The following is a 243,545-nucleotide window of genomic DNA, read 5'->3' as shown; positions in this document are numbered from 1 at the left end:
GTGTGTTGTCAGTATGAGGCAAAGGAGAGTAATTCTCCTCCAGCCAGTGTACGATTTTGTATTTTAAGTAAATAAATCATTTATTTTATAATGTAATTCCTTTTTAATAAATATAATTCATCATTTATTTCCAGTGAGTAGATTCCATCTTTTAAGTGTAAGATCTGCAAAATACTGACCACAGTGAGACACATAATCTTAGTGAATCTTGACTATGTAGTGAAATATCAACATTCATTGCACTGGTTTGTCAGTGCAATACCACTTTAAAAAAAATTAACAATACAGGGTGCATCAAAAAGAATCATTTGATCTGGCACGTCTATATTTCTGAAACTGATAAACATATAGAATGTATTTTGTTCTTCGATGAATGGTAAACTCAAAAAGTTTTTTTTTTTTTTCATACCTTTTCATAGTGGTTCAATATGCCCCACTTGAGATGCATGGTATATGCCAATGCAATATTCAAGTTGTTTCCACACTACACAGATTCCACAGCTGCTGTTATGTAATGTCTCAGTACGACTTCGTGTGATTGTTCCATACCCCATATTTTCACATTATGACGGTTCTCCTTTCCATTTAAATGGAATGTTGCCTCATCACTACGCACTAAGCATGGAAGAAAACTGTCATCCTCCATCTTGTCAAGAACAAAATTACAGAACTCCATACACTGTTGTCTGTCACCTTCACAAAGAGCTTGCAGTGGCTGAATTTTGTATGGTTTCACGTGTAAACATCGACACATCACACGCTGGATGGACATCAGGGCATGTCGAGCTGTCGAGCTGCATGGCAAACAGATTTCTGCAGACTGCTCGTGGAACTATGGCAGATGCATTTGACATCTGTGTCAGACATTCAGGGACGGCCCAGTGATTTGCCTTTACATAAACAACTGTTTCTCAGAATTGTTCATGCCATTGTCTAATGCTCTGTGGTGCAGGAGGATCCACACCATATCTAGTACAAAAGTCATGCTGAACGGTTTCTACCGACTCACACTGCACAAAATGTAGAACATAAAATGCTTTCTGTTGCCTGACACCACTTTTACTAGGTGCACACTGCTGCTACCTAGCTACCTAGCGGGAACCAAGTAAAACTTGAGAGTCTGTTCTTTCCAAAAGTACATTGTTTATGCACATATCTTATATAATATAACTGCTATGATTTTCTTAAATCAGATGATTCTTTTTGAAGCACCCTATAGTATGAAAAGGATAGTTGCTACTCACCATATAACAGAGTTGCTGAGTCGCAGATGGGCACAACAAAAAGTCTGTAGGAAAGTGTACTTTTGGCCAACAAGACCTTCACCAGAAATAGACAACAGACAGACACACACACACACACACACACACACACACACACACACACTGCTGAGGCCAGACTGTGAGCAGTAGCACATGATGGGAGAAGCAACCAGGCGGAGCAGGAAAGGAGGAGGCTGGGGTGGGAAGGAGGAGAGATAGCAGAGTAGGGGTGAGGGACAGTAGATTAGATAGGGGGGGGGGGTAGCGGAAAAGGAGAGAAGTAAAAAGACTGTGGGTGCGTTAGTGGAATAGAGGGCTGTATAGTACTGGAATGTGAACAGAGGAGGAGCTAAATAGGTAAGGACAATGACTAACAAAGGTTGATGCCAGTAGGATTACGAGAACATAGGTTATATTGCAGAGTCCCTACCTGCACAATTTACAAAATATGGTGTTGGTGGGAAGGATCCTGGTGGCACAGGTTGCTTCACAGCACAGAATTGGATCACATAATATGATCTCTCAGCAATGTAGTTATTAGTTTGTGCCCCAACACCCTTAGAAGCCACAAAATTGTTGTGGTCTTCAGTTCAAAGACTGGTCTGATGCTGCTCTCCAGGCCTCTCTAACCTGTGCAGGCTTCTTCATCTCTGAATAATGACTGCACCTGATATACATCCGAACCTGGTTATGGTATTCTTTCCTTGGTCTCCCACTACAATTCTTATCCCTCACACTTTCCTCTATTATGAAATTGGTGACTATGTGTCCTATCAAGCAATCCCTCTTTAGTCCAGTTCTGCCAGAAGTATCTTTTTCTCCTATTAGATTCAGTACCTCTACAATATCTAATCAATCTAACCATGTAATCTTTGGCCTTCGTCTGCACCACCACATTTCTAAAGCAGCTATTCTCTTCTTGGTTCAAGTTTATTATCCCTGTTTCGATGTTCCAGTTCTACACAAGGATACACTCCAGACAAATACCCTCAGGAAATACTTCCCAATGCTTAAATTGAAATTTACGTTTTATATCTTCTATATTCCAACCGTCATTAGTTATTTTGCTGCCAAAATAGCAGAACTCATGTATTAATATTAGTAACTCATTTCCTAATCTAAATCACTCAGCATTGCTTTATTTAATTTGACTACATTCTATTACTTTTATTTTGCTTTTGTTACACACACACGTACACCTGTGCACCTACACTGTGCTGGCTGGACAAACAATGTAGAATTAGACTGTCATTAGCATCCATCAAAGTTTTATTTCTTCTCCCTGAACTTTAATTCCCTCTTAAAATTTCTCCTTGGTTTCCTTTACTGCTGGATCAAAGTATGTATTGAATAATGGGATAGGCTGGGGGGGTGGGGGGGTGGGGGGTTGGGGGGGGGGGGTGAGTATAAGCTACATACTGGTCTCACTTTCTTCTTATACAATGCTTACCTTTGAAGTCATTTGTGCCTCATTACAGCAGTCTACCATCTGTACAAGTTTGTAAATAACCTTTAACCCCCAAGATTTTATTCCCGCTAACTTCAGATTTTCAAAGGGTGCATTCAAGCCATTGCTGTCAAAAGCTTTCTCTAAACTATCTTCTACAATAAGTCACAGGTCAGTATGACCTTGCCTGTTCCTTCATTTCTTCAAAACCCAAACTGATCTTCCTACGAGATTGGCTTCTACCAGTTTTTTTCCATTCTTCTATAAATAATTTGTGTCAGTATTTTGCAAACATAACTTATGAAGTTGACGGTTCAATAGTATTCATATTTGACAGTGCCTGCGTTCTCTGAAACTGAGGTTATTACATTCTTCTTAAAGTATGTGTGTAATCTGCCTGAGCCTCATTATGAATATCCACTAACTTTGGATGAATTTTCATAATCCAAAACAAAGAAATTTATGATGTCATGATATTACAATTCATCTATGTTAATAAAACACACACAACATAACACCATTACTTTAGAAAGCTTAACAAACAAAACTATTCTGCAGATAAAATTGAAAACTGATGTACATTATAGCAAAACTTTTACCCTTGCAACACAAACAGAATTTCACTGATATAAATAGTGGGCAGAGACATTTTCTTCTTGCCCAGCAATAAACTATCAGTGGGCACAGTCCATCCCACCAACAAAGTAGTAGCCACTATGATAACAGAGGAAAGGAGACCTATGTTGCCAATTAATTTAACAGTGATGGGATCAGATGATACAATAGAGGTATGGTGTCAAGAGTCATAGGAGAGGATGGTCACTTTAATATAAAAAGAACAATAAGGAATTGGACTGACACGATATCTGCACACAGTATATGAGTGCGCACAGTAAGTGAGTGATGAAAACTGCACTGACTGATGTAGAGGCAATAAATTCTGCATTTTAAAAATATGCAAATGGGAAGAAATTGATGATGTAACCACTCAGCATGAAAATCACTTAATATGATGATACTAATGAATCATTTGCTTACACAAGGAAACTGTCAGTTAATAACCAATGATCCTTTGAAAAATGCACTTCATCACAGTCTGAAATTCATGAACTGCATCAGAAAAGGATGACCTCAAGCATAATCTGATAGACTGAAAGCTGAGGTACGGTGCTTCTGATAAAAGTGTAACTTGTTTCAACATGTAATATGGAATAAATACGAAATGAAAATTAAACAGCTCATTTCAAAAGCAATTTCTTTAAAAAAAATCAACTTTTCTGTAACACATCTAACAAGGATTAGTAACTTGGGGATGGACATTTTCTCCCTTTATATTAGTTATCAAGTCTAATTTCTCATAATAGCAACAATACATACCTGCTTCATCAAAACTGCAGCAACAGCCTCTTTTATTTGTTGCATTGATGAGTTGTAGCATTGATGATGTAAGGGGGTTGAGTAGCAGGTTACAGCCCACAATCACTGCAGCATCACATGTTCCATCACAAAAGCTGGAGGTAGCTTTTTCTAGTGCATAGATACTGGATGAGCAAGCAGTGTCAAGCATTATGCTTGGCCCTGAATGACAGAACATAAAAAGAGTTGAGAGTGTTTTGCACCATAATACAAAGTTTTGGACATTTTAAATTTATGTCAAGGAGGAAAGATGAGAACTGATACAGAATTGTTTTGATAACCGCTGAAGTATTCTAATATGCTTAAAATAGCACCTCCACTCTTACAAAAACCACTGCTCTGAGAAAAGAAGTATCACTTTGTTAACTTGCACTGAAGTTTGAATATTTCTTACTTTTTCAGTTTGCCACCAGTTAGATTTCAAAAGAAAGTTATGGAATCAGGAGACAGAATTAGAAGGCTCCAAGACCAGTATTTGAAAGATGCAAATACTAATATCCGTCCAGCCATTCTTGTATAAATTGTCCACAATTCCCTTAAACTGCATCCGTTGACTGGGACAGCTGATTACTTATACTGTCTTTATCTTAATAAACTCATTAAACAAAATTATATTAACAACAGCAATAATAACAATGAATTATAAAAATATTACACCTTAATATAGTTCTAAAGTATCACTCCAGTTCTCAAAATATTATAAATATTAAACATAAAGCACACTAGAAAATGACCAGTGGTCAACATATTTGAACCAAGCAATACAAACAGATCACAGAATATCAACAAGCCATTCTGACATAATGCTCCTAGACAAATAAAGGTACAGTGCACTAATCATTGATAGTTTCAAACAGCAACTTACACTTAAAGTACACAGATAAAATAAATATTTATCTTGTATTGATTACAGCTTTACAGAGTTGATATAATGTCATAAAAGTTTCTATAAAACAGGGCAGTCCAGCAAAACTCTGAAGTAAATGATAATTAATTGAAATCCTCAGCTGCCGACAGGTGTTGATGATATACCTCGATGGGGACAGCTGAAAATGTGTGCCCCGACCGGGACTCAAACCCGGGATCTCCTGCTTACATGGCACATGCTCTATCCATCTGAGCCACTGAGGACACAGATGAATAGCGTGACTGCAGGGGCTTATCCCTTGCACGCTTTCTGTAAGACCCACATTTCCAACTATCCACAATCTACATACGTAATGTACCTAACAGATATTTGCCCACCCACTCATTACTCGCAAACACTAAGGTGATGATTCCCGTAAGAGTTCGGGTATATATATATGAAGATAGTAACTGTTCTCAAAAGAACAGATACCACTGATGACTGTGCAGCTTCTCTAGAATAAATTATAATTAAATGAAATCCTCAGCTGCCAACAGGTGTTGTCATCAACAACACCTGTCAAAGAATGTGAAAATGATCTTAGGCAGATTGGTAACTCAGAGAGAGAAATTCCTGACAGGAACAAATTTAGAAGATTGGTTTTAAAATGGCATCAACCTCCAAAAGACACAGAGGACCTTTGTCCTAAGAGTATAAACAGGAATTTCTTGGTGGGTTCAGAAGATACTGGCAGGAAGTCAAAGCTGGAACAAGAACAAGACCTAGATGCTAAAATAAACACACAGTCCATAGAAGCTCAACTCGAAAAGAAAAGAAAACTGTAGGCTCTATCTCAAACACTGAACTTGAAGCATAGCTAGCCTATTCCATCAGTGTACTTGTAATGTTCCTTTCTTCTTCTTGTTTGTATTAACGCATTCAAGTTTTTTGTTCATATACATAATAACATTTAAATTCTGATGCTCCTAAAACTCAACAATAGCCAAACATAGATTGATAGTTCGTGAGCCTAATTTATCTGAAATCAGTAATGTGTTTTATTTGGCCTGAAGTGGTGATTTAATGAAATAACTAAAATTCTAAATTTTGATTATTCTAAATACAGCAAAGTTAAGACAGAGATTCCTGTATGCATCTCCTTAATGAGAGTAATTACCTCTGTTTCCACTGTAACAAATAGCCCATACTGCAGTTATCAATTTTGGAAAACACTTTCAAATAAGTACTAAAGTCACACACTCAAAATATGCTCTATGCATTATACTTCTGCACCATGTTTATCAATTTATACATAAATATGTGATATTCAATGTTTTTACACTTATTATTGCCTCCTGCTAAAATTCACATTGTCAAAGCTGTTGATGGACTGACAGGAGAACCATCCTGACCTAACTATAAGGTAGCAAGAATTCTCTGAAAAGTAGAGATTATAGCTCAAATATATACCTAAAGAACTAGCCACTGTATTTGTGAAATTCTTTATTTGAAGTGCACAAATGTAAATTAAAGACTGTGATGTAAATAGTCCAGTGGAATTGTTAGAGCGATTTATGGCTGAAGTGTTATACGAGTTTGGTGTGGCAGGAATACACAGCCAAGGTATTACTGTGTTTGTCTTCTAACGTTATCTAAGTACCAGTTTTGAACGTCTACATATAAACTATAGGGATTGGAACATATTTAAGTCGGAGTCCAATAGCATGTAATGCAAATTATTTTGAGTGTGCACTCAAGAAGATCTTACCTGTTAAAGGAAATATGGATATTAACTGTCACTTCCCAATACATTATTCTGTGATGAAATTACCACAAATAATATAGTGCTTTTTCAAAGCAACAGCTCAGTTCATGAAATCAGTACTATATGTACAAAGAATCTACAAAAATATTTCATGTCGGGTGTGGTCCAGAAACGTTTTCATTATTCATGAACACACATTTTCAATGTGTTTTAATTTTATTTCATGTTCTGTAGGTCCCACTGTGTTGGGCTTGCAAGAACACGAAATGAGTCAGTTCTTATATCTACAGTAGAATTTTTGCAGCATAATTACTGTCAGAGTCAAACAACATTACAGGAATTCAAATTCATAATTATATTACAATTTATATTCTCACAGACACTAAGAAACTATATAGGGCACAAGGAAAATTATATTATTAGTGATCAGACCACCATAAATAATTTTAAAGTCATATAATATTACACTCACATTGTTCAGCTATTTTTTAAGAAATGATGTAAATTATGAATTGCCTTTTTCAGCAAGAATATTTTTGTGAGTTCTTAAACTTATTTTTGTTGCTAGTCTGTGTGGTTATGTGTGCAGGAAGACATCTAAAAAACTTTGTTCCAATGTCATGCACTAAGCTCAGATTTTTATACTCATTGTGCAGATTATTTCTTCTCCATGTGTTATGTTCATGAAATCTACTGTTCATTTGAAACATCTCTGTATTTATATAGCTGGTTACCACATAAAACAATGCCATACTCAACCAGTGTAAGAAAATAACCACACTGCTTTTACAATATTACATTCTTCACACATAGTGTCAAGATGTAAAGCAAGAATAACAGACTCAGTCTCTTGCAGATATCTAAAAAATGAAAATGCCAGTTTGTTTTCTCATCTATTTGCACTCCATGTAATTGAGTCACCTATATCCTTTCTATTGATTGGTTCTCTCTCTTTTTCTGTTTTGTACAGAAGTAAATAATAATTATTTTATTAGGATTTAGCAACAGACCATTTTTCTTGCAGCACAGCCACATGTACTGATGAATCAACTGAAATAATTACGCTTGCTTCTGATGAGGTCACTAGCCATGATGCAAAGTAATAAATCTGATGGTACCAGGTCACATGGGTAAACAACAGCAAAAGATTTAAGGACTGTCACAGGCCATTTTGGCTCACTTGTCACAACTTGCTTATGTGTATTACCTGGTCTCTGGCCAGCCTTTTTACAATGACCGTGCGATACTCGGCTATTTTCTGGACACTGAATTGTACTCTGTTATTTCCAGCCACTAATGTTTGGCTTGTACATGGACAGGTCTATTTTCCTAGTTTGGTGCTAGCTCCACTTTCCTTTCAAGCACATATTGTGCCTACAATGGGTGCACCAACAGCATGTGCATGCACTAAGAGAATGGTTTGTATTAGAGTGCTTCCCAACCTGGCAAAGTTATCGTCCTCTGCAACTTATGTTTTAAGTTATTCAGTAAATCTGCAGTGCACTTTAGCTGCCAAGAGGTGCCCATCTCTATAAATCTTTGTTTCTGTTCAAGAAAAGTCAAGATCTATAATTTCCTATGATTTTTTGTACATCATTGAAGTTCACTGAAACCTGCATTGTTGGAGTAGCAGACATAAAATAGTTGGTTTTTGGTAACAAAACACTGTGCCATGCTGGAACTGGACTTATCAGGGCACTTTGCTGAGTGCTACAACCAAGATGAACAAGCAGTTCACTGTCTCAGTGTATGCACATGCTGTTGGTGCACTCATGGTAAGAACATCATATGGCTGGAACAGAGACAGCCTCACACTATGAAAATAGACCTCTCTATGTGCAAGTCAAACATTGATTGCCAGGAATAACAGAGCCCAATTTACTGTCAAGAAAATAGCCAAAAATTGCAAGGTCATGATAAATAGGTAGTACATATCAGTGAGCTGGGACAAGTGAGGCTGAGATGGTACAGCAGCTCTTAAATCTACTGCTGTTGTTTACCCACATGACATGGTGCCAGGGTGTGTATCACCATGCACTGGCACTAGTGATCTCACTGGTCATATGCATACTTATACATCCAGTGGTATTAGGAGATTCCTCACTCCATGGTCAGTGTAGAGAACAAGGTGGGTGTGGCACTGCCTGCTGTGAAGGCTGGGGTGTTGCTCCAGATGCTGATGGTAGTGGTAGAGGAGCTGGTTCCGGGTCTGGTTCAAGAGATGTGAGAAATGATGGTACTTCAGACTTTTGGTTTGCTATTGATTCCTGTGTGAGCTCTGAGTCTGACATCAGACCTGACTCAGATCTGAGGTCGTCCTGTGTGTCATCTGAGTCCAGATCCCAACAGGTGTTCAACAACTGGAGAAGCTGGAATGTCAGGTGTCCACCATCTGGGATGTTGTATTGGAACTGTACACTACATCTCCTTTTGTTTGTCCTTGGAATAAGTGATGTAGAGTGCCTCCACTAACTTGACAGTCCTGGTGGCAAAGCTTACCCCAGATGGCACTAATAAAGCTGGTTCCAGTGCTTGCAAAGAATGCACCTAAGTGTCACCACCAGGACCAGCTGGTGGCCTTACTGTGAAGATGTGGAGCCACATACACAGATGGGCATATGCCAGAATGTGTCTCAGACAGGGCACCCACCTCAAGAGGTATAACTTTCTCTTCTTTTTTCAAATGATAGACACCACAACAAATCTAGAAAAGAATGATGGTGGCATCCTTGCAGAACCTGTGGCAGATTTTGATCTTGTATCGTATTGCCTATAAGAGGATAAAAAGGAGATTGGTGCAGAATCAGTAGGAGTGGATGTTATTTTTTTTTCCATCTGCTTCATAAATATTTTTACAGAATGTTATGCAATGCCATTAGATGCAGGGTGAAACTAAGATGTGGCACAAAATCAACCACATGGCCCCATAGAATGGCCCAACAAAATCTACATGCACCCAGTGTAATGACTGGGTAGGCATAGGTCATAACTGGTAAGTTTGGGATGGTACCAGTTTCTGAGATTGACAACCCTGATATTTTTGACCACTAGTGCAACATCCTCATCTACAAATGACCAATACACATACTCTTGGGCACGATTCATCATTCTGGAAATGCCCCAGTGGGACTGAAGCAGGAGTGGCGATGTATAGTAGCGCAGATTCTCAGACTGTCCAGAATCGCTGCTCAGTACTGATTGTCATCCTCATTCAATAACAGGTAACTTTGAAAAGATGAAGGGCAAGGCATCATGAAAAAGAAAAAAAAATCTGCTGAGGTTACTGAAGGAAGCTCATCTGGCCAGCTGGTGTGCATAATATGGCAAACCTGTCTCAATAGTGGATCTTGGAGTGTGGCTGCTGGAAGTGAAAGAAAACTCTTCCACTGACTGTATTGATTTGAATCAGTAAACAAGCAAACAGTTTCTTTTCTATCAATTCCTCATCTGTATTTATAGGGAATCTTGATAGTGCACTGGTATAGGCATGCTGAGCTGACATACTTTGATTTATCAAAATATTTGTAATTCGATAAGTAAACAGCCTGGTGTTGTAATCTCTGAGATGTTCATTCAGACAACTTTGACCTAGGGCCAAATATGGACAAAAATGTTTTATGGTCTGTGACCAGATGTAATTCATTGTCATTCAGGAAAATGCAGAACTTCTGAATTCCAAATATAATTGTAAATGTCTCATTCTCTATCTATGAATAATTTTCTTGTTCTATGCTAAGCATGTTAAAGGTGAACACAATACACTGTTCCAAACCATCCAAGTAACTATGCCATAGAGTGACCCCCAATGCTATTTGTAACAATGTTATGAAAAGGATAGTTGCTACTCACCATATAGCAGATATGCTAAGTCACAGATAGACACAACAAAAAGATTGTCACAAAATAAGCTTTTGGTCAACAAGACCTTTGTCAAAAATAGACAACAGACTTACACACACACACACACACACACACACACACACAAATGCAACTCACACACACATGGCCACAGTCTCTGGCAGCTGAAGCCAGATTATGAGCAGCAGCAGCAGTGCATGATGGGAGAGGCAACTGGGTGGGGGTAAGGAGGAGGCTGGAGTGGGGAGGGGGAGAGATAGCAGGGTAGGAGTGGGGGACACTCAAGTGCTGTTGAGGAGCATGCAGGGATGAGGTGGAGAGAGGGTAGGGCAGCTGGTGCAGTCGGGAGGTTAGACGGTGGGTGGGGGAAAGAGCAGGACTGAGTGGAAAAGGAGAGAAGTATAAAGAGTAAGTTCGTTGGTAGAACAGAAGTTTGTGTAGTACTGGAATGAGAACAGGGAAAGGGCTAGATGGTTGAGGACAATGACTAACAAAGGTTGAGACCAGGAGGGTTATAGGAACATAGGATATTTTGCAGGGAGAATTCCCACCAGCACAATTCAGAAAATCTAGTGTTAGTGGGAAGGATCCATATTGCACAGGCTGTGAAGCAGTCATTGACATTAAGAATGGCATGTTGGGTGGCATGCTCAGCAACAGGGTGGTCCAGTTGTTTCTTGTCCACTGTTTTGGTGGCCACTCAGAGACTACAACACCAGTCCGTTTTCTAATCGAAATACTAATATTTTGATAAATCAAAGTATGTCAGCTCAGCATGCATATGCCAGCTTGTTGGTTATACACTACTGGCCATTAAAATTGCTACATCATGAAGATAACATGCTACAGATGTGAAATCTAACCGACAGGAAGAAGATGTTGTGATACGCAAATGATTAGCTTTTCAGAACATTCACACAAGGTTGGTGCTGGTGGCGACACCTACAATGTGCTGACATCAGGAAAGTTTCCAACCGATTTCTCATACACAAACAGCAGTTGACCGATGTTGCCTGGTGAAACGTTGTTGTGATGTCTCATGTAAGGAGGAGAAATGCATACCATCACATTTCCAACTTTGATAAAGGTCCGATTGTAGTCTATCGAGACTGTGGTTTATCGTATCACGACATTACTGCTCGCTTTGGTCGAGATCCAATGACTGTTAGCAGAATATGGAATCGGTGGCTTCAGGAGGGTAATATGGAATGCCGTGCTGGATCCCAACAGCCTCGTATCACTAGCAATCGAGATGACAGGCATCTTATCCGCATGGCTGTAACGGATCATGCAGCCACGTCTTGATCCCTGAGTCAACAGATGCGGACGTTTGCAAGACAACAACCATCTGCATGAACAGTTCAATGACGTTTGCAGCAGCATGGACTATCAGCTCGGAGACCATGGCTGCTGTTACCCTTGATGCTGCATCACAGACAGGAGCACCTGCGATGGTGTATGCAGCAATGAACCTGGGTGCATGAATGGCAAAATATCATTTTTTTGGATGAATCCAGGTTCTGTTTACAGCATCATGATGGTCCCATCCATGTTTGGCGACATCGCAGTGATCGCACATTGGAAGCATGTATTCGTCATTGCCATACTGGCGTATCATCTGGCGTGATGGTATGGGGTGCCATTGGTTACAGGTCTCGGTCACCTCTTGTTCACATTGATGGCACTTTGAACAGTGGATGTTACATTTCAGATGTGTTACGACCCGTGGCTCTACCCTTCATTCGATCCCTGCGAAACACTGCATTTCAGCAGGATAATGCACAAGCGCACATTGCAGGTCCTGTACAGGCCTTTCTGGATACAGAAAATGTTCGACTGCTGCCCTGGCCAGCACATTCTCCAGATTTCTCACCGATTGAAAACATCTGGTCAATGGAGGCCGAGCAACTGGCTCGTCACAATATGCCAGTCACTACTCTTGATGAACTGTGGTATCGTTTTGAAGCTGAATGGGCAGCTGTACCTGTACATGCCATCCAAGCTCTGTTTGACTCAATGCCCAGGCGTATCAAGGCTGTTATTACGGCCAGAGGTGGTTGTTCTGGGTACTGAATTCTCAGGATCTATGCACCCAAATTGCGTGAAAATGTAATGCACAAGCGCATGTTGCAGGTCCTGTACGGGCCTTTCTGGATACAGAAAATGTTCGACTGCTGCCCTGGCCAGCACATTCTCCAGATCTCTCACCGATTGAAAACTCTGTTTGACTCAATGCCCAGGCGTATCAAGGCCGTTATTAAGTCCAGAGGTGGTTGTTCTAGGTACTGAATTCTCAGGATCTATGCACCCAAATTGCGTGAAAATGTAATCACATGCCAGTTCTAGTATAATATATCTGTCCAATGAATACCTGTTTATCATCTGCATTTCTTCTTGGTGTAGCAATTTTAATGGCCAGTAGTGTAGAAGGCAGCACAGTGGTTGCAGCTTAGCTTGCAGTTCACATGACTGGCTTCACACGTAGCGCTGCCTTTGATAGGATATGTGGTGTCACCGCCAGATACCACACTTGCTAGGTGGTAGCCTTTAAATTGGCCGCGGTCCGTTAGTATACGTTGGACCCGCGTGTCGCCACTGTCAGTGATTGCAGACCGAGCGCTGCCACACGGCAGGTCTAGAGACACTTCCTAGCACTCGCCCCAGTTGTACAGCAGACTTTGCTAGCGATGGATCAATGACAAATACGCTCTCATTTGCCGAGACGATAGTTAGCATAGCCTTCAGCTACGTTATTTGCTACGACCTAGCAAGGCGCCATTACCAGTTTATATTGAGATTATAATTAATGTATCCACAAGAGCGATGTTCTCCAATTATGGATTAAAGTTAAGTATTCAATCAACTACATTCTTTTATTCATAGGGTAATTACTTTACCTTGTTCCAGACCTCACGCCAGTCTGCGTGAGTTTAAACGCGTGCATTTTGGCCTCCTCTAGCAACACGGTGTTGGCTCTTCTGCCAACACATCAGGATATGTGATGTTTGTGACCAGACTGGAATACAGTCAACTGAGCGTTTAGCATGTTTTTAAAATCCCTACAAAGACATAATGCTCTACTTGGATTGTGAATGATGACTAGAGGTGATGCCCATTTGCTATAAGAAAACTGGAACAGCACTTGTAGCCCCTATAAATGACCCAGTTCTTCCTTAATTTTATCTTGCAACACTAAAGGTATTGGCGGGCTTTGAAAAATTTTCTCACTGACAACTCTATTAATGCCAGGAGGGGAAAAAAATAGTAGCATTACCCAGGCCTGGAGTAAACATGGGAGTGTACTGGAAAGACAAAGAATCCATTTCTGCACACGGGAGGGCATTATGTATTACTTGCACTGGATGTTGGTTATAAAACCCAAATATTGTATAGGCATCAAGGTGAAAAGGATTTTCCACAGAGGGTTCTGCCACTACAAAGAAAGGAAGGTTTCAGGTAACTTCCTTACACATTAATTCCAGAGCTATCTGTCCTAGTACCAGGATTTCATGGTATGTTTTAGGCCACAGCATAGTGGAGATCCAAGACGGAGATACATAGGTTGATTAATAGAGATTGGAACTCCTGAATCAAAAAGAAATAAAATTGGAGTATCATGAGTCATTGCTGACAGCATAAGATGGTGTGGTACTACCCTTGAATTTGTGATGTCATTTATTTGCATAGGCACACTCATCCTCTGGTGGCTCAATTAAACATCTGCTATTCGACTGTGGCCAAAATGCTGTTGACACAAATCATTATAATGTGGGCTAAAACGTCCAGCATGTAAAGGCAAAGAATCAAAACAGTTGGTCATTCCACAAAAATTTCAGTAGCTGAGCTGAGAAACTGTGACGGTACAGGGTCTAATGCCTGTCTCGTTGAGTGCAAGCTGCTCCACTTCTACCTGAACTGTGCAGCAATTTTGCAGTTTCACAGATAAACAGTCTAGGTCAAACCACATTAGCTGGTCAGTATGACTGTTCTGATATATAACATTCTGTGGAAAAGGTAGCCTGAGCTGCTTGTGAAATGTCGAAAGCCCTAGCAACATGCAAAACTTCAGCAAAAGAATGATCCTACTGCCTTAAAGCTTGAGCACTCACTCAACTGTCTGTTGTTAATGTTCTCATCATGTCATGTATTAATGATTCTGCATATTATCCTCCACGAGAACACATAAAATTGCATTTTCTCTCAGACCCTGCAGATCAATGATATTGCTCTGTAGTGTTGGAGTAGCTCTAAATGAGTGGCCACCTTCAGCATTGTTGTAACAAAGTGTTCACTTAAAAGTGAGTTATAGTGGTTAGGAGCAACACTGGTCATTCTGCTAATTGGGGTCATTTTGCTCATTGGCCAATTTTTGCACAATAGATATCTGAGTTGCTGATAATAAAAAAAGATCCATGACTCTTGGGGCACTTGGTGTCACTTTCTGTGTGAAATGCTATGCTAAACACTTTTAGTATACTTCCCAGTCTTCTTAAACCTCATTAAATGATTGGAAAGCCAGGTTGGACAGAAGTGATTGCAGACATGCCAGATCCAACACCCTCCTCATGAGCTTGTGCTCTTGCCAAAGCTAGACTGTGATTCATATACATCTACATCTACATGATTACTCAGCAATTCACAATTAAGTGCCTGGCACAGGATTCATCAAACCATCTTTAAGCTACTTCTTTGTGGTTCCACACTTGAAACGCACCTGGGAAAAACATTATTTTTTCTCAAGCATTCCCATATTTTATCCCTTGGTACACTGTCATATGTTTTTTAGAAATCCACGAATACTACTATCAGGTCCTTTCCTTTTTCCCAATACTTCTCCATTAACTGATGGAGGGAGAAAATGAGATCTATTGTTCCCCTATTACTTCTTAATCCATGCTGTTGTTCCTCTAATTGGTGTTCTAGAATTTTCTGCAATCTTTTTTCTATGACCTTTTCCATTATCTTAAGGCAGTGTGATAACAGTGTGATTCCTCGGTAGTTGGTGCATTTCTTTCTACTACCTTTCTCGAGCAATGGTATTATAATTCCTTTTTTCCATTCATCAGGCACTTTGTTTCCTTTTCATATCACCCCCAGCACAAAGTGTAACCACTGTATTCCATGGATTCCTGCAGCTTTAATCATAACTGCTGTCAGCTCATCTACTCCAGCTGCCCTCACAGTTTTCATCTGTTTCAGGGAATTCTCGGTTTCTAATCAAGAGATTGGATCCTGCTCCTACTCTAATTCAATGACTTTGGTGTATTTTTCTTGTACACCTTCTCCATTCAGTAAGATTTCAAAATAATTCTTCATCTCTTCTCTGATACCTTCTATGTCCCTGATGATATCCCCATATAGGAGTTTTTGGTTCCCTTTGTCATCCTGTTTTCTGTTTCTGTTTCTGGGTGAATATTTCCCAACTTTCCTCCTTTTCTTCTTTCACAATTCTCTTTGCTTGGAGTTTCTTTTGTCGGTATTCCTTCTCCAATGTTGTTACCTTGTGATCATCTTTTGGCACCAGCCCCTGGTTCTGATTTCTTTATTCAAACTCCATGTTTTTCTTTGGCATATTTTGTTTTTTAATTGCGTCTTTCACTCTGTTGTTCCACCAACTACTTTCTTTGTCTTTCACTTTACCCTTTGTCTTGCGGCATATCTGCACAGCACTGTTAATGATTGATGCTTTAAATAGGTTCCACTCTTCCTCTACACTATCCCTTTCTGTTTTTGGCAATTTTTGTGCTACTAGATTTTGGAAACTTTTCTTATTTTCTTCTTCTTTCAACTTCCATGCTTTAATTTTTGGCATTCTGTGTACAGCATTCAAACTTTTCTTCTTATAATTTAGATCAGCTACTAGTAGCCTGTGGTCCTTATCCGAGAACTCACTTTGTATGACTTTAGTGTCCCTTACTTTTCCTCCAATTAATTTGTCTGTTAATATGCAGTCTATAACTGTCTTAGATTTGCCATCCCAGCCATATCTAGTAATCTTATGGCTACCTTGTTTCTTGAAGAATGTATTCTTCACTAAAAGATGATTCCTTATGCACACATTTAGAATTTGTTCACCCTTAGAACTTCATCTTCCATATCCAAAAAGGCCCATCACTTCCTCATATCCAATTCTATCCATGCCGATCTCAGCATTCAGATCCCCAATTATCATAAAGTATCTTCTCTTACTTGGTCTTCCAGTTCTTCAAGGAATTTCGTTTTTTTCTTCCTCACTGCACCCTTGCTGAGGTGCGCACACTTGGAGTACAGTGAAACTATTCTTTTCCAAGTTCACTCTTGCTCTAATTATTGTTTTACTTACAAAGCTCACATCTGTAACTGGGTCAATGTCTTTGTGAAACACAAACCCCACTTTATTTTTTGCCTCTTTATTGTGACCTGCCAGTATAATTTGTACCCACCTCTCAGCAGTTTATAGTTTTTTCCCTTCCACTTGGTCTCACTCAAGCCAAGAATATGAATCTTTCTCCTCTCCATCATGTCTACAATCTCTTCAGTATTTCCTGTCAACATTATTACATTTGATGTTCCCACTCTCCACTTGTTTTGGGTTTTTGTTGGGTTCTAGTCTTCTGTTCTTGTTTAGTGTATCTTCTTGTGTTCCTTGGCTTTTCTTCAGGCTGTGAAGAGCCATCATTTGTTCCAGGGGTACAAGAAGTGCTGTTTACTTAGGTATTTTTAAACCAAGGCTCATTCTTTTATTGAAAGCAATAACAACTTTTTCTCATCTGCTGGTCTGCTAAGCCTAACATATATGGGGATTTTCTTTCAGGGGCTACTCCCACAGCCTTTGAAGATCCCTCTTCACCACAAGGCAGTGGTTCCACTCCTCATTTGCCCTTAGGAGGGAAAGGGTGCCTCCTCTGCCAGCTGCGTCGTACCAAAGCTGTTCTTCTCCGCCGTAGCTGCAGTTAAGGACTTCACCATATCCCTGACAAGGGCTGATAATGGTAAGGAAAAAGGAGAGGTTTAGGATAGGATAGGGTAGGAGGCATGCTAATGATAGGTCATTGTGGGACACACTACGTCTGGCTCCTCCCCTTTGGCCCGTCTGGCCTGGGTGACCCTGCTGTTAGTTACGCTACCACCGGCATAGCCCTCTGGATCCAGAGCAAGCAAACCTCCTTGTCCACAGGGATAGTGCTATGTTAAGGTGGTGTCTCCTGAGGGTTTTTTTTTCACACCCAAATGCAATGTAACGTAAATAAAAAGTTTTAAACTATGTAGGTAAAGAGGGAGTCGTAGTTAATGTGGGTTTATTTCTTTTCATGCTACAAGCATTGGAGAGATGAAGAGACACTCTGTGACAGATGAGGGCATGACCATTTGTTGTGCATAATGGTAACTTGAAGGAAAGAACACAACAGTTAACACAAGTGACCCCAGTGAGTGAGTGAAAAAAACCTAAACAGGAACATTGAATTTTTTAAAATGGGCAGCAGTAGTGTTATTGTGCTTAATAAATGATGTTTCTCGTTTTTGCAATGTAAGAATACAATTAATTAATTTTTCTCTCATTTTACAAAATCGAAAAATGTTTAGGTTTATTCTGCATTGTTAACAGACAGACACTGGCCTATGGACATGGAAATGATTATGGGATAAAGTGAGATATTAAAAACAGATGGAATACAAGAGGGATTGTTTTAAGTTGTAAAGATAAGATTCAGAAAGACTGTTTGCAATTGTGAAACATTTGTAAATAAATGTGTATTAGAATATAGTGTAAGTAATCAGATACATTTCTGTTCTATTTCATTATTCGGACTGCACTCTACTTCTTTTTTTCAAAAGATTCCAGTTACAGCTTTTAGTGAATAACATTTCTGGGGTTTGCTATCGCTACGATAGAGGAAAGCACCAATTTCAAATCAGACCACACTGCACTTAATATCAGTATGACTTTAATTTACATAACCCTGTCTTATTCTCGACTTTAATTTACATAGCCTTGTGTCTTTTTCTCAAATTACATAAAAAAATCATCCATTTCACAAGACTAGCTGACATGAGTGTGACTTATATCATGGCAGTTGCAGTTTATCAAAGGATGAGGGATTCAGCAGGTAATGTCACATGATTTGTGAAGTGATTTTACATCTGAAAAAACTGAAAAAGTCCTATGAACATGTATCCGATTTTCGATCCTTACATAGTTGGAGTGTAAGAGGACTACACACATCCATGAATGGATCTGAAGGCAAATGTGAATATTACCTACCACAATTCTGTGTAGGCACTATGACGGACAGAATAATGGTGGGGCAGATGAATGATCCATTCCAAAACAGGTGCGAAGGTTCTCCAACTTACGGCAACACTGTGTCATCACATTGAGGCAACAGCTGCAAGCATACCCAGTGCGTAAGTGTGGATTGGATCAGTGAGCAGACAGGAGATCAAATGAATGTCATGCTACGGTGCTGTTTAATTGAACAAGTCCACTATGTCCAGTCGGCCGGTGTGGTCGAGCGGTTCTAGGCGCTTCAGTCTGGAACCGCGCGACTGCTACGGTCACTGGTTCGAATCCTGCCACAGGCATGGATGTGTGTGATGTCCTTAGGTTATTTAGGTTTAAGTAGTTCTAAGTTCTAAGGGACTGATGACCTCAGATGTTAAGTCCCATAGTGCTCAGAACCATTTGAACCACTGTGTCCACGAATAACACCATCTCGCATATGTTCAGCCAGAAGAATACACAGACGCATATCTGTGTATCAGTACTGTAATGGCAGTGCCCTTGCGGCTGCGATAGGATAACAGAGACGTTTACCTGATTGATGAACCTGTACGCCATAGTATACTGGGGTTTTTCAAACATTACATGAATTCAGAACACTACTTCGTGTACATGTAATATCAGAACATGAGGCTGTCTAGTCAGCTGAAAATGGGATGACACTACTGCAATGATGCATTGGAGTCTCACCACTAGTACATGGCGCATTAGCAGTCAGCTCGATACTCCACAAACTTGAGTATGGCACACGTTACATTCTGAGGGCTTATATCCTTTCCATGTGCAGCCTTTGAAACATCTGCATCAGATGACTCAGTAAGCAGACAACAATCTTCTGAATGGTTGGCCATACACAGAGACATCATGCAATTAAGTTTATTTAACGATGAGGCAACATTTACTCAATGGGATCACGAACACCCACAACTCTCATACATGGGTGATGGAGAACCCACATGACACAATGGAAACAAGATTCCAAGTTAGATTCTCAGTAAATATTTGGTGTGGTATGATTGATGATCTGGTGATAGGGCATGTACTCCTACAAAATCGCATGACAGACGCAACATAAGCATGTTTCCTGACTGAAGATCTACCTGCATGTTTTTGCCTGCATTAAAGATCGACAAAACAAATATGCAAAACACAACACACCCTCCAATGCACTGACAAGTGCACTGAGTTGGGTGAGGGACTTTTTGAACACCTCTTATAGGGTGGATCAGTCATCAGTCCCTCCTCTATTCCGACTATCACAGCACTTACACAGCATTTTGGTAAATAAAATTCACATTTGTCTTCATAATCATTCATGTATATATGTAGTCTTAAACTGGATACATGTTCGTGGGACTTATTTGGTTTATTTCCAGATGTAGAATCACCTCACAAATCAGATACTGGTTTTTGGGCTGGGATCTTGGTAAACAATTTTCAAATACTTACTACATATAGTACTTTGTTCACCTCATGGACGCAGTTCAGTATACACAGTTTTTGTACTCTTATAATATTCTTTCTGGCACCTCTTCATTTGATATCTTAATATCTGTACGCAGGATCTAGGCGATCTGTCCTTATCCATCAACAACAGAGGCATCTGCTTTCCAGTATATTTCACTTGGTCCTCTTCAGCTCTTTGGATCATTTTCTTGAATAACAGTGTCCACTTCTCCTATCCTCGCCAAAACATTTTATCAGTGTTAAGCTCTTCAACAATACTAGCACATCAACAACTTACTTCCCCTTCAGCATGAAACAAATCTCCCTTACAGGCTTTCCACCTACAGACATTGCACAAATGAGTCGTATTTCTTCTAGACCACATCAGGCTGCCTTCATAACTACCATATTTCATTTTATCCACAACTATGTTAATATTATTTTTAAAATATATGTAATCAAGAATCACATATTGTGTATAAATGGAGTCTTGCTTCATAATTACAACATAGTTTTGAAACTTCCTGGCAGATTAAAACTGTTACCAGCTCAAGGCACTAACTTGTAACTTCTGATTTTTGTGGAAACATGCTCTACAGACTGAGTTATCTATGCCTGACTCACAAGCCACTCTCAAAACCTTAGTTCCACCAGGAGCTCTCTCCTACTTCTCAAACTTTATAGAAGTTTTCCTACCTGCCTTGTAGGTCTAGTAAGCCTGAAAGAAAGGATATAGTTTAGACATAAGGTAGGGTATTGCTTCCAGACTGGATTTTCACTCTGCAGCAGAGTTTGTGCTGATGTGGAACTCAGCTTTAGATCCACCAGTACCTCTCTCCTCAAATCAGCATACAGTCATCTGCAGAGTGAAAAGATCATTCTGGACAACCTAGGTTATTTGAAATATGTAACAAAAGCTCCTTGCTTGCTTACTGGTTAAAGTCTATGCTACAGGGAAGTTACAGTAGTGTAAGTCCTGGCAGAATGTGCATGATTTAGGAGCAAAGGTAACAACTTTGGCATGTCACTTTGCTGTGGACGACTGTTCAGTTTCACTGGCTGCATCACAACCCCTGCCATCTTGATCTGTCCCCTCCGTATTAGCTACAAAGATGGGAACTGTCCTGTGACATATTTTTCATTTGCCTAATCCTCCAGGCTTCAATCTCCACAAGCCCCATAACCTCTCCACCCTGCTCCAAGGCACTAGCTTTACTCATCCTGTGCCTACACCCTGTTTTCTGCAGTCTCTGCTTCCTCTATTCTGTCACCCACTCCCTGTCCACTGTTCCAAATCATCATCATTGTGCACTGCACTAGCTCACCAGAGCTGGAGCCCATATCGCATTCCTATCCTTTGCATCTGCTGCATCCCATGAGCCATCAGCCACTCTTCTTCAACCCTCCTTTCCACTTCTGCTGCCTTTCTCCCCTCCCCCATTCGACCCGACACAACCCCTCATTGTAGTCAAACTGTAGAACTGCAGTTACAGAATTGTGTATTCAGCCTGTACAGAAGTGTGTGTGTGTGTGTGTGTGTAACTATCTATGCCTGTGGTAGTAAACGTGGTTCCCAATGTCCACTACTGGGCATTCCAGCTTTCTTGGTGGACAGCAGGCAGTAAAAATTTTAAATATATTTTCATTAGGTTTTCATAAAATTTTGACGTAAAGTTTGTTACTTTCCTCCTTCATAAAGCACCACTGCTGTGGAACCATAGTGTGAATAGAAAATTTTACTAGTAACAGAATACAGAAGTGGGCAGTAGGTAAAAAAATGTTCACTACCCCCAGTCCATGGCAAAAGTTAAGCTATTTTCAATCTTAATTTATAGTATGTACAAATACGTACCTTTGAAGTCAAAGATGTATGATATTCTATTTGCAAGAAGACTTCTGAAAGAATGTAATGCCCCTGTTTTGTTGAACAAGTGCAGACCAGAAAACCAGTAAAACTCAGAATCACAAAAGCACAGTCCCACAAAAACACCAGTACGAGAGCCTCGGAGTGTTAAAGGATTCACACCTGTAATACAAGGACAGCAGATATAAAAATAAGTGTTACTAAAGAAGGCCGTAAAAAGGACATTTGCTTGTCTATATGACACATAGAGTTAAAATATTTGGATAGAAAGACGGACTATATTTGAACAAGATTAATTTATTGATTATTATGTTATTTATAGTTCAGTTAGTTACATACCAGCATCAATTATAGCTTCACACACAACTTCAGTCATTATGCGAGCTTGTGGATCCATTTTATCAGCTATTGCAGGGGGAAGATTAAAGAATTCTGCATCAAAATGTGAAAGGCTGTTTAGCTTGCCTATATGGGGTTCTTCACCCCACAATCCTGTGAATTAATTGAAAACATGGTTATACAATAGTAATTGTTTTCACATTCTCTCTGTAAGATAACACAAACTGCAAATCTTTTCTAATATTATTTCTACATGAGATATAGTGTGTAGTATATAGATCTGTTCCAAAGTGTGGACAATTAACAGCCCCATCCCTTTTGCACTTGCTTCCCCTGACACGTGACACAGCTGACTTCCCAACTGATGAAGTGCACCACTTCATGTGGGTTTCAGTTTCAGTGCAAGAGAAAAGTTCAGAATTGTTTTTTTGGGGGGATGGGGTTATTGTATTCAGTACTTGTTGGGCCCTGTCTCCCCCATACAGGGCCTGTAGTGGGGTAGCAAGACAGCCAAGCCACTCGGAGGTAGCCGAAGGGCACGCGTTAAGCTCACACAGATTGGCGTGAGGTCTGGAACAAGGTAAAGTAATTATCCTATAAAGAAAAGAACGTAGTTCTTGGAATACTTAACTTTAATCCACAATTGGAGAACATCGCTCTTGTTTAGACATTATTACACTGAATATAAACTGGTAATGGCACCTTGCTAGGTCGTAGCAAATGACGTAGCTGAAGGCTAAGCTAACTATCGTCTCGGCAAATGAGAGCGTATTTTTTCAGTGAACCATCACTAGCAAAGTCGGTTGTACAACTGGGGCGAGTGCTAGGAAGTCTCTCTAGACCTGCTGTGTGGTGGCGCTCGGTCTGCAATCACTGACAGTGGCGACACGCGGGTCCGACGTATACTAATGGACTGCGGCCGATTTAAAGGCTACCACCTAGCAAGTGTGGTGTCTGGCGGTGACACCACAGGGCCCCTCTGGCAAGCCATGCACAGTAAAGTCAAGCAGTGGTGATATGTCGTGTACTTCCTAGAGAGGCGTCAGTATCCAAGGGTAAGGATAGTACCTGAGCTACATTTGGTACTGTAACTCAGGTTTGTGACTCTTGGCAGCTCAATCCAATACAGCTATTTGCTACAGGGCAAATTTATTTGCCCAAGTGTCAGTTTGTCACACTAAAAACAGAGAAAACTATGGAACACAGCAAAGCACATCTATTGCAATCCATTTATAAGAAGTTAAGCACCTAATATCACCAACATCCACCCACAATGTGAAGTAGCCTCTGCCATGCTCTTCACAATAGCTTACAGAGCATGGGTGTAGATATGGACGCATGCTAAACATAACACACTAAAAGCAACAACATCCTGAATTCTAAATTTCCCACAACAGCAGCAGCAGCAGCAGCTCACGTTTGTTCACTGCTCCTAGTTTAGTCTTTATGTAAGCGTAATCTAGATTCACACTTAATTCCTACAGTTATTTTATCATCGAAAGAGACACATTCATATATAGAGATTGCTAAATATTATGACCATTACAATATCACAATGAAGGGGTTGACCAGTGTTCATGAATGGTTGAAAGCTGCACTAGACACTGCTAACCAGTTCCATACGACCACTGCTAACTGCACTGGTGATGGAGTGGCAGGGCAATCCCATGTTGTAAAGATGTTGTGAAGCCTGAGAGCTACTCTTTTTGGCAATGTGGCCTGCAGAGAACCCCCATCCCCAGTCTGGCACCAGATGGCCATCTGACGATGATGCATGTGATGTGTCCAGATATGAACCTGTTCCACAAGAACACCGTACGTGGTCAATGGCCAAAAGACAACCCACACACTTCTAACAAACTGGCTGTAAGTTTTGCTTCCTGCCAGTAATCAGAGACCTTATTTTTCCTGCTCATGCAGCAGTTGCTCCTCTGTCATGGTCATGGCACCGACAGAGTGGAAAGACAGAGCTTACAGTTCTAGGCAGTTCCACTGTTAGTGCATTGTGGCCTCTCTTGAGGTAACTGTATTACAGAAGTGAAACAAAACAAATATGCATGAAGTGTATATCCCAGGAGGAACTGTCTGCCAAGTGGCCGAGGTCATACTAAGAGCATTTGAGAGCACAGGATGCAGTCAGCTGCAGAACATTTTTCACATAGGGACCGATGATGTCTTTTTGGAGACTGCTGGAAGTGGTGAAGGCAGCTAGCCATACTTGTGAGGACTCTGCACAGCTGTGCATTTACAGTGTCATTCTGAGGAATGATCAGAGCCCTCTGGTCTGGAGCTGAGTGTAGAGTCTAAACCAGAGGATTCTTGATTTCTGTGACAAATCGCTGTAATTTACTTGACATCCATTACACAGCAGAAACTTGTAAATCTGCGCACTACCACCAAAAAATGGGCACAAGTGTTGCAGGGAACATGTGAAACACACTTTTTTTTTTCTTTAGATTGGACAAAATCCAAGCCTCCCATAGAAAATGGCCACCAGATAAACCAATTATTTCAGAAGGCCAGATAGCAAATTCAGCACATGAGAACTGCAAAGTATTTGCTGTTAACTGTCATAGTATTCACAGGGTGTAAGTAGTCTGAGGACACCAGGGGAAGTACATAACGGGGTCTCCCTCCACCTCCTTCATGCTGACTCCCCTCCAACCCATCCATCTCAACAAAATGTCGCTCACACATCATCTCTCACAGACAGTCACTGGCCTCATCCACCCTGACATACACACTACGTTCCACCATTTCCCTGCTGCTCGCTTCCCACTAAATCCAAGAAGTGAAATAAGTAGGGTGAACTTAAAAAAAGTCTATTTTATTTTAATTGCTTTGGTGAATTGAAACATAAGCTTAACAGTTTTCCCCTGAACTATTCACATATGAAGCAGCTATTTCTCCCTGCATTACTGTACATAACAAATATTGCTTGCGACCCGAGGTACACGTTAATTAAATATAAAACTAAATTCTTTCATTTGAGAATCTGTATTTAATTCGTACGGCAATGTTTTTATGATCAGAATCAAAAATATTAAAATTTATTTATCACAACACTGACTAATGTCACAAAAAGTGAAATAACATCTTGTAGTTGTAGTAGTAGTAGCTTCATTCATCCCTAGAACTTTTTTTACAAGGATGTCAAAGTATTTACAAGTTTTGACAAATTTAAAATAAGCTAATTCAAATACACATACATTTACAGACTTCTAGTTAGAGACAATCATTAGATTTACTCCTGGTATACAATACTTCTTTTACAAATAACTTATTAAATAATGTTATGCCACACTGTTCAGTCATATCTCACTATCAATCACTGCACATACTATACACACATTGTTTCATAACACTTCACTCACTACACACACAAACACATACACTGGTGATCTCTGGACCGTTTTCTGTACTGCAACTTCCAATTTACTATCCTGAAAAACTGAGACAGCATCCCTCTATAATGAGTGAGATGCTGTGCTTAGAAAGAGAAAGAGGTGTTAGTGCTGTGCTAAGCATAGCTTGAGGTAAGTTTTTCTAGGAAAGGGAAAAAGAAGAAAAAACATAGTGTGAAGGTGTTATGTGGACTGTTGGATGTTTTATAATCATTATTATTATTTATTTGTATGACTTTTTTTACCAAACTCATACTCTGTTTTATCTAAGTAATCCTTCAATGTATAAAATGTATTGCACAACACATACTTTTTAATTGCCTTTTTAAATAAGTGTATTTTTGCAATTTCTATATCTCTAGATCTTATAATTAAATGTTTCCCTGAGACATTTAAGTCTCTTTTTATTGTCTACGATACTAATGGCCCAGATATCGCCAGTATGTGTGTTTGTTTGTGTAGTGAGTGAAGTGTTATGAAACAATGTGTGTATAGTGTGTGCAGTGATTGATAGTGAGATATGAGTGAACAGTGTGGCATAACATTATTTAATAAGTTATTTGTAAAAGAAGTATTGTATACCAGGAGTAAATCTAATGATTGTCTCTAACTAGAAGTCTGTAAATGTATGGGTAAATGAATTAGGTTATTTTAAATTGGTCTAAACTTGTAAATACTTTGACTGTAACTTCTATGCAATACTCGAAAAATACTCGTTTACATAGTTTACTAAGAGAAGTGGATTATTTATTACCTTATCCCCATCCCTTAGTAGGATGTTATTCTTCATTTGTTTGCCTCTCCTTGTTTCCTTTTTTATAATACCCCAGACTGCTTTGCTTTTATTCTCTGCATTATATATTATTTTGTCATTAAATGACTTTTTTGCAGCAATCAGCACCTTCCTATAGATCTTTTTGTGTCTATGATAGAAATTTAAGAATTCTGAATCATTGTGACTCTATGATAATGATCGAAGCAGATGAAATGAATTAAAATTTGTGCTACGACCCTTTATCATGAAATTGAGGTATTTAAAAAAGTGTTTGGGAGGTCTTCTTAATACCTGCTGCTATCCATCTGTTTTTGTAAGATGTTGATACAGACATGCATACTTTTGGAAATGCCTTTTAAAAGTTCAATTTAAATAATGTGGAGAATTTAGAAAATTTTTCCTTGTGCTCTTCATCCCAACTTTGTTTTGCTAGTTCTTTTGAAAAATCTTTTATTTTGATTTTCTGACAGATGGTGTTTGTAGGCTTGTAGTTTAGGGAATGATTATACAACTGCACTATAAAACAAAAACGAATAGACAATTAAAAAGAAGTACATAAGCCTGAATATCTGCGTAAAATATAAACTAGTCCTACTAATCAAAGCAAATGCTATGGGCCCCCCACATTATGGGATCCCGAGCCTTGGCGTAGGACAGATATGAATGGTATTGTACGTAGTATCAAATGGAGAGACGGTGGTGTCCAAACCTAAAATGAGTAGTAACGACTTTAGCTCATTTCTGAAACTGAGCGCTGGCCACATTATGTGTCGAAAGTTGACAACACCGCAAAACTTACGGGGGAATTTCCTAAAGTTGTTTGAGCTAGTCGTAATAACCCAATCAAGTACGATGGTTGTCCAGAAAGTAAGTTCCAATTGGTTGCGAAATCGAAACCACTGGTGAAATCCAGTAAAGCTTTGCACAGATGTGTTGGGCAGTGTCTCTAGTATGCCCGTCGATCGTGCTGCGTCGCTCTTTTCAGTTTTGAGTGAACAGTGAGCACGTAAAGATGCATAGGGAATAGCGTCTCGCACCAAGTATGAGGGCCTAGTTAGAGATTTCGCCTGTGTCATGCAGCCCACATAACACAACTGTCGAGCAGTTCCTTCTTCGTTCCAATTCTCGGCCGCACACTGCAGGGGCAATGAAGACGCTTCTGCAGCGTTTCCGATTAGAACTGTTTGATCACCCACAATACAGACCGTAATTGGCTCCCCCTGAGTCTCATCTCTGCTCATAAGAACCGCTGTCTATGAAGACAAAATTTTTCCACAGACAACGAGCTGCAGACCAGTGCAGATAACTGGCCGAAAGCATAGCCGGCTGCTTTCTATGACGAGGATATTGGGAAGTTGATACAACACTACGACAACACTCGAAGTTGGAGCGGTGACTACGTAGAGAAGTAGGTGGAAGGTGTACCTAACTGTTGGAAATAAAACGTTTCTGGTTTTCACTGTGGTTTCCATTTCACGACCGATCGGAACTGCCTTTCTGGACAACCCTCGTATAATATCGTTATACTGATTGTAATTAGAAAGAAAGTAACCAATGGTTTATTTTTGTGAGTCTGATATTACACATTCTACAGTGTATGAAGCTACTTTTCGTAGAATACTTTTGATACGAGTCGTCTAGAGCAGGGGTGCCCAACCTTTTAGCTTACCTGGGTCACACTGGAAGAAGGCGAGTATTTTTGGGCTGCACATAAGGTACTTACTTAACACTAAAAATAACAGTAAAGAAGTTCGATGGAAATGGTTGCTGTTCTCAGGGTGTTCTCAAAGTCTTCATCTGAGATTTTGGTTCTAGTTTTACTCTTGAAAATAACTGTTCTTAAACGTAAGTGCTTCCAAACAAAGATGATGTATACAGGGTGGTCAGGAACGGTGTGGAAAGCTCGTAAGGAGGTTGCAGGTTAGGGTGCGCTGAGAAATAACTGTTAAGAAAAATATTCGATATGCTGCGCCGTTTCCGTGCTAATTACCGTGTTTGCTAATCAGGGAGTTGCGTGTGCAAATTCAAGCGCCCTGTCTGATACAATTAGTGCAGGTGTTCTCATAGCGTAGATGATAGCTCACGACACTGCTCAGCCTTTAGTTCAGGTTTCATTGTTACTACCGTCCCATGTCCAATTGTTGTAATGTTCTCTTCTTCGGTTTTAGGAAACCATCTCTGGCGTGCTGCTTGAATTTGTGTGTGCAACTGCCTGATAGGCGAACATAATGCTAATTAACTCGAAAACAGCACAACCTATCGATTTTTTTTAACTGTTGTATCTCAGCACAACCTACTCCGCAACACCCTTACAAGCTTTTCAGACTGTTTCTGACCACCCTGTGTAGCTCATGACTATGCAACAATGGATATTTGTCTCTGCGCGGATACGATTTATAAAAGTCCGACGAAGATACATGATCAGATTGTTCTTTTGGCTGGATGCCAGACTGCAGCTCTATGCATTCCATCTGAAAATCTTTGGCAACGTACCTGTAGTGTTTGTAAAAGGTCTAGCATAAATACAAAAGTTTTGGTTATTTTTCAAAAGTTCTGAAATCGATTTTCAAATTCTTGCATCCGATTGAAAAGTATGGGTGCATATTTCATTCCTTTCTTAGGATTATGTTTGGCCAATATGCTGAAATGAAGAAAAAAAATGTTTGCATTTACTTGTGCTTGCCACAATTACAGTTTCATTCCAAACGTATTTATTGTTTGAAACATTTTACTGATAAGTAGATTTCTGTATCTGCCCACCCAGTTGGTATCGTCAAGTTCCAGCACAGGTTTTTCTTTTGATATCATGAACAATTTAGTTTCATGAATTACGCAATAAATTTTTTTTTTTTATTTTTCATCTGGCCTCAAGTGAGCCACCTTGCTTCTGTAAAATATACCGTATCATTAATATTCAGCATCCAAGCTTCTGAGGAATTTCTGGAACTGATGATGATTCGGTCCTGTAGGAAGCTAGTCCGTGGGCTGTCCAATGACGAATTTTGTACAATTATCAGCTATTTTAGAAATGCCACACTACAGTAAAAAGATTTCGTGAAAGCCCATTGTAGAGATGTTAATGTTAAAATGTGGCTCTTATTTGCAGCAATGGATGCAATATCAGGTCAAACCTGTTATAAAAGTAATACGATACTTTTAGATAGCAAATATAGGCAATAATTCCAGTCCACATGAATATTACTAACTTCTACCAACTTGTAGTGATCAGAACTAACATGAAAAAGATTCTTTATCACAATTGTACAGAAATAGCACAGAATATCCTTGTATATCTATAAATTAATTTTTTACTTGCTTTGGACCGGACGCGGCCCGTGGGCCGCGTGTTGGACACCCCTGATGGGCCGCGTGTTGGACACCCCTGGTCGAGACTGAAAGTTGCTTTCTTGTTGATGGACTGTTGTTGCGTAATGTATTGTCGTTTCCCGGTGTCTGTGTTCTTTATGTGTTGTTCCTTTGCCGTTCGCTGCGGACTAATGGGATACAATACTACTGTTTAACAACAGAAGAAGAAGAAAGCACTTAATGTAGGCGATCGATAATTTTGGTTCTTAGTTCACAAAACCAAGTATGCGCCTGCCGATACTCAACTTGAGAGTCAAACTGAGACCAACCAGAAGTATGGCAGACACTCTTAGAACGAATTATTGCCGTTATAACTTTTTTAGCAAAATGAGGTCTTGCCTTTCGGGGTAGTGATGAAATTATTGGGAACCACACAACGGAAATTATTTAGGTTATTAGGCTTAACAGCCAAATTTGACATTTTTCTTGCTCAACATACACATATTCACGCAAACAACGGAAAGGGACAAACGTATTTGTCAAAAACAATATGCGGGGAATTTATCCATCTACTTGCATCAGTCATACGGGATCAGAATATTTACGAAATTAAGAAATGCAAATATTATTTCGTTTCATTGGATTCCACTACAGAAATATCGCATGTAGACCAACTGACTCTGACAGTGCACTGCGTCCTGTCATCTGGGCCAGTGGAAAGATTTGTAAAATTCCTGGACATGGAAGGCCATCCTGCTGAGCATCTCGCACAAAGCTAATTAGATTTTTTATAAATGAGAATGACGTGATGGCGAATACTGTCGTGGGCAAAGCTATGACAATGCCAGCAACACGAGTGGGCACGAACTAAGAAGAAAAATAAATATGCAAAGTACATTCCCTGCGTTGCAAATTCATCATATTTGGTTGTCAAGTGTGCTATAGAACGCTGTACAGGAGGGATGTCCAAAACGCGGCCCGCATACGGCTCAAAGTATCAAAGCGGTCCAAGAGGTGAGCATCTACCGCACGATCGGTATAAAAAAAATTAAAAATCCTTTTATGTAAAGTCGTGATAAACGGAATATTTTTGATCTGAAACTCTTGCGATACGATACTATTCTCTCTCTCTCCTTTTTTTCTCAGCGATTACTGTTAGTAGCGCAAAGATTAAGTATACTATGTACAGCCCAAAAATACTTTTTTTCTTCCAATGTGGCCCAGCCAAGCTAAAAGATTGTGCACCCCTGCTGTACAGAAACGTCACCCCCCCCCCCTCCTCCACCACCAGATCTACCTATCGATGAGGTCTGCTTTTGAAAACACTGAAAGAAATTAGTTAAAAAATTCCGTCTTTGGAGAGGTTGTCGGATACTAGGTAATCGGTCCGAGGAGATGCTACGAAAGTACTTTTATGGGGTTTTTACAATATCAGGCAAGTCTTGAATGACATATCTAATAACATGGATCAAAATGCAGAATTTCATTATCAGGCTTACTGGCTAGTTTCGAGGATGGATAATTTGGAAACGAAAATAATGACTGCCGCTTGGAACGAAATTCTAGAAAGCTAGCAAGGGACATGTGCTCCGCTGTGGCCGTCTAACCAAGACCTGTAACACAGGTTATGTCCTTTATAAATCCTTACACGGGTGCGTCGAAGCAATGCGGTCCACATTTTCAGATATTGAAGCAAACGCCAAAGTGCTGAACGTCTGTGAAGAATATTAGCAACAGATTTCAAGACGACGCAGGCGAAATACAAAGTACGAGCATTCCAGCTGGTTTACCACACTCGATGAAGATGGAGAAAATCAAACACCTGGACAATATTTCGAAATTCAGATGTTTATTGTCTTAACTGATAATGTGTTGCCTGCATTAGCTCAGCGCAAGGAAGCATACCAACAAGGGGCTAGTGTATTTGGAATATTTCGGCAATTTAAGTATTTAACAGTAGAAGAGATTTTGGAAAGAACTCCAATTATCGTCAGTGCTTACCCTGACGGCTTGGAAGAAAGCCTAGGTGCTGAGCTGGTGCAGTTTTATGAGCAGCTCAAACAAATTTGGGTGCTGCTTTTGACAGCAAAAGCCACACGTCCCTGCAAATGCGGTTTTGTGAACTTTTCGTGGAAAATTCATTAGAATCGTGTTTCCCAAACGTAGAAATAGTCTTATGCGTTTACCTGTCTGATGATCACCAGCTGCAGTAGAGAACGTTCTTTCTCAACACTGAAGCGCATTAAAAATGGGTTGAGGAACGCCATGGAACAAGAACGTCTAAACTATCTTACCTTAATGAACACAGAAAGTGATTTCCTTAGATGCATTGGTTTGACTAGTGTTCTCTCTAAATTTACCCAACTTAAATAGAGAAAAGCTCGTTTTGTAAAGTGCTGTTTCATTTCATATCCTAAAATATGAGGCGTAAAGCAAATTAAGGACCTTTTCTTAGAACATGCTACGGGCCCCGTGCTAGCTGAATCCGGCACTGATGAAATGTACTCGTATTTGTGTACTTAATGGTTTTTGTTTTATGGGCGTCTGACCATGGACTAAAGGTTCGGCTCCAATGCGACGACTGTAGTCGCTAAAGCGCTGAATTCAGGGCGTATCCCGTGTAAAAAGGTCTTGATCAGACGACTGCAGCAAAGAGCTAGTCGCTTGCAAGAGTTCTAGGATTTCGTTCCAAGCAATTCCAACTTTACCACAGTGTACAAAAGTGGAAGAAAGCACCAAGATGCCGACTGTCTCTCAAGAAACCCTGTGCAAGACCATCAAGACTTTGATGAAGATAGTGACTGTCTCGTTGCACTTCAGGATCTCTCTGCTGAGCAGAAGAAGGACGCCAACCAAGATATCTCAAATTATGCTTGCCTTAAATCGGTTAGAGGATGTGAAAGGACAATTTAAGGTAGTTGATGGGTTACTTTGCAAGAAAAACTTTGATCCGTTTGGAAAGAGGTGGCTACCAGTGATTTCTATGTGATTAGATATTCTACAGAAATTCCATGACACACCTGAGGCCGGACATACGATAGGATCCGGAAGATGTTTTTCCGGACAGGTTTATTGAGGAGTGTCCGTCACTATGTATCGGAGTGTCGAGAGTGCCAGAGGAAAAAGGCAGTTACTCAGAAACCACCTGGCCGACTCATACCAATTCCACCAGCCGAAACGCCTTTCCAGCGTGTTGGGATTGACCTCCTCGCACTATTTCCAACGTCTGCTAGCGGCAATAGATGGATTATAGTTTGCACTGATGCCATTACGCAAGCCGTGAAAACAGTCGAAGCATTCAAGGTAGCCAAATTCATCGTCGAAGACATTGTATTAAAACACGGATCCCCCAAGGTCGTTAATTACGGATCGAGGGAAAGTTTTTCAATCGAATCTTGTGACAGTGATAAACTGTCGGAGCAACATTACTTATCACATGACGACTGCCTAAAATCCACAAACTAACGGGCTTACTGAACGCCTTAATAAGACCTTGGCCGACATGCTATCAATGTTCGTCAATGTTCAGCAGAGCAACTGAGATGAGGTGCTACCTTTCGTGACGTTTGCCTTCAACACCGCCAAACAAGACACCATAGAATTTACGCCATTTTTCCTGGTGAACGGGGGTGAGGCGACTACAACGATGGACACTGTGTTTCCGTTACATCCTGGTGACGTGGACAACGACTTCATCGACCAGGTGTTAACCAGAGCTGAGGAAGCTCGGCAGTTAGCTCGACTCCGCACGCTGCAGGCTCAAGAAAACGATCGCCGAAGGTATGACGCAAGCCACCGCCCCGTTGTCTACCAGCCTGGTGACCTTGTCTGGATCTTCACTCCTGTTCAGAAGGTTGGTCTCTGTGAGAAGCTCCTCAGGCGCTACTTTAGACCTTATAAGGTTGTAAAACTGATGCTGCTTATGAAGTTGAAGATTTCGACCCTGACGCAAGACGACTAAAGATCAGAGATACGGTCCACGTCCTTCGAATGAAGCTCTATAAGGATCCGGAAAGCCACTGTAAATTCGAAGCTCCAGCGACAGGCAAGAAGCGGAAAGGTGACGAAGAGCGTAGAAGCAATGGAAGTTCTAAGAAGATCCCCTCCAGGGCGAGCATCAGTCATCGGGAGTCGGAGTATGCAGGACCGATGACTCGTTCCCGAACTAGGAGGACATAACACCGAGACGCCGTTCTCTTAAGGACGGAGCAATTTCGCAGAAGAAGCTGAGTAGCACAGTCACTGTGGTGTAGTGATTATGATAATAGAATGTTGCAAGGAGGGCCGTTAGTTGAAAACTCACCTGAACTGTAACATTTTAATTTCTATATTCGGTTCGAGTACATTCTAGAAGTATCCACAAATGTCAAGAATCATTGTATTGGAATTTTCTGTAGCTGTATATATACCGTATGAGTTCTGGCCGGAGGCAGTTCGCTCCACGCTCTTGTATGTGCAAGTGCTGAATAAACCTTCGTTAAGTGAAGTTACTGTTCGTCGCTCATCTAATTACACCTTCTTCTACGTGACAATTTAATATATCAAATCAAAACACCTTCAGCCATCTAAATTTCCAATTTTATTTTATTTTTGCTACCAGTTTCAGCGCTACACTATGTTATCTTCAGATCCCCTGACCGACGCTTAGGAAGAATCCCGCCTCTCGTACCATCGAAACAGGGGCCAGCATACAGTCACTGGTATCCGCAGACTTCTTTTTAACAACTGCAAGTGATGATCGAAGGGACTGCTTTCTTAAAAAGAAGTCTACAGATACCAGTAACTGTATGCTAGCCCATATTTCGATTTCCAAGATCTTACAGACTGCAAATGACGACCCAAGGGATCACTTTGTTAATAAAAAGTTTACAGATATCGGTGACTGTATGCTGGCACCTATTTCGATTGTACAAGAGGTGGGATTCTTCCTACACATTGGTCAGGGGGCCTGAAGATGGTATAGTGTAAGTGTTTTTAATGACATAGCATTTAAATTACGATCATGTGATAGCGTACACTGTATTATTAAAAAGAAACAAAGTTTTGCAAACACCTGGGTGTCATGTGATCTGATATGTTTCGCTGCCAACCAGGTACATCCATTATGTAAAAACGTGACGAATGTGTTAAAATGACATTGTGCGAAGTATTATACAACATAGCCCATGAGTTGGCTTTGAGTAGTCTAATTTCATAGTAGCCCACAGCTGGGGTTATATATGTGGTGAATTTAGTGTGTATAGAAAACAATTATTTGGTAAATATTTGTGTATGTTAGGTGGTTTTGATGGAGGAAAAATGAGCATGTGTTAAGAAACATTTGCGCATATGAAAACGATTTAATAAATTATTAATGTTTTTTAAGAGTTACAATACATATATATTTTTCTTTGTTAAAAAAGAACATGGTTTTTAAGCTGTCATTAAAAGTTATGGAATGGATTGTCCGAATATGACTGTGTGTGGAGTGGTCTAAGTGTATTGCTGACGGGCGTTGTGTATTAGTATATGAGATGAAGCAATAATAAATCCATTTTCTCTACTAGTTGCAATCCGTTTCTAGTTCCTTTATATATGTTATGAAGCTTCGCTAACAATAGATGTGTTTTTTCCATAATACGTATAATAAACTAACGGTAATCCCTACAAAAATGCTCTTTTAGTGTTGCTGATACAGATCTCTAGCGCACAAACACACTGAACTACACAATGGCGTCGATTGAGATGGATGTGTGTGTACTTCCAATCATACAGGTCAGAGGTACGCGTTCACAGACATCCACTACATTATTATACACCCTAAATATCCACGATGATGACACTTCCAGTTACGTGATCATAGCGTCACCTTTGTGAGTGTAATCCAATTGACTGCGCTATACTCTTAGCATTAACATTCCAGCTTCCCAATTCGATCTACAAAACGTGAGTGGGGTTGTGTGTAAGTGTTCTGAACGACGTCGTTGGGTTCCACACCTGTAGGCCCTAATGATTTACAGAGGTTTATCTCGAGTCAGAGTTCCATGCTGTGTCGCAGCCAAGAGAACATCAACTGCCCTCCCCCTAGCCATTGTCCTAGGTATTAAAATTATGGCCCTTGCCATGTATCTGTCTCTCTCTAGTCACGTGGAAAAAATAGTTGCCATACTCCTCTATATGTACTCCAAGTTCTCGTTGCAGGTGTTGTGCAAGACAAGTGGAATAAAGTAATGTACTACCTAGGTCGTACACTCTCGAAAGTACAATACTTCTCTTATAGCAGCTACATGGGCAACTCGTTGCAGACCGTCCTGCAATATTTTCGCGCTGACTAAACGATCGAAATTCTTTAATTCATCGCGTCATTTACCACATCTACAGGCGACTATGCTAATCTACCGCAACGGTGAGGTAGAACGGCAACAGACGTATTCCATCTTTCAGCATCGGAATGGGTAAGTGTTAAACCAAACTCTCTTTATTCGAAGGTGTGTATATAACCAAAGATTGCGACAGGGAGAGTATACAAACGCCGTCACGTGTGCGTGAGCAGACCCGTCCAAGGGATTTCGATTTAATGGTCAACTTTACACACATTGCAGGCATCTGTCTGCACATTGCAATACTGCCACACGGTCTTTAGGATTCCCAGATTTACTGTCGTGGAGACAATGACTTTTCTATATTCTTAACATTACTTTTATATCGGAAATAAACTTTCTTCTGGTTTAGTGTGTGTGTTTTTCGCACTCTATGTTAAGAAGGTGGATGGTATACACCACTACAGTTTTCCCCTTTTTGATATTTCATTCGCAAATGTTGCACTAGAGGAACGACTGCTATAAGCCTAGATTCTCTCTCTAACTTAACCATCATGCTCATTCCGCAAGATATACGAGGGTCGTTCAATAAGTAATGCCCTACATTTTTTTTAAAAAGGCCATTAATATACGTAGACAAACCTCCTTTACCGTGCTTCACATTTGATGTTTGTTCTGTGCACCGGTGAAGTTTCGAACCGTTCTGGCAGATGGCAGAGCCGTAGTACAGCGTCAAAATGGCGTCTACATACGAGTCACGTTACAAGCAGCGTGCAGTTATTGAATTCGTACGTGCAGAAAAAGAAACCGTGGTGAACATCCATTAACATTTGTGTGCAGTGTATGACGATGCTGAAGTTGATAGGTAGTACAGTTCGGCGGTGGGTAAAGAAAATTACAGCCTCAGGAAACGCAAAAAGAGCTCCATGATCAGACACGCTCGGGACGTCCTGTCACAGCCACTGCTCCAGACTTTCTGAATCGTGCGGATGTACGGGACACTCTCACATCCCTACTTTTTTGGCTTACTTATACAGTTTTACTGTCTTTTCTATCCTATTACATAATTTTTAATTTCCGGACTTTGATCTTGCTAATCGCATCCTCTTACGAAATTTGGCATCGACTCATCCAATACAATAGTCTTTAGTCGCTCTGCCAAAAGCTCTTCCTGGAATTAACGATAAAATTTTTGATACCGTACCGATGCACTGAACAAGCAGCTACGTATGTCACTCTTATGAAATCTAATATTTACTAAAAAAAAATGACTGCGACTCAGACAGCAGACCATCAGCAGTTTCTTAGACAAAGAGTGTAAACAGATCTACGTCAGCACATAAGTTGGCACATTCTCCTAAACGCAAGCGTCATCACGAACTTTACAAAAGGCGAGAGGCAGGAACCTGTTATACTGACGTAACTATACTGGGGATCAAAGGGCATACACTTCTGTTTGTAAAAAGTGAAATACTCACAAGCAATAGTCTGCAGCACGTCACAATAAGAGGACGTGTAGAAAAGTGGAACCATAATAAGTGAGGCCGGCCGGTGTGGCCGAGCGGTTCTAGGCGCTTCAGTCTGGAACCGCGCGACCACTACGGTCACAGGTTCGAATCCTGCCTAGGGCATGAATATGTATGATGTCCTTAGGTTAGTTAGGTTTAAGTAGTTCTAAGTTCTAGGGGACTGATGACCTCACAAGTTAAGTCCCATGGTGCTCAGAGCCATTTGAACCATTTGGAATATCGACATGCGAATGCGTTCGAACGGGGTAGAATGATTGATCTCCGGGAATCGGGTCTATCGCTGTGTGACATTACGGCTACAACAGTGAGGCGTATGCGAAACCAGCGAAGAGAAGAGTGCTGTACGCAACGCCGACAGGGTATGGACGAGAAAATGTGACCACCATCTTGTCCGCTTGGCCGTAACAGACAGAACAGCTTCGTCCACAGTATTGGCGCGATGTTTGAACACTGAAACGGGTGTGGTCATGTCTGCGTCGATGGTTCGACGCCGTCTTCTGCGGCCTGAACAGGTGGCATGCGTGCCATTGTGTTGGCTTCCATTGACCAACAACGCAGACTGCGATGGGCATGTGAATGCCGACACTGGGGTGTCGAGTGGCAAAATGTAGTGTTTACAGACCCGCTCCTGCTGGCCCAACAGTGATGGTCTACATCTACATTTATACTCCGCAAGCCACAAAACGGTGTGTGGCGGAGGGCACTTTACGTGCCACTGTCATTACCTCCCTTTCCTGTTCCAGTCGCGTATGGTTCGCGGGAAGAACGACTGTCTGAAAGCCTCCGTGCGCGCTCTAATCTCTCTAATTTTACATTCGTGATCTCCTCGGGAGGTATAAGTAGGGGGAAGCAATATATTCGATACCTCATCCAGAAACGCACCCTCTCGAAACCTGGCGAGCAAGCTACACCGCGATGCAGAGCGCCTCTCTTGCAGAGTCTGCCACTTGAGTTTGCTAAACATCTCGGTAACGCTATCACGGTTACCAAATAACCCTGTGACGAAACGCGCCGCTCTTCTTTGGATCTTCTCTATCTCCTCCGTCAACCCGATCGCATACGCGTTCGACGCCGCCGCCGTTGCGAGCGCAGTCGGACACACTGTATTGTTGAGTGGCATAGCCGACAAACGTCAAGTGGTGCCATTGCTTAAATAACGCACGATCTCGCTTCTTTTGTCCCGAGGCCGATCTGAACAGCTGCCGCTACATCATGGAGATTTTACAATCCGACGGACTGTCCCTCCTAAAGGCCATTCAACATGCGATATTTCAGCTGGACAACACCGGCCACATGTGGCTAGTAGTGTGCCAGCCTTCTTCGAAGAACGACTTGTACCACTGCTTCCCTGTACCGCCCGTTCACGTGACATGTCGCCCATCGAACATTTCTGGAATGTGATCGGTCGCCAAACTGTTCGCTCTGGTCCTCCGGCAGCCACAGGTGATGATGCTTTGTGGACGCGCCTACAAACCGCGTGGCAGACTATTGTCCAGCAGCATATTCAAGGGCTCTTTGGTTCCATGCCACGACGTCTAGTGGCTCTATTTGCAGTACGTGATGGCGCTACTCTGTACCGAATTTCCACAGTCACAGCGCATGTACAGATCTGTAAATCCAATCATTTGTGTAGCGTCATGTCCCTAATCGGTGGAATAATTTTCACTGTGAGTACAGTTCTCGGTCCATGTGTTTAACTTTCTCCGAACAATAGTGTTTTACGTATTATTTCTGTTTCCGGAAAATCACCTATTACATTACTATCATGTCTGCACCTGGCGTGTTTCACCGAGTTATCTCTATGACGCATTCATCACTTTGCCAGAGACGAAAATGCATTGTATAGTCCATGAATTTTTATTCTGTGGGCCCAAAAATTCTTAAAATATTATGTCGGTTTCGACGCTACGTAAGAACGATTACTTTCTAAATATCTTCAAAGCCATGTGCTTACTTTCATCTCCACGTCAGATAAACCCTTTCTGCACATACCGTAGTATTCAAACTGAAGGAAGCATTTCGTTAACGCTGAACATGCGTTATCATAGACAAAATGCTCTCAGTTTTCCAGAAGCGGAAGATCTTGTTTTACCAGCTGCTCTGGAGATGATGTCTACGACAGTCTAATACATACTATGACTGACGAGTCAGCTGTCAAGAAAAAGAAAAGTGTACCTTTGTCAGACAATACTATTAGTCGTCGAATACTCGATATGACTGACGACATTATTAACCAGATCTCTGATAAACTCAAAGTTAATGGTAATTTCGCTATTCAGTTGGATGCACAATGATCCGCAAGTGATTTGTTGCATGCATTTTATACATAACAACAAAACTCATGAAGGTCTTCAGGAAAATAGGTCTTGAAACAAAATCAATAAATGTCTTTGAAATACTACACTCTTTTGTAGAAGAAATCAACATTAATTGGGAAAACTGTGTAGGCGAGGAGGTTGTAGTATAGCTGGCTGCTATGGCGGATTGCGAGCTCTGCTTCGTAAAGGGGTTCCTTATGTTGTTTCGACACGCTCTTTTAGTCACCGAGGAGCACTGGAATCAAAAAAGCATGACTAGTATGCTTCACTACGGATTTCAATAAGTGTACGAAATAATAAACTTCATTAGATGTGATCCACTTAAAAGGAGATGTTTTCAATAAATGTGCGGCGGTATGGGTTTTCACGTGGGATTATCTTGAAAAGAGCGTGTGTACTCAAGAATGAACTTCAGTCTTATCTTGTTCAAGACAAGCCTCTGAGTTCCGAGAAGTTCGTAGACAGTAACCGCTTTGAAGCTCGCATGTCTACATTGAAAGGCCAAAACATTATGACCACTGCCCTCGCGACGTTGGATGCCGCCTGGTGGCGTTGCGTGTACATACGTGACGCGGTAACAAAAGTATGTAAGCGGAGCAGACACGGACGGGTGTTACCCTAGCGAAGATATAGGCTGCAAATGGGGAAATCCATTGAGATAAGCGACTTTGACACAGGGCAGATCGTTATTAAGCATCACCTGTGAACGAGTATCTCGAAAACGGCGAAGCTGATCAAATGTTCTCATGCTACTGTCGTGAGCAGCTACGGAAAGAGGTAGAAGGACAGCGCAGCTACCACTAGGCGCTAAATGGTTGGACGAGCACCACTCTTCACAGAACGTGGGGTCTGGAGGCTTGTCTACTCTGTAAACCAGGATAGATGGTAATCTGTAGCATCTCTGCCGAAAGAGCACAATGCTGCTGCACACACAAGTGTTTCCGAGCACACCATTCATCGTACACTGTTGGACATGCAGCTCCATAGCACACCATCCCTTCGTGTTCACTTGCTGACCAAACATCGTCAATTACGACTGCAGTGGGCACGGGACCGTGGAATTCGACCGTCGACCAATGGAAACGTGTCGGCTCTTCGAATGAATCACATTTTTGCTATACTAGGTCGATGGTCGTCTCCACAAACGCTGCCATCGAGGCGATCGTCGGCTCGAAGCATGTAGCGCGCCACGGACGCATGCTGATGGGAGCAGTATCATGCAATGGGAGACATTCTCCTGCTCTTACAAGGGACCTGAGACATTCTCTTGCTCTTACATGGAACCTGCGGTAGTAACAGAGGACACGCGGACAGCTGCGAACCACCTGCATCCCTTCACACTTGATGTCTTCCCCGACGTCGATGTCAGCAGTGTAATTGCCCGTGTCTCGGAGCCAGAACGTGCTACGGTGGTTTGAGGAGTGTTATAGTGAACTCACGTTGATGTCTCGGTAAATAAATAAATGGCGTGTGACGAGGGCCTCCCGTCGGGTAGACCGCTCGCCTGGTGCAAGTCTTTCGGTTTGACGCCACTTCGGCGATTTGCGCGTCGATGGGGATGAAATGATGATGATTATGACAACACAACACCCAGTCCCTGAGCAGAGAAAATCTCCGACACAGCCGGGAATCGAACCCGGGCCCTTAGGATTGACAGTCCATCACGCTGACCATTTTTTTTTTTTTTTTATCGTTGTGTTTGGTCGTTGCGGACGTCGCATGACATCCGTTTAAGTTCGTTGTTGATCCTTTAACTCAGTTTTTTTATTACAGAGGCGAACCAGCTCTCTGACCGAACAGGCTGAGCTACCGTGCCGGTTGACCACTCAGTTACCGCGGGTGGACGATATCTCGGTGACCAAATTCGTCTAATGTAAATCCAATGGAACCCATTTGGATCACTTTCGGGCGCCATCACCGCGTACGCAAATCAGTGGCCCCTTATTTATTCGAATTCCATGAGCTGTGCGTAGACATCTGATGCCACATACCTCCATAAAACATACCAACAAACTGTCGGATCCCTGATACACAGCACCAGCGATTCATTTCGTTCCCAAGGCGGACAAACAAGATATTAAGCAAGTGGTCATAACGTTTTGGCTCAGCAGTGCATGTGACGTCTTTGAAAAATCCAGTTCGTTGAATTTATTCCTTCAAGGTAATGAGATCAACTTTCTGCAACTGTCAGACAGAACTTCAGCCTTTAGAAAGAAACTGCTATTGTGGACGAAGAGTTGGGGAATAAAGATGTACATTATGTATATTTCTTGCTCTTGACATGTTTTTAGAAGACAAAAGACTTTTACTTGAGTAGATAATTGAAGCCTGTGTTTGTGAGTCATTTATATGAACTCAGTGGTTACTTTCTGAAGAACTTTCCAGAGGAAACTGGTTAACATAACTAGGTCAGACAGCCTTTCAGTACAAAACTTCGGTCAACACTTAACACTGAAGGAAAAAAGCAGTTTATTAGTATTTCTTCACACTCCACATCGACATCAGTGATTGTTTCCTCATCTCTGCTTGAGTTTTGGGCTTGTTGAAGCAAGAGTATTCATAAGCAGGTAACAAGGCCCTGCGAGGTTTGATACCATTTGGAACAAATTGTTTATCTGCGGTAGGTTTATCAACATTGGCAGCCCTCAACACGAAATATAGATCACCAATAAATGTGGAGAAAGAGACGCGAGTCGCTGTTTCTAATCTTGGGCCGAGATTTGAAGAACGGACGATGAAGAAGTAAGCTCATCCTTCCCACTGATTTCTTGCAAGAACAAGGTTGAATAAAACTAAGCGGATGTTGATGTTCGTATCAAGGGAGCCGTGGACCCAAAATGTGTGAAAACTATTGACATAGACTGCTGACCCTGTAATTATTGAAAAGTCGTTGCCTCTTTTCAGGGACCATATGTTAGTCCAGCCTCTCCACAGAATCCAAACTCCTCCGATGTGGTTGCATCTTCTATATGGGTATCTCTAACGTTGAGGCACCTAAGCCGTCCCACTTTGTCAAGGACCATGTTTCTTTGGCGGGGTGGGGGGGGGGGGGGGGGGGGGCAGTAGAGGGGGGGGGGGAATAACTAAGAGTAGCAATTTATATGTAGCTGTCACCAGCTGGCAGTGTTGTCTGCGGATGCACTAAGAGGCAGAACTTCAATGTTTTGTGTCTCATGATAGCGGTTAAATGTGCAATCGAGGTCGCTGTTGCGTACGCAAATTCTTTGCTGACAAGTGTTTAAGCTCCCAGCACAACGAAGTGCAATGCAGGTCGCAAAGGGGCACCTGAAATGTAACCTTGACCCACATTTTTGCAGTAGACTGATCAGTGTGTGTATGTGTAAGCCTTAATGGGTACTTCAAAGTATGTTCACAGACTGAACATTCTCGGACACGACTGAAGATCCCAGGCGCTCTACTGAACTGCTCTGAAATTACCGGTTTATCTCAATAAAACAGGTGGCTGCCCGTAATGATTATCTGCTATCAAAAGAGTATTGAGACTTCCGATAAAAAAAACACACACACAAATTACGCAAGTAGAAAGAGTGGTGCAGAATGTGTTTTGGGCAGTTTAGTGGATGCAGATGAATAGGTAGAATTCATCGACGTAGGTTTCCAAAACGAGTTCCACATTGAACCATGTCGTCAAATAGTTATAAAACTACTATTATATGGAGTATCGACACAGGTACTTGATTGGCTGGAACAATTTTTGACTAAAACATCTTAGTACGTCATTGTGGAAAGCCAAAGTTCGACAGACACGGAAATAACGTAGGATGTTTCTCAGAAAATATAAAATATTTATCACAAATTGTAAGATGAATTATTATATTGTTCACTGGCAATTTTTACAGGAAATATGGTCGCTCTATTTAAGGAAATCCAGAAGGACCTGACCATAATTTCTTCTTTGTGGAATGAATGGCAGTCCTCTGTAATTGCGAATAATTTAATACCCACCTGGCAAGTGCCAAAGGACGTATTGGAGCAGGCTTTCTTCTAATCCCAGTGCCCAGCAAAATGCAGTAGATATTATCGTGCTAGAAATGTGGAAACTGAAACAGTATGCCATTCTGCGAAAACGATTGGCAGTGATACTATTGATATATTAGTACTGTGCCTACGTGGCTTGCTGTTGGCGAGTAGACAACAACAACAAGAAGTGACAGCTCGATAACCATTTGTTCGCATCTGTGTTGCCCGACTTCCCACGTCTTCTGTGGCGACCCTCGCGGCGCTGTCTGCTACCGCCATCTAGCAGCGCTACTCACGAACACAAGTGCCGTAATGCGATGTCCTAGAAACTTCACTCAGAGGAAGAGGGGTTAAAATAAGAGAACACGTGTACTGGCTTATCCTGAACATTTCTGAGAAAAGAAGGTCAAAATTTTCGAAGCAATCTAGATGGCTTGATAAGTTCAAATGAAGTGTTGGAACTGTCGGTATCGCGGCTTTATATACTATTTACACTGCATGTTCAAAACTCGATTATTGTTTTCATTTTATTTTTCATATATCTCCCCATGACCTTACTAGACGAAAGGATACGGATCCTGTACACCTCCCGCAAACTCGATCCTCCTCACCTGCTCGTCTCCCCAATCCTCTCCCACCCCCGCCTGCTGCCGCGCCTGTATGCCCACGTCCCACCTGGTCTCCATCTCTCCACCCTCCTTACCCTCTCCCAAGGTGGCTTCCGCCAGCTCCCCCTCCCTGATGATGTCCTCCTCCCCTCCATCTACCCCTCCTATCAACTTTGATCCTGCCCCACCCCCCACTTCCGGTGTCCTTTCCTTTAGGCACCCTCCCTCCCTCCCTTCTCTTCCCTTCCCTTCCCTTCTCTTTCCTTTTCCCCCGTCCCCTCCCTCCACCCCTCTTCCCCCGGGCTTCCCCTCCCCCTTCCTCCCTCCCCCCTTTCTCCCCTGCCCGTGGCATCTCTGCTCTCCCCTCTCCCTCTCCCACTCCCCTTCCTCCTCCTCCTCTCTTGGCAGGTCCCCGGACTCGCACACGCATAGTGAACATTCGCGCGCCGGAGATCATCGCCATCAGTGTCTAGTGTGTGTGCTTCGTTTTGTGTTTCGTGCAGTTACAACTCAACTGTTCACATGTGCCGTCGCCGTTCTCCGTGTTTTGTGCACCGTGTCAACAAGTGTTAGTGTTTTTATCGTCCACCGTGAACGGCTTCTTGTTTTTTGTTTTTTGTAACTACTTTCTTTGCCCGCCATCTTTTGTATTGTCTGTGTCACCTCTATCATATTATTGTACCCCATAAGGCTGAAGAGCAGCGTATTAAGCTGCTGCCAGCCCACCTTGTCTGAGGTGATTAAAATTACAATAAAGGAAAAAAAAGAAAAAAAATACTAGACGAATGTTTCTCATCAAGCTAGTGGATACAAGGGCGTTATATTAAGTGTAAAATTACAACTGTTTCACAATAAGTCTCATACATTTGTCATATAATATATTTGAGAATGGTCCATTACTGACTGTTCACTTTGAAAAATAGGTCTGGAATGATGTGTTTTCCTTACTGATTCCCTCAACTGACTAAACCAGCTGGACAGGACAGAATACAAGACCCTCCTTGCAAGTTGCAGGAATAAATATGTTTACTTGGTGGCCAACCCAAATCCATTTCTCGGGAACAAGCATGCAACACTACCTATATTACTGACAAGACACACAACATAAATTTCACTGAAGACATTTTAAAAAATTTCTCATTCATTTATTATTTTAGACATTCACATAGTAATCTTCTACAGACATGGGTCGATAAATGAAAAATTTAAAAAACTAAGGTGTAAATAACAATCAGGTTTCGAATTATAGAGCGATAGTGGGAAACTGCGACGCTATATACAAGGCTACCACTCCGGCTGGACTAGTTACGTGCTAAAATGCATATAAAGTCCTTCAAAACCTTTGACTGGCGTTTTCTCAGAAACTTTCGAGTATCTACAGATAAATCAAGACACGATTTCGGTTATATTGACCCTTTTTCCAGTGAGCGAAGTTTCTGGGAAATCGGGTTATGTTACGAGTTCTTAACGTGTTCTCATCGTCAGTCGCTGCTGCAACACTGGTTCCTCTTCGGGTTTTTCGTCCCTATTAAAACGTACTATTAAATCGAATATCGCAACAGACACGTTGTGGGGCGCTCTATCAAACAGAAACTTGAAACCGCACTATTAAAAAAAAAAGTTACACTTGTAACTCGAAAGAAACAGATGCAACATGAGCGGCGTTTGTTTGAGCTGACACCGTTTACATATTGCAAAAACGAACATTAGTTACTTGCCGAAACACCAGAGAAAATGAGATTGACGACTCTTAGGAGAGACATCTGGTATATGTGGACTTAAAGACGTAAATCGCGGTAATTGCAGGTTCATTATAGTATTACACGCCTACTGATTCGATCGATGCCAAGCGACGGCTTCAGAATTGTCAGTTGGGAGAACGTCTCGGAAGCTACCTACTGAGCTTTGGGAGGCGAAATGTTAAGCTACTTCAGTAAAATCAGCAGCAAAATTCACACACAGCCCGCCAAAGTGGCATCAAACTGAAAGTTTGGCGCCAGACTGGAAGGTAAAAAATGCTTACTCACTTGGCGTTCGAAACTGTTATATATAAAACGATATGAACGAAGCATTTCAGTCTGCCTATTGAAGGGACTCTGATTCTTGACACGTTCATAACCTCCAGTGACTGAAGAAAACACCATTGTTCCATGAGACACATGACAAGTCCGCTGACAAAATGCTGCTGGTAAAAGACTTACCACTCCCCCAGCGGCACCCGCCGGCAGTTACCATGTTCTCTCCACTGTACAGCTTTTCCTTTAGCTCCTCTACTGAGTCGCATCCCGGAAAGCGTCCGGACATGCCGGAGATGACGACCGTTGGCTTCTCAGGAGTACCCATCTGCGAAAGACAATAACGAAAACGGTTTACAGATAACTCTTGTGGCACACCATCTATTCACATCTGATCATATTAACGAATGTGTTACACTCTTTCCATGTCTTCTACTTTTTAAGTTTGAGCGATGTCTTATGAAAAGTATCCAGATAATCCTATGTAATTCGAAGTTGATCACTGGATGATACAGTAGGCGGACCCGCCTATATAAAAGGACGTGAGGAGTATTGAGTTGTTACAATGCTACCGAACAGACAGACCAGCTACAGGAGGTGCCACAGTGGTGTATGCATCACCTCACTGCAGCACTATCAAATCCACCTACCACCACTAAACATAGCAGAAGCCACTGGAGTTGTACTGGAGACCTCCAGGGGCAGAATGCAGTTCGAGCCGCCTACAGACCACCTCGCAGACACTTTGAGACACTCGACATGCTGCTGCTAATATTGTCCGATACAGGAATCAGTAATTTGCAAGGAGGGTGTTAATGGACTAGGGACGCTGCATTGCAGCTTGTGGTAAGTTGGAATTTGAGTTGGGCAGGGACTGTGTCCGGATGACTGAAGCGGGTAAGGCAACCGCTCATGACAAGCGGTAAATCTCGGTTCACGTCCCGGTCCGACACTAATTTTCAACTTTCACCATTGCATTTCCACAACGCCCTGTGTGGCTAGAAATCACAAAGTTCCATTCATCCCTTTCCTCTCATTCCCCATTCTCTATTTCATATAAATATGTGTACCAGTCGTGTCATCGCAAGTGGTGTCCGTTCTGTCAGAAATTTGAGTGTCAGGGACTGTGTCCGGATGGCCAAACCAGTTACGCAACCGTTCATGAGAACTGGTAAATACGAGTTCCAGTCCTAGTCCAGCACAAATTTTAGCCTTCCACCCTGTGCAGCTCGATGTCACGAAACCCATCCCTTTTTTTCTCCCATTCTATTTCATACAAAATATTATTTCTATATTTTTGTGTATCCTATGTGGGTAATCAATTATTCTCCGCAATTTAGTTATATTTTTGTTTATTTTGGTAGTACTGTTGTTTTACGTTGTTGACGCTTGCTTTGTTTATTTGTTGTTATACCTTTGCAATTTTCAAGGTGCTAGGTTAGTTTCGCCATCGCTGCCGTGCTGTTAATCATGGCTCCTCCGCTGTCTATTTGCACCAAAGAAGAGCAACGTTCAGTGATCCGTTTTTTGTTGTTGTTAGGCGTATCAGGGGCCCAAATTCATCTAAGACTTTCGGTACAGTACAGGAAGTGTTTTGCCACAACGGAGTGTCTACGAATGGATTGAAAAATTCCGAAATGGTCGCACATATGTTACGCAGGATGAAGGAGCCGGAGGACCGTTTACCGCCACAAATGAAGAAAACATTGAGCGTTCACGTGAAATGATTCTCTTAGACAGACGCTTAACTATTGACAAAGTGGTACATCGTCTGCAAATTAGTCACGGTTCTGCCTACGAAATCATTCACAACAGACTTGGGTTTCATAAAGTTTGCGCAAGATGGGTCCCAAAACAACTCACACAGTTGCATAAACAAACGCGCTTGGACATCTGCAAAAAACATTTGGATCGCTATGGTAACGAAGGAAACAAGTTAGACAGGATCGTTACTGGTGACGAAACATGGATCCATCATTACGAGCCGAAGAGTAATCGGCAGTGTATGGAATGGAAACATCCAAATTCGCTGTGCAAGAAAAAATTCAGGCCCCAACCGTCCGCAGGAAAACTGATGCTTACGGTTTTTCGGGCCGCACAAGGTCCAGTACTGCAACATTATGGGGAAAGGGGCGCAACAATAAACAGTGTGCCGGCCGCGGTGGCCGAGCGGTTCTAGGCGCTTCAGTCTGGAACCGCGCGACTGCTACGGTCGCAGGTTCGAATCCTGCCTCGGGCATGGATGTGTGTGATGTCCTTAGGTTAGTTAGGTTTAAGTAGTTCTAAGTTCTAGAGGACTGCTGGCCTCAGATGTTAAGTCCTATAGTGCTCAGAGCCATTTGAACCATTTGAATAAACAGTGTACGTTACAATGAGATGCCTGCAATTCGAAGCAAACGCCGAGGATTGCTTAAGGTGTTGTGTTGTTACACAATGCCCGTCCGCTTACTGCTGCCCACACTACTGAAACGCTCCAGAAACTCAAATTTGAAGCACTGGATCATCCTCCATATAGTCCCGATCTTGCCCCTTCTGACTATCACTTGTTTGGTCCACTCACACAGTCATGAAGGGGCCGTCGATTTGCCTCGGGCGAAGCAGTGAAAGAAGCGGTGCATTCCTGGCTCGCAGCTCAACCAAGAACCTTCTTTTATGAGGGTATCACGAAGCTTGTACAACGATGGACCAAGGGCGTTGAAACGCAAGGAGACTGTGTCGAAAAATGATATTCTTGTCAATTCCCTATTTGATTACAATAAAATTTTATAATACTTTGCCGATAATAATTGATTTACCCTCGTATAAAGTGTTTAACTATGTCTGAGCCGCCAAACGAAATGTCTCTAAGCGAAGTTATTCAGTTTCAGGCGCAGCAGATTAAACGACTGCTGCCCAACGTGCAGCTAATCACTACGCCAATATCACAACAAGCAGCACCACAGCTGGTTGTTGCACCCACGTTTCTGTCATTTAATAGCAACGAATAGAATTGGTTAGAATGTCGCACACATAGAAGCCCATTTCACCGCATACAACGTCACAGACACGGCGCAGAGTTCTTTCTCTCTCAACAGTCGGAACCGACGTATACCGTTTAATGTTTAAATCTGTGCCCAGAATCTCATCCAGAAGATTTTAGTTACGACTACCTTTTTTTGGCTGCTCACGATCATGTCAGAGCACCGAGGTTTAAATTTTTTTCAACTCAAGAAACAGCCTGCTCAGACTGTAAAACAGTAGACTGCCAAACTTAGAGGACTAAAAAGAGATTTCGGGTGCGTTAATGTGCACTCAATTACTGTGATGTCACGTTACGTCATGCAAACATGCAAAATGTGTCAGAGGCACGCATTCGTACCGCGGTACTCAAATTGCCAGATCCTGATCTGAAAACGGTTTTGTCTTTTGTGGAATCTCAAAGTTTTGTTTGCACAGCTGACGTTGAATTAGGCTCCACATATTTCCGTTGTTAAAAGTGCACAAGTCCCCCCTCCCCCCCTCCCCAGTGTTCTTATGAATTTATGGACAGCCCTGTAGGATTCGTGGTGTCCATTCCCTCCCTATTTCAGACGGGAGTCGAGTCCACGCCACGTGGTGTTGCGGCTCTTCTGCGTGCTCGCGGGGGCCTACACGATATTAGGCAGGGGCCTACACGATATTAGGCAGGTGTACCAGTTTCTTTGGCTCTTCAGTGTAGAATGTCTGCAAGACAGGTAGGGCTCGTGGCGGGCTGGCGCACGGCTTCGGCGAACCTTTCTGGAAGTGTGTGTTGTGTCTGCAACGCCACTAGCGCCAACACAAGTGGTGGCTCGTATCCCCACACTGTCGGAGAAGAAACTTTTTATCCAGTTAAGAGTTGCTCTAAAGATAATTAAATTTCAGCTACATATAGGTGGATCTGTTTCCCTCATCCGTAAAGACACTTATGAAAGGATTGGTAGCCGACGCATCTCCCTTCGTCAGCACAGTCACCATATCTCAATATTATTGAGGTTTTGTGGTCCACTTTGGAGAGAAGGTTGCGTGATCGCTATCCCCATGCAAGGCCTGTCTTTATCCATTCCGAGACGAATGGTAGTTGCTTTGAATGCTAACGGTTTTCCTACACAGTATTAGGCATGGCAGTGTGTTGAGTTCCGTATTTTCGTCCACCACCTGTTGGTAAGAGATTACGATCTATATTGCTAAACTGCTAATCCGATTTATGGTTCATTGCGCAAAATCTCAGTTGTGCACGACCACCGCGCTCTGTCTGGCATATAAAGGCTATGTGCACATTTATATCTAGCATAACTTGTCAGTTACAGCTAATGAGACCACAAAGGACTGAGTTAAGAGGTTATGTCTGCAAGACCAAGAATCCGACAAATACAGACTTAAAAACCAATAGTTTCTCACTAGATTATCATTACTGAAAAAAATCATTGCGTAAAAAAGGATAAACCATAGCAAAACAAGATCGACCACATGTTGGCAGAAGGAAGTCTCATAAAAAAGGGTAAAAAATGTAGTGTAGCCGACAACATAGCTTAGTGGGACACTGCCATGAAGCATAAAGAACAGAACCACATTTCCAGACAATGGAATTCCAGTCAGAGCTCCACTGAATGCGTTCCGTAATTAGCTACTTCCTGCCTCGTAGTTATAAGAGTACGTCTTTTGCAGCGAATAACTCCTGTCTGCAAATAGGGTAAAAGATCAGATACCCAGAATTACAGAGCAACAACACTTAAAGCTGTCTATAGTGAGGTCATAAGGTATTTTCTAAGTTCAAACACTGTGATGTAGGAAGTGAAGCTTGTGTCAAAGAATCAACACGGGTGCAGAAAAAACCACTCGTGGGAAACACAGCTCGTTATATTCACACACGACATCTTGTAAACAGTAGATGCAGACGAATGGTAGATTAAGTCTACCTAGATATCCAAAAGTGTTGAGCCATGCTGGCTCTATTACCGTCCATTATTCCGAAAGCGTTGCAGGTGCAGGTTTTTGTGCACGAACTGACCTCTCGCTTACGTTCCATACATGTTCGATGGGATTCATGTCAGGCAAACTGGATGGCCAAACCATTCGCTCAATTGTCCGGAATGTTCTTCAAATGGTTCAAATGGCTCTGAGCACTATGGGACTCAACTGCTGAGGTCATTAGTCCCCTAGAACTTAGAACTAGTTAAACCTAACTAGCCTAAGGACATCACAAACATCCATGCCCGAGGCAGGATTCGAACCTGCGACCGTAGCGGTCTTGCGGTTCCAGACTGCAGCGCCTTTAACCGCACGGCCACTGCGGCCGGCACTGTTCTTCAAACTAATCGCGCGTAGTTGTGGCTCGGTGACATGGCGCATTCTCGTCCATAAAAATTCATCGCTGTTTGGGAACATGATGTCCACGAATGGCTGAGAATGGTCTCCGAGTAGTCGAACATAACAATTTCCTGTTGATGATCAGTTCAGTCGGACCAGAGAACCCAATCCATTCCATGTAAACACAGTGCACGCCATTATGGAGCCACACCCAGCTTGCACAGCGCCTTCTTGGCAACTTGAGTCCATGGCTCGGTGGGGTCTGCGCCACACTCGAACCCTGCCAAGAGCTCTTACCAACTGAAACCGAACCGAACTCATCTGACCAGGCAACGGTTTTCCAGTCCTCTAGGATCCAACCGATTTGGCCAAAAGTGCAGGAGAGGCGCTGTAAGCTATGTCGAGCTGGTAGCAAAAGCACTCGCGTCCATCATTTTCTGCCATAGCCCACTGACGCCAAATTTCGCCACGCAGTCCTAATGGACACGTTCCTCCTAGGTCCCACATTGATTACTGTGGTTATTTCAAACAATGTTGCTTGTCTGTTGCCGGCAGCTGTGGCGGAGCGGTTCTAGGCGCGTCAGTCCGGAACCACGCTGCTGCTGCGGTCGCAGGTTCGAATCCTGCTTCGGGTATGGATGCGTGTGATGTCCTTAGGTTAGTTAGGTTTAAGTAGTTCTAAGTCTAGGGGACTGACGACCTCAGATGTTAAGTCCCATAGTGCTCAGAGCCATTTGAACCATTTGATTGTCTGTTAGCAATGACGACTATATGCAAACGCCGCTGCTCTCGGTCGTTAAGTGAAGGCTGTCGTCCATTGCGTTGTCCGTGGTGAGAGGCAACACCTGAAATGTAGTATTCATGGCACAGTCTTGACACCGTGGATCTCGGAATACTGAATTCCCTAACAATTTCCGAAACAGAATGTCCCATGCGTGTAGCTCCAACTACCATTCCGCGTTCATTCCCGTCGTGTGACAATACTGTCACCAGCCAAACAGTGCCGTTTTGTACCATGCCACCTGCAAATATGCATATCGTTATCTCATGACTTTTACCATCTGTGCAAAAGGAAGGAATATTGGGTGTAACGTTCGAAGTCATTAGAGACGGAGCACAAGCTCCGATTGTGTCAAGGCTGGAGAAGGAAATCTGCCGTGTCCTTTCAAAGGAACCATCCCGGATATGCCTGGAGCGTTTTAGGGAAGTCACGGAAAACCTAAATCTGGTCGGCTGGACGCAGGTTGGAACAGTCGCTCTCCCGAATGGGAATCTTGTACACTAACTGCTGCGCCACCTCACTCGGTCATCCGTGTAAAGTAACGTCGGGAGATCCCTAGAAAAGCATAAATTTTCACACAATACGTAACCAATTTCTCAGATAGGATCAGCAGCATTCTCGGGCTGTCTGAAGAAGCATCGCGGTTCGAGAATCGAAATGAATATCACAAAGACTAGGATAAAATTTGCACTTGTTGTAACGAAAATCAGCACTCTTGAATTGCGGCTAGATGTAAGATATACGTATAAAGACGAAGAATCCCGATAGTATCCAATCAGGTTAGAGGTGAACATCCGAGCACGCCACATCATATATTTAGGGGTAACAGTAAGAATCCACACCATTAGGACGATAACGTAAAATAAGTTTACGGAAGGGAAATGAGAGACTTAGATTTGTTGGATGGATTCTTGGAAGGCTCGTTGTATCTGTAAAGGAGGTGGCATATACGACGCTAGTGCAACCAAGTCTGGCCCAGAATGTGGCTTTCTCATTAAGTAAGTTCTGCAATAGACAACTAAAGAATTCTATCTACTGACTTGGCATAAAATACTATGAAGTTTCGGCAGTATGTTAAATCAGTAGATGGATCGAAACCATATAATCTGTCACAGTAATGGTATCTAAACGGAGGACGATAGAGAAAAGATCGAAATGTCTAACACTTTCTTTCGAAAACGTTTCATTAAGGAAGATCATATTCACGCTTCCCCTTCAAGTTGTTGTATGAACGTCAAGACAGCAGATATCGAAATAAGTGGCCGTGGTATAGAACAGCAACTGAAGGCGCTCAACGGGGAAGGCCAGTGGACGTGAGATACCAGCTCGATTATACGAGGGCATGCTGACAAGTAATCCCTCCGAATTTCTATGTGAAAACTCAAAGTTTTTAAATAAGACTATCTTTATTAATATTCTACATCTTTATCCTTCATGTCTATATATTTATTTCTCAACTTAGTCAGCTCTGGTGACAAACACATTTCTCCCAAAGAGAGAAGAGTTTCGTTGATACCATCGCTGTAGAACGTTTGACTTTGTACCGCTTCATCACTACCAAAGTGAAGTCCTCGAAGGTTTCCTTCAAGTTTTGGAAACATGAAATCGGACTGGGCTAGGTCGGGACTGTATGGAGGATAATCGATGACAGTGAATCCAAGGCCTCGGATTGTTGCAAATGACGCAACGCTCGTGTGTGATGTGGGATCGTCATGCTGAAGGAGACGGTGCTCCAAGTGTGGACGTATTCTTCTGCGGTTAGAAACCTTATTACAGCACGCTGTTCCTCACGCGCCGACATAATTACGTTACACACCACTGTGTTACATGCTGCAATCTGGAGCCCTCTACCGGCACCGAAGCGGGAAAGACGACCGAGTAATATGCATAACATGTAATACCTCAGCCGACATCGAGAACTGAATAAAAAGTTCGGAGCCATTACTTAACAGCACGTCCTCTTACACAGAGCAAGCGAAAGAACTTTTTCCTCTTCTAGCTACTTTGTACTGCAGATCATTCCTATTAATTGGAATAAAAATGCAGGTCGTTCTAGTTTTCAAGAAGAGTCGTCAAACAGATGCACGAAACTATAGGCTTATATCTCTAACGTTGGTCTGTTGTAGAATTTTGGAACATTTTTTATGCTCGCGTAATTTTTTAAAAGCGTAAATCTTCTTTGCAGGAACCAAAATGGATTCCGAAGACAAAGATCGTGTGAAACATAGGTCGTTCCGTCCTTCCACGAGACCCAGAAAGCAGCAGATATCGGCGCCCAGGTTGGCAACGTGTTCCTTTATTTCCGGATGGCGTTCGAAACTGCTTCGCACTGCCACACGAATAAAATAAGAGCTTATGGAACATTAGATCAGCTGTACGACTGGACTGAGGAGGTTCAAGCAAACAGAACCAGCTTATCTTCCTCAATGGTGTGACATCTTTACATATACGAGGGCAGTTCAATAAGTAATGCAACACATTTTTTTCTCGGCCAATTTTGGTTGAAAAAACCGGAAATTTCTTGTGGAATATGTTCAAACATTCCCGCTTCGTCTCGTATAGTTTCATTGACTTCCGACAGGTGGCAGCGCTGTACGGAGCTGTTAAAATGGCGTCTGTAACGGATGTGCGTTGCAAACAACGGGCAGTGATCGAGTTTCTTTTGGCGGAAAACCAGGGCATCTCAGATATTCGTAGGCGCTTGCAGAATGTCTACGGTGATCTGGCAGTGGACAAAAGCACGGTGAGTCGTTGGGCAAAGCGTGTGTCATCATCGCCGCAAGGTCAAGCAAGACTGTCTGATCTCCCGCGTGCGGGCCGGCCGTGCACAGCTGTGACTCCTGCAATGGCGGAGCGTCCGAACACACTCGTTCGAGATGATCGACGGATCACCATCAAACAACTCAGTGCTCAACTTGACATCTCTGTTGGTAGTGCTGTCACAATTGTTCACCAGTTGGGATATTCAAAGGTTTGTTCCCGCTGGGTCCCTCGTTGTCTAACCGAACACCATAAAGAGCAAAGGAGAACCATCTGTGCGGAATTGCTTGCTCGTCATGTGGCTGAGGGTGACAATTTCTTGTCAAAGATTGTTACAAGCGATGAAACATGGGTTCATCACTTCGAACCTGAAACAAAACGGCAATCAATGGAGTGGCGCCACACCCACTCCCCTACCAAGAAAAAGTTTAAAGCCATACCCTCAGCCGGTAAAGTCATGGTTACAGTCTTCTGGGACGCTGAAGGGGTTATTCTGTTCGATGTCCTTCCCCATGGTCAAACGATCAACTCTGAAGTGTATTGTGCTACTCTTCAGAAATTGAAGAAACGACTTCAGCGTGTTCATAGGCACAAAAATCTGAACGAACTTCTCCTTCTTCATGACAACGCAAGACCTCACACAAGTCTTTTGCACCCGAGAGGAGCTCACAAAACTTCAGTGGACTATTCTTCCTCATGCACCCTACAGCCCCGATCTCGCACCGTCGGGTTTCCATATGTTTGGCCCAATGAAGGACGCAATCCGTGGGAGGCACTACGCGGATGATGAAGAAGTTATTGATGCAGTACGACGTTGGCTCCGACATCGATTAGTGGAATGGTACCGTGCAGGCATACAGGCCCTCATTTCAAGGTGGCGTAATGCCGTAGCATTGAATGGAGATTACGTTGAAAAATAGTGTTGTGTAGCTAAAAGATTGGGGAATAACCTGGTGTATTTCAATGCTGAATAAAACAACCCCTGTTTCAGAAAAAAAGTGTGTTGCATTACTTATTGAACTGCCCTCGTAGAAGTAACTTCAGGCATACTGCAAAGGACTGTTATAAGACCATTACTTTTCATAATTTTCGCAATACACTCTGAAACAAATAAATAAACGTACCACGAAGAAATCTTGAGCATATCAATAACGTGTTGGTCCACCTCTGCCCCTTATGCAAACAGTTATTAGGCTTGGCACTAGCTAATAGAGTTGTTGGATGTCCTCCTGAGGGTTATCGTGTCAAATTCTGTACAATATGCACGTTGGATCGTCAAAATCTCGAGCAGGTTGGAGGACGCTGCTGCAAATATTTTTGTCTGGGGTGAGACCGGGAGACGTGATGGCTTACCTTGAAGAGCAACAAAACTGGGCATAGAAACCGTATACGTAACACTGTGCTGAAACAGTGCCGCGGATGACAACCAAAGTGGTGCTGCTATGAAAATAATGGCACCCCAGACCACGGCAGGCGACAGTCAGTTTGGTATCCCACAGCGATCCGGGGCGTCGTCTTCGGCATGGAACCACGCCAATTGGAGTAGAATAGTCTTCACTGATGACTCTTGCTTCGAAATGAGCCCAGATGACGAGCGAAGACGTGCGCTGAGATGCCCTGTATAGTGATGGGATACCAACCTGACTGTTGCCCGCCAAACGGCCTGTCAACTTGGAGTGATAATCTGGGCTGCCTTTTTTTTTCATAGCAGAACTCCTTTGGTTGTAATCCGCGGCAACCTTACACCACAGCTGCACGTCCACAGTATTCTGCTCCCAGTTTTGTTGCTCGTCAGCGCAAGCTATCCTGGGCTTATATTTCAGCAACTTAATGCCCGCCCGCACAAGGCGAAAGCTGTTCTTCGTGCTTGCCAAACCCGGCCTTGGCCAGAAACGTCGCCAGATCGCTCCTCACCTCAGAACGCTTGGAGCGTACGGGCAGGGCCCTCCAACCAGCTCGGGATTTTGACGATCTGAAGAGCCAACGGACAGAATTTGGTACGATATCCCTCACGAGAACATTCAACAGCTCTATCAACCAATGCCAAGCCGAGTAACTGCTTAAATAATGGCTAGAGGTTGAGCAATGTGTTTTTGGTTTCCTCGATTTGTGAAACTCTTTCTCTTGAGTAAATAATGGAATACACAGTCATGTACATCACATCTACCGATTTCCACCCCATTCGGATAATTCCTTCGTAGTGTATCCTTTTTTTCAGTCTTAGAGTATACTTATAAGAATGACAGGGTACTGACCCTTGTTAATGAACAGCAAAACTGCTCACCACAGAAAATCTTGGAAAACGTGATTTCAAAGCACCAGTCACTTGATGTTACATGTCTACGCATGTGCATCTCTGGTATGCTCTGTCCCAAATACTTCGGTACGTTGCTACGTTTGACCGACTGAGAGGAGAAAACTCGTTTAGTGACCAGTTGAATACAACACAAGAATTTAAGACTTAAAGTGTTTTGGCAAAGAAATAAAATAAATCAAGCGTAGGGCTGCATCCACGTCAACGGTGGTCATTTCCAGCATCTTCTGTGATGTTCATTAGCTTGGGTCAATCCCACGTCCGTCTTGGCTCAAAGGGCTCTGAGCACTATGGGACTCAACTGCTGAGGTCATTAGTCCCCTAGAACTTAGAACTAGTTAAACTTAACTAACCTAAGGACATCACAAACATCCATGCCCGAGGCAGGATTCGAACCTGCGACCGTAGCGGTCTTGCGGTTCCAGACTGCAGCGCCTTTAACCGCACGGCCACTTCGGCCGGCCCACGTCCGTCTTCTTTCTACATGTATTAGGCACTTGCCTGTTACGCCCTCTTAGTTCAAATTATTGATCTTTCCATCATTTCCTCGGGATTCCTAAAGATCTTCTGGCCACTGGATAATAATTCATCATTCATTTTGGTACACACGGAGACAAACCGCAAATTTGACTTGGTCTAAGTTTTTCCATTTCCTGTAATGGCAATTTCTCGTCCTTGGTACATGCTTTCTACTACCTTTATTATGTGCAGATGTCGGTCTTCTTTTTTTTTTATCTCCCGCAGCTTTTCTCTGTCTATACACTATGTGATCAAAAGTATCCGGACACCCACAGAAACATACGTTTTTCATATTAGCTGCATTGTGCTGCCACTTACTGCCAGGTACTCCATATCAGCGACCTCAGTAGTCATTATGATTGGGTGTCCCTTGTGTCATACGTCTCTACGCGACATTTCCGCACTCCTAAACATTCCTAGGTCCACTGTGTCCGAAGTGATAGTGAAATGGAAACGTGAAGAGACACGTACAGCACAAAAGCGTACAGGCCGACTTCATCTGTTGACTGACAGAGACCGCCGACAGTTGAAGTGGGTCGTGATGTGTAATAGGCAGATATCTATCCAGACCATCACACAGGAATTCCAAGCTGCATCAGGATCCACTGCAAGTTCTATGACACTTAGGAGGGAGGTGAGAAAACTTGGATTTCGTGATCCAGTGGTTGCTCATAAGCCACACATCACGCTGGTAAATGCCAAACGACGCCTCGCTTGGTGTAAGGAGCGTAAACATTGGACGACTGAACAGTGGAAAAACGTTGTGTGGAATGACGAATCACGGTACACAATGTCGCGATCCGATGGCAGGGTGTGGGTATGGCGAATGCCCGGCGAACGTCATCTGTCAGCGTGTGCAGTGCCAACAGTAAAATTCGGAGGCGGTGGTGTTATGGTGTGGTCGTGTTTTACATGGAGGGGGCATGCACCCCTTGTTGTTTTGCGTGGCACTATCACAGCTCAGGCCTACATTGGTGCTTTAAGCACCTTCTTGTTTCCCACTGTTGAAGAGCAATTCGGGGATGGCGATTGCATCTTTCAACACGATCGAACACCTGTTCATAATTCACGCCAGTTGGGGAGTGGTTACACGACAATAACATCCCTGTAGTGTACTGTCCTGCACAGAGTCCTGACCTGAATCCTATAGAACACCTTTGGGATGTTTTGGGACGCCGACTTCGTGCCAGGCCTCGCCGACCGACATCGGTACCTCTCCTCAGTGCAGCACTCTGTGAAAAATGGGATGCCATTCCCCAAAAAACCTTTCAGCACCTGAGAGAACGTATGCCTGCGAGAATGGAAGCTGTCATCAAGGCTAAGGGTGGGCCAACACCACAATGAATTCCAGCATTACGGATGGAGGACGGCGCCACGAAATTGTAAGTCATTTTCAGCCTGGTGTCCGGATACTTTTGATCACATCGTGTATTATCGAAAGTCTTCACATAGTCTATGAATGGTAAATATGTCTCTCTTTTGAACTTTGTGTTCATAAACGATTTGTCTAATAGCGAACGTACTGTCTGTGCACGATCTACCTTTCCACTTCTAGCAGAATATTTTCGACAGTTGCTGCTAGTCGGGGCAATAAATTTTATAACCCTCACTAGCTGAGAGAAGCGCCAACAGTATTTGCAATTACTTCTGTTTCCTTTGTTGTAAATAGGTGTTGAAACTAATATCTAGTCTTCTGGGGTTTTATTATTTGTCCAGCATATGTTAATATAGTTGAGGAGATACATATATGAGTTCTGTGTTGATTCAATTACTGCACGGTGTTCTTCTCTTTTTCATTTTACACATTTGTTTTTCTAATTCCTTATTCTGTCTGCTGTCGTCCTTCCTCTTTTTCGTGCTTTTTTTCGTCCACATTATTATTTATATTGACTCCAGTTATCCACAGTTTCTTACAATAGTCTAGCCATTGCGTCTTACTTACCACTTCTATTGTTCATAATCTTTTAAATTTTTATTCAAGTTCTAGATCATTGTATTAGCAAATTCCTGTTTACTATAGACATAACTTCCACTTCCGAAATGAGTCTTTCCCAGCTTTCTTGATTAATGTTCGGAGATAATTCTTTAGAAAGTATTTTATATTCTTCTTTATTTTCAGCTGTCCTGTTCTGTAACCGTATCAGATACGCGTCACTTTTCCTCTTCGTTAATATATCTGTAAGGTGCAGTTAAATGATAACAAGACAGGTAGAAATAAAAGCAAGTGAATTGATTATTATTTCAAAAGTAATGGCGAGAACTGTTAACACATTTATTGCACTATGACACAGGATGGTCAATGCCTTCATGGAAGGACGTTTGTGGTTTCCTACGGAACGAAGATTGTACCCAGGCAGGCATTTCTTCGTTCGAAGCAAATAAGGACTCCAAAAATATGGAAATCGCGTGGGGAGAGATCGGGACAGTATGGAGGATGTGTCAGGACTTCCCAGCGAAACTTCTGCAGCGTAGTCGAAGCAACTTGCCAACAAAATGCCCGCACACATGTTGCCAAACGCTACAGACGCCTCGCTGGGAAGCTCCTACACGTCGTCCGTACAATCCCGACCTCTCCCCGCATGATTTCCATATTTTTTGAGCCCTGAAAGAAAGAGATTCGTGGCCGCCGATTTGCTTCGGACGAAGAAGTACATGCCTAGGTACAAGCACGGTTCCGTAGGTAACAAAACACATTTTTCCATGAAAGCATTGACCTTTCTGTCTGACAGAGGGATAAATGTATTAACAGCTATGGCGATTACTTTTGAAATAATAAACTGTTTATTTACTATTTTTTCATTTGTCTCGTTGTCATTTGACAGCCCTTTATGCCGGCCGTTGTGGCCGAGCGGTTCTAGGCACTTCAGTCTGGAACCACGCGACCGCTACGGTTGCAGGTTCGAATCCTGCCTCGGGCATGGATGTGTGTGATGTCCTTAGGTTAGTTAGGTTTAAGTAGTTCTAAGTTCTAGGGGACTGATAACCTCAGATGTTATGTCCCATAGTGCTCAGAGCCATTTGAACAGTCCTGTATACATCATCATTCCAGTAGTTCAATCTCTTTTGTTCTTTCTGTGACTTCTATTTCATAGAGCCTCTGCAGCTGCCTGCTCTATTACAGTTTTAATATTATTCCATCCCATCTCTATATTTTGGCTTTCTTATATTTTTTTCAGTTTCTCCGATAGTGTATGGAACTTTTTTAGCAAATATGTTTTTCATTTCTTATTCTCTTGGTTTCTTAGAAATCTTATTTTTCGTCAGAGACCTTTTAATCGGTATCACTGCCATCAACAAATAATGGTCTGTATTCAATTTAGCCCCCTGTTCTGCGTTTCGCCCTGGACGGGCCAATCGGGCCAGAACGACCGCCGTATCATCCTCTGCCATTGGCATTATTGGATGTGGTATGGAGGGCCATGTGGTCAGCACACCGCTGTTAAGTCCTCTGTATATTCTCACATGTACATGTAACCACTATTTTCTGATTTGCCAAAAACAAATCTATAATCGGTTGCTGTCTTCTTTCAACCCTGGTTATTCTGTGTATCTCCATACGTCTGAAAAATGTATTCTTAATTCGGAAGTATTGGAACATGAGAAGTCTCGTAGTAATTTGCCATTTCTGTTTAAGACGTTCTCTCCAATGTTTACCATAATATTCACAGCTACGCTCTTTCCAGCTCTAGCATTTATAACGCCTCCAATTACGACAAAGTCATTTTTACAAGGCCAGATCAGAAAGTCTTTGGCCATATTTCTTTTAGTTGAAACAAGGTACATACAGATGACGACAAATATACGTCATATTCTATGTACACTACACCATTTTTTCCACATAGTCCCCACACCGGTTCAGACACCCGCAGCACTAAATTTGAGATACCGCTGCAGTAGAATCCGTCCAGCTGACTACGGAACCACCGTTGGACTGCTGTCATGGCTTCATTGTTATTCGTGAATCACTTTCCTGCCAGGAACTTCTTCAGCGTTCCGAAAAGTGGAAATAACTAGGGACGAGGTCTGGACTGTGCGGTGGGGGTCCAGAATCTACCAGTGAAATGTCTGGAGCTTTTTTTGTCACAGCCGAACCCAGATGTTTCCACATGATGCTCTGACGCTTGGATTCTGGCGTGAAATGCAGTATCCACGTACCACCGCCAGTAACAACGCTACCCTCCTTGGAGTACCGCTCCTGATGATTCAGTTAAGACATCATTCACTTGCCTTTCATCATATCATCCAACTGCTTAGGAATATCAACCAATTGCTTAGGCACCCACTGACATGAAATCTTTCGGTACCCTAAGGACCCGATAACGATGTCGTAAACACACCCATACGATACGCCAAGTTCCCGAGAAATGGCTGGTATGTGCACACGCCGATCTGCTTTTAAAACTGCAGCCACGCGGGAAACGTTGTCGTCAATCAGCGACGAATGCGGTCTCCCCAACCGCTCAATGCCATGCACGACTTCACTGCCTTTGTCGAACTCACACCACCACCTCACAATTCTCGAAGCGATGATGATGTTTCGTTTGTGAGGCGCACAACTGCGCAGTCATCAGCATCCGTAAAAGTCCCAACTTTTACACAGTCCAATTCTTTTTCACAGTCCAAGCAAAGGACTTGGGAGAGCAGTTGAATGGAATGGACAGTGTCTTGAAAGGAGGATATAATATGAACATCAACACAAGCAAAACAAGGATAATGGAATGTAGTCGAGGGAATTAGATTAGGAAATGAGTAGTAAAGGAGTTTTGCTATTTGGGGAGCAAAATAACTGCTGATGGTCGAAGCAGAGAGGATATAAAATGTAGACTGGCAATGGCAAGGAAAGCGTTTCTGAAGAAGAGGAATTTATTAACATCGAGTATAGATTTAAGTGTCAGGAAGTCGTTTCTGAAAGTATTTGTATGGAGTGTAGCCATGTATGGAAGTGAAACATGGACAATAAATAGTTTGGACAAGAAGAGAATAGAAGCTTTCGAAATGTGGTGCTACAGAAGAATGTTGAAGATTAGGTGGGTAGATCACGTAACTAATGAGGAGGTATTGAATAGGATTGGGGAGAAGAGAAGTTTGTGGCACAACTTGACTAGAAGAAGGGATCGGTTGGTAGGACATGTGTTGAGGCATCAAGGGATCACAAATTTAGCATTGGAGGGCAGCGTGGAGGGTAAAAATCGTAGAGGGAGACCAAGAAATGAATAGACTAAGCAGATTCAGAAGGATGTAGGTTGCAGTAGGTACTGGAAGATGAAGAAGCTTGCACAAGATAGATTAGCCTGGAGAGCTGCATCAAACCAGTCTCAGGACTGAAGACACAACAACAACAACACGAATGATAATGATGATGATGATAATGATGATGATGATGAAATGATGAGGACAACACAAACACCCAGTCCGGCAGAGAAAATCCCCATCGCGGCCGGGAATCGAGCCCGAGACCCCGTGATCCAGAGCTGCGGACTTCTCAAAGCGAGAAAGTTTTCCCCACACGTGGGCTGCATGTCTCTTTAGATCTCGACGGGCGTTCGTCCCTTGCTCCATAGAAAACGAACCACACTTCGTTGCTATAATGCTGTGGACATGTGAAGCACAACCGCCATCCTTAAGAACTGACAGCAGCGCCGTGCGGCGGAGCTACCGGCAGATATGGACGGCACGAATCTAGAAAGATCCACCATTGGGAACGGAATGTTGACTTTGCAATTACAGCTGTAATTAGGCTAAAAAATGGAATGTCTCTTCTTTTCCCATTTACTGTTTATAAAAGTTGCTACTCCTGCTGATGCTCATGTTTCCTGTGGGACTCCACTATAAATCACTGTCTATTCTCCTACATATTCTGATCTCTTTAGTTTCTTTTTTGAAACTGTTATTAAAGCTATATCTGTTTTCTTTTCTTTAAGTATCTTCAATAATGGTTCTGTTTTGTTGGTCGTGCTTATTAAGCGGCCTACAAACGATATGATATGGTTAGGCGGTCGGGCGAATTTAGTCAGGTTAGGAGGGTTGTTAGACAGTGTGTAACTGTGTCGAGGTGTCAGAGTCCTTTTCAAGTGGCCGCACTATCCTATAGCCCGACAACATGGCCGCGTCAGACCGTCTGTAGCGCTGTCAAATGCCAACACTGGGTCAGTTGTACTGTGGAATTCACAGCGTGAATGTCGTGCGTCACAAATGGCCACGGTTCCTGCTGAGCAAGTCATTATTAAATTCTTAGAACTTTCTAAGCATTCATATGTTTGTGCGATTGCAACAATGATGCTACAAATCAGGCACTACAATTCTTTGCAGACAACCTAAAAACAATTGCAGGTTTCTAAAACACAGATGAACGAAACACGCCGCGTTACATGAAAAAAAAACTAGACATCATAAGAAAACAGGAAAGATTAATCGACTTCGCACTGAGATATATGGACGTGATGTTGGCGTACAGTTTACGAGAACCGGATGATGTTCGTTGACCCTTTGCGGAAAAATTAACACCCAATGTTAGTTTTTACGGAAAATTAGAAAAGCCCACTACAACTATCGATAACGAATTTAAGTCGTATAATCCCGTGCCCTCAGCGACGCCTTCGTCGTCATCAGGGAAGTACAGATTCAGTTGTTCCAGCTCTACGTTCAGTTCAACAGCCCCCACAACTATTTCAAATACAGGATGTTCCGAAATTCCCATTACAAACTTCTAGGACTTGTAGAGGGGAGTGAGTACACAATATTTCGAATAGAAACCCTAAACCTATCGTTTCCGTTCTACGGTGGTTTCAATGTGGTTAACTCATCCATTTATGCTTTAGGAAATGGATTAGGCGTGATGCAGTACAGTTATTAGGTAACAATTCGAACGAAAACATCTATTTATCACTCAGGCACAGTTTTCTGTTTTAACACTTAAACATTAAGTGTTTAAATTATTCAAAAACAAAAAAGAATGTAGCATACTGTACGTACAGAACAGTACTGATGTATTACAACAGTGGCTCGATGTGGTGACCACCGACGTCGTCACAGATATCGTACCTATGAAGCATGTTCTGGTTCACATTCTCCATCCCACCTGATGTCTAAAAATGGCTCTAAGCACTATGGGACTTAACATTTGAGGTCATCAGTCCCCTAGGCTTAGAACTACTTAAACCTAACTAACCTAAGGACATCACACTCATCCATGCCCGAGGCAGGATTCGAACCTGCGACCGTAGCAGAAGCGCGATTCCGAACTGAAGCGCCTAGAACCGTTAGGTCACAGCGGCTGGCCCTGGTGTCTCTTCAGTTTCCAGTGTGGCAGCCAGAACTCGTTCCAGCAGATCTTCTTCTGTCTCTACAGGAGTCCCGTAAATTAAAAAAAAAAAGGCTCTGAGCACTATGGGACTTAACTTCTAAGGTCATCAGTCCCCTAGAGTGTAGAACTACTTAAACCTAACTAACCTCAGGACATCACACACATCCATGCCCGAGGCAGGATTCGAACCTGGGACCGTAGCGGTATCGCGGTTCCAGACTGTAGCGCCTAGAACCGCTCGGCCACTCCGGCCGGCGATCCGTAAATTAAAGCTTGCACACAACCGCACAAGTAGTAGTCCACAGGAGTTAAATCCGGCGATTGAGGCAGCCACGCGGTTGGCCCACCTAGTCCCATCCATCTTTCACGATATCGTCTGCTGAGATGTCTCCGGCACGTGAGAAGTGAGGTGGTGCACCATCACGCTGAAACCACTTTTCCTGACGGACATTCAGTGGCATAGTTTCCGAGAAGGGGCCAATACGTTCCGTAAATCAAATATGCAGTACCAGTTAGCTTGAGTTGAAGGAGGTATGGTCCAACTACATGACCATCCAAAATGCCTACCTACACGTTAATACCAAAATGGTGCTGAAATCCCTGAACATACGGAGCACGAGGATTTTCGTCTGCCAAGACATGGCTGTTTCGCGAATTCTGAACACAATCCCTAGTGAACTTAACGTTCATCTGGGAACAGAACTCCACGTGGAAACAGGGGTGTGTCGATGCAGCAGTTCAGGAAGCACGTGCAGTAGGGAACGCGTTGTGAAAAATTGGCTAGACTCATAGCGTGTACCCTTTGTAAGAGGCACAGACGTAACTGTTGCTCACGCAAACAACATTGTGACTAACACCCAATGCACACAATGCAGTACGTCTTGAAATTCGGGCGTGCGGCGTTGCCATGGAGCACTTGGCGTGCGGCGTTGCCGTGGAGCACCATAGTCCTGCCTCCTCGCAGTGATGGTACTTGATTCTCGGAGCCGCTACGTAACTTGGACACAAAAGTATGTGCGATAGCATGCTACGTTGTGGAAATCGTTCGTGATACAGTCGACTAGCAGCTCTTCCCTTACCTCGAGCTTCGCCATACACAAGGAGCATGTCTGTATTCCTAAGAAGTGTACCGAACCATATTTACTGTTTCGGAGACGCAGAAGCACTGAACAGGTCTCGCAGCAAAGCAGACGTTACTCGGCATCAGGTGACCGTCTGACTTAATACATGTCACCCTGTCTACCATATCACGTACCAGAACAGGCAACTCTGAGATTTTTCTCTTTTCCTCAGCACACATGGACGCGTTACACATCTGAACTGTAACCCCCGTAGAACGGAAACGGTGTGTTTCCCGACATGGGTTCGTGCTGAATATATTATGTACACACTAACCTCTACAAGTTCTAGAAATTTGTAACGGGAATTTCCGAATATCCTATACACGCAGTTCTGCTGCACTACGTGAAGTAGAAGAACAAGAATAGGAAAACAATGCGTACACTGTGAATCAGTTCTTTGTATTTAAGAAAACTAGTACACAATAGAACGCCTTTTCACGAGAAATAAAGTCTAAATAAGTGATTTGCGCACTCCGAAAGCGTTCTATTTACCTGCATACAGCTCCTCAGAACTTCCTGCCCGGGGACTAGGTGTTTGTGTTCTCCTCATCATTTCATCGTTATTCATGAATGTGGCTAGACTAGACTGTGCACAGATTGGAAATGTGTACGGGCGCTGATGACCGTGCAGTTGAGCGTCCCATAAACCAAACACAAAATGGTTCAAATGGCTCTGAGCACTATGGGACTCAACTGCTGAGGTCATTAGTCCCCTAGAACTTAGAACTAGTTAAACCTAACTAACCTAAGGACATCACAAACATCCATGCCCGAGGCAGGATTCGAACCTGCGACCGAAGCGGTCTTGCGGTTCCAGACTGCAGCGCCTTTAACCGCACGGCCACTTCGGCCGGCAAACCAAACACATCATCCTCAGAACTTTGTATATTGATTCGTACTGTTCAGGGATTATTTCTGAAAGTAACTGTTGAGAGATTGCAGTAACTGTATTTAAGATCTGCAGAGTTCATTCCAGTGACCAAAAATGTAGAAGTAGTAACCAGTCTTTCTTCAGCATGACACTGTTCTGCTTCGAAACCAATGGAGTCATCAAGTGCAGGAGTGTAACAAAAATAAATGTCGTGTGACTAGGACCTACCGTCGGGTAGACCGTTTGCCGGGTGCAAGTCTTGCGATTTGACGCCACTTCAGCGACTTGTGCGTCGATGGGGATGAAATGATGATGATTAGGACAACACAACACACAGCCTCTGAGGGGAGAAAATCTCAGTCCCAGCCGGGAATCGAACCCGGGTCCCTAGGATCGACATTCTCTCGAGCTGACCAATCAGCTGCCGGAACTGGACAGGAGTGTAATGAAACTGTTGTGGTCCATTCTCAGGTAATTGCGAAATTCGTCAATACCCAGTTTTCTCAATAACAGCACATGACTACATTGTTTTCCCTTGAGCAGCCGTTTTTTGACACACATTGTTTTCTTTCTTACGTGAGGAGTTTCTAGTAATGCCAGCTTTCTTTGTTTCGAAAGAACAAGACTCACGGCGCGCACGAATGTATCCTCGACAGAAGCCAAGAGCCGACTGACAAAATCAGGCGCTCCCTCAGCCCGTGTGGATGCCGCACCTGACTTCGTTGGGTTCGCTGTCTGCTGGACAGGTCAGGTCGTCTGTAGCCGCCTTTATATTTCATGACACTTATCTCAGACGATTTTTTATTCCAAAAGTCTTGTCCTTTTTTCATTTCTGGTCGTAGGAAGTCCTTTAGTCTGAGGCTTTTCTCCAAGGGTTCTCAATAGTATCCTGTCACCCGGCCGCTTTACGAGCGCTACGCAGGGGTGAGTCGCGCGATGGGGTTGCCATCTCTAGGCATCGCGACCTGCCTGATCTTATGTCGGTGTTGTCTTCCTTAGCCGGAAGGCCCCGGTTAGCGACAGGACTCGTCATTCACCCTCCCAATCTGCTGTTCTCCAATGGAGCGCATTGCCCAGGGGCCTTCTTGAAGGTGGGAGTTCGATTTACTGGCAGGGGTGCTAAAAATGGCAGTGGCATTTCTCAATGACTTATCATCGTGGCGCTTCCGGAATAGGTCAGGGCCCTTGAGACCATATAAGCATGTAGCACCCCCTCCCTCCACCCAAATCACTCGTATTTTCCAGGTATAAATTATGTGTATCCTTTGGAAGTTCAAATGGTTCAAATGGCTCTGAGCACTATGGGACTTAACTTCTGAGGTCATCGGTCCCCTAGAACTTAGAACTACTTAAACCTAAATAACCTAAGGACATCACACACATCCATGACCGAGGCAGGATTCGAACCTGCGACCGTAGCGGGCGCGCGATTCCAGACTGAAGCGCCTAGAACCGCTCGGCCACCCCAGCCAGCCTTTGGAAGTCAGGTCTGGAAGCTGGAGAGATCTGTTGAGATTGAATAAGAGTCCCTAACCGTTCTTTCTACCAGCCTGTCGTCTTCTAACGTTATGTCGCCACCTCAAAAGACAGCTCATCTTCTTCGGCGGAGGTTGCTACGCTGTCATCTCGAACTTGAACCTGTGTTTGTGCTTTTTTTGTGGGATGTCACTTGTCCAGGTTAGGCTCTGTATCTACAGAGGGCAAGATCTGTAGTACTGACAATGATCCTACGCGACACCTCTCGTTAATGTATCCTGTTTGTTTATAATTTGAAGTACCACTTTTTACACGGTCTTCTACAACACTCGATATAGCTTTCTTATTAGTAGGGTAATTTTTCTGACAACTTCCGATATAGAGTATGACATGTCCGTTTGAAACAAAGATACAGGTCCGGCTCTGAAGAACAACCAAAACAGAGTGACTTGCGCAGCCGAAGCACTTCGTCTCCCAGGCGCGCCAGAGTGACCCGAAGGTGTCTGAAGCACTTCGGTTGCAATATCGTTACTCTTATGTTTCTCAAAACTAGTGAAATTTAATAAACAGACTCGTAGGGCAACCATGAGAGATTGCCATACTGGAAACTGGGTTAAATACAATGAAAAATATATAAATAATTAATAAGAGAAGTTAGGCGTTTTGGAGCCTAACACCCGAATGTGCCGATCAATCAGAAGCAAGTTCAGTATAATTGGCGGACTCTCCCGCGGAAACAGTACATACTGTACCATCTGCTGCTTGTACCTCACTTCACTTTTGTACCATATGCTACTTCGCATGTACCAACCTGCTTCAAGGCGAGCTTCTAGAAAGATAAAATACTGGCGGCCACAGCCAGGAATATCACACAGTCCAATTTTATTTTACCCACACAGTATTTAAGTAGCGGATAACGTTGGAAGTTTCATCATGCAGAGGATGGACGCTTGGTGCAGAGATTGCCAGTTGACCCACAACATACATAAACGCTGCATATTGTAGATAAATGGGCAGAAAGACCCCATTATTATATGATAACGCGGTTGTTGAAGAATCACTGGAGTAAGCGTATGGAGCGATTTGAAGTGAGAAAACCACTTAGAACCAATCGCAGGCAAGGCAGATGTTATACTCACTGGAATAATCCTCAGGAAGTGTAGTCCACCTACAAAGGAGGCTACTTACAGAATCCTCATTCGATCAATACTGAGTACTACTCGTCAGACAGGGTTCCGCACTAGACACAATTGATAGAGGAAACAGAGAAGCTCCACAGAAGACCCCGGGAATCGTAAGACAAACTCCTCTGAAACAGGTAAATGATTATAGCTGTCTATGTAATTAAACGACTATCCTGGAAACCGGAACCCAGTACCCAGTTGCAAGTTGCCTGTCTAATAACATCAGGAGCAACAAAACGTTAATCTTCAATATTTCGCGTGATTATTGACCGAATTTAAAAATTTAAAATGCTTTCATATTCTATTCAGCAAGAGTTATAATCTTATATTAAAAGTTTAACACAATTAGACAGGTATTACAGTTAGAAACTATGAGTCTGTGTTGAGGCAGCGTATATGATGGCGCGCGAACACCCCGACTTTCTGCACCCAGTATTTGTGAATGAGAGTACACAGCAGCTTGCAACAAACTTTCCAAATAATTTCAAATGCTTACAAACTTTTTCTCGTTGGTACCCTCCACAAAATGGTGAAAGAAAAAACGTTCGTCGCTTACTACATTTTTGCTGTTTATGCAGTAAAACTTCAGCTTCAGACATGAAGTTTTAATTTATAACTTATTTATTATCGACCCTATTCGCAAAGCAGTTTGCAGGCAGTATGCAGTTCGCATGGATACCCCAGACTAGAACATGTATCAAAACCCCATGCATGTTTAGCAATTGCGAAGCACTGCCGGGTTCATTAGTATACACTATGTGATCAAAAGTATACGGACACCTGGGTGAATATTACTTACAAGTTCGTGGCGTCCTCCATCGGTGACGCTGGAATTCAATATGGTGTTGACCTAACCTTAGTCTTGACGACAGCTTCCACTGTTGCAGGCATACGTTCAATCAGGTGCTGAAGGTTTCTTGGGGAATGATAGCCCATTCTTCACGGAGTGCTGCACTGGGGAGAGGTATCGATGTCGGTCGGTGAGGCCTGGCACAAAGTCGGCATTCCAAAACATCCCAAAGGTGTTCTATAGGATTCAGGTCAGGACTCTGAACAGACCAGTACATTACAGGAATGTTATTGTCATGTAACCACTCCGCCACAGGCTGTGTATTATGAACAGGTGCTCGATCGTGTTGAAAGATGTAATTGCCATCCCCGAATTGCTCTTCAACAGTGGGAAGCAAGAAGGTGCTGAAAACATCAATGTAGGCCTGTGCTGTGAAAGTGCCACGCAAAACAACAAGGGGAGCAAGCCACCTCCATGAAAAGCACGACCACACCATAACACCACCGACTCTTAATTTTACTGTTGGCACTGCACACGCTGGCAGATGACGTTCACCGGGCATTCGCCATACCCACACCCTGCCATCGGATCGCCACATTGTGTACCGTGATTCGTCACTCCACACAACGTTTTTCCATTGTTCAATCGTCCAATGTTTACGCTTCTTAGACCAAGCGGGGCGTCGTTTGGCATTTACCGGCGTGACGTGTGGCTTATGAGCAGCCGCTCGACCATGAAATCCAATTTCTCTCACCTCCTGCCTAACTGTAATAGTGTGGTGTCACCGCCAGACACCACACTTGCTAGGTGGTAGCTTAAATCGGCCGCGGTCCATTAGTACATGTCGGACCCGCGTGTCGCCACTGTCAGGATCGCAGACCGAGCGCCACCACACGGCAGGTCTCGAGACACTGACTAGCACTCGCCCCAGTTGTACGACGACGTTGCTAGCGACTACACTGACGAAGCCTTTCTCTCATTTGCCGAGAGACAGTTAGAATAGCCTTCAGCTAAGTCCATGGCTACGACCTAGCAAGGCGCCATTAACCATTTCAAGATAGAGTCTCACTTGTATCATCAAGAATGCTGTATACAAATGATGGATTAAAGTTAAGTATTCTAGCAGCTACGTATTTTTCTTTATAGCATTCATTACGTCTCCCGTTTCAGACCTCACGCCATCCTTCGTGAGTTAGCGCGTGCATCTTGGCCGCCTCTTTCAATTAGTGTGCGTAGTGTTGGCAAGTCTGCCGACACTACAAATAGTACTTGCACTGGGTTCAGATGCAGTCTGGAATTCCTGTGTCATGGTCTGGAAAGATGTCTGCTTATTACACATTACGACCCTCTTCAACTGTCGGCGGTCTTTGTCAGTCAACAGAAGAGGTCGGCCCGTACGCGTTTGTGCTGTACGTGCCCCTTCACATTTCCGCTTCACCATCACATCGGAAATAGTGGACCTAGGGATGTTTAGGAATGTGGAAATCTCGCGTACATACATATGACGCAAGCGACACCCAATCACCTGACCACGTTCGAAGTCCGTGAGTTCCGCACAGCGCCCCATTCTGCTCTCTCACGATGTCTAATGACTACTAAGGTTGCTGATATGGAGTACCTGGCAGTAGGTGGCAGCACAATGCATCTAATATGAAAAACGAATGTTTTTGGGGGTGTCCGGATACTTTTGATCACATAGTGTATAATAATTTCAGTCTAATGAAATTATGTTTCAGAGAAATATTAAATCTCAATTTTATCTTTGATAATGAATTCAGGCCGAAGCAATGATTTAGTCATGAATTAGAATCTGTATTAGGGAGGGAGTAACCCGAACAGTTGTGTTAGCTGCCATGCCAGGATGACAGAGTGCTTAGTGCTTCTACCTAGTGAGGGTGAGGCCTGTACTCGAATACTAGTTTTGGCAAAAATTTTAATTCCTTGCTTTGGCCTGTATTCATTATTACAGACAAATTTAAGTATTCAGTAGAGACAAATTTAAGTATTCAGTAGCCTTTTCTGAACATATTTGTGTGGAGTGTGGAATTCTAAGGAAGTGATACATGGCCGATAAACAGTACAGTATAGACAAAAAGAGAATATAAGCTTTTGAAATGTGGTGTTGCAGAACAAAAAAAAAAATGGCTCTGAGCACTATGGGACTCAACTGCTGTGGTCATCAGTCCCCTAGAACTTAGAACTACTTAAACCTAACTAACCTAAGAACATCACACACATCCATGCCCGAGGCAGGATGCGAACCTGCGACCGTAGCAGTCGCACGCTTCCTGACTGCGCGCCTAGAACCGCGAGACCACCGCGGCCGGCGTTGCAGAACAAAGTTGAAGTTTAGATGGATAGATTAAATGACTAATCAGGAAGTACTGAAACGAAGACAGATGAAAGAAAAATTATGGCACAACGTGGGTTTAAAAAAAAAAAAATTAGCTGATAGGACATATCTGGAAACATTAAGGAGAAATTAGTTTGCGTACAGAAGAAGTGTTTATAGGAGGAGGGGGAGAGGAAGACGGTAAAAATTTTAGAGGAAGAGAAAGGCTGCACAACTGTAAGCATGTTGAAATGGATGTGGTTTTCGGTAACTATGCAGTGATGAAGAGACGCTGCAGAAGATATACGAGTGGCTGCATCAAACTACTCTTCCGTCTGCACGTACCACAACAACAACAACAACAACAACAACAATGCAAATAAAATAAAAAATCCTCTCTAATTTTTGTAAGAGAATGCTGCTGTGAGGACATCTATCACTAACCACCTCAACATCAGTCTCTGTCGGTCCATTATGGCCCGGGGGACATCGGCTGCTACGTATTTCTTGATTCAAAAAACTTTACCTACAGCCGTATATTTTGGTTTATTTTATTTTATATCTCAATTGCTGCCATCCTCAGGCCCCTGCATCATAAAGGAGCATACATTAATGGCGCTTGAACTTAAAAATAATGGAAATATTATCGTTAAATCAAATCTATGTGTACATCCAGCACAAACTTGCTAGAACATATGAATATATATGTTCATAGCATTAAACCAAACCTCTCTGTATATGTAGCACAATAGATTAAAACTTGTGTACACATTTGTTATTCATAAAACTATTTTACATGACACATTTACTAGGGAGCATGTAAAATCATTAAAAAGATCTACAAAATTATTCTACGTAAGAGATCGCCTAGTGTACATGACTCCCAATCGTCCATTTAAAGTAAAATGACATAATAAGGTATGAATTACAATAGTTTGCCTAGGCAATATCACGGATAGTAAGACATATAGTTGTCACTGTATCAAAAATAACGTTACACAAAACCCATTGGCAATCGACATATTAAGAGAAAATAGCATGCATAGCGAACACTACGAATATTGACAACTAACTGGTAGCCTAAGTTATACAGTAACTCGCAATAAAAGATATGATTGGTTTCATTTATACTCCTGAACAGGTTAGCATTACCACAGTGAACTAAAAAACAAGAAAGTGAAATCCTACTTGAGCAGGGCGTGTCCATAAAGTTCACAGCCGACTACTTCATACAATGTCATTGGGAGTATAAAGCGTTCCTAACACGACCTATCTAGAGAGGCCAAATCATCTAAATACTAAGACTAACTAATTGTGTTGTGATAAGGTAAGTGGATACGAAAAAGGATAAAAGGTAAATGAGTGTGTTCAGACCACTATATTGTCGAAGTTGAAGCCCAAAAAAAGGAGTACCATCTTCTATCTCTATGGATACCAAATCCCATTAATAATAAAAACATCATTGCAACCTCTCTAAACTGTATGGAGAAGTAAGAAGCATGCTAACAAGAAGCATGCTAACACGCTCATAAAACTAACCGGGTCCTAATCATACTCGTCAGGTGCGGTCGAGACATACCGAATTCCCACAAGTGAATTGGGGTTGATTGATTGATTAATTGAGAGGGGTATGGGATCAAACGGCGAGATCATCAGTCCCGCGATTCCAAATTGAGTTACAGAAGAAAGAGGGTCTGCTAAAAGTGGACGGATTCAGTCAGGGTAGTCAAATGATACAATAATGAACACTGAACACACACAGTAAAAGCAGAAAAGCTAAGACCAAATCTAAAAACTGGAAAAAAAAGGGGTCAGTCATGGGGCACAGACCGTGAGGATTGAAAAAGAAGTCCCTACCACAATCAACCCGCCCCCGTTCCAAAACTAAAGGAGAACCTTATATGTGGAAATAAACATCACTTTCACCCGAGGACCAGGTCAACCATCCGTGGATCGTCCCCTAATATTAAATTTAAAGAAACGGGAAGACTATTCTTAACACGAAGAGCCAAAAGAAGGGGACATGCCACAAATATGTGAGATATCACCAGTCTGGCGCCAGAACCACATTGTGGGGATGGGTCGTTACGTAGGAGGAAACAATGGGTGATCCCGGTGTGTCCAATGCGTAAACGTCATAAAACAGTGGACTCCTTCCGAGAGGAGCGGAAAGAAGAGCGCCAAACTGCAGTAGACTCCTTGATTGTGCGGAGTTTATTACTATGAGCAGTAGCGCTCCAGATGGCATTCCACTGTTGTGCAAAGAGACATTCGACGTAGATTCGCATATCCGCAGCTGGAATCATGAAAGGAAATGGGGGGGGGGAGGAGGAATCTGCTTCTCTAGCCAAACGAACAGCCAATTCATTCCCTCGAATGCCCACATGACTTGGGATCCAGAGAAAGACGACTGAACAAGCGGCACAGTCAAGAGCAGAAAGAAGGTCATGGATAGCAGAGACCAAGGAGTGACGAGAGTAGCATCGGTCGAAAGCCTGCAGGCTGCTCATGGAGTCAGAACGAATTAAAACACTGTCGAGCGAGACTTGAAAAACAAAAAGGAGGGCCGTGTCAATGGTTAGAAGCTCTGCTATGAACACGCTACATGATCCTGGCAATAAATGGTGCTCGAAGCCAGTAGGACACGTGAGAGCGTATCCCACCTTATCAGTAGTCTTAGGGAGGAAAGACACAGGGTGCAATCTAGTGAGTGCAGATGGAGATCCCAACAGAGGATAGTGAGACACATGCCAACTGGCAATCCCACCCATGGGCGGGTGTCAGCAGGGAGACATTCCTCACTAGCGAAGAGCACAGGGTACACAAGATGGTCAGGGAATTGGCGTATGGTGATTGCGTAGGATACAAGGAGTTGGCTCTGTCGGATGTGTAGAGGGGGAATCCCTGATTCTGTGAGGAGACTATCAACAGGACTAGTGCGAAAGGCACCGGTAGCCAGACGCAGTCCACAATGATGGACAGGGTCAAGGAGTTTCAAAGTGGAAGGAGATGCTGAACCATAAACCTACCTACCGTAATACGGTCAGGACAAGACTAGAGCGCGGTAAAGATGGAGAAGAGTGGAACAGTCTGCACCCCAAGATGTGTAGGCCAGGAGGCGGAGAGAATTAAGTTTTCGCATGCATATACTCTTTAGGTGACGAATGTGGGGCAGCCATATCAGTTAGTGGTCACTGTAATTGCTTCCATCATTTCTTTGACGCAACATGAACACCGATACGGGTTTTTTAAGGGTATTCACCGTGCTATAGTCGGACCGCTGAGTGAGACATGTAGTTTGGTATCGGCTCTCTGCATTCAAGTGGGACGATCTCTGTCATAACTTTAGTACCGTTTCGGCTACTGTTGTTGGCACGTCAGGGTCTAGCCGAACGTAATTATTGGGGCCTATTGTAGTAAATTAATATTCTTATTTTGGGGACTTTTCTTTGGCAATATTTATGTACCTCTACATTGCTTAAGCCTTTGCATGTTGCACCATTGTTTCCGACATTATACAGTTACTTTCCTATTTGTTTTGTTATCCAAGATTTTTAGCATGAATGTAATTTTTCGACCTTACTATAACGCACTGATTGTTTACCTGAAGCTTACTATCTTTCATACGAATTTGTAGATCTTGCTTTCTGCAGCTCCTCGTATCCGTCTTATAGCAGTCTACTCCAGTGGTAGACAGCATTTAATAGTGATCATGTTTTTAGGTTATTGGTATCTTTTACGCTAGTTGTACACTTACAACAACGAAGTAATTAGTGTTTCCTTGGCCTTTCAGACCCAAACTGACACAGTCCCCAATTCACTTGTGGGAATTCGGTATGTCTCAACCACACCTGACGGGTATGATTAGGACCCAGTTAGTTTATCAGCGTGTTAGCATGCTTCTTACATCTCCATACAGTTTAGAGAGGTTGCAATGATGTTTTTACTATTGATGGGTTTTGGTATTCACACAGATAGAAGATGGTACTCCTTTTTTTTTTGGGCTTCAACTTCGACAATATAGTGGTCTGCGCAAACTCATTTACCTTTTATTCTTTTCCGTATCCACTTACTTTATCACTGCACAATTTGCTTGTCTTATATTTAGATGGTTTGGCATCTACAGATAGATCGTGTTAGGAACGCTTTATACTCCCAATGACATTGTATGAAGTAGTCGGCTGTGAACTTTATGGACTTGCCTTGCTTAAGTAGGATTTCACTTTCTTGTTTTTTAGTTCACTGTGGTAAAGCTAACCTGTTCAGGGATATAAATGAAACCAATCATATCTTTTATTGCGAATTACTGTATAACTTAGGCCACCAGTTAGTTGTCAATATTCGAAGAGTTCGCTATGCATGCTATTTTCTCTTAATATGTCGATTACCATTGGTTTTGTATCATGTTATTTTTTATACTGTGACAACTATTTGTCTTACCATCCGTTATATTCCTAGGCTGTAAATGTGCAAACTATTGTAATTCATACCTTATTATGACACTAGGCGATCCATCACCTAAAAGAATTTTAGAGGATTTCATTATTTAAAAAAAAAGGCGCTTTGTTTTGTATGGAGCTCTTGACTGTACGCTGTCTAGTGCTAATCTTTTTAATGATTTTACATGCTCCCTAGTAAATCTGTCATGTAAAATAGTTTTATGAATAACAAAAGTTTTAATCTATTGAGCTAGATATACAGAGAGGTTTGGTTTAATGCTATTAACAAATGCCTATATAAATATGTTTTAACATATTTGTGCTGCATGTACACATAGATTTGATTTAACGATAATATTTCCATTATTTTTAACTTTAAGCGCCATTATGAATACCTGTCAATTGTAAACTTGTACTGTACACCCTTATATCACCACATGTATACTCCTTTATGATGCAGGGGCCTGAAGATGGCAATACTGAGGTGCCGAAACTGGTAACAATTGAGATATAAAATAAAATAAACCAAAATATACGGCTGTTGGTAAAGTTTTTTGAACCAAGAAATACGTAGCAGCCGATGCCCCCCGGGCCATAATGGACCGACGGAGACTGATGTTGACGTGGTTAGTGACGGATGTCGCTCACAGCAGCAGTCTCTTATAAAAATTTGGGGTGGGTACGAATTACTAATTAACATCTGCACTTTAAAGAAGTATAACGAAAAATTAAAAAACGCTTGTATTGGTCAGCCGTATTCACAAATGAATGTGTAATGGGAATGTAAAATGATTCATTCCTAGTCACTATGATTAATCGTAGAAATAATCAACAGAATGCGAAACTGACTTACAGGGTTTCGCTTCTTCAGCATAGTGTTCCTAAAGCTCGAAGATTCGTTAAATTTCCAATATCCATCGTACACAAACGCAGAGTTTTACAGAAAAATGGTCTTGATGTATGGTGCAACAGACACATCTGCGTATTTTAAAATAATTTTAATAGGTTTTCGGCGATAGAAATTGACTACGCCTCTTGCAATTATTCTACATATATACGAGTATCACAAGCTTCTCCGACAATCTCTAGTGGCCAATGAACAACTGCTTTTCAGTTAGAGATAGACCAAGACAATAATAAATTAAACTCTACTCAGCTGACTTCGACCATTTTTTCCTATTTTTTGCACATTATTTTATTTGACTGCTGTGAAAGAAGAATGGAAACGAAAGATAACGGCTTAACGTCTGTCGAGCAGGTAGTTGTTACAGACGGAGTATATGCTTGGACTGGAGAACGTGGCGAAGCAAATCGGCAGTACCCCGTTGAAAGGAATCATCTCAGTGTTTGCCTCAAGCAGTTTAGGAAATGCAGAGGAAATCGGGATGGGCGTACGGAGATCTGAACCTCTGTTATCCCGCCTTCAAGTCCAGCGTCCTATCCACCGCGCCACTCCATTTTATTGCTTCCATGACGAATAATCTTATTATGAAATTATTCCAACTGTACCGCCACTAATTAGGTATGGTACTTTTGCCAATATTGCCGACTTCTTGTAAGATTCACTCATGAACTATTTTAAAAACCACTCAGGGTCAGTATAATGGCAGAAAAATCAGTTACATAAACTTATTAAGATATTCCTGATCGTAAGAGATCTGTTGTAAATGCACTGAACATTGCTACTAAATGATATAAATGGACTGTACATAACAATATTTTTACCTGCTCCCTGGATGAATACCGCAAGTTCCTCTCAAATAATGTCCTTCACTATTCCTAAATGTATTTAAATTCAGTCTGTGCAAGTAACAGGCATAAAAGATTGTCAGTGGTTGCCGGGTACATCAGCAAGTGTCATCTATTTGCACATCTTTGGGGTATTCCTTCGTTTGCTACGGATGCTTATTAGCTTACTCTCACGTTCGTTTGCATCACTGCACGTTTCTTGCCGTTAAATATAACACAACTACTAGTGTTTGTTTGCATACTCCTGGCTAAGGCCGTGTCCTACGTGAGTGGCAGAAGCGAGCGACAGCGTGCGACAGCTTCAACCGACAAAACACAACCGCAGGTGTAGTTACGGAAGTGTCCTACGTGAGCGACATCTGTGTCGCTGCCTGTCTCCCGCTGCAACTGGCGACGTTTGAATTCAAACGTGTTTGAATCTTGTCGCTGCAGCACGTGCGACACAGAGCGACATCCACGTGTCTTCTTGGCAAAGCAGTGGAGCGGACGCGACGGCAGCTATGAATTACTTAACATCCGATTTTAAGTAAACTATTCGGTGAAAAAAATTGGTTCTTCCGCAACCTATATCTTGATATCCTTAAATCATAAAGGTCAGAATTTGTTTTCATTATTCGTCATAGTTACTGTGCTGCACGAAATTGAGTATATGGCTGCACGAAATTTTTAAGAATTTGAAGAGGTAAAATCACATTGTGTAGACTTTTCGTGTAGTTCATTTAAGGCCATACAGTATTGCGTATGAAATGTAACCAATATATCTAAACTGTATTTAAAGATGAAACCGGAATGGTATTTCTTTTCATTCTTGAGATATTGGTTGTTATATCCGCGGACGGGTCGCTCGGGGCGCGTCCTAACCTTTCCAGCGCTTCGGGAATCAAGTGATCGTAAAAATCGTCGTATCTCATAAAAGGTTCAAGACATCGAAACGACGAATTTCTGAAATGACAGCACGCAGAAAGGACTATTTTATCATATGATTAACACTCGATACGTTTTTGTAAAAGCGTGAGCAGAGCGAAAACAAGACTCCCTATAAATTACACCATGAGGTTTTGTCCAAATTTTCATAGCCAAACAAAGAGAGAGGAAACAGGTATACGAGGTATCAAAGTGTTCAGCATGAGATATAGTTTGGCATGAAAATAGTTAACTGCTTGAAAGTATTCAGGGTAATGAACGAAAACTTAGTTAATAAGCTGAGGAAAAATTGAAATATTTAACGAAAAACTGCTGTAAATGAATTGTAAAAAATTTCATCTGTTCAAAATCTAGCTATTTTGCATATAAAAAGATACACTGGTGTGGTATTTAAATGTCAAAAAGGCTTCATTAGAATCAAGTACGTTAGGAAGGCAAATGAGAAGTCAGAAAGATCATGCTTTCTGAATAAAACTTGAAAATCAAAAATGGAAGAAATCAGGCAAATATTTTATGAAATGGTTTGTGTAAAAGAAATAAGTATATGAGAGAAACGTTCTGCTTGCCTTTGCATGATGATCGAAATCATGAATAGAAAATGAGGTGCACCAAATGTTTCCCTAATATTTTTTATTTCATAGTTTTAGACAAATCATTACACAAAACGTTTGACTTTCTTTTAAAAAATTTTGGAAGCTTTACTTTTACAGACTATTTAACACTGACTGCTGATGAGTTACGTTTGCAACATCAAATATCAGTAAAATTTCATGGTTCATTGCAATTTATTAGGAATTAAATGTGTGTGTAGGAGTGAACATCAAGTTTTTTGGCAAGACCTTAAAAATATACTTAACGATGCAATGTAAACAGTGTACATAGAACTTAGTATACAGAATCGTAACTGAGTCAGTAAAAATATAAGAACGACCCATGACTTTTTTTAATCAGTTTTTTTTTAATATAAGGCGATGACCTTTATAAAATAACATATTTCTGGGAAACGTAAATAAGTGGTCGTTTTTTACATAATAGTGAAAAAAAAATATCCTGCTTCTGTCAGTACAAAACAATAACGGACCACGTTCCTCTTCTTGGGTGCGTACCTCGCTAATCCCGTTATACCTCGCGTTGGTGTCGGGTACGTCATCACGTGTGATGGTGGACCCTCTCCACTGTCCTGGTACTTCCTTGTTCTGATACTTATGGGCAATAATTACGTTCTCCTACCCGGGACACCCCAACTGGGTGGGGGATCAAGCAAGGCACTCCCTAAAAAAATAGTGTAATATGTACGATATCTCGGATGTCTCATAAGCTGTGAGTGATGTTCTTGCAGTAAGGCCCAAAATTCCAGTACATTCTTACTGCCGACCCGGAAAAGATAAAGCACAGTCAAACCTCGAATCCAAGTCACTGCGTTTGCCTTTGTTCGGGGATAATATGTCATATCTGGCAGAGGTAGTATCCGTGGTTCTATTGCTTGCGGCACCACCCGAAGGAGGAAGGCGATCATTTTTTGGATCAAACACCACACGTCCGCCGAAGGCCCGCAAATCAGGCGATGTTCCTCTGTGTCTATAACATTGCACTGCGGACACAGTGGCTCGCTCGCCATATGAATTGTATGCAACTTGGAACGAGTCACGTATTTCCCATTTACCACCTGATACCACAGTGCGCGCGTTCCCGTGTCAAGGTGTGGGTGGTGCACTGTACGCCATACCACTGACAACGTAATGTTGTTTGGCGGCGCTCTACGGCATTATTCGGCCGTCGTCGAGTCAAGATGCGATAGATATCACGTGCATCGTGCTTACATAAATAGCCACTGCTCGGTCGCGTACGTAGACTAGTCCAAGACCTCCACGACTATGAGGAAGGGTGCTCACAAAATATCCTAATGCCGCTAGAATTCGGAGCGCCAACACCACCGGCAGAGGAAGAACTTGTGCCAGGTGGGGGATGCGAGAAGCTAGATAAATGTTGGCAAAGGTGACACGTTGTATCATGTCCAGAGCCATTAACGTGTGATTTCGGACACTCGCACGAATTGTTTGCAGAAAATGTCTGTAGCTCAGTGCCGCCGTCCGTCGAACGCCTATAGTGAAGTTAATTCATAGGCATTTCATCTTGTTGATCGGCTGTAATGGTGCTACACTTCCTGTCGGGAGTCCTCTCCCGATGTTCATCGCTCCCGACTTTGCCATGTTCAGGCGACATCCCGTAGCCATACAATACAAATTAATCCAATGCAAGGCCGCTCTTGCCTCGTCGCCTAACCGTGCTAAAAACACTAGGTCATCTGCGAATGTTCTTCATATAAACTTGTTGTGCCTTATGGCCATTCCTTGGAGTCGATTCCGGAGCCCGCAGAGCAGCGGCTCGACAGCGATGGCATACAATATCATCGACAGCGGGCACCCTTGTCTGACCGATCGTGAGATGGTGATGGGCCCCACCAAGCGTCCATTGATGAGCACGCTGGATGCGGCTCCGTGGAGTAGTCTCATAACGACGATGACAAAACTTTCTGGAAACTTCATTTGCGTCATCACTTCCTTGAGATAAGCGTGGCTCAGCTTGTCAAAGGCGCGATCGAAGCCTATCGATACCAATGCACCCCAGAGACGACATGTTGATGCCAATGCGATAACATCGCGGTAGTCGCTGAGTGCCGTTTGTATATTGCTATCCCCTCCTAGCTGAGTTTGGTCGAGTGATATCACTTGGCGTATTACGTGTTTAAAGTGTGCTGCAAGTATCCTGGTGTAGATCTTGTAGTAGCAATTAAGAAGGGTCAGTGGCCGGCCGAAGTGGCCGTGCGGTTAAAGGCGCTGCAGTCTGGAACCGCAAGACCGCTACGGTCGCAGGTTCGAATCCTGCCTCGGGCATGGATGTTTGTGATGTCCTTAGGTTAGTTAGGTTTAACTAGTTCTAAGTTCTAGGGGACTAATGACCTCAGCAGTTGAGTCCCATAGTGCTCAGAGCCATTTGAACCATTTTTTTGAAGGGTCAGTGGCCAGTAGACCTGTATCCCTGTGCCGCCAGATGGTTTGTGGTTGGGGATGATCATTCCTTCCACGAAGGAGTGTGGAAGAGGCACGTTGGGAGACATCAATTCGCAATACATGGCAGTCCATCATGAAGTCATGAGATCTTTAAATGTACGATAAAACTCTAATGGAAACCAGTCGGGCCCCGGCGATTTGTGCGACGCTCCTTTACCAAGCGCTTCCTTTACTTCGTCGATTGTGACTTCCCCTGGTAACTCCCGGATGGCCGTCTCGTCAAGACACGCGGAGAGCGTTCGTCGGTCCTCATGAAAGGCTGCGTGATCGTGTTCCGCTTCTTCGTAGAGATGGCCGTATTGTTCCACAAAAGCGTTGGCAATGTCTTTTTGCGTTGTCATACAGCGGCCATCTGGCAGTACGACCGTCTGTATTAAGGTTCTGCTGCTACGTTGTTTTTCTCTGATAACGTGACGGCGAGTAATGGAAATTATTTGGGACTGCGCTCGTTATATACCTGCACTACGATCCTGTGAAGGCGCTTGTACAGAAAGTTCGCGGAGCATCGTGAAATAAAATTCCGTCGTGTGTCGCCTCCACATCATCTGCTCTCTTCCGTATGCAATTAACGCTCGGCGAAATGCAGGCTTAACGCATTGCAGCCACTACTGCAACGTCGTCGGATATGTCGGGAGGCGTCGTTCACATATGCGCTAAGTGTCTTCGATTAAGCATCTGCACTCAGGTTCCCTCTGGTGTACTATATTCAGTTTCCAAACACTGCGACTCTTTCACACTCGTTGACGACTCAGGGAGACCGTGCATATGTATGCTATGTGATCTGAAAAGGCGACGGGCCACAATTCCGCATCGATGATCGCAGATTCGAGACGACGTGTTACGTAAATGCGATCGAGACGACTTGCAGAGTGACTTGTGACGTAGATGTATCCGCGTCTGTCGTCATGTATCGTCCCCCATGTATCAATGAGATACATGTCCTTTATCAGTTGCCGCAGCTCCGGGCATGAATTATAACGCGGGTGTTGGTCTTTTAGTGCGAGCACGCAGTTGAAGTCGCCTCCAAATAAGACATGTTCATACCGGCCTAAGAATAGTGTTGCAATCTCCTCTGCGTAAAATCGGGATCGATCGCGCCGTCTGTCGGACCCTGACGGTGTGTAGATGTTAACGATCCGTACTCCCAGTACTGTGAGCGCCAGTCCTCGCGTTGACGGCAGGTACACCACGTCCTCGGCCACTATGCCGACACGTAGAAATATCTCTGTTCCACTGCCGCCGTCGGTAGTAGGTGTAATGTATGTATCGTACTCATAGAGGTCGGGGAAGCTCTCAACACATACTTCCTGCAGCAGAACGATGTCGACGTCTGACGCATGCAACATGTCTCGTAATAATTGCAATTTGACAGGCGTTCTGATCGTATTAATATTAATAGAGGCTGTTCGATATGCCTGCCGCTGTTCCTCAGTGCGTAAAGCGCACATGAACGCTTATGTTAATTTGTGTGCTTCTGCCCGGTGACATGCTGTCTGTGCGTCAGTCTGCATCTTCTGCGTGGTTAACATGCGGTGGACGCAGCACTCGCCATTGCTGCTGCGTCGTCGGTCTGCGCGTCAGTATCGGATTCGTCGGCCCAGTTCCTGTGCTGGACGTTCAGCTCCCGTTGTTTTTCATCGGCCTGGCTGACCGAAGGCGGTGGCGTTGCTGCGGTGGGTGGAGGGACTCCTTTCGTCGGCTTCCCGTCCGGTGTGTCTGTATTCAACCCCTGTCTCGTATGATTCGCGTCGTACTGCTGCGTGGGAGGTAGAACCTCCCGTTGCGCATCCGGATGCACTGTATCGACGTTACACCCAAGTCCGTCTGACGTGGACTGCATTCAGCAGGTATCCGACGGCGCTAGCCGTCGTTTCTTGTGGCGCTTCGGCGATCGTTGTTTGCGCGTGTGCGCCTCCGTGTCCGAGTGCGGAAGTGTCTCCCGGTGCTCAGGGACGAAAGCAGCTGCCGGCACAACCGTAGGGTCAATTTCCATACCTCCTACCGATCCTTTCCGGTCGGTTAACGGCGTCGTCGGTGCCAGAGTGGCGGAAGTGTACGTCGTTTCGTCACATGTGGCGTAAACTGTCAGGATGTTGGAGATGGTCATTCTTCGGGATGGGATCTGTTCGAAACGCGTCCGCATACCTTAGTGTCAGCGGCGTCAACGTGGATAGAGGCACCGGTTTGCCATTTGGAACTTGCACAATCCTCCGCTGCATACATTCGGAACGGACGTGGCCCTCTTTCCCGCAGCCTGAGCATATTTTGGGTTGTCCATCATAGATGACTATAGCTCTACATCCGCTGATGAACAAGTATGTGGGTACATGTTACGTTAGTTCTATTCTGATTTAACGCACCCCATTGAGAATGGGGTAAGTCGCGAAGGTGGACCATTTTTCCTCTTCGTGGCTAAGCACTCTTCCATATGGGTAAGGCATCAATGCTCAAGTCAGACGGAACCTCGAAGGGAAGTTCGAAAATACGTATGTTTCGTCAGCCCAGTCCTGCGTGATCAATAGTTACTTCTCCAACATGTCCATCAGAGTGACGAATTTTGAGTCCATGTTTAGTATCTCGGATGATTCTGTCACATACTGCATCAGTTTGATGTAAACCACACTGCTCGCTATGGAGAGGTGTATTCCAATAAGTTCGTTGTAATCAAGTTTAACTTCATCTCGTAAGAACCTTTCGATTTCATAGGCTTTCGGTCCCGCATATTCATTCGAATAACTAATCTTGAGAGTCGACTTTCGGTATGCATGTGCCATTCTATATTGAGTCTTCGAAACGCGAGAGTACACCGAAGAGGTAAACAACAGCGCGAGCGCGAACTTCCCCGGCAGGGACGTAAACAGACGTCCGTGCCGCAGCAGCGCCGAAGGCAGACTTGATTGAACCCACGACCTCCTCCAAACACAATATACGAACCGTATACGCTACCCCTGCATCACAGCTAGCTATTCTTCACTGCTATCAAACTGTGTGCTTATACTGTATTTAGCGTAGTTATTCATGTAATAGTCATTCCTCCGCATTTATTGGCCGTTAAAAGTTCTTGATCATGTAAAAAATTATTCGCATTTAAATTTGTTGATGAGGTAGTCAAATGCTCCTCTGCTTATTCACGTGTATTCGAAGAATTTGTGTGGTGAGCTTCTAGTTTACGATACTTATCAAATTCTCCGTGGAGATTCCTCCCTTTGTAAATTTCATGCACAGCATTCCTTTTCTCTTTATTTTCTTAAGAAGACCTAATTCCTTGGGCTTACTCTCCAGCTACAGTATTCTACAGGTTAAGGACGCCGTTTTATAGAAACAGCTGGTTGGCTCTAAGCAGCCATCTTGTAGCGCGACATGGTCGCTTGCACTCAGGACACCCAAAGTTGTCGCCCTATGCTGCTGCTTGTCGCTGGAGTGTCGCGTATCCAGAAGTCGCTCGCTGTCGCTCGCTTCTGTCGTTCACGTAGGACACGGCCTTTAAGAGTGCTTCTGTGTCCGCACACTAGTTGTACTACATTGTTTCGTGTAGAAATGTGTAGTTCCGAAAACGATCGTGAGAATCGGGGGGGGGGGGGGGGGGGCAAACAAAGGAATTCCTCAAAAATGTACAACCAGAAGACACTTCCTGACGCAAGCGAAAATCGAATTAAAAATGTCGCCGTTGACGAAGTTTTGTATCTGTAAAACGGGGAGATATATATACGAATTTTTCCGGTAGCTGCACAGACTACCTTCATTAATGGTAAACTAACAAAGTTCACTATTGCTGCACATATGCAGAACCGTTTCAAGAACGTGTTTAGGCCTTCAAAAACTAGACTGCCAACACAAAGAAAGACAAGGAAACTTTCCATCCACGATGAACGTAAATAACACATCTGTGTCAGACATTTTTATGGGCTGTCCATGATAACAAGACTGTGTTCTTATTTATGCGTCAGACATTTTTATGGGCCGTCCGTGGTAACAAGACTGTGTTCTTACCTACGGATGCCGCTACAGTTGCACTATGGAAGCGGGTTTGCCTGCGAGGCTATTTGTTACTACAGTCAACTGACACGGGCCGTTCACAACGTTCGACAACAGCGGCAGAACGCGCCAACTGCGCTGCGGTAGCCGCTGAAGTCCGCTAATTCCTGTTATCCTGTCACAGATATTGCCGCATTACTAGTTCAACGAGATGCTGATTATCTGAATTAATGTCGACCCGAGACTGCACCGCTAACTGAAAAACATGGATAATCGAAAATCACATGTTTCTACCGGAAACTGATATATACTGTATTTATATATGAAATCCCACTGCATAATTTAACGCGTTACTCGCCAGAAACTGACAACTTATATTGTTGCACTTGAAAAACACGGTGTTTTGCATCACTTGTTTTCGGTTCAATTTAGGAAAATAATCTGCTAATTTCTTCTGTTTCTGTTCTTCAGTCACTTTCTTCTTGCCTATTCTTCTCGTTTTCTGGAGGGTCTAAACACCGATACGGTCATACGAATTTTGTGTTTTATACCCTGACAACAAATGAAAACAGTTCAGATTCTAGGTGTGCGTGAATAAGGGTTCCTACTATCCAGAACGTTCTTCTGGTCTACCGAGAGCAATTTGTTCATTGTATCCACGTCGCCTGGCTGCGTCTTCTTGCGGCTGTAAAACATGTCACATCCGTAATAGTGTGTTCTAAACGAAAATTTTTGTCCTAATTATAACAGAAAAATTAAAGGCAAAGTATTTTTTTCCGAAAATCGCCCTACTATTCTCTGAAATTCCGCAAACCGAATAATTCACTCCATTATAATATGGTTTATTTTCTTTAATCCGTTTGCCGCACAATGGTCTTAATTGACGGTGAGTGAGATGTCAGTACCATCAATTGAAGTTACTGTTTGGCCGGCCGCGGTGGCCGTGCGGTTCTAGGCGCTGCAGTTCGGCAGCGCGGGACTGCTACGGTCGCAGGTTCGAATCCTGCCTCGGGCATGGATGTGTGTGATGTCCTAAGGTTAGTTAGGTTTAAGTAGTTCTAAGTTACAGGGGACTGATGACCTAAGATGTTAAGTCCCATAGTGCTCAGAGCCATTTGAACCATTTGAAGTTACTGTTTACAGAACCCTCTCGACCTTGCTGTGGTGGGACGACTTGCGTTCCTCGATGATTACAGATGGCCGTACACTAGGTACAACCACAACGGCATGGCGGGGGAGGAAGTGTATCCGTGGACGGCGACGGCTCACACAAGCATTCTCCCTGAAGAGGGGCACCGTACTCTGTCCGTCGCTGCAGGCAGAATTGTTAAGATGTCTGGGAGAGCCAACGATGACAAAATTGTTCCGTATGTTAAGCTGGATACATCAGACAACTTAATTATCCTCAGACTTGAAGGAGAATTATTCTCAGTATCAATGAAGGCAGGTGCTGACAGGTGCAAATATTACCGAACCATTAGTTAATAATTCAAGGTTTTAAAACGCAAACGTGGATTATCTACAACAGAATGGAACGACTGGTAGAAGGGATAAATATAGGAACATGCGAAGCAAAACTGACTGTTGTGACCAGACGAAACTACAGTCGTCTGGCCACAACTGTGGGTTCTTCGGTTGCTAGGTGAGATGGCACATTAAACTAGAACACATGAAATATTAGTTCACTTTACACGAACTAATATTTTATGCCTTCTAGTTTATTGACGAAATCATGGGGTAGAGATACGCACGTGTACAGATGGTGCTATGTCGCGTAGATGGGGTATGGCAGGGCTGTGCATTGGTGCAGCTCTCATTTGTACTCGAGTGATTCATGTGAAAAGATTTCCGACGTCATTATGACGGCACGACTGGAATTAACAGCCTTCGAACGCGGAATAGTTGGAGCTAGACGCACGGGGCCCTCCATTTCGGAAATCTTTAGGAAATCCAATATTTCGAGATCCACCGTGTCAAGAGCGTGCCGAAAATTTCCCGTTTCAGGCATTACCTCTCACCACAGACAACGCACCAGCTGACGGCCTTCACTTAACGACCGAGAACAGCGGCGCCTGCATAGAGCTGTCAGTGCTAACAGACAAACAACACTGCGTAAAATAATCGCGGCGAAATTGGCGTTAATAGGCTATAGCAGTAGGCGGCTGACGCGAGTGCCTTTGCTAACAGCACGACATCGCGCGCATTGCCTACTCTTGACCAAAGCGGTTGGACCCCAGACGACTGGAAAACCGTGGCCTGGTCAGGTGAGTCCTGATTTCAGGTGGTAAGAGCTGACAGTAGGGTTCGGCTGTGGTGCAGACCCCACACATCCATGGACCTATGTTGTCAACAAGGCACAAGCTGGTGGCAGCTCCATAATGGTGTGGACTGAGTCTCCATAATTGGGTGGACTGAGTCCGATCACTGACTGGAAATGGATATGTTCGGCTACTTGGAGACCACTGCAGCAATTCATAGACTTCATGTTCCCAAATAACGATGGAATTTTTATGGATGACAGTGCGCCGTGGCAGGATATTCTGAACAATTCGAGCGAATTATTCGGCTAACCACATCTTCCAACATGAATCACAACGAACATTTATGGGACATAATCGAGAGGTCACTCTGTGCATAAAATTCACCACCAGCAACCTTCTCGGAATGAAAGGCGGCCAAAGAGGCAGCACGGCTCTATATTTCTGCAGGGGACTTCCAACGACATTTTGAGTCCATGCCATATCGAACTGCTTCACTGCGGTGAACAAAAGGAGGTCCGACACTATATCAGGAGGTATCCTGTGACTTCTGTCACATCAGTGTATTACCTAAATGAATAAACATTTACTTAACTTTGACACAGATCTTTGCCACAGAGTACAGGTGCAGGGAAGCGAGGTAGAGATTGTTGGATTCTGCTTATGACGCCAATGTACAGGAGGCCGAGCAGCCAGGAGTTTTAAGTGAGAATCCAGAAAAGGAAATTAGGTAAAGTAAAGAGAATATGTTACAGTGTACGGTATACAAGGGGCGCGTCTAGGGAGGAATTTACCAGGTTGATGCCAGTCTAGGAGCTCGAACAACTAATTAAAGTGGGCAACGGAATGGGAGGCGGTTCATGTTAATTGATGCCGATGGCCGGTCACGGGGCGCAGAGCCAGCGGCTCTGCCTCCCAGAAAGACTTCTATTCTGCTCGAGGTCTGGATCACAAGAGAGAGAAACAACTGTGTTCTGCACTGCAGAATCCTCCAGAGTCCGCACACGTGACCTCTATCCCACGCGCGCTATTGGCTAAAACCGATGGTGTGAATTCGCTAGCAATTTCAGCAGATGGCTCAAGGCCTCTTCTCAGCATCTTTAACTGGGTAGAACTGCCTCGGTTCTGAAAGACAGACAACTTGTGTCACGTAGGCAAGCCGAAGTAGCTCTGGGACAAAACTTGTAAATATCTGACTGGGTCCTTTGAAATAAAATTTTTAAACCAGTTCCCTAAAATATTCCTTGACTGGCTGACACCCTGTACAAAAGGATTGTTTGATAAGTTACAACTGTCATTGACTATTAAAGCATCACCTGATGCACAAGTTAACAAACTGTTCTGTTGCAGTACAATGATCCACTTTGAAGTGAAAAAGTCCATCAGATACGTTAACTATCACGTAAGTCCTATACTGTTAGCCTGATCCCTTCAAATGAGGTCTCGAACTGGGGAGTGCTCTTGCTAGTTCGGCACCATACTGACCACAGCGTGAGGGCGTTGCTGTGCTGAGAGGGGAAGCGTCGTCTTCAGGAGCGCCTCACATACATATACATCTACATATATACTCCGCTAGCCACCAAGAGATGTGTGGCGAAGGGCACAATTCGCGCCGAAGTCATATTCCCCCCGTTCCACTCTCGGATCGCGCGAGGGAAAAATGACTGCCTAAACGCCTCAGTACGTGCTCTTATTTCCCTTATCTTTGAATGGTGATCATTGCACGATTTGAAAGTTGGTGGTAGTAATATATGCTCTACATCCTCGGTGAGGATCGGATTTCGGAATTTAGTGAGCAGCCTCTTCTGTTTAGCGCGCGCCGGCCGGTGTGACCGAGCGGTTCTAGGCGTTACAGTCTGGAACCGCGCGACCGCTACGGTCGCAGGTTCGAATCCTGCCTCGGGCATGGATGTGTGTGATGTCCTTAGGTTAGTTAGGTTTAATTATTTCTAAGTTCTAGGAGACAGATGACCTCAGCAGTTAGGTCCCATAGTGCTCAGAGCCATTTGAACCACTTTTTTTTTGTTTAGCGCGAACCATTATTTATTTATTTATTTATTTATTTTTTTTCGCGCGCCGTCTATCTGCAAGTGTGTCCCTCTTCAAACTTTCTATGAGATTTGTAACGCTCTCGCGATGGCTAAATGTACCAGTCACGAATCTTGCCGCTCCTCTTTGGACCTTCTCGATCTCTTGAATCAGACCCAACTGGTAAGGACCATAGAAGTACAATACTCCAAGACTGGACGAACTAACGTATTGTAAGCTATTTCCTTTGTTGAAGGACTGCATCGCTTCAGGATTCTACCAACAAACAGCAATCTAGAGTTGGCCTTACCCGTTACTTGTGTAATCTGATCATTCCATTTGAGATCACTTCGAAGTCACACCCAGATACTTGACGGACGTTACCGCTTCCAAAGAGTGGGCATTTATTTTGTACTCGTACATTAATGGGGATTTTCACCTTGTTATACGCAGTAGGTTACACTTACTGATATTGAGAGATAACTGCCAGTCATTACACCACGCATGTATTTTCTGCAAATCCTCATTGATTTTTTCACAACTTTCGTGTGATACTACTTCCCTGTAGACTACAGCATCATATGTCGTTGCAGACTGCAGTGAACAAAAATGGTTCAAATGGCTCTGAGCACTATGGGACTTAACTTCTGAGGTCATCAGTCCCCTAGAACTTAGAACTACTTAAACCTAACCAAACTAAGGACATCACACACATCCATGCCCGAGGCAGGATTCGAACCTGCGACCGTAGCGATCGCGCGGTTCCAGACTGTAGCGCCTAGAACTTCTCGTCCCTGCAGTGAACCCTGGCTAATGTCTGTGGTATCAATTCCTCTGTACGATACATAACAATAACAACAACAACAACAACAACAACTTCAAATTTCCCTTTCTGATCTGCAGCCTCTATTTCATTAGCACTCTCAGTCTTGTATGAAATCCATACTATTAGTTTGGCTGTGGGCTAAGGCGAATTTTCTGCTCCGTCCAAGCTTAGAAACGGAGAGCTGAACCGTTGGAATGCACAAGACAATAGCAAGGGGTGAGGGTAAATCGGAGAACAAGAAGAGAAATGGTGGCAGAAGACGCCAGTCCTCTTTGTCTTGACGTGCGTGACTTGAAGCGCGCAGGTGGAACGATCATTCGCGCCGAATTTTTTTGCGAGTGTTTCCCTTGATAGCTGTTAGTTCGCAATAAGATCTTCTAGCTCTTTCTAGAAAATCTGTCCATTAAAACGAATAAACAGGGCTCGCGTTTTGCGCTTTCTGATCCGCTCGCCCTTAATTTAGGTCCTTCATTGGCCGGAACGTTCGCCAAAAAGAGGGCCCTTCCGGGTAATGAGGAGCGAACGGTGAGCTGTTAATGACGGGACACGCTACAGGCTGAACGCGTTGGAGACGCTGTGGGCCAGTGGGGACACGCTGTGCAACTGTATCACAAGGCAACGACGGTGAGAGGCAAAGCAAACGCTTGCTGACGTACTGCTCATTAGTTCGCGATCAGAGCTTATTCGCAGTCACAATTCTTAATACCAAAATCTTCCCGAATTGCTGAAATCTATTCCATACGTATCGTTAGTTAAATTCTTTACATCGCCCTGTTTTAGGTTGACCAGCATGTTTGTCTCTTGCTTCAGTAATTGTAGCCCATAGCCAATATCCTCTAGCCTGCTCTTGCTCCGGGCAAACCAGTTTACGAAACTGTAATTTTATCAGTCCCGCGAATTTCTGTGAATGAGTAATAGTATCTTCCTCTTTTGTTCTTTGCCCTCATCAGCGCTTATCTCCTTTGCACCTTGCTGGATCACACCGAAGCTCTTAAAACCCTTTCCCTTGTTCCCATTGAGACACACCCCACGCTGATAATATTGTCTGCTGGTTATTGTCTAGTCTTCATTTCGTAAGGGGCATAAGCATTTAAGAATATTAATCAAAATATCCACGGGTGTACTGCCGGTCTACAGTGTCCAACGGGCACAATATTTCGGCGATCATACATATCGCATTTATCAGGTGAACCTGAGCAGCCATAGCGTACGGATCTCCGTGCCGGCACGTTCACAGGAGCTCAGTCCGTCAGTTCACCTGATGATGGCGACACGTATGATCGCCGAAATATTGTGCCCGTTGGACACTGTAGACCGGCAGTACACCCGTGGATATTTTGATTATCAAATACGCCGGGAGAAACTCAAGAATCACATTTAAGAACATTGCTTCTCACGCGCTTCAAATGTCCTTCATGTATCTACATCTACATCAACGACTACATAGATACTCTACAAATCACACTTCAGTGTCTGACTGAGGGTTCACTGCACCATTTTCTCAATATTTCTATATTATTCCAACCTGGAACAGCGCGCGGAAAAAACAAACACCAATATCTTTCCGTGGGAGCTCTGATTTCTCTCACTTTATTACGATGATCGTTTCTCCCTATGTAGGTTGGCGACAACAAAATATTTTCTCATTCACAGGAGAAAGTTGGTGATTGAAATTTGGTAAGAGGATGCAACCCCAACGAAAAACGCCGTTTTTTAATGATGTCCACTCCAAATGCTTTATCATGTCAGTGACACTCTCCTCCCTATTTCTCGATAATACAAAACGTGCTACTCTTCTTTGAACTTTCTCGATGTACTCCGTTAATCCTATCTGGTAAGGATCCCACACCGCGCAGCAGCACTCCAAAAGGGGACGGACAGGCATAGTGTTCAGCCAAAAAAACGCATTCTTTGGTTCGTCTTCCCCACAACGTTTTCTATGTGTTCTTTCCAATTTCAGTTCTCCGTAACTGTAATCGCTAGGTATTTAGTTGAATTTACAGCCTTTTGATTTGACTGATTCGTCGTGTAACCGAAGTTTAATGGATTCCTTTTAGCACTCATTGGCATGACCTCACACTTCTCATTGTTTGGGGTCAATTGCCAATTTTCGCTCCATACAGATATCTGTTCTAAATGATTTTGCAATTTGATGTGATCTTATGATGACTTTACTAGATGATAAATGACAGCATCATCTGCAAACAACGTAAGACGGCTTCTCAGATTGTCTCCTACATCGTTTATATAGATAAGGACCAACAGAGGGCCTGTAACACCAACCTGGGGAACGCCACGAAATCTCTTCTGTCTTATCAATGACTTTCCGTCAGTTACTACGAACTGTGATCTCTCTGACAGTCACATAAATCAGACGATATTCCATAAGCACGAAATTTGAATATAAGCCGCCTGTGAGGTACAGTGTCAAAAGCCTTCTGGAAATCTAGAAATACGGAATAAATTTGAAATCCCTTGTCAGTAGCACTCAGCACTTCGTGTGAGTAAAGAGGCAGTCGTGTTTCACAAGAACGATGTTTTCTAAACTCGTGTTGACTGCGTCAATAGACCATTCTCCTCGAGGTACTCCGTAATGTACGAACACAATATGTGCACCAGAATCCTGCTGCATATCGACGTTAATGATATGGGCCTGTAATTTAGTGGATTACACCTTATGCCTTTCTTGAACGTTGGTGTGACCTCGGCAACTTTCCAGTTTTTCGGTGCGGATCTTTCGTCGAGCGAACGGTTGTATGTAATTGTAAGAATGTAAGTATGGAGCAATTCCATCAGCATAGTCTGAAAGGAACCTAATTGGTATACAGTCTGGACCAGAAGACTGGCTCTTATTAAGCGATTTAAGATGCTTCACTACTCCGAAGATATCTACTGCTAAGTTACTCATGTTGGCAGCGGTTCTTGATTCGAATTATGAAGCATTTACTTCGTCTTCTTTGGTGAAGGAATTTCGGAAGGCTGTGTTTAGGAAGTCTGCTTTGGTAGCACTGTCGTCGATAGTATTTACATTGTTATCGTGCAGAAAATGCATTGATTGTGTCTTGTCGTCAGCATACTTTACGTACGACCAGAATCTCTTTGGATTTTCTGCCAGATTTCGGGACAAGGTTTCGTTTTAGAAAATATTTAAAGCATCTCGAAATGAAGTCCGTGCTAAGTTTCGAGTTTTTGTTAAAGATTGCCATAGCTGGTCTAAAATTACATTGTTAATTTGGAAGGAGTGGAGATTGTCTCTCAGGAAGGCGTCAAGTGAATTTTTATCTGCTTTTTTGAATAGGTACAATTTTCTTGGAGGATTAGAGTGTTACAATATTCAGTCTCGCTACGACAACCGTGTGTTCACTAATCCCTGTATCCGTTTCGACGCTCGTTATTAGCTCAAAATTATTTTTGGCTAAGAGGTCAAGTGTGTTTTCACAACCGTTTACTATTCGAATGGACATATGAGCTAACTGCTCGAAATAATTTTCGGAGAGTGTGGTTAGCACAATTTTGGACAATGTTTCATGCGTACCTCCTGTTCTGAACATGTATTTTCGCCTACATATAGAGCGGAAATTGAAGTCACCTCCAACTATAACAGTATGAATCGGGTACGTGAATGAAACTAAAGTTTTTCTTGAACCTTTCAGCAATTGTATCATCTGTGTTGGGAGGTCGGTAAAATGATTCTGTTATTATTTTATTCCGGTTGTCAAGAATGACCTCTACCCATACTAACTCATAGCAACTATCCACTTCAATTTCGCTACAAAGCAAACTACTTCTAACAGCAGCAAAACACGCCACCGCGAACTGTGTTTAGTCCATCCCTTCTGAACACCATTAAGTCATTCGCAAAAATTTCAGCTGAACTTATCTCCGGTTTTAGCCAGTTTTCAGTGCCTATAACTATTTGAGCGTCAGCGCTTTCTATTAGCGCTTGGAGCTCTGGTACTTTCCCAACACAGCTACGGCAATTTGCAACTGTTACACCCGATGGTTCCTGGATCTACGTTCTTCCTGTGTTCGACCTGCACTCTTTGAGACTGAAGCCCTTTGCCCGAGGCCCTCTAACCCAAAAAACCGCCCAGTCCTCGCCACACAGCCCCTGCTACACTCGTGTAACCACCTCCTGCATGTAGTGGACTCCTGAACCCGAAACCTTACCATCCTATGGCGCATGTCGAGGAATCTGCAGCCTACACGGTCGCAGAAACGTCTTAGTCTCCGATTCAGACCGTCCACTCGGCTCTGTACCAGAGGTCTGCAATCGGTCCTGTCGACTATGCTGCAGATGGTGAGACCTGCTGCCATCTCACAAGCAAGACTGGAAGCCTTTACCGCTTCTGGTAGCCACTCGAAACCAGAGAGAATCTCTTCTGATCCAAAGTGACACACATCATTGTGATCGACGTGAGCAACCACCTGCAGTTGGCTGCACCCAGTGCTCTTCATGGCATCCGGGAGGACCCATTCCACATCTCGAATGACTCCAACAGGTATGCACACAGAGTGCACATTGGCTTTCTTCCCCTGCTTGGCTGCCATGTCCCGAACGGGCCCCATAACACGCCTAACATTGGAGCTCCCAAGTACCAATAATGCCATGCTCTGTGGTTACCCGTATCTTCCAGGTTTCCTCTGAAACACGACAAGCGACTGCATCTAGCTGAGAGACAGTGTCAGCCACAGACAGCACCTGGAAACTGTTTGTCAGACTAACTAGGGAGGCCTTACATTCAGCCTGCTGGGTAGTCTTTCGCCGCCTGCCACGCCCTGAGGTGACCTCCCTCTTGATCACAGGTGAGGGGTCAACCTCGGTGCAAGCAGTAACTAGGCTGGCCACCGGTATGGACCGATCGGCGGGATCAGGCGTGCTGGACGTCCTTTGGATCTCCATGGCCAGCCCACAATAGTGATGCCCATCCACTGCAGCTTGAACCTGTGTAACCGAAGTCATCACAGCCTGGAGCTGAGAGTGAAGTGTCACCAACTCAGCTTGCATCTGCACACAGCAATCACAGTCCCTATCGATACTAAAGACCGTGGAAAACTAGACTACGCAGACAAACAAAGGACTGCCGACACGCTCTACGAGACTCTACGGGAGAAATTGATGAAAACGTAAGAACTGTGTCAAATGAATGAGATTAACATGCAGAGATTCAAAGACTGAATTACCAAAGCACTCAGGTGAGACTAAATAGTTCACTCCTGATAAGGAACTTGTAATATGTCACAAAATCGTTTATGTCCCTGTTGTTGCATGTGTCTCAGCTGGCTGTTAATAAATCCAAAGGTTTGAATTCAATATTTTACTTCGTGCACCCCAGGTAATTTTCAGACACATCAGGTAATAAAGTTATCGTTAGACATTGTGTTTCTTCACGTAAGGCCACAATGTGTTGCTTGTTTCCGCTGCTTTAGGAAACAGTAATTGTTTTACAAGTTTTCAGGGAAGAATTTCCTCCTACGTTAATGGCCAATGTGGCCATTACACTTATGGTGTAGGAAATCATCATCAGTGGACGTGTTAAAAAGAACAACAGGAATCAGGGATTAATGGACTGCTGTCACATGGTTGCCTATTTTCAGCCAGAAAAACAGATGAAGGTCACTAGTTTACCACCGAATCATTCCATGCTAACAAACACTAAAATCACAGCCTGCACCTCATAATAGGTTGAAGAAAAGCTTTTCATAACGTTGATTGGACTACATCAACTCAAATTCTGAAGTTAATAGTGATAAAATCCTGGAGCAAAAGTCTATCTGCAACCTGTACAGAAATCAGGCTGCCGGTATGTAAGTCGAAGGACATGAAAGATAGGTGGTAACTGAGAATAAGCCGTGGTTGTGGCCTATCCTCCATGTTTCTCGGTTTGCATTGAGCGAGCTGTGAAGGAGACCAAGAGAAGAACTAAAGCATACCTGTAAAATATGAGAGGATAGGGAGAAATTGTTGAACAAGTTGTACCGTATGTTCGAAAAAGACTATTATTTATAAGGACATAAAAGGGAGGATGTGAAGGAGGAATTGAAGATCTACACTGCCTGACAAAAAAAGGTGAAGTACGCAGAAGACATGGTCAGATGCCAATGTAACTTAATACTCATACACACCACTGGTGGATAGGTAAGTAATGCGAGATGCAATTCTCTGTGACATGTAGAATGCTCATCAGAGAGTATAAGTGTTGTTCATGTTTATGTTGTTACCAGGGTTGGTATAGTATACAGGCGGCGTGAACAGTGTCAGATATTTAGTGATCACTGTGAAGGGCACGAAGATGCTGCGTACTCGTGTGAGTTTCAGCATCTGACAAAATTTGAAAGGGTCCTCATTGTGGGTCTCAATTTGGCAGCTGTTCGAATCGTGTAATATTCAGACTTGTGGAGCATTCTAATACGACAATGCCCAATGCTGATCTGCATGGGAACGTGAGGTCATGCATACTCGTCAGCAACATTCAGGTCAAGCACGACTGACTACTGCAAGGTAGAATCGCCATATAGAGCACCAAGAACACAGTAACTCTGTGGTATCACCGCCAGACACCACACTTGCTAGGTGGTAGCCTTTAAATCGGCCGCGGTCCGTTAGTATACGTCGGACCCGCGTGTCGCCACTATCAGTGATTGCAGACCGAGCGCCGCCACACGGCAGGTCTGGAGAGTCTTCCTAGCACTCGCCCCAGTTGTACAGCCGACTTTGCTAGCGATGGTTCACTGACAAATTACGCTCTCATTTGCCGAGACGATAGTTAGCATAGCCTTCAGCTACGTCATTTGCTACGATCTAGCAAGGCGCCATTACCAGTCACTATTGATGCTGTAAAACATGTACCGTCAAGAGCGATGTTCACTATTTATGGATTAAAGTTAAGTATTCCTCAGCTACGTCCTTTTTTGCTAGTCTCATTTCCTTGACCTGTTCCAGACCTCACGCCAGCCTGCGTGAGCTAAAACGCGTGCCTTTCGGCTTCTTCTCATAGTGGGTTGGCTCTCTTGCCAATCCACAACAAACTCCACCACATCTGCGTTTCCCATCCAAGAACAAGTAATGGACTGACTCCCTGCACCATTGGTCAGAGACTAGCAGCAACTGGACTAGGTATTTACTTTCCCATGAGAAGGGTGGGTTAAGAGCACAACACAAACTGATGTGTTTGGAATGGTGCCGTGACCAGGAAGCATAGACCGCTAATGAATGGCTTCGCACCATGTTCAACAAAGAAACGCAGATCTGCACTACCCCGGAGGATCATCGTTGGCCAGTATGGCCGCAACCTTGGGAGAGGTCCCATTCTCCCGATGTTTTGGAGAAGGACAGCGGTGTTACTCCTGGCATTATGGCGTGGGGAAACGTCAGTTTCGATTTCAGGCCACAGGTGGTAGGGATTGAGAGAACTCTGACGAGGCACCGAGCGAGGTGGCACAGTGGGTAGCACACTGGACTCGCATTCGGAAGGACCACGGTTCAAACCTGCGTCCGGCCATCCTGATTTAGGTTTTCCGTGATTTCCATAAATCGCTTCACGAAAATGCCGGGATGGTTCCTTTGAAAGGCACAGCCGACTTCCTTCCCCATCCTTCCTAATCCGATGGGACCGATGACCACGCTGTTTGGTCTCCTCCCCCAAATCAACCAACCAACCAATCTGACGTGACAAATGATACGTCACGGACATCCTGCGTCCTTATTTACATCTATGTCAATATCTATGCTCTTCAAACCACTGTGAAGTGCTTGGCATAGTGTACTTTCCACTGTACCGGTTTTAGGGCTTTCTCCCGTTCCATTCACGCAATGAGCGCGGGAAAAATCATTGTTTAAATGTCTCTGTATGTGCTGTAATTAATCTAATCTTATCCTCATGATCCCTATAGGAGCGACATGTAGGGAACTGTAGTACATTCCTTGAGTCATCATTTAAAGCGGATCTTGAAACTTTGTCAGAAGACTCTCTCAGGATAGTTTCCGTCTATCATCGAGAGTTACACTGTAGGAAATACTACAACTAGCCACAAGTTTTCTTTGAAATGATTTTATTGTACCATTACACATTTGTGTTTTCATGACAAGCCTCACTTCGTATATTACAAAACAGAGGTTTGATTTTCTTTTACAATCCATACTTAGTTTAATTCACTGATCAGTACGGATTGTAAAAGAAAATCAAACCTTTATCTTACAATATGTGAAGGAGGGCTTTTCATGAAGACACAAATGTAAAACTTACAAAGAAGTCAACGCTACATCTGACGATGGGCTCCGGCCGAAACTACTAATAATACAATAAAACCATCTAAAAAATAAAAAATAAACTTGTAGCTAGTTGCAGTATTTCCTACAGTGTAATGTACGAAAGCAGCTGCGGTGTTCTCTAACCAAAATGGATAAAATAATATCTTCAAGGGTCTGCCAGTTAAGCTCTTTCAGTATCTCAGTGACACTCTTGTGTGGGTCAAACAAACCCGTGACCATCCGCTCTGCCCTTCTCTGTACACGTTCAATATCACCTGCTAGTCCTATCTGGTACGGATTCGACACACTCGATCAGTATTCTAGGACTGGTCGAACGAGTCATTTGTAACCATCTCCCTTGTAGACTAATTGCATTTCACTAGTATTCTATCAAGTCTGCTATCTGCTGTACCCACGACTGACTCTATGTTATCGTTCCACTTCATGTACCTACTAAGTGTTACACCAAAGTATTGTATGAGTTTACAGACTACATCTGTGATTCACCAGTACTAAAATCATAGGATACCATGTTTAATTCGTTTTGTTTAGTTCACAGTTTTACCTTTCTGAACATTTAGAGCAAGTTGCCAATCACCACAGCACTTTGAAATCTTATCAAGGTCAGACTGAACATTTACACAGCTTCTTTCAGTCTGTACTTCATTTGTAGGTAACTGTATCATCTGCGAAAAGTCTGTGGTTACTATTAATGTGTTACCTCTCATGCGACAGTATCGTGGTGCCACGTTTTAAAGAGGACTCTGCGTGATACTGAGGTACTCCCGTGGTCCCAATAGAAAATGTGTATGACCAGGTCGCACGTCATCTACATCCCAGAGCCAACATTCTGGAGATCAAGAACAAGTTACAACAGCAGTGCTCCATCTTGCCTCACAAGAGGATACAAGGGCTTTATGACACCCTTCTCAACCGAATCAGTGAACGCAGCCAGATCAGAGTACTGCATCATCATACTCAAACGTCGGCTCATACTGCCAAGTGCTTTGTAAATTTGATTCGATTTTGTGACCTCTGAAATAAGCATACATACCCTCTCATCATGAGAAGTTTCATTTCGTTTCCTCCTGTCCTTCTTGACGCTTCACTTTTTTTGTTAGGCAGTATATATATGGAAAGTGACATTTGAATACAGGTAGAGATATCACTTAGAATCGAACATTTCTTTGAAAAGTGGTGCACTGTTTAACCACATAATTGACCATGAACACGCTGAGACCTGAACAACTATATATCTATTACTCTAGCATACACTGTAGAGCAGTTGCCTAGGAACGGCCTTTCTGTAAAAGTCGCTTTCAAAGTTCGTTTCTCAAAACGTCTTTAACTATTTCGGTTATTTCGAGCAGTGTTCTGGTGCATATCGTTACCGAGCAGAGTCCGCTAGCTAGCTCGCTTCGAGCTGCAGAAATTACGGGTTTTACGGCATCGGAACTTCGTCTCGGCTCTCCCGGTCAAGAGTAAGGTCCGATTCCACCCTCCGCTTTGATCCATGACGTCATGTACGACGCCATTAGTTTACGTTGCGAAGGATGTAAGCCACATAGCTTAAATTGCCCACAAAATAATGAAATGAGCGCGTAGCTTACGTCTTCCGTTGGATAGACCAGTCGCCCGGTGAAAGTCTTTTTTGTTGATGCCACTTCGGCGATTTGCGTGCCGATGGGGATGAAATGGTGATGAAGACAACACCTAGTTCTCATGCCGGGAAAAATTTTCAGCCTAGCCGGAAATCGAACCCGGGATTCTAGAATGGCATTTTACTGCGCTGACTACTAAGCTATGGAGACGGACTTAAATAGTATCTAGAGAAACATGTAGCACACGATGGTTGGAATCAAACCTTACTTTATTCCCGTCGTTTGTAGTTTGTTTGCTGGCCGACCTAGACAATTTTGAGTCAACAACGCTTGGTAAGTGCGTTTCTATGATGTTTGTTATATAATCTACTTTTGTATTTGGTTTCTGGATGGGACATTTATTCCCTGTTCGTTTTCAGTTTTGTGACTTTTTATTTTCTTTTGCAGCACTACGTTTTTGGTATCCATCATGCATTTCAGCTACACGGACATGACGAAAATTACAATATTGTTCCTCGTAATTCGAGTTCTGGTTTACGGTATCGCTGTCTTCGTTTGAACTATATAGATGAAGGTAAAAAGTCGATTCCATTTATGCCGTATTTGTATTCTTGTGTTTAATTCATCATACAAAAATTCGTGTATGTCCTTTTTCGATTATCTTTTTTCTGTTTTTTTTGTTGTTGTTTTTTTGTTGTATTCGTTTAGGCTACCAATAGTTAAGAGAAACTATTCGATTCCAATTTTGTATTTTCGGTATATTTTCGTTCCGTTTATTTCAGATGAATTCGCATGTCGTATGTTTCAACATCTTGATTGCTCTGGAACTATATTAAGTATATTAACTTTTTTTTTAGTTTGACCAGGCCCAAAGCTCCTCATACCCACGGTTGGCTAGCTAATTTCATTTTCTTTGCGTGCTTTCTTTGCGTGCTTTTTTTACGTTTGTTTATGAACATAATATTCTATCTTGTCGTCGGCGTCCTGAAGGATGTGCTCGGCCTGCTATTCACTGTTATCTGTGATTATCTTCACGCGTAATAAGGCATCGTTGGTCATAGCAGGCTGGTAGATTCGGACCTTAACTGTATTCCCTTTTACCCAATACTCACCAATATGTACGGTGGACACTGTGGCGAGGGTGTAGGCCAATGCTTCCCAACCTTTCTGAGATTACTACACCTAAGTAGAATCAGATATTCGCTAGTAGCCCTACCCTACCCCACCACCACCCTCCGGTTCCCCCACCATTGCCAACATTAGCAGCTAACTGAACTTTAGGACTAAAAAAACGCTTTTGGTCTTAAAATGACAAAAGATAAGGGATATGTATTTTTTGTAAGTGTTTTATTAAACTACAAACTAATGAGTCAATAAGAAAACTGGAACTGCTTATGGAATGATAATGCCGTTCACAACGCATTGTAAGTGCAATCTGCTTGCTATCCACATTGAGGGTGGACACATGTTACAAAATATGCTTCCTCTGCAACATTCCTTTCGCTAGCGACACTTGTTTTACCCACACCCTCCAACACCATTTAAAATCACCCAAGTACTCACTGTCCGTAAATCACTTGATTGATGGACTCTTTAGTTGTGGAACCGCAGAAACTGGAGAACTTATTGGCTGCCAATGCTTTGTATCTGACCCAGTGGCGGCTCGTGAGTATACATTCTCGGTGTTCACAAATTTTTAGATTCAGATAAATTTGACAGTGTAAAATTAACAACATCTGCTATATAACATTCAACACGTTTATACAACTACGGCCACTGCGAATAAAAATAACAACAGTAATAATAATAATCATAAAAATAATAACATGCATAACTTATGTGACGAAAAAAGAATTGTTTTTGTGGAATTTTGTTGCTTTGTACAGTTTAGAGAAACAACGAAATAAGGTGTCAGCTTTCGCAACTCTCCATTTCGGATTTTTTGTGTAAGTGGGAGTTTCCATGCTTTTCCATTCTTTCGGAGAATTTTACAATATCTCTAACAGATGTATTAGTTCACGAATTTACTTCCGGACTGAAAATCAGATATTCTTACGCTGCACCCACACAACAACTTGTGCTAACTGTACACTTCCTTGTGAAATGTTCGCTTGTAGTCGCGCTTATTTGATTTCGTCACTCTCTCAGTCAAAGGATCTGTTCTCAGAGGCCCTAATTACTTTGCGGTCAACTTTTCCTGGTAACTTAGTTTTCTGTTCCCAGAATGATATTTTCACCCTGCAGCGGAGTGTGCGCTGATATGAAACTTCCTGGCGGATTAAAGCTGCGTACCGGACCGAGACTCGAACCAGGGACCTTTGCCCTTAGCGGGCAACTGCTTACCGATTGAGCTACCCAAGCGCGACTCACGACCCGTCCTCACAGCTTTATTTTTCTGTTAGCATTTAAAACAGATTCAACATAGTTCATGTTTACGCTATACACGAAAACCGAATCATGCACAGTAAAAACCAACTCCCAACCAGCCGTTTGTGGAAATGATTAAAATCAAGTAGTAATGTTTACCAACATGTTCAATTACCCCCTCAGGTTGGGAAACGCTAGTGTAAGGGAGCACCACCGTGACATCAGAAGGTACAACTGAAAGACCGCGCCGGCCTCTGTGACCGAGCGGTTCTTGGCGGTTCAGTCCGGAACCGCGCGACTGCTTCGGTCGCAGGTTCGAATCCTGCCTCGGGCATGGATGTGTGTGATGTTTTTAGGTTAGTTATGCTTAGTAGTTCTAAGTTCTAGGGGACTGATGATCTCAGATGTTAAGTCCCGCCGGCCGGAGTGGCCGTGCGGTTCTAGGCGCTACAGTCTGGAGCCGAGCGACCGCTACGGTCGCAGTTTCGAATCCTGCCTCGGGCATGGATGTGTATGATGTCCTTAGGTTAGTTAGGTTTAATTAGTTCTAAGTTCTAGGCGACTGATGACCTCAGAAGTTAAGTCGCATAATGCTCAGAGCCATTTGTTAACTCCCATAGTGCTCAGAGCCATTTGAACATTTTTTTTTTCACGACCGCAGCTACCGCCAATCGTAGACGCTTTAATACAAGCCGTCAGTACGCTCAACAGCGACGCAGTAGGTGGTAATCTAATGGACTTTGAGGCTCAAACCATAGAACTTAGTACAGTAGCGCGCCCAGGAAAAGACCAGATGACGTGGAAACAATTGTGGGGGCAGATAAAAGACTGACAACAGAACCAGAAATGGAAATAAAGGCCGCACAAAGAGTAATACAAAAGGCAGTGCTAAAGCGTACTGTATGCGAGAGTTTCACATTAGATAACGGAGAACTAAATCAGATTCGGTTACCAGTGATAATGCGAGACAGCAACCATTTATATCAAATACGATACATCCGTCCAAAACTATGTTCGATAGCAAAGGGCGCTGAATTTCCTATGAACGCCATTTGTTTCTCATCCATCTTTCTTTCTTTCTTTTGCTTGTGCCGTTTTTCCCGTGGATATGCAGTGTCGGCATTGTTAATCGGATGTGGCAATGTTAGATGTTAGTTGAAGGGGTGGCCGGATGCCCTTCCTGCCGCCACCCCGTACCACCCCCCCCCCCCACCCCACCCCCCACCACCTCGGGAAGGAATTAGTGTACCCCAACTGTCTGCGACTAGTGTAATCCATGGAATAGTGCGAAAATGTTCAGATGTCTGCGAGCCGTGTAACTCATCTACATCTACATTTACATTTATACTCCACAAGCCACCCAACGGTGTGTGGCGGAGGGCACTTTACGTGCCACGGTCATTACCTCCCTTTTCTGTTCCAGTCGCGTATGGTTCGCGGGAAGAACGACTGTCTGAAAGCCTCCGTACGCGCTCGAATCTCTCTAATTTTACATTCGTGATCTCCTCGGGAGGTATAAGTAGGGGGAAGCAATATATTCGATACCTCATCCAGAAACGCACCCTCTCGAAACCTGGCGAGCAAGCTACACCGCAATGCAGAGCGCCTCTCTTGCAGAGTCTGCCACTTGAGTTTCCTAAACATCTCCGTAACGCTATCACGGTTACCAAATAACCCTGTGACGAAGCGTGCCGCTCTTCTTTGGATCTTCTCTATCTCCTCCGTCAACCCGATCTGGTACGGATCCCACACTGATGAGCAATACTCAAGTATAGGTCGAACGAGTGTTTTGCAAGCCACCTCCTTTGTTGATGGGCTACTTTTTCTAAGGACTCTCCCAATGAATCTCAACCTGGCACCCGCCTTACCAACAATTAATCTTATATGATCATTCCACTTCAAATCGTTCCGCACGCATACTCCCAGATATTTTACAGAAGTAACTGCTACCAGTGTTTGTTCCGCTATCATATAATCATACAATAAAGGATCCTTCTTTCTATGTATTCGCAATACATTACATTTGTCTATGTTAAGGGTCAGTTGCCACTCCCTGCACCAAGTGCCTATCCGCTGCAGATCTTCCTGCATTTCGCTACAATTTTCTAATGCTGCAACTTCTCTGTATACTACAGCATCATCTGCGAAAAGCTGCATGGAACTTCCGACACTATCTACTAGGTCATTTATATATATTGTGAAAAGCAATGGTCCCATAACACTCCCCTGTGGCACGCCAGAGGTTACTTTAATGTCTGTAGATGTCTCCCCATTGATAACAACATGCTGTGTTCTTTTTGCTAAAAACTCTTCAATCCAGCCACACAACTGGTCTGATATTCCGTAGGCTCTTACTTTGTTTATCAGGCGACAGTGCGGAAATGTATCGACCGCCTTCCGGAAGTCAAGGAAAATAGCATCTACCTGGGAGCCTGTATCTGATATTTTCTGGGTCTCATGAACAAATAAAGCGAGTTGGGCCTCACACGATCGCTGTTTACGCAATCCATGTTGATTCCTACAGAGTAGATTCTGGGTTTCCAAAAACGACATGATACGCGAGCAAAAAACATGTTCTAAAATTCTACAACAGACCGACGTCAGAGATATAGGTCCATAGTTTTGCGCATCTGCTCGACGACCCTTCTTGAAGACTGGGACTACCTGTGCTCTTTTCCAATCATTTGGAACCTTCCGTTCCCCTAGAGACTTGCGTTACACGGCTGTTAGAAGGGGGGCAAGTTCTTTCGCGTACTCTGTGTAGAATCGAATTGGTATCCCGTCAGGTCCAGTGGACTTTCCTCTGTTGAGTAATTCCAGTTGCTTTTCTATTCCTTGGACACTTATTTCGATGTCAGCCATTTTTTCGTTTGTGCGAGGATTTAGAGAAGGAACTGCAGTGCGGTCTTCCTCTGTGAAACAGCTTTGGAAAAAGGTGTTTAGTATTATATCAGCTTCACGCGTGTCATCCTCTGTTTCAATGGCATCATCATCCCGGAGTGTCTGGATATGCTGTTTCGAGCCACTTACTGATTTAACGTAAGACCAGAACTTCCTAGGATTTTCTGTCAAGTCGGTACATAGAATTTTACTTTCGAATTCACTGAACGCTTCACGCATAGTCCTCCTTACGCTAACTTTGACATCGTTTAGCTTCTGTTTGTCTGAGAGGTTTTGGCTGCGTTTACACTTGGAGTGAAGCTCTCTTTGCTTTCGCAGTAGTTTCCTAACTTTGTTGTTGAACCACGGTGGGTTTTTCCCGTCCCTCACAGTTTTACTCGGCACGTACCTGTCTAAAACGCATTTTACGATTGCCTTGAACTTTTTCCATAAACACTCAACATTGTCAGTGTCGGAACAGAAATTTTCGTTTTGATCTATTAGGTAGTCTGAAATCTGCCTTCTATTACTCTTGCTAAACAGATAAAACTTCCTCCCTTTTTTTATATTCCTATTAACTTCCATACTCAGGGATGCTGCAACGGCCTTATGATCACTGATTCCCTGTTCTGCACTTACAGAGTCGAAAAGTTCGGGTCTGTTTGTTATCAGTAGGTCCAAGATGTTATCTCCACGAGTCGGTTCTCTGTTTAATTGCTCGAGGTAATTTTCGGATAGTGCACTCAGTGTAATGTCACTCGATGCTCTGTCCCTACCACCCGTCCTAAACATTTGAGTGTCCCAGTCTATATCTGGTAAATTGAAATCTCCACCTAAGACTATAACATGCTGAGAAAATTTATGTGAAATGTATTCCAAATTTTCTCTCAGTTGTTCTGCCACTAATGCTGCTGAGTCGGGAGGTCGGTAAAAGGAGCCAACTATTAACCTAGCTCGGTTGTTGAGTGTAACCTCCACTCATAATAATTCACAGGAACTATCCACTTCTACTTCACTACAGGATAACCTACTACTAACAGCGACAAACACGCCACCACCAGTTGCATGCAATCTATCCTTTCTAAACTCCGTCTGTGCCTTTGTAAAAATTTCGGCAGAATTTATCTCTGGCTTCAGCCAGCTTTCTGTACCGATAACGATTTCAGCTTCGGTGCTTTCTATCAGCGCTTGAAGTTCCGGTACTTTACCAATGCAGCTCCGACAGTTTACAATTACAATACCGATTGCTGCTTGGCCCCCGCGTGTGCTGTCTTTGCCCCGCACCCTTTGAGGCTGCTGCCCTTTCTGTACTTGCCCGAGGCCATCTAACCTAAAAAACCGCCCAGTCCACGCCACACAACCCCTGCTACCCGTGAAGCCGCTTCCTGCGTGTAGTGGACTCCTGACCTATCCAGCGGAACCCGAAACCCCACCACCCTATGGCGCAAGTCGAGGAATCTGCAGCCCACACGGTCGCAGAACCGTCTCAGCCTCTGATTCAGACCCTCCACTCGGCTCTGTTCCAAAGGTCCGCAGTCAGTCCTGTCGACGATGCTGCAGATGGTGAGCTCTGCTTTCATCCCGCTAGTGAGACTGGCAGTCTTCACCAAATCAGATAGCCGCCGGAAGCCAGAGAGGATTTCCTCCGATCCATAGCGACACACATCATTGGTGCTGACATGAGCGACCACCTGCAGATGGGTGCGCCCTATACCCTTCATGGCATCCGGAAGGACCCTTTCCACACCTGGAATGACTCCCCCCGGTATGCACACGGAGTGCACATTAGTTTTCTCCCCCTCTCTTGCTGCCATATCCCTAAGGGGCCCCATTACGCACCTGACGTTGGAGCTCCCAACTACCAGTAAGCCCACCCTCTGCGACCGCCCGGATCTTGCAGACTGAGGGGCAACCTCTGGAAAAGGACAAGCAGCGATGTCCGGCCGAAGATCAGTATCAGCCTGAGACAGAGCCTGAAACCGGTTCGTCAGACAAACTGGAGAGGCCTTCCGTTCAGCCCTCCGGAATGTCTTTCGCCCCCTGCCACACCTCGAGACGACCTCCCACTCTACGACAGGTGAGGGATCAGCCTCAATGTGGGCAGTATCCCGGGCAGCCACAGTCGTAGTCCAATCGGGGGCTGCGTGGGACGAGCTGGCCGTCCCCGACAAACCCCCATCCGGACCCCCACAGTGATGCCGATTGGCAACAGCCTCAAACTGTGTGGCCGAAGCCAACACTGCCTGAAGCTGGGAGCGAAGGGATGCCAACTCAGCCTGCAACCGAACACAGCAGTTGCAGTCCCATCCATGCTAAAAACTGTTGTGCAAAGAACGTCTGAACTAATCTACAGAGAGCACAAACAATTCGACACAAAATTTAAACGGTTATTAAAATACAAGATTGCCTAGTAAATGCAGTAATGCTGCTACTTGCGCACTGCTGACACACTGCTCGGCGGCGGAAGGAGACTGACTACGCGATTTTACACTATTCAGGTACTAAAACGCGATGCTACAACTCTCAAATACTACAATACGCCCGATATTTATGAATTAAACAACGCAAATACCAAAAACACGCAAAGAAATTAAGAATTAAACTATGTAACAAATAAGTGAGCTAAGAGTATACGACTTGCTGCTGCAGCTGCTTATCCAACGGCGGCAGGGAGCACTGAGGCGGGACGTGGGGACCAGCCCGGTATTCGCCTAGAGGGATGTGGAAAACCGCCTAAAAACCACATCCAGGCTGGCCGGCACACCGACCCCCGCCAGGCGGATTCGATCCGGGGCTGGGGCCCCTATCCGAGTCCCGGAAGCAGCGCGTTAGCACGCTCGGCTAACCTGGCAAGTGTTTGTATATCTTGTATATCATACATATATTCTAAAAATCGGGCACGTCACCTTTATGTCATTCTCAAACAACTTATACTAAGAGTCGTCAGAGACATTTTCTCTGGTGTTTCGGCAGATATCTGCTATTTCGTGTTTGCAATGTGTAGCTGGACTCGGCCGAAGTAAACACCATACATCGTGCCATTCATGCGATTCCCTTTGTCGACGTAAAGCGTCGATTTGTTTCTCGTTACATACAACATGATTTTAAAGGAGAATTTTACGTGTTTATTCAATGAAGCGGTCCCAACATTAGTCTAGTACTATATTTGTTTTATCGGCAAGTATTACCAGGAGCAGTAAAGCACGACGAATAACCAGGCCTACTCCAGCAGCGACTGAGCAGCGCTTCTTGCATGGCGGTAGCAGTCAGCGCGGGCCAGGCCGGAGCTGTCGTGGCTGGATTACTGATTATTCCTTGTGCATTACTGACCTGTTAATACATATCGATGAAATAAATGTAGCCCTGGACTAATTTTAGACCGCTCCATCGAATGGGCTCGTAAATTTTATAATTATATTTGTAATGGGCACAAACCGCGACTTTCGTTGACACTGGGCTGGCTCAAATGGCTCTGAGCACTATGCGACTTAACTTCTGAGGTCATCAGTCGCCTAGAACTTAGAACTAATTAAACCTAACTAACCTAAGGACATCACACACACCCATGCCCGAGGCAGGACTCGAACCTGCGACCGTAGCGGTCACGCGGTTCCAGACTGAAGCGCCTTTAACCGCACGGCCACACCGGCCGGCGACACTGGGCGTCGCTTGAAAGAGAGTAATATTTGTTTTGGCTGACTCCAACTACACATAGCAAAAGCGAAATTGCAGTGTACCAGAAACAAAGCGCCTGACGTCTCTTAGGCAAAACACCCGGTTTAATGGGCAGTCAAATGAGAAAGAGAAAGATGGAAAAAAAGTAAACTGTTTATTATTTCAAAAGTAATCGCCGTAACTGTTAACATATTTATCTCACTGTGAGAGAAGATGGTCGATGCCTTCGTGGAAAAATGTTTTTCGATCGCCTTCGGAACCATGATTGTATCGAGGGGGTGCAGCTGCTCCTACTAAGCAAATCGACCGCTGCGAAGATCTTCCTTCAAGGCTCCAAAATATGAGAACCGCATGGGGAGAGATCGAGACTGTAGAAAAGAAGTGTAATGGTTTCCGAGCAAAAAATACTAGAAACAACCTTGGCAAAGTGTGTTCGGGCATTTTGTCGGCAGGTTGTTTCGACTACGTTGCAGGAGTTTAGAAGTTTCGCTGGGAAACACTTACACATCTTCCTTACAGTCCCGATGTCTTCCCATATTTTTGGCGGCACTGTTGGCAAACGCAGCGTACAGCGCACGCACGGGAGCCGCTCTGCGATTTTCGGCACAGGGAGTTTGAATATGGCGCCATCTATCTGCAAACATGCGCATGCGCATGCGCAATTTCCACGCCTTCGCATTCTTCTCGAGCGTGCTCTAGAAATGGGGCGTCGACGTGCGGATACTGTCAGTCGTACCTAGCCACCAGCCAGGTTGAACCACTTGAAGATTTCGGACAGTTGCTTCGAGGAAATATTGTGGAATTTGCACAACGTGATCCGGTGGCAAACCCGTGAAGACTATTTACAACACATCCGCCGGGAAAGCTTGAAGAGTCACAATACCGATGTAGACTGGGACATTGATGAGTACGAAATAATTGCCGCATCAGTCACAAATTAGGATTCTGTCGTAATAGAAGAATAGATGCCGGTAGAGTCTCAGCAAACCGCCGAGACGGTACCCTGTTCGGCTTACTAATTTTCGTAATTTTTTGAAGAGGTCACTCTAAACCAAACGAAGCAACTTAACGAAAACGTTGAACTTATGGCATCTGAATTACATACTAAAGTAACTGCACAGTTAAGTTTAGATTCTATGTCGACCGGAGTGGTCGAGCGGTTCTAGGCGCTACAGTCTGGAAGCGCGCGACCGCTACGGTCGCAGGTTCGAATCCTGCCTCGGGCATGGATGTGCGTGATGTCCTTAGGTTAGTTAGGCTTAAGTAGTTCTAAGTTCTAGGGGACTGATGACCTCAGAAGTTAAGTCCCATAGTGCTGAGAGCCATTTGAACCATTTATGTCGACCACGCAACTCTGGTAGCGTGAATTATGGGGAATGTTTAGTGCGTTGCCAGGGAAACAGTTTTTTCGATAGTGATTAGCAAAGAGTGAAACGGTTGTAGTTCCGAGTGAATGGTGAAATCTAATTACTCGATTATGTAGTGTGGAAAGTTGTTTGAAATATTGTTGAGGCTTCGGATTGCTTCCAAATGAGGACAGCAGGAATTATGTAGGATGTCATAAACACAATTCCATGAAACTTCGCAAGAAAGGTGCCGATGCTGATTTTCCTTTCCAATTGTAGCAGTACAAGAGAACATCTACAAGAAAGAACAAATTGTTTGATAATTCCAAGTTATCCATCGAGAAGAGCACTATATTGGTTTCTTGTTGGATAAAGGACTAAACGCTACAACCGACTGCTTCTGGGTTGTCCATGAACACTGTGTGTGTTTACTAAGATTTCTACCGAGAAGTCTTGTTACGTTATAGTCACGAAGGAAAGTGTCCCAATCGGTGGACAAAATAAGGTTGTCGAAACCGAGGGATCACATACAGCTACTAGGAAATACCAAACGGGACGGTCGTTGAAAATTAAGTTGAACATACGCGTGTTTTGGTGTTTGGCAGCACTGAATGAGAATGTCGCAACTGCTTTATAGTTTAAGTTCATTCAAGTGGGAAGAAAACTTTGTCGCCCTGAAGCACTTTATATTGCCAGGCATGAAACCGATAGCAGACGGCTTTAAGTCACACAACACCTCAAAGAAAGAAGGATTTCAGCATGAATTTGTGAATCATTCTGTTGGATTTGTGTTATCGGTCGGTCCATCTGTCCACATACAGAACATTAATAGCTTGTGGAAATCTGTCAAATCGTCGATAAAAAGAGTGTATGTGTGTTTGAGGTTTACGGGCGATAAACAGCGTGGTCATCAGCGTCCATCGATAAAGAGAGAGGGACAGCCAGAAGACAGGGACGAACTCTACCTCTTCAAATATCTATATGCCCAAAACTTGTGGTTGCGTGGAAAAATTGACGCTCCTGATACTCTCCCGGTTATTTCTGACTGATATACCAGTACCTCACCAGATTATAGGAATCGCTTTTGAATTTAGTTATCCACTTGAGTCTAACCACATTAAAGGATGTAAAGAAATATATATACACTGACAAATATGGCTGTTATTCTCAAAAACAATTTTATTTGTTTGTTTAGTATATGTGTATCTTTATGTTTACATGTGTCCTATTACTAAGATGAAACAGAGACTGATGTTGAAAGAAAGCAATTTCCATTAGTACGTAGTAAAACGTAAGTGGTTTACCAAGTCAGAACTTCAAAGAATTTTTTCTGTGTACGGCACTTCCTTAGTGTAATTTAAAGCTATTCGACGAACTCATGTAAAGGAATACTTTACTAAGAATAAATACTAACGTCATGATATTCGTTTAGAGCAACATACAGATGACTGATGTCATGAACTACGCTCTTTTGTAAATTTGTGTAAATAGTAGCAATAAGTCAGTTTTCATACTGGTAAATTTATAAGACCTTATTAGATTAAGAAGTATTAAAGTGGGTCATGATACAAAGAATTAGTTCGGTTTTAAACAAGGCAGGTTTGTGCCTCGTGCTGTTTTCACTTTCTGCGTAATGTTTCCTCTTCCGTGATTAGTCTGAATACACCTGACGATTTTCACTAGTCACGAAGAAAGCAGTGATTTCCTTAGATTTCGTATGGATTACGAAACATTATATAGACACTCACGTACATGCATGCAAAGCGAGACCTCATGATCATACGACACGGTCACAGGAGAGGCTAGCATCGCGAAAGGAAGAAACCTTGTAAATCGAGAAAGGAAGAAACCTCATAAATAAAAGAACTGAGCAACTATTACGCAAAATACATTACTTTAAACAATGTAAAATATAAGCTGTGGTATAAGGTAAAATATTGTCTACGGAAGACACCCACAATAATAAAAAACAGTGACTCTACAGAACAGAGCAAAGCGAATGTGTGTTATCTATAACAATTGGCGAGTGATAATGCGAAATCTCGCGATGTGAAGTGTCAAAAAAACATGAAGCCATGCACTGAAATGGGTGGCAAATCTAGTGTGAAATGTGGAAATCACAGTTCAGTTCACTTACGTATCTGCATTGATGGTACGACTGCGAAGATGTAAGACGGACATGAAGCGCAGACGAACTGTGTCTCCTACATACACTCCTGGAAATGGAAAAAAGAACACATTGACACCGGTGTGTCAGACCCACCATACTTGCTCCGGACACTGCGAGAGGGCTGTACAAGCAATGATCACACGCACGGCACAGCGGACACACCAGGAACCGCGGTGTTGGCCGTCGAATGGCGCTAGCTGCGCAGCATTTGTGCACCGCCGCCGTCAGTGTCAGCCAGTTTGCCGTGGCATACGGAGCTCCATCGCAGTCTTTAACACTGGTAGCATGCCGCGACAGCGTGGACGTGAACCGTATGTGCAGTTGACGGACTTTGAGCGAGGGCGTATAGTGGGCATGCGGGAGGCCGGGTGGACGTACCGCCGAATTGCTCAACACGTGGGGCGTGAGGTCTCCACAGTACATCGATGTTGTCGCCAGTGGTCGGCGGAAGGCGCACGTGCCCGTCGACCTGGGACCGGACCACAGCGACGCACGGATGCACGCCAAGACCGTAGGATCCTACGCAGTGCCGTAGGGGACCGCACCGCCACTTCCCAGCAAATTAGGGACACTGTTGCTCCTGGGGTATCGGCGAGGACCATTCGCAACCGTCTCCATGAAGCTGGGCTACGGTCCCGCACACCGTTAGGCCGTCTTCCGCTCACGCCCCAACATCGTGCAGCTCGCCTCCAGTGGTGTCGCGACAGGCGTGAATGGAGGGACGAATAGAGACGTGTCGTCTTCAGCGATGAGAGTCGCTTCTGCCTTGGTGCCAATGATGGTCGTATGCGTGTTTGGCGCCTTGCAGGTGAGCGCCACAATCAGGACTGCATACGACCGAGGCACACAGGGCCAACACCCGGCATCATGGTGTGGGGAGCGATCTCCTACACTGGCCGTACACCACTGGTGATCGTCGAGGGGACACTGAATAGTGCACGGTACATCCAAACCGTCATCGAACCCGAACCCATCGTTCTACCATTCCTAGACCGGCAAGGGAACTTGCTGTTCCAACAGGACAATGCACGTCCGCATGTATCCCGTGCCACCCAACGTGCTCTAGAAGGTGTAAGTCAACTACCCTGGCCAGCAAGATCTCCGGATCTGTCCCCCATTGAGCATGTTTGGGACTGGATGAAGCGTCGTCTCACGCGGTCTGCACGTCCAGCACGAACGCTGGTCCAACTGAGGCGCCAGGTGGAAATGTCATGGCAAGCCGTTCCACAGGACTACATCCAGCATCTCTACGATCGTCTCCATGGGAAAATAGCAGCCTGCATTGCTGCGAAAGGTGGATATACACTGTACTAGTGCCGACATTGTGCATGCTCTGTTGCCTGTGTCTATGTGCCTGTGGTTCTGTCAGTGTAATCATGTGATGTATCTGACCCCAGGAATGTGTCAATAAAGTTTCCCCTTCCTGGGACAATGAATTCACGGTGTTCTTATTTCAATTTCCAGGAGTGTATAACTGTATTGCCTGCCGCGTGCAGTTACTTTTGAATCAGACTGTGCCAGCGGTATGTGGCAATACTCAACTCTTATTCGTGATTGTTGCCGCGCTATGCCAAAAGCGCGGCGATTTATAAATTCAGAGCCTCATGAAAATCTATATCATTTAGGCTCAAGAAAGACAATTCCACATTGCGCAAATAGGCAGTAATCGATACAGAGGAAACATATTATGTGAGCAACAAAAAAATGGCTCTGAGCACTATGCGACTTAACTTCTGAGGTCATCAGTCGCCTAGAACTTAGAACTAATTAAACCTAACTAACCTAAGGATATCACACACATCCATGCCCGAGGCAGGATTCGAACCTGCGACCGTAGCGCCTAGACCCGCACGGCCACTCCGGCCGGCTGTGAGCAACAACGACAAATTAAGAGGCAGTGCCAATAAACAGTTGTGATGTATAATATTATATATCTGTGTATGTATTGTGAATGTACTAATGAAATTTTCTCTAGGTCCAACATGACAAAAAACCAAATATTCTGTAGTAATGACACAAATGTTTCATGTCAGTCCGTGTTTTGTGAGCTGCTTGGCCTGCTGTAGGAGAACATAATGTATCCTGAGACCTGATGTCACCTGACAACACCCCGACCTGCACACAACGATACTGGTCCACATTCGGAGGTACTGGCTTCAACCCACACTACCTTTGACCGGGAGCCTGCTCGTCTCACCAACATCAATTACCAGAACGCCAACACTCAATGTCATAGTGTATGCACTCACTGATTTGAATGCAAAAAAACGGAAAGCAATATTAAAATAACGTATGTGATGTTTCCTTTAACTGGACTCTTAATTCCAGCCTATAACTGAGTAAACAAGGACTCTCGTGCATCATAACATAAGGAAATCCAAAAACTTTTCAAAATATTTGTAGAAATATAAAGAAAATCATCAATACTGTTGGAAATACCTGTGTTTGTATATACTAGCGAATAACTGACCAGCAAAAGAGCTGATATTTTTGTTGAAACTTAAATATTTCCATGTATTAAAAAGTTGTATTGCAAATAGCATTCATATAGAATCAAGCTAAAGATCTGAAGCTTTTCCTGCAATTTTTGTTCAGTTTCCTGAGGGACCGCTCTCGGATGCGAAGGTAACGAAATGATATGAGCACAAGTTAAGTTTCAGATCCCGTAATTATTACAATCCCGTAATTATTACATATAAACTTATAATGAAATATTAAAGTAACTGTAATAGCGAGCGTCGAACATTTCGGAGTTAACAATGGTGAAATAATCTTTGAGAATCTGAAGAACAAATTAGTTTTACCCATGTAAAGGAGCTGTAGAGAAATGTCGCTATGGTTGAATTTTGTGAATGAGACAAGTAAGCACGTCTATTCACAAAATTCAAGCAGGCAACCTAGTATCGTTTTTTATTTATTATGTGCGTATGGACCCTGTCGGAAGACGCATTACATTATTGATTCGCCTTTCTAATAGCCCATATAGCTTTCATTCTTTCGCTATGTGCTTCTTTCCTTTCTTCTGACCACTTGGTCCCTGATCTTTTGGGACTTCATTCTCTGGCTTTACTATCCATCTATTTATCTTGTGGCGGTGAAGTTTCCTGTCTAGTATGTCCGATGTTCCTATCTGTGACTTTTCCATGTCATATTTGACTTCTTCTATCCATGGAATGTTCTTCAGTTTTGCAGTGTATGTCAAAATCTTGCCAGTTAGCCTTGAAGATGGGAGTCTATGAATGTGTCCATAGAATTTCGACCTTCGTTTCCTGATATCTGCGGCAAGGTTGGACAGTATTCTGTTGCTTTGCGCGATTTGATTCTGTATCCCTCTTCTGTTTTATCTGGTCCCAGCATTTTCCTCATGATCTTTCTTTCCTCCTTCAAGATGTTCTCCAGATCGCCTTTTCTATTAAGTACCAATGTTTCACTCGCATACAACACTTCAGGTTTAATCACTGTATTATAATGTTTGATCTTTGTATGAATGGACATGCATTTCTTGTTGTAGATTTCACGCGGTTTCCCGTATACTGGTTTGAGCTTTTGTAACCGAACTTTCTCTGGTTCCTTTTCCAACCCTGTTGGTTCTAAGATCTCACCGAGATATTTGTGGAACTCGTTTGATATGCCCGTATTTTGTGTTCAGTTACTGAATGTCGGATTTAGTGCAAATGAACTTGGTCTTCTCTTTTTTCATACACAACATATACACTCCTGGAAATGGAAAAAAGAACACATTGACACCGGTGTGTCAGACCCACCATACTTGCTCCGGACACTGCGAGAGGGCTGTACAAGCAATGATCACACGCACGGCACAGCGGACACACCAGGAACCGCGGTGTTGGCCGTCGAATGGCGCTAGCTGCGCAGCATTTGTGCACCGCCGCCGTCAGTGTCAGCCAGTTTGCCGTGGCATACGGAGCTCGATCGCAGTCTTTAACACTGGTAGCATGCCGCGACAGCGTGGACGTGAACCGTATGTGCAGTTGACGGACTTTGAGCGAGGGCGTATAGTGGGCATGCGGGAGGCCGGGTGGACGTACCGCCGAATTGCTCAACACGTGGGGCGTGAGGTCTCCACAGTACATCGATGTTGTCGCCAGTGGTCGGCGGAAGGTGCACGTGCCCGTCGACCTGGGACCGGACCGCAGCGACGCACGGATGCACGCCAAGACCGTAGGATCCTACGCAGTGCCGTAGGGGACCGCACCGCCACTTCCCAGCAAATTAGGGACACTGTTGCTCCTGGGGTATCGGCGAGGACCATTCGCAACCGTCTCCATGAAGCTGGGCTACGGTCCCGCACACCGTTAGGCCGTCTTCCGCTCACGCCAGGTGGAAATGGCATGGCAAGCCGTTCCACAGGACTACATCCAGCATCTCTACGATCGTCTCCATGGGAGAATAGCAGCCTGCATTGCTGCGAAAGGTTGATATACACTGTACTAGTGCCGACATTGTGCATGCTCTGTTGCCTGTGTCTATGTGCCTGTGGTTCTGTCAGTGTGATCATGTGATGTATCTGACCCCAGGAATGTGTCAATAAAGTTTCCCCTTCCTGGGACAATGAATTCACGGTGTTCTTATTTCGATTTCCAGGAGTGTATATTTTGTAATTAAATATCATACGATAGTAGTCAATGTTATACTGATCGACTTTAGTGTTGTTACCAGTGCTATTTTTCTGGGGGAATGCTGGGGGATACGTACCCCTAAACTTTTTCGTCGACAAAGTAATTTTTTTAAGATGTTCAGAACTTGGAAGAGCGCCAAAGATTTATTTCACGGACGTTAATTTTTTATTTCACTTTTTCGTGTTGGTAATTGCAATACGAACGATACCATGCAGTTTTTGGTGGGAAAGCCGATGTCATGGACTGTTCCAAGCATTTCTAAGCTGCGGCAACCGTTTTCGACGACTGTATCACTGGCAGCCAGTTTGACAAGCATGTAGTGCCTTCTCCCGCTAATATTGGGCGATGGTAGTACTAAACGGGTATGCGTACGCTCAAATCGCATGTTTCATTTGAGGTGATGTAAAGTGAAGTGTTGGATACCACTTTCTCTTGTATGTTTCTCGGTATCGCCTGCTTCATATGAGCTGTATAGTCAACTGAAGAGTCCGATACCATTTTATTTATTTATTTATTTATTCTTGTAATTCGACATGTTGATGACGTCATGGCTAAAAGCAGACGGGTTGTATCCCATGCTTCTGTTATAACTAATTTTCGCTGCATTATATAACATGTCGGAGTACCCTCAAACTTTTTTTTTTAGAAAAAAAGCGCTGGTTGTTACTATCTTTAAATTTTTTTTAATATGATGTCTTAGTTGACACTGGAACAAAGCTACCTGCGTACGTTTCTTTTCCGTTTCGCATTAACACGGAATTCACAAAATCAGAGCGGGAGAGATCGTGTATGAATGAGGCTACCTGTACAGCATGTTAAAAAAAAGAAAAAAAAGTTGAATACTTTGAGAGGTAGTAGTACTCACCGAAACAAGAAAAATAAGTCCAATAAACATGGGTCCGAAAATGCATACTTTCCGAGATAAACACATGTTTATACAAGCGGCTGCGCGACACTTGGTTGCGGATATTAGCATAGTCGTTGCACTAGATCACCGTCATATGTGTCGCCACGGTATTATGATTTCTTACTCACTCTTTCTACGAAATGGTTCAAATGGCTCTGAGCACTATGGGACTTAACATCTGAGGTCATCAGTCTCCTGGAACTTAAGAGCTACTTAAACCTAACTAACCTAAGGACATCATACACATCCATGTCCGAGGCTGGATTCGAACCTGCGACCGTAGCAGTCGTGCGGTTCCGGACTGAAGCGCCTAGAACCGCTCGATCACAACGGCCCGCCTCTATCTACGATTAGGAGTCTGTAACCAGTTGTGTGGTTCGAGTCGTGTTGTAGGCTACGTTAGTTTTCGTTGTGTTTGTGTGCCTTATTGTACAGTACTGTCAACCCTCGTTATGTATCATGGAGTTTTACCTTCTTTTAAACGCGGGTTCACTTATGTATTTACTGTTATTGCGCTGTTTATATGTACAAATGGTGTAGTACATGTATATTTTCTCTCTCCACCACTTGTTAGCAATCGAAGCCTACTTATCGACAAGTGAAAAGGTGGATATGATACTTGGCTATGGTATAGCAAATGGACGTAGCCTGCGAGTGCGCGCCCTCTACACTGAAAAATATCCATAGTGCAGAGTGTTCCGATAAGCTGTTTGGTAGACTTTTACGGCGTCTGAGGGACGCAGGTAGCCTTGCTCCTCGGAAGACGCATTGGACGACCCCCACAGTCCACACGCCTGACATGGAGGAGCGTGTACTACGTTTGGAGGAAGAAACTGCTGGGAACAGAATGCGACGATTAACAGCAGCAGAAGGCGTGTCTCACTATCGGGGGTTCTCTCAATGAGTGTCGCAAATCCACTGCTCACATCGAAAATTTTACTTGTTGACGAGGCAGGATTCACAAGAGATGGTGTCGTGAATTTCCATAACCATCATGCATGGGCAGATGTAAATCCCCAAGTAATTCAGGAAATAGGATATCAACACCGATTCTCAATCAACGTATAGGCAGTCATTCTTGGTGAAAGATTAATAGGGCCATACTTGCTACCGCAAAGGCTAACTGGGGCGCATTATCTGGACTTTCTCAATAATGTATTGCCTACCTTGCTGGGAGCTGTGCCATTGCTGCAACGAATACAAATGTGGTCCATGCATGATGGCGCACCAGCACACTTCCGTCACAATGCGAGCGAACATTTCACGCAGACATTTCAGGACCGCTGGGTTAGTTGGGGAAGGGGGTGAGGTGGGGGGCACACTTTGACCTGGTCGTTCCCCAGACCTCAGTCCCATAGACTTTTGATTATGGTGACACTTGAAGGAATTGGTCTACGCCACGCCAATCAACGATGTGGGAACACTACAGGGTCACGTCTTCAATGTCTTTTCTGGACCCATGTTTATTGGACTTATTTTTCTTGTTTCGGTGAGTACTACCACCTCTCAAAGTATTCGACACATTTTTTAAACTCCCTGTATATGCATGCAGTATGGAACGGAACAGAGTGAAACCTCATATCACATCCCTAGGACCAAACGCTGAAGAAGCGTAACGAGTATTTGACGGCTTTATTTATAGATTTTTCGAGAGCGTATGATAATGTCATGATACAAGAGCTAATTAAAAAACAGGAATTCTCCATGTTCCGGATGAAATTTTACGGAATACGTATGGTTTCCTTAGCTGTTGTAGAGTATACTACAACGACACACAGCTTTCCACAGGGTACAGCCCTCATTGTACGCCCTGTACGTCGCCAATCTAGAGACTGTATTTAGTCCCAGCACCAAAGCTCTTCAGCACGTGGACGACGTTTGTAGATACACCCACCCATTCACAATGTTTTTGAGTGACAAAGTTCATGGCTAAACGATGCACATGAGATCCTTGCCAAATGGGAGTGGGCAGTGGACTTACTCTATCGCCAGCAATGTCCATATGCTGAAAAATGCGTAATCACTTATCAACATAAATACATCATGATCGATACAAATTTCTCATACAGTTGCATGCTATGCTACTTGGAGTCTACTTTGGCTGAGAACTAACGTGAAATTATTGTACTGAGTACCTAACAAACAAGGTTAAAATAGTATGAATATATTAATAACAACTGCTTAGATCTGGTGGGGAGCGGAGCCGACTATACTTTTGATTCTATATAAGATCTTGACCCGCTTTGTCTTGGACTAAGGAAGCATCGTATTCGGCAGCGCTCCAAAATCTACTTCACAGAAATTAGATGTTCTCCATCATAGGGTGTTCTGCTTAATCCTTGGAAGCAAGAAATCAACTCCCATCGACGGACTGTTTGTGGATACTTCCGAAATACCACTAAAAATAGAAAGACAGATGTTGTTAGCTACATTTCTTTTGAGTCGATCGATATCCGACCATAACTCGATAAAGGCAATGACTAAATACTGGAGACTAACACAACCGTCTCACAAGAAAAGCACAAACCGTACTCCTTTGCTACTAAGAAGCTACGATAAATGGCGAAATCGCTTCCCAGTATTTCTGTAGGCCACGAAGTACCTTGCTTTCTGTATCAGGTTGACATCTTTATTACAGCTTCAATATCATACTTGTCGCACCATGGACCTTGCCGTTGGTGGGGAGGCTTGCGTGCCCCAGCGATACAGATGGCCGTACCGTAGGTGCAACCACAACGGAGGGGTCTCTGTTGAGAGGCCAGACAAACATGTGGTTCCTGAAGAGGGGCAGCAGCCTTTTCAGTAGTTGCAGGGGCAACAGTCTGAATGATTGACTGATCTGGCCTTGTAACATTAACCAAAACGGCCTTGCTGTGCTGGTACTGCGAACGGCTGAAAGCAAGGGGAAACTACAGCCGTAATTTTTCCTGAGGACATGCAGCTTTACTGTATGATTAAATGATGATGGCGTCCTCTTGGGTAAAATATTCCGGAGGTAAAATAGTCCCCCATTCGGATCAAATAGGGGTAATGCAGGAGTAGGTTTAATAATGAATAAAAAAATAGGAGTGCGGGTTAGCTACTACAAACAGCATAGTGAACGCATTATTGTGGCCAAGATAGACACAAAGCCCATGCCTACTACAGTAGTACAAGTTTATATGCCAACTAGCTCTGCAGATGATGAAGAAGTTAATGAAATGTATGACGAGATAAAATAAATTATTCAGGTAGTGAAGGGAGACGAAAATTTAATAGTCATGGGTGACTCGAATTCGTCAGTAGGAAAAGGGAGAGAAGGAAACATAGTAGGTGAATATGGATTGGGGGGAAGAAATGAAAGAGGAAGCCGCCTTGTAGAATTTTGCACAGAGCATAACTTAATCATAGCTAACACTTGGTTCAAGAATCATAAACGAAGGTTGTATACCTGGAAGAATCCTGGAGATACTAATGGGTAGCAGATAGATTATATAATGGTAAGACAGAGATTTAGGAACCAGGTTCTAAATTGTAAGACATTTCCAGGGCAGATGTGGATTCTGACCACAATCTCTTGGTTATGTACTGCAGATTGAAACTGAAGAAACTGCAAAAAGGTGGGAATTTAAGGAGATGGGACCTGGATAAACTGAAAGAACCAGAGGTTATAGAGAGTTTCGGTTGTAGAGAGTTTCAGGGAGAGCATAAGGGAACAATTGACAGAAATGGGGGAAAGAAATACAGTAGAAGAAGAATGGGTAGCTCTGAGGGATGAAGTAGTGAAGGCAGCAGAGGATCAAGTAGGTAAAAAGACGAGGGCTAATAGAAATCCTTGGGTAACAGAAGAAATATTGAACTTAATTGATGAAAGGAGAAAATATAAAAATGCAGTAAATGAAGCAGGCAAAAGGGAATACAAACGTCTCAAAAATGAGATCGACAGAAAGTGCAAAATGGCTAAGCAGGGATGGCTAGAGGACAAATGTAAGGATGTAGAGGCTTGTCTCACTAGGGGTAAGATAGATACTGCCTACAGGAAAATTAAAGAGACCTTTGGAGAGAAGAGAACCACTTGTATGAATATCAAGAGCTCAGATGGCAACCCAGTTCTAAGCAAAGAAGGGAAGGCAGAAAGGTGGAAGGAGTATATAGAGGGTTTATACAAGGGCGATGTACTTGAGGACAGTATTATGGAAATGGAAGAGAATGTAGATGAAGATGAAATGGGAGTTAAGATACTGCGTGAAGAGTTTGACAGAGCACTGAAAGACCTAAGTCGAAACAAGGCCCCGGGAGTAGACAACATTCCATTAGAACTACTGATGGCCTTGGGAGAGCCAGTCATGACAAAACTCTACCATCTGGTGAGCAAGATGTATGAGACAGGCGAAATACCCTCAGACTTCAAGAAGAATATAATAATTCCAATACCAAAGAAAGCAGGTGTTGACAGATGTGAAAATTACCGAACTATCAGTTTAATAAGTCACAGCTGCAAAATACTAACGCGAATTCTTTACAGACGAATGGAAAAACTGGTAGAAGCGGCCCTCGGGGAAGATTAGTTTGGATTCCGTAGAAATGTTGGAACACGTGAGGCAATACTAACCTTACGACTTATCTTAGAAGAAAGATTAAGAAAAGGCAAACCTACGTTTCTAGCATTTGTAGACTTAGAGAAAGCTTTTGACAACGTTAACTGGAATACTCTCTTTCAAATTCTGAAGGTGGCAGGGGTAAAATACAGGGAGCGAAAGGGTATTTACAATTTGTACAGAAACCAGATGGCAGTTATAAGAGTCGAGGGGCATGAAAGGTAAGCAGTGGTTGGGAAAGGAGTGAGACAGGGTTCTAGCCTCTCCCCGATGTTATTCAATCTGTATATTGAGCAAGCAGTAAAGGAAACAAAAGAAAAATTCGGAGTAGTTATTAAAATTCATGGAGAAGAAGCAAACACTTTGAGGTTCGCCGATGACATTGTAATTCTGTCAGAGACAGCAAAAGACTTGGAAGAGCAGTTGAATGGAATGGACAGTGTCTTGAAAGGAGGATATAAGATGAACATCAACAAAAGCAAAACGAGGATAATGGAATGTAGTCAAATTAAATCGGGTGATGCTGAGGGGATTAGATTAGGAAATGAGACACTTAAAGTAGTAAAGGAGTTTTGCTATTTAGGGAGTAAAATAACTGATGATGGTCGAAGTAGAGAGGATATAAAATGTAGACTGGCAATGGCAAGGAAATCGTTTCTGAAGAAGAGAAATTTGTTAACATCGAGTATAGATTTAAGTGTCAGGAAGTCGTATCTGAAAGTATTTGTATGGAGTGTAGCCATGTATGGAAGTGAAACATGGACGATAACCAGTTGGGACAAGAAGAGAATAGAAGCTTTCGAAATGTGGTGCTACAGAAGAATGCTGAAGATAAGGTGGGTAGATCACGTAACTAATGAGGAGGTATTGAATAGGATTGGGAAGAAGAGAAGTTTGTGGCACAACTTGACTAGAAGAAGGGATCGGTTGGTAGGACATGTTTTGAGGCATCAAGGGATCACAAATTTAGCATTGGAGGGCAGCGTGGAGGGTAAAAATCGTAGAGGGAGACCAAGAGATCAATACACTAAGCAGATTCAGAAGGATGTAGGCTGCAGTAGGTACTGGGAGATGAAGAAGCTTGCACAGGATAGAGTAGCATGGAGAGCTGCATCAAACCAGTCTCAGGACTGAAGACCACAACAACAACATCATACTTGTCGCACGACATAAGAAACGGGAAGAACATCGGTTCCCACTTAGAGCAGGTTATTGAACTATACTGTCCACAGTACCCTTGTACATACACAAATAGCTTTAAAACAGAAGATAGAATATGACACGCCTTCTTCTGCAGCTCTAATGGCATCTATTATATTATCGCATTTTCGCCTGAATCTTCCATCTACACACCAGAACTACTGGCCATATGGGAGATCATCTATTATGGAATACAGATACAGATACACATAGGCTCCCAAAGACTTCTGTAGAAATTGTAAAATCCAAAATTCGATAAGCAGATTGAAGGACAGGGTATTTCGGATGTATTGGAGACTATCATGTAAGTAAGGAAAAATGACGTAGACATCTATTTTATGTGAATAAAGGGATCTTCTGGAATTTTACATTACGTAATAGTCGACCTCCTAACGAAACGGACAGTTCGGACTAACAACAACCCCTCTACACATACGATCAGAAAGCTTCTTAGCATGACTAGAATGGTGAATGGTATGTATCTCATCGACACATGGGTAGAAACCAAGCGACCATACAATTGGACATCTCGACCGTGATGCGACTACGCGAAGCTAAGTAAACGTCATGTTACCCTGTACATTAACAGCGAATAACAATTCTAATTTTTGGAATTCGTGATCAGGGTCAAACTGACATAGACGATATGAATCATATAATAGTGGTACGCGGACAGGAAACTAGTTGCTAAGGGGTTTCCACTAGCTACAAGCCCAGATCACATAAGAAACAGATTGCCCGATCGCTTGGTCTAGCAGGCAACCCTTGTCAGGGAATGGCCACCAGGCGGCAACAGCGTCGCGCCCTTACTTGTGGAATCAACCACTAGATGGCACTCCGTTTTGTGAAATATGTGGCAACATCGGCCGAACGCGTGCAGCTTTCCACTATTTGGCGTCTGTGAAGTACAGCTGTTTCTGACATACCAGTGGTAGTGGATCGAGTCGTCATGCCGAGGACCTGCGAGTATATCAACTGTGGAAGGAGTAGACGAACAAATCCCGAATTAAAAATGTTCAGATTTCCCATCAAAGATAAAGAAAGGTTATGCGAGTGGATTTTAAATTCAGGTAAATCAATAAATTAGTTACGAGTAAGAATTAATGAAGAGCCCTAAGCATTCGATCCTATATACATTTTGTCGATCTTACAGGGTGTTTCAAAAATGACCGGTATATTTGAAACGGCAATAAAAACTAAACGAGCAGCGATAGAAATACACCGTTTGTTGCAATATGCTTGGGACAACAGTACATTTTCAGGCGGACAAACTTTCGAAATTACAGTAGTTACAATTTTCAACAACAGATGGCGCTGCAAGTGATGTGAAAGATATAGAAGACAACGCAGTCTGTGGGTGCGCCATTCTGTACGTCATCTTTCTGCTGCAAGCGTGTGCTGTTCACAACGTGCAAGTGTGCTGTAGACAACATGGTTTATTCCTTAGAACAGAGGATTTTTCTGTTGTTGGAATTCCACCGCCTAGAACACAGTGTTGTTGCAACAAGACGAAGGTTTCAACGGAGGTTTAATGCAACCAAAGGACCGAAAAGCGATACAATAAAGGATCTGTTTGAAAAATTTCAATGGACTGGGAACGTGACGGATGAACGTGCTGGAAAGGTAGGGCGACCGCGTACGGCAACCACAGAGGGCAACGCGTAGCTAGTGCAGCAGGTGATCCAACAGCGGCCTCGGGTTTCCGTTCGCCGTGTTGCAGCTGCGGTCCAAATGACGCCAACGTCCACGTATCGTCTCATGCGCCAGAGTTTACACCTCTATCCATACAAAATTCAAACGCGGCAACCCCTCAGCGCTGCTACCATTGCTGCACGAGAGACATTCGCTAACGATATAGTGCACAGGATTGATGACGGCGATATGCATGTGGGCAGCATTTGGTTTACTGACGAAGCTTATTTTTACCTGGACGGCTTTGTCAATAAACAGAACTGGCGCATATGGGGAACCGAAAAGCCCCATGTTGCAGTCCCATCGTCCCTGCATCCTCAAAAAGTACTGGTCTGGGCCGCCATGTCTTCCAAAGGAATCATTGGCCCATTTTTCAGATCCGAAACGATTACTGCATCACGCTATCTGGACATTCTTCGTGAATTTGTGGCGGTACAAACTGCCTTAGACGACACTGCGAACACCTCGTGGTTTATGCACGATGGTGCCCGGCCACATCGCACGGCCGACGTCTTTAATTTCCTGAATGAATATTTCGATGATCGTGTGATTGCTTTGGGCTATCCGAAACATACAGGAGGCGGCGTGGATTGGCCTCCCTATTCGCCAGACATGAACCCCTGTGACTTCTTTCTGTGGGGGCACTTGAAAGACCAGGTGTACCGCCAGAATCCAGAAACAATTGAACAGCTGAAGCAGTACATCTCATCTGCATGTGAAGCCATACCGCCAGACACGTTGTCAAAGGTTTCGGGTAATTTCATTCAGAGACTACGCCATATTATTGCTACGCATGGTGGATATGTGGAAAATATCGTACTATAGAGCTTCCCAGACCGCAGCGTCATCTGTTGTTGAAAATTGTAACTACTGTAATTTCGAAAGTTTGTCTGCCTGAAAATGTACTGTTGTCCCAAGCATATTGCAACAAACGGTGTATATCTATCGCTGCTCGTTTAGTTTTTATTGCCGTTTCAAATATACCGGTCATTTTTGAAACACCCTGTATGTTCTGATATAACGTGGCAGCCCTTCCTGTACAAGAATCATATCATATAATTTTTAAATGAAATCTTTGCTGCGATTTGGACTTTTTTAAATGTTCAAAGACGAGTGTAGTAGAACTGTCTCAAAACTGAAAATTATAAAAATGGTTCAAATGGCTCTGAGCACTATGGGACTCAACTGCTGTGGTCATAAGTCCCCTAGAACTTAGAACTACTTAAACCTAACTAACCTAAGGACATCACACACATCCATGCCCGAGGCAGGATTCGAACCTGCGACCGTAGCGGTCGTGCGGTTCCAGACTGTAGCGCCTTTAACCGCTCGGCCACTCCGGCCGGCCTGAAAATTATAAAAAATATGTAGTTTATTCATATTGTATTTAAGTACCAAATAAAGATTCTCCGTTAGGCTGCACAAATAATTTTCGTTGCCTTTCCTTGATCACTCTACCACGTTTAATTAGAAAGAAGTAATGTGTTAAATCTGAGCAAAATAGTACTGCATGTGACAATAGTACATGTGCTGACTGCAAAGTTAAGATATTTACCCTCACAGAATTTTTTTTTACTCACGATATTTAAAGTTTCACAATATTTATTTTTTTCGAAGATATCGTTGTTAAGTGCGTACATGAAATTATATTCGTTTACAACTAACAGTAAGCAAATGCAAAATGTGGTTATACTCAAGAACGCTTACAGAGCTTGTCAGTAAATTAACGGATTATATTTGAAAGACGTTGAGGTTTTGAAAACTTTCTAGTGTTAACCTGCACGTGGAGATCTTTTTTACCAACATAATGCGTATCAGAAGAGCTGTATAACAAAAAGGAAATAGACGGCATGGAAGGCGAGTGTAAAACCTATGCGACTGCAATACAGTCTGCATTTAAACAGTAACTCACGAGAAATATTTGTGTGTTACTTTTCATTTATTTAATTTCGCATATGATTGTGAGAATTATCCCTATAGTAGAAATAAACCTGGTTTGTAGAATTACAGGAGCTAATCTACATTCTTCGATTGAAAACTCGGGAAAAACCATAGCCGATCATGGTCTACAGTCAGCTGTGTGACGAATGCATTTCGCGCGCAACGCTCTAGCCGAACACAAACCAGCGTCATTCACGTCACCGAAGATACAGCATTGCCAATTCCGCGACATGGACAGGTCAGCTAGCATTGTAGCGTCGCCTGAGACATCTGTTGACCGACGGGAAAACTATTTTTACGGTTGCCTGTTCCGCCGTACGGACGGTCAATCTGTTTCTTACGTGATCTGGGCTACAAGTATTACCTCCTTACTCTACAGATTCAATGTAAATAGGTACAATCTGATAGCGAAATACTTAAAAGTACCTGATTACATAGATTTAAGCTTTGTAGTGAAACCATTGTAACTTTGCATACTTTTTTTTTAAACTGGAAACTTGTACATGTACACTCGAACTAAGTTGATTAAGGTACTACACATCAAACTTTTGTATGAATAGAATCGTGTGTAATATAATTTCCTCAGTATATTGTCGTTTCCATAACGCAACACTTATTCTGTGGTTAACTTAATTCCCCGTCTGTGCTTGGCAGAAGATGATAATAAAATTAAATAGAAACACTTCCTAATATTGTGCAAAGTTATTTGGTCACGAACTGGATTGCGGCTTCTTAGGCCATCTCCAGGTGGCAACTGGATGTCGCTAAAACACAAACACAATGAAGTGCGACTTACACGAATATCACTTACACAGAAGATACAAAAATGATGACATGTAGTGTTTGCATAGGAAAGAATTACAGTTCTTCGTAACACAGAAACAGGTACATTACCAAACATGAAACATAAAGAATTTTATGTGGAGATACGTTTCACAATGATGAAAAATAAAGTTGAATTTGCCATTTCAATCTGTTATTGGGAACTAAAACTTAATTCTGCAGCGGGGAAAAAGAAACTGAATTTGGACATTTAATACATTCTGTGTCATGTTTGTTGATTTCCAGCAGGGTCATCTTCATGCGTAGTTTTACGTTCTGTTAAGAAAAGAGGATGTCTTACACTCTGCTAAAAAAGCAGAAAGTTAATCCTACTAGAAATCGGCAAGAGTATGACACAGAATGCGAGCTTAGTAATAAATGACCGAACTCGATTTTTTTTTTCGCTTTGTTAAATTAAGTTTTAGGTGCAAGTAATAGATTAAAACCGTAAATTCAACTTTATTTTTCATAAGTTGATAAATGTCTCTCCACATCAAAAACTTTCATTTCCTTTTTTAGTTAATGTATCTATTTCTCTGCGACAAAAAATGTAATGCTTACATATTAAACACTATACGCAACTTCGTTTTTGTGCCATTTGTATCTTCTGTTTAAATAATATCTGTGTAAGCAGCACGTCATTTTATCTTTGTCTGAGGATGGCCTAAGAAGCCGAAAGCCTGTTCGTGATCGTAAGAAGTTTTCCCTGTTTATTAATATTATTCAGTCAGTTTACCCTAACCGTAGTTGGAAAGGACATTTTTTTCACATTTCTGGATTTTTATCTCATTATAAAATTTGCAGTTTTCCGAATAAAATGATGTATATATCACTTAAAAACTCACGTGGGAAGTATTTTATTTTATTTTTTTAAATATAATCTACACCGGTTGAAAACGTTAAAATTTTTACGTGCATCTAATAAAATCGTTAATTTTTTATGTAGAAGACTGTGGATTGCTGTGTTATAAAGGTTAAATTACGTGTTTGTATTGGTAGCACTGTCAAAAACAGTATCGTATCGTTTCATAGTATAAACATGCGTTGTATGTCGAAGTGCTAACGTTTTTCCGAGAAAAAGTGACGAATAGGTTGGTAAATCTCTCAAAAAGTAAAGTATTACGCCAAAACGGAGTGTTTTTAAGAAACGTGGGTTTAATGATAATAGATTTTCGAATAGAGAGAAACATTGCGACTGTAAACTGATGAAAAACTAGTACACACCTTTGCCCTCGTGGACCTGATTCGTGGTGCAATTACTGCAATGCCCAGTACTCAAACTGTTCATACAGCCATAAACATTACATCCCAGCAGCAGTCACGAATATCATAAAACCTATTTAGAGAGACCTGGCAAATTCTGAATTACTGAAGAAGTGTCTGAAAAGTCAGACTCAAAATCCCAGTGAGTCGTTCAATAATCTTATATGGACTCGCTTAAAAAAACTTGTTTTTGTTGGTGAAGACATTAAAGTGGGGGGTCAGTGATGCTGTTATTGCTGTTAATGATGGGAACATTGGTAGGGTGATAGTGCTACAGCATATGGGAATTAATCCTGGAGCAAACTGCATCAGAGAACTTGAGAGTATTCAAATTTTCAGAGAGTAATAACATACATATCCTGAGTCTACTGAGCTAAAAGAAGAACATAATATTATCTATAGTCAAAATTATTTAGGATAACGTAGAAAAACGTACACAAAATTTTAACCATGCAATTAAAAAATTGTGTTTCCGAAAGCAGTGGCTGAAATGCAATTATTGTAGTTCAGTAGACTCAGAACATACAGTTTAACATCCGGTAAAAGTATCTTGTCAATGGCTACAGTGGTTCCTGAAATACAGGGAAGCCTGGCCACTAAATTTAACATTGCCTGGATAGGGCGTTCAAACTCACTTTAAGTCAAACATTTACACTGTCTCTGTAAAGTTATAATTATTGCTGGCCTTAAGGTCGGTGTTGAAAAGACAAAGTAAAGAAATAAACAAATAAAAATAAGAGTAGCGTAGTCGCTGACTTACCTCTGCGGCAAAACGGAGTCCCTTCTCGCAGTGTACCCAGCTGCTCTCATAGAGCGCTCTTCCGCCTCTGGGTGGAGCGCCCGGCCGCTGCCGCTGACTTTATAACCTGTCGAAAATTACCCACGCTGTCCTTAACAATAACGGGAACTGCGCCGTCGTCGGCGTGGTTCCCACAATCAGCAGTCGTCCACCCGAAACATCCCAAACTAAGACGCGTTTTCGTAAATACGCATATTGTTTACCTTTAGGATCGAAGGCTTATAAAAGTAAAATAAAAGTAATGGCCAGTTCTCAAGTATTTTTTGCGTTCAGTCGATCCTGCGAGCTTGACCTAGTACTCGTCAGTTGTTGTTTCTCCCTTTGCAAGGCAGTCAGTAAGAATAATTTATTTCGAATTACAGAAAAGGATATCTATGTCCGCAGGTCGGATCTGTGCAAAAAAATTTTCGTGAAATTATCAGAAAGTCATAACAAGTGTTTCGTATTAATATGTAACTTAATTATCAATATTTTCAATACAATGTTTACAAAGAGCAGTTACAGTTCGGATGAATCACAAGTTTAGACTGACGCTGGCCTCAATATGGCCGACGTGCCAGATACGTAATCGCTTCACGCCGTTTTTTCACTTCCTTTTCGACGCTTCGTTCGGCACCGGATATTGTAGGCGTTTCGTATTCCTTTCGACACAACCTTTCCCTAACTTGCATTTCCTGCAAATCCGAGGATACTTACGAGTCATATGAGATAACATCTTTCATCATTTTGTAATTTTCAATATAATACCAGTTTTCACTTAAATTCCAGCAAATATTTTTCGCTTTAGCTCCTAGTAGTTCAAATGGTTCTGAGCACTATGGAACTTAAATTCTGAGGTCATCAGTTCCCTAGGACTTAGAATTACTTAAACCTAACTAACCTAAGGACATCACACACATCCATGCCCCCGAGGCAGGATTCGAACCTGCGGCCGTAGCGGTAGAGCGGTTCCGGACTGTAACGCCTAGAACCGTTCGGCCACTCCGGCCGGCGATCCTAGTAGTACTCCGCAGGTTGTTCACAATTAGCAGTGTCCTAGCTAAACGCGTTTCCACGCTACCACAGTTTATAACTTTACGCAAAACTATTGGGTTGGTGCGCGGTCTAACGCGCTGCTTCCCCAGCGGGAAGGCGTGCCGGTCCCCGGCACGAATCCGCCCGCCGGATTAGTGTCGAGGTCCGGTGTGCTGGCCAGCCTGTGGATAGTTTTTAATGCGGTTTTCCATCTGCTTCGGCGAATGTGGGCTAGCTCCTCTTATTCCGCCTAAGGTATACCATGTTGGCGATTGCTGCGCAAACACTGTCTCAACGTACGCGTACACCATAATTACTCTACCACGTAAACATTTGGGATTACACTCATCTGGTATGAGATCTTCCCGGAGGGGGCGGGGGAGTCCACTGGGGGCCGAACCGCACACTAACCCTCGGTTGTGTGGTGCGGGTGGACTGCTGTGGCCTGTTGTGGGGTTGTGAACCACAGAGAGCTACGGCGGGACGAAGCCTCTCCGTCGTTTCTAGGTTCACAGTTTAATACACAATACACAACTGGATTGGTGCGTTATTCTTAGTGTTTTCCCGTAACTCTAATAAACACAACAGGTAAACATAACATATGTATTCACCTTCAGTATTTACAAGTCTGCCAACACTGGGATAATTTTCAATTCCACGACTGTAGAAACCATTTGCTTTTGAGGCGCAGAACTCGAGCCATGTTCGGAGCGCACTTTCATCCGGAAAGGAAGTTGTTACAGTGTTGTTCGATAGTGAGTGGTAGAGGTAAAAATCTGAATGCGCAAGATCGGGTGAATACAATGAGTCTGCAAGACGTCTCAGTTGTTGACAATAAACGTCGGCAGTGATGGTCTTACCACGGTCGGGGAAGCAATTCGTAGTATACCACTCCGTCGTTTCTCCACCAGATGCATAACATTGCTTTTTGTGGGTGTGCGCTTTGTTTGGGCTCAACCATTTGTTTCTTTTTTATATTAGCGTAACGACACCATTCCTCGTCACTAGTAACGAAACAGGATAGGAATTTCACGAGCCAGCTGATGATGAAGAAGCAGAGATGCACATTTGGCCACCCGTTGACTTTAACATGCGGACCCATATGCCCGATTTTTGGACCTTCTCCATTGCATGCTAATGTTGCACGCTCGTGGAACGATCACTGTTTATCACATTTTCCAGTTCTCAAGTACACTGAGGTGGATCATTGTGGATTAATACGTTTAAACCATCTTCCTCAAACCCCAAAAGGCCGGCCGTGGTGGCCAAGCGGTTAAAGGCGCTACAGTCTGGAACCGCGCGGCCGCTACGGTCGCAGGTTCGAATCCTGCCTCGGGCATGGATGTGTGTCATGTCCTTAGGTTAGTTAGGTTTAATTAGTTCTAAGTTCTAGGCGACTCATGACCGCAGAAGTTAAGTCGCATAGTGCTCAGAGCCATTTGAAACCCCCAAGGTCTTCCTGAACGTGGAGAGTCACTAATGCCAGAACGATCCTGCTTTGACGAGAAAACCATTTTCTTGCCGTGCTCTGCCTAGCCGCATTATCCCCATACGCAGCGCAAATATTTCTGGCTGCCTCAGCTGCTGTCACTCTAGCGAACTCAAACAGAAGAGTATGTCGGAAATGTCCGATTTCTCCTCTTGGCACTCCCAGTTTCTAGCGTCCACAGGTCCACTCACTGTCTCCAAATAACAAAATGACAATAAGTAAAATCAAATAACAACAGTGAACCATAAACCAAAAAAACAATCGATACATAAACCTATAGTAACCGGAAACATGCAAAACAAAAACGCTGCGAACTTATGCACCAACCTATAGTAACAATCAAGTGACTACACCGCTGCAGGCAATATGAGACAAAAAACAGTTTTCTCTTTTCTTCTATTCCCCAGACATGTTAAGCTGAAGTTTCAGAATTATCAACGGGCTTTCATTTCTTTCTATTAATCAGGAAAAATGCTCTTTAGTACTTGTACGTACGTAAATCTGAGTTTTTAAGACAGTATTCACAAACTTGAAGAACGGACAAAGTTTTGTACATATAGCTTGTTACCACAGCGCTTTAACCACGTTTCGCAGATTCTGATTTCTTGCGTAGTAAATAAATATTGTTCTGGAATGATCAGACTTACCAACCACCATTATACGCTCTCTGCGAGAAGTTTTGTGCTTTGTTCTTATTGGCCCAGAACGGCAGCCCGCGAAGTATTCAAATTTGACTGCTTGTGTACACGTGTATGGCACTGTTTTGTCTGCAGTATCACATGAGTTGCATGGATTGGGCACCTCACTGTATTCGAGAAGGTGAATGTTTGTCTGGGTCCATGTATGCTTATTATTCAACTACATTGATATTACGGACTTGTAGGAACCACGTTTGATGAAGGACAATGATGTTTATTCAGTTTTCTTGATTATGTTTTTTGAATGTTTGGGTAAGGGTACAGCTTTTCAAAAATGGTTCAAACGGCTCTGAGCACTATGTTACTTAACTTCTAGGGTCATCAGTCCCCTAGAACTTAGAGCTACTTAAACCTAAGTAATCTAAGAACATCACACACATCCATGCTCGAGGCAGGTTTCGAACCTGCGACCGTAGCGGTCGCGCGGTTCCAGACTGTAGCGCCTAGAACCGGCCGGCGGTACAGCTTTATTGGCTGGTAAAACAGTAAATTTAATTTCATTCTTTTGGCTCTGAATCCCAGGCTTGGAATTAATAACTGCTAACTAACACACTTAAGTTCATCCACTAAAACATAATGAGATATATTTAACTGCAAAGCCATTTACACTATTTAAATTTAAGTCGACCATACCTGTAGCGTTATATAGCTAAATTATAATGTCGGTATTAAAAGAAGTGTTCGTTTCTGCCTTTGGTTATATCCAGACCAATGTGGTTTGTTCTATGTTGTACAATTTATGTTTCAGCTGTATTTCTTATCAACAGTGTGTCTCATCCTTGCAGGATCGTTTGTACCATGTCCTTCCAGGATCGTTCGTGCCAAAAATGACTTACAGTGATAATTAGAACACAATGGAAGTGAGTCAATGATAATCGGTCGGCACTGAAAGCTTTCGGTAACAGCAATGTGAGAAACCTCTGCCCTGTTGCATTCCAAATCGGATGGCTACCTCTGCATTTACATTTTGCATTTCACGAGGCATTGTTCATAACACAATAGTGTATCCAATAACTGTTGTGAAAACAGTCTTAATTTGCACAGGAGGAACATTTATTTATTGATGACCATTTTCAGACTATTTATCCATTATCAAATCACCCATAAATGCATTGCAACAGTCATACAAGTGGAAAATCGGTCATGAAATCAGTAACTGTGATAACAGGTCACCTGGCCTCCACAGGTTACTGTCGCTCTGTCCAACCCCTGCTGGAGATATACAATAGAGTGTATTTGGCTTCATTCTTCAACTTCTTTTTTTCGTGAATGGATAAAGGGGCGTATTTCTTCGCCTTCGGTTCTTACAGGAAATGTAAATACTGTACACCCACACTAGAGGACTATTAGTGAGATAGTAGTAGCTGACTCTATGGGAATCGACATATGTTGACCGGTTTTGAATGCTTTGTAGTTGCTACCAAACTAGCAGGCAATTCAGTGTTTAGTGACTCCAATATCTCAATAAAAAAGATTGTAACAAACTCAGTTATACATGAAGTTTCAGTGATTATTAACGCCATGTGTTCCGCTTTCGTAGATGTGGAGACACTAAAGACAGGGTTGTCTGCCAGTTAATGTTGGCAATGAACGGAAAAGAGTCAATGATGGTCTATATCGTTCTGTTTTACTCAGCTAGCCAATCGCAACAGCCGAGAGTCATCTCAGTGTGCGTGTATAATACACACGTCATGTTAGCGAAGCTACTTGGTAGGGGACTGCCATTTTATTGCATCCGTACTCCGTAAATCGAGTCGTAGATTGCCGGCCGCGGTGGTCTAGCGGTTCTGGCGCTGCAGTCCGGAACCGCGGGACTGCTGCGGTCGCAGGTTCGAATCCTGCCTCGGGCATGGGTGTGTGTGTGATGTCCTTAGGTTAGTTAGGTTTAAGTAGTTCTAAGTTCTAGGGGACTTATGACCTAAGATGTTGAGTCCCATAGTGCTCAGAGCCATTTGAACCATTTTTTTGAGTCGTAGAGCGTACCTCACTTTATCATAGTTATCTACTAGTGACACATGTTATAAGCCACGTTCACGAAAAACGTCGTGATTTAGAAAGAACAATTTGAGAAAGAGCTGACCTCTATTTTTTTGAAGTAGTTACAGGTGTAGGGATATATCTTTCCATCTGCTAATGTACTGTTACTTCGTAATTATATCAAAAAATGAAGGACAACTTCGGCACATATTTTAAAGCGCCACCAATATTTGTTGGAGATTAAATTCCTGCAGTCTGACTGCGGAAAGGGTATATACATGGGCGGAAAAAATGCTAACAACAAAAAGTAATTGATATACTGAGCGTAAATTTTAAGTTGACAAACCAGAATAACTCGAAAAACAAGCTTCACACGAAAAAATATGTAGAATTCAAAGTTGATTATTTTCGAGGGGGACATCTACTGGTGCTAAAATTAGCCCACCACCCCAGCCCCCTGGGGGTGGGGCGGGAGGCAACTTTAAAATTTCAAATGGGAACCCCCATTTTTTTATCGCAGAATCAGATTCTACATAAAAACTTCGTACATTTTGTCTTAAACATTTGTTTTGATTCTTGGTAGTTGGCGCTGTAATTCAAGAAAATCCATGTTCTCATTTTTGCGTGGAGAATGGTAACGGATAAATAAAAAATGAGTTCATTCGTTAGTAAGTAGGATGTTTGGTTAGTTAGTTAGCTAGTCAGATGATATGTTTGATAATTAAAAGTTGTGTGGCCTCATGACCACGAAACAAAAAAAACTTATCCGAATCTGCGGAAAAAATACAGTATTTGGGCCATCATTTGTATAACTCTAATTCCTCTCTTTCAGACCCTACCCTTTGGGGAGAGAGGGAGAGTTTTAGTTCTAGCGAATCAAAATTTACGAAGTAAATAAGTACTTTTTATTTATCCGTAACCATTTTCCACGCAAAAGTGAGAACATGGTTTTATTGAATTACAGCGCAAACTACCAAGAATCAAAACAAATGTTTAAGACAAAATGTACGTAGTTTTTATGTAGAATCTGATTCTGCGATAAAAAAATGGGGGTTCCCATTTGAAATTTTAAAGTTGCCTCCCGCCCCACCCCCAGCGGGCTGGGATGGCGGGCTAATTTTAGCACCAGCAGATGTCTCCCTCGGAAATAATCAACTTTGGATTCTATACATTTTTTCGTGTGTAGCTTAATTTTCGAGCTATTCTAGTTTGTCAACTCAAAATTTACACCCTGCAGAGTAAAGAAATTTTGGAAAAACTTTTGTCTAAGTAACTTATTTAAGTGATAAACGTTACACGATAACAGGTTAATGCAAGCCCATGAAAAGCCATTGCACATGTGAAATGCTGGTACATCAATAACCGGTTTAACCACCAGCATGCTGAATGCAGGCATGCAGACGGGCAAGCGTTGTGTCGTACAGGTGCCGGATGTCAGTTTGTGGGATGGTGTTCTATACCTACTGTACTTGGTCGATCAATACAGGAACGGTTAATGCTGTTTGTGGGTGCCTCTGTAGGCGGCTTCTCCGAAGATTTCCCAACGTGCTCGATTGGAGACAGATCTGGTGGTCGAGCAAACCAAGTCAATGTGTCGACACTTTGTAGAGCAAGTTGGATTACAACAGCTGAATGTTGGCGAGCGGTATCCTGCTGGAAAACGCTCATGGAATGCTGTTCATGTATGGCACTACAACAGGTCGAATCACCAGACTGATGTACAAATTTACAGTTAGGTGTGTGGGATAACCACGATAGTGCCCCTGTTGTCATACGAAATTGCACCCTAGACCATGACTCCACGTGGTTTGGGGGTCTGTGGAATGTATGCTACAGGGCATCTCTCTCGGAGCTGTCCTTGTAGTAACTGCTTTGTAACAGTTCGTTGTGTCACTGTGGTGCCAACTACTGCTCGAATAGCTGCTGCAGACGCAGTACAATGTGCCACAGTCATATGTTGAACACGATTGTCTTTCCTCTCGGCAGTGCCATGTGGCCGTCCAGAGCCCGTTGTTCTTACGACCATACCTTCCAGTCATCACTGCTGCCAGCAATCACGCACAGTGGCTACGCCGGCCGGAGTGGCCGAGGGATTCTAGGCGCTACAGTCTGGAACCGCGCGACCGCTACGGTCGCAGGTTCGAATCCTGCCTCGGGCATGGATGTGTGTGATGTCCTTAGGTTAGTTAGGTTTAAGTAGTTCTAAGTTCTAGGGGACTGATGTCCTCAGAAGTTAAGTCCCATAGTGCTCAGAGCCATTTGAACCATTTGAACAGTGGCTACATTCCTGCAAAGTCTTTCTGCAGTATCTCAGAAAAAAATTCCAGCTTCTGGTAGCCCTATTACACGAACTTGCTGAAACTCAGTGAGTTGTTGATAACGATATCTTTGTTTCCTTGAAGGCATTTTTGACTAACATCAACTTACCACGTCCAGTCTCAGAGGTAACTAACTCCCACGATTTTTTTCTTTATTGTTATATGAGTGGAGGGTGGGCTGTCTGTGATATAGTACACCGCTCTTCAGCCGAGGGCGTTCTGAGTGATTTAACAAAGATGAGAGAAAAGAGAATATGAGGACTGTTATCATTTTAAATTAAAAAGATTAATGACAGACAGCTAAAAGGAAGAAAAATCTATACGGTTTAAAACACAAATGCAATGTGGTGATTTTCTTCTATGAAAAAGCACTGGAGCACTGTACTTTCACTTAACAGCTGAAGGACCTGCACTGGGTGAGAAGTATTGTGGAAGGTGAGAATATGATGAATAGAAGTTGAGGAGTGTGGGTATAGAGATAGGGGTCTGTTAGGTGAGTAAACTATGGAGATAATAGGTACGAGGTGCAGCGGATAGTGGGAATACAGATGGTGGAAAAGACAGATGGTGTGGAAGAGTACGGGTTTGTGGTGAAGGTAGCGGTCCAAGAGGAAAGGGGTAGGGGTGGATGGAGAAGGAAAAGGAGAGAGAAGCCCTAATGTGAAGAGGGGTAGGTGGGGAAGGGTTAAAATTGGTAGGAGGGATAAATATCGGGGTGGATCTCATTGTCTGGAGAGCAAGTTGGTTGAAGTTGCTTTGAGATAGGATATGGAGTGTGTTTGGGTGAAGGGTTGGAGGGATGTGTTTGTGTAGGCGTGGCAGCATGACAGGGTTGGTCATCAGAGGCGAGACAATGGCGTTATTGGAGTCTATTTTGCGGATAGGAGATGCGGAGATTTTCGATGTGGGTGAGGAGGGGTGGCAATTTGAGAAGATGGTAGTGGATCCATGTGGCGATAGGTAAACGGATGCGGAAGGTGAGAGAGAATGTATGGCGTTCGAGGTTTTCGGAGGACTTAGCCTATAGCGGTATTTGTAAACAGCTGAAGAATTGTTATGAAACGAAGTGAATTATTTTCGATTCACAATTTAAAGATGCCAAACACGTTGAAGAATAGCGTACATCCTGAATATGCACTTCACTTCAACATTGTTACAAATACTTTCTGTGAGGTTTATTTTGTGTTATTTGTGACATGTGGACCACGTTCAGTAAATGCACAGAGACTCTATCATAATTAGTGATTACCGTATTGGCGTATGTTATGTTTGTAAAGATATAAAAAGTATCATATACATTGATGTTCTGGTTTTTACGGTAATATTTGAATCTGTACAAACAAAGTGTGCAAGTACTGGTTCTTTGTTCACTGCCGACTCAGATGCGTAAGCGTAATTTTTTTTAAGGTTTTCATAAATTAATAAGTGAAATTATCTTGAGCTGGAACGGAGTAACCTTAGACGAATAATCACGGAAATTTCGTCGAGTGTAGTAACTATTAGTACAATACGTCACACTGTAGGAAGTGACGTATAGTCTGCTACTTAAATTATCGGTGATATGCGTTGTAAGAAGCTTATACTGGTATCAGATCGGTGCTATTAATCGCTGCCTGATTTCCCCTCATTTTAAAATAGTATAGTAAGATCTACTCCCTATTACAGAGCAAGAAGCATCGTCGGCAGTCAGAATCCACTTCTCACAAATTAGTGCAAGAAGTTTAGCGGCTAACAGTACAAGTAGCGAACAAAGCGTGGCGTTGTCTGTTAAAATGGTCACTTCTACATATCAACAATAATAAGCGGCGGTTTATTACATAGAAGCATAAAAGTTGTTCCGTGGCACTGCAGATTTTAACTGAGCTCAGAACCGTTGTGTTACTGTCTATTAATTCGCTGTCTACGCTAAATGTTTTATAGATTTTAATCAAGGTGAGTATTGATAGTTCAATAACTTCTGTAAACAATATTGTGTTACTATGAGATAGTACTCTAGGTAGTAACAGCAGTTCGGCATTTATAGTCTTTTCTTGTTTGTAACAATAAGCGTCAAAGTTCGTGGATGGTGAATTGTAGGAATGGTTGGTTATTTCTGTAGGTGATGACGATGTGCGAGGGATCCAAGGATAAGGTGGAAGCGACGGCCAGGTTCGTGGCAATAATGTCATCGACCCGAACGTTAGATGGGAAGTGTCAGCTTAATCTTCCTTGCATCTCACGGTTGCCTCACTGAGTTCAGCATTACCAGTTTATAAGAGACATTTGTACAACAGAATTACTGCTTCGTAATGCGCGGCATCAGTAGGCTGTACTGAGAGCTACTTCTGTCTTAGGATACAAGTAACATGTTTTAGTACGAGGATGAGACAAATGAAAACCATAAATTTGTAATAACAAATCGAAATTTCGCGCCGTTATCCTGTAAGTCCCCCCATGAACCATGGACCTTGCCGTTGGTGGGGAGGCTTGCGTGCCTCAGCGATACAGATGGCCGTACCGTAGGTGCAACCACAACGGAGGGGTATCTGTTGAGAGGCCAGACAAACATGTGGTTCCTGAAGAGGGGCAGCAGCCTTTTCAGTAGTTGCAGGGGTAACAGTCTGGATGATTGACTGATCTGGCCTTGTAACATTAACCAAAACGGCCTTGCTGTGCTGGTACTGCGAACGGCTGAAAGCAAGGGGAAACTACAGCCGTAATTTTTCCCGAGGACATGCAGCTCTACTGTATGATTAAATGATGATGGCGTCCTCTTGGGTAAAATATTCCGGAGGTAAAATAGTCCCCCATTCGGATCTCCGGGCGGGGACTACTCAAGAGGACGTCGTTATCAGGAGAAAGAAAACTGGCGTTCTACGGATCGGAGCGTGGAATGTCAGATCACTTAATCGGGCAGGTAGGTTAGAAAATTTGAAAAGGGAAATGGATAGGTTAAAGTTAGATATAGTGGGAATTAGTGAAGTTCGGTGGCAGGAGGAACAAGACTTTTGGTCAGGTGATTACAGGGTTATAAATACAAAATCAAATAGGGGTAATGCAGGAGTAGGTTTAATAATGAATAAAAAAATAGGAGTGCGAGTTAGCTACTACAAACAGCATAGTGAACGCATTATTGTGGCCAAGATAGACATAAAGCCCATGCCTACTACAGTAGTACAAGTTTATATGCCAACTAGCTCTGCAGATGATGAAGAAATAGATGAAATGTATGACGAGATAAAATAAATTATTCAGGTAGTGAAGGGAGACGAAAATTTAATAGTCATGGGTGACTGGAATTCGTCAGTAGGAAAAGGGAGAGAAGGAAACATAGTAGGTGAATATGGATTGGGGGGAAGGAATGAAAGAGGAAGCCGCCTTGTAGAATTTTGCACAGAGCATAACTTAATCATAGCTAACACTTGGTTCAAGAATCATGAAAGGAGGCTGTATACATGGAAGAAGCCAGGAGATACTGACAGGTTTCAGATAGATTATATAATGGTAAGACAGAGATTTAGGAACCAGGTTTTAAATTGTAAGACATTTCCTGGGGCAGATGTGGATTCTGACCACAATCTATTGGTTATGAACTGCAGATTGAAACTGAAGAAACTGCAAAAAGGTGGGAATTTAAGGAGATGGGACCCGGATAAACTGAAAGAACCAGAGGTTGTAGAGAGTTTCAGGGAGAGCATAAGGGAACAATTGACAGGAATGGGGGAAAGAAATACAGTAGAAGAAGAATGGGTAGCTCTGAGGGATGAAGTGGTGAAGGCAGCAGACGATCAAGTAGGTAAAAAGACGAGGGCTAATAGAAATCCTTGGGTAACAGAAGAAATATTGAATTTAATTGATGAAAGGAGAAAATATAAAAATGCAGTAAGTGAAGCAGGCAAAAAGGAATACAAACGTCTCAAAAATGAAATCGACAGGAAGTGCAAAATGGCTAAGCAGGGATGGCTAGAGGACAAATGTAAGGATGTAGAGGCTTGTCTCACTAGGGGTCAGATAGATACTGCCTACAGGAAAATTAAAGAGACCTTTGGAGAGAAGAGAACGACTTGTATGAATATCAAGAGCTCAGATGGAAACCCAGTTCTAAGCAAAGAAGGGAAGGCAGAAAGGTGGAAGGAGTATATAGAGGGTTTATACAAGGGAGATGTACTCGAGGACAATATTATGGAAATGGAAGAGGATGTAGATGAAGACGAAATGGGAGATAAGATACTGCGTGAAGAGTTTGACAGAGCACTGAAAGACCTGAGTCGAAACAAGGCCCCGGGAGTAGACAACATTCCACTAGAACTACTGATGGCCTCGGGAGAGCCAGTCATGACAAAACTCTACCATCTAGTGAGCACGATGTATGAGACAGGTGAAATACCCTCAGACTTCAAGAAGAATATAATAATTCCAATCCCAAAGAAAGCAGGTGTTGACAGATGTGAAAATTACCGAACTATCAGTTTAATAAGTCACAGCTGCAAAATACTAACGCGAATTCTTTACAGACGAATGGAAAAACTGGTAGGAGCCGACCTCAGGGAAGATCAGTTTGGATTCCGTAGAAATGTTGGAACACGTGAGGCAATACTGACCTTACGACTTATCTTGGAAGAAAGATTAAGAAAAGGCAAACCTACGTTTCTAGCATTTGTAGACTTAGAGAAAGCTTTTGACAATGTTGAATGGAATACTCTCTTTCAAATTCTGAAGGTGGCAGGGGTAAAATACAGGGAGCGAAAGGCTATTTACAATTTGTACAGAAACCAGATGGCAGTTATAAGAGTCGAGGGGCATGAAAGGTAAGCAGTGGTTGGGAAAGGAGTGAGACAGGGTTGTAGCCTCTCCCCGATGTTATTCAATCTGTATATTGAGCAAGCAATAAAGGAAACAAAAGAAAAGTTCGGAGTAGGTATTAACATTCATGGAGAAGAAGTAAAAACTTTGAGGTTCGCCGATGACATTGTAATTCTGTCAGAGACAGCAAAGGACTTGGAAGAGCAGTTGAACGGAATGGACAATGTCTTGAAAGGAGGATATAAGATGAACATCAACAAAAGCAAAACGAGGATAATGGAATGTAGTCAAATTAAGTCGGGTGATGCTGAGGGAATTAGATTAGGAAATGAGACACTTAAAGTAGTAAAGGAGTTTTGCTATTTAGGGAGTAAAATAACCGATGATAGTCGAAGTAGAGAGGATATAAAATGTAGACTGGCAATGGCAAGGAAAGCGTTTCTCAAGAAGAGAAATTTGTTAACATCAAGTATAGATTTAGGTGTCAGGAAGTCGTTTCTGAAAGTATTTGTATGGAGTGTAGCCATGTATGGAAGTGAGACATGGACGATAACTAGTTTGGACAAGAAGAGAATAGAAGCTTTCGAAATGTGGTGCTACAGAAGAATGCTGAAGATAAGGTGGGTAGATCACGTAACTAATGAGGAGGTATTGAATAGGATTGGGGAGAAGAGAAGTTTGTGGCACAACTTGACTAAAAGAAGGGATCGGTTGGTAGGACATGTTTTGAGGCATCAAGGGATCACAACTTTAGCATTGGAGGGCAGCGTGGAGGGTAAAAATCGTAGAGGGAGACCAAGAGATCAATACACTAAGCAGATTCAGAAGGATGTAGGTTGCAGTAGGTACTGGGAGATGAAGAAGCTTGCACAGGATAGAGTAGCATGGAGAGCTGCATCAAACCAGTCTCAGGACTGAAGACCACAACAACAACAACATCCTGTAAGTTGGTAAGCGTGCTACAAACAGCGTGCAGAATGGCCTGTAGGTGGCACCATAGTACAGATGCACACATACCGTCGCGCAGGGGGGAGCAGAAAGCTATGCGCAGAAAGCAACGTGTTTTCTCAGTTGTGCGCATGACGTCACGGTGGAAGCAGCTGTGCCAAACAGTACACAGTTCGAATTGTGTGTGATAGTTTTTCTTGTGTTGTTTTGTGTTTGAAGGAGTATTTTGATTGAGTTCTTTCTTCTGAGGTACTCAGTCAACAACGGAAACATTCGGAAGTCGGGAGTGTTAACGGTTTTTGCTGTAATTGATATTTGATTCGGAACTGAAATAGTTAGCGATAGTGGACAGCGGAATCAACATTGTGTTCGCCAGCTCTATAGTTTATGGTTCGTCCTGTGAAATTCTTATTGGAGAATCTACAAGTGAGTGAGAAAATTAATTTTTACAATGCCAGGCTGTGCTGTAACGGGCTGTTTTTCCTACAACTGGAGCACAAAGGGAACTGACGTAATGTATCACAGTTTCCCCCTTAATGAAACATTACAAAAACTATGGTTGTCGAAATGTTGTAGGAAAGACAGTGTAAATGTTGCGCATGCAAGAATATGTTCTCGCCATTTCGCAGAAACAGATTACTTAAGGGATTTACAGTCTGAATTGCTTAATTTGTCCCGAAAAAGAATGCTCAAACCAGATGCAGTTCCTTCGCGCAATTTGCCGTGCAGTAGTGCGACTGTCAATGTGTCACCCGCAACAGAGGACAGAACCAAACGGTATAAGAAACGAGAACTACATAAGAAATCTCTGGAAACTCTGGAAAAGCTGTCACCAAATAAGAAACATCATAATAAAAGCACATGTACAGATGACAGGTTCTTTTTTCAGACACAGATAAAGTTACTTTGATGAATACTATAGCGGCTTTAGAAAGAAGGAATGCTGTTCTTACAAACAAGTGTGTGCAACTTCGTGCAACTTCGAGCTCTTAAGTAAATTCATTTCAATCCGATTAAATGAATAGTTTCTGATTTATTTGAGCCGAGGTTTCGAATTTCAAGTGTGTGTCAGTGTGGTTGTGATCTGATATTTTACCGATGTGTGAGGCATAAGCTGCGAAAGAATATAACTCATCAGTTTTAACTGTAATATTTTAGCAGCAGAAAAGCAATTTAGACATCTCATTTCTGGTATAAACAAAGTCTTCCGCCAAAAACTTGACGTAAACGCGCATGCCGTGTCGTCTGCTTGTGAGCGCTTGCTTCCACACTGACGTCACTAGGCCAGCCAATGGCAGAGCAGAGCGCTTACTGCCCAACCTTATTATTTAGTAACCTTGACCGTCGCAGTATCAGTATAAAGATGGCCGCCCCACTTGCGACTTGCACAAGGGAAGAACAGCGTTCTGTTATTCGGTTTTTGCGTAATGAAGGTGTGAAACCTATTGAAATTCATCGACAAATGAAGGTTCAGTACGGTGATGCATGTTTGTCACAGCAGCAAGTCTACGAATGGAGTAGGAAGTTCGCAAATGGTGTGACTTCAGTGGAAGATGTTCCAGTCCAGGACAGGCACAACGAGTTGTGACTCCACAGAACATTGCAGCAGTTGAAGCCATAGTGAAGGAAAGCCGCCGAGTGACACTGAATGACATTGCAGCACGTTTACAGATTAGTCACAGGTCAGCACACCACATTGTGCATGATGTGCTTCAATTTCACAGTGTCTGCAAGATGGGTTCCACGTTAGCTGACTCCTGAAATGAGAGAACGATGTATTGATGTTTGTGAAGAACTTCTTCAGCGCTTTGAACGAGAAGGTGATGGCTTCCTTGCAAGAATCATTACTGGTGACGAAACCTGGGTTCACTTCCACCAACCGGAAATGAAGAGAGCGAGCGAGGAATGGCGCCATTCCTTATCACCAAGTGATTTCCATATGTTTGGATCACTCAAAGACGCATTGGGAGGAAAGAAGTTCCGTTCTGATGAAGAGGTACGCAACGCGGTGCATGAGTGGTTGCGCGGACTACCAAAAGAATTTTTTTAAAGGAATTTATGCACTTTGCAAGCGCTGGAGGATTTGCATTAAGCATGGGGGAGATTGTGTTAAAAAGTGATACAGCTTTGTGCCACTTCTGCACAATAAATAATATTAAAAAAATATTTAAGGTTTTAATTTGACTCACCCTCGTAGGACAGAAATAACAAATTCGATAGGTTCTGTGTTTAGCATGAGGGGGAGGGGATCATTCCATCTTTCATTAACAAAGCATCATTCATCATCCAGTACACGATGTTTAAAAATATTCAAGTTTGTGATTAATGAGTTCATAGGATCGAAATTACTAGGGTCGTTCAATAAGAAATGCAACACATTTTTTTTCTGAAAGCACATTGGTTTTATTCAGGATTCCAACACACCATATTAGTCTCTACTCTTTTGGCTACAAAAACTTATTTTATCTCTCCGTTCAGTGCGACGGCCTTACCGCCTTACTGGGAAGGTCTGTATGTCCGCTTGGTACCAGTCTACTGGTCGACGTCGGAGCCAACGTCTTCCTGCATCAGTACCCACCCCAACATCCACATACTGCTTCCCATGGAGTGCATCGTTCATTGGGCTAAACAGAGCGTTCAAATGGCTCGGAGCACTATGGGACTTAACATCTGAGGTCATCAGTCCCCTAGAACTTAGAACTACTTAAACCTAATTGCCGGCCAGTGTGGCCGAGCGGTTCTAGGCGCTTCAGTCTGGAACCGCGCGACCACGACGGTCGCAGGTTCGAATCCTGCCTCGGGCATGGATGTGTGTGATGTCCTTAGGTTAGTTAGGTTTAAGTCGTTCTAAGTTCTAGGGGACTGATGATCTCAGATGTTAAGTCCCATAGTGCTCAGAGCCATTTGAACCAAACCTAACTAACCTAAGGACATCACACACATCCATGCCCGAGGCAGGATTCGAACCTGCGACCGTAGCGGTCTTGCAGTACCAGACTGTAGCGCCTAGAACCACTCGGCCACTAAACAGAGAGAAGTCAGAAGGTTCGAGATCCTGGACGTAAGGTGGATGAGGAAGAACAGTCTAGTGAAGCTTTGTGAGCTCCACTCGGCTATGCAGACTTGTCTGAGGCCTTGCTTTGTTATGGAGTTTGCATCTTTGTGGCGACGAACACGCTGAAGTCATTTCTTCAATTTCCTGATGGTAACACAATACACTTCAGAGCTGATTGTTACACCACGATGGAGGATGTCAAACAGAATAACCTCTTCAGAGACCCCCGAAGACCGTCGCCATGATTATGCTTGCTGAGAATGCGCCTTTGAACCTTTTATTCGGAGGAGAGCTGGTATGGCGTCACTCAATGGGTTGCCGTTTTGTTTCCGGTCCGAAGTGATTCACCCTTATTTCATCGACAAAAATTGTCACAATCAGCCTCGCTATGCGCAAGCAATTCCGCACAGATGGTGTTTCATTGTTCTTTATAGTCTTGGGTTACGCGATAGGAATCCAACGGGCACACACCCTTGAGTACTCCAACTGCTGCACGAGTGTGTCAGCGCTTCAACGACGAGTCGTAAAAGAAGGTATTTGATTGTGATCCGACAGTCATCTTAAACTGGAGTGTCCACACGTTCCAACAACGCAAGAGTCTCAGCTGTGTGCGGCCGGCCGGCGTGCGAGAGATCAGGAAGGTTTGCACGACCTTGTTTCAATGATGACAGACGCCTCACCCAACGACTCAGCGTGATTTTGTTCAGCGCCAGGTCCCCGTATGCATTCTGCATACCGCAACATTAACGTTGACTCACTGCAGTCCGTAATAAACAATGAGAGGCACTCCAGAAGACACGCCTTCCCTCTCAGTATAGCGGCGCAGTCGTTCTGAGATCAATACAGTGTCGAGCATGCAAGATCTCAGCCAAATTCGTGAGCTCAGCTGCAGTAGTCAACATCACTGTGCACGACCAACGAATTGTTAAAGTTTAAGATGTACTTTTACTGTTGTACATGTTGAACACTGTACTTCGAGAGCACAATTTGTTACTTATTGCATCAAGTGACGCTTTGCTTGTCAATGTGTTGAAGCTAAGTGAATCTTTTTATTCACTCTTGTAATAAAGTGGACTAATATTTTATGTGCTCTAACTAGATGAACACCGATCAAAGAAAGCCATCATAACGACCGGGAGAGCGGTGTGCTGACCACATGCTCCTCCTATCCGCATCCTCCACTGAGGATGACACGGCGGTCGGATGGTCCCGATGGGCCACTTGTGGCCTGCAGACGGAGTGCTTAACTAGATGAACATTTTCCTTGAGCAATCAAAGAACCCACAGTTATAAGCAGATGAAAGTAACTTTGTATGGTCACAAGAGTCCATTTCAAGATGCAGACAGAATGGTGGCACAACTGAATAATAGAGCCCCTAGCGTTGATTATTCATACAATTATTGCTGTGCTTCTGACAAAGTCTTGCTAGGCGGGATGAGTCGGTTTGTTCCACATTAATCATCCTTTTAGATTTTCTTGGCTTGTTTCCGGGATCCGCACCAAGCACGAGTTGCTAGATTCGGTCATTTTTTGCAATGTGTGAGTACTCTGCAACGCACAAGTGCATCAAGTTACAATATGATACTTCACTCTTGGTCACACTGTGTTGTAGCGTTAGCTGTTCAATGCGCTTCCCCCGTAGGCGATGTCACAAATCCCTCGGGCTGGGGAGTTTGACATGTCAGCAGAACGCACGGTGCCCTACTTGATTAGCACACTACCCGATTTGGCCTTTATTGCCTGGCAGCAGTCGGAATAAAGTTGAAAAATTTTTTACAATTCGCGTACCGAACTTTTTCTGGGTGCTGCACGCCTCCTCTCTTTCGTAAGATTCGACCCAGTTCTTCCGAGACGAGTGCTTTATTACAATTACTCTTCACCATGACATTCTATACAGTGATAATAGCAACACTCGGTTTTAAAAAGCTATTCTCGGTTATCTACTATTAAGACGAGCTTCTCTTAAAGTTCTTGTTACAATTCATCCCTTAATCTAACGCTTATACTATTTAAATCCAGTCGTTTTGCTTCCATTAATTGTTCCTCTGACTTACGAAAGCTAACTACTGGATTGGCAACTGATGCGTTTAGTGGATCTGTAGATTGTGCATGCCTGCATTTACTACAGAAATAAAATGTGCAAATACATAGTAGAAAAATCCACAACTGGCAGATGAAATGCTTATCGACATAATCTGTGCTGACCTTTTACCCGACTGACGTGACCGATAGACGTTGTGGTAGAAAGCTGTACATTTACATTAACTGAGAAGGCCTCTCCACGATATTTGGTAAAGAACTTCTTCGTCTTTCCCTTCGACGCTTATGGATCAATGACCAATACCCACTGCTCTATACGGTATTATGATAGTTAGCCAATGCGCCTGCTCCTGGCGTTCGAAAGCCATTGTGTTTGCTTTTCCATATTTTTCCGTATTAACTGTATTCTTCTCTCAAATTTCTTTATTTATTCATGGTCTGGTCCTAGCTTAGGACTTAAGACGTCAAAGGAGTATGGCAACTTCCTCCCGTACACCACCTCAAATGGTGACATGTCTGTTCCTGTATGAGCCTTTGAGTTGCACGCACAGACCATGTATGGGAGATAGGCGTCCCAGTCATCATGCCTAACATTCACGTGGTTGCTTGACATTTTCGAAATGGTCTTATGGACAGGCTTCGTTTTCCTGTTTGGTTGAGTGTGTAATGGGCTCATTCGTAACTTCCATTTGTGTAAAATATGGCATAGCTGTTTCAAAAGGTCTGAAATGAAGTTCGTACCGTCATCCATGATTAAGGTATCAGGTACTCCAGACTTCCATATCCAACAGTTAACTAATGCCTGTGTTTCAGTACTGATCTGTTGATCTGGAATTGCTATCATTGCTAGTAACCGTGAATAGCGGTCGATGATCGTAAGCACATACCTATTCTCCGCAGGTGTTTTGTTGAATTGTAGAAGATGTCGACACCAAACATTTGCAGTGGATTCAAAGCGTCTGCAAAGGAATTTTATGATGCAAAATACGCGTTATCTCCACACATGGTACACATTCCTTGACATAGTACTCCACGCCGTGCTTTCTATTTCTCCGCCAAAACCATTCTACAATACGGTCACCTGTTGCTCGCCGGCCGCTATGACCTTACAGCATAAGGTCATGAGCCTGTTATAACACTTTGTTTTGAAAAGCTGCTGGGATCACGACATGTGGTCCACATCTTGTGACTCTGCACTACGAATCCTCATGTGCAATAAAGTGCAGCTATGACTTAGAAACCTCACAATTTTGTCCCCTGCCTGATTTTGCTGTCTAACACTCTCTTGCCCAATGTACTCAACATGGCTACTGTGTCAGCTTTCGAGTATTTCCTACGTGGCTAACGGATGACCGTGTACTCAGATTCACTGAGCTTGAGAGCCCAACGTGTTACACGATTATATTCGGCTTTCGACTACCAACCATTTCAGTTTTGTACCATACAAGTAACACAGGAAAAACGAAGTACCATATAAATCTGCTTATATTTCCTTTTCAGTTGTTGAGTAGTTATGCTCTGCTTTATTTAACTAGCTCAGAGCGTATGTTACTGGATGCTCCTGTCCGTTGACAATTTGATCCAAAATACAGCCGACTGCTTCGTTAGAATCAATGCACAAGAAGATGAAATCTTTTTCAAAAACGGGAAAGCAAATATCGGATCCTAAATCAATGCGTCCTTCAATTTTTCGAACGCCACTTGATAGTCCTCTGTCCACTGAATCTCTACAACCTTTTTGAGTAATCTGTTAACGGATTGGGCCGGCAGGAGTGGCCGTGCGGTTCTAGGCGCTACAGTCTGGAGCCGAGCGACCGCTACGGTCGCAGGTTCGAATCCTGCCTCGGGCATGGATGTGTGTGATGTCCTTAGGTTAGTTAGGTTTAATTAGTTGTAAGTTCTAGGCGACTGATGACCTCAGAAGTTAAGCCGCGTAGTGCTCAGAGCCATTTGAACCATACAAGTCTTCGACTTAAACCTTCCTAAAACTCTATCGAATAACCAATGAAAAGTACCTGGTGCATTTTTAAACCAAACAGCATCCTCTTATACTAATAATGTCCGCATGGTACTCTAAGCAGTGTCTTTGGTCTATCCTCAAGTGCTTCTTCGAACTGATGAGAACCACTTTTATGATCCGTTGTAGTAGAGTAACGACACTGACCCAAATTATCCAAGGTTTCGGTAATGTTAGGGTTTGGATAAGCATCTCTAACAGTTTGTGCATTCAGATACCAGTCATCACAGCAAATCCTGTATTACTTCATTCCATCTGATGATATCTTAGGCACGATACCTACACTCCTGGAAATTGAAATAAGAACACCGTGAATTCATTGTCCTAGGAAGGGGAAACTTTATTGACACATTCCTGGGGTCAGATACATCACATGATCACACTGACAGAACCACAGGCACATAGACACAGGCAACAGAGCATGCACAATGTCGGCACTAGTACAGTGTACCTCCACCTTTCGCAGCAATGCAGGCTGCTATTCTCCCATGGAGACGATCGTAGAGATGCTGGATGTAGTCCTGTGGAACGGCTTGCCATGCCATTTCCACCTGGCGCCTCAGTTGGACCAGCGTTCGTGCTGGACGTGCAGACCGCGTGAGACGACGCTTCATCCAGTCCCAAACATGCTCAATGGGGGACAGATCCGGAGATCTTGCTGGCCAGGGTAGTTGACTTACACCTTCTAGAGCACGTTGGGTGGCACGGGATACATGCGGACGTGCATTGTCCTGTTGGAACAGCAAGCTCCCTTGCCAGTCTAGGAATGGTAGAACGATGGGTTCGATGACGGTTTGGATGTACCGTGCACTATTCAGTGTCCCCTCGACGATCACCAGTGGTGTACGGCCAGTGTAGGAGATCGCTCCCCACACCATGATTCCGGGTGTTGGCCCTGTGTGCCTCGGTCGTATGCAGTCCTGATTGTGGCGCTCACCTGCACGGCCCCAAACACGCATACGACCATCATTGGCACCAAGGCAGAAGCGACTCTCATCACTGAAGACGACACGTCTCCATTCGTCCCTCCATTCACGCCTGTCGCGACACCACTGGAGGCGGGCTGCACGATGTTGGGGCGTGAGCGGAAGACGGCCTAACGGTGTGCGGGACCGTAGCCCAGCTTCATGGAGACGGTTGCGAATGGTCCTCGCCGATACCCCAGGAGCAACAGTGTCCCTAATTTGCTGGGAAGTGGCGGTGCGGTCCCCTACGGCACTGTGTAGGATCCTACGGTCTTGGCGTGCATCCGTGCGTCGCTGCGGTCCGGTCCCAGGTCGACGGGCACGTGCACCTTCCACGGACCACTGGCGACAACATCGATGTACTGTGGAGACCTCACGCCCCACGTGTTGAGCAATTCGGCGGTACGTCCACCTGGCCTCCCGCATGCCCACTATACGCCCTCGCTCAAAGTCCGTCAACTGCACATACGGTTCACGTCCACGCTGTCGCGGCATGCTACCAGTGTTAAAGACTGCGATGGAGCTCCGTATGCCACGGCAAACTGGCTGACACTGACGGCGGCGGTGCACAAATGCTGCGCAGCTAGCGCCATTCGACGGCCAACACCGCGGTTCCTGATGTGTCCGCTGTGCCGTGCGTGTGATCATTGCTTGTACAGCCCTCTCGCAGTGTCCGGAGCAAGTATGGTGGGTCTGACACACCGGTGTCAATGTGTTCTTTTTTCCATTTCCAGGAGTGTATATTTGTGCTCAAGGCGCTGTCCCTGGGTTCTGCGATTCCATCTTGTAGTTGCTGTTCAATGAACTCCTCCATTAATGTCTGTAAAAGTCTTATTGTGCGAGATACAGTTTAATGTAAGTCAGTGTACTATCCCCTCTAGGTATACGGTGCTGAGTTACTGGAGCTGCTGGTAATCACCCACCTGTTTAAAACAAGTAAATAAACTTCAAAATGGTTCAAATGGCTCTGAGCACTATGGGATTTAATATCTGAGGTCATCAGTCCCCTAGAACTTAGGACTACTTAAACCTAACCAACCTAAGGACATCACACACATCCATGCCCGAGGCAGGATTCGAACCTGCGACCGTAGCGGTCGCGCAGTTCCAGACTGAAGCACCAAGAAACCCTCGGCCACTGCGGCCGGCTTAAATAAACTTCAACAATGCTTCCTCCACAGCCGTGCGATCACTGCTCTTCAAACCATTCAGCTCTTCATTGTTTGAGAGTGGCTCAACCACGTACGAGGCAAATCGGTACACATTGAGATCCTCATTGCTCAAGCCGTGATCAATTAAACCGTTCCATAATTTGCCTTTCACTGCGACTGGCATAGCCGTAGCAACACTGACTTCCCCGAGCTGACACCTCGCATGCACCCAGAAAACTGTGGCCGTTTTCCGGGAATCACGCATTCGCTGTTGGCCCTGGTCGATTGTTGCTGTCTATCTGTTGAGTGCAAGGATGGGGGAGGGGGGGGGGTCAGGTACCCCCCTCTCCCAAGCTCTCAAGGAAAGGAAGAAACAGAGTGTTGTCAGGTATTTTTTCTTTCAAGAAAACGATTTAAAAGTCGGTAATATGCCGGTTTTTAACTCCTGTGTGGCTACTTACAAGACACCATTCGTCTTTCAAAATATTAAAAATACTCCATATTTTCAGGTCTGCCCTTCCCCCTCCCTACAAACAAGATGATGGGCGTCCTTGGCTGAGTGAAGTGGTTAGTTACTTCTGGTCCTTCTAAAAATTGGTGTTTAATGTTAAAAGACTACAGCTAAAAAATATACATTTTTGGGGGAAACAAAAAAGTGTAGTGAATTGTGTATGCAAACTAATAGACGATTTGATTCTGCAGTAAATTAAGTTTTATTGACTTCGGATGTAACTTTATACTACTGCACATAATTATTTTATTTTTTCTTCGAAATGAATGAATAAATAACAAATTTGATTTTTAAAAGGATGTTGGTGACATAAGGTTCTTTGACTCTAAAGATGTTGCACGCTTCGCTGACGTATAACTGACAGTTTCACAACATCTTAATTTTTGCAGTTATGAGTGTACAACAGACACTGTCACAGACATGTTCTGTATTTTCACCTGCCACTTCCTTGCATATGTGGTATCTTTGACGACGTAATCCACAATCTGACGTTGTCTGAACTCTTTTCTACAATTTTTTTTAAAGTACAGAACTTCTTTTGATTATAATCATATTTCAACTGTATATAACCTGGATGATTATTTTTCTAAAGAGCAGCAAACGCCTAACCATCGCTCCAGATAACCTTCAGTACATATTTTTTTGTTTTAAGATTTTTCATGTGGCTGTTTTAAAATAGTTTACATTTGTTTGGTCTGAATTTCTTAGACCAGCCTTACTGATTGTAGAGGCCACTTCACCAGTTGTGTGCCACCCTGATGGATCATATGTCTCAGTGTCCTTACTCGCAGCCGCACGGAATATTAGTCCATTTGAGAATGTACTGTCCCTATGATCAGCTTGAGCAATATCCAGAACGATTTACAGCATGCACCCAATTAACAAAATAAAGTATTCCGGATCTGTACACCACACACACTCTACATTTACACTCACGGATTGTCAGCGGCATTATTTTTGTTCATGTGGTCAAGAACACCAAAAGCTACTTCAGTGTGTTTTCTTCCAGCGGTTCTTTCTGCACATCCGATTGTTACATTGTAGAAGGAGGAATTGTAAACGAAAGGTCCTCTTTTATAATTCTGTTGCGTGATCCTCCTGATTTTAGAATTTTTACTGTCGTTCATTTCCTCACACATGTAGCAACTGATCCTTTCAAGGACCATGAACAGGGTGATTAAAATTACACTCCTGGAAATGGAAAAAGGAACACATTGACACCGGTGTGTCAGACCCACCATACTTGCTCCGGACACTGCGAGAGGGCTGTACAAGCAATGATCACACGCACGGCACAGCGGACACACCAGGAACCGCGGTGTAGGCCGTCGAATGGCGCTAGCTGCGCAGCATTTGTGCACCGCCGCCGTCAGTGTCAGCCAGTTTGCCGTGGCATACGGAGCTCCATCGCAGTCTTTAACACTGGTAGCATGCCGCGACAGCGTGGACGTGAACCGTATGTGCAGTTGACGGACTTTGAGCGAGGGCGTATAGTGGGCATGCGGGAGGCCGGGTGGACGTACCGCCGAATTGCACAACACGTGGGGCGTGAGGTCTCCACAGTACATCGATGTTGTCGCCAGTGGTCGGCGGAAGGTGCACGTGCCCGTCGACCTGGGACCGGACCGCAGCGACGCACGGATGCACGCCAAGACCGTAGGATCCTACGCAGTGCCGTAGGGGACCGCACCGCCACTTCCCAGCAAATTAGGGACACTGTTGCTCCTGGGGTATCGGCGAGGACCATTCGCAACCGTCTCCATGAAGCTGGGCTACGGTCCCGCACACCGTTAGGCCGTCTTCCGCTCACGCCCCAACATCGTGCAGCCCGCCTCCAGTGGTGTCGCGACAGGCGTGAATGGAGGGACGAATGGAGACGTGTCGTCTTCAGCGATGAGAGTCGCTTCTGCCTTGGTGCCAATGATGGTCGTATGCGTGTTTGGCGCCGTGCAGGTGAGCGCCACAATCAGGACTGCATACGACCGAGGCACACAGGGCCAACACCCGGCATCATGGTGTGGGGAGCGATCTCCTACACTGGCCGTACACCACTGGTGATCGTCGAGGGGACACTGAATAGTGCACGGTACATCCAAACCGTCATCGAACCCATCGTTCTACCATTCCTAGACCGGCAAGGGAACTTGCTGTTCCAACAGGACAATGCACGTCCGCATGTATCCCGTGCCACCCAACGTGCTCTAGAAGGTGTAAGTCAACTACCCTGGCCAGCAAGATCTCCGGATCTGTCCCCCATTGAGCATGTTTGGGACTGGATGAAGCGTCGTCTCACGCGGTCTGCACGTCCAGCACGAACGCTGGTCCAACTGAGGCGCCAGGTGGAAATGGCATGGCAAGCCGTTCCACAGGACTACATCCAGCATCTCTACGATCGTCTCCATGGGAGAATAGCAGCCTGCATTGCTGCGAAAGGTGGATATACACTGTACTAGTGCCGACATTGTGCATGCTCTGTTGCCTGTGTCTATGTGCCTGTGGTTCTGTCAGTGTGATCATGTGATGTATCTGACCCCAGGAATGTGTCAAAAAAGTTTCCCCTTCCTGGGACAATGAATTCACGGTGTTCTTATTTCAATTTCCAGGAGTGTATTTTGAAATACACGCCTCAACAAAATTTTTCAATATGATAGAGTTTACTGCAATGGCTTCTTACAGTAGTCCCATTGAGGTTTGTACAATACCTTATTTACAAAATAAACATAATTCCTTCTGAAAACAAGAACGATTTTGGTCAATAACAAAAATTCATTACAAAACAAAGCAGACTTAATTGTACATCTAGAAAAAAAAACAGTGACAATCTTTATCTCATGATGATGATTATCAGTCTTTAGTAGTGAGTATGTCCTCCCCGCGCACGAAGGAGTTCTTCCACTCTACGAGGCATGCTCTGGATGAGAGCATCAAGTAGGGTGTGAGGTCGCACACCTCAGTGGCAGCTTCAGTGAAATTCTGAAGATTTTCAGGTAGATTAGGTCGCTGTTTAGTGCCGGCCACCTTCAACAGGTCCCATGCAAGCTCAATTGCATTCATGTCTGTGGACTGTGCTGGCCAATGTGCTGTTTATGTTGCATCCTTGAAGATACGGAGACTCTACTAGAGTACGGTGTGGTCTTGCATTGTCATCGACTAGGGTGAAGTTGTCACCGACATCACGTTTTTAGAGCCTTACAATCATTTTTAGGATGTCTTGGAGGTATCGGAGGCCTGTCAACGTGCCGTAGATGGGAATTAGAGGGGTCCGCTGTCCCTTCATTCTTGCCGCGCACTTCAACCTGCAATCGGATGGACTTCCTGAACGTATCGGCGTTCCTGGTGTCATCTAGCGCTTCTCCAGACCCTAACACGTCGTGTCCAGTCGCAAATCAATCCTGGTCTGATCAGCAAACAAGACGTTACTCCATTTTGCAATGGTCCAATGTTGAAGTGCAAGAGCCCGCGTCCTTCGATTGCGTCGGTTCCGTCGGTTGAGTGAAAAATTTTCATTGGTCTTCTGGATGAAGACCACCCTGATGCAACCTTATACGCACTGTTACGTCTGAGATACAAATCCCTGTTGCCCGGGAGAAGTTTTTTCCAATATTTCTGGCAGGTGATGTTGGGCGCCTGCGTGCCGACAGTTGGAAGAAACGATCCTGCATTGGTGTTGTCATACGAGGACGATCATGCACATTTCCCGTTTCTCTGTACTTTCTCCACATCAAAACACACCACTTTGAGTGATATGTAACCAGGGGGCGCCGACTTATAAAAAATATTGGGGGGGGGGGGGCATATTGGAGGTCTAACCCCGGGAAATTATCTAAATTTTAGATGAAAAATAGTGAATTTTAAAGTTTTATAAGCATTTTAGAGTCATATGACCAACATTAGAACCCCGAAAACTGGACTATCGAAAATCGACACTTCGAGAAACTCGACAAGCCTGACATATTTTTTGGCTCTGAAAAAGGAAACAAAAATAAACACACACAGTATTTTCGTAAAAAGCTAATTTAGTTTAAAGTAATAATCTTACTTATAGACTATTACAGAGGAGTGAATATATAGCTCTGAAAAGACTGAAATTATATTTAATTAAATCCTAAACTATCATTAAAAGAACAAAACATAAAATACTGCTGTCGCACAGTTATAGCACTTTGATTAATAAGTGAAATAGCTAATTTAAGCTTACTTTGAATAAGGCTCAAGGTTCCTTAAATAAAAACAGTATCTCAAAGTTAATGTTTCAATACAGTTAATGAAGTTAATACAGTATGCCTAATACTTTCAGTCAAAAAGTATGTAAATAGCGGATTTTAATAGGGTCTTACACCCTAAAAAATATTTAAGTATATGAAAATAACTAATACAGTACTATAGTAATATAGTAAGACAGTACTATAATAATATAGTACTAAACTAGTACTAATATTTCGAAACTCAAAATTTAAAATTATGTATGTATTTAATTCACTATTTTATAAAGATTTTTAATATTGCTCTAAATGCCATTATTAGGGCTAGAGTGTCTTTAGAAAGGTGCAAATGTCGACCGTCTGCCTGGATTACTGAATGTGAAGTCGTTGATGACTGGTCAGATATCCAATTCATCCAAAACATCTCGGTGGGCATGAAGAACAGTTAAGTTGTTCAATCGCTTCTGTCCCATTATTGATAGGAAATATGACTTCAGACGTCTAAGAGCGCTAAATGAACGTTCTGCTGTTGCTGTCGTGATTGGAACTATTTGGAGAAGCTTAATGCACTTCACTACTTCACATAACATTTCTCCAACTGCAGGCTCTATTGTGATGTGATTTCTTACATCATGCGTGTTTTTTAAGGCAAGTTTTTTTTTATTAGAGATATCGGCTAACATATTCAAGTGTAAGCGCAGTCTCTCAATGTCTAGGTCATTTTTGAAAAACTCAGTTGATTTTACCAAATTTGTTTCACCTCTGTTTACTAAAAGCAAGCACTCTTATTTAACTGTGACCGCTCAGAAATGCAAGATTGCACCGTTTCACAAACTTCAATGTAAATAGCTTTGTAGTATTCCTTTGGGGTTTCGAAAGTGTGCAGTGAGCTGGCTTCGTTGTTTTCATACTTCTTTTGGTATACTTCGATTCCGAGGAAGCGCAGGATAAGGATCATCAACTTGTGAAGGTTTTTCTTTTAAACACAATTCCCAAAAGTGTTCAAAATTATCACGCATTCCATTCAATGTACAAATCAAGCCCTCATATATTTTTTTCCAGATCAGCAACACTTAGATGAGGGTATTGAATTTTTTCATTGACATCCTCTACTGGGTTCATTGCATGGCAATAAAGACGTAAAAAGAGATAAGTCTTGAATTGTAACATTGACTCAAGGTAGCCTGCACATTTGTAACCTGCCTCTGTTTTGTCCTCTGCAGAAAATGTTTAAAAAAACTCTAGAAGCTCTTCAAAGTTTTTCAATATTCTCAAGATACTAGAAGCTCGCACAGTCCATCGAGTCGGGCAAAGGGGTCATAGACCAGCTTGGTCGTTGCTCCTCTCCCATTCTTTTGTTGGATTCCCTTACGATGTTTATTAAGTCCTTGGCTAAAGCCATAATATCCCTCATAGACGTAAGATGGTGGGGACTGCCTACAACTGCTAAGTTTAAACTGTGAGCGGTGCGGTGCACATAACGTGCTTTTGGTTGTATATCCAAAACTAACTTTTTTAGTCCTTTGAACATACCTCTCATATTCGAGGCATCATCATAGCACTGTCCTCTTAAGTTATCCATTAACATATCAAGACGAGCAAAAACGTCTTTTAAAATACTAAACAGAGTTTGTGGTTCAGTTTTGGGGGTCTCATAGAAGCCAATAAAGTCTTCGTTGATGATTAAGGAGTCATCGACAGTACGAATACAAAATGACACGTGTTCGTGAATCAAAGAATCACTTGCTTCATCAACCAAATTAGAAAAATGTTCTGTCTTCTTGATTGATGCCATTAACTCTCTCAACACAGACTTCCCTAGTAGATCAATGATCTTGTTTTGAATATCGTGGGACCTCCACTTATACCTCGAATGCTCTAACCAATCTTTAAAGTCAGGTATGTCATTCTTTCGGAGTTCCAAAAATTGAAAAAAAAAATTGAGTTTACATCTTTGTGCCCTCTAATTGCTAGTCCCTGTCGGCATAGAAATTGCACGGAAGTAATGGCTCTGAGCACTATGGGACTTAACATCCATGGTCATCAGTCCCCTAGAACTTAGAACTACTTAAACCTAACTAACCTAAGGACATCACACAACACCCAGGCATCACGAGGCAGAGAAAATCCCTGACCCCGCCGGGAATCGAACCCGGGAACCCGGGCGTGGGAAGCGAGAACGTGCACGGAAGTAAAAATTGTCTCAAGAGCTAATGGGCCTTTCTTCATATCACTATCTAACTGTTCATTCAATTGGGAGGTCACGCTTCGGTTAGTGATAGAATTTAGTTTCAGAACACCTTCTTTATGCGTAAACGCATTTTCATGAAGATGGAATTTCTCCAAAGCCTTTTTCCTGTTAGAAAACTCTACGGAAGTAAATGCGTCTTCTTTCTTTTTAAGAAAATTTTAATAGATTTTTAGCATCTGCCTTTTTGCAGGTTCTGCAGAGAACTTTTCCGGTAGATGCTTCGTATTCTAGCCATGTATATTTGATCAACCAAGACTTCTGAAATGATCTTCCCTCACCGGATTGTCCAGGTTTCGGCTGTGAACGGTTCTCGCTTGAAGACGACGAAGCAATTGACGACCCAATAATTGTTGGAGGTTGACTTGCAGTATCATCAACTTCCAAGCGCGCCTTTTCCGTAACAATTTTATCCATTTCAAACTTAATTCACAATACACTGAGAGACGTTAATAAACGAATAAAATGTAGTCATATGAAATAGCCCACTAGACACCGAAGCGTCAAGGTGACGCGAGGTGGAGGGTTCCAGGCGCTTCTGCTCCAGTCCTTTTGATGTCGCCGTGGCCGCAGCGCTGGACCGCCTGCGCCAGACTTTACCCGAAGGTTCGCGCAGCGGGACAAATTCGAAGTGTGCCCGCAGCACCGTAACACTATCATGATTCACACCACTCGTTCCCAGTTAACCTGCTTTCTACCATAATATTTATTCGTTTCAACTGATTAATGATGTATTTTAAAAGGTAACTACCGTCAAACAAGGAAAATAAAAAAAATCCAACATAATTTTGTAATTTTACAAAGCGTAATACAACTAATAATTTTATTAAATTATTGGGGGGAGCTCGCCCCCCCCCCCCCCCAAACGAATTTTTGAGGGGGTTCGGGTGCCCTCAGGTCCCATGGAGTCGGCGCCTGTCCATGTAACCAATCGGCAACTTCTTGCTGTGTACGACATGCTAAAAGTAAAGTAAAGCCCATTATCCTGATTCTATCAAAGTGTTGTATACCTCTAAGTACTAAGTACCAGCCGGCCGAAGTGGCCGCGCGGTTCTGGCGCTGCAGTCTGGAGCCGCGAGACCGCTACGGTCGCAGGTTCGAATCCTGCCTCGGGCATGGATGTGTGTGATGTCCTTAGGTTAGTTAGGTTTAACTAGTTCTAAGTTCTAGGGGACTAATGACCTCAGCAGTTGAGTCCCATAGTGCTCAGAGCCATTTGAACCATTTTGAACTAAGTACCTCAGTGCTGAACACAAACTGAATGAAGCTGTTGTTGATACCGTACTTCTGGTGGTGTGCCGCTGCGGCAGCGGTATGTTTGCATGACTGGGAAACGGCCACAAAGCATGCCATTAGTAAACACCGTCCAGTATATGGGCTCTTAACTGTATAATGCATGAAGTGCCTATGTCAGCGGGACCCCTGGTATCGAAGACAACATTTTACGGTAGTATCCCAAACTTTTGTTGAGCATTTTTTGTCCATACGAAACCAATTCTTTTCTGGTGACCGGCCATTCTGATTTAGGTTTTTTGTGATTTCCCTAGATCACTTGAGGCAAATGCCGGGATGGTTCCTTTGAAAGGGCACGGCCGATTTCCTTCCCCATCCTTCCCTAATTCGAGCTTGTGCTCCGTCTCTAATGAGCTCGTTGTCGACGGGACGTTAAACACTAACTTCCTCCTCCTTCCTTTTCTGGTGAAATATTCTGGCCTCCGCATTTTGGTATGTAGAATGTACACATTTCGGAAATATTCTGATCTACTAGCAGGTATTCTTCCGCGGCATCTTTGCAAGTAGTGAGATGATATTCATGGAAATGAATATGTGTGTGTTCAGTAATTAGTTCTCTTTGTAATTCCGATCTTTTATTAGTAGCGGAAAGCTTACCCCTTTTGTTTTCTTCAACTGCGTTAAATTTATTTCGTTTATTTAACATGTTCTTCATTATGGTGTCTCAGATGTCAAAAGTGGTTAAGAAATGTTTTTGACAAACACGTGTATTACCAGTCCCCTACTACTTGTATGTTCTTTCGCTAACCGAATTTGTTTCTTTTGAGTATTTCAAAAATTGGTCTGTATTAGCTTTCTTGCTACGATTCGTCTCCATAAACTCAGTTCTTGTGTATCATTTTCCCTACCGCTAGCGTTAATTACAAAATGGCTCTGAGAACTATGCGACTTAACTTCTCAGGTCATCAGTCGCCTAGAACTTAGAACTAATTAAACCTAACTAACCTAAGGACATCACACACATCCATGCCCGAGGCAGGATTCGAACCTGCGGTCATAGCGGTCGCTCGGTTCCAGACTGTAGCGCCTGGAACCACACGGCCTCTCCGGCGGGCGTTAATTACAGTTTGCCGCTCATTATTATCTTTTATCCTTACTGTAGTATCTGAGAACAATCTAGACAATTATTCTTGATTAGTATCTCTCACTTTTATTGATCAAGGATCAAGAACTTAGGATAGCTGAAGAATCACAAAAAATCGCGTAAGCCATAATTCTCCGTGGGAGCCTAGCAGAGCTTGTTGGTGGCAAAGTTTGGAGAATGAGGTAGTCTCCTTCCTTTATCTTAGAGCTTCGAGTTTGTTTTTCTCCCCTTATCTTTGTGAGAAACCTATTCAGAGTTTTATTCTTAGAGAACCGTAACACCAACCTATCGTGCGTTTTTATCTGACACTTTTCTTCGGACATACATCTCGAGATCCGGATAGAAAATCGCTTTGACTGTTTGCATACGGACAGAAATCACTAGAAACTGATGTCATACGTACATGTCTGACAGTTCCCGAAGTGCTGTGACACGTAATAAATGTACGGCCCGCTTAGGTACGTTTACAACTGACAGTTACGCTGTGATACAGAGAAATGTGTCCTGTGTCGTACATGAGTTTCATTCTGCTTGCCACAATGAAAGCATCGAAACGCAAAATCGCGGCCCTTGTAAATTATTCTAAAGACGCCAGAAAAAAGGTAAAAACCTTGTATGTGGATAGGAGAGCGTATTTTGAGACGTGAAAATTTCGATGCATGCAGTCAATTAACGTCTGACAATGAGCTGATTATTGGGAATCCAGCGTAGTCTTCGAATTGTTTAAGAATAAAACCAATTGATTTCGAAAAGATTGGTTGTAAAATTGATCTGCTTATATCGAAGCAAGACACTAAATTCAGGAAAACTACTAGAGCAGCAAAACGATTTGCTGTAACTTTCCGATTTTTAGTATCAGGGAAGTAGGCACTGACAATAATTGTTGAAATAGTGTTTTATTTCATTAAATGTTTACTAAAAGTGTATTGTTTGAAGTTGAACATTATATGTTCATGGTAATTCTTACGCAAGCCTAAGTAATTTATTCATAATAGCATAATGTACAATAAACCTTATTGTTCCTGAGATAGGCAGACCAGTTACGTCAGCATTAAAAAAAATTACATTATCGTAATTGTTGCTGAATTGGTGAAAAGATACTTTTGTTTCAGTCAGTGTGTAAGATGCTAAGATTACTGGAGGTTGTATATATTTATATATATTCAGATTTGCTTGACGATTCAAAAAATTCGTTACCGGAAGTAGCCGAATTCGGATTACTGCGGCTATAAGAAGCAGGTCAGGATAGTAGTCGACCCTCCTAATATATTTCGAGTATGACTTACTGGAATTTTCTTTTCATTTTTTACGCAATATTCGGAAGAGAGACTTCTCAATCCGGCTACAACGTCTCTGCCAAAAACATCACATTGATCTCCTTCTTCGTTCAATGTGCGTCTAACCTTTTCCATGAATAAATCATTTACTGAAACGATTTTCCTTTTCATCTTGGGATTAATTTTATTTGTTTGCAACATAGGTATCAAGTCCGAACGATTCACTTCCTCAGTGTGTTTTGATATGTATCTTGGTTGCCAGATGGTGTCTTGTTTTCATCTGCAGAATCCTCCACTGCAGCCTCGTAGTTAAAATATAATAAAAGAAATAAATTAAATAACTTAAGTGTAAATTGTATCAGATGCAATTACTTTTGTTACAGGCACCGCTGCAACAGAAGGTTGGCAGTGTTGCCAAAGAATTCGAGTTGAACGTTCCCAAATGTTTGTGTGCTATTGACGACATACATGTTCTCATCCAAGCTCCACAGAATAGAGGCAGTTTTTATTTTTACTATGAAGGGTGGTGTAAGTGTTGTCTTAATGGTAACTGATGATGCCGCCTACGAAATCTCCAGCGTAATAGTAGGTAGCAATGGAAGAGTATCAGATAGGTGAGTTTTCAGAGCCAGTGGAATTGCAGATTTCATTGAAACTACAGCATCAGATCTTAAAGAAACGACCCCCCTCCTCCCCGAGCTTTCTTCATCTTTCATTTCTCTCCCAGATGGGGGAGGCAGGCACATAGCTTACTGCTCTTTGGCGCCTTATATTAACTTATGCGATGCTGTTGGGTTATTTTTATCATGTTTCGGAGGTAGGATTTTCCTATTGCTTTTGAGTGTCTACCCTTTTCTAATCGCTTTCTTTCGCGTGGGAGGGTGATAATGATCCTGGCACCTGCCCAAGTGCTGAGGGAAACCTCCATAAACCCTTAACAGGGATCTGTTGAATCTTCTCGTGGTTTTATGCCTATTTGTCTTAGTTTAAAGTGTGCCCTTCTTGATTTGTGCTTGTCGGTGTTTTTAGGTGTCTTCTTCCTCTTCTAGGTCATCGTCTAGTAGGTGTTTTATCTTGTCATATGTCTGCGTCGGTATAATTTGTTGTAATTGGTGTATCAGTCGCCTTTATGCTTGTTTTTAATGATTGTGGGCGGATAGGGATATTTAGTTTTTGGATATCTTACGACTGTACCTTGTCTTTCTAGAAGTTCAGTTGTCACTGTCTTATTCTGATACCGGTTAGTGTCAATTTTGGCTGTTAATTCCAGCCATCTTTTCTTTAGTGGTTTTATCTTTGCGTTTTGTTAGCTTATGTTGTTTTTCGTCCTGGGATTCATCTTTGCTGTAATTCTTAATATTATCCTCTCTGTTGCCATTATTTTTTCCACTGTTGTCCTGCTTCACATTCATAACGGTGCGGCATACTCTAGACCAGGGCGAACGGAGTTTTCTAGGTGTATACCATCGTTTCTGTCTTTGCGGTTTTTGTTCGGCCTCTTAATAGACGAATTAGGCTTAGCCTTGTTTTTGCGTTTACTGTGCTGTCTTTTGCATGTTGGGTCTATGATATATATTTGTCTAGGATGATACCTAGATATTTTGCATGGTCTTTTGCGGTAATAGTTTGTCACCAAAGTTTCTTTTTATTTCTTCTGGTTTTTAACATAGAGTGCGCGGTTGTTTGTATTTGGAAAGGTTTAGTTGCTTTTTAGATGCATTGGGCTTAATTTTCCACTTGCTGAGCCATTCTTCTAGACGAATTAAGTAGCGTGGTGATAGTTCGTTTCATCCGTTCTCGCTGGGTGTAAGTACGCCATATTATCGGTGTAGAGTGTTAAACCCGCGTTCCATTCGTTTGGGCGTGGGATGTCTGCTTTGTATAAAGTAAGTATCTGGGGAGAGAAGATAGCTCCATGTGGTATTCCTGCTTTCGGTGTGAAGGGTTTGGATACGGTTTAATTTATGACTACTTTGTAATGGCGATTGTCTAGCATGTTCGACAAATGAGTGGTGAGTTTTGCTGGTATAACCCAATTTTAAGGAGTTTTTAGTGTAATCCGTCATGCCACACTTTATCGAACGCCCTTTAAGTGTCGAGAAATATTGTGGATGCACAGTCCAGGAGATTTAGGTCTTCAGTTACACCACCGCGTAACTGTACAATGAGATCTATGGTGGAATGGTGCTTTCTAAAACCAGATCAGCAATTTGGCATTATGCTGTCTTTTTCTGGGAAAGTAGTGAGTCTGTTGCTTATTATTGTTTCGAATCCTTACCTAATACGGGGAGCAGAGCGGCTGGATGATAAGATCGTGGGTCGTTAAGGAAGAAGATAGTGTGTGTCACATGTTTTTGCAGTTGACGGCCTTGTCCTTTACAACCTCATATTAAGAAACCATTTAACAGTCAAGGTTCCATGAGAATTTATAACTACAGACACTCTAGCCAAGGCGAATACTGAAAAACACTTTTGGTATTATGTCTAGCGTATTTAGAGTACTAAGGAAACAGCTTCTCCTAGCTCCAGAACTTGTGGAGTCTGTAGCTCTTGGCGTTTGCAGTTTACGTAATTGGTTATTGTCTGAAAAATATTCTGCTCCAAAAGGCACATTCGACCGAGAAAATTTAGAAACATGCGAACTAATACATGGAAGCTGGTGAAATGATCTGTCAGTTGATAGCCTACTACCACTGACACAAAAAAGCAGTAATAACTGCTCAAAGAATGCTGAAGAAGTACGCGAAGAGTATAGGGAATATTTTGTTAGCAGCCAAAGAGAAGTTCCTTGGCAAAACAGATTTATATAAGCTATTAAACTGGAATTAATAAATAAAATATTACTTATTCTTTTATCTACTTATTCTTTTAACTACCATCGCTAAATTGCCTACGACCGGTTTGCTCACTGAGCCTGCTTGCAGAAACACCAGTAATTTAATACATTTAATTTGATACATACAGTTCTTAACGGGCCTGGCCGGTCTTTGACTTTGCGTTTTTTTTTTTTTAATTCATTTTCAAATTCATTTCTTTTCCTTTGAATCCCTTCTGTGGTCGTACTAAATTCTTGCGCGATTTCCGTTAACGCATTACGTTTCTTTAAACTGTGTTTATAACTTTTGCACGAAACCTCCAGTAGTTCAGGTTTTCTATGTTACATATTAATTAATTCTTCAACTTTTGACCTCAGTTTTTTGTCACCCATGTTCAGTCGACACGAGCTCTCAGCGCCAGGAAAGTAGACGAGCAGAGAACTTCTGCGATATTTGTCGGACGAGTTCGAGCTCGTAAAATAAACCGTTTTTAACAGCTGTTGGTATAGATGTGTCGACTCATATCGCTAATGGTAGAAATATTGATCTCTGTCATGAATTCTTCACTGTTTATATTAGACTCGATTTCCGTCCGATATAAACATCATTTACTAACTGTCGGATGTAAACGTATCAATAGATTCTGAAGTTTAGATGTGCTTGTTGTTTGCAACGTATTCTAACCAAGTGCGCCCGTGTCTGGGGGCAAGGGGCAAGGAGAACCCCCCCCCCCCCTTCCTCTCCAGCTCTCAGGAAAAGGGGAACATACAGTGTAGTGCTGCAGTCAGGTACTTTTCTTTCAAGAAAATGATTTAAAAATCAGTATTACGTAGAATTTCAGCTGGGTCATAAGTGAAACGTTGTAATGGCTACTTACAAGTCGCCCTCTTGGTTCTCATACAGTACTTGTGTCTGTACTCTTTGCCCATTTTTAAAACAGTAATTTAAAATTCTTACATTACGTATAATTCTCACTTGTTTCAGACTCGTGTAATATCATTGTCAGGATCGCGTAGATCTTTGTTATTCACTATTGTTATTTTTTGGCCAACGTCCTTTCTGTTAAATGTTTTCCTCTACTTAACGACAACTACCGCTAGACTCAATGGTGGAGGCAGATGAAAATAATTCAGTATTGAGTTGTGGGTATTTTTTGATACTAACAACAAACGTGAGAAGCTAACATTATCAGAAGAAGGTGATCCTTTAGAAAGAAACAATCGTGTAATATTGTTTGATGCTGACTGGCTGTTGTGCTGGCGAGAGAAATAAGCCGTAGGCAGACGTGGCATGGACATAGCCAATAGGGGGAGAATCGGCAGTTTTTTCTGCGCCCCTCCGCGATGGGTATTCAAGATCTTAGTAAACTGGGTTTGCATCCTACTCCCCCCCCCCACTTACATTTTCTTTTCACACACACACACACACAAAGCCTATAAATTTCGTATCGGTTTGAGGTAAGGGAGAAAATATAAAGGATAACTGAGTAATGAAATGGCCGTAACGAAATTTGGCGCCTCAAGGTCGCACACTCTCCGAACACGCTGAGTTACCGTGCCGGCTCCAGCTGAGCTACCCAAGCACAACCCACGCCCCGTCCTCACAGCTGTACTTCTCCCAGTACCCCGTCTCCTACCTTCCAAACTTTACAGAAGCTCTCCTGTGAACCATGCAGAACTAGCACTCCTGAAAGAAAGAATAATGCGGAGACGTGGCTTAGCCACAGCCTAGGGGATGTTTCCAGAATGAGACTTTCACTCTGCAGCCGAGTGTGCGCTGATATGAAACTTCCTGGCAGATTAACACTGTGTGCCGAACCGAGACTCAAACACGGGACCTTTGCCTTTCGCGGGCAAGTGCTCTACCATTTGAGACGTATGATTCGCCCGCCTCATCGTGTAGTTGATGTGCTGAGCCAAATGCAGAATATAACTTTTCTCTAACTACTCGTAATAATGAGGTTGTTCATAGTTACTCATAATTTGCCGCACCCATCGTCCTGAGTACATTGACAGTCACTATAACACAACTACTGGAGAGTTGATTTAGTTTATTCCTGTATTAATTTTATTCATTTTTATTATACCTTCAAAACAAAATAAAAGAATTATTACAAAGGCAAACAATACTTACAATACAAAAGGAGCAGATACATGCTCACTGCTCAAAACCCAAAACCAGACTGACTCCCTCTGCCAACAGGGCAGTCACTATTTATAATTTCTTAACAATCCCGAACAATCCTCGGCATTGTTTAAAATCATTTTTGATTAATTAACAATTAAAATTTACATATAAAAACTGAAAATACATATATAAACGTATGTCTGCTCAGGACAGTAAGTACACTATGATGTTAGTACATGTCTGTTATTTCATTCATGAATAAACTCTCAAATGAGAAATTACAATAATACATTTATATTTTTTACTAATTACTAGAGACTCCCTTCATGGGAATTATTCCCTTCATTTACAGAGCTTCTACACTTTGAACTGAAATGGATATTTTATTTTTTGAGTTATAAGTTTTTCTAGGTGAGTTACATATTTTGTTCATATGTGCGATCCTGAATTAGACTGGGAAACGTTCGTTTAAAATACGAGGTCTTAATGGGCTGTTATGTTTCAACACCCACAAAAGGATTTGTGAAAATGAAAGTTGAACAAAACCTTTTCTGACAGATGTACATGACAGTCCTCATTTTATAAAAAAACAGAGGAACAAGCACTTTACTTATGGATTGAGATAAATCCTATGTTTGATTAAAAATGGAAATTAATTATGAAGCATTATTCAATAATTATTACTCAATAGTACAAAGGGATGAACAAGTTATTTCTTAATTGTATGAGCTAACATGCAACTTAAGAGTTTCAAACTAATACAATATTCCTAAGTCTAAAGTACTAATCTCTGTACTTTACATATATGTAAATAGTCTTGATGTTTGCAGTTCACAGACTGCTCCTTAGTGAATCTTGAAGTATGCAGACTGCTTTGTTGAAAATCTTGGAGTTTTCAGTACGCAGACTGCTTTGTTGAGAATCTTGAAGTCTGCAGTACACAGACTGCTGTTTGGTATGAAATTTCTGACCAATGAGCAATCTTACTATTTTTCATTTGTCAAGACACTTCCAACACCACTTTCCCACCTTTACAATCATTCAAACATGATATGTAAGAGTGCAGTTACATATAACTCTGAGTGACGATATAAGTGACTCATACATCATATTGATTTTGTTTTATAAGTAATTGAAACAGCACTAACAACTATGTGGTTGGGCCTTATATACAGGTACATGTTCACCACTTGGCTGTAAATACACAATAAATGAATCATAAATAATTGGTACATCATAAAAATTATATGATTGAACATTATACATTGGTAATTGGTTCATAAGTGACACATACATCATGACAGTTATATGGTTGAGCGATATATATGTATAACATATTTAAGTCAATTCAGTATCTTCAACAGTGTAGAAATACTAGTTTGTTTGCCAGATTCTCCTATAAAATAGGCTTTAGTCAACAATGACAAGTGTTGACATGATAAATTAGAATGATCTCAGCAATAGAGGTATATACATATGGACAGGGGGAAGAATAGCTTTGTACTATGATGAGAAGTAAGAAATGAAATAGAAATTCGGAGTGTTAGAGTTGAATAAGACTTGCATATAAGTGAGTGTTCACAATTTCGAGTACTGGTACATATCAAGAAAAAAAATTACATACAACAACCTTGGAGATTGATAAATATAGAGAGCAGTGTAGGTGAGCCATGCCTCATGATAATTACAAATATTAATAAGTGAGCCATACCTCATGATAATTACAAATATTAATAAGTAAACAATTCCTCACAATAATTACAAATATTAATAAATGAGCCATTCCTCATGGTAATTATAAATATTAGTAAGTGAGCCATTCCTCACGATAATTACAAACATTAATAAGCGTTCACAACTTTGAGTGTTGGTATGTAGCAAAATAAACACATAAGTAAACAGTTTATCAATTTGGTGACAACATACAACAAAATTGGATATAAATAATTAATATAGTATGACTGAGAATAGTTACAGCTAATAACGCATAAATGCTAGCTTGATTCCTGGTTCCTCCTATTAGACTGGCTTTAGTCATTTAATAGGCTGACAAGGTAAATTAGAAGGGTTTCAGCAATAGAGACATATGCATGTGACATAGACAAGAATAACTTGGTACTCAAATGAGAAGTAATAAATGAAATAGAAGATTCAGATGCAAGTATATAGCAAAGTAAATACATAAGTATTTATTTACTATTTGGGTCACATCTTACAACAAAATCAGACATAAATAAATAATATAGTATGACAGAGTATGGTTACATCTAATAACGCAGAAATGCTAGCTTGTTCCCCAGATCATCCTATAAAATAGGTTTTAGTCACTTAATAAAGCTGACACATTAAATAAGAAGGGTCTCAGCAATAGAGACATATACATGTGGACAGAGGGAAGGATAGCTTGGTACTCTAATGAGAAGTAAGAAATGAAATAAAAGGTTTGGAGTGTTGGAGTTGAAGAACAAAAGACGGCAGACCCCAAAGACAGGAAACCCCCCTACCCCCCCTACCCAGGGTCCAAACTGTTCCAGTACTTCACTGTGGCGCCAGAGGGAGAAGAGTGTTTGGCATTCCCTGCAGAATGGACTTGCCACAGCTTCACCTTCCCATTCCCCGAAAATTAACCCCAACACTCCCTACTGACTGCTCAACAAAGGGTGAACAAATAGCATTCTGCTGGACAGAGTAAATGACGAATACGATGCTGTATTGGTTAAGCAAGTAATAATACTAGATCCAACAGCTGACTTGTACGCAGTTCCTCTAGTATCTGGGTTTGATCAAAAATAATCAATTACATAAACATAAAATATTGAAACCTGTGATATATCTAAGACATATACACGAAAATTACTAAAGTGGGGTACAGAATTACTGTGTTCCCCTGATATCTGTTGCTGCTCAAACATAAATTATTATATAAATATAACAATATAAAAATAAGGTAGCCAAATGCATTGGATACAGCATATCTCATATAAAAAAATAAACAAATTCAACTGCCTCACTGGGCAGATCATAAAATAAACAAATTCAACTGCCTCACTGGGCAGATCATCCAAGTGTTACAATGTTCACATTATGTGAAGCACTTTCATATACATCAATGTATTTGCTAAACATCACACAGCCAAGTGTGACAATGACAAAAGAAATTTTTTTTGTTACATTTTCAACAAGAGGCAGGTCTGAGATGTAAAATTAAAGTTACTGGAATCTCAGGTAAGTGATATAGAATTTCCTTTTCTAAATGTCATGGCATATATAGGTCTTACATTAAGTTCAAGGACATACTTCATGTGTTTATAATGTTATGAAATTTTATATAAAGCAAAGGCAATATATGTGTATATATATATATATATATATATATATATATATATATATATATATATATATATATATATATATATATATATATATATATATACACACACACACACACACACACACTCCTGGAAATTGAAATAAGAACACCGTGAATTCATTGTCCCAGGAAGGGGAAACTTTATTGACACATTCCTGGGGTCAGATACATCACATGATCACACTGACAGAACCACAGGCACATAGACACAGGCAACAGAGCATGCACAATGTCGGCACTAGTACAGTGTATATCCACCTTTCGCAGCAATGCAGGCTGCTATTCTCCCATGGAGACGATCGTAGAGATGCTGGATGTAGTCCTGTGGAACGGCTTGCCATGCCATTTCCACCTGGCGCCTCAGTTGGACCAGCGTTCGTGCTGGACGTGCAGACCGCGTGAGACGACGCTTCATCCAGTCCCAAACATGCTCAATGGGGGACAGATCCGGAGATCTTGCTGGCCAGGGTAGTTGACTTACACCTTCTAGAGCACGTTGGGTGGCACGGGATACATGCAGACGTGCATTGTCCTGTTGGAACAGCAAGTTCCCTTGCCGGTCTAGGAATGGTAGAACGATGGGTTCGATGACGGTTTGGATGTACCGTGCACTATTCAGTGTCCCCTCGACGATCACCAGTGGTGTACGGCCAGTGTAGGAGATCGCTCCCCACACCATGATGCCGGGTGTTGGCCCTGTGTGCCTCGGTCGTATGCAGTCCTGATTGTGGCGCTCACCTGCACGGCGCCAAACACACATACGACCATCATTGGCACCAAGGCAGAAGCGACTCTCATCGCTGAAGACGACACGTCTCCATTCGTCCCTCCATTCACGCCTGTCGCGACACCACTGGAGGCGGACTGCACGATGTTGGGGCGTGAGCGGAAGACGGCCTAACGGTGTGCGGGACCGTAGCCCAGCTTCATGGAGACGGTTGCGAATGGTCCTCGCCGATACCCCAGGAGCAACAGTGTCCCTAATTTGCTGGGAAGTGGCGGTGCGGTCCCCTACGGCACTGCGTAGGATCCTACGGTCTTGGCGTGCATCCGTGCGTCGCTGCGGTCCGGTCCCAGGTCGACGGGCACGTGCACCTTCCGCCGACCACTGGCGACAACATCGATGTACTGTGGAGACCTCACGCCCCACATGTTGAGCAATTCGGCGGTACGTCCACCCGGCCTCCCGCATGCCCACTATACGCCCTCGCTCAAAGTCCGTCAACTGCACATACAGTTCACGTCCACGCTGTCGCGGCATGCTACCAGTGTTAAAGACTGCGATGGAGCTCCGTATGCCACGGCAAACTGGCTGACACTGACGGCGGCGGTGCACAAATGCTGCGCAGCTAGCGCCATTTGACGGCCAACACCGCGGTTCCTGGTGTGTCCGCTGTGCCGTGCGTGTGATCATTGCTTGTACAGCCCTCTCGCAGTGTCCGGAGCAAGTATGGTGGGTCTGACACACCGGTGTCAATGTGTTCTTTTTTCCATTTCCAGGAGTGTATGTGTGTGTGTGTGTGTGTGTGTGTATATTTATATATATATGTATATTTATATATATGTATATATATATATATATATATATATATATATATATATATATATATATATATATATATATATATATATATATATATATATGTGTGTGTGTATATTTATATATATGTGTATTTATAAATAAGCAGTCATTAGCAGAGTGATAGGATCAATTATAGATATGATATTGCTGTTAAAATTGCTGGTGTAGGCTGTACGATACAAGAAAGCAGTTTACCACAAATACAATAAATAGTTACAGAGAATTAGGTTGAATGTCACAGCACATCATAGTATATGTAAATCCATCAGTATTTCTAATTTTGTGCCTATAAGTTGTAGATTAATTATAGTAAGTGCATTTCTTTTGAAAAGAAAATAGCACTGATAGTAAGTGATTGCTGAGAACAGTATATAATTGTATTAAATATAGGCAGAAAATTGCTGTTAAAATTGCTGGTGTAGGCTGTACGATACAAGAAAGCAGTTTACCACAAATACAATAAATAGTTACAGAGAATTAGGTTGAATGTCACAGCACATCATAGTATATGTAAATCCATCAGTATTTCTAATTTTGTGCCTATAAGTTGTAGATTAATTATAGTAAGTGCATTTCTTTTGAAAAGAAAATAGCACTGATAGTAAGTGATTGCTGAGAACAGTATATAATTGTATTAAATATAGGCAGAAAATATTACAAGCAGCAGTGCATATGAATAAACAAAGTTTGAAATTACATTGACAATAGGTGATTATAAAGGAATATATTGCATGTAACAGTATTTCATTGTATTGAGTCTAGACACACCAGATCAAACAGATGATTATAGTATGCATCGTATCATATATAGGTAGTTGTCAAGAAATTTACAAGAAAGCAAATCACAGAAAACAGTAATTGTTAGCCTTTTCAGACATCTATTTTCATGGAAAAATTATGTCAGTTTCCAACTGCTCAAATGCGCATAGATATAATGACTGTACCACTTGTAGGACCAAACGTGCTCATTTCTTTACAAATCAAACTCCGACTTTAGAACAACTGAATGGACATGAACCTTTCATGTCAGGAAACCACAAGGAAGGATAAAGGGATTTGCCCACAATAACTGTCAAAGGCACCTGGTTCTCATAGCTTGAAAGTTGTCACCCCAAATTTTTCAGCATCTTTTCGTAGAGACTAAGAGGCACAATGGCCACATGCCACTGTAGATCAGATCTGCATTGGCAAATTATGTATCAGCAGGTTACTTCCAGAATACGTACTGCTCAACAACTACTTGACAGATTTCTTGTTGGTCATTACCACATTACATATGATGTAGTAACATCAGATCACACAGTAATTAAATTGGGCACAGATAAGGTAAATTCCAACATAGGTTAAGGCATAGGGTAAAGTACTAGTGGTTAAATATGAATGGGTTAATATCAGGAGAAAAATAGTTAGTTCAGCCACTGTAAAGGTATGATAAATATATTTATATTTCCTCATCAGTTACATATTAATGAATCAACTAGTCTTCAATTGAAAGTAGATGACTGTAAGAAGCATAACTATACCATGAATACAAATCTTCATTTTTTTTCCTCTGCAACTCGTTAGAGATGAATCATTAGTGGTCATCAGAGCATTTTCAATAAGACATTGGAGAAAATTAACCAGTTTTCCTTAATAATCAGATAATAAGCTAACATTTGTATGTATTGAAAAGCATGGACTTGCTGTAACATACAGCAGTATTGAACAGTTCAGATTTGTGTAGACATTGTGACAAAGAATACCTCATATCTATACTGAGGAGAAAGCATGAGTTGTACAGATACCAGACATGTTGTTAACATCATCCATATGTTGTAGTATTAAGATGGCAAAAGAATAATTAAATATGACTACCAATGGTTTGCTCATTGAAGTGGTAGAAATTACATGAAAATAAAACTATGTGAATCTTAAATCCTGGGAATCAGAACACTTCTGTCCCAATAACTATCTCCAGACATATTGTAAACATCATCCATATTTTACAGTATTAAGATGACAAAAGAATAATTAAATATGACTACCAATGGTTTGGTCATTGAAGTGGTAGAAGTTACATGAAAATAAAACTATGTGAATCTTAAATCCTGGGAATTAGAACACTTCTGTCCCAATAACTATCTCCAACATAAAATTCCATTTTCTTTATGCTCCACAGACGAATTACAGAAGTTATACAAACTTAATATTGATTGGCGACTCCATGGAGTGCTGTGTGCACAACGACCATATATGCTAAATTAAAAGGAAGGTCAGTGTTGACCGTAATATTGATGTTTTATTGATGGCAGAATCGATTTTCGATCACATAGTGATCATCTTCTGTGCTGATATGTGCAAATTAAACTCATACACTGGTATCAAGTTATCAATAACCAAAACTGAGAAGCGATCACAATAACTCTTGATAGTAGATCAACATCTATCCAGTGACTTTCTCATAATTGGTATAGTAACAAGTCAAACCAAATGAGAACACATATATAAGGCTACAAACAGTCTAACCTAATTGTAATCACATCTCAGTTGTAAAGTAATAGTATATTGCTATAACAGCACAGATATCTTAAGTAATCTTCACACCAACTTTAAACATTTTCTCAGCTTTTCACAAAGTCATCAGCACAATGAGATTCTAACTGTATCAACCTAGTGAGAATAACTGTATAGACATAAGTAAATATTATACCTAAACTCTCCTCAAAATTCATACGCTGGTTGTATTATTAAACCATACATTATTAAATCTGCCCAAAGTTTGTATATGTATCCAGATAACCAGAAAAAAGCAGCTTGCCTAGTATAAAATACGTGCACCAGATCCGTTTGGCATCCAGTCTCTATCTACTCGTCAGAATCAGAAAGTGGAAGAGGGTGAGTTTTTACAAATAAGTAAGAGGCGATGTGACTTGAAAAGGAAAGAGTCACACCAGCTCGGAGCCTTGGGTTTGCCATTCCCCAATTGCAAAGGAACTTGGAACCTCATATGGAATATTTCATTAGAATGATTATACTGTCATCATTTGAAATAGCATATGTTCTTACTGTCCTCACACAATTGTTATGGTTGTCACTACATGTTTCATCAGAATTAATAGCTTTGATAGAATCACACAATATTTTTGAACGTTATCTGCTTTTACCTTGAAAATTTCATGTAATGAATCCTGTTCCTTCACATTGAAGAACCATATACTAAATTACTATGTTCATATTTTACTGGTACACAGTAGAAAATCATTAAACGATGAATCTTAATAAAAAAAATTGGTATCATTTTGAAAATACTGGTTACCAGAAATAATTGAAATTAGTGTTGTTTCGTTCTTCCACACTAAGTTATGTGCCTGGTCTAGATATAGACTTGTGTCTTACAAATTGCACACTGTATACTCTAGGATAGTAGAAAGATCCTAACTGCTCTTACTAACTTGATAGGATAGTAAAAGGTGAGTGATTCCAGAAAATAAATATGGAGTCACTGGCTGGGGCAAGGCACCATATGCCACATGGTGTATCTATGAAAGTACCACAGATCCCCTATCTGTCAAATTTCACCACAAAACTACTGAAAAATGTTTCTGAGAGGATCTTCACCCCCAGATTTTGCCTTGACTATACAGTGCACAGAATGGGTTCTCAACTATTTTAACTCCTCAAATCACTATTTAATTCATAATGAATGATGGAGATAAGAATTCAAAAAAAAAATGTTCAAATCTTCAGTGATAACAAAAAATGAAAATAAATTTCCTCTTATTGGTTATTTCACTTTCACTGGGTTAAAGTACTCACCGAAGAGTTTGCTAAAGTATACAGTATGACCTTGACTGTGTAAAGTAAGATGCGTAACAAATAATTTTATAATGGTGTGTCAAATATCAAAGAACAAATATCATGATGCTAAATGGATGATCAAAGTTGTCTGCACAATTTCAACTGTATCACGTTCCTAAGTCCAAATAACACCAAATTCAAAAGATCCTACATAAAAATCAAACAACCCCATTCTATGCCAGGTAAAGCATTCAAAAATGTTCAAATACACCCTTTTTTAACCCCCACTCTATGAATAGACAAAGTCTAGGTAAAAATATGCAAATATTCACACACAAAAGAAATATGAACAAAAATTACACAAAATATTTTACAGTACTAGCTTCAAATGTGTTACGTTATCCGATTTCTCATTTGTCAGTGTTTACATTTGCAAAAGGCAGTGGACATTAATTGAGCTTTGTATGAGTTGTAATTTTCTTTCAATTAGTATTTTTTTACTATTGGGTCAGAATATTCATCACGCATCTTAACAAGGTGTACAGCATAGGGTTGTCTGTGTAGCATAGAGTATACACTCTTCAACACAAGCTTACTATTATCTGGTTGTTTATTCGATTTTGTGAAACTATCATTGACTAGGTAATTGTTTTTGCAAAGCTTCCTCAAATCTGTCTGCAAGCTACTGATTTCAACACACACATTCCCTTGCTCCACTACTTGTACAAATTCACTAATTGAGCTACTATTAGATGTCTGTTCCAAATTTCTAAAACAACTTTCCTTTCCCAAATGCACATTTTGACAAATTTCCTTTATGGTTTCAAACTTTTGGCCACTATGGTTACATCTGTCACCATAGACACTAACTATTTTCACCATTTTATTACAATCACTACCTTTTACTACAGATTCTACACATTTACTAATCATATTACCACCAGGAGACTTCCACAATTTTATCGTCTGAGTACATGCTTTGACAAATTTCACTTAAGACCTTTCACTTTTAATCACCATACTGACATTTGCTACTACACTCATTGACTACACTTAGTACTCTATCACTAATTAGATCTTCCTTTCCATTTTCACAAATACGTTCAGACACAACATCACTGACATCAACTGGTAACATTAATCTATCAGGCACTGCTCTATTGGTTTCTAACTCATTACTCAAACACTCATCAGAAATTCCAGAATCATTCAGCATCAAATCATCAACTTTAACTTCTACATATACTATCCCATCTAATTCAGTAAATAACATATCATCATCAACATCATTATCTGAATAATTCTCATTAGAAATATTATCATCACATTTAATATTATTTTCAACACCAAACTCATTTCTCTCTTCACACACTTCTTCAACAACCTCAACATTGTGACTACACTGATCTACCACATCCTCATTTTCCTGTTTATTATCTACTGCAATATCATCTGGAATTACTCTGTCATTCTCACTTCCTTTGCCTAGCACATGAACATCAGCTTCCACACATACAGCACCAGTGTCAGCATATTCACTCATTTCACAGTCACTCAACATTCTCACTAATCCATACTCATCAGATCTGTTCTCGTCACTATCAACAAATACTACTGCATTACTACTGTTAAGGAAATTTGTCAAAGTGTTTTCTTCTTATTCAAATTCAGATTCTTTACTTTTTTGTTCATCTTTGTTTACAGATAAAAAATGTTCCCAAAATTTCCTACCAAACTTCATTCTACTCACTTCAGGTTGTGTTCTGGGTACAAAATTTTGGTATTTTCTATTTCTTCTGCCCCTTACCCTTCTGAAATTACTCCAATGTGCCTGACTGTAATTCCCATGTCTATTTTCCCAATTTCGCTAGGCTCCAAAAGAGGCTGGTCTTAGTTTACTGGACCATTTCTTCTGTTTTCAGAATTGTTACTATTGTTTACCTGATTTTACCCGCATTGAAATGATCGTAGAAAGCTCTGTTATTGTTATTCCTGCTGTCATCAGGCCTGTCATTACATCTGTCATTTCTCTCCCATGCTAAATCCAATTTATCTATATATGTAAGGAATTGTTCAATCGTATCATCAGGCATGTAGACAGGACTCCACTGAACCCTGTTTGGTAACCTACATTTTATGGCGTCTATTTGTATCATTTCATCGAGTGGTTTATAAAGATGTACTAAAGTTCTTAACTTTTGTTCACAAAAAGTTTTCATGCGTCCACTACTCGGTTTGAAATTTGGCCCATTCAAAAATTCTGACCTTGGCCTAATTCTAGCTTGTTTAGTTTCTGACCAGAATCTGTTCATGAAAGCTCGTATCTCATTAAACGACATTTCTGGTTTGATTGCTTGGTTCGCCCATGACAAAGCCTCCCAATCTAAGAAGTTTTTAAAAAATTTAATTTTCAAATTATCGCTCATTTTATCAGTCAAGTTGTCTTTACTCTGGAACATTAAATCAAGTGGATGTATATTGCCTTCCCCTGAAAATGTTTTTATCTTTACATTAATCCACAATGGACTGTAACTACAGAAGGATTTCACAGCAACGGAATCTTGGATTTCTTGAAATTTAGATTTCAAGTTCGAAATTTCACATAAGCAAGTGCCTACGTCTTCTTTCAACTCCGCGAAACTATCATTTGCAATTTTAGTGAAATTTTGTATATTTTGATCCGTTTCTATTAATTTATTTTCGAAATCTTTGTTGAGTTTTTTCAGTTGTAACACTTCTACAGTAGCAACTTTTTCGAAATTTTACACGGAATCTAGCCTCTCTTCGAATTTTTGGTTTTCCTGTTTTAAGGTAACAATATCCTCTTCTATAGCTGACACATTTTTGGTATTCTCATCTCCTTTTTCCCAACACCCCTCTAAACTCTCTTTTGTCTCGCGAATCTGGGTTCCATGCTTGTCTAATTTTTATCGATTGAATCAAGCTTTTGATCAAGAGAGATTCTATGCTGGTCAATTTACCGTTTTTGTTCATCAAACGATTTTTCTTTTTTTTTCCTTTATTGTGATTTCATTCCCAGACGGTTTTTCAATTCTCTTTTTCTGTTCTTCTATCGGTCTTTTTTGTTCTCCCATAAGTTGAACTAACCTATCCAAGGCTGATACATTAGGTTTAAATGCACGAAAGGGTGAACATTCACTACTGTGATTACTGTCCTCTCCGATTTCACTGTCCCGATTAACTACATTATTAGCAGTAGTATCTACGCTGTTTCGCAAATTTCCATTAACCTCCCCGTTGTGGTCAACTTCCCTATTGTTGTTAACCTCCCTATTATACTCCATAATGACAATGTAGACGAAAAACAATTCCCAAAATTAAGGTTCAAATAAATTTTTGTACTTACAGTTGGTTCCCCAAGTTGCGTTTTCACATAAGCGTACTTTGTAGTTTTATTCACGTTCTTCTTTGTCCTGTTCTCGTAAAAATGGAATATTATTTCTACAAGCGAGTTAAGTCTGAAACAAAATACAAGATTAGTTTACAGATTTACACCTTATCCCAGCTCCTCCACCAGTTATAACTTTTCTCTAACTACTCGTAATAATGGGGTTGTTTATAGTTACTCATAATGTTCCGCACCCATCGTCCTGAGTACATTGACAGTCACTGTAACACAACTACTGGAGAGTTGATTTAGTTTAATCTTGTATTAATTTTATTCATTTTTGTTATACCTTCAAAACAAAATAAAAGTAATATTAAAAAGCAAACAATACTTACAATACAAAAGGAGCAGATACATGCTCACTGCTCAAAACCGAAAACCAGACTGACTCCCTCTGCCAACAGGGCAGTCACTATTTATGATTTCTTAACAATCCCGAACAATCCTCGGCATTGTTTAAAATCATTTTTTGATTAATTAACAATTTAAATTTACATATAAAAGCTGAAAATACATATATAAACGTATGTCTGCTCAGGACAGTAAGTACACTACGATATTAGTACATGTCTGTTATTTCATTCGAGAAAAATCTCAAATAAGAGATTACAACAATACATTTATATTTTTTATTAATTACTAGAGACTCTCTTCGTGGGAATTATTCGCTTCATTTACAGAGCTTCTACACTTTGAACTGAAATAAATTAAACAGTTATTTTTTCAGTTATAAGTTTTTCTGGGGGTGTTACATATTTTGTTTACATGTGCGATCCTGAATTAGGGAATGGGAAATGTTCGTTTTAAAATAGGTCTTAATGGGCTGTTACGTTTCAAGAAACAACAGCCTACATGTAACACTGCTCCAGTCGGTATACGTAAAGTTTAGGTTGCCATATATGGCGGGGATCTCGTCAGGACACTCTGAGATCTGGTGTAGAAATGAAGTAAAATATTTATTTAAGATAACTACTTTTTATTTAGAACACAGTCGCGTCGAACTTGTTACGACAGAAGTAGTTAGTACACCATATATTTCATAAGATTTCACCCTTTTCAGCAAATCTTTTTGCCCTTTTACGTATTTTCAAAACTCCATGCAAGTCAGCTTGTAGTTGAGCAGGAACGGTAAGACTGATTCCACAGTCCCTTACAACAATCGATTTCTTTCATCAGTCCACTGGGCCATCAGCAAAAATACTCTTTTTCACAGTGGCGTTGTTTGCGTAGAGAGAAAACAAATACTCGCGTAATTTTAGCACCTGGCAATTGCTTTCAAGATTTTCGGTTTCATTAAAAAAGTAAATCCACCTTTCTTCCACGGGGTGTTTGGACTTCCCATTCTTCCGAGTCACGCTCAGTTCCTGAAAAGTTCTTCAGATACATATTTTCCTGAATACAACTGTCGCCTGAAATCTTCACACCATTTTCAGTCAGGTATATAATAACGTTTTCGATCATCACCCAGTCTGGGGTTTCAGGTAGCGTCATCCAATCAAATATTTGATATTTATTAAAAGAAATAGCCCGCAAAAAGGTTGGAATTTAAGGAGATGGGACCTGGATAAACAGACTAAACCAGAGGTTGTACAGAGTTTCAGGGAGAGCATATGGGAACAATTGACAGGAATGGGGGAAAGACATACAGTAGAAGAAGAATGGGTAGCATTGAGGGATGAAATAGTGAAGGCAGCAGAGGATCAAATAGGAAAATGACGAGGGCTAATAGAAACCCTTGAGTAACAGAAGAAATATTGAATTTAATTGATGAAAGGAGAAAATATAAAAATGTCGTAAATGAAGCAGGCAAAAAGGAATACAAACGTCTCAAAAATGAGATCAACAGGAAGTGCAAAATGGCTAAGCAGGGATGGCTAGAGGACAAATGTAAGGATGTACAGGCTTATCTCACTAGGGGTAAAATAGATACTGCTTACAGGAAAATTAAAGAGACCTTTGGAGAAAGGAGAACCACTTGCATGAATATCAAGAGCATTGAAGGAAACCCAGTTCTCAGCAAAGAAGGGAAAGCAGAAAGGTGGAAGGAGCATATAGAGGGTCTATACAAGGGCGACATACTTGAGGACAATATTATGGAAATGGAGGAGGATGTAGATTAAGATGAAATGGGAGATATGATACTGCGTAAAGAGTTTGACAGAGCACTGAAAGACATGAGTTGAAACAAGGCCCCCGGAGTAGACAACATTCCTTTAGAACTACTGACATCCTTGGGAGAGCCAGTCCTGACAAAACTCTACCATCTGGTGAGCAAGATGTACGAGACAGGCGAAATACCCTCAGACTTCAAGAAGAATATAATAGTTCCAATTCCAAAGAAAGCAGGTGTTGACAGATGTGAAAATTACCGAACTATCAGTTTAATAAGTCACTAAGTCACAGCTCCAAAATACTAACGCGAATTCTTTACAGACGAATGGATAAACTGATAGAAGCCGACCTCGGGGAAGATCAGTTTGGATTCCGTAGAAATGTTGGAACACGTGAGGCAATACTGACCCTACGACTTATCTTAGAAGAAAGATTAAGAAAAGGCAAACCTACGTTTCTAGCATTTGTAGACTTAGAGAAAGCTTTTGACAATGTTGATTGGAATACTCTCTTTCAAATTCTGAAGGTGGCAGGGGTAAAATACAGGGAGCGAAAGGCTATTTACAATTTGTACAGAAACCAGATGGCAGTTATAAGAGTCGAGGGGCATGAAAGGGAAGAAGTGGTTGGGAAGGGAGTGGGACAGGGTTGTAGCCTATCCCCGATGTTATTCAATCTGTATATTGAGCAAGCAATAACGGAAACAAAAGAAAAGTTCGGAGTAGGTATTAAAATACATGGAGAAGAAATAAAAACTTTGAGGTTCGCCGATGACATTGTAATTCTCTCAGAGACAGCAAAGGACTTGGAAGAGCAGTTGAACGGAATGGACAGTGTCTTGAAAGGAGGGTATAAGATGAACATCAACAAAAGCAAAACGAGTATAATGGAATGTAGTCGAATTAAGTCGGGTGATGCTGAGGGAATTAGATTAGGAAATGAGACACTTAAAGTAGTAAAGGAGGTTTGCTATTTGGGGAGCAAAATAACTGATGATGGCCGAAGTAGAAAGGATATAAAATGTAGACTGGCAATGGCAAGGAAAGCGTTTCTGAAGAAGAAAAATTTGTTAACATCGAGTATAGATTTAAATGTCAGGAAGTCGTTTCTGAAAGTATTTGTATGGAGTGTAGCCATGTATGGAAGTGAAACGTGGACGATAAATAGTTTAGACAAGAAGAGAATAGAATCTTTCGAAATGTGGTGCTACAGAAGAATGCTGAAGATTAGATGGGTAGGTCACATAACTAATGAGGAGGTACTGAATAGAATTGGAGAGAAGAGGAGCTTGTGGCACAACTTGACTAGAAGAAGGGATCGGTTGGTGGGACATGTTCTGAGACATCGAGGGATCACCAATTTAGTATTGGAGCGCAGCGTGGAGGGTAAAAATCATAGAGGGAGACCAAGAGATGAATACACTATGCAGATTCAGAAGGATGTATGCTGCAGTAGGTACTGGGAGATGAAGAAGCTTGCACAGGATAGAATAGCATGGAGAGCTGCATCAAACCAGTCTCAGGACTGAAGACCACAACAACAGCCCATTTCTCTAAGTAATGAAATGCTATGGTATAGAGAGCCATTGTCTCTTCCTCAAATTTCTAAATTTTATTGTTTCTTGGATAGGGTCCTCATTCTTTAATTTGTTAATATTCATCTTGGGTTGCACGCCAATAAAATTGTCGTCCTTCCTTGCATTCAGACATCTTTAAGTGTCACTTAACGTATTTCTTACTTCAGTTATCGAGTATTTATTCTTGTCTACGCTTCTTATTTTTTTTTCCAATACAGCCAAGTTTGACTGCAGAAACATGAAGTGAATCTCACTGGATAGAGAACTGAAAAAACCTGAAATTATTTTAGGTGGTCTGTCTTCGGCGTCAAAACATTGTTTTAATGGAACCCATAGCTTAACAGTTCTCTCAACTGCCGAAATAACGACAGCCATCTTGTTTTTGAGTGAGACGGAAGAGTCTGATGATTGACACCAACGTATAAGGAGAACTCTTTCAGCTTTTCTGCTCTTACTGTGTATATTGAAAAGTAATTAAATATTTTCATAACGATTATAAGACCGCAGCGGCGCTTGATATAATATTGTGGAGAATGTGGCAGGTTATCCAATTCCTTTTACATTTTTTCCTATTTCTTCTTACATTTTGTGAAACACATTCCGCTGCCCGCGTCAATAAAGCCCTCCGAAGTTGGTGTAAGTATTGTCTCCACGAAAACCGATTATTTATCTACTGGAATTTGCAATTGTCATAAAGTGTTCAGGCAAAAGTTTACAATCGTTTCCAATGTTTCGTTATTCAGCGAATCAAATTTCAACACCTTCTGTTGGACTCCGACAGTTTCAGTAAAGTTTTGAACAACTCTTTTCAGCCTTGTGGTTCGATGCATCACCCTTATGCCTTAAAATGTAACTTCTTGCAATTGTTTTGAAGTGTCTATTTTCGTGGCAGCCGCTGTAACAGTTGTACCCAGAACCATCAGTCGAGAAATCACAGAACAATTTCGCTATTAACAGTGAAAATAATGTGAGTTGCCTTCACCCTAATCCACATACTGTATACTTATTTTACGTTCCACAGAACTAGGAGAAAATGCATTTACGGATTCACTATTTTGAAAAGGTGTTGAAGTTCGTTGTATTGCTAATATTTGTAGCCAATCTCCCACAATCGCTACTCCAATGTTCGTTATCATATAGATATGAACAACCTTCAGAATAGTTCAAGCAATAATTATTGATATGTACAAGGTAAACAGGTTTGAAATTTGTCTTACTGTCCGTTGACATATGAAAGTACTCACTCAGATGACACTGAAATTGATCTTACCGTACCTCAAAATCGATATTTTGTAGATATGGTTCTTGATACTATTCCCTCGTCTTACAAAAAAAAAAAAAAAAAAAAAAAATGCGTTTCGTGGAGAACAATCGCTGAGCATTTCCGAGGGCAATTTTTGTTTTGCAACAATAAAAGTTTATATTTACCAGAATGAGATTTTCACTCTGCAGCGGAGTGTGCGCTGATATGAAACTTCCTGGCAGATTAAAACTGTGCGCCCGACCGAGACTCGAACTCGGGACCTTTGCCTTTCGCGGGCAAGTGCTCTACCAACTGAGCTACCGAAGCACGACTCACGCCCGGTACTCACAGCTTTACTTCTGCCAGTACCTCGCCTCCTACCTTCCAAAGTTTCAGTGTATATTTAGTTAAACCTCCGTTACTCGCTCGAAAATTCGTGACATCGTCACTCGTGTGGACGACTGGTGTCATCCACAAAGCAAGCAGTCTATTTGTATACTTTGAAAGGTCTTGGCGACTGGTTTTATGATTTTTTTATTAAGTCTAAGTAAAATACATTTAATATTTGTACACAGTATAATATATTCTAACTTTTGAAACAGTTTGACCATTCGAAGAACAATATCTTCAGCTGGATTACTGGCATTACATGGTCCCTCTTGTTGCTTACCGACGTACGGTTCTAAATTCAAAGTGTAAGCTGTTTTTACATCAACCCATACTTTGCTGGTTTACTAGGAATATATTGCCTGAACGGGCAGTTCCCTCTAAATGCCAAAAGCTGTTCGTCAAAAGTAAGATATTCAGTAGGTGAAAAATATTTTTGTCAATTGTTCGTGAATAGTTCAAGTACCTCTCTGATAGTTCTGACAGCAGCCAACTTGTCAGTCTCTCTGCGAACACCTTTATCATGGATATTATCAAACCTCATATATCTCAACAGAAACCTGAGTCGGTTTTCGCTTATGCATAAATAACATGATTCAAGTCCGTTTCCCTTTCAGTTATCCCATAATTTCAATATACTCTTCCTAGAACATCTCAAAGATCCACATAGATTTAACAAATCAATGAAAGCTCTGATCTCTATCTCATCTGTTTCAGTAGCATCCCTTTCCCTAGAGAAGTTACCATGAACTTAACTGATGTAATATATTAGTGCATGTTGCGATAACGCTTATTGTGTTTTCATCCAAGAACAAATTCAGAATTTCTGTTTCTGTCTTTTTTATAAGAGCTTGATTTTTTGGTCCAGGCAAATGCGTAACAAAATTACGAGATCTACTTCTAACACTGGTAGGATATTGATTTTTCCTCAATTTAGTTGCTCCATCTTTCCCTAAAAAATGCATCCTCTTGAGTGACGTCTTCCTGTGATTCATATTCTTCATTTTCTGACACTTCTTGTTCTGTTCCTAAATCAAGACCGCTTTCATGAACAGAATCCTCAGTCTCTCAGTCAGCGCTATGACTGTGAGCATCTTCTTCACTCAGCTCATTGAACCATTCCAACCATACATTAGGATCTCTACTAAACTCTGTCCGAGGTTTTTTGCCTCCGACATTTCTTCCACAATTTAGAAATAAAGAGGATACAAGGTAACATGGAAGGTAACTGCAATCAGTTTCAATACGTCTAAATTTACGCACATGAAACATCGATTTAATCTAGGAAAGCAATAAAGTAATACAGACTTACTTTGTTTCAGATTGTGGCAGCAGAGCTCTCGCGAATGACACGTGTCCTCAACACTATAATAATGTTTCATAAACAATGTATCTTTCGTAACTGAAAGCCAACAATGATTGCAGCTAACATTAGCCGGAGAGTTAACAGAAATGTACTGAAAATGACGCGAACTCATTCCAGCTTTGTCAGACAAAATTGAGCGGGAAAGTCATGTGGATGACGAGTGTCATTCGTGCGAGCAACGGAGGGTTAACCTCAGTATGAAGAATGTCATTGTTGAGACTTCTAGCCGAATCCCTTTCGATAATGACGATGTTTAAATGAAAGATATGCTTGATAAACTTCTGTTGTGCAGTAAACTGGTTCCCATGAATGCTTTTCATCGCCTTAAAAGCAAAAAAAGAGATTATCGTTAGAACTTGTTCTCTGCATTAACCGTCAGTATTTATGACTGAGTTTTGCATTTACCTTTTGATCGGTATCCGTTACAGGTTCTTTGTATAGTTGGCGTAGCTAGCCTTTGAGTACGATGCTTCCTGCTTTATAAGAAAGAGTCTTGGCGTCGTAATGATTTTTTATGTGTGCATTTGAATAAAAAGTCACATATATTTAGTTTCCTTTTTCAATAGAGCAATCAATACGTGTTAGATTCAATCGTCACAATACAACATGTCTTTCCACTACCCTCATCAGGTAACTTCTCACTCCACTCTCCACAACTCAATCGCGCCAGAAGCGATTATGCATAAAATAACTTCACCGCTCAATCTACGATTTTCATTTAGTAGTTTTAATACGGTCTGCTGTTACTAATAACAAAAATAGTAATATATTAATAATAACTAATTTTGCGAGAAACAAAGTATGTTTAATAAATTTATAGTTCTATGATATTTAATTGGAAATAACTTTATATGGGTAGTGAATTTATTTTATGTATGGTGTTGTACAGCAGAAAATAAAAGTGTGCCACTTACCGGTTACATTACAGACTCCATAAAAAATTTATCACTTCAGAAGAGTTTGCGGGGCCTATGCGGTCAATAATAAGCAAGCTAATTTTTTGGAAGTTTGTCTTTGGAAACAATGAAGGTAATAATCTCAATTTTTTACAGGTAACTTATCTATGTTATCTATGTCTACTGAAGCGTAATTGAGGGATAAGACAGAAAAGAACAAGAGACGTCATTTAAATGGCTCTAAGCACTATGGGACTTAACATCTGAGATCATCACTCCCATAGACTCAGAACTACTTAAACTTAACTAACCTAAGGACATCACACACATCCATGCCCAAGTCAGCATTCGAACCTGCGACCGTAGCAGCAGCGTGGTTCCGGACTGAAGCGCCTACAGCCGCTCGGCCACAGCGGCCAGCAGACGTCACTTGAAAAAAAAAAAGCCATTTTATTGCGAACATTTGTACATGTAAGTCACTAGATTCATACCTATTAAAATCACTGTCACAGAGCAGAGAATATATGGAAAGGAAAGCCGAGGGCGGCTTCTTTGATATGTATAAAGTCAAGCACTGCACTCGACGCCGTATTGAAATCGAGTAAATGCGAAACGTAGCTACTTATTTGTAACTGGCATTCCTACGAAACAAAAGTAACATAACCGACTAAATGAAAACTTTTCAGGAAGGAAACGCTGCTGAAACACGTTGTGATAAATCTGTAGCTAAAAACTTATTTTAAATTCATTACTGTTTACAAGTGCAAGATGTTAACTGCCGCTGCTTTTAGCTTTAGGTGACAGCGAAGCTATTTGGTTTTGTAAACACCTATCGATTTTTTGCTTGTAGCAATTTAATTTTACTTCTTAATTTTTTTTCCTGGGAATTTGAGCTGATACGTCACCCTAATTTCCAACAGAAACAGCTGTTATGGGACACTCTGCAGGAGTTTCGGTGTTCATGTCAGTGCTGGAATATTTATTCATGTTTTCAGCCTTAAAGTACCATACAGATACTACTTTATGAAGACAATAGTCTGCATTAATTTAATTTAAACAAACATTTTGAATAAGGCCCAAAACTATTAATTCACTCTAACGCATTCCTTAATATGGATCGCATTCTTTTAATAAATGACGACTGATAGGTTTCGGAAAGAAACTTTTGTCAAGTGTTGTACCAAATATGAGACGTGTTTCAGGTTTTCCGTCATGTAACTGATCGCGATCACTAATTTGAGAAATGTGCATCTATTTGCACAAACTGTTCATTACTGAGCGGCAGGCTACTCGCACATGGCGCCGTCAGACAGTTCGTCCAAATAAAATACTTTAACTTCCATTTTATCCATACTGCAGTGAGAAGTGGCTTTGTTTCCAATCTTATAAACAATTCCGTTACGTTAGTTACATTCAGTACGCAGCAACGTAGCCCAGGATTATATTTTCTCTGCAAAACCTTCTGATTTGATGTTGCAGGGTACTTGGGAATTAAGTGTCACAGTAACTATGACCAAAATCGGAAAAACAGACTCTTCATCATCGAGCTGTGATATAAAACTACAAGATAAGAAAGAAATCAATTTTGTACCCCAATTAGTTTCCTCAGAATCGAATGAGAGGTTTTAATATACAGTAGTGAAGAAATCAAGCAAATGCGAAAGAAGTCGTTTCTAATTTTTTTTAGATTGGTTGATTGATTTGGGGGAAGGGACCAAACAGCGAGGCCGGCCGTGGTGGCCGTGCGGGTCTAGGCGCTACAGTCCGGAACCGCGGGACTGCTACGGTCGCAGGTTCGAATCCTGCCTCGGGCATGGATGTTTGTAATGTCCTTAGGTTAGTTAGGTTTAAGTAGTTCTAAGTTCTAGGGGACTGATGACCTAAGAAGTTAAGTCCCATAGTGCTCAGAGCCATTTTGAACCAAACAGCGAGGTCATCGGTCCCATCGGATTAGGGAAGGATGGGGAAGGCAGTCGGCCGTGCCCTTTCAAAGGAACCATCCTGGAATTTGCCTAAAGCGATTTAGGGAAATCATGGAAAACCTGAATCAGGACGCCGGACTCGGGTTTGAACCGTGGTCCTCCCAAATGCGAGTTCAGTATGCTAACGACTGGGCCACCTCTTTCCGCAATTTTTTTTAAAGAAAAAGGAGAACGTCAACTGGCTAACTAACTCCGGGAGTTGGTGTAGCCTTGCGTCGTTTAAATACAGTATTTTTTTAGTTTACTGAGCTTTTATCGCTTACAGAAGAAAACCGCAAAACTCATATCTCTCTCGTAACGCTATCAGCTGCTTTGTACGAACCGCTCGTTACTTCCGTGTGCAGTCATTTCTCTTACTACTGCTCATAATATATTTCTAACTTTACCAGTAGATCAAACAGCTGTTTGCTTGTAGGTAAGCCCAGCAGCTAAAATGCACAATTAATGAAACAAACGAAACGTATCCATCCGCCTTTGGTTTCAGACACAGCTGTTTACTCGGTTTCAAAATGGCAGACTTCGTACATGCACAATACATTTTGGCTCATTCCGTTCTGTATACTCCCTATTCTGTGTCACTACTATGATTGTACTTCAGTAGGTACAGTATGTTAAGATAAAACAGACTACAAAGTTTCAGGTAGGTGTCAAGTAGTATTTGATATGTAAGTACAGAAAATATTTTAAAAAATAATTTTGTGAAAATCACTTATGAGGTTTAAAGTGATAAAAACTCATTCATATTTTTAAACTAAGGCTCAAAAGCCTTGCCACCCTCCTTCTCTGAAGGCTTCTTTCTGACTGACCTCGCTTGTTTGGTGGTGAACTCGGCTACACGATGGGCCGAGGCATGTCTCAACTCTTTGCAGTTCGATAGCCTGCGGTGATGTTAAAACGGGATAGACCTATTATTCTCCCCATGTTTCCGTCATTAAATGTTAGCACGGCATTAATAACACCCCGTTTCATTGCATTTATCCCTGCAAACGCAGCGTTGCGCACTGTTGTGCAGATAATATTATTCAGAGCTCATTAGCATTCTGAGTCGGCCGATGTAGATGCTTCCGGGAGGTCTGGGTGAGCTATATTCCTATAAATTCGCATGACAGCTTCCGTAACAGCTTCAGGAGTAGAATTCTTGCGCTCAAAATACGTTCCTGAAGCTTCAGCCTTCCAAAATTTACAGAATGATTCAGGTCCAGGTGGCAAAGTGAATGCATCGGTTTTCTGTCAGTTGAGAGTTTGTGGAATTATGAGGCCAAGACTGCGTTCTTCATACTTCTTAAAGCATTTCCGTTGTACCTCATGGCCATTCCATAATACTGCTGAAGCTGATCTATTGTTTTATCAGTCAGTCGACCCTTCAGTAGCTTTCCATCTGACAGTATGGTAGTGCGAAGAGTTTGTTTTAATTTTTTGAGGCGTGTGCCCATCCTCTTTTGTATGTGTCCCTCGTATTTCAGTTTCTTTATCTGTACATTTTCATATTGACTTGATAGAATCGCTTACAAAGAGACACTTGTCCGAAATAAAGTAGTTTCGGAGACACGCAAGTAATATAATAAAATTAAATATAAATAATTGTAAACATCACAAAAAGATAAGTTATGTACTGTTCTGTGTAAGAAAGAATGAAGAATATTGTGGAACTCGTTTTGTAAAACGTCAAAAATTACGATTTTTTTGCTTGCAGACTCCCCTTTAGTCGTTGTGGAGTTTCATAGTTCTTTTTCTCACTATAAAAATAAGATACCAGCGGCAGCATAACTTCTTTGCCACTTTGCTCATACTATAGGTAAGGAAAGCAGAACGTAAAATTAACGTGCTACGCATGAAGAATAGTCTAGTGTTGGTTGTCGCATGGTACCATAAAGTTAATTGTTGATAACGTTTGCCTGTGCAGGATTTACAAGTATCAGACATTCTCTTCGCTGCCCACAATTCTCTATTGTTAGTTGTAATCAGTGATTGTAATGCCCGATAAATGTAAATCATTGTGTAGCTAGAGTACGTCTTCTGATTAAGTTATTAATTTGCCCCGTATTGTGTGTTTATTTAATACGGCAAATGAATAGTGCAGCGCCATAATGTTTGAGTTACTGTTACATTTTGATTTTCGCTTACGATTTCACTTTCTGTTCGATCTTTGAGTTCCAGTTTAGGTGTATTAAAAACATAATTTGGATAATGCAGTGATGTAATCTGAAAATAGCCGATTGATCCATGAAGGAATAGTGCAGAGAAACCTCTTGCTCGGAAGCACCATGTTTAGCAAGCTCATGTCGGAAGTTTGAAAGCGAGAGGGTTTCCGAAACACGCTATAAAGCTTAACCTTGGAAATGCAAATAATCAAAGTAATGATGATGGTCGCGTTACCAATCCGCATAGTTGATGCTGGCTCGGTAGCTTAGCGTGTTCGGTCAGAGGTTTAACGGCCCTCTGTAATAAAATAAAATGAGTAAATAGATCTAGGGGACTGATGACGTTAAGTCCCATAGTGCTCAGAGCCATTTGAACCATTTTGAACCTCCTCCTTCCTGTTGAAATTCCTGGGGTATTTTGCAATCTCTATGGCCTCTCTGCATAGCGTTTCATGGTATCCGCTTGTGGTTGCCAGTACTTGAGTCCTATCAATATTAATGTGGCGGGCTCCTGGCTTTAAGGCATGTTCCTCAACAGCTGATCTGTCAATCACCGCTCCTCTACAATTGCCGTTGTGCTTTTCGAGTCGTTTTTTGACAGTTCTTTTTGTGTTACCCACGTATACCGCCCCACAACTACACGGTATCCTATAAATTACAGCTTTTTCAAGCGGTTAGCGAGCATCCTTGGCCGATTTTAGGTGGTCTTGTATCTTCCGTGTAGGTGTGTAGATTACAGTGATGTTAAGCTTTTTCAGGATTTTTCCTATGCGGTCAGCACGTCCTTAATGGATGGCAGGAAAACTTTCGATTTTACCGGCGCTTGAGCACCACTGTAATTTCTACTCGGTGGTCTTCACGTTCTTTTCACCTCTGTGAACGGATAACTACTCATGAGCAATGCACTGGTGAGATGTTTTAGTTCGGCGTCAAGCAGCTCTGGTTCGCGGATTTTTCTTCCTCTAACTGCCAACGTTTTTATGATGACTCGTTTTTGTTGTGGTTGGTGGTTCGAATCCCGTTGTAGGTAACGATGTGTGTTGCGTGGGTTTTCGGTAAACCGTGTGGCCCAAGCTACCATCTTATTTCTTGAAAACTAGCACATCAAGAAAATTTAATCTTCGGCGTGCCTCGTTCTCCTTGGTAAAGTGAAACTTCCAATTGACCCCGTTCAGATGCTTGTGAAAACGATCCAGTTCCTCCGTTCCATGCCGCCGCAGGACAAACGTATCGTCCACGTAACGGAACCAGGTATTCGGTTTCTTGTTCGATGTTTTCAATGCCTACTCCACGAATTTTTCCATATACAAATTAGCTATAACCAGGCTCAAGGGGCTCCCCATAGCGACACCATCCGTCTGTTCATAGAACTCTTCGTTCCATTTGAAACACGTGGTTGTGAGACAGTATTTAAGGAGTTCTGCAACATCAGTAGGAAAAATCCGATTCAGCTGCTGCATGACTTCATTGAGTGGAACCATAGTGAATAGCGACACCACATCCAAACTAATACGTCCTCCGGCTGTACCACTATGCCGAATTCTTGATGTACGAATAAGATCGGCCCACATAGGTCGTAATAATATTGTCAAGAACTTGGCAAACTAATAGGTGGGCGAACCAATAGCACTCACTGTAGGCTTAAGAGGAACGTGTTCTCCGTGCATCTTCGGCAATCCATAAAGTCTTGATGCTAGCGCAACTGAACTGAACAGATTTTCCTGAACGCCGGGACCTGGCAAGCACAGACTGTAAGTTAATGTTAAAAAAATGGCTCGGAGCACTATGGGACTTAACTTCTAAGGTCATCAGTCCCCTAGAAAAACTGGTTCAAATGGCTCTGAGTACTATGGGACTTAACTGCTGAGGTCATCAGTCCCCTAGAACTTAGAACTACTTAAACCTAACTAACCTAATGACATCACACACATGCATGCCCGAGGCAGGATTCGAACGTGCGACCGTAGCGGTCGCGCGGTTCCAGACTGTAGTGCCTAGAACCGTGCGGCCACCCTTGCCGGCTAAGTTAATGTCTCGCCATATTACTATCAGTAATAAATTGTGTAGTGGTGACTGGAGTAGAACTGACAAACTGTTGCACGGTTGCCGCGTCCTCTTCACATAGGGACCGCTGCTGTCGTTTTGTCGTCCTGGAGGGAGGTCCGTTCAGCGTGCGATTGGCTGACTTCTTCTCACAGCCTTCTCTTCCCTGTCATTCCTGACTGGCGTGCCGGCGCTTGACTAAAAGCCGTAACACTTCCTCTATAGCTTTTATCCCTCCCCCACTCCTCTCCAATTCTAAACTGATGATTCCTTGATGTCTCAGAATATGTCCTATCAACCGATCCACTTTTTTAATTATTTTTTTTTTGGTAAAGTAGTGCCATAAATTTCTTTTCTTCCCAATTCAATTCGGTACGTAGACATTTGTAAACGTTCGCGCTATTTCATGGCTTACACTAGACGCAGACAGCTGGGGTACACTACTTCTGTCCCAGGAGCTACGGGGTGGCGACAGGAAGGACATCCTGTTACCCTCTTACACTGACATTGCCAAATCCATAGTAACAGGACCGACCCCGCGTTGAAGTGGAACAAAGGCCCAAGAAAATGTTGATGATGATGACTTATGTGTGAGATATTTTTGTTATCCTAATGCCAATGAAACTCTGATACGCGCTAAAGCATCGAAAGTCTTCCGCTTGTTTGCCAGTCATCACGCTAAACGTTTAACACATGTAGTTCTTGTATCATATTTCACTGGAGAGCATTCGTTTTCACTGTGCCTGTCTGCCGTGCTTATATGGACTTCGGCAGAAAGGTAGTTTCAGCGGGAGGATGGGTACTGGGGAGGGAACTTGAGCGGTTCTGCCGAAGACGCAGGGTCACTTCGTTACGGATCTGATCGGATGACAACTGTCGCGAAACTCAAAAAGATGGAACAGATTTCAGCTGTTTGTTACGGACAAACTATAAAAGAAGAAACATATTGCCCATGTTACTCAGTAGAGGAAGGTGCAAAGTTTTCAAACAGCTGAGGTGTTGCTTATTTGCGCCAAGATGGCGATTACTCTACAAGGGAACTTACTTTGTGTCTTGTAATTTGCGCGAAGTCAGGCATTGCTCAAGTACAAAGTGCATTCCGCCGTCAATTCAGCAAGGAGCCGCCACTGCACAAACAAATTTGTGACTGACATAAAAAATTCTTGAAGCATACGCTAAGGCAAGAGTCACTGCAGTAACTGCGTCCAGGTGATCATAACAGAAGATACGAATTTTACATTTCAGTTCTCCAGGATATGGCAGAGGATATTTTTTACCGAACGACTCATCTTGTCGGGCGAATGACGTTTTATCCACCAGGTGAAGTAAACTGACATAATGTAAGAATTTGGGAGTAACAAAACCCTGACATCATCGTCGAACATGAAAGAGACTCATCAAAAGTGAATGCGTTTTGTGCCGTTTCAGTTGGTTGGTTGGTTGGTTTGGGGAAGGAGACCAGACAGCGAGGTCATCGGTCTCATCGGATTAGGGAAGGAAGTCGGCCGTGCCCTTTTGAAAAGAACCATCCCGGCATTTGCCTGGAGCGATTTAGGGAAATCACGGAAAACCTAAATCAGGATGGCCGGACGCGGGATTGAACCGTCGTCCTCCCGAATGCGAGTCCAGTGTCTAACCACTGCGCCACCTCGCTCGGTGCCGTTTCAGTTCATAAAGTTTATAAACCTTTCTTTTTTGATAGGAATGTCATATCTGGACATACTGCAAAATTGGTTGTCTCGCCAACATCGCGAAGATTCCAATCATTTAATTTTTATGCTCAAGTTTTGGGACACTTGAATAAGACCCGTTGAAGAGATTTTTTAATGTACTGAAAGCTGTGGCGAATGTGAAAGTAAGGAATGGCGTTTGTTCCGAAAGGGCAGTCTTTCCTAATGTACTCAGGAGAATTGTGAGAAACAATCTCATAGAAGCAGGAAGACGGTCATTGGATAACGTACGGCCTGTTTGGTACGTGTGGGAATAACCAAGTCGTTCTGCGCAACAGATAAAGGCTTAATGTGCCGCCATTTGAGGTAATGCTCAACCAGGCTTTCATCGAATAAGCGTAGGACGCGACGCGTGACTGGAATTTCCGCAATTGAATAAACGGATACAGGGCAGTGTTCGAAGTGCGTGACTGGCGGTAACATCTCTCAGGCAGTTACGAGCGCGCGCGAGCAACTGGGGACGAGTACACGTTTACGACATGTGATCAAAAAGTAACGTAAACTTTTTAATTTCGCATGCTTTATACATCCTATTTTTCATTCTTTTGTCTTGTTCGTGCTCCTGTTCCAGGTGTATGTTTGCATTTTCAGTTGTTAGAATATTTAGTCTATTGTTGATAGTCGAAAAGGTTATACGTGTTTTCGAGAGCTAGTCGAATTTTTTCTTTCGAAAAGGAGGGATCAAAGAATTTGCATTAAATTTTGTTTTAAAAAGGGAAATAAAGTGAAGCACCGCATTAGAAATGTTGACTGTGGCTTTTGGCGAATCTACTATGAGTAAGACAATAGTTTACGAGTGGTGTAAAACGATTCGAAGAGGGTCGAGAAGACGTTGAAGATGGCGACCGTCCTGGACGTCATAGCACATCAATTACTGACGAATATGTGGAAGAAGTAAAGAAAATTATTTTGAAAAATCGCCGAATCGCCATCAGAGAGGTTTCTGATGACGCTGGCATATGCTTTAGCTTGTACCAAGCAATTTTTCGGATGTTTTGGGGATGAAACGTGTAGCTGAAAAGTTTGCTCCGAAATTGTTGAATTTCACCAAAAACGCCGTCGCGTAGACATCGCTCAGGGACTGCTGCCTCCATAACCAAGGGCGGTTACGATATTATAGTGCGACTCTGGTCATCTCGTATTAAGTCCTCGAACTATATACGCATATTGACAAGCGCAATACTAACAAAGTCACTTAATCCACCTTCTCACAAGATAACACTATAATCTATGTAGAAAGTAAACACCTTACTTGACCATAATTTAAAGACTGTGCTGTAAGACAGCGAACGTATTGCCGCTTGTAAAGTGGGCACCACGTTGTACACTAAAAGGATTAGATCTCGTATTTTTTGCAAATGATTTTATACGTTATCATCGTCAGCATCATCATCATTATCATTATCTTGTTCAATTTCCAACCGCTAGCCGGGCCTATTTTGAAACAGAAGCCTCTCTGTCGTCTTCTGTCTTCTCCTCACTCTCTGTCTCCACCTTGATCTAATCTTCTCCTTCATTTTGCGCGCAGTCCTTCAATCATTTCAGCCACCTGTATCTTGATCTATTTCCCTTCCCTTTCATCTCTTGTATCTTTCTGGATATCCTCTTCTTCTCCAATCACTTAACATGTTCTTACCATATAAGCCTCGATTCCTCTGTCCTCTCCTGTAATGGTTCGTCTATACTCCATCTTTCTCATTCCAATGCTATTTCTCAAGAATTTCCCCCCATTTGCTTGTATTTTGCTTCCATCACTTCACTTCGTTATCCAGTTCTCGGAAGCATATATCAGGATTGGAACATGCTGGGTAGTAATAATTAAAGCGCAGCTACTGTCAGCGGTCTAGTGTGGGCTGTGATTACCTTACGGCAGCGAAAACTGGTAGACATTCTAATGCGTTAAAGTGGAACAGATTTACTCTGGAAAATAATGGTTCCAGTTTTGGCTACCCGCAGCAAATCTGGCGCTGTGGAAGCAAGAAAGGATGCAAGAAAGACGTATCGAAATGTTTCTATATGTCATGGATTAGGAACGGGACATAGACGAAAAAGTCAGAGAAGCGTGGAAGGCATAATGTTGATTTTATTATTAACTGCTACTTACACAGCTTGTTCAATATGACTACCGGACACATCGACAGATGCTGCATCCGTAAAACAACGTGATCAACAGTTGCTCGCAGCGGTTCCAGTGGAATCTGAGCAACTTGTTCCTGTATACTAGCCTTCAAATCAGGTAGAGACCGAACGTGAGCCTGGTAAACACTTTCTCTTAGATAGCCCCAGAGCGAAAAGTCACATGGATTCAGATCAGGTGACCTTGCGGGCCATGCATCTGGAAAATCTCTGGAGATAACGCGTTCGTGGATCTTTCACTGAGCGAGCGACGTGAAGTGTTGCCCCAGGTTGCATGACAGGTCCTCTGGGTGTATTCTCTTCAGAGAAGAACGGACCAAGCATAAAGGTGTTTGTGGATCCACATCACAGTCACATATGGTGAGTGCAATGGCTCTTTGTGCACAATATACTGTTAAACAGTACCCCAAAGTCGGCACTTCTCTGTATTCACTGCACCCTGTAGTGTAAAATATGCCTCGCCGTTCCATAGAATATTGCCCGGGCGCATGTCATCAACTTCGATTCGTGCCGGTAAGCGAAGAGCAAATTCAGAACGTTAAATGGCTCAAATGGCTCTGAGCACTATGGGACTCAACTGCTGTGGTCATTAGTCCCCTAGAACTTAGAACTACTTAAACCTAATTAACCTAAGGACATCACAATCATCCATGCCCGAGGCAGGATTCGAACCTGCGACCGTAGCAGTCGCACGGTTCCGGACTGCGCGCCTAGAACCGCGAGACCACCGCGGCCGGCTCAGAACGTTGCTGCGGATCATTTCAGTTACTGCGCCTTCTGTATCTTGTATGGATACCAGTGTATAACAGACCGCAACACTTTCCGTACTGGAAATGTCGTCTGGCTAGGGTCTCGTCGGGTAGACCGGTCGCTTGGTGCAAGTCTTTTGATTTTTCGTCACTTCGGCGACTTGCGTGTCGATGGTGATGAGATGATGATAGAGACAACACAACACCCAGTTCCTGAGCGGAGAAAATCTCCGACCCAGACGGGAAACGAACCCGGGCTCCTTGGCATGACAGTCTGTCGCGCTGACCACTTTTTTTTATTTTTTAATCTCATTTTGTTCGTTTTCGTTCGTTTTATCTGCTCGGTGCGGACGTCGCAAGACACCCGTTTCAGTTCGTCGTTGATTCATTAACTCAGTTTTTTTATTACAGAGGGCAGCTAACCCTGAGTTACCGTGCCGGCGTCCACTCAGCTATCGGGGCACATACTTTCCGTACAGTTGCCATGGGATAAACGATTCTTGTGACACTGCACGACCACTAGCACTACCTGGGCACGTGCTGCATGGTCAGTTATAACAGCAGCAGCCTCGTCAATAACCTTCCCTGGAATAGGAAGACTTCCTCTTCCAGGTGCACACAGGTTCACCAGAGTTTTCGAATTTCATCATTTTCTTTAAGCCGTATAATGACATCCAGCCTCTCCTCAGGCCTTTAGGTCAGTGATGCTCTCTCAGTGCAGCACTGTAATTGCTGCCGTTCACGTAAAACTGTTTCAATAACATCGCACGGTTTCTCTTCTCGATAATCATACTGTTCACTCACGTTATGGCTTGTGAAATGACAGCTCGGATGTCATACCGTCATACACACAGTGTACAGCGCTAGATTTGCACCTAGTGGCAACAACTGAAATTACGACGGTTGGAACTTTTACAGCTCGTGCAAAATAGATACGTTTTTCAAAGTTTTACTGACCTTCAAATTAATCACCTGCATTGTGTATAACCCGTTGGCAGTGATGTGGAAGTCGTGGGATACTCTTCGCAGTGCCAGTTGTTTTGACATTTCGAGCGGCGCGGTCTATTGCGCAACGAATTTGTAGCAGTTCTGAAGCGAATGCCGTGAAGTGTTTCCTTTAGTTTAGAAATCGAGTTGAACTCACGAGGGCTTAAGTCAGGGGAGTGCTTTAGGTGGTATAGCACTTAGCAGCCCCCATCAGTCAAACAAATTAGTAACAGCTTGCACTGTACGTGCTTGAGCATTGTCCTGCAAAATGATGGTCAGGTCCTGTAGAAAGTGTCATCACTTCTGTCTCTAAGCTGGTCGTAGGTTGTGTTCCAAAAATGAACAGCATCCTACGATTTCCACATCACTGGCAACGGGTTATACAGAATGCTGGTGCCTACTTTGAAGATCAGTAAAACTTTGAAACACGTACCTATTTTGTACGAGCTGTAAATAAATATTTGCCACTATTAAAGTTCCAACCCTCGTATTTTGTTTTCCAGCCTAAATCGGTTCCACACTAACGGATTAGCATATCTACCAAGTTCCGCTGTCATAAGATAGTTACATCCCACACTGGACCTGATAGTGCGCCCGATACACAGAGTGGTTCACGAAAATATGCAAGTATTTTAAACCGCGGTCGCTCGCGTGTATTATTGTCACGCGATAACTCACGTGTTAGATTTTTCTAGCAATGAGATCTTGCACCTTTTTTATCTCTTTATGCCAGACAAAGACACGTTTATACAATAAATCATTTCATTATTACTACGAAAGCATTATAAATTAGTATAAACATGGTATGGAACATGTAATTTGCTAAACTAAAAATATTTCAACATGCAAAGATTTCACAAACTCTTTTGATTACAATTACAGCACCCGTATGAACAGTAGTTCGTAATATTTATAGCAAGTGATGAATTAAGGTTAACCACACTCCTTTTTACTCGTCAGATTCAGATATGGCTTCTTGTGACATACACTCCTGGCAAATAAGATCACTCGATGATGTATGTTCTTTACAGACTGGGCTGGAACAATGATGGCAGCGATGCTGTGTGAATCTGTTTCTCCTTTTAGGGCATTAGTGACATCTTGTTTTTTCTCTTGATTCATTTTCTCCTTTAGCCGTCGGTAGTTGCAAATTTTCTCCTTCAAGTGGAGTGATATCCTAGGAATCGACATAAATTTGATCATGTGGGCTTTTGTAAGCAACATACTCAATTCTGTGATGAATCTTCTCCGTGGAATTAAGTCATTTGTGTTTTCCTTATATATTGTTTGAGCATTTATTGCTCCGATGTTCAACAAACTGAAAAACAGCGTAAGAGGCCAGTGGTTGCTTTTTCTTGATACAGAATATTCTGATTTCAAACGGTCGACAACATCTACACCTCCTTTTGTGAACCGAGCGAGGTGGCGCAGTGGTTAGCACACTGGACTCGCATTCGGGAGGACGACGGTTCAATCCCGTCTCCGGCCATCCTGATTTAGGTTTTCCGTGATTTCCCTAAATCGCTTCAGGCAAATGCCGCGATGGTTCCTTTGAAATGGCACGGCCGATTTCCTTCCCCATCCTTCCCTCACCCGAGCTTGCGCTCCGTCTCTAATGACCTCGTTGTCGACGGGACGTTAAACACTAATTTCCTCCTCCTCCTCCTTTTGTGAGATTGTAAAATGTAATGACTTCAGGTGTGTTCGCTTCGCCACTGTCAGCATCTATAGCATCGTCGCTGTGCATGGTGGATAACAGTAGAACATTGTTTTTCTGTTTCTTTTTTGGGACGTATGAGCAAAGCAAGCAGTTGTTGATTGGTTTTTCTCCAAATGCGAATATTGTGCTGTTAAGTTGCGTACACTTTACGTCCAGAAGTTCGGTGGAATTTCTCTTTTATTCTTCCGCCGAGTACCTACTACTGTGAGTCGATGATTGGCGAATATTTTGCTAGTCAATGGTATAGATGTAAAGTAATTGTCCATCATCACGTTTCTGTCTGTTTTGTCAATCGGTCGAATCAATCGTAACCCCACATCCTCTGCATCAATGGGTACCTGATACGGCCCAGTAGGCTCTTTGCCTGCATATACTTCCATATTTAGCGTATAAAACGTTATGGCATCCCAGAGTGCATACACCTTAGTGCCATATTTTGCAGGCTTGTTTGCTATATAAAGCCTGAATTGTCAACGTCCACGGAATGGTTCTAACATCTCACCTTTCGTTGTCAATGCACCGGCACTACAGCTCTTCTGGCAAACATCCACAAATTCGTCAAATATTTCTCAATAGGTGCCAGATTATCTATTTCCTTTCTCGGAGCTCTCGTAGATTTGTCGTCCAAACGTACAGCTTGGAGAAGTGTGTGAAACCGTCGTTTGCTCATCGTTGCAATAAAGAAATCCGGTGCAGTCCCGTCAGTGGTCCATAGCTCATCAGTATTGAGATGCTGTGACTTTTTCACTCCTGCGAGAATAATACACCAAATAAAGCAGATAACTCTTCAAAGTCTGTCCGTGGACAGTCTCGAGCACTCCGTGAATAAGATGCTGCCATTCTGTCAAGTTCTTGATTTGTGTATTCCACAATGCGACCAATTACACTATCTGGAAAAAATAATTTCCAGCATCCCAAAATTGTTTTAGAATTTTTTTCAACGCCCTTCACACCTGGAAGCTGTGTTACAATAATATGACAGGCAGTTTTTGCTGGAGGAGCGTGTTGCTTCAACCATTCTGTTATTGCACTCTTAACCAAGAAAGATTTCAAGATCCGTGTATTGAGAAACAGCTGTAGCAGAAGTATCAGATTCGCTGTCTGACTGATCTGTTGCGGTATCGATCTCTTCATGCACAGAGGGTGCATCAGTATATGATGACAGACCCTCTATGTAAATATACTCATCTAGTGGTTCATTTAGCCACATCAATATCTACTCCTCTGACATGACTTCTTCCCTTAAAAGTTTTATATATTTTCATATCCGACAGAGAGAATGTCATTTACTCTGTATAAACGTTTGCTTCATTCAAATCTTAAAACACAATAAGAATAATTATTTTTCTGATAAAAGACGTAACATACGCTGAACACTTTCAGGAGAAAACAGACGAACACAGCCGCATGTTACAAGAAACAGACTAAAAGTGAAGCAAGGCGGTATTCCACGAAAGGGGAAGTAATCGTTAAGTAAAGACCCCCGTGTTAGAAAAAATCTAACACTGCATACTACTTCAAATAAATGCACAACTAGCAAGCTATGGTTGAAATTTGACTGTCGAGTCACAGATTAATTGAAGCACGGGATATGAAAAAAAGCATTTCTAGACCGTCAGTTCATTAGCTTTGAAATGTGCTGGAATATTTAACTAAAATCATAAGTGTTAGATTTTTTTCTAACAAAGCAAGTGATCGCGGGTTAATATGTTACTCTACAAGTAAGACTAAAGAAAAAAGTTCATAGAAACATAGGTCCGCAAATGTTTAGCTACGGAGTTACGGCTAATAAAAGATTCTGCCAGAAATTTAAAACTTAACTAATACGAAGCCATCGCAAAACTGTACGAGGTTAAAGTAAAGCACGATTTCCATTTATTTAGTTGTTATTGGTATGGTGAATCTAATAAAACATGTCCCAGACTTGTATCTGCAGAAAGTGTCCAGAACATCCAGAGAAGCAAAGATTATTATACAAGTAGATTTATTTACATTCCATTAAGGATGTAGAAACGTTTGTGTCATTGTTGGCAACCGTTAGTGAGTTGTTTCAGTGGTTTCCTAACCTTGAAACGAGTTAGTTTTATATATTGTTCTGTGAAAGAACATAATAACAGTGTGTTTAAGTGAAACCACATAGTAACTGTAGTTTATAGATTATCTATGAAACAGGGATGTCTTTCAAATTTATGACAGGAATTCGCTGATATGGTGTTTATATATGGCAAATGTGATGGTAATGCTACGGCTGCAGTTAACGAATATCGCGTGCGTTATCCAACTCGGAGGATTGCGAATGCACGAACCATTAGCGGAGTAATTCGAATGTTGCGGGAGACAGGTTCTCTACCCAGCGTTCAGAGTCAGTACGAGCGCTCGATACGTGAAGACAATGATGAGGATATTACGTACATGTTTTATTAGATTTATCAGACCAATAACAACAAAATAAATGGAAATCGTACTTTACTGTAACCTCGTACAGTTTTGCGATGGCTTCGTATTAGCCAAGTTGCTAAAATTAAGGCAAAATCTTTTATTAGCCGTAACTCGGCTGCTACGGTCGCAGGTTCGAATCCTGCCTCGGGCCTGGATGTGTGTGATGTCCTTACGTTAGTTAGGTTTAAGTAGTTCTAAGTCTAGGGGACTGATGACCTCAGATGTTAAGTCCCATAGTGCTTAGAGCCATTTGAATATTTTGTTCGAGCCAGTCTGATCTTTTCTTCGATCACAAAGCTCAGCTTCCCGTTGTACATTCCTCTTATCCACCATATAGTGAGCTTTTCTAGTCCTCTGCCCTCCAGGGCCTTCTATACCTAGTTCCTATAAACACGGTGCGCTTCTTTGAACTTATTCGTTATCCTAGTCATTCCTGTCTGGCAAGAATCCGCACAGCAGTACTCTAGCAGAGGACGAACAAGCTTAGTGTGATCAGTCTAATTAAGCATCTAAGTATTCTGCCAATAAAACGCAGTCCTAGGTTCGCCTTTCTCACATTTTATGTCTGTTGGTACCAATTAAAATTGTTTTTAACTGCAATCCCAAGACAAAAATAAATAAAAATAAAGAAAACGATGCACTACGAAGAAACGAGACAGAAGTCGGTTTGTGTGATGTACATGTACAAACAAAGAAGTAAGCATAATTTCGGAAAAAATTGGATGATTTACTTAAGACAAAGAGCTTTACAAACTTAGCAAGTCAGTAACTCGTTGGTCCAACTCTGGTCCTTATGCAATCAGTTATTCGGCATTGTATTGGCTGATAAAGTTGTTGGATGCTCTCCTGAGGGATATTGTGCCAAATTCTGCCCAATTGGCGCGTTGATCGTCAAAATCATTAGCTGGTTGGAGGGCCCTGCCCATAACCCTCCAAGAGTTCTCAGTTGTGGAGAAACGTAGCGAAATTGCTGCCCAAGGTAGGGCTTGGCAAGCACGAAAACAAGCAGAACAAACTCTCGCTTTTTGCGGACGGGCATTACCTTTCTGAAATGTAAGCCCAGGATGGCTTTCCACGAAGGGTATCAAAACAGGGCGTAGAATATTGTGGAAGGGTGCTACGGATGACAACCGGCACCCCAGACTATCACTCAAGGTTGTCGAGCCATATGACGAGCGACAGTCAGGTTGGTTTCCCACAGTAGTCTGGGGCGTCTCCAGACATAAGACATGTCTGGTACGGAAGCTCATTGATTGGAGTAAAATTTTCTTCAGTGATTAGTGATTGGCCCCACGGTACACTCGCAGCACAACGGTAAGTCAACGATATTCTATTCCACGTTTTGTTGCCCTTCGTGGGAAGCCATCCTAGGCTTACATTTCAACAAGATAATTCCCACCAGCACACGGCGAGAGTTTCTACTGTTTGTCTTTATGCTTGCAAAACCCTACCTTGGCCAGCAAGGTTGCTGGATCTCTTCCCAGTTGAGAAAGTTTGGAACATTGTAGGCAGAGTCCTCCAACCAGCTCGATATTTCGTTGGTCTAACGCGCCAGTTGCACGGAATTTGTCACGATATCCCTCACGAGAACATCCAACATCTTTATCAGTCAATGTCACGCCGAATAACTGCTTGCATAAGGACCAGAGGTGGACCAACGTGTTATTGATTTGCTCAGTTTGTGAAGCTCTTTCTCTTGGATAAATCATCCACTTTTTCTGAAATTGTAATAATTTGTTTGTTTGTACATGCAGTCACATCTACCTATTTCTGTCCCTTTATGGTCCGTCGTATTCTTTTGTCTTGGACTGTAGTTAGTTGAATCTACAGCATCTACATTTGTGTGATTTATCGTATAACTGAAATTGAACGTATTTTTTGTAACATTCATGTGGAGGACCTCACATATTTAATTGCCCTGAATTAGTTGCGTCTTATCACATAATACAGATAGGTGGTATAATTCATTTAGTAATTCGTTTTTATCTTTTGATAACTTGACTAGATGGTAAACGACGCTATCGATCTAAGAAGGCTTTCATATTGTCTAATAAACCGTTTATACAGATTGAAATCAGCAGGAAAAAACAACATAAAGCCAGTTTGTTGTCCTCGACGGCGAGTGTGCAGCAGATACAAGGGTATCGTCACGATTGCCTTAAGGAAGTGTGGTAGGACCGCTGTTGTTCTCTATATACGAGGTCTATCCACAAAGTACATTACGTTTTGGAATTAAAAATAAATAAGTATTGGAAACTTTTTTATTATATACAGATGAAAGTCACACTTAAATACTACTTTTCTACATAGTTGCCATTTAAATTAAGGCACTTATCGTAGCGATGGACGAGCTTGGAAATTCCTTCGTCGTAAAATTCGGCCGCCTGCGCCTTCAACCACGTGGTTACCTCTTCTTGAAGCTGTGCGTCGTCATCAAAACGCTGCATAGCCAACCACTTCTTCATTGCTGGGAATAAGTGGAAGTCGCTCGGTGCCAGGTCGGGACTGTGCGGCGGATGAGGAAACAACTCCCACTTAAAAGATTCGAGATCTTCACGAGTGGCATTTGCCGTGTGGGCCCGGGCGTTGTCGTGAATCAGCAAGATCTTTGAGCCCAACTTTTCCCTGCGCCTGTTTTGTATTGCTCTTCTGAGGTTGTACAGAGTTTGGCAATACCTTTGAGAGTTTATTGTAGTACCTCTTTCCAGGAAATCCACAAAAATCACACCTTTTCTGTCCCAAAAGACAGTCGCCACGTGGTTGAAGGCGCAGGCGGCCGAATTTTACGACGAAGGAATTTCCAAGCTCGTCCATCGCTACGATAAGTGCCTTAATTTAAATGGCAACTATGTAGAAAAGTAGTATTTAAGTGTGGCTTTCATCTGTATATAATAAAAAAAATTTCCAATACTTTATTTATTTTTAATTCCAAAACGTAATGTACTTTGTGGATAGCCCTCGTACATAAATGATTTGGCTGACTTGGACAGCAATCTGCGGCTGTTTGCTGATGATCGCCGTGATGTACGGTAAGGTGTCGAAGTTGAGTCACTACAGGAAGATGCAAGACAACTTAGACAAAATTTCCAGTTGGCGTGACGAATGGCAGCTAGCCGTAAATATGAAAAAATGTAAGTGAATGCGGATGAGTAGGAAAATCAAACCAGTAATATTCGAATACAGTATTACTAGTGTCCTGTTTGACACAGTCAAGTCGTTTAAATATTTAGGCGTAACGTCGCAAAGAGATAAGAGGTGGAACGAGCATGTGAGTAATGTGTAGGGAACGCGAATGATCGACTTCGGTTTATTGGGAGAATTTTAGGAAAGAGTGGTTCACCACTGAAGGAGATCGCATATAGGACGCTGTTGCGATCAATTCTTGAGTACTGCTCCAGTGTTTGGGATCCGTACCAGGTCGGATTGAAGGAAGACATTGAAGCAACCCAGTGGCGGGCAGCTAGATTTGTTACCAGCAGATTCGATCAACACGTAAGTGTTTATGGAGATGCTTCGGGAATTCAAATGGGAGTCCGTGGAGGGAAGACGACGTTTCTTTTCGAGAAACACTAATGAGAAAATTTAGAGACCCGGCATTTGAAGCTGACTGCCGAACGATTCTACTGCCACCACCACACATTGCGCGTAAGGACCACGAAGATAAGATACGAGAGATTAGGGCTAATACGGAGGCATAAAGGCAGTCGTTCTTCCCTCACTGTATTTGTGAATGGAACGGGAAAGGGAATGATAAGTATGGTACAGGGTACGCTCTGCCACGCACCGTACTGTGGCTTGCGGAGTATCTATGTAGATGTAGATGTAGACGTAGCTGTAGATGTAGATAGTGGTCCTTTGGGGGACACCAAACATGACTTTCGGTTTCACAAGATGCCTGCCCTCCAGTCAGTGTTAATGTTATCTTTCTAATAGGCGCACATCTGAGCAGATACTCCACAGGCAGAGAATCTACACTACTGGCTATTAAAATTGCTACATCACGATGACGTGCTACAGACGCGAAATTTAACCGACTGAAAGAAGATGCTGTGATATGCAAATGATTAGCTTTTCAGAGCATTCACACAAGGTTGGCGCCGGTGGCGACACCTACAACGTGCTGATATGAGGAAAGTTTCCAACCAATTTCTCATACACAAACAGCACTTGACCGGCGTTGCCTGGTGAAACGTTGTTGTGATGCCTCGTGTAAGGAGGAGAAATGCGTACAATCACGTTTCCGACTTTGATAAAGGTCGGATTGTAGCCTATCGCGATTGCGGTTTATCGTATCGCGACATTGCTGCTCGCGTTGCTCCAGATCGAATGACTGTTAGCAGAATATGGAATCGGTGGGTTCAGGACGGTAATACGGAACGCCGTGCTGGATCCCAACGGCCTCGTATCACTGGCAGTCGAGATGACAGGCATCTTATCCGCATGGCTGTAACGGATCGTGCAGCCACGTCTCGATCCCTGAGTCAACAGATGGGGACGTTTGCAAGACAACAACCATCTGCACCAACAGTTCGACGACGTTTGCAGCAGCATGCACTATCAGTTCGGAGGCCATGGCCGCTGTTACCCTTGACGCTGCATCACAGACAGGAGCGCCTGCGATGGTGTTCTCAACGACGAACCTGGGTGCACAAATGGCAAAACGTCATTTTTTCGGATGAATCCAGGTTCTGTTTACAGCATCATGATGGTCCCCTCCGTGTTTGGCGACATCGCGGTGAGCGCACATTGGAAGCGTGTAATCGTCGTCGCCATACTGGCGTATCACCCGGCGTGATGGTATGGGGTGCCATTGGTTACACGTCTCGGTCACCTCTTGTTCGCATTGACCGCACTTTCAACAGTGGACGTTACATTTCAGATGTGTTACGACCCGTGGCTCTACCCTTCATTCGATCCCTGCGAAACCCTACATTTCAGCTGGATAATGCACGACCGCTTGTTGCAGGTCCTGTACGGGCCTTTCTGTACACAGAAAATGTTCGACTGCTACCCTGGCCAGCACATTCTCCAGATCTCTCACCAATTGAAAACGTCTGGTCAATGGTGGCCGAGCAACTGGCTCGTCACAATACGCCAGTCACTTGATGAACTGTGGTATCGTGTTGATACTGCATGGGCAGCTGTACCTGTACACGCCGTCCAAGCTCTGTTTGACTCAATGCCCTGGCGTATCAAGGCCGTTATTACGGCCAGAGGTGGTTGTTCTGAGTACTGAATTCTCAGGATCTATGCACCCAGTTTGCGTGAAAACGCAATCATATGTCAGTTCTAGTATAATATATTTGTCCAATGAATGCCCGTTTATCATCTGCATTTCTTCTTGGTGTAGCAGTTGTAATGGTCAGTAGTGTATATTACTCAACAGCTAACCCGAATCATGGCTCGTGGTTCATGGTGCACGATACCAGCTATCAAACTACTTCTGGGAACAACAAATATTTTGTTTTCAGTATTTATACAGGGTGTTTAAAAAAAGTGTCAATTACTTTGAGAGATGGTACTGCTCATCGTTAGTATTTTATACAGGGAGTTAAAAAAAAGTGTCAAATATTTTGAGAGATGGTACTGCTCATCGAAACAAGAAAAATAAGTCCGATAAACATGGGTCCGCAAACGCATATTTTCCGAGATAAACACGTGTTTATAGGAAGGGCTGCGTGATGCTTTGTTGTGGACACAGTCGTTGCATTGGCGATCCGTCAAATGTGGAGCCAGCACGGTAGCTCAGCGTGTTCGGTCAGAGAGCTGGCTGGCCTCTGTAATAAAAAAAACTGAGTGAGGGGATCAACGACGAACTTCAGTGGATGTCATCCGGCGTCGGCTACGATCAAATTCAACGGCCAATTAGGAACAAAATGAATAAAGAAAATGTGTCGGCAGAGTATTACGATGTCTTACTTGCAGCATGTTAGACGGTCTGCAGTCAGTTGTGTGGTTCGAGTCGTGTTGTAGGCTAAGTTAGTTTTCGTCGTGTTTGTTGCCAGCCAACTCTGGTTATGTGTTATGGTGTTTTACCTTCTTCGAAACGTGGAGATTAGTGTTTTTAACGTCCCGTCGACAACGAGGTCGTTAGAGACGGAGCACAAGTTCGGATTAGGGTAGGATGGGGAAGGAAATCGGCCATGTCCTTCCACAGGAACCATCCCGACATTTGTCTGAAGCGATTTAGAGAAATCACGGAAAACCTAAATCAGGATCGCCGGACGTGGATTAGAACCGTCGTTCTCTCGAAACGCGGATTCACTTATGTGTTTACTGTTATTGCGCTGTTTGTACGTACAAATGGTGTAGCACATTTACATTTTCTTTCCCGCACCACTTGTTAGCAACAGAAGCTAACTATTCGACAAGTGAAGTGATGGATATGATATTCTGCTATGGTTTAGCAAATGAACGTAGCCTACGAGCCCGTGCCCTCTACACTGCAAAATGTCCTCAGCACAGAGTGACCACTGATAAGCTGTTCGGCAGACTTTTCCAGCGTCTGAGGCACACAGGTAGCCTTGCGCCTTGGAAGACTTAACCGTGGGCAAGGAGGAGCGTGTTCTAGGTCTGGTGGAAGAAACTGCTGGGACCAGAGTGCGACGATTAACATCAGCAGAAGGCGTGTCTCACTCTCTTATCTGTACTTCATGAACACTTGCTGTAACCATATCATCTACAGCGTGCTCAGGCCCTGAGGCCACAGGATCATCATGGCAGACGGCGGTTTTGTCGATGGCTGTTGCAGAAGTATGCCGCAGATCCACTGTTCACATCCAAGATTTTATTTTTCGATGAGTCTGGGTTCACAAGATATGATAATGCGAATTTCTGTAGCCATCATGCACGGACAGATGGAAATGCCCAAGCAGTTCATGAAAGAGGGCATCAACACCGAATCTCAGTCAGCACATGGGCAGGCGTAACTAGCGATAGATTAATATGGCCATACTTGCTACCACAAAGGTGAACTGGGGCGCATTATCTCGACTTGCTCATTAATGTATTTCCTACCTTGCTGGAGGCTGTGACATTGGAGTAACAAATACACTTTTGGTTATATGGGGACACTTGGAGGAACTGGTCTACGCATGGCCAATTATCGATGTGAGGACACTACATGGTCGCGTTTTCAATGCGCGCCATCAGCTACAACAGCAACTAGGTATATTTCAATGAGTGCATCATTCCTTGCGCCGAAGGGCGGAGGGATGTATTGTCATGAATAGATGCCACATAGAACACCTCCTGTAAGCATATGTTTATCGCAGAAAGTATGCGTTTCCGGACCCATGTTCATTGGACTTATTTTTCTTGTTTCGATGAGTACTACCACCTCTCAAAGTTTCCGACATGTGTTTCGAACACCCTGTATAATTATTGCAGTATTTAAAAATTTGAAAGGCGCATATAAAGTACATGTATCGAGAACTGAGAAGTATAAGACGGAACTGAGCTTAATATCAAAAGCGACTATTTCGTTATTGGTCGTTAGACGATGGAAGCAGGAAAAAACTGAGAAAGAGTTGGATACAACTAATAATTGTAGATTGCGCTCGTAAAGGGAACTTTACTATCGTTTTCGTGTCTCCATTCTAAAGTATATGGAAAACTTACATGCAGAGATACCAGTATCAAAAATAGTATAGGAGCTGAAGAAAAGTTATGAGTTATGTTACAGTATGTGTTATTCACATCCAGTAATAATAATAATGAACAATTGGGCATAGTTTAATACAGCTGTACTGCTATTCATTATACAAATTCCAAGAAAATTTAACGTAATTAATAAAAAATGGAGACACCGCCAGTACATTTCAATCCAGTAACTTTGACAGATCGAGATATGACACTGTAGAATCTTCAGATTGCACTGTTTCATTTGTAATTGGGAAAGAAAATGGTGCTGTGAACTGCACGTACGTTAGAGAATTCGATTCTTATCGAGAAGAAAAATTTAGGGTATTACATTGTGAGTTAGGATGGGAATGATCATAAGTTTGTAATACTGTGCTGGCTATGTATGGAAAGCTGTAGCTTCTGCTGTAGCGTGTGTAACGTCACTTGCAGCTGGAGTTTCGTGTAGTTGGGATCCATTTTCCAGTCGAGAAGTCGATTTCTCACAGAGGGTTTCCTTCATGTTAGCGCACGTACTGAAAGGAAAATTGTTTTTGCAGGAATACATGTGCAAAAAATGTACCACCAAGTCCAAAAACTTATCTTCGATGTTCCAGCATTGAGAGGAATCTCATTAGTTTACGAACTGTGCATTTCTTAGACATTGCAGAGCTACCAAAGGGTGCATTTTTCATAGATTTTACGTACATGTGCGTCCTTCAGATACCTCCAGTTCTTCTGAACGTCTTCTACTAAAGTAGGATATTCTTTGTGAATTTCATTACACGCTTAGACGTTGGTGATGTGAAAGTACAGAATAATATGAATACTACGAAATTTTACTAACGCAAGCAAAAGATAGCCAGTTACACTAACACAACATAGCAAGACGGCATAATAAACCTGCTTTTGCTAACGTTAATATTCTACGGAGGTGTGAAAATTGTTTGTAATAACTGATTAACTGATACTCTTTTCTTTGTACGTACTTAGCCAATAGATGTTCCTTTCGAGCTTTTTGTTTCGAATATGTTATTGGGCGTGGTGCACGAAGAATTATGGCTGGAGTATATGAAAAGTCCAGCAAGGGAAAACTGAAAGATATCAGCGATCGGTTTGAATTAATGGCTAATTTTCCAAACTGCGTGGAAGCAGTAGACGGTAAAAACACTGAAATAATTCAGCCATTGTACAGTGGCAGTGTCTTTTCAATTAATAAATGTACTTCTCTGTAGTACTAATGGTTGTAGTGTACGCTGATTATTGTTTCAAGTACACGGATGTCGGTGCGTTTGGAAGTGTCGGTGATGCAGTTGTACTGAAGGGTAATTACATAGAGCAGAAAATCTATTCATCAACTTCAATTTATCTCTGCCGATCCACTTCAAAGTGGACCCCAACCAACTCCGTATCTCTTTATGGCTGATGAGGCTTTCGAATGTTGTTAAAATGTAATGTGGGCTTATCCAAGAAAAAATCTAATAACTGAAAAAAACTTCAATTATCGGCTCAGCGGAGCCCAAAGATTTGTCGAATGTGGGTTTGGAATACTAAGCAATAAGTGGCACACTTTCCACCGCCCTGTTGACGTTCATGCTGTTTGCCAGTTCCATAACAAAATGTGGTGTTTGTCACAGTGCTTTCTTTGTGAAGCCACGGGATGGATTCGAGTTTAGAGTCACACTACTGAGTCCTTCAGAATGTGTACCACTTCGTAGAAGTAGGAAAAGTCTAAGGAGAATCGATGTAAGAGAAAATTTTGTGACAAATGTCAGTTTTAGTCATGGATTACTTCTGAGGCAGAATGACAGCATATAGATAACAGATCTGAATTACTTTATACACAAAATGAGATGTAACTAACAGCCTTAAAATTGTTTATATTGTTTTCATTATGCACCTAATTATTTGTCAAGCGTTCTTCGTAATAGCCACTTAGTATTTATTGAAATCGAGTAGCATTAATATGCTGATGAAGTTCTTATTGTTTGCTATTTTAAGAACTATAAATAAATAACCCTACAAAGGTCCCACTATTTCATTTCTTTCTTCTGCTTCCATATTTCCCCACCAATCTCTGACAACTGCAGAGGCGGCTTGTACAATTTTTTACCAATGTGCTAAAATATTACAAAAATAAACTGGAAACAAAATCACAAAAAATACATCAGAATATAAAGTATTACTCACTCAGTGACGAAACTGAAGTCCATAAGTCGCTGTTTTCTGCCGCAGAATTTATCTGTAACTTCGGAGTTGAAACCCTCAACATTGGCTACCATGTTCTTCTCAGTGGAGAGCACTGCAAGGGCATGTCATTGCTCTGACATGATATTCCGAAAAAAGGTTTTGGTCCTCATCAGAGATGTAGAAAATCTTTCAGGTTTAGCAGTTGCCATCGGCGTTGTCACAATTATTTCATAAGTTTTGTTGTATGAGAGAAGGTGTCCTGTAGATTGTTGGTCGAAATGAATTGGAGTAGTGATAATCCTGAAGGCTGGTCGTTAGTACAGTATCGAGAGCTCTGTCTTTAACCCTCGTGTCTCCAACGTAGTATAAGCTTGGATACTTCTTAACCCTGTAACTAATCTGGACGTGTTAACGCGCGCCTTTGTACCTGTCCCTGTGTGCTCTGAACGTGTTCACGCGCGTCACTAGTCCTTCCACCTGGTACCGACTTTCGTCCATATAAACAGGTACTCATCAGCATTTAATTTCTTCTTCCTTCTCGTAGTCAAAACAAATGGCATGCTTGGAACAAGAGTACCATAAGGCTGTTTAGCCAACAGTCCTGTAGTCTCAGCAATACTCCATGTCTTCCAAGCCAAAATGTTAGCATCTGGAAATGCTTCAAGGCCACCATAATCTGCTTGATTGCCCCATACAACAGCAAGTGTCAGCCAGGTACTACCTCCAAACACTGCTTGTACATCACAGGTGAAGTTCAGATGCAGTCCACGAAAAACATTTGGACCTCCAGTCAATTGCTGTTTATTAAACTGCCCAGCCAAGTCAATATCAATCGCCTTCAAACTACGATAGACAGGTACACTGCGCCGCCAGCGACGACGCCATGATTGGAGGTCCAAATGTTTTTCGTGGACTGCATCTGAACTTCACCTGTGATGTACAAGCAGTGTTTGGAGGTAATACCTGGCTGACACTTGCTGTTGTATGGGGCAATCAAGCAGATTATGGTGGCCTTGAAGCATTTCCAGATGCTAACATTTTGGCTTGGAAGACATGGAGTGTTGTTGAGACTACAGGACTGTTGGCTAAACAGCCTTACGGTACTCTTGTTCCAAGCATGCCATTTGTTTTGACTACGAGAAAGAATAAGAAATTAAATGCTGATGCTTTTAGGAAGCTTTAATTGTCGAGTGCTATTAATAGTGTTCCATAGATTTCGTGTTTGTTTTGAATACAGTCAGAGAGAGTCCCTTTAGTCAACCATAGTGCCAGTAGTGCAAGTGTTTGTTTTCAATACAGTCCAGAGACAGGTAGTGCTGTTTTCATTGTTTGGCTAGCAATCGCAGTTTAGTCAATAATCAGCCGCCTTTAGTGAATTAGCAGTCTAGTTAAAAGTTGATTAACTCTTTCAGTAAATTGATTCCTTAGGATGGATAGGATGTGTGACTGCTGCGTACGGACGCAGGAGGAGCTGGCCACCGTTCGCGAACAGCTGAACGTGTTGATGGCCGCGGTCAGCCGTCTTCAGGCTGCTGCCTCGGAGTGTAGCGGCAGTGGGGGGTCTGGTGCGTCGCGAGGTACACCCCAGGTGTTACATGCTTCACCCACTGTCCCTGCTGTCGAGACATCTTCGCGGGTACCGGGCGCGGTTGGGCCACCCTCTCCCCAAGGGGAGTGGCGGGTTCAGCGGCGTTCGCGGCGCACGAGGCGGAGGGTAAATGTGGAGGCTGGCCGTGTGGCATCGCCCGCTCTGCCTGTGAGTGGACATGTGGCTGCTCCTTCAGCAAGGTCCGAGCAGGCACACGGGGGGAGGGGTTTATTAGTTATTGAGAGCTCCAACGTTAGGCGGGTGATGGAGCCCCTTAGGGAAACAGCGGGAAGGTCGGGGAAGACGGCCAGTGTTTACTCTGTCTGCTTGCCGGGGGGTCTCATCCGAGATGTGGAGGCCCTACCGGCGGCGATAGAGAGCACTGGGTGCACCCGACTGCAAATTGTTGCTCATGTCGGCACCAATGACTCCTGCCGTCTGGGTTCAGAGGTCATCCTCAGTTCGTACAGGCGGTTGGCGGAATTGGTGAAGGCGGAAAGCCTCGCTCGCGGGGTGGAATCAGAGCTAACTATTTGTAGTATCGTTCCCAGAAACGATCGCGGTCCTTTGGTTTGGAGCCGAGTGGAAGGCTTAAACCAGAGGCTCAGACGATTCTGCGGAGATCTGGGGTGCAAATTTCTCGACCTCCGCTATCGGGTGGAGAAATGTAGGGTCCCCCTCAATAGGTCAGGCGTGCACTACACGCCGGAAGCGGCTACAAGGGTAGCGGAGTACGTGTGGAGTGCACATGGGGGTTTTTTAGGTTAGAGAATTCCCTCCCTAGGCCCGACAAGACGCCTCCTGAGACGTGGCAAGGTAGGAGTAGGCAAAATGCAACAGGGAATAACAATATTAATGTGCTAATAGTAAACTGCAGGAGCGTCTATAGAAAGGTCCCAGAACTGCTCTAATTAATAAACGGTCACAACGCCCATATAGTACTAGGGACAGAAAGTTGGCTAAAACCAGACGTAAACAGTAATGAAATCCTAAACTCAGATTGGAATGTATACCGCAGAGACAGGCAGGACAGTGAAGGGGGAGGCGTGTTTATAGCGATAAGAAGTGCAATAGTATCGAAGGAAATTGACGGAGATCCGAAATGTGAAATGATTTGGGTGAAGGTCACGGTTAAAGCAGGCTCAGACATGGTAATTGGATGTCTCTATAGGCCCCCTGGCTCAGCAGCTGTTGTGTCTGGGCACCTGGAGGATAATTTGGAAAATATTTCGAGTAGATTTCCCCACCATGTTATAGTTCTAGGTGGAGATTTTAATTTACCGGATATAGACTGGGAGACTCAAACGTTCATAACGGGTGGCAGGGACAAAGAATCCAGTGAAATTTTTTTAAGTGCTTTATCTGAAAACTACCTTGAGCAGTTAAACAGAGAAGCGACTCGTGGCGATAACATATTAGACCTTCTGGTGACAAACAGACCCGAACTATTTGAAACAGTTAACGCAGAACAGGGAATCAGCGATCATAAAGCGGTTACGGCATCGATGATTTCAGCCGTAAATAGAAATATTAAAAAAGGTAGGAAGATTTTTCTGTTTAGCAAAAGTGACAAAAAGCAGATTACAGAGTACCTGACGGCTCAACACAAAAGTTTTGTCTCAAGTACAGATAGTGTTGAGGATCAGTGGACAAAGTTCAAAACCATCGTACAATATGCGTTAGTTGAGTATGTGCCAAGCAAGATCGTAAGAGATGGAAAAGAGCCACCGTGGTACAACAACCGAGTTAGAAAACTGCTGCGGAAGCAAAGGGAACTTCACAGCAAACATAAACATAGCCAAAGCCTTGCGGACAAACAAAAATTACGCGAAGCGAAATGTAGTGTGAGGAGGGCTATGTGAGAGGCGTTCAATGAATTCGAAAGTAAAGTTCTATGTACTGACTTGGCAGAAAATCCTAAGAAATTTTGGTCTTATGTCAAAGCGGTAGGTGGATCAAAACAAAATGTCCAGACACTCTGTGACCAAAATGGTACTGAAACAGAGGATGACAGACTAAAGGCCGAAATACTAAATGTCTTTTTCCAAAGCTATTTCACAGAGGAAGACTGCACTGTAGTTTCTTCTCTAGATTGTCGCACAGATGACAAAATGGTAGATATCGAAATAGACGACAGAGGGATAGAGAAACAATTAAAATCGCTCAAAAGAGGAAAGGCCGCTGGACCTGATGGGATACCAGTTCGATTTTACACAGAGTACGCGAAGGAACTTGCCCCCCTTCTTGCAGCAGTGTACCGTAGGCTTATAGAAGAGCGTAGCGTTCCAAAGGATTGGAAAAGGGCACAGGTCATCCCCGTTTTCAAGAAGGGACGTCGAACAGATGTGCAGAACTATAGACCTATAGCTCTAACGTCGATCAGTTGTAGAATTTTGGAACACGTATTATGTTCGAGTATAATGACTTTTCTGGAGACTAGAAATCTACTCTGTAGGAATCAGCATGGGTTTCGAAAAAGACGGTCGTGTGAAACCCAGCTCGCGCTATTCGTCCACGAGACGAGACTCAGAGGACCATAGACACGGGTTCACAGGTAGATGCCGTGTTTCTTGACTTCCGCAAGGCGTTCGATACAGTTCCCCACAGTCGTTTAATGAACAAAGTAAGAGCATATGGACTATCAGACCAATTGTGTGATTGGATTGAGGAGTTCCTAGATAACAGAACGCAGCATGTCATTCTCAATGGAGAGAAGTCTTCCGAAGTAAGAGTGATTTCAGGTGTGCCGCAGGGGAGTGTCATAGGACCGTTGCTATTCACAATATACATAAATGACCTGGTGGATGACATCGGAAGTTCACTGAGGCTTTTTGCAGATGATGCTGTGGTGTATCGAGAGGTTGTAACAATGGACAATTGTACTGAAATGCAGGAGGATCTGCAGCGAATTGACGCATGGTGCAGGGAATGGCAATTGAATCTCAATGTAGACAAGTGTAATGTGCTGCGAATACATAGAAAGATAGATCCCTTATCATTTAGCTACAAAATAGCAGGTCAGCAACTGGAAGCAGTTAATTCCGTAAATTATCTGGGAGTACGCATTAGAAGTGATTTAAAATGGAATGATCATATAAAGTTGATCGTCGGTAAAGCAGATGCCAGACTGAGATTCATTGGAAGAATTCTAAGGAAATGCAATCCGAAAACAAAGGAAGTAGGTTACAGTACGCTTGTTCGCCCACTGCTTGAATACTGCTCAGCAGTGTGGGATCCGTACCTGATAGGGTTGATAGAAGAGATAGAGAAGATCCAACGGAGAGCAGCGCGTTTCGTTACAGGATCATTCAGTAATCGCGAAAGCGTTACGGAGATGATAGATAAACTCCAGTGGAAGACTCTGCAGGAGAGACGCTCAGTAGCTCGGTACGGGCTTTTGTTAAAGTTTCGAGAACACACCTTCACCGAAGAGTCAAGCAGTATATTGCTCCCTCCTACGTATATCTCGCGAAGAGACCATGAGGATAAAATCAGAGAGATTAGAGCCCACGCAGAAGCATACCGACGGTCCTTCTTTCCACGTACAATACGAGACTGGAATAGAAGGGAGAACCGATAGAGGTACTCAGGGTACCCTCCGCCACACACCGTCAGGTGGCTTGCAGAGTATGGGTGTAGATGTAGATGTACTCTGAACGTGTCTACGCGTAGAGGGGACAGGTACAAAGGCGCGCGCGTTAACACGTCCAGAGCAGTTAAGGGTTAAGTACCGGTATTCTCCAAATTTTTAAGAATCCAACAGTACTGCTGCGTCTAGATCTTGGACTCAATTACTGGCTTCTCTGTTAATGCCATCGCAGACTCCCTTTGCTTCGGAACGTCGGCAAAGACTTATCTTCCGGAGTTTGCTCCGAAAGGTGGCTGTAGGCTCTTCTATTATTAACACTTATAACTGAACGTCTGTCTAACAGGAGCGTATGGTTTACGTTTTTTCCGACAGAGGTAATGAAAATCGCCGTAAGGTTGGTTCTAGAAGGCTACGAGTTTCATTTGGTATTTACGCATAGTGTTGGGAAGGTTTGGTACCGCGTCTTGCCATTTTACCCATCAAATGTGCTTCCATTTGGATCCACACCGCCTCACACCTGCAACACATTTTCAGTTACCAGACTATGATACAGCTTAATTTATGTTTCAGTGAGTTTTCTTAGAGGAATCTGTAGTGTAGATTTGTTCATAAAATCACAACTGCCAAATTACTTATTTTTAAGCGCAGTTTTTGTTCATTTTAGTGCGTTTATTTTTCTTTATAAACTACAATTTTAAACCTTCGAAATATTTTCTGTACATAGGTATGTACTTTACACAGTATCCATTTTGATTTCATTTATTATGGCAAAAGGCTGTTAAAAAAGAGCAATGACTGGAAAAGTACCTACAAATGTGTTTAACGGAAGCAGACGAATTATGCAGATAACGGAGGATGTATTTCCTGATGACGAAAATAATCTGGCAACAGCAGAACACGTCACAGGCTGAGAAATATCCGATAGTGAATTGGATCAGAACATTTTGTATGAAGAGAACGCAGCTATAACTACCAAAGTCAGTCAGCACCAGCCAACTGAAAAAGTGAGCAACCTCAAGTCTGATGATAATGTGCCAAATATGATAAACACGAAATTTGACTCACCAGATTCACCATATGTTCCAAATTCCTGTCTTAATTTGTCTAAAGACTACCGAAGCGACTCTGTTACTTCTGTATAGCTAAAATATTGCAGAAGACTGATAAAACTTTGTTTGCGACTGAAATATTTTATTTCTGAAACTGAATAAAAAATTAAAATCTTCGAATTTTAACACTTCGTTTATTTTAAATTTTCAGATAAACCCCAATATTCAACAGTGGCCTAATAGATGTCAGAAAAAAAGCGATATTCACCCAACAGGCGGATGTTCCAACGCCCTAACCGCCTCCCAGGTGGATGTTCCCCAGAAGGTCCTGTGAAACAATGCTCCTCTCTAAGTGTTAACAATCTGTATGAAACGGGATACTGAAATTTTCACTTTTACAGCATCGACCAATGTTGCCTGTAACTGGCTGTATCTTATATCCATATGAGGCGTTACTTTTTGGAAGAATATTAGCTAAAAGAGGAATTCTTCCGCTTATAGAATGCGGCGGACTCCAACTGCTTGACAAGAAGTCTGGTGGGAAGGTAATTTCTCCAGCGCCGATGAACATTCCAGCAGCAAGCATTTATTTACATACACCACATTCTCAGTCCCTGATTTAAATTCCATCTAGTAGCTGGCCCATTAGGAATCCTTCGAGGCGCCAATGCCTCTAACGCGGAAAATCGTTCCGGCTACCTTCAAAATAAGACTGAAAAATTTAAGAACAACTCCCTAGACGCTTGATTTTGTGAAGCAGCGTGTTCCGTTCTTAAATTTGATTGGTGTAAATTAAATAACACATAATGAGCATTAGGATACTCTGTTTTAATTTTTGCCACCTGCCATCACTTAGTACAGCTGCACTATTGGAGATCTGTACGATAGTTTTGTGTGATGTATCTTTGAACAATGGATCTATAATATTCAAACTGCATGTTGTTACAGCATCTGCATTATATCCTTCAAGATTGAAAAACTCCCGGAACATTTCCTATGGCTCACTTTTCTTTCCATAGCGGAACGCTAATACTGTGTCCTTTCGGAAACATCTGTTGTTTAATTCTGCCATTATAGCAATAAGCTCAGTCTGCTTTATTTTTCCGAAAAAACTTCGTGGCAAGTTTCCTACCTATAGACCAGCAACTCATTTTGGATCGATTTTGAAATCCGCTTAGAAACCTGATCACCTTATACATTTTCTTTCACTGCACTGTCTATTTCAGAAATAAAGTCTCCCAAGCCCCAAAAGACACCTGGGTTTTTGATGTTCTTGTCTCGTTGTGCCCTCGCAAAGCCAGTTCTAAAGCACCACTGAATTTTATACAATCAATAATTGTAGAAAACACATTCTTGTTTTTTTTCTTTTTTTTCTAACTACTGCTTGTATTTCACTATGTCGTCGGAATGGGCGTGTCTTAATATTGCAGCAATATTAGCTTTACCTAATGCTCGCATATCGAGTGTGTTTTTTACACGTTTATGATTTCCGATATGATTTTAATTAATGTATTCGTATGTCCTAGATGTTTCACTCCCGTTTACCGTCTACCCAATAAATCACTGTTCCCAAATAACAACAATTGAAAGCATAAACGTGCACCTGCAGATCCAACAGCTTTCATACACATTCAGACTAAACTTCCTCATATGCTCACTTTTTTAACTCAGATTCAAATTTGAAGTAGGTCTGCCAAACTCTTTAACTCTCTTTTTCTCCTCCAAAGATCGGGTGCTCTTACAGTAACGTTCTACAGGTGTGGTGGCTGCGAGGAGTATAGCACCATTAACCCTAGGACTCACTCTGGGGTCATAGGTGACCCCAATCATCTTTACTATGGATAAAATAATATTTCTATTTCTTGTAAAAATCCAGAATTTTATGACTTTTACCACACAGTATTGTAGTTCTCTCACAAAAAATTTTAGAGCGCTTGACGCAACATTTAAATCAATAATTAACAAAAACTACTGTTGGGGTCAATTATGACCCCAGATAGATTATATGTAACATTCATAGAATGTATAGATTATCAACTATCAATCTCTTTCTTAGGTATTTTGAGTTGGTAACACTGAATTCAGGTGTTATTCAGGTGCTACTCAGAACTATCCTCAAACTGGAAGTTCGTTTGTACATTTGTTGTACGTTTGTTGTTGCAGTGTAATTTCAGCATGGATGGAATACGTTTTGCTCCTGGCTATAGTGTATAACAAGCTATGGAAGACTTATTTCGTAGCAGTAGTGGTTCAGAAGGTAGTGACACCGAAGATGATGGAACAGAGACACAGGTAGACCAAAGTGATGAAATTTGTTTACATGAATTAGAAGAAAATGATATTCTTGCTGAAAATGATGACAGTGGAGAAGATGAAAGTGCAGTACTGGTAAGCAGGGGTCGGGATATTGCATGGAGTACAAAAGAACCATCAATTCGTAGATTTCCAATCCCCAACATACAACGATTTTCAGCAGGTATTCCTAGTACAGTTAGTGTTAGCTCAGCTGTTGACTGTTTCAGGCAGTTTATTACTAATGAATTGCTGGATATAATAGTTCAGTTCACAAATCAACGAGGAAATGAATTGAAAGTGTCTGGAAAATTAGTTGAGTGGCGTGATACAGACAGATGCGAGCTTCTTTCATTTTTAGGCTTGCTGATTCTGTATGGCATACAGAAGAGCCGGGGGAAACCTACTGACGAATTTTGGGACTCTGAATATGGCACTCCTCTATTCCGTCCTACTATGTCGAGGAGGCGATATCAGGACATTCTGCGTTTACTTCGTTTTGACAACCGCATCACAAGACTTGAAAGGAAAGAGAGGACTGGAAATAAGGCTGAAGCTGTACAGGAAATATTTGATTTGTTTGCCGTGCAATGTCAAACATCATTTATACCTTCCAGCAACATTACTGTTGATGAACATCTTTGCATATACAGAGGTCGGTGCAGTTTCAAGGTCTACATTCCTTCAAAGCCAGGAAAGTATGGCATCAAGATATGATGCGCAGTAGACTGTGAACATGGTTATCTGACAAATCTTCAAATGTACACTGGAAGGAGTGGTGATGTGAGAGAAGTGAATCAAGGCAAGAGAGTGGTCTTAGATTTAGTACGTCATCTGGCTGGCAGTGGTTAGAATATTACCACTGGCAATTTTTTCACGAGCTATGACCTTGGCCAAGAATTGTTGAAAATGAAGTTGACACTTGTAGGTACTCTACATTCTACAAGAAAAGAAGTCCCAAAAGAGTTTTTGCCTTCAAAAACTAGGGAAGAATGCACTACCAGATTTGCATACAGTGGTAAAACCCTATTAGTTTCGTATGTTCCAAAAAGAAATAAGGCTGTACTACTCCTGTCAACACAACATCAATCATTTGAAGTGCCCAAAGAAAACAACTTGAAACGAAAACCAGAAGTAGTGTTGTATTACAACTCAACAAAATCAGGTGTTGATACGCTAGATCAAATGAGCTCTTACTATTCTGTGAAAAAGGGTACAAAACGTTGGCCATTAGCAGTATTTTATGATCTTGTCGATCTAGCTGCACTCAATGCCTCAGACTCTTCTGTGTTGCTGTTGAAAAAACAGAGAGATGTCTTTTTCTAATGAAGTTGGCCAAAGAAATGGCAAAGCTCCAAGTGGAACGTCGTTTGAGTTTACCACAAGCAAGGAACAAGGATATTATTAGCAGTATCAAATGGTGTGGATTTGAGGATCTCTTAGACAATGGACATCCAGACGTAATACCCGACAATCAGAAGAGAAAGCGAGGCAGATGCTCCATTTGCCCCCATTCAAAGGACACAAAATACAGTTCAACATGCAAAAAGTGTAACAAATTTGTTTGCAAGGAACATTCTGAAATAGTTACTACTTGCAAAATATGTGCAGATGACTATGGTACGGATTCCGGTTAGAATTATGTTTCCTGTTGAGTTGTTCATCACATTTACTGTAAATTTGAAGCCATTGTGAAACATTTATGAGTGAAACAAATTATGACTTAGAGTAATATTGTAACTTCTGATATGTAATTACTCTGCCATATGTAATTTAATTCTACTATGTACATACCTGTTAAAAAAGCTGTGAAATATGTCTAAATAATAAATAAAATGTAAACAAACAGTATAAAACAACAGTACGTTGTTCTCTGAATGATTAGTACACACAGTCAATTATATATTGATTGGTGTTATGTATGACCCCAGATGGAGTACTAGGGAAATTTTAGCAGAGTGAGTCCTAGGGTTAATGAAGGCAGGGATGACCTCACATCGAAGCATGCGCAGTCAAACAAAGACAACTGCATCTCTTCGCTAAGTGGATCGTAGCGTGACTGAAATGATTTCAGCATTTGACACTGTAATTTTTAGTTATCACGAAGATAGTTTTTGTCCATTTTGTTTGCATGCCAGCATGGATTCTTAGAGAGATGGCGTAATTTTAGTACACCTTTCAGTTTGCTTTCAAAGAGAAATGGCATTATTTTAGCGCGATATGTACAGTGTGCTGTAGCACCGTAGCATATGATCACTGGCCACCTTTGGATAGCTATTTAACATATGGTTGACCAAGCATTTTGTTTCTTAGAACGTTTTTTGTAATCACTGTCAGGAACATACGAACATTTCCGCTTTTCGCCTTCCATCATAAGAACATTACTGTCAATAAACTAATTGTAAATGCTGGACTACCAATGTGTACGAAGGTGCATGCAGAATGGCTCACCTGCTGGCCACCGCACTGCGTTTTTTAATGCAGCTCTGGAAGCTACCACTTTTGACGGAAGGCAAGAAATTGGGCCTAGGCTCATATGTCAGCGCTAAGATCTTGAGGACGTGCCTGTCCTTCAACAATGTGTGTTAATTTCAGTATCATGTTGTTGTCGTTGCAGCTCTCCATGCCACTCTATCCTGTGCCAGCTTCTTCATCTCCCAGTACCTACTGCAACCTACATCCTTCTGAATCTGTTTAGTGTATTCATCTCTTGGTCTCCCTCTACGATTTTTACCCTCCACGCTGCGCTCCAATACTAAATTGGTGATCCCTCGATGTCTCAGAACATGTCCTACCAACCGATCCCTTCTTCTTGTCAAGTTGTGCCACAAATTTCTCTTCTCCCCAATCCTATTCAATACCTCCTCATTAGTTATGTGATCTACCCATCTAATCTTCAGCATTCTTGTGTAGCACCACATTTCGAGAGCTTCTATTCTCTTCTTGTCCAAACTAGTTATCGTCCATGTTTCACTTCCATACATGGCTACGCTCCAAACAAATACTTTCAGAAACGACTTCCTGACACTTAAATCTATACTCGATGTTAACAAATTTCTCTTCTTCAGAAATGCTTTCCTTGCCATTGCCAGTCTACATTTTATATCCTCTCTACTTCGACCATCATCAGTTATTTTGCTCCCCAAGTAGCAAAACTCCTTTACTACTTTAAGTGTCTCATTTCCTAATCTAATTCCCTCAGCATCACCCGACTTAAATCGACTACATTCCATTATCCTCGTTTTGCTTTTGTTGATGTTCATCCTATACCCTCCTTTCAAGACACTGTCCATTCCGTTCAACTGCTCTTCCAAGTCCTTTGCTGTCTCTGACAGAATTACGTCATCGGCGAACCGAAAAGTTTTTATTTCTTCTCCATGGATTTTAATACCTACTCCAAATTTTTCTTTTGTTTCCTTCACGGCTTGCTAAATATACAGATTGAATAACATCGGGGAGAGGCTACAATCCTATCTCACTCCCTTCCCAATCACTGCTTCCCTTTTATGTCCCTCGACTCTTATAACTGCCATCTGGTTTCTGTACAAATTGTAAATAGCCTTTCGCTCCCTGTATTTTACCCCTGCCACCTTCAGAATTTGAAAGAGACCATATAGCTATATTATAGACCACAACACTGTATCCATATCTATTGTGTTATTTGTCACACAGAAATAGTATTAAAATTTCCACGTAGCCTTAGCGTTGGAAACTGTGTATAGCCTACACCTGTTGAAGCAGCCCAACTCACGACACACAAATACCCAGACTACATTGATCTAGTGTTTCATAATGAGAGCACTTGGCAGCTTGCAACAAACTTTAAACATACGGTACTTTCAAACCTTTTTTAAAAGTTTTTCTCGCTTACATGCTTAACGCCAGTTACTGAAAAAAGGAACTCATTTGTAAAGTTATCAGAAATTTGATACAATTTTATATACTGGAGTTCAATTTTTAAATAATCGGAGATTACCAGTTTGATTAGAAGCCACTTGCAACGTATGGTGCCAAAAACCTTCTCGAAATACAGACAGAATGAATGAACGTGAGATTTTCTGTCACTAACACTCATTAATTTGTGTGAATAAAGAGCATATTGTGTTTCACAAGAAAGGTATTATCTGAATAGGTAGATAGTGTGTACTACGAGCACCTTAGGTCTGAATACTCCAAGCTATTGCCATATATAGCAATGTGTGGTGAGAATCCGGATGGTGATAATCGTAATGGAATAATGTAGGCAGCAATTGCTTATAACGTGATTACCAATCCTGCTGTGGACTAGAGACTGCATGTGCACACACAGCTATAGTGCAGAGTGAACTGTAAGCAAAAGATAGCGCTGTAGCAGAGCTCTGCCCTGCTGATCAAATAGTTTGCCAAGGCTGTCGGTGATGAGTCGCCACTTATATACATTTAATACCAGCAAAAGCACACTTTCTAACTTGCAGTTTAGCTTAAAATCCACGACACCTCCGCATTTCATCATTGCACTTTTATTGTTGCAATATGATCTGAACAACAAAACCAAAAGGACTGTACAACTAAAACCACAACTACTCATAAAAGTAATCGTTGTACAGTTTCTTTTGGAATTCGTGGATGTTTAAGAAGAATATTATGTATAATTAACGTTAGAAGTAGGGAGATGGGGACACCACCCCAATTTTGATATCAAATTGATATGCAAATTAATTAAATTGATCAACTAATCCTCCCTAACCACGTCCCTGGATGACGTCTCAGCCTGCACATGGGCCCCAGTCCCCTCACCGCCACCCTTCACCCTCCCCCAACCTACCCTTTGGCATGAATTTCAAATTTTGGCAGGAATTTCGAATTTTGGTGGGAGTTTCGAATTTTGGCGGGAATTTCGAATTTTGGTAGGAATTTCTTTGTCCCACCCCACCCACCACCCGGGAATTGGCGGGACATTGAAAATGGCGGTACTCTTTCCAGGACTCGAACCCTGATCCTCCTGGGTGGACAGCTCGAGTGCACCTCCTTAACACAATTATACCATCAGAGGCGCTTGGAATTGATGGCGAATTAAAAATGGTGATGCCTTTTCCAGGACTCGAACACTGGTCCTTCCAGATAGAAAGCCTAAGTGCACACCCCAACATGGAAACTGTCCAGATGCGGGAAAGGAAGGTTAGGTTAGTGTACTTTATTTATTTTGTTTGGGAAACTGATGTAAAGATCGGTCCTAATTACGCAATTAATCATAAAGACTGGGCCTAATTACACAATTATACGCATAGCACTACACGAGGACGACCTAAAATCGCAGTACAGCTCTAAAATTGGAGATGCCATACATCTCGAGTTATCCTGCTGGGAAAATTTTCACAATACGACTTGAAACTAGTGACAGACGCATTCAAACTGTACCCTTCACCTACAAGGTGGCGAGAAAAACAAGGCTTGGGTTTAAGGTACTGTCTTTATTCTTTTCGGCAGGAAATATGTTCAACTGACGAGATGCTGGTGTTGGACTGAGAGGAGTTTAATAAGTGTATTGTCTGTAGGCATGCAGCTGAGGACAATATCTATAGTTATTTGACGTCAGAGTTCGCTACAGACGCCTGCTCAAAAACCACCCTGCAGGTAACCAGAACACTAACGGCCACAAGGCAGAAAACTCCAATGGTGCACTCAGACCAAAATAGTTAATTGCACCACATGGTGGCTAAATCTCAGCAGTAGAACCACTCGGTGTTGCTCACCGGAAAAACTCCCCAACAGCAAACAATCAAAGTGAACCACCACAACATGAATAGACGAGGCTTGGTTAGTTGAAACCACTACTCAACTTTGCCGTCTTGAGTCGGCGAACCACAAAGCTCATGGCAATTGGACAGCTCCACACACACTCTGACACTGCACAGGGACTGCCAGCGGCCCCAGCCAACTGCACCGCGCAGAGAACTTCCCTTGTCAGCAACAACCAACCGACTCCTCAGAATGCCGACAACATCTAAAATCATCGTCAGTGGAAATAATGCCAACTACACACACAACCTGATAACACTTGCTTGAAGACCTGAAAGATACACAACAGTAATTCAGCACACATGAAGACAAATTGGGAGTCGATGCGCGCACGCACACACACACACACACACACACACACACACACACACACACACACACACAGCTGACTCATAGCAATCGGCGAGCCAAAGTGCGTCGTCCAGTAGGACGACTGACAGACGATCCACCAAGACTGCGGCCCAGCTCAAGTGATGCTTGGCGGCAATGGTTGGGCAAGCCATGTTGATGCAGACCTCACTGCTGCTCCAACCCGACGGCACTAGTGCGCATTGCAACTCCCTGCCTGGCAGGTCCGGACTGCGCTCCAGACGCATTCCAACTGACTGACAGACCCGAACTCGCAACCCGAACTGCGACCAACCTTACAACAGACAATGAGCGGGAAGTAATAGCAGTTGAGCAAAGATACTACGAGAGGGGATATATCGATACGCGCTGCTAATGCCGCTCATGGTCAAGCAAAGCAGCAACTCAGTGACAGTTGTTGTTGTTGTTGTTGTGGTCTTCAGTCCTGAGGCTGGTTTGATGCAGCTCTCCATGCTACTCTATCCTGTGCAAACTTCTTCATCTCCCAGTACTTACTCCAACCTACATCCTTCTGAATCTGCTTAGTGTATTCATCTCTTGGTCTCCCTCTACAATTTTTACCCTCCAATGCTAAATTTGTGATCCCTTGATGCCTCAAAACATGTCCTACCAACCGGTCCCTTCTTCTTGTCAAGTTGTGCCACAAACTCCTCTTCTCCTCAATTCTATTCAATACCTCCTCATTAGTTATGTGATCCACCCATCTAATCTTCAGCATTCTTCTGTAGCACCTCGTTTCGAAAGCTTCTATTCTCCTCTTATCCAAACTATTTATTGTCCATGTTTCACTTCCATACATGGCTACACTCCATACAAATACTTTCAGAAACTTAAATCTATGCTCGATGTTAACAAATTTTTATTCTTCAGAAAAGCTTTCCTTGCCATTGCCAGTCTACATTTTATATCCTCTCTACTTCGACCATCATCAGTTATTTTGCTCCCCAAGTAGCAAAACTCCTTTACTACTTTAAGTTTCTCATTTCCTAATCTAATTCCCTCAGTATCACTCAACTTAAATCGACTACATTCCATTATCATCGTTTTGCTTTTGTTGATGTTCATCTTATACCCTCCTTTCAAGACACTGTCCATTCCGTTCAACTGCTCTTCCAAGTCCTTTGCTGTCTCTGACAGAATTACGTCATTGGTGAACCGCAAAGTTTTTATTTCTTCTCCATGGATTTCAATACCTACTCCAAATTTTTCTTTTGATTCCTTTACTGCTTGCTCAATATACAGATTGAATAACATCGGGGAGAGGCTACAACCATGTCTCACTCGCTTCCCAACCACTGCTTCCCTTTCATGTCCCTCGACTCTTATAACTGCCATCTGGTTTCTGTACAAATTGTAAATAGCCTTTCATTCCCTGTATTTTACCCCTGCCACCTTTAGAATTTTATTGAGAGTATTCCAGTTAACATTGTCAAAAGCTTTCTCTAAGTCTACAAATGCTAGAAAGCTTTTTGCCTTTCCTTAATGTTTCTTCTAAGATAAGTCGTAAGGTCAGTATTGCCTCACGTGATCCAACATTTCTACTGACTGATCTTCCCCGAGGTCGGCTTCTGGCAGTTTTTCCATTATTCTGTAAAGAATTCGCAATAGTATTTTGCAGCTGTGACTTATTAAACTGATGGTTCAGTAATTTTCACATCTGTCAACACCTGCTTTCTTTGGGATTGCAATTATTATATTCTTCTTGAAGTCTGGGGGTATTTCGCCTGTCTCATACATCTAGCTCACCAGATGGTAGAGTTTTGTCAGGACTGGCTCTCCCAAGGCCGTCAGTAGCTCTAATGGAATGTTGTCTACTCCCGGGGCCTTGTTTCGACTCAGGTCTTTCAGTGCTCTGTCAAACTCTTTATGCAGTATCGTATCTACCATTTCATCTTCATCTACATCCTCTTCCATTTCCATAATATTGTCCTCAAGTACATCGCCTTTGTATAGACCCTGTATATACTCCTTCCACCTTTCTGCTTTCCCTTCTTTGCTTAGAACGGGTTTCCATCTGAGCTTTTGATGTTCATACAAGTGGTTCTTTTTTCTCCAAAGGTCTCTTTAAGTTTCCTGTAGGCAGTATCTATCTTACCCCTAGTGAGATAAGCCTCTACATCCTTACATTGTCCTCTAGCCATCCCTGCTTAGCCATTTTGCACTTCCTGTCGATCTCATTTTTGAGACGTTTGTATTCCTTTTTGCCTGCTTCATTTACTGCGTTTTTGCATTTTTTCCTTTCATCAATTAAGTTCAATATTTCTTCTGTTACCTAAGGATTTCTACTAGCCCTCGTCTTTTTACCTACTTGATCCTCTGGTGCCTTCACTACTTCATCCCTCAGAGCTACCCATTCTTCTTCTACTGTATTTCTTTCCCCCATTCCTGTCAATTGTTCCCTTATGCTCTCCCTGAAACTCTGTACAACCTCTGGTTTAGTCAGTTTATCTAGGTCTCACGTCCTTAAATTCCCACCTTTTTGCAGTTTCTTCAGTTTAATCTACAGTTCATAACCAACAGATTGTGCTCAGAGTCCACATCTGCCCCTGGAAATGTCTTACAATTTAAAACCTGGTTCCTAAATGTCTGTCTTACCATTATATAATCTATCTGATACCTTTTAGTATCTCCAGGATTCTTCCATGTATACAACCTTCTTTTATGATTCTTGAACCAAGTGTTAGCTATGATTAAGTTATGCTCTGTGCAAAATTCTACCAGACGGTTTCCTCTTTCATTTCTTACCCCCAATCCATATTTACCTACTATGATTCCTTCTCTCCTTTTTCCTACTCTGGAATTCCAGTCACCCATGACTATTAAATTTTCGTCTCCCTTCACTACCTGAATAATTTCTTTTATCTCATCATACATTTCATCAATTTCTTCATCATCTGCAGAGCTAATTGGCATATAAACTTGTACTACTGTAGTAGGCGTGGGTTTCGTGTCTATCTATGCCACAATAATGCTTTCACTATGCTGTTTGTAGTAGCTTACCTGCACTCCTATTTTTTATTCATTATTAAACCTACTCCTGCATTACCCCTATTTGATTTTGTATTTATAACCCTGTATTCACCTGACCAAAAGTCTTGTTCCTCCTGCCAGTGAACTTCACTAATTCCCACTATATCTATCTTTAACCTATCCATTTCCCTCTTTAAATTTTCTAACCTACCTGCCCGATTAAGGGATCTGACATTCCACGCTCTGATCCGTAGAATGCCAGTTTTCTTTCTCCTGATAACAAAGTCCTCCTGAGTAGTCCCCGCCCGGAGATCCGAATGGGGGACTGTTTACCTCCAGAATATTTTACCCATGAGGATGCCATCATCATTTATCCATACAGTAAAGCTGCATGCCCTCGGGAAAAATTACAGCTGTAGTTTCCTCTTGCTTTCAGCCGTTCGCAGTACCAGCACAGCAAGGCCGTTTTGGTTAGTGTTACAAGGCCAGATCAGTCAATTATCCAGACTGTTGCCCCTGAAACTACTGAAAAGGCTGCTGCCCCTCTTCAGGAACCACACTTTGCCTGGCCTCTCAACAGATACCCCTCCGTTGTGGTTGCAGCTACGGTACGGCCATCTCTATTGCTGAGGCACGTAAGCCTCCCCACCAACGTCAAGGTCTATGGTTCATGGGGGGCAATGACAGTAGTAATTTAAATTTACATATTGAGATGAAAGTACGTTAAAAACAGGGTGTAAAATACATGATGGAGGGAACACGAGCCATGCACAGCTCAGGTAGTCTTGCTCAAATAGGATAATATAGTAATTTCATCCTAACACCACATCTCTTGAGTAAACCTCCCTCTCACTCTTAAAGGTGATATATGCGGCATCAACCCACTCTCCTATAGAACACTGTAGGGAATGGCTTAAGTCTGATGCTCACTCGTTCAGAGAGTTGGAACAGGCACGCCCCCAGTCGATAAAACAACATGTCAGAGACCACACAAAAATCTTGTGTCATATTAGAGTGGCCCAATATTCCTGTGTACACCAGTGCATATTTTATATCCTCAAATCCTTCTGGCATTGATGTGACCAAACCTGTTGTTTACCTTTTCCAATAACCCCAATAGGGCATCACTGTTTAACAGTGTGTGTGGAATGCACTTTCAAAAAAATGAGCATAATCCCAGGAAACCCTTTAAGTGTTTTCTCATATGTAGGACTGTTAAGTTGCAAATTGCAGTTAGCTTGTCCAGATCAGGCATTATTCTCACTGGAAAGATAGCATGTCCAAGAAATTTTATTTCACCCTTTACAAATTCTGATTTTGCTAAATTAACTGTTACACCTGCTGATGAAAATTTTCCCAGATCCCTTTCCAGCAGTTCTACATGTTCTGGCCAAGTAGATGCAGCTTCCAAAATATCATCTACCTACATTGTGATATGGTAGAGTAGATCTGTGCCATGCACCATATTGAGAGCTGTTATAAAGACACCAGTGTTGATGTTAAAGCCAAATGTTAGAAAACAGTATTGATAGGACCTAGTAGCAAAAATAAAGGTGGTATACTTACTACATTCTTTTGTTAGAGGTATTTGCCAATAGGACCAGTCAGAGGTCTATAGTAGACATGTACGGTACTCCATGGAATTTGTGCAATTTTACCTGTAGATTGTCTGGCTGTGTCTGTGCCAGTATTATGATTCTGTTAATCTGGCATGTATTGAGCACAAGGCGTACCATTCTGTCTGCTTTGGGTTCAGCTAGCAGCAGAATAATGTATGGAGGTTCTGGTGCCTCAATAATATTCAACATAGACATATGTTTACCATAATCTCTTTGCCTACCATTTCCCACTTTCCCCATGGTACATAGTCTTAAAATATGTTTAGTGGGGATTTAACCATCATGTTACATCAATATGTCCTGATCATTCCTAGTTTCTTATTGAACACCCATTTGTACTTCAAAAGGAGTTACCTTAACTTGCACTTCTGTTGTGAAATTTCCATACATTAGAATACCTTATCATCAATATCACTGCTGCTCATTCCTTGACAGAAGTGTTCAGATGCCTCATAAAGGTTGGATTGCTTTGCCTTTATGCGCTTAATCTGTATACTACGACTGAATTTCCCATATATTCCCTTTACTTCGATCAGATCCACAGTACTTTTATGCCTGTTAACAACTAAATGGCATTTCCCCATCTGTAGGTCAATCTTCATGTTCTTTTCACGCAATATGGAGTTTTCGATTAATCCTTTGGCTATCAAGAAAAATACATTTGATCACCATTCTTTGCAACTGAAGTTCAATTAGAGACAGAATTTTACTGACCTTTGATTTCCCTCCTTCTGTTCCTACCATGTCACAATTCTGTACCGGGTATATTGACAACTTTTTAATTTCATTAATTTCCGTGAACAAGTAGTGTGAGATCAGAATCATCACTGATCCTGTGTTGAGCAAAATGGTTATGGGTATAATCCCTACTACTACTACTTTAATGCTAACTTGTACAGTCCCCTGTAACTTCACTGAATGTTCATGATGTTCATTTATCAAATCTTCTCTAATACTGATAGCACTGTTATATCTTAACAGGCTACTCATCACATGTGGAGGGCCCCCACTTCCATTCATGGTCAGCATCGGAGGGTGTAAGGTGATCAGTTCCACTAAAATGTATCCGTAGCCATCAAATGTGTATTATTGGTGACCTCGATTTGGATTTCCGCATTATGGCTCCCCGTTCAGATTCTGGGCTGTATTCAATTGCTGGTGTTTCATCCCTGAAGAAATTGTGGCTGATTTCCCTGGTGGTATTGCCAAGGTGGATTCTGAAAATTCCTATTCATACTGTACTGCGAGTGACTATTTGGCGATGGTCCCCACTGACATCTATTGTTCTGATCACTCCAGTTGCCGTTAATGAGTATCTAATGGCCAGGGTCATACTTATCATCATCCCTATGTCTCCTTTTATGACTCAGAGAGCTGCCGCCAGCTGGGCCAAGCACTGACATCAAGATAGCCTGCTGTGTGTCAACGATTGTGGGATGCTATTCAGGTGCTCGCCTGTGATTGTTGCCATTATACTGCACCGAGTGGGCGTAACCAATCCCCTGCCTCCACCATTACGATACCCATTTTGGTTATTATTGTTGTTACTAACCTTGATATCTTCATTTTAGAATCAAGGATTGACAAAAAGTGTTCTGGGTTAGTTTCTGGGATCTGTACCAGATTTTTCTTTAATGTGAAATTGTATTTTTCCTTTCAGAATGTGTAGAACACCACAAAGAGCTACAGGTTCATTCCAGAAATGAGTCTTATTTATGTACTTCTTGAAATATTAGCTTAACATTCCATGCCTGATGTTGTATGGCTCTGGCCTAAATACTTCTTTTCTTAATCTTTTGTGCTTGCAGCATGGCCAATATTGTGCAAGAAATGTGTTTTCAGGTTGTGATAATGTGTGACAGCTCTCTGCTGTCTCGGATGCCCAAAGCACAGCCTCACCTTGTACAAAACCTAATACCTATGTATCACATCGTTGTACAGACCAAGCTTTAGGCAACATGCTTCTAAAAGCTGTTATGAAAATAAATGGATGAGCAGATTTCTTTTATGGGATGAACACTCGGAATTTTTGTTTTTTGAAGACTTTCTTCTGGTGTAACTGATGAAAGTGTGGGGGCTGCCTCCCCCCCCCCCCCCCCCCCTTCCTCACATTTCATGTAAAAGCGTTTTGCGGTACTACTTTTGTGCTGGCTACTGTTCCTCGTGCAACATACATTTTCGTGAAAAACTGGACTACGACGTTCTTCATTACTCTTAACTGTATAGCTACTATAATTCCTTACTTGCTCCTTAATGTTATTCCATTTTTCTTCTAATTTCTCCAATTTTGTTCATATTTTTGTTTACACATGATCCTTCCACTTACAGTAGCTAGATACTGTGCAAATGTTCTTTTTATCTCACCTAGCTTAGTTTGTATTTTAAATACTGATGTACTCTGCTCTGTGTACACATCAGTAATCATTTGCTCAACAGCCTTCTGTAGCTATTTCTCTAACCTGTTATCAATTCAAGTCTCTTTCGCTCATAAAAAATAATCAACTTCTTTTTTGTGTTTTGTTGTTATGTCATCTATTTGTTTGACTACTTGTTGAACTGTGGACTGTAGAATTGTGTGTTATAAACGCATTGCATCAAAATTATTTCTCAGTTTTTAATCTGTTCCGATATGTCTTTTACTATAGCTTTCAGTGTTGAAATGTCATTAGTTTTTCCTTCTAAGTTGCCATGTATCACTTCAGTGATGTGATATGCAATGTCTGTTTTCAAAGTGTAATGCATATCAGTAAGATTACCAACATCATTAGTAAAAGCGTCTAATTTTACTGACATCTTTTATCAAGTTTTTGATGTTCTCATCAAGTTTCTGATTGAGTAAATCTTCTATCCATTGATATAACTGTACACAAGGATCAGGTGTAGGGTTTGCTACTTGATTGGTTTGGTTGATTTAGGGAAGGGGACCAAACAGTGAGGTCATCGGTCCCATCAGATTGGGGAAGGAAGTCAGCCATGCCATTTAAAAGGAACCGTCCTGGCATTTCCCTGAAGTGATTTACGGAAATCATGGTAAACTGAAATCAGAATGACCAGATGCAGGTTTGAACCATCTTCCCCCTGAATGTGTGTCCAGTGTGCTAATCACTGTGCCACCCCACTCAGTTGTTTGTTACTTTGGAACTAATATTGCTCTCTGGCTGTGACTTTGTGTCACTTGGCAGCATGACCACACTGTCACTGCTACCCTGAACATTTTCAGCATTACTTTTGTATGTATCTTAATTGTTCTCTTCCTCTGAACTTTCCATGGTTCTTGTTTCAAACTTAATTTTAAGCATAACAATGTGTATGGATTTCCGAAATTATGTTCACTATGTAAACAGTTCACAGATGATGGTTAGTGTAACTTACTGCTGCTACTGAAAAATATTTCCTCGCAAACCAATTGCATCATGCTAAGAATGTTTGTGTGCTTGCAAGAATATTTCTGCTTGCTTGTCAACCATTTATGTAATGACAGATTACTACAAAAATAAAAAATTGTGGAAGTACTAGAAAATAAACCAAATTCTGTGCATGTCACACAGTGGGTCTCATAAAAAATAAATTGTACTCCCACATTTAACTATAACAAGTGCTACGAATGAGTACTGATGTTGTTTACCTAACGTGCTGTTTTGCTGCCATCGGAAAAATATTTCATAGTCGGATTATTTCCAGATTTTTCTGTTCTGGTTTTACTGCTCCAGAATCTTGGAAAAAATTTCCTTATTACTGCAACTTGCTTGGCATCATGCAATCAGTTGCATATAGCACGAAACAAACAAACATTTATGTAACAGTAGTATTATTGCTTTGTACATATGTATATGATAATTATGTATACATTTATGGCTCTGAGCACTATGGGACTCAACTGCTGTGGTCATAAGTCTGTATACATTTACATTGTGTAAATGGTACCCAGTGTAAAATCTCCTTCTGTCTAATTTGACTTACTGACAAGGATTGAAAAATTGTTGACTGCTTTGTTAGAGAAAAATAATTTAATAATTTTGAAAATCAGATATGCCCACAATTTGAAGATTATTCTCGAAAGAATTGTTAGTTGCAGTACACAAGGGATTAACATTAGCGAGAGAGGTATGAACAGGTTATTTCCTAGTGCCATTTTTCATGATTATGGTTAATTTTACAATCTAGAGAAAATACCTGTCTTGCTTCAGACTGGTATGCAGGAGGCAGAGGGTTTCTCTGATGAGCTGACCTGCAGAAAACTATTATTTCCTTTTATGTTCTGACCATGAAATCAGAAAGTTAAAGACTGCAAGCTACTGAAAAGGGTGAGAATTCTACTCGCTTAATTTTTACATACCATGCAATTGGGCATTTTGGCACAGTGCAAGCCAGTCATGAGTTATTCTGTTTTCACTTACAACTTTTACAACCTCAAAGAACATTTAAACTCCTTCGCCATCTCTTTAGCAAAAGGTGCCACAGGACAATAACAATTGTGTACATCAATTTCTTCACTTGAATGGTTGTTATTAAATAATGAATGGATATACTCCCATCTGCCCAAGCTCTATTCTACACTAAAAATGTAAAGATACCAGAATGTGACAAAATAAGATCAACCTTAACATATCTACTGTTTTTTACAGAGATCATAATATTCCATCTGGCACCGTAATTATGTGTTGTAACTCTTCGCATGCTGCCACCACATGGGTTTGCTGGTTAAAATAATACGTGACCCACTAACAGAGTTCCTCAAAGTTAGTTTTCTCAGCACTATTGGACAATAAAAAGGCATTCTTATCAGCGTAACTGATTATACCCATTATCTGACAGTGAAAAGAATAAGGGCAGATAATTCTCCCATGTTTCCGTAGACTCATCAAAACTGGCAAATGGCATCCGGGGCAGCTAGAACAAGGCTTCTTTGCAGGTGCCTGACCCATCGCCAACGTGGCATGAGAGCGGATCAATTCTGAATTCTGTTTGAGCAGCTCCTGCAGCTGTTCCTTTTCCAGTTGATGTTGGTGTTGCTTCTGGAGGTACAACTCCTCCTGCCAGCATTGCAGAAATGGCCACAAATTAATACCAAGAAAAAAAGTGGTACATGCATAAGAACCTCTTTTGTTGGCACATTTGTACCAGTACAGACCTGACAACATCATGAAACTGTCCTGTCAGCACAGATATCACTAATCTAGCTGATGGTGGGTGCTCGATCTGAAAGCTGGGGAAATGGACCTCAAAAGAGAAAAAAGTCAATGTGCTGGTCAATGTACAGTGGAGCAGAGTGTCCGTGTAGTGACTGACACGGAGAAAATCACACACACAACCAGCTCAAATGACAATCAGCAAGTATGCAGAACCAAGAGCACTGTTCAATGTGGAAGCCAGGTCTGTGTCAGTCATATGAAATGAATTTCATAGCTTGTCGTCGCTGGTAAATAAACACGTGGGTCAGCAGTTCTGCTCACACAAAGCTGCATGCATAAAATTTGTGTTAGCTGTCCATTCTACTCTAATGCGAGAACCACACCAGCTCATCTGCATCCATATGTATGTATGCTGGTGGGTATACTGATCACTCAACATCTTTCATCATTACACAGCACGACGGAATTTCATCACATCATGAGCATCAGCAGAGCTGAAACTCGAGTAGTTAAGTCTCCAAGCAGTGGTGGTGTCGTGCTGTCCAATGGTTTTGGTTGTCCTTGGTGAAAACATGCAATGGTTTTGTGACATCTTCTTGTACTGACAACAAATTGGTCATAGGTGTGACCAACACGCATTACACAGCACACATGTGCCAAGTGCATGCACTTGCAGGTTGGTGGACTTCACTATTTTCCTGTAGAAGAGGTTCACAGTCTACTGACATCTCTCACAAAGGGATGGTACTTTGCTAATTCACATCAGTTCATCTGTTGGGAAGCTAAGGCATAGGTAGAGGGCCAGGTGGAGTGTATGATCGTGAAGCTCCTGTAGATGATCAATGGTGTGTCCATCACATTACCCCAGACAACTGATGTGTACTGGAAAATTGGATATATGAGTGTCAAGTAGACAGCTAGATAAAGTGAAACCGGTGGTCTGTGTGTTCCCAGACAGTTGTCAATGGCAGTGCTGCTGTCATTGGTCATCCAGCAACCACAGTGACTTGAGTTTTCTCACCATTGAATTCCAGAGGCCATTTGGTGGCACATAGCATCAATCATTGATGACTTGTTGCAGCCAGTATTGAAGATGGGTGGCATTCTTGGTGTGGCTGTAGAGCACCATATCATTGGCACAGAGATCCAAGAGGGCTCATACTGTCATTAGAGTGTACATTGTGTACAAAGCATACAGCAATAGTCCAAGGACGACCCTGGTGTATGGTAGTACGAATAAGTATTCTGGAGACTTCACTTCTGCCCACATATGGAAACTGTGTCCATGCAAGTAGGAATGAAGGAGGCATACATGTGACAAGGGGATTCCCATGCCAGGCAGCTTATTCAGAAGCTCCTGGTGCCAGTAAGAGTCGGACACTCTTGGCACATCAAGGAAGATGGCTCCAAAGCACTCCTGGCATTGAGCTTTGTTTGGAACCTCTGCCATAAGCCAGAGCAGTTGGTGCATCATCTCACATTGCCACCAGAAACTGAACTGTTCCCATTAGTTGCAACAGAAGACAAGAGAGTTTGGTATAAAAGTTCTCAAATTTGACAGTGATGGGCAGGGGCAACGACACGTACTTGCAGATTGTCATCACCATCTTTGCCATTATTGGACAGAGAAGAAGAGATGAGTAGCTGAAGGAACAGCCATGAGTACATTAATATCATAATTATACCAACAACTACTCAACTACTATTAGAATAGTGTTCAGTCTTACAGAGTAAATGTCATAAAGTGCCAAGTTGCATAATAAACAAAACAAAAACTGTAAAATGTGAACAAAACTGAACTTTTGGTAGGACAAGCTGTACATGGGAACAATCCATGTAAATCATTTTCATTGTCGTCTGTTACGTCAGTGCAACTGTAGAGTGCTACGAACACTGTCAAAGGATCTCCATGGCGAAGCCTCAGTATATTAGCTACAGATGGATTGTGGCATGGTGTCGCCAGGTACAATTTTGGTGAAAATGTTTACTGTATATGTTGGCTTTTCCATCTTACTCCTTTTTTCGTAAGCTGTCAGCATTTACAAAGGTACAGGAGTTTCTCCCATTTACGCATTGTGTTCTGTAAATCCTATCGATGGATTCAAGGTGGGTAAGGCTAGGGGAGCAGGCTTTGGTTCATTGAGAGAATAATGGGTAAATTGCACTGGAAAGTGCTTATTATTCTTCAAAAACCTTCATATAAAATTTCAGAAACTCGTTTCAAGGGATGACTCTTAAGAATGTTCTGCCGTAGCCTGCTGTAGCTTTCACTTCCCTAGTAACTGGGAGGGTAGCAAAATAAATAATATCTTAAGAAGAATAATGGAACAATACCAAACCTGTAACACATGCTTTAAAGAACAGTATGCCTGCCATACACCTTACAGTGTTTTGCAAACTATAGATGTAGAGGTGAAGATATGTTGGTAACATTCAGAATATTTGTAACAAAAGCTTTCTCAACAAAATGAAGGAGCCATTTGTCCATGGAAATTTCTCTCACAAACAGACAAGAGACCAAAAAGATAAACATTGGTTAAGTTATATGCTTGTGGCATGAAGTTGCGACCCACACAGACAATTTTCTGCACTGCCATTTGTATCTTGTATTATTGTGGTACAGTTGGTCTCCATTATTTTTATTGATTTGTTTATCATCCTAGAACCAGCAATATGTCCAAACTGTTGTACTGAATGTACCTAGGATGGATGGATAAATAAATAAAAACAAATCCACAAAGGTGAACTATACCACAATAATACAAGACACAAACCCATGCCATCCACAGA

General features: G+C 42.3%; 1 protein-coding gene and 1 non-coding gene across 2 annotated transcripts; both read right to left on the bottom strand.

Moving 5' to 3' along the window:
* Window positions 1-22,496: 22,496 nt before the first annotated feature.
* On the bottom strand, window positions 22,497-132,911 carry LOC126252296 (fatty acid synthase-like). The gene is made up of 3 exons (XM_049953178.1): window positions 132,860-132,911; window positions 46,926-47,067; window positions 22,497-22,657 (listed from the first exon to the last, which is right to left on the bottom strand). The coding sequence occupies exons 2-3, from the start codon at window positions 47,065-47,067 to the stop codon at window positions 22,497-22,499; spliced, it is 303 nt and encodes a 100-aa protein (XP_049809135.1). The 5' UTR covers window positions 132,860-132,911.
* Window positions 132,912-188,235: 55,324 nt separating this feature from the next.
* Window positions 188,236-188,310, bottom strand: Trnas-cga (transfer RNA serine (anticodon CGA)). Its single transcript has one exon. It is a non-coding gene; the product is annotated as a tRNA-Ser (tRNA).
* Window positions 188,311-243,545: the final 55,235 nt, after the last annotated feature.

This window comes from Schistocerca nitens, chromosome 4 (genome assembly GCF_023898315.1).
Source record: "Schistocerca nitens isolate TAMUIC-IGC-003100 chromosome 4, iqSchNite1.1, whole genome shotgun sequence".
Taxonomy (NCBI): domain Eukaryota; kingdom Metazoa; phylum Arthropoda; class Insecta; order Orthoptera; family Acrididae; genus Schistocerca; species Schistocerca nitens.
The sequence above is the reverse complement of the archived record's forward strand: the minus strand, read 5'-3'. Positions and strand labels throughout refer to the sequence as shown.

Coding starts and splice junctions, on each gene's coding strand:
- LOC126252296 (XM_049953178.1), bottom strand. CDS start 47,067: ATGGGTACTCCTGAGAAGCCAACGGTCGTCATCTCCGGCATGTCCGGA. Junction 22,658..46,925: donor CGGGTGCCGCTGGGGGAGTG/GTAAGTCTTTTA, acceptor ATTAATTCACAG/GATTGTGGGGTGAAGAACCC.